The sequence below is a fragment of the Pristiophorus japonicus genome, chromosome 1 (genome assembly GCF_044704955.1).
Source record: "Pristiophorus japonicus isolate sPriJap1 chromosome 1, sPriJap1.hap1, whole genome shotgun sequence".
Taxonomy (NCBI): Eukaryota; Metazoa; Chordata; class Chondrichthyes; family Pristiophoridae; genus Pristiophorus; species Pristiophorus japonicus.
This window is the reverse complement of record NC_091977.1, coordinates 210,794,402-211,082,759: the sequence shown is the minus strand read 5'-3', so window position 1 is coordinate 211,082,759 and position 288,358 is coordinate 210,794,402. Positions and strand designations below refer to the sequence as shown.

Below are 288,358 nucleotides of genomic sequence, written 5' to 3'. Positions count from 1 at the left end.
ACCTGGCCTGCTAGTTCTCAAAAAGGCACATTCATAGTGCTAGGTTGATACTATTCTTAATGTAGACGTAAAACAGAAAATGAAAAATATTTCAAACACCCAATGTCATACAAATCCTCTTTCTGGAAGTCAAAATTAAAATAAATGAGACCTCTACAATTTTTTCTTCCCCTTTATCACAGTAGAGAATGTTTATTGCTTTTCTTCACCTGATTTTTGATATAAAGATATATCACAGACTCTCGTTTGAGTTTGTGCTGACTCCCTCTACTCCTTTAAACTGTCTCATTCCTAGAATTACACCCACTAACACAGTTTTCAGCTACCCTCAGGGACTTGAAGTAACACACTGGACACTCATTTTGGAAAAGGTTTGATATCCTGCATGTAGTTCACTTGCTGTTATTATTAGCTTTAAAACTGTTTTTCCAAATTAAAACACAGCAGTATTATATCAGCATGTTAAACAAATTGGGGGAGAAATTGGGCTCTGTCGAGCCTTTGTTTTTTAGGTGCGACACAGCCTCCTAAAGCGATATGTGCACATTTCCGACGGGAAGTGTGCTGGACATCATCTTGGGAAAGGGGTTTATTCGCGTGCACCTAATGACCGCTGGCAGCATGTAGAGCAGGCAGATCATGACGTCAATCACTGTGCGAAGCTGATTTAATACCAGTGCTGCCATTTTTGAATGCCACAAACCAGCCTACGCTCTGTCTTAACCCTGCACAGCTGAACACTGCGCAGAAGGTTTTTCAGAGCGGTCACATATGCCGTCTTAAACAATATGAAGGTCTCACCATCAGCTCTACTTGAAAGGATCATGAATTACTTATAGGTTCGATGCTGAATTATTTCTTCTGGCTGCTGGTGCAATTCTATCCTTTTTTGGAACTTTCTTATACTTGCCAAAATTTGAATAGTTCATAGGGAATGGTCTGGCTGGTGCTGAAGTACTTTTTCATTCATTTAAAAGTTAAATCTGAAATAAGTTGTTTCCCAATGTGGATGGACTGGTAGGCCTTCCTCTTTGAATTGAGCGTGACTGGGAGAATAAGAGAGGCCACTCAGAACAGGACAAGCTACTAGAAGAGGGAGGAGGAGGAGGGGAAGAAGGGCTCTCAGCAGGAAGTCATATCCACAGAGGATCTTTACGGAGCAATTCTCTTACATTAACTTCAGCGACGACCAATGCTTAAGACTTCTTTGCTTCACTAAAGAGGTTGTGAGTAAAATCTGCCAACTGCTACAGCCACAACTGCAAACTCAAAGTAGCCTGCCCATCAAAGTCCTCATCTGACTCTTCTGTAGCAGAACTGGTGTGCGACTTTGTCCTCTGGTGAGCTGACACCTGCTTAACCTTTCTACTCACCCTGGCTCCTGTGCACTTCTGCCCAGTGTTTCATTATGTGCAGATCCCTTCTATCCTAGCCTCTAAAATACACGCAGTGTCAGCATCTGAGCTGGTAGCTGTGAGTGTAAGATCGAATCTTCACTTTCTTCTTCCTCCTTCTACTGACTGGGCAGGTTCCAGTCTTTGGGTATCTGAAAAAAAGGGACGAGGGTTGGGTTGGGGTGAGGGGAGAGGAGAAAGTATGAAGTGCATGCTTACACCCTCTACATCTCAGTCAGAAGAGATTTTGGGATGAGGGAGCAGTGGGAAGAGAGAAGGGGGATTAGGTGTGAGGATACACTCATCATCGATTGCTTCAGCCCTGCTGGTAGCAAACTGCAATCCCGGTGCCTATTTTCTGGGACGTATCCAATTTAACCCCTGTTGTAGATTTATTTTGTATTATGTTTCACATTACTTTCCGTTTCTAACCAGTCCCAGTATCCAATTCCTGTCCAAGCCCTAAAATTCTAGTCTATTACTTTATATTGTTACCAGTTTCTGAACTGGACTGCTTCTAATAGATCTTTCTAACCTAAAGACTCATTCCACTCACTGAGGTTCCATTAGAGTAAAATGCCAAGTTTGCTTTTATTTATCCAAAATGATCTTATGTCCAGATGTGCATTCATCTCAAGCAAACATTTTGACATTTTGACATAAACTTATTTGAAGAGGACTTAGTCATGCAAGATTTCTGTCACATTAAATGACTGTACGTCAGGCGAATGATCCAGCCAAGGTTTGATAGCCACGGTCAATTCCTTTGAATACAATACAGTGCAAGAAATGAACATTATCCTGTCTTGTTCTGGCCTACGTTTTGTCAAGTGTAAGCAATCTGTGTCTCTCCTCAATTCCTGTCAGAGTTCTGCTTGGGTCCTCAAGTCTTGTTCTTTTACTTGTTTTGTATGTTGGACAATATAAACAACAGACCAGAACGAAGCTGAGACAAAACAAAGTAGCAGTTGTGGTAGCCCACAGCACCAGAAACAGTGTCAAAGTCCCAGGGGGGAGGCTCCTGCCTCCTCTGTGACAATAATCAAGGGACCAAGATCTCCCCACACAATTTCTCACAAGGGATAAGCAATTAAGAAAAACCTGGTCAATTACACTGCCTGTGCTGGCAGTGGGTCAGTGGACTGACCCTACATTGACTGGCGGACTGATCCTAGAGGGCATGTGAACTCAGGAACTCACAGCCAGAACCAATGGGATGAGGACATGCTTTTGGTCTGACATTATAGTCAAAACCAGTTGAGGGACAAGAACCAGATGACAGCCAACCAGTGGGGCTATTGTACATTATGAAAAAGATCAACAACTTTGTATTTACATGGAAACTTTAACATAGAAAAATGTCCCAAGGCACTTCATACGAGCACAATCAGACAAAAACTGAAACCGAACCAAAGAAGGAGATGTTAGGACAGGTGACTAAAAGCTTGGTGAACGAGGTAGGTTTTAAGGAGGGTCTTAAAAGAGAGAGAGAGGTGGAGAGTTTTAGGAAGGGAATTCTAGAGCTTAGGACCTAGATGCCTGAAGGCATCGGGTGAAAGGAGTAGGGGCTGCACAAGAGGCCAGAGTTAGAGAAACATAGAGTTCTCAGAGGGTTGTAGAGTTGGCAGAATAAAGGTAGGCCATGGTTATTCCTTTTCCAAGACATAATGGAGCAAAAGACATAAAGAACAGATTGTTGTAGCACTTTCATTGACCCAGTATCTATTAGAACATGGCTGAATTTTATAGGATGTATGACCAATGTTATCATGTGGGTAAATCAGACAATCACAGCAAAAGGACTTTATAATCCTATCCATTATTTGTTGGCATAAATATCACAGACTCCATGACTGACCAGATTGGGTTATGGAAACAATTAATCCTAATTATGATGGACCATGCATTCAAATAGTCAAACACAGTAGCTCTCACATCAATGGACAATGATGAAAATGAAGCATTTGTTTAAGTTTAGCTCAGTAATGATTGCTTCATTTCAATTGCACCACATCAAGGGGTGGAATTTTGCCTATCTCCCACTGTGCCTTTGGCAGATGATTGGCAGGAACCCTGAAGAAATGGCAAAAGCTGCTGTTAATGTTGTTTCTCCAGCATTTCTGCTGATCCTCTGCTAAATTTACCGTGGGAAAATTAGGAGAATCTCTGCAGAAATCATCGGTGAAGGAGTTTAAAGCCAATTGTATTCAGAATCCCTGTCTCCGCTAACTTCATACAAATGTTTCAAGTATTTTTGTTCAGTTGTCTGCAAGGCTTGAAGGAGGAGCCAAAGCACAATCAAACAAAAATTTACTGTGTAATATGTTCAGTCATGTGTATGACTGACAGTTACTGTTGAATTTATTTGACAGTTATTCAAATCCATCACTCTTTAATCTGTCGGTTTGGAACTTTGGTTAAAAAAAGTAAGTCATGCCTGTTATGTCGCTTGATAAGGATATAAGAAGAAAAGAATGACTGTTGATAAAACATTTTATTATAAATTAATTGTTTCGCAAAGAGATTGCAAACCAATAGTAATTTCCTTCCATTGAATGAAGTATAATCCCTACTATATATATGCATTATGTTTATTTATTTGCTCGTTCATATATTGCTCAATAAATTCATTTGGGAACTCAAGCTCCTAAAGGTACAGGGAAATCTCATGTTGTGATACTGCCACTTTTTGAGGAAGCGCCTGTGGATAGATCCAGTTGTGAATGAAATCTAAAGAAAGGCTTTATATCTGTTATGCTGAACGTAATATTGATATCTCCCCTAAATGAAGAAGCTACCAAGGCTGTAGGGAGTTAAGACTCACATATGAGAGTAATCTGTAATATGGAAACTGAAAATTTAGAGCAAGAAGAGAAGAAAATACCCCAAAACATAATTCTCATGTCTGACATATTGTTAGAAATGTTCATTCATCATGATTCCTGAAAGAGATTTAGTCTGGCCAGAGGACTAGTTTTATGTCTTAGCTATCACTCACTTCTGGTAATAGTACAACTTTCTGAACTCATGGATGAACATCTGAAGGCATGCAAGAATATTTTGTAATATAAATTCCACATAGAGCGAGGTGTTGTGGGAAGGAGGAAGGAAGGAGAACAGTAGGAGTATGTTTGAGTCTGTGTGTGTGTATTGCCACATGCAGCGGAGCCTGGTCTCCAGTTGTCTTGGATCCCCTTGCCACTGCTCCGTCAAGCCAGTGTGGTGGCTGGCATGCAACGGTCATCCCACGTTAAAAGAATTCACGCACTCATCTTCCACCGTTTAAAATGAGTTAATCAGTCAATTGAGTACTCATTTTTAGTGTGGGAGCAAGTCATCCTCGACCCAAGGGACTGTCTATGATTGCAAGAATGGATGGGTTGGGGTCAGGTGCGTAGTTAAATTCGGTAAAAAAAACTAAGCATGACCACAATCTCCAGCACTCCAACTTCGGGTTTCACTGAGGCGTATTTGGGTGTTTGCGAGTAACATGCTTGACAGGGTCGTAGGTGGGTGGGCAATGAGACTCCATTTAAGCTGATAATTGGATGCAAATAAGAGCCTTTTAACATGAATTTAACATTCCTTCGGATTTAATGCTCAGCTGAAGGGAGGTGAAAAGGGCTGGATCCAGCATGTAAGTCCCTTCCCAGCGCTGCTTTTGAGCCAGGAAGAGCAGGAGTGCTCCCCTCGGTCCCTCAATCAGATCTGCTTTCTCCCTATGCTCGGCCTTCCTCCCTGCAATCGGTCTCCCATCTCCACTCGCCACCCCCGCAATCTGATCTTCCCCCCACCTACACGATCTTCCCCTCAACCTTCCAGCCACAATGTCTTCTGACCTTCCACCCACAATTTCGTCCTGACCTTCCACCCATGATCACCCCCACCAGTCCCCTCCACCCAAGATCTCCCACCCCCCATCCATGATCTCGCCCTCTTTGCTCTCTGCATGCTGGCTGTGGCATACCAGCACAGACCTTCACGCCTGACAGCTAGCCAGCCTTTCAATCTGGCTGACTGCTGGACAGGAAACAGAGAACTTTAAAAAAAAAAATGAGATCCTGCCATTAAATTCAGCAGGATCTCAGTGTTACCTGCATTTCCAGGTTTCCTGGCTGTTCCAATGTCCCTGCCTTAGCTCCCTCTCCCTTCCCACCTCCCTCATAAATATTGGGACCCTGGGGTCTGCAGAGAGATTGAAGGAGAACACAGAATACGTGGTAGGTATCATATTATTCAGATATTTATTTCTATGATATGTTGCATCAATGTGGAGAGGATTTAAATACAATGGTATAAAATTGCATGTAATAACTGCAGTGCCCAAATGGATAAGGTATGTGTTGTATATGCAAGCACTCTAGTAATGACTCCATGAGGTAAGGTATTGTACTTGAACTGTTATGACCTTAGTCCATTTATTGTAGCTCCCTGAGTGAGGACACAGTGAGGTGAGCTCCCTTTTATATTTGGTTACCTGCAATGTAGCCCCATGCCGGTGCTGTGGAGGAAATCACAGGGCCCACCAGTGCCGATACAGAGACAATACCTGCAAAGGCTGCAACAGTAAAGGTCATCTCCAGCAAATGTAGAGAAGAAGTTTTACCCACCGAGTCGCTGAAGAGTTGGCCGATCACCCGGACTCCAGCGCTGATGAAGATGAAGACAGAGTCTATGAAGCGGCTCAGTCCCTGGAAGAGGTGTATGGAGTGTATACCTGCTCCACCGAGAGTTCCTCATGGAAAATGGAAGTAGAAATCAACAGTGTTCCAGTCTCGATGAAGGTCGACACAGGGGCGAGCCAATCGCTGATGAATCAGACGGCCTTCAAGAAACTCTGGGATGATCTCGCCGAATGACCTAAAATGCTCCCAATCCAGGTGAAGCTGCTCACTTACACAAAAGACACCATCCCAGTCGTTGGCAGCGTGGATGCCCAGGTGTCCTATGGTGGCACGATGCACAAGCTTCCTTTGTGGATCTTTGCCGGTGATGGTCCAACGCTGCTGGGAAGAAGATGGATGAAACAAATCCAAATCTATTGGAGCTGGGAAAACCTCCAGACCCCGGTGAGCGACGTCCTATGTGGCCCCAAACTTGGATCCATCACAGCACCTGAAAATCCTGCCGTCCAACTCAACTGCGTGGCGATGACACAGATTGCACAACTCAATGGCGAGATTGTTAGTGTTAGTGTTTATCAGAAGAATCACTCAACACTCAGAGTCGGTTCCAACGCCAGTGCGGCCTTTATTTACGCCAGCGGGGAGGAAATCACAGGACTGAGTCCAGGCTTCTCTCCGCTGAACAAAGGGTTACATGGATTTTTATATGTTTTACAACATATGTTTTACAACAGTTTACTACAGTTACAGACTATCCAATCATTGATAGGTAAAGTTAGTTTCTAAACATAAAGTGGCTCATGTGTTGCCAAGAGATGTGTTGCTAAGGGGTGTGCTGCTAGGGATGATTCATGTGTCTTGTAACATGGCCTGAGCCTCTCTTATCTTACTGTCCTTGGATGCTGGCATTTGGTAGCCTCCTTATCTCCATCCTGCTACAGAGCCGTATTGTTTCTAGGACATTTGGTCCTGAGGCCTAGCTGATTAGAGACACCTACAGAGTTTGCTTGCTGGTCCTGTGTGTGGGAAACAACAAGTATCAGTCTCCAGGAATGTGGTCTATTTCAGCTAACATAAATCCCTTGAGGCTTCACTGGTAGCTATTTTATGATACAGGTTACATATTTAATTCTAACCTTATGCGACAGGTGTCGTTGCCCTAGGGTGTAGGGTGTAATACCTACAACAATTCCCCCCTTTCGGTAAGGGGACTAGTCCTAGTCCCCCTTTAACCGACCGCCCTACTTATGTTTGATTTTGTGCACGGCCCGGTACTCCCTGCCTCAAAGTGCTGGCCAGTCACGCGGTTTCAGGAGTCCCAGTTGCTTAGATCAAATTAACTAAGGTCAAATCTTCCTTCTCCTTTATTAGACAGGCTTGTTTAGTGTTTGGGGACCGGTCATGGGTCCCTCTTCATTGTTCATGGTGCCTGCATGCCTGGAAGGCCATTATGCCCCATGTTATTACTAAGATCAATTGTATTCCGACCAGTATGTGTGAAATTATACAAATCCAAGGATGGATGTTCACATTTATACCCCAGACCCAGACCTTTCTCCACCAACTCTGACTTTGTAAGTCTATTTCGATATCTTCTTCCAGTACTTTGATTTTAGTTTGCAGTTGGTGGTAGAGCTTTACGGATTGACCCACCCTGAGCCTCAATTCTCGTAATACTTCCGTTAGATGTGGGATAGGGACCTGATCTGGCTCATCATAATCCTGCAAATGATCATGGAGCTGATCAGTTACCTCAATAACTTCAGGCTTCCGGCGCCTAACGTGGGTGATATGTGCTTGTCCGATCGTGACAGGTCGTAGTGGCGTAAAGCAAAAGTTTGGCTGTGGTATAGGGCACTGCAGGTTATTATACTGGTATGAACGCTCTGTGGTAGAGACGCAGTATCTTCCTTTTCCTCCATAACCTGACCTCGCGAAGTGCCTATGTGCGGGCACTATTTCTAGTACACACACGTCGGTTCGGTTAAACCCGCACTCGTCTAGCTCCCCTCGGCGTACCGGGTGAGGGCATCTCCCCCCTTTGCTTGCAATCTGTTAGGGAAATCCCGGTAAGTATGTTGTTTCGACGAACGGCGGAGGTGGTGGTCAGATAGTAACGCATGGAGACATTTTCCCGTATTACTCCGATATTCTCTAGTTGGTACAGGGGGAACGGCCCTGAGTCCGGCGTGGCTATAGGGATCATCAGGACTATTCCTATCCCAGTATTCCTACCCATCTGCAATCTGGAATTGCTGGGTATATTTGGATCAGTCCCTTCAGAGTACAATTATCCAGTGTCCCCCTCTGGTTAGCCAACTGAGCCAGATGTGAACTGTGTATCCAATTGGGTACTTCCCCACGTTGGATCTGGTCGAGATTGTGGCGGATCTGTCCCACCATCCACAGACCATAAGCGTGACAGAGTTGCCTCTGTCTTTGCTTTCCTGTATCTTCTTTTTCTCTATCAATGAGGTGATTGATGGTTTTGGCGTGAGCTTCCAGGACTGAGATGCCATCCAACTGGATTTCGGCATCCTCCTTTCCTAGGTTGGCTTGGTCTTCCTGGTTTTGCTCCATCCTTTCTAATAATTCCTTCATCACCCCTCTAAGCTGTCCCACCCTCTCATTTAACCCTTGTATGTCTATTGAGTTTACTACGGAGGTCCCTGTATTGAAAACGGTAGCAATATCATTAACTAGTTCCCTCTTTGTCCTGGGGGCTGAACCCTGTCCTCGGAATCTACTGGCACCCATTGCATCGGCAGCCTGTTGCATTACAACTTTACTTAATACATTATACATCTTCCTTGACTGTTTTGTAAAGTATTCCAGCATCTGGATTCCTGAAATATTGATCAGAACAGGCACAATTTCATGTTTAACATTATCATACAATAATTCCCCTTCGTTGTATATTACAATCCCATTTTCTGGTCCCTTAGTAGTCATGGGACAAGGCAGTTCCTCGGGCAATGTAGTGGTTCTTATGGGGCGCAGTGTCGGAGGGGGTGAGAAGCATACATACAATGATATTGCAGCCGCCCCCACTTCCTCGTAGTACCCACACAGCCCCACTCCCTTTTTGCGGATGACTGATTGTTGGGATTGTCCCGGAGGCGCGCAAACTATGCCGAAAGTACATTCATCAGGCCCTTTGACATCCCTCTGTTTAATGCAGCTGCTCCTTTTTCCCGTGGAGCACTGTACACATACTCGGTTCTTATTAGGGTTTACTTGTAACCATGCATTAAAATAAGTCCTGTCCTTGCTCCAATCTTTAGTGGCTGGGACACATACTCCGTCCGTTAAATTGAATAAAACTCCATAGTTCATGTGATTGTTTATTTTCAGCGTGCTCTGCCGTCTGTCGGTGTCGTCCAGGGTAAGTGCCTGTCGCAGGGCTATCCATATTACGAGGAGTGCCGTTCGTATTCCCATTCTGGTAGGTATTAGCTATAATTTTAAACAGACGGCCTGGTCGTCACCAGGGGTTAGGTTTTGCTCTACGAGTATCCCTGTCACCCTGCGAAATCAGAACCACAAGGTTATAATCGAACCATTTCGAGTTGAATCTGTGGGGCGTGCGCCCGCGTCTTTACCCACTTAAATATTACCCAAACTCCTATTATGACCAAGGCCAAAGCTATTCCTCTGAACATCGTTGTCTGCTTTACCGTTAGGTTGGGTTTGTGGACTACACCTACCCACCATGGGGTACATTGGCTCTATTGCCATAGGTGATGGTGCTATGGCTGCGCACTGCATTATCCGTCTAATCCCGTTATCTCTTCCAGCCTGTTTATCTTAGCTTTTAACTCTTCAATTTGTTTTATTGAGTATCTATTTCTTTATTGTATCAGGCAAGTATTATTACATAAGCTAGTTCTGTTTTTATTTCATGTTTCCTCTGTTAGGTGAGTCTTTTTTTCTATTAAGAAATCCAAACTAATAATGTTCAGTATCTTAAACAGCTGTCAATGGAAAGGGTTAACTCCTTTCCAGGTTTGTAAGAAGACCTGATGTCATTACATGACTTCACGTAATCATCTGAAAAAAACGTCTTTGTGCCTTCAAAACTGGCTTAGAAATTAGGAATCCGTTAAACAGCATAAATCATTAGAGTAAACTCCAATGTTTTCTTAACTTCTAATTCCAGTACTTGCCAAAGAAATCTTTTTTTTTAATTTAAAACGAGACCACACATACAATAGCAATTTTGTTCACTGAAATTCAATTTTTTTTTTAATTTCTCTCTTTCTCCTCGTTATCTTCAAAACCCTCCTGCTTGTTTAGACTGTTCGGGACTTTTCTTGATAAACACTGTCCATTTTGGAAATCTCAAAATCCCAATTCAATCTTTGTAATTTCTATCTTTATTTAAAACCTTTTTTTTTGTTAGAAGCTCTTTTTTTTTAAAAGCATTCTTTTTCTCATTCCGAGACTAAATTTATGTCTTTCAACCCAATCAATCATTGCATGTTTTCTTTCGACAAGTAAATTATTTTTTTTTTTAACCACCGGGACCATGTATTTTTTATCTTTTGCTCAACAAACCTATCCTTTGTACATTTCCTAGCTCCATAACTTATCATCCGAATAAATCCACACCTGCGTTTCTAACTTAAAATGTCTTAAAACTTTGCTTTGCTGGTAGTTCCTGAGGATTCCACCCTGCTCTAATAATTTTTTCGATTAGTTTCTTTTGCTTTTCCGCCAGATGGCAGGTAATGGACCCTTCTGATCCCCACTCGAGTTTACTTGCTTTCATGGCCATTCCTGGGTAGGACTAGATCCGTTAGGTATCTACTCTCAGAGGTCTGCTTTCTACCTAGCGTAACTTGTAGTAAACCGTCTCCTAGCTACTGTCAGGTCACAAGTTCTGCTGTTACACAGACTTATACAATCTTAAAACGCGTTTAAGCAATTCCTGCAGTGCTTATGTTAACCTTAACGACTACCTACCACCGCTCTGCCCGTTGGTTCGACCTTGTTCACAGATTTGGATTCCGTTAGCCGCTGTACACCGCTTGGTTCTACCCCGGGGTATATTTCAAATTACACTGCTGGGTCCGGAAGATGCCTTTCTGTATCACGATCCCACAGTCCAAGTGTGTTCCCGGCACCTACTTAATTCCTGGCCGTCACATGGGACTAAAGTCCTCTTAATTCAGGCTCAGGCTGGGTGTTTGAGATATTGGACCGTCTCCTCATGTCGATCAACCAGCATCCACCTTCCGCACCCTTTATACTTAAAAATCATTTTGTATACTCATCCGGGTTTTTCCAAGGGCGCCCAGCGACCCCGAAATCTTGTTCGTGACGCCACTGTTAGTGTTAGTGTTTATCAGAAGAATCACTCAACACTCATAGTCGGTTCCAACGCCAGTGCGGCCTTTATTTATGCCAGAGGGGGAGGAAATCACAGGACTGAGTCCAGGCTTCTCTCCGCTGAGCAAAGGGTTACATGGATTTTTATATGTTTTACAACATATGTTTTACAACAGTTTACTACAGTTACAGATTGTCCAATCATTGATAGGTAAAGTTAGTTTCTAAACACAAAGTGGCTCATGTGTTGCCAAGAGATGTGTTGCTAAGGGGTGTGTTGCTAGGGATGACTCATGTGTCTTGTAACATGGCCTGAGCCTCTCTTATCTTACTGTCCTTGGAAGCTGGCATTTGGTAGCCTCTTTATCTCCATCCTGCTACAGAGCCGTATTGTTTCTAGGAAATTGTTCCTGAGGCCTAGCTGATTAGAGACACCTACAGAGCTTGCTTTCTGGTCCTGTGTGTGGGAAACAACAAGTATCAGTCTCCAGGAATGTGGTCTATTTCAGCTAACATAAATCCCTTGAGGCTTCACTGGTAGCCATTTTATGGTACAGGTTACATATTTAATTCTAACCTTATGCTACAGGTGCCGTTGCCCTAGGGTGTCTAATACCTTCAACAGAGATGATCCAACCCAAATGACCAGACCTAATCTTCTGGGCTCCAGTGACAGGAATCCAAAGGAAGAAGATGGGTGCAGAAGGTAGATTCCCAGCTTCCGTGGCAGAACCTGGGGAGAAAAGGATCAACGCAGCCTACCTCGTGGAGAGAAAGATGATGGCGCCCGCACCACGAGTGAAGCACCTGAAATCAAGATGGCTGCGACCAGACCACGAGGGGCAGTGTTGAGGGAGCAACATGTGATGCCGAGCAGCGAACCGGATTGGGGTAAAGATTGCAAGGCCCTTTTAAAGGAGACAGGCAACCCAGCACAATTAAAGGGATAGTTCCACTCTTTGCACAGCGATGCCAGTGACACTAATGAAAAGGATGTAATTAACAAATGCAAGTATCTAAATATACCATTGAATAGTGATGCTGCTGACACTAATGTAAAAGATGTAATCAACAAATGCAAGTATGTAAATGTACTGTTGGACAGCGATGCTGGTGGTACTAATGAAAAAGATGTAATTAACAAATGCAGGTATATAACTGTAACCTTGCACAGAGATGCTGAGAGTACACAGGAAAGTGATGTAATTGAAAAATGCGAAACTGTAAAGACAACTAACAATGTCAAGTCCGCTGATTGCGGTCGGAGCCAATGTATCATGAATGCTAATGATGAAATGAGATGTGATGCCGGGTTCTACATGCATGCCGACAAAGCCAAGGGCAACCTCCCGTGGGAAGCACCCAGGTCCAGCAGGCTACCCGATCATGTAGCCTGCACCTCCGGGGCCAAGGTGATGCCCCAGGGAGGGTGGCCACATACACAATGGGAGCATACGCACTGCAGGGCCAGCGATCAATGGACGGCACAGGCACCAACACTGGCACCCTGTCCCAGATCAGCCTACACCCCCTGGCCACCAGGGCTAGCACCGGGAGCAAGAGGCCAGCATCCTCCAGCCCTCCCGATGGGACCTGGGATGACCAGACTCCCATCACCGCTGAAGGGCATCAAGGAGTCCCTGCAGCCCTCAAAGGAGGACAGGGAGGCCACACATTCCTGTGGCTCTGCCCACCACTAAGCAACGGCTAAGGCCCTGGGACATTGTCAGGTGAGTACTCTGAGCCCACCCAGCTGGCAGGGGGCACAGTCCGGTTGCTCCCGAACAAGCGTCCTCACCCACCTGCACCCACACCCCAGGAGCAAGACTGTAATACCACGTATGTACCTTACCTGTAATATGTACTTGTTCCACCACTGCTGAACACAAAACAGTGATATAACTAATCCTATCAGTCATTCTCTGTTCATGTATGCCAATGCAGATGTCAAGCCCCACATGATCTATGCATTGGCTGGGGGGGGGGGGCGGGGGAGGAAATCGATGTATGTAGCCATGGACACACATGGATCACACCCAGAACCCACACAACCCTCACTACAACCTCCTACCTTCCACTGCTAACCATTTCCCAATGTCGTGGCAATAAGGACTTGGGGGTCGACAGGGAGAGAGCCATTCCCAAGCACAGACAAAGTGCAAGGGCTTTGGGCAATCAAGTCAAGGGCCAGTGCAAACAGTGCAAAAGCCAGTGGCACAAGACTTAGGGGGGAATGTTGTTGTGTATGTATAATGTATGTACTGTAACATTAGACCACTGAATGGTGCTACCGTTGGAGACCTAAGGTTCACCTGCACACTGCAGGTAACCAAGTATAAAAGGGAGCTCACCTCACTGTGTCCTCACTCAGGGAGCTGCAATAAATGGATTAAGGTCACAACAGTTCAAGTACAATACCTTACCTCTTGAGTCATTACTAGAATGCTTGCATACATAACAGTATGTAACAAAGACAATACAAAAAGAGCTGAATGGTCACCTTCAAGGATTGCAAGGATCGGTGCTTGGGCCTCAGCTATTCACAATATATATCAATGATTTGGATGAGGGGACAAAATGTAATATATCCAAATTTGCTGATGATACGAAGCTAGGTGGGAATGTAAGTTGTGAGGAGAATGCAAAGAAGCTTCAAGGGGATATAGACAGGCTAACTGAGTGGGCAAGAATGAGGCAAATTGATTATAATATGGAGAAATGTGAAATTATCCAATTTGGAAGAAAAAATAGAAAAGCAGAGCATTTTTTAAATGGTGAGAGATTGGGAAATTTTGGTGTTCAGAGGGACCTGGTGTCCTTGTACATGAATCACTGAAGGCTACCGTGCAGGTGCTGCAAGCAATTAAGAAAGCAAATGGTATGTTGGCCATTATTACAAGAGGATTTGAGTATAGGAGTAAAGACATCTTACTGCAATTATATAGATCCCTGGTGAGACCACATCTGAAATATAGTGTACAGTTTGGTCTCCTTACCTAAGGAAGGATATACTTGCCATAGAGCGAGTGCAACAAAGGTTCACCAGACTGATTCCTGGGATGGGGGGATTGTCCTATGAGGAGAGATTGAGTAGACTCGGTCTATATTCTTTAGAGTTTAGAAGAATGAGAGGTGATCTCATTGAAACATACAACATTCTTAGAGGGCTCGACAGGGTAAAAACAGGAAGAATGTTTTCCCTAGCTGGGGAGTCTAGAACCAGGGGGTCACAGTCTCACAATAATGGGTCGACCATTTCTTCACTCAAAGCATTGTGAATCAGTGGGCTGTGGAAGCTCAGTCATTGAGCATATTCAAGATAGAGATCGATAGATGTTTGGATATTAAGGGAATCAAAGGTTATGGGGATAGTGCAGGCAAGTGGATTTGAGGTAGAAGATCAGCCATGATCTAATTGAATGGCAAAGCGGGCTAGAGAGGCCAAATGGCCTACTCTTGTTCCTATTTCTTATGTTGTTATGTATTTATGGGCTCGAGTTTGGGGAAACATAAGTTCTGCCCAAGTACCATCCAAAGGACCGCTAAGATCCTGATGGTACTTTGGGCGGAAGTTTCATGACAAAATGTGGGAAAGCCCACCCAGCGGCAAAAATGGGTCTTACATGCCAATTCTGGGTGGCAGCGGGCAGTAGGTCCCATTCTGGGTGGCAAAGTGCCACCGAGGATAGCGTCGAGCCCAGGGAGGGGGGAACTGATAAAATTAAAAGTTTTCAAAACAGTAAAAAAAACACCAGAAATCCTTCAGGAGACCCCATCCACCTAAATCCCTGCAAAAGAAATAAAGAAAAGAAGTGCACTAACCTTTTATTACAGATCTTCATACTTACCGTTTAGGTAAACGCTGCCTCCATGCAGCAGTCTTTTCTTCTGCTGGAGCGGAGGACTGCACTGATCAAACTGAAAACTCAACGGGTGGTAGGACTCTTGTGGGCATTGCCAGCGGATGTCAGTGGACGGTACCCAGCGGTCTTCTCTACCCGTCGACACGAGGACCTGACAAAACTCGCTCAGAGGGGAGAGCGCTCAAAAAATATTGTGACTCGGCGGCAGCCGATGGTAAGTCGACCAAACTCGAGCCCTATGTTCTTATGTTCTGTGGTTTATTGAATATTATCACGAGGGAAATAATGATGACAAAGTCGTACTGGTGATCATAGATTAAGTGAAACCTTTCAGCGTGGTGGATAGGTTGAGATTCCAGAACTGGTGTTCGAGGCTAACGTAGCAATAAGTTAGATAGGTAAGTGGAATCACCTTTCTTGAGAGTAGGATGACTATGAACATATTTTCAAGGAGAAGAAATGGTGGGCTGCTGAACAGTGAACAAAGAACTGGCATAAGTTTGGGGCAGGCTTCAGGATTGAACGACGTGAGCACTTTTCTGCATGATTTAACAAATACAAATATTTGGATTTATTTTTCTATACTATATAAAATATTATAAAGTATCACAGCTTCAATATATAGCACTACCTTAATTCTGTACTTATCTTAGGTCAATAAAAGGTTTACTTTCTCTGGAAGAAGAAACTAGTGCAAATCTCTCTGCCATTATCGATGGTTAGTTCTCCTTAAATAGGCCATTTCAAAAATGAATTTTTGCAACAGAATTAGCCTGCTGGGACTTTACATCTTTTAAAATATTTTATTTTTCATTGTGCATATGTACCATCTGTGGGTTCTGCAAATGTGTAGGCAATGGAAGTGCAACCAATCTTGTGTTTAATGAAAGCATATGTGCTAACATTTCTTCTGCTCTATTTAGCTAAATCTTTAATTACATGGTTTAGGAAATACAGCAGGTAACATATAGAAACTTGTTCACTTGTTCTTGTTTTGTTAATTGTTCATTGTTAATTGTTAAGATTTTGCGTATTTGAGGGAAGGGTGGGTTTGTGCGGGGGGCAGGGGGTTGGAGGAAAAGTTTATGAAAGTTTTTGTTCATATTTGTTAATAAAAAAAAGTCTTTAATTCAATAAATTGTGTGTGTCTTCTCTCTTAGTTACATTAGTTATCAACTATATAGTTTATAATCCATATTTGTTTATTCTTTTACTATACAAGCACTTTACTTGCACTAAACTTTATAAAATAAGCATACATTCTGATGATAGGCCAGTGCAGGCAAGACAACAAGGAAACCACACGCAATTGAAACTTTTGATTAACCCTAACTGTAAATCAACATCTGAATGTCCACATTTAGCGAGTGGAACCCCTTTCTGTTACGAAAGACCTCCCTGGTCATTGTGAAGCTTATGAAGTCCTTCCATGAGCGTAAAGAGCTGCAGTCACCTGTCAAATACAGCAGTGGGTAGCGTGCTGATGTCTTATTTTAATAATCTCTCAACAATATCTAATCACTGTACTCTGCACTCTCTGTACTGTCTAAGCTGTATACCAGTCAGTTTGATAAGCCCCAACAATATCTGTAAATAACTTCACTATGTAAAAGCTATTTACAAAATAATTTCAATATATAAAACCTATTTACCAAAAAAACTTGATAATACTTCTTTATATTCTGAGTACAATTATCTTTAAATTAACTCTCTAAATAATTCACAACTAATCCTCCACCCTTCTCTAAAGTCAAAATGGCATCCATAGTTCCCATTTTCCTTCTCTTAGGCCCAGAAAAAGCAACTATTTCTCAGCACTCTTTTGGGTCTTGCATCGGCTCAGCGAAGTGCATGCTAGGTGCTAAACTTGGGATGGGCCTTGTGCGGGCTATAATTTCGGCGGTCTTCTCGGCGATCAAGGTGGAAACTTAGCCACCTGTTTCCCGAGCGATATTTTGGGAGTAGTTTCCACTTGTTGCTCAAAATGGGCGATAGAGGTCCGTTTTGGTCCATATATGGGCTATAGATGGGCGACGTGAAGTGGAAAGTCAAGCCCATAGAAACATAGAGAACAGATGTAGGCCATAGGCACTTCGAGTCTGCACCACCATTCAATAAGATCATGGCTGATCATTTTTGCAACTTTAGTACCCCATTCCTGCTTTCTCTCCATACCCCATGATCCCTTTAGCCGTAAAGGCCACATCTAATTCCCTTTTGAATATATCTAACGAATTCCACAGGTTCACAATTCTCTGAGTGAAGAATTTTCTCCTCGGTCCTAAATGGCTTACCCCTTGTCCTTAGACTGTGACCCCTGGTTCTGGACATCCGCAACATCGGGAGCATTCTTCCTGCATCCGACCTGTCCAATCCCGTCAGAATGTTATATGTTTCTATGAGATGTCCTCTCATCTTTCTAAACTCCAGTGAATATAAGCCTAGTCGATCCAGTCTTTCTTCATATGTCAGTCCTGCCATCCCGGGAATCAGTCTGGTGAACCTTCACTGCACTCCCTCAATAGAAAGAACATCCTTAATCAGATTAGGAGACCAAACTGAACACAATATTCCAGGTGAAGCCTCACTAAGGCCCTGTACAACTGCAGTAAGACCTCCCTGCTCCTATACGCAAATGCCCTAGCTATGAAGGCCAACATACCATTTGCCTTCTTCACTGCTGTACCTGCATGCCAACTTTCAATGACAGATGGACCATGACACCCAGGTCTCGTTGCACCTCCCCTTTTCCTAATCTGCTGCCAATCAGAAAATATTTGTCTTCGTGTTTTTGCCACCAATGTAGATAACCTCAAATTTATCCACATTATACTGCATCTGACATGCGTTTGCCCACTCACCTAATCTGTCCAAGTCACCCTGCAGCCTCTTAGCATCCTCCTCACAACTCACACCACCACCCAGCTCAGTGTCACTTGCAAACTTGGAGATATTACACTCAATTCCTTCATCCAAATCGTTAGTGTATATTATCAATAGCTGGGGTCCCAGCACTGAGCCCAGCGGCTCCCCACTAGTCACTGCCTGCCATTCTGAAAATGACCCATTTATCCCGACTCTCTGCTTCCTGTCTGCTAACCAGTTCTCTATCCACGTCAGTACATTACCCCCAATACCATGTGCTTTAATTTTGCACACCAATCTCTTGTGTGGGACCTTGTCAAAAGCCTTTTGAAAGTCCAAATACACCACATCCACTGGTTCTCCCTTATCCACTCTACCAGTTACATCCTCAAAAAATTCTAGACGATTTGTCAAGCAGGATTGTCCTTTCATAAATCCATGCTGACTTGGACCAATCCCGTCACTGCTTTCCAAATGTGCTGCTATTTCATTTTTAATAATTGATTCCAACATTTTCCCTAATGCTGATGTCAGACTAACTGGTCTATAATTACCGGTTTTCTCTCTCCCTCCTTTCTTAAAAAGTGGAGTTACATTAGCTACCTTCAAATCCATAGGAACTGATCCAGAATCGAAAGACTGTTGGAAAATGATCACCAATGCATCCACTATTTCTAGGGCTACTTCCTTAAATACTCTGGGATGTAGACTATCAGGCCCCAGGGATTTATCGGCTTTCAATCTCATCAATTTCCTTAACACAAATTCCCGCCGAATAAGAATTTCCTTCAGCTCCTCCTTCTCACGAGACTCTCGGTCCCTTAGTATTTCCGGAAGGTTATTTGTGCCTTCCTTTGTGAAGACAGAACCAAAGTATTTGTTTAATTTTTCCACCATTTCTTTGTTCTCCATTATAAATTCACCTGAATCTGACTGCAAGGGACCTACGTTTGTCTTCACTAATCTTTTTCTCTTCACATAGCTGTCGAAGCTTTGGCAGGCAGTTTTTATGTTCTCAGCAAGCTTACTCTCATACTCTATTTTCCCCCTCCTAAAATCTTTGTCTTCCTCTGCTGTATTATAAAATTCTCCCAGTCCTCATGTTTGCTGCTTTTTCTGGACAATTTATATGCCTCTTCCTTGGATTTAACACTATCCTTACTTTCCCTTGTTAGCCACGGTTGAGCCACCTTCCCCGTTTTATTTTTACTCCAGACAGAGATGCACAATTATTAAAGTTCATCCATGTGATCTTTAAATGTTTGCCATTGGCTATCCACCATCAACCCTTTAAGTATCACTCGCCAGTCTATTCTAGCCAATTCACGTCTCATACCATCGAAATTACCTTTCCTTAGGTTCAGGACCCTCGTCTCTGAATTAACTGTGTCACTCTCCATCTTAATAAAGATTTCTATCATATTATGGTCACTCTTCCCCAAGGGGCCTCACACAACAAGATTGTAATTAGTCCTTTCTCATTATACATCACCCAGTCTAGGATGGCCAGCACTCTCATTGGTTCCTCGCCATATTGGTCTAGAAAACCATCCCTAATACACTCCAAGAAATCCTCCTCCACCACATTGCTACCAGTTTTGTCAGCCCAATTAATATGTAGATTAAAGTCGCCCATGATAACTGCTGTACCTTTATTGCACGCATCCCTAATTTCTTGTTTGATGCTGTCCCCAACCTCACTACTACCATTTGGTGGTCTGTTCACAACTCCCACTAGCGTTTTCTGCCCTTTGGTATTCTGTAACTCCACCTATAATGATTCCACCTCATCCAAGCTAATGTCCTTCCATACTATTGCGTTAATTATCTCTTTAACCAGCAACGCCACCCCACCTCCTTTTCCTTTCTGTCTATTCTTCCTGAATGTTGAATACTCCTAGATGTTGAGTTCCCAGCCTTGGTCACCCTGGTGCCATGTCTCTGTAATACCAATTACATCATATTCATTAACTGCTATCTGTGCAGTTAATTCGTCCACCTTATTACGAATACTCCTCGCATTGAGGCACAGAGCCCTCAGGCTTGTCTTTTTAACACACTTTGCCCCTTTAGTATTTGGCTGTAATGTGGCCCTTCTTGCTTTTTGCCTTTGGTTTCTCTGCTATCCACTTTTATTTTTCTTCTTTCTATCTTTAGCTTTTTGTCCCATTCTAATTCCCTCTGTCTCCCTGCAAAGGTTCCAATCCCCCTGCCATATTATTTTAACATGTGCTTTAATTTTGCATACTAATCTCTTGTGTAGGACCTTGTCAAAAGCCTTTTTAAAGTCCAAATACACCACATCCCCTGGTTCTCCCTTGTCCACTCTACTAGTTACATCCTCAAAAAATTCTAGAAGAGTTGTCAAGCATGATTTCCCTTTCATAAATCCATGCTGACTTGGACTGATCCTGTCACTGCTGTTACATCTTTAATAATTGATCCCAACATTTTCCCCACTACCGATGTCAGGCTAACCGGTCTATAATTCCCCGTTTTCTCTCTCCCCTCCTTTTTTTTAAAAGTTGGATTCCATTAGCTACCCTCCAGTCCATAGGAACTGATCCAGAGCCTATAAAATGTTGGAAAATGACCACCAATGCATCCATTATTTCCACGGCTACTTCCTTAAGTACTCTGGGATGTAGACTGTCAGGCCCTGGGGATTTATTAGCCTTCAATTCCATTAATTTCCCTAACCCAATTTACTGACAATAAGGATTTCCTTCAGTTCCTCCTTTTCGCTTGACCCTCCATCCCCTAGTATTTCCGGAAGGTTATTTGTCTCTTCCTTTGTGAAGACAGAACCAAAGTATTTGTTCAACTTGTCTGCCATTTCTTTGTTCCCCATTATAAATTCACCTGAATCTGACTGCAAGGGACCTAAATTTGTCTTCACTAATCTTTTTCTTTTCACATATCTATAGTAGCTTTTGCAGTCAGTTTTTATGTTCCCGGCAAGCTTCTTCTCGTACTCTATTTTTCCCCTTCTAATTAAGCCCTTTGTCCTCTTCTGCTGAATCCTAAATTTCTCCCAGTCCTCAGGTTTGCTGCTTTTTCTGACCAATTTATATGCCTCTTCCTTGGATTTGACACTATCCCTAATTTTGCTTGTTAGCCACGGTTGAGTCACCTTCCCCGTTTTATTTTTATGCCAGACAGGGATGTACAATTGTTGAAGTTCATCCATGTGATCTTTAAATGACTGCCATTGCCTATCCACCATCAACCCTTTAAATATTATTCGCCAGTCTATCCTAGCCAATTCACGTCTCATACTATCGAAGTTACCTTTCTTTAAGTTCAGGACTTTAATCTCTGAATTAACTGTGTCACTCTCCATCTTAATGAAGAATTCTACCATATTATGGTCACTCTTCCCCAAGGGGCCTCGCACAACAAGATTGCTAATTAATCCTCTTTCGTTACACAAGACCCAGTCTAGGATGGCCAGCTCTCTAGTTGGTTCCTCTATGTATTGGTCCAGAAAACCATCCCTTATACACTCCAAGAAATCCTCCTCCACCGTATTGCTACCAGTTTGGTTAGCCCAATCTATATATAAAGTCACCCATGATAACTGCTGTACCTTTATTGCACGCATCCCTAATTTACTGTTTGATGCCATCCCCAACCTCACTGCTACTGATTGGTAGTCTGTACACAACTTCCACTAGCGTTTTCTGCTCTTTGGTGTTCCGCAGCTCTACCCATAAAGATTACACATCATCCAAGCTAATGTCCTTTCTTACTATTGCGTTAATCTCCTCTTTAACCAGTATAGTTTTGTAATTTTCTGGTAAATCATTCCAAATGTTATTGTTATCTTGGTGGATATATTACAATTTGCCCTTTTGTAGAAACAGTGCATATTCTCAAGTACCAGGGCAGGCTCAACTATAATTAGAATGAAGGCCCCAGAGTAAAAATGACAGCCTGAGAACATCAGGTAGAGAGGTGAAAAACACCCAAGGTGACATCAGCACAAGGGAAGGAACCGATTGGTGAGTCGCTGTTGATTTTTTTTTTGTCCAGACCAGGGACAATTCTTTATTTATTTATTTATTTATTTATGGGAAGTCGTCTAATAAGTAGAAGCATTCAAGGGCAACTCAAACTCATTGATTGCATATCCTGTATTATTTGGAAAGTCCAGGGATCTTCTCATGTCCTGGACAACCACATGAGCAGGCAGTATCATAGAAACATAGAAACATAGAAACATAGAAAATAGGTGCAGGAGCAGGCCATTCAGCCCTTCTAGCCTGCACCGCCATTCAATGAGTTCATGGCTGAACATGAAACTTCAGCACCCCCTTCCTGCTTTCTCGCCATAACCCTTGATCCCCCGAGTAGTAAGGACTTCATCTAACTCCCTTTTGAATATATTTAGTGAATTGGCCTCAACTACTTTCTGTGGTAGAGAATTCCACAGGTTCACCACTCTCTGGGTGAAGAAGTTTCTCCTCATCTCGGTCCTAAATGGCTTACCCCTTATCCTCAGACTGTGACTCCTGGTTCTGGACTTCTCCAACATTGGGAACATTCTTTCTGCATCTAACCTGTCTAAACCCGTCAGAATTTTAATTGTTTCTATGAGGTCCCCTCTCATTCTTCTGAACTCCAGTGAATACAAGCCCAGTTGATCCAATCTTTCTTGATAGGTCAGTCCCGCCATCCCGGGAATCAGTCTGGTGAACCTTCGCTGCACTCCCTCAATAGCAAGAATGTCCTTCCTCAAGTTAGGAGACCAAAACTGTACACAATACTCCAGGTGTGGCCTCACCAAGGCCCTGTACAACTGTAGCAATACCTCCCTGCCCCTGTACTCAAATCCCCTCGCTATGAAGGCCAACATGCCATTTGCTTTCTTAACCGCCTGCTGTACCTGCATGCTAACCTTCAATGACTGATGTACCATGACACCCAGGTCTCGTTGCACCTTCCCTTTTCCTAATCTGTCACCATTCAGATAATAGTCTGTCTCTCTGTTTTTACCACCAAAGTGGATAACCTCACATTTATCCACATTATACTTCATCTGCCATGCATTTGCCCACTCACCTAACCTATCCAAGTCACTCTGCAGCCTAATAGCATCCTCCTCGCAGCTCACACTGCCACCCAACTTAGTATCATCCGCAAATTTGGAGATACTGCATTTAAGCCCCTCGTCTAAATCATTAATGTACAATGTAAACAGCTGGGGCCCCAGCACAGAACCTTGCGGCACTCCACTAGTCACTGCCTGCCATTCTGAAAAGTACCCGTTTACTCCTACACTTTGCTTCCTGTCTGACAACCAGTTCTCAATCCACGTCAGCACACTACCCCCAATCCCATGTGCTTTAACTTTGCACATTAATCTCTTGTGTGGGACCTTGTCGAAAGCCTTCTGAAAGTCCAAATATACCACATCAACTGGTTCTCCTTTGTCCACTTTACTGGAAACATCCTCAAAAAATTCCAGAAGATTTGTCAAGCATGATTTCCCTTTCACAAATCCATGCTGACTTGGACCTATCATGTCACCATTTTCCAGATGCACTGCTATTACATCCTTAATAATTGATTCCATCATTTTACCCACTACTGAGGTCAGGCTGACCGGTCTATAATTCCCTGTTTTCTCTCTCCCTCCTTTTTTAAAAAGTGGGGTTACATTGGCTACCCTCCACTCCATAGGAACTGATCCAGAGTCAATGGAATGTTGGAAAATGACTGTCAATGCATCCGCTATTTCCAAGGCCACCTCCTTAAGTACTCTAGGATGCAGTCCATCAGGCCCTGGGGATTTATCGGCCTTCAATCCCATCAATTTCCCCAACACAATTTCCCGACTAATAAAGATTTCCCTCAGTTCCCCCTCCTTACTAGACCCTCTGACCCCTTTTATATCCGGAAGGTTGTTTGTATCCTCCTTAGTGAATACCGAACCAAAGTACTTGTTCAATTGGTCTGCCATTTCTTTGTTCCCCGTTATGACTTCCCCTGATTCTGACTGCAGGGTACCTACGTTTGTCTTCACCAACCTTTTTCTCTTTACATACCTATAGAAACTTTTGCAATCCGCCTTAATGTTCCCTGCAAGCTTCTTCTCGTACTCCCTTTTCCCTGCCCTAATCAAACCCTTTGTCCTCCTCTGCTGAGTTCTAAATTTCTCCCAGTCCCCAGGTTCGCTGCTATTTCTGGCCAATTTGTATGCCACTTCCTTGGCTTTAATACTATCCCTGATTTCCCTAGATAGCCACGGTTGAGCCACCTTCCCTTTTTTATTTTTACGCCAGACAGGAATGTCCAATTGTTGTAATTCATCCATGCGGTCTCTAAATGTCTGCCATTGCCCATCCACAGTCAACCCCCTAAGTATCATTCGCCAATCTATCCTAGCCAATTCACGCCTCATACCTTCAAAGTTACCCTTCTTTAAGTTCTGGACCATGGTCTCTGAAATTACTGTTTCATTCTCCATCCTAATGCAGAATTCCACCATATTATGGTCACTCTTCCCCAAGGGGCCTCGCACATCAGCTGGAGGAGTTCCATCTCCGGATTTTGGAGCTGGAGCAGTGGGTGGCATCACTCCAGTACATCCACGAGGCTGAGACCTATGTCGATAACAGGTTTCAGGAGTTACCCTACAGCTTAAGAGTGTGCAGTCAGAGAGGGAATGGGTGACTTCCAGACAGACAAGGAAGACCAGGCAGGTAGTGCAGAAGTTCCATAAGTGCATCTCATTCTCTAGCAAGTATTCAGTTCTGAATACTGATAAGGGCAATGGTTCCTCTGGAGAGTATAACCAGAACCAGAATCAGAATCAGAATCAAGTCCACAACTCCATTGATGGCTCAGCTGTACAGGATTGGGGTAGGGGTGGGGGAGAAGGAAGGTCAGGAAAGCAATAGTGATAGGGGATTCAATAGTTAGGGGAACAGCCAGTTGTTTCTATGGCTGCAGATGTGATTCCAAGATAATATGTTGTCTCCCTGATGCCAGGGTCAAGGATGTCACTGAGCAGCTACAGAACATTCTGAGGATGGTGGGTGAACAGCGAGAGGTCGTGGTCTATATTGGTACCAATAGTATAGGAAGGAAGAGGGATGAGGTCCCTTTTTAGGGAGCTAGGAAAGAGATTAAAAAGCAAGACCTCCAAGTTAGTAATCTCTGGATTACTCCCAGTGCCACATTCTTGTGAGTTCAGAAATAAGAGGATAGAGTAGATAAATGCTTGTCTGGAGAGATGGTGCAGGAGGGTGGGCTTTAGATGTCTGATGCATTGGGATATTTCTGGGGAGGTGGAACCTGTAGACGTCAGATGGGTTGTACCTCAACAGAGCTGGGACCAATACCCTCACAGAGGAGCTGGGGGGTGAGGGAGGGTAGGGTGGGGGGGTGAAGGGGGCGGGTGGAGCAGGTTTGCGAGTGCTGTTGGCAAGGGTTTAAACTAGCTTCGCAGGGGTTGGAGAATCTGAATGTAGATTCAGAAGGGAGAGAAGCAAAGCTTGAAATGGAAAGCAGAAAATTAGTAATTGAGTTTGGAAGGGAGCAAAAGCAAAGGCTAGAAAATAGACAACAAAGGAGATTGGTTGTGCTTAATGGTACACATTTCTTTTATTCATTCCGGGATGTGGGCGTCACTGGCAAGGCCAGCATTTATTGCCCATCCCTAATTGCCCTTGAGAAATTGGAGGTGAGCCGCCTGCAGTCCTTCTGGTGAAGGTACTCACACAGTGCTGTTAGGGAGGGAGTTCCAGAACTGTGACCCAGTGACGATGAAGAAACGGTGATATATTTCCAAGTCAGGATGGTGTGTGACTTAGTGGGGAACTAGCAGGTGATGGTGTCCCCATGCTGTTGGTGAGTTGCTGCAGTGCATCTTGTAGATGGTACACACTACAGCCACGGTGCGCCGGTGGAGGTGGAAGTGAATGTTGAAGGTGGAGAATGCGATGTCAATCAAGCAGACTGCTTTGTCCTGGATGGTGTCAAGCTTCTTGAGTGTTATTGGAACTGCACTTATTCAGGCAAGTATTCCATCACACACCTGACTTGTGTCTTATATATGGTGGAAAGGCTTTGGGGGGTCAGGAGGTGAGACACTCACAGCAAAATACCCAACCTCAGTATTCAATTAACAGTATTTATGCGGCTGATCCACTTAAGTTTCTGGTCAATGGTGATCCCCAGGATGTTGATGGTGGGGGATTCGGCGATAGTAATGCCATTGAATATCCAAGGAGTGGTGATTAGAATCTCTCTTGAGCCGCACGAATGTTACTTGCCATTTATCAGCCCAGCCTGAATGTTGTCCATGTCTTGCTGCATGCAGGCATGGACTGCTTCATTTTCTTAGGAGTTGTGAATAGATCTGAAAACTGTGCAATCATCAGCGGACAGTAGAGGGAAGGACATTGATGAAGCAGCTGAAGATAATTGGGCATAGGACATTGCCTGAGGAACTCCTGCAACGATATCCTGGGGCTGAGATGATTGATCTCCAACAACCACAAGCATCTTCCTTTGTGATAGGTATGACTCCAGCCAATGGAAATTTTCCCCTTGATTCCCATTGACTTCTGTTTTACTAAGGCACCTTGATGCCATCAAATGTTGTCTTGATGTCAAGAGCAGTCACTCTCACCTCAGCCCTGGAATTCTTTTATCCATGTTTGGACCATGACTGTAATGAGGTCTGGAGCTGAGTGATTCTGGCGGAACCCAAACTGAGCATCGATGAGTAGGTTATTGGTGAGTAAATGCCACTTGATAACATTTTCAATGGTACCTTCGATCACTTTGCTGATGATTGAGAGTAGACTGATAGGGTGGTAATTGGCCGGATTGGATTTGTCCTGCTTTTTGTGGATAGGACATACCTGGGCATTTTTCCATATTGTCGGATAAATGCCAGTGTTGTAGCTAGAGGATAACTATGGAAAGAGTAGGGTTTACTAGAGACAAAAATGTAACCTGTGTATGGAGGCGGAATACATGGGTAAGGTTCTTAATGAAAACTTTGGCCTAGAAATTGGAGATTTTAGCGCTCGATTTGGTGAAAACAATGGCGGTGGCCCCATTTTCGTCCACTTCAGCAATGACCTTCCCTATATCATAAGGTCAGAAGTGGGGATGTTTACTGATGGTTGCACAGTGTTCAGCTCCATTCACAGCTCCCCATAATGAAGTAATCCATGCCCTATCACCAAATCCCCCAACATCAACATCCTGGAGATCACCATTGATCTGAAACATAACTGGACCAGCCACATAAATACTGTGGCAACAAGAACAGGTCAGAGGCTGGGTATCCTGCGGTGAGTGTCTCAACTCCTGACTCAGCAATTGCTTTCTACCATTTACAAGGCACAAGTCAGGGGTGTGATAGAATACTCTCCACTTGCCTAGGAGGATGCAGATCCAACAACTCAAGAAGCTCAACATCATCTAGGACAAAGCAGCCCACTTAATCGGCACCTCATCCACCACCTTAAACATTCACTCCCTCCACCACCGGCCCACTGTGGCTACAGTGTGTACCATCTACAAGATGCACTGCAGCAACTCACCAAAGCTTCTTCGACAGAACCTCCCAAACCCATGACCTCTACCACCTAGAAGGACAAGGGCAGCAGGGGCATGGGCACACCATCACCTGTGTTATGTATGTAAGCCTGTAATTACCATGTCTAACCACCAGAGTGCTTATCCCACAATCCCTTGGGAGCACCTGTATATAAGGAGGCCTCACAGGCTGGGGAGGCACTCTGAGATCTGTAATAAAGGACTACAGTCACACTTACTTTGAGCTTGCAGTATCTAGTCTGACTCTTTATCCAAGACATAACAACTGGCGATGAGATACAGATGACGAACCCCAATGCAACAATGCAGAGAACTGTGGGCATCCTGGAGAAATTTTCAGATGGAGATGATTGGGAAACCTTCGTGGAGCGACTTGACCAATACTTCGTGGCAAACGAGCTGGAAGGAGAAGGGAATGCTGTCAAATGAAGGGCGATCCTCCTCACAGTTTGCGGGGCACCAACTTATGGCCTCATGAAAAACATGTTCTCTCCAGCAAAACCCACAGACAAGTCATACGATGAGTTGTGCACACTGGTCCGGGAGCATCTAAACCCGAAGGAAAGCATTCTGATAGTGAGGTATCGGTTCTACATGTACAAGAGGTCCGAAGGCTAGGAAGTGGCGAGCTACGTCGCTACGAGCTAAGGCACTTTGCAGGACATTGCGAATTTGAAGGACACTTGGAGATATGCTCAGGGACTTCTTTGTACTTGGCATTGGCCATGATGTAATACTTCTCAAACTTTGACTGTGGAGACCCCAACCTTGAGTAATGCCATAGCGATAGCCCAGGCGTTTAGCTCCACCAGTGACAATACCAAACAAATCTCCCAGTGCACTAGTGCTGCTGCAAGTATTGTGAACAAAGTAACGTTGGTTTCGAATCGAAATGTACATGGCAGGACTTATATGCCTGTAGCTGCACGTCCGCAGATGACTCAGAGTCCGCCATCAAGGGTGATGAATACAAAGCAATTAACATCTTGTTGGCACTGCGGGGGTGATCATCGATTCTATTTATGCCACTTCAAAGGATACGTTTACAAGGGCTGTGGAACAATTGGACACCTCCAAAGTATGTGCAGGTGAGCTGCAAAACCTGCTAATCCTGCAAACCATCATGTTGCAGATCCACGGTGGATCATAATGAACCAGAGCCTTAGACCAAGGAGGCAGAGATATATGGGGTGCACACAAAGTGTCCCCCGATAATGCTGAAGGTTGAATTAAATGGACTTGCGGTGTCCATGGAGCGGGACATGGACGCAAGCCAATCCAGAATGAGTAAAAAAACTTTCAATAAGTTGTGGTGCAACAAGGCTCCAAGGCCAGTCCTGACTCCCATTCGTACCAAATTTAGAACATACACAAAGGAAATGATTCCTGTAATTGGCAGTGCTACTGTAAAGGTCTCCTACAATGGAGTGGTGCACGATTTATCACTCTGGGTGGTACCGGGTGATGGCCCCATGCTGTTCGGCAGGAGCTGGCTGAGAAAGATATGCTGGAACTGGGATGGCGTCCGAGCGCTTTCATCCGTCAACGACACCTCATGTGCCCAGATCCTAAGCAAGTTGCCCTCGCTGTTTGAACCAGGCATCAGGAAGATCCAAGAAGAAAAAGTGCAAATCCATTTGATTCTGGGGGCGCGAACCATCCATCACAAGGCGAGAGCGGTACCTTACATGATGAGAGAGAGGGCAGAGATTGAGCTGTTCAGGCTGCAATGAGAGGGCATCATTTCGCCGATCGAATTCAATGAGTGGGCCAGTCTGATTGTTCCAGTCCTCAAGGGTGACGGCACCGTCAGAATCTGTGGTGATTACAAAGTAACTATCAATCGTTTCTCACAGCAGGATCAATACCCGCTACCAAAAACAGACGACCTATTTGCGATGCTGGCGGTAGGGAAAATGTTCACGAAGCTGGAATTGACTTCAGCCTACATGATGCAGGAGCTGGAGAAATCTTCGAAAGGCCTCACCTGCATCAACACACTCAAAGGTCTTTTCGTTTATAACAGATACACATTTGGGATTCGATGGGCCGTGGCGATATTCTTGAGGAACATGGAAAGCTTGCTGAAGTCGGTCCCGCGCACTGTGGTCTTCCAGGACGACATCTTTGTTACAGGTTGGGACACCTGGAGGAGGTTCTTAGTCGGCTTAATCGTGCGGGGCTCAGGGTAAAATACTCGAAGTGCGTTTTCCTGGCGCCTGAAGTGAAGTTCCTGGGGAGAAGAATCGTGGCGGACGGCATCAGGTCCATCGATTCAAAGACGGAGGCAATCAAAAACGCACCAAGACCACAGAACATGATGGAGCTGCAGTCATTTCTAGGACTCCTGAACTATTTTGGTAACTTCTTACCAGGTCTTAGCACATTGTTAGAATCCCTGCACTCTTTACTGTGAAAATGAGATGAATGAGTATGGGGTAAAAGCCAAGAAAATGCCTTTGAGAAAGCTAGGAAGCTGTTATGTTCAAACAAATTGCTTGTGTTGTACGATCCATGTAAACGTTTGGTATTAGCATGTAATGCGTCGTCATATGGGGTCGGGTGTGTATTACAAAAAGCAAATGAATTTGGGAAATTGCAACCGGTTGCTTATGCATCTAGAAGTCTGTCTAAGGCTGAGAGGGCCGACACTATGATCGAAAAAGAAGCGTTAGCGTGTGTTTACGGGGTAAAGAAAATGCATCAATATCTGTTCGGGCTCAAATTTGAATTGGAAACCGACCATTAGCCGCTTATATCCCTCTTTTCTGAAAATAAGGGGATAAATACGAAAGCATTGGCCCGCATCTAGAGATGGGCGCTCAAGTTGTCCGCATACAGCTATGCCATCCGCCACAGGCCAGGCACAGGAAACTGTGCCGATGCTCTCAGTAGGCTACCATTGACCACCACCGGGGTGGAGATGGCACAGCCTGCAGATTTAGTTATGGTAATGGAAGCATTCGAGAATGAGCAAGCATGTTACCGCCCGACAGATTAGAACCTGGACGAGCCAGGACCCCTTACTGTCCCTTGTTAAAAAACTCTGTGCTCCACGGGAGTTGGTCTAATGTCCCGTTAGAGATGCAGGAAGAAATAAAGCCGTACCAGCGGCGCAAAGATGAAATGTCTATACAGGCAGACTGCTTCCTATGGGGTAATCGGGTAGTTGTGCCTAAAAAGTGCAGGGACACTTTCATTAGTGATCTCCACAGTACACACCCAGGTATTGTAATGATGCAAGCGATAGCCAGATCCCACATGTGGTGGCCCGGTATCGATGCAGACTTAGAGTCCTGTGTGCACAAATGTAGTACATGTTCCCAGTTAAGCAATGCACCCAGGGAAGCACCACTAAGTTTATGGTCGTGGCCCTCCAAACCGTGGTCTAGGTTTCATGTCGACGATGCAGCCCATTCTTGGGAAAAATGTTTTTAGTGGTTGTAGATGCATACTCCAAGTGGATTGAATGTGTGATAATGTCGGCAAGCATGTCCGCTGCCACCATTGAAAGCCTACGGGCCGTGTTTGCCACGCACGGCCTGCCTGATGTCCTTGTAAGTGATAATGGGCCGTGCTTTAACAGTACCAAATTCAAGGAATTCATGACCCGCAATGGGGTCAAATATGTCACGTCTGCCCCGTTTAAGCCAGCGTCCAACGGTCAGGCAGAACGAGCAGTTCAAACAATCAAGCAGAGCTGAAAAGGGTAACTGAAGGCTCACCGCAGACTCGCTTATCCCGAGTCCTGCTTAGCTATCGCACAAGACCCCATTCGCTCACTGGGGTCCCTCCCACTGAACTGCTCATGAAAAGAGCACTTAAGACAAGGCTCGCGTTAGTCCACCCTGATCTACACGAACAGGTAGAGAGCAGGCTGCTTCAACAGAATACATATCATGATCGCGCAAATGTTTCACGCGAAATTGAAGTAAATGATCCTGTATTTGTATTGAACTATGGACAAAGTCACAAGTGGATTGCTGGAAAAGAGGGGAGTAGGGTGTTTGTGGTCAAACTCGCAAATGGACTCACCTGCAGAAAACACTTGGACCAAACCAAACTCAGATTCACGGACTATCCAGAACAACCCACAATAGACTCTACCTTATTCAACCCTCCAACACACACATAAGTGGCAACCGATCCAGCGGTTGACCACGAAGCAGAACCCATCATCCGCAGCAACCCAGCAAAACTCACCATCCCCAGCAGTCCAGCAAGGCCATCTGTGCAGCAGCCCAGCGAAGGCCCAACAAACGACTCACCAACATCAGCATTTGCACCGAAACGATCAACCAGGGAAAGGAAGGCTCCAGATCGACTCACATTGAAGGCTGCTGCATTTCCATGGGAGAGACTGCAGATGGCCTTGCAGGATGACCTCGAACAGCTGTGGGCCTAGAAGTCCCAGCTGTGGACAGGACCAACTAGCATGGGCGGCAGCAGTCTGGGCGTGCTGGCTGACAGGCAGCAACAGGTGCAATGGCGGAGTGGCAGACATGGGAATAGGAATGCTGTCATCCTAAGAGATGGGTAGTGTAAAAGAACAGAGGGGCCTTCGAGTGCTTGTGCACAGATCCCTGAGGATAGCAGAACAGGTAGATAAGGTGGTTAAGAAGGCATACGGGATACTTTCCTTTATTAGCCAAAGCATAAGAGCAGGGAGGTTATGCTTGAACTGTATGAAACATTAGTTAGGCCACAGCTAGAGTACTGCGTACAGATCTGGTCACCAAATTACAGGAAACATGTGATTGCACTAGAGAGTGTACAGAGGAGATTTATAATGATGTTGCCAGGACTGGAGAATTGTAGCTATGAGGAAAGATTGAATAGGCTGGCTTTGTTCTCTTTGGAACAGAGAAGGCTGAGGAGAGTCTTAATTGAGGCATATAAAATTACGAGGGGCCTAGATAGAGTGGATAGGAAGGACCTATTTCTATTTGTAGAGAGATCAATAACCAATGGGCATAGATTTAAAGTAATTGGTAGAAGGATTAGAGAGGAGTTGAGATGATTTTTTTTCCCAGCGGGAGGTAGGAATTTGGAACTAACTGTCTGAAAGGGTGGTTGAGACAGAAACCCTTATTGCATTTAAAAAGTGCTTGGATATGCACTTGAAATACTGTGACTTGCAAATCTAGGGACCAAGAGCTGGAAAGTAGGATTAGGTTGGATAATTCTTTTTTTCGGCCAGCAGTGATGGTCGATATGTCAGCCTTAATGATCGCTGGAACATCACCCATTTTTTGGATCACGATTTCCCACTTGGCGATAGACCAACAAAGTGAAATGGGTGAAGCGAAAGGTCAGCGATGTTACGTGGGCCCAGCAAACGGCCAGCGATGTGGAAGGCAAAAGCTTCCCTAGCAAAGGCCTTCTGCACCTGCAATTTTTTTTTTGGGTGGACAGCTTTTCCCGCGTTTTGTGAGGTCAGGGGTCATCCACACATGTACAGAAGGTCATTGCTGAGGAGAAGAGAGAAAGAAAGGAGAGGAGGAAAGCAGTTAGAGAGATAAAAGAGAATACAGAGAATATACATTGACAGATTGGATAAAAGCAGTTTAAAAGTAGTTTATATATATAAGGAGAGAATATAATAAAATGTCGTCATTGGAAAATGTGGAGGGGGATCGGAAGAGTGCAAAGCCTTTCTCTGATGAGGCCAATGAGTCCCTCGTCCAGGAGGTGCACTCCAGGAGGGCCGAATTAACCCAAGGTGGCAGTGGGAAACCTCCACCCTGGGCCTACCGGAAAATTTGGGGCCAGATCGCGGACATCGTCTCTTCGGCGTCCCACGAGGCGAAGCGGCCTGACCAGTGCTGCAAACGTTGGAACAGCCTGGTGGCATCAGCAAGCATAGGTATAGGTTGTATATTGTATTGATTAAATTAATTGTTATAAATGTTGTAAATGTTGTAAATTATTTACATACATACATACAAACGTACATACATACATACATACATACATAAATGCTTAAATGCATACATGCATACATACATGCATACACATATATATATATTCCCTGCTGGTGTCTGGACAGGGCTATGAGCCCTGTGCCCTTTTTAAGTCTCTCTGGCTGCTGCAGTATAGAGAGATGTATGTGTCAAGCTGTAGCTCCTAAAAACACTGAGCTTTGTTACAACCGTGCATCAATTGTTGATCCTATTTGCATGTAACGTTTTAAACTGTTGTGTTTCGATGATACTACCCAGTCAATTAGCTTATGCCATGCTCTTTTCTCGTCGGCAGAAGAAGATATCTGACAACCACAGTGAGCAGAGGCGCACCGGAGGGGGCACTGTTCAGCTGCAACCGTTGTCCGACCTCGAGGAGCGGCAGCCGCGTTCGTAGGCCATGAAAGCCATTCGGCGACCACCCGCAGTCTTACAGAACCCTGTTATGCGTTTCGTGAGTAATGTGTCAAACAGTTTTAAAAAGTAATGTAACGTCCTGTAATTATAATGCAATATACGAATTATGTCATGTCATGTCATGCATGCAGCCTTTGTGCATAAGAAGCAATAAGAGCAAGGGATGCAGCTGCTACAGCTTTCTGGGGCAATGAAATCCACATGATGTATTAATATGTAACATCTCTCGATAATCTGTACCCTTATGTTCCAATAAGTTCAATAAGCTCAAGTGTGCTTTGAATGACAACCAGAGGCGCAAGTGGAGGTTGGTCCATTAGAGGACGAGACCAGGCAATTAGTAATAGGGAACATGGAGATGGCAGAAACTCTGAACAAATATTTTGTATCAGTCTTTACGGTAGAGGACACTAACAATATTCCAACAGTGGATAGTCAAGAGACTATAAGGGGGGAGGAATTTAACACAATCACAATCACTAAGGAGGTGCTATTCAGTAAGATAATGGGGCTAAAGGCAGATAAATTCCCTGGACCTGATGGCTTTCATCCTAGGGTCTTAAGAGAAGTAGCGGCAGGGATTATGGATGCATTGGTTGTAATTTACCAAAATTCCCTGGATTCTGGGGCGGTCCCAGCAGTTTGGAAAACTGCAAATGTAATGCCCCTATTTAAAAAAGGAGGCAAACAAAAAGCAGGAAACTATAGACCATTTGGCCTAACATCTGTGATGGAAAAATGTTGGAGTCCAATATTAAAGAAGCAGTAGCAGGACATTTGGAAAAGCAAAATTCGGTCAGGTAGTCAGCATGGATTTATAAAGGGGAAGTCATGTTTGACAAATTTGTTGGAATTCTTTCAGGATGTAATGAACAGGATGGATAAAGGTGAACCAGTGGATGTGGTGTATTTGGACTTCCAGAAAGCATTTGACAAGGTGCCACATAAAAGGTTACTGCACAAGATAAAAGTTTATGGGGTTGGGGGTAATATATTAACATGGATAGAGGATTGGCTAACTATCAAAGAACAGAGAGTTGGGATAAGCTGTTCATTCTCTGGTTGGCAATCAGTAACAAGTGGGGTGCCGCAGGGATCAGTGCTGGGACCCCAACTATTTACAATCTATATTAACGACTTTGAAGAAAGGACTGAGTGTAACGTAGCCAAGTTTGCTGACGATACAAAGGTGGAAGGAAAAGCAATGTGTGAGCAGGACACAAAAAATCTGCAAAAAGACATAGACAGGCTAAGTGAGTGGGCAAAAATTTGGCAGATGGAGTATAATGTTGGAAAATGTGAGGTCATGCACTTTGGCAGAAAAAATCAAAGAGCAAGTTATTATTTAAATGGAGAAAGATTGCAAAGTTCCGCAGTACAGTGGGACCTGGGGGTAATTGTGCATGGAACACAAAAGGATAGTATACAGGTACAGCAAGCGATCAGGAAGGCCATTGGTATCTTGGCCTATATTGCAAAGGGGGTGGAGTATAAAAGCAGGGAAGTCTCGCTACAGGTATATAAGGTATTGGTGAGGCCACACCTGGAATACTGCATGCAATTTTGGTTTCCATATTTACAAAAGGATATACTTGCTTTGGAGGCAGTTCAGAGAAGGTTCATAGAAAATAGAAACATAGAAAAAAGGTGCAGGAGTAGGCCATTCGGCCCTTCGAGCCATTCAATGAGTTCATGGCTGAACATGCAACTTCAGTACCCCATTCTTGCTTTCTCGCCATACCCCTTGATCCCCCTAGTAGTAAGGGCTACATCTGACTCGTTTTTGAATATATTGAGTGAATTGGCCTCAACTACTTTCTGTGGTAGAGAATTCCACAGGTTCACCACTCTCTGGGTGAAGAAGTTTTTCCTCATCTCAGTTCTAAATGGCTTACCCCTTTTCCTTAGACTGTGACCCCTGGTTCTGGACTTCCCCAACATTAGGAACATTCTTCCTGCATCTAACCTGTCTAAACCAGTCAGAATTTTAAACATTTCTATGAGATCCCCTCTCATTCTTCTGAACTTCAGTGAATACAAGCCCAGTTGATCCAGTCTTTCATGCTATATCAGTCCCACCATCCCGGGAATCAGCCTGGTGAACCTTTGCTGCACTCCCTCAATAGCAAGAATGTCCTTCCTCAAGTTAGGAGACCAAAACTGTACACAATACTCCAGCTGTGGCCTCACCAAGGTCCTGTACAACTGTATTAACACCTCCCTGCCCTTGTACACAAATCCCCTCGCTATGAAGGCCAACATGCCATTTGCTTTCTTAACCGCCTGCTGTACTTGCATGCCAACCTTCAATGACTATTGTACCATGACACCCAGGTCTCGTTGCACCTCCCTTTTTCCTAATCTGTCACCATTCAGATAATAGTTTGTCTCTCTGTTTTTACCACCAAAGTGGATAACCTCACATTTATCCACATTATACTTCATATCCATGTCACTCTGCAGCCTCATAGCATCCTCCTCGCAGCTCACACTGCCACCCAACTTAGTGTCATCCGCAAATTTGGAGATACTACATTTAATCCCCTCATCTCAATCATTAATGTACAATGTAAACAGCTGGGGCCCCAGCACAGAACCTTGCGGTACCCCACTAGTCACTGCCTGCCATTCTGAAAAGTACCCATTTAAGAAGCGCTTAGGAGATCCAACAAACCACCAAGCATTTTTTAATATAAGGTTACACTCGAGGGGGGAGATGGGGTCTCACTGCTTACCCCAAGAATCAGACTGGGCACTCTGGATATATAGCGCACCTTTAGCTTTGATGCAAAGCAGAAACCACTTCGGAGCTGTAGTGTTGACAGCGAGGATGAAACAAATTCTACCCCTGTTTCAATCCCATTTGAAAGATATTCTTGTGGGAGTCACTTTATTTACCTGGGTGCATTTCCTTACTGTGCCCAACATGGATTTTAGATTTATAACATAACACACAGTGGCCCTCATAGCCTACTCTAGCTTGAACAAGTTAGCAGGCTGAGCCAACTGCATCGATAGGTATAATCTAATTCATTTTAGAGTTGGTAGTTCAGGGCAGTATGCTCCTTCTAGAATACCCATGATTGTTTTCCAACAAAAACTGATTATGTTTCTCCATATAAAATATATTTCAATATTCCACATTTTCCTTCAGCCAAGAAACTGCTGACCCTCAACAAACTCTTCCATGGCACTGGTCAATTCAGGCATTTGCATAGTACTGTACATTTCTTCTATTTACTGAGTTTGAGAGGTTTCAAGAGGATGTAGCTGCGATTTCAATTGGTTGTATTTCCAGGCTGAATCCCACAATGGTCCACTGCTACAACCAAGATCCACTTGGCAAGATGTTTGCCGATTGTATTCTTCAAATACGATAGCCTACATGAGTAGATTAGGAATTGCGCTCTTAAACAGGTTTGTAAAAATACTAATTACATAATCTACTCTGACTGAAGCCACATCAATTACTAAATATTGTGCTCATCACAGTCCCTTATCCAACCCACACTAAAGTTAACAAGGTCACACAAGTCCTGGAGCAAGCCACAACCAGTAAAACTAACAACTTGCATCTATATTGTGCCTTTAATGTAGTAAAACATCCCAAGACACTTCACAGGAGTGTCATAAGACAAGAATTTGACAACGAACCACACATGAAGAAATTACGGCAGATGACCAAAAGCTTGGTCAAAGAGGTAGGTTTTAAGGAGCGTCTTAAAAAGGAGGAAACAGAGGTCGAGAGACGGATAGAGTTCCAGAGATTCGGGTCTATGCAGCTGAAGGCACGGCCATTGATGGTTGAGCGATTATAATCAGGGATGCTCAAGAGGACAGAATTTGAGGAGCGCAGATATCTGGGGTGGAGGGGGGCGTGAGTTGTGAGGCTGAAGGAGATTAGAGATAGAGAGGGGCACAGCCATGGAGGGCTTTGTAAACAATGATGAGAATTTTGAAATTAAGGTGTTGCTTAACCGGAAGCCAAAGTAGGTCAGCTAGCACAAGGGTGATGGGTGAATGGGACTTGGTGCAAGTTAGGACACGGGCTGCCGAGTTTTGGATCACCTCAAGTTTATGTAAGGTAGACAGTGGCTTTGGTCTTCCCAATATTTAATTGGGAGAACATTTTTGCTCATCTAGTACTGGATGTCAGACAAGCAGTCTGACAATTTAGACCAAGGAGGGGTCAAGAGAAGTGGTGGTGCGGTAAAGCTGGTTGTCATCAACGTACATGTGAAAACTGACGCTGTTTTTTCGGATGATGTCACCACAGAGCTTTTACCCACAGTCAACCTTAATTTTACAGTGCAAATACATGGCTTCTGATGAGATGCTTTTTCAATAACTGTTTATAGTCCCTCTACATCAAGAACGGCATTGAAACAGTACACTGCATTGGATAATTGTATTTCACAAATATGAACAGCAGCCCTTGGGAATACACACCTATGATTTTACTCATCACTGGATGTCTGAATATTGTATTTATTCCTTACATCAACTGGGTCACTAGATATTCTCCCTCAGCTTTTGCATCAAACTATTCATGCAACAAGTTTGTTTTGCATCTTTAATGTAGAAAAAAGTCCCAAGGCACTTCATAGAAGTATAATCTGACACAAATTGATGCCAAGCCAAAGGAAGGGAAATGAGGAGTGATTAAAAGCTTGGGCAAAGGGGTGGGTTATAAGGGAGTCTTAAATGAAGGAGGTGGTGGTGGAGAGGGTTAAAGAACAATGAACAAACTTGTATTTTTGTAGCGCCTTTCACAACCTAATGTGCTTTATAGCCAATGAAGTACTTGAAGTATAGTCACTGTTGTAATATGGGGAAATACGGCAACCAATTTATGCATGGCAAGGTCCCACAAACAGCGATGAGATAAGTGAAAAGATAATCTGTTTTAGTGATGTTGGTTAAGGGACAAATATTAGCCACAACGCCGAGAGAACATCCCTGCTCTTCTGCAAACAGTGCCATGGGATCTTAAATCCATGCGACAGAGTTTAGGGAGGAAAATCAAGAGCAAAGGGGCTAGACAGCTGAAGGCACCATCATAGGCAATTTTAAACATAGAATCATAGAAATTTACAGCACAGAAGGCCATTAAGAGCTATCTAGCCTAATCCCACTTTCCAGCTTTTCGACCATAGCCTTGTAGTGCATATCCAAGTACTTTTGAAATACAATGAGGGTTTCTGCCTCTACCACCCTTTCAGGCAGTGAGATCCAGACCCCCACCATCTCAGCTAAGAAAAGTCCTCAACTCCCATCTAATCCTTCTGTCAATTACTTTAAATCTATCATAGGCAGTCCCTCGGAATTGAGGAAGACTTGGTTGATTCCGGGGATGAGGGGGTTGACTTATGAGGAAAGGTTGAGTAGGTTGGGCCTCTACTCATTGGAATTCAGAAGAAGGAGAGGTGATCTTATCGAAACGTATAAGATTATGAGGGGGCTTGACAAGGTGGATGCAGAGAGGATGTTTCCACTGATGGGGGAAACTACAACTAGAGGGCATGATCTTAGAATAAGGGGCCGCCCATTTAAAACAGAGATGAGGAGAAATTTCTTCTCTCAGAGGGTTGTAAATCTGTGGAATTCGCTGCCTCAGAGAGGGACATTGAATAAATTGAAGACAGAAATAGACAGTTTCTTAAACAATAAGGGAATAAAGAGTTATGGGGAGTGGGCGGGGAAGTGGAGCTGAGTCCATGATCTTATCAGCCATGATCTTATTGAATGGCGGAGCAGGCTCGAGGGGCAGTATGGCCCTCTCCTGTTCCTATTTCTTATGCTCTTATGGAGGTACCACCAGAGGAAGAGGAACAAGAGAAGGAGGAGGAGGAAATCTCCACCACCTCGGAATCAGAAGAGGAGGAGGAACAATTTATGGAACCCACAGAGGGGGATGAACCTGCGGACGCCTCTATTGAGACAGAAGAGACACTGGGACCAAGTGGGGTGCAGCCGGCAATGCCAAGGCACATTATAATGCACACACCGACCCCACGGAGATCAGGTCAGCGAGGCCTGTACTCGCCTCCCACGGACGATCGGTTGGAGGGCTTGATCTCCCTGTGCGATGAGACGATCGCGATAAGTCGCGAGCATCTCCAGGCTTTTCACGAGTTCCTGCGGGGCTTTACACAGATATTTGCTGAGCATACGGAGGTAGCGAGGCAGACACTTGCAGAGTTGTGTGCACTGACCGCGGCCACCAATGCCTTGCGGCATGCGCTGTTGACTGCGCACGGTGCTTCATCCCAAAGTGTCGTACTCGGTCGCAGGAGTACCAGCCCAAGCACTCAAGTGAGTCAGGAGGAAGAACATCCTTCTTACTCGGAAGACGATCCCCCCACTTCGTCTTCCCCTCCAACACCCCCCGAACAGCTAATCGTGCATCATCATCCCCACCACGGCAGGAAGTCTTTCTGTTGCCCGCTGCATGCCAAACGTGTCTCGGTCTCCGGGGACCAAAATGGACGGGTTGGGTTAAGTAATGGGGGGGGGGGGGGGGGCACGGGGGGATATGATCTGGAGGGAAACGTGGCCGCAGGTAGGGATGGGTGGTGTTTTTATTAATATTTTTATTGTTATTACTTTTATAGTTACTGTTGTGTTCTTTTTATCTTGTATTGTTACTGTTGGTTTTTAGTTGGGGGGGTGGGTGAGTGGGTGGGCGGGGGGTGGCGGGGGGGGAGGTTGTTAAAAATTAAAATTCTTGTTGCATTATAACATTTTATTGACTTTAACAATTGTTGTACATTGTCTTATAATAACGTAAGTTAAGTTAAGCTGAACATTAATGCAACTGTTGTACAACAATGGCCAGGCCAGGGCAGAGCAGGCAAGGCTAAAATATAATTCAACGCAAATGCAACTGTTGTCTAACCATAACTGTGACTGTCCCCAATGTAAGTTTATGCAAAGTGTTCATTTATGAGCTGCTGGCGCAACTGCTTTGCAGCTGCATAAATCTCACTGGGTTTCTCCAGTCTTCTTGGAGGCAGGGGGTGGGGGTAGTGGGACCATGGATTCATCACCAGGCTTACTGTCCTCCCCGAGATCCTCACTAGCCTTCTCCTACTCCTCGTCGTCTGCCTCTTCCACCTCCACTCTTTCTGGAGGTGGACCAGCAGCCCCATCTGGCATTTGTTGTCCTCTCCTTATAGCTAGGTTATGCAACATGCAACACACCACAATAAACTCAGTGACCTGGTCAGGGTGGTACTGTAGGCTGCCACCAGAGTGGTCCAGGCATCTGAAGCGCTGCTTGAGCACTCCAATTGTCTTTTCGATGATGTTGCATGTAGCTATGTGGTTTTCGTGGTAATGCTGCTCGGCTTCCATCAGGGGATTACGCAGGGGGGTCATGAGCCAACTGGCAAGGCCATATCCTTTATCCCCCAGCATCCGACTGTGACCTTAGGTCCGATAGGTCAGGGATAGCACTCTCACGCAGGATGTGCGCATCATGGATGCTGCCTGGAAATGTAACATTTACTGCCATGATTATTTGGTTGTGGTCGACAATGAGCTGCACATTCAGGGAGTGGAATTCCTTTCTGTTACAAAACACCTCCGGGTTCTGTAAAGGTGCTCTCAGGGTGATGTGTGTGCAGTCTATTGCTCCCTGCACCTTGGGGAAGTTTGCTGTTCTCGAGAAACCCAAAGTCCCTCCTGGTTTGTGCCTCCCTGGTCATAGGAAAGCTTATAAAGTCCATCTTGTGAGTGTAAAGGTCGAATGTAGCAGTGTGTGGCCTGCTGAGAGATACCACAGATGTCGCCAGCTGAAGCCTGAAAGTATCCAGATGCATAGAAGGATATGCCGCAGTAACCTTTACCTCAACGGGCAGTGCAGTCCTGATGGTGCAGGAAGGCTGCAGATCCCCCTTGATGAGCTGGCATATCTCATTGATGACCTCCTTCTGGAAGCGCAGCGTCCTAAGACACGTGTTTTCAGACAAGTTGAGGTAAGATTTATTTTCCCTGTACCTTCGTTGGTTGCACGTTCGCCTCCTCTGCCTTTGCATTACTCTGCCACCTCTTCGATTGATCCTTTCAGACGCCAGTGTGTGAGCAGTTACAAGTAATGGCAGAGAAGCTGTAAGCCCCATCATTATCACTAATATTATTATCACTTGCTATAAGTGCACTTTTTAGTAAAAAAATGCCTAATCTACGGAAATAAAAGCTAATATTATTATAATTTTTAAATATAAGTATAAATGTGAGTGGATCTATCTACAAAAAAGACCCTTAAATAACTCACAATTTATAAGCTCGCGTTTTTTCGCAGCCTCCTCCCTTCCTCCGACATTCAAAATGATGTCTGTAGTACCCAGTTCTGTGAGGAAGGCCTGGGAAAAGCAACTATTCTGTGGCAATGTTCTCAGTGAGCGATGAGCCCGGCGATGTGTGGGCGATGTGCCGAAAGTTGGGCTGGGTGATGTGCGAGCGACCACCATGGTGACCACCATGGTGATCACCTCGGCGATGTGAGCCGAAAGTTGGGGTAGAATTTTCCAGCGATGTTCCAGCCTAACTTTCCGCTTTTCAGTCAAAATGGGTGATAGCACGCCGTTTTGGGCGATATATGGGCACTGGGCCAGCAATGTGAAGTGGAAAGTCGAGCCCATAGATTCTAATTTAATTCAGTACAGAAAGACTGGCACATAACTACAATTTGGCTTTCTCTAGTAATTAATTTTTTTAGTACCAAGTGGTGGAGCAGAATCATGCCTCCCATCTAAAGAATTGATGTTCATCTCTTAAAACGATGCAAGAGTTGTACAATAGCAAATGATGTTGTATGGGATGCCCTTATCAACAACTTGCACTTGCATTGCGCCTTTAATGTCGCAGGAGTGTTATCAAACAAAATTTGACCTGAAACACAAGAGGAGATAATAGGACAGGTGATCAAAACCTTGGTCAAAAAGGTAGGTTTGAAGCAGCATCTTAAAGAAGGAGATAGAGGTGGAGAGGTTTAGGGAAGGAATTCCAGAGCTTTGGGCCAAGACAGCGCCAATGGTGGAGCGATGAAAATCAGGGGTGCGCAAAAGGCCAGAAGTGGAGGATCGCAGAAATCTCGGTGCGTTGTAGGGCTGGAGGAGGTTACTGAGCGAGGCCATGGAGGGATTTGAAAACAAGGATGAGAATTTTCAAATCGCGGCATTGCCGGACCAGGAGCCATTGTAGGTAAGCAAACACAGGGGTGATGGGTGAATGGGACCTGGTGTGAGTTAGGATATGGGCAGCAGAGTTTTGGATGTGCTCAAGTTTACAGAGGGAGCAAGGGGGGTGAGTGTTCATAGAAACATAGAAACATAGAAAATAGGTGCAGGAGTAGGCCATTTGGCCCTTCGAGCCTGCACCGCCATTCAATAAGATCATGGCTGATCATTTATTCCTTCAGTACCCCTTTCCTGCTTTCTCTCCATACCCCTTGATCCCCTTAACCGTAAGGGCCATATCTAACTCCCTCGTGAATATATCCAATGAACTGGCATCAACAACTCTCTGCGGCCAGGGAATTCCACAGGTCAACAACTCTCTGAGTGAAGAAGTTTCTCCTCATCTCAGTCCTAAATGGCCAACCCCTTATCCTAAGACTATGTCCCCTGGTTCTGGACTTCCCCAACATCGAGAACATTCTTCCCGCATCTAACCTGTCCAGTCCCGTCACAATCTTATATGTTTCTATGAGATCCCTTCTCATCCTTCTAAATGCCAGTGAATAAAGGCCCAGTTGATCCAGTCTCTCCTCATATGACAGCCCAGCCATCCCTGGAATCAGTCTGGTGAACCTTCACTGCACTCCCTCAGACTAGGAGACCAAAACTGAACACAATATTCCAGGTGAGGCCTCACTAAGACCTTGTACAACTGCAGCAAGACCTCCCTGCTCCTATATTCAAATCCCCTAGCTAAGAAGGCCAACAAACCATTTGCCTTCTTTATCACCTGCTGTACCTGCGTGCCCAATTTCAGTGACTGATGAACCATGACACCCAGGTCTCGCCTTTTTCCAGTCTGTCGTCATTCAGAAAATATTCTGCCTTCGTGTTGTTGCCCCCAAAATGGATAACCTCACATTTATCCATATTATACTGCATCTGCCATGTATTTGCCCACTCACCTAATCTGTCCAAGTCGTCCTGCAGCCTCTTAGTGTCCTCCTCACAGCTCACACCGCCACCCGGTTTAGTGTCATCTGAAAACTTGGAGATATTGCACTCTATTCCTTCATCCAAATCGTTAATGTATATTGTAAAGAGCTGGGGTCCCAGCACTGAGCCCTGCGGCACCCCACTAGTAACTGTCTGTCATCCTGAAAAGGACCCGTTTATCCCGACTTTCTGCTTCCTGTCTGCCAACCAGTTCTCTATCCACGTCAATACATTGCCCCCAATACCATGCGCTTTGATTTTATACACCAATCTCTTGTGCGGGACCTTGTCAAAAGCCTTTTGAAAGTCCAAATACACCACATCCATTGGTTCTCCCTTGTCCACTCTATGAGGTACATCCTCAAAAAAATCCAGAAGATTCGTCAAGCATGATTTCCCTTTTGCAAATCCATGCTGACTTGGACCGATCCTGTCACTGCTTTCCAAATGGGCTGCTATTTCATCCTTAATGATTGATTCCAACATTTTCCCCACTACTGATGTCAGGCTAACCGGTCTATAATTACCCGCTTTCTCTGTCCCTCCTTTTTAAAAAGTGGCGTTACATTAGCTACCCTCCAGTCCATAGGAATTGATCCAGAGTCGATAGATGGTTGGAAAATGATCACCAATGCATCCACTATTTCTAGGGCCACTCCCTTAAGTACTCTGGGATGCAGACTATCAGGACCCGGGAATTTATCGGCCCTTAATCCCATCCATTTCCTTAACACAATTTCCCGCCTAATAAGGATATCTTTCAGTTCCTCATTCTCACTGGACCCACTGTCCCCTAGTACATTCGGAAGGTTATTTGTATCTTCCTTTGTGAAGACAGAACCGAAGTATTGGTTCAATTGGTCTGCCATTTCTTTGTTCCCCATTAGAAATTCACCTGAATCCAACTGCAAGGGACCTACATTTGTCTTTACTAATCTTTTTCTCTTAACATATTTATAGAAGCTTTTGCAGTCAGTTTTTATGTTCCGTGCAAGCTTCCTCTCGTGCTCTATTTTCCCCTTCTTAATTAAACCCTTAGTTCTCCTCTGTTGAATTCTAAATTTCTCCCAGTCCTCAGATTTTTTACTTTTTCTAGCCAATTTATAAACCTCTTCCCTGGTTTTAACACTATCCTTAATTTCCCTTGTTAGCCATGGTTGAGCCACCTTTCCAGTTTTAGTTTTACTCCAGACAGGGATGTACAATTGCTGAAGTTCATCCATGTGATCTTTAAATGTTTGCCATTGCTTATCCACCGTCAACCGTTTAAGTATCCTCTGCTAGTCTATTCTAGCCAATTCACACCTCATACCGTCGAAGTTACCTTTCCTTAAATTCAGAACCCTGGTTTCTGAATTGACTTTGTTACTCTCCATCTTAATAAAAATTTCTATCATATTATGGTCACTTTTCCCCAAAGGGCCTCGCACAACAAGATTGCTAATTAATCCCTTCTCATTACACATCACCCAGTCTAGGATGGCCAGCTCCCTGGTTGGTTCCTCAACATATTGGTCTAGAAAACCATCCCTAATACACACCAGGAAATCCTCCTCCACCGCATTGCTACCAGTTAGGTTAGCCCAATCTATATGTCGATTAAAGTTGCCCATGATTACTGCTGTACCTTTATTGCACACATCCCTTATTTCTTGTTTGATGCTGTCCCCAACCTCACTACTACTATTTGGTGGTCTATACACAACTCCCACTAGCATTTTCTGCCCTTTGGAATTCCGCAGTTCCACCCATACCGATTACAGATCATCCCGGCTAATGTCCTTCCTTACAATTGCATTGATTTCATCTTTAACCAGCAACGCCACCCCGCCTCCTTTTCCTTTCTGTCTATCCTTCCTAAATACTGAATACCCTTAGATGTTGAGTTCCCAGCCTTGGTCATCCTGGAGCCATGTCTCAGTGATACCAATCACATCGTATCCGTTAACTGCTATCTGCGCAGTCAATTCATCCACCTTATTCCGAATACTCCTCTCATTGAGGCACAGAGCCTTCAGGCTTGTCTTTTTAACACACTTTGCCCCTTTTGTACCTTGCTGTAATGTGGCCCTTTTTGCTTTTTGCCTTGGGTTTCTCTGCCCTCCACTTTTACGATTCTCCTTTCTATCTTTTGTTTCTGCCCCCCTTCTATTTCCCTCTGTCTCCCTGCATAGGTTCGCATCACCCTGCCATATTAGCTTAACTCCTCCCCAACAGCACTTGCAAACCCCGAAGACATTGGTTCCGATCCTGCCCAGGTGCAGACCGCCCGGTTTCTACTGGTCCCACCTCCCCCAGAACCGGTTCCAATGTCCCAGGAATTTGAATCCCTCCCTTCTGCACCATTTCTCAAGCCACGTATTCATCTGAGCTATCCTGCAATTCCGACTCTGACTGGCACTAGTAGCAATCCTGAGATTACTACTTTTGAGGTCCTACTTTTTAATTTAACTCCTAGCTCCCTAAATTAGTCTCGTAAGACCTCATCCTATTTTTTACCGATATCGTTGGTACCTATATCTATCACGACAACTGGCTGTTCACCCTCCCTTTTCAGAATGTCCTGCACCTGCTCCGAGACATCCTTGGCCCTTGCACCAGGGAAGCAACATACCATCCTGGAGTCTTGGTTGCAGCCGCAGAAACGCCTATCTATTCCCCTTACAATTGAATTCCCTATCACTATCGCTCTCCCACTCTTTTTCCTGCCCTCCTGTGCAGCAGAGCCAGCCATGGTGCCATGAACTTGGCTGCTGTTGCTCTCCCCTGATGAGTCATCCCCCTCAACAGTACCCAAAGCGGTGTATCTGTTTTGCAGGGGGATGACCGCAGGGGACCCCTACTACCTTCCCTGCACTGCTCTTCCTGTTGGTCTTCCACTCCCTATCTGGCTGTGGACCCTTTATCTGTGGTAAGACCAACTCACTAAACGTGCTATTCACGTCATTCTCAGCATCGTTAATGCTCCAGAGTGAATCCACCCTCAGCTCCAGCTCCACAACGCGGACCGTCAGGAGCTGGAGGCGGACACACTTCCCGCACATGTAGTCGTCAGGGACACCGGAAGTGTTCCTGACTTCCCACATAGTACAGGAGGAGTATAACACATGTCCGAGCTATCCTGCCATGAGTTAACCCTTAGATACACTTAAATTGGCAACAACAATGCTAAAAGTTAATTACTGATATATATATAAGGACGGGAGAGTGGAGAGCATCAATTCCAATTGTCGCAGGAGAGAGAGTGGAGAGCACCAGTTCCAACTGTCACAGGACAGAGAGTGGAGAGCACCAGTTCCAATTGTCGCTGGAGAGAGAGTGGAGAGCACCAGTTCCAACTGTCGCAGGAGAGAATGGAGAGCACCAGTTCCAACTGTCGCAGGACAGAGAGTAGAGAGCACCAGTTCCAATTGTCGCAGGAGAGAGAGTGGAGAGCACCAGTTCCAACTGTCACAGGAGAGAGAGTGGAGAGCACCAGTTCCAACTGTCGCAGGAGAAAGTGGAGAGCACCAGTTCCAATTGTCGCAGGACAGAGAGTAGAGAGCACCAGTTCCAACTGTCACAGGAGAGAGAGTGGAGAGCACCAGTTCCAATTGTCGCAGGAGAGAGAGTGGAGAGCACCAGTTCCAACTGTCACAGGACGGGAGAGTGGAGAGCACCAGTTCCAATTGTCGCAGGAGAGAGAATGGAGAGCACCAGTTCCAACTGTCGCAGGAGAGAGAGTGGAGAGCACCAGTTCCAACTGTCACAGGATGGGAGAGTGGAGAGCACCAGTTCCAACTGTCGCAGGAGAGAGAGTGGAGAGCACCAGTTCCAATTGTCGCACGACGCGAGAGTGGAGAGCACCAGTTCCAACTGTCACAGGACGGGAGAGTGGAGAGCACCAGTTCCAACTGTCGCAGGGCGGGAGAGTTCAGGAGTGCATTGGAACAGTCAGGTCTAGTGGTAACAAAGGCATGGATGAGGGTATCGGCTGCAGATGAGCTGCGGCAGGGGAAGCGATGGGCAATGTTATGGAGTTGGAAGTAGGTGGTCTTGGTGATAGACAGGATATGGGGTCAGAAGCTCAGCACCGGGTCAAATAAGACACCAAGGTTGCGAACTGTCTGGTTCAGCCTCAGACAGTGGCCAGGGAAAGAGATAGAATTTGTGGCAGTGACCGAAGACATTGGCTTCCAACTAATTGAAGAATTTCTGCTCATCCAATAACGGATTTCAGACTAGCAAGTGACAAATCAAAGGCAGTGGAATGGTCGAGAGAGGCAGTGGTGAGTTAGAGCTGGCTGTCATCAGCATATATGTGGAACTAGATGTGTTTTCAGATGATGTCTCTCAGGAACAGCATTTAGCTGTAAGTTGATGTTATGCTAACAACTCAAATCACCAGGGATTGGCAGAATTCCACACATGTGGGGGCAAATTTTCATCGGTTCTGTACCTGTGCAGTTTGTGCACTTCTGGTCCAAGGCAGAGGTAAAAGGGCAAATTGTGCATTATGCCAGGTCACTGCTCCCATTGCATCCTGCTGGGATTTCTTGGTGCCTCCTCACTGTATGAAACTGGGCCTGCACCTGTAGTCGCCATAGGTCTAGCATTGATGGTATAATGAGGCAGGAGGGTCTGCTCCTACCTGCCCAACTCATTGTGGTCACACTCACCGGGCAATCCAATTCAAGGGTGCCTCGTGAAATCTAGGACTATGACCTGCTACTGAGAGTTGTTTCCATTTGTAATTTAACAATATTCCCTTCCTGCAAGATTTCAGCCATTCAGGACATCCTCGTTGCTGATCTCCACCAGCAGCCCAGGGGCCTGTAGCTGTGCTTACATTTGTACCTGGTTTTAAGATGCAAGACCCAACCAGGGAGCAGGCCAATGTCTGGACTTTCCCTGAGACATGCAAGTAGGCCAAGGGAGGAAAGGTTTGTGTATCTTCGTCATCACAGGTGCAGTACACCTGAGATGTACTGTGCCTGTTGGACATCTACTGGGCATTCGGAGGGGAAAATCTACCATGTCTACTAAATCTGAGTTCTATTTTCTTGGGCAAATTTTTAGGCAAGCATCTTCAACAGAACTGCACTGGAACTGTCGGCCTAGATTTTGTTATTAAGTCCTCAAGTGGATCTTGAACCCATGACCTTCTACTATTGAGCCAAGCTGATGCTATGAATACAAGTTTGTAGTTCCAACAGTATATAAAATCAAAATGGTATACAGCAGAACTTCCAAAAGTGGAACACCCTGCTTTTTATCAAAGTACCACATTATATTTGAATAAACTCATCATGAATTTGTGATTTTTAACTAAGGTGAACCTTAATAAAGCTGACTTTATTTTTTTTCAATTATTGAGCCTTTTCACCAATGATCTGGTCACAACTGGATTACCAAATTGAATTATCATAGTTAAAATATATAGTTATGGCAGTTAGTTTGACTTTGTCCAATAGTGTAAAATGAGTGCTAGCGAATCAGCAGCCTGTTTTACATCTCCCCCAATTTTTATTTCCATTGATTTGCTATTACCCATTTTACACCATCACACCAAGTCAAAATTACTCTCTAAAAATATTGTTACAAAAATGAGCTCTTCTCTGTATAACATTCTTGAGACTTCCTGTTTGTCATGCCTGTTTCCTGCTGTCATACTTCAGCAACAATTTGATGACTCTAGTAATGGCTAGAGGTAATGTTTAAAGTATAACGATAATGCTTGCTTCTACTTTTAATAGATAACTCTATCGTCTGCTATTCACTCTTCCCATCAGTAATCATGCTGCGGCATGGATCACCCAGGTCCGACTACCACTTTGTCTGGTTACAACAAACATAATTAAAAGCTGTACTATTTCCTGTCACAAACTTCACATGGTAGAATCCTATTCAATTGCAGAGTGTAGGAATGAAGAAAACTTAAATTGTAGTTTGCATTTCCAGACCAGCATGCAGCTTTAACACTTCGACCTTCCTGCATATCTGTGTACTAAATTGACTAGGCATCTTAAGTTGAATGGAGAGATTTTGGTATATCAACTGGTATTGAAACTGTTCTGCTCCAATACAGGAACTGAACTGAGATAGACTGGGATAGATCTTGGGGTAGAAATTCACCCTCGCCAGAAACCTGGCACACCTACTGTTTTCAAAATGTGTTCTTACTACTGCCTCAGACGAGGTGGACTCTTGATCGATTTTTAGCTCTTTGGCAATTTTTTTGGAGCGGTCCATAAGCCGGTCACAATGGGGGAAGAAGTAGGGTGGTAAGTACTGCAGAGGAGCGGTAGTGGAGGCAGGAAGGAATCTCCGCCGCTGTCAGTCAGCAGCGGAGCGGAAATGACATCACGACACATGTGAGTCACCACATTCTCCCCTTCACTTAAAGGAGAGAGCCTTCAGCATTCACAAACTTTGATACGCTGGGCCACCAGGGAAGGTTTCGGCCTGGCCAGTGTTCTGGCACCCAAGAGGGGGTGCCAGGTGGCCTGTTGGCGGCCTTGCCGAACCCGGGGGCATAATTGTCCGGCCAATCGGGAAGTCAGCCGGCAAAAAAAAATAAAAGGCGGCTGTGTCAGTGGGCCCTCGCCTTTAATGGCCATCACACAGAAAACAAGGTGCACTGAGAGAAAAAGCTGTTGGGGGCACCGCACGGTGGATTTATGATTTTTCGACCTAAATTTCGCAGGAGGTGTGATGGAGGTGCGGGAGATCGGCGGTGCGCCATTTGATGATGCATTTAGGATGGTCGGCAGCAGCGGGGCAGAAGTGGGGGGCCGCCAGAAAAATCCTCATGGTGAATTGGGAGGCTGAATTTCAGCCCCCTTGTCTTTGTGCGATAGCATAAAATGGGTGATAGAGTCAGCAGCCTGTGTTATATCTCTGCCCATTGACTTCAATGGAAATAAAAATGGGAAGATATGTAAAACAGGCTGCTAACTTGCTCTCACCCATTTTACACTATTGCACAAAGTCAAGATCTACCTCACTGATTTTTAATACTACATTTTTTCTTGAAGAACAAGCTTGTAAGCATTTAATTTGTGTTGTTAAAAACACTTAACTGTTTTGTGAATTGGCTTTAGCACCATGCAACAGCAATCACTGTGAGGTGTATGTTTTTAGTGGCAGTGACTCGACTTTGAAATCACACAACATATATTTTCAGGCTGGAAAACAGCAAAATCACACTTTGCATTTTATGCTGATGCAAAAAAATCACTTTAAAAAAAGTGTTAAGTTGCTGTCTGCAATCTTCAGATATTTTCCCCTCAACTTTAGCATAGCACAGTAACAGGAGATAGACCATGAACCAGATCCGACTGTGCACGGAGACGACAGTTGGTTTGAACAGATAGATTTTTGGATTAAAACTTTGTGATTTGAATTGTGCTCTGAATGGTCAAGTTGCTACGCAGATGTGCAATGATTTCTTATTTGGCTCCAGTCCCTATTATCAAGCAAAACAATTTTTACCTTTGCAGTCATTAGTTACCACTAAAGAGGCAGTGTAGGGCAGTAGAGGACAGGATTGCAGAATTACTCTACCATTTTCCGCTTCTACCTGGTGGTCAAATTTTTAATTTTCATTACCATTTCCTTGTAAAGCAACAAATCTGAACTGCTAAAAATCAGTGCAGCCACCGAACAATAAATATATAGCACAATTAATATCGCAGTTACGATTAGACAGAATCAAATTTTGAGGATACAAAAAGGAAAATAAAAGCAATGAAAAGAAACACTGAGCAGGTGAACTGGAATTCTTGCCTCACATTTGTGAGCAGTGACTAACGGCCCTCTCAGGCGAGGGTCATTCTATCATCAAACATCTTGGGGTCCAAGAGCTGACAAGCAATTATCCACCAGATATCTGCCAATCCTTCAGTTTTAACAAATTCCAATTTAACTATTTTAAAATGGATAGATATTCAGACAGATAGAATATTGACCTCAACTCCATAACCAGTGACTTTATTAAAAAAGGTCCCATTTCTCTTGATCATGACTGTTGTTCCACTCTTAGAGGCCAGCAATCCAGCCTTGTGTTTAAATGGTGGTCATTGAAGCAAAATGAAAGCAAGAATTAGCATTTTGATAGTGCCTTTCATGACCACAGACACGTTACAGCTAATGAAAGACTTTTAATTGTAGTTACTGTTGTAATGTAGGGAATGTGGCAGCCAATTTGTGCCCAAAGTCCCACAAACAGCAATGTGATAATGGCCAGATAATCTTTTTTGAGTAATGGTGCTCGAGGGATAAATATTGGCCAGGGCACTGCTCTTCTATCAAATAGTGCCATGGGATCTTTGAGATTCATGAGAGGGCAGAAAAGGTCTCACTTTAACATCTCAAGTTGGCAGATGGAGTTCAATGTAGGGAAATGTCAGTTCATCCACATTGGACCCAAGAATGATAAATCAGAGTATTTTCTAAATGGTGAGAAGCTAGGAACTGTGGGATAAGCAGAGAGATTAGGGTTACAAGTACAGAAATCAGTAAAAGCTAGTGGCCAGGTACAAAAAATAATTTATAAGGCTAATGAAATGTTGGCCTTTTTCTCAAGGGGACTGGAATACATAAGAACATAAGTTATAAGAAATAGGAGCAGGATTAAGCCATTTGGCTCCTTGAACCTGCTCCACCATTCAATAAGATCATGGCTGATCTGATCATGGACTCAGCTCCACTTCCCTGCCCACTCCCCATAACCCTATATTCCGTTATCGTTCAAAAATCTGTCTATCTCCGCCATAAATATATTCAATGACCCAGCCTCCACAGCTCTCTGGGGCAAAGAATTCCACAGATTTACAACCCTATGAGAGAAGAAATTTCTCCTCATCTCAGTTTTAAGTGGGTGGCCACTTATTCTGAGACTATGCCACCTAGTTTTAGTTTCTGCTATGAGTGGAAATATCCTCTCTGCATCCACCTTGTCCACAGTGGAGTGGAAGTTATGTTAAAGCTGTACAGATCTCTGGTTAGAAGCATATAGAAATCATAGAATCATAGAAATTTACGTCTCAGAAGGAGGAAATTCGGCCTATCATGTCTGTGCCAGCTGAAAAAGAGCTATCCAGCCTAATTGCACTTTCCAACTCTAAGTCTGTAGCCTTCTAGGTTGCAGCACTTTAAGTGCATATCCAAGTACTTTTTAAATGTGATGAGGGTTTCTGCCTCCTCCAGGCAGTGAGTTTTAGACCCCACCACACTCTGGGTGAAAAACATTCTCCTCAACTCCCCTCTAATCATTAGACCCTATCTGGAGTACTGCATTCAATTTGGGGCTTTGCACCTCAGAAAGGATATATTGGTCTTGGAGGGGTGCAGCGTAGATTCACCAGAATGATACTGGGACTAGGTATTGTGTGGTATTGAATATAGAAGATTAAGGGGTGATCTAATTGATGTGCTTAAGATGATCAAAGGAGTTGATCAGGTAGATAAGGAGAAACTATTTCCTCTGGTGGGGAAGTCCAGAACTGTCATGCATCTCACATTACTGTATATAACTGTATCTTACCATGCTATACATGACTGTAACGAGATATGACCTGTAACAATAAGCATACCTTACCACCAGGGGTGCACTTGCAGGAGACACTCCATACCTGTCCCACTGAGGTATATAAAGGGAGGTCTCAGGCAAGTGCAGCACTGGAGAGCTGGGAATTAAAGGTGCAGGTCCTGAGTAACCTTCACTTCAGCATGTGTCTTGTGTAAGTCAGTACATTAGAGTCAGCACTTAATAGTGGCGATGAGTTATGGGATCACAGAATTCACAGAATGGCTACCAACAGCTCAGATGAGAAATACAATGCTGGAGACAATTGGGATGACTTTATAGAAAGGCTCCAGCAAAGTGTTGTGACCAAAGACCGGCTGGGCGATGATAAGGCAGACAAGAGAAGAGCCCATCTCTTGACCAGCTGTGGCTCGAAAACATACGCTTTAATGAAAGAACTGCTGGCATCCGAGAAACCAGCAAGCAAGTCGTTTGAGGAGTTGAGCACACTGGTGAGAGACCACCTGAAGCCAGCGAGCAGCCTACACATGGCCAGACATAGGTTCTACAACTACAGATGCTGTGTGGGCCAAAGCATACCCGACTTCGTGGCGGAACTTCGGAGGCTGGCTAGTTCATTTGAGTTCCCTGATGAACTAAGGAGAGAAGTACTGAGAGACTTTTTTATTGAAGGAATAGGCCACGCAGGCATATTCCGAAAGCTTATAGAGACTAAGAACTTGACTCTAGAGGCAGCAGCACTGGTCGCACAGACGTTCTTGGCAGGCGAAGAAGAAACGAGGCTGATCTATATTTCGGGTACCACAACCAACGAGGCATCAGAACAAGGGATTCACATTGTGAAACAAACCACTACCCCCACACACAGACAAAGGCAGGAGAGCAGGCCTTCAACAGCAGACAGTGGCGCCAGAAGCCATCAAAATCAAGGGCCACATGAACTGCCGATCACACCTCATCAACCCACAATGCGAGCAATCAACAACAGATTGAGAGAAGCTGAAGGGAGATCAGCCAGACGCAGCTCATCCTTCGGAAACAATGGAAACGGTCTGTGTTGGAGATGTGGGGGGAGGCACTCAACCAGGGTGTGTCGATTTCAGCATGCCGTTTGCAGAAGCTGCAACTACAAAGGGCATCTGGCTCGCATGTGCAGAAAAACAGCAGCTCGGCTGGTATACGAATTGGAAGGGTCGAAAGCAGACCAGAAGACGGTTGGAACAGTGCACAGGACGCCGAGGTACAGCGGGTTAACACGATCAATGTCCACTGTTCTTACACCAAGACGCCTCCAATTATGATGAGGGTTCTACTCAACGGGATACCCGTCAACACGGAACTAGACACGGGGGCCAGTCAATCCCTCATGAGCGTTCAACAATTTGAACAGCTGTGGCCGCACAAAAGCAACAGACCAAAACTCACAAAGATCGACACCAAACTAAGGACCTATACTAAAGAAATCGTACCAGTGCTTGGCAGCGCCATGCTCTCAGTCACACACAAAGGGATGGTGAACCGACCTTCCCTGTGGATTGCCCCCGGGGATCTCCCAGCCCTGTTGGGGAGAAGCTGGCTAGCAGAACTTAATTGGAAATGGGATGATGTTCACGCCATGTCGTCAGAGGAACGGATCTCCTGCTCAATAGTTCTAAGCCGTTTTCAACATCTCTTTAGCCAGGTGTGGGCACCTTCAAAGGGGCTAAAGTTAGAATCTACATCACACAGAATGCCAGACCGGTCCATCACAAGGTTAGAGCTGTGCCTTATGTGATGAGGGAAAAGATTGAAAACGAACTGGACCGGCTTCTGTGGGAAGGCATAATTTCTCCCGTGGAATTCAGTGATTGGGCAAGCCCCATCATCCCCGTCATGAAGCCTGATGGATCCGTGCGAATCTGTGGGGATTACAAGTCTCCTATAAACAAAGTCTTCCTACAGGATCAATACCCGCTGCCCAGAGCGGAGGACCTTTTTGCCACATTGGTTGGAGGAAAACTTTTTTCGAAACTTGACCTCACATCTGCGTATATGACGCAAGAACTGACCGAAGAGTCTAAGCTACTCACCACCATCAACACACATCGAGACCTTTTTGTGTACAATCGAAGCCCATTCGGCAGGTCGGCAGCTGCTATATTCCAGCGCAACATGGAGAGTCTGCTCAAGTCCATCCCGGGGACGGTTGTGTTTCAAGATGACATACTCATCACGGACAGGGACACCGACTCTCATCTCCGCAATCTTGAGGAAGTACTAAGTCGATTGGATCGGGTAGGCCTAAGTGTTAAGAAATCCAAGTATCTGTTTCTCGTGCCTGAGGTTGAATTTTTGGGCAGCAGGATTGCCGCTGATGGAATCCGCCCAACCGAATTCAAAATCGAAGCGATTCGCCTGGCACCCAGGCCCCGGAATGTCTTGGAATTGTGCGCCTTTCTCGGGCTACGTAATTACTTTGGGAACTTTATGCAGAACTTGAGCACACTGCTGGAGCCTCTCCACGTACTACTCAGAAAGGGGTGCGATTGGTTTTTGGGGGACACATAAGAATGCGCCTTCAATAAGGCACGCAACCTTCTATGTTCCAAAAGCGTTTTAGCCCAGGTACAAAGTTAGTCCTTACATGTGATGCGTCAGCGTACAGGGTCGGGTGCGTTTTACAATGATGTGGGTAAATTGCAGCCCGTTGCTTATGCCTCCAGGTCACTTTCACGGGCGGAGCGCAGGTACGGTATGGTTGAGAAGGAGGCGCTCGCATGTGTGTACGGTGTCAAAAAGATGCATCAATACCTTTTCAGGGCCAAGTTTGCATTAGAAACTGACCACAAACCCCTCACGTCCCTACTATCCGAGTGCAAGGCTATCATCGCCAACACCTCGGCGCGCATTCAGCAGTGGGCACTCATGCTGGTGGCTTACGACTACACGATAATGCACAGACCAGGCACAGACAACTGTGCCGACGCGCTTAGCAGGCTACCCCTGGCGACCACAGAAGGGTCAGATGAACAGGACTGTGAGATGGTCATGGCAATCAATGCCTTTGAATCCATAAGTTCGCCCATGACAGCTCGCCAAATCAGAGCCTGGACGACCAGCGACCCCACGTTATCTCGAGTTAAAAGATACGTTTTAACCGGTGACTGGGCAGTGGCTCGCGATGCCTACCCCGAGGAGGTCAAACCCTTCCATAGGCGTATGCATGAACTCTCACTACAGGCAGACTGCCTGATGTGGGGCAGCCGAGTAGTTGTGCCCTAACGACGCAGAGAGGCGTTTTTCCGGGGGCTCCATCGCGAGCACCCGGGGATCGTCCTTATGAAGGCCATAGCCAGATCTCATGTCTGGTGGCCTGGCATTGACGCGGACTTGGAGCTCTGCGTCTGTCGGTGCACTATTTGTGCCCAAATTAGTAATACCCCCAGGGAGGCCCCCCTAAGCCCCTGGCCCTGACCCACCAAACCGTGGTTGCAGGTGCATGTAGACTATGCGGGCCCATTCATGGGCAAAATGTTCCTTGTAGTCGTTGATGCATTTTCAAAATGGATCGAGTGCACCATTTTAAACTTGAGCACCACCTCCACCACTGTGGAGAGCCTTAGAACCATGTTTGCAACGTACGGCATTCCTGACATATTGGTCAGTGATAATGGTCCGTGCTTCACCAACGCAGAATTTCACGATTTTATAGTTGACCACGGTATAAATCATGTTAAGACGGCACCTTTCAAGCCGGCCTCCAATGGCCAGGCGGAGCGAGCAGTGCAGATCATTAAACAAGACATGCTCAGAATCCAAGGTCCTACGCTGCAGAGCCGCCTGTCGCGACTGCTGCTGGCATACAGATCTCATCTGCATTCATTGACTGGGGATCCCCCCGCGGAACTATTGATGAAACGAACCTTAAAGACCAGGCTCTCGTTAATCCTCCCAGACATGCATGAAATTGTTGAGGCTAAGCGTCAAAAGCTAACTGAGTACCACGACTGAAATTCGAGAGTGAGGTGGAATGAGATAGGGGACAAAGTGTTTGTGCTCAACTATGGCCGGGGTCCCAAATGGCTTGCAGTGAGAGTAACAGACAAAGAGGGAAAAAGGCTACTGGTTGTACAAATGGACAATGGCCAAACCTGCCGGAGGCATGTAGACCAAGTAAAAAGTAGATTCACTGATAACACTGAAGAACCAGAGGCAGACTACAATGTGGAACTCACACCACACCTGGTGGACAGACAAGTGAAACAACCTGAGGAAAGGGCAGTCTCAACAGACAGCCCAGGCGAGATACCAGCAATCACACCGAATGAAACAGATAGCCCAGGCGAGATACCAGCAATCACACCGAACGAAAAACAGGCACCAAGGCAAACAACTAAGTTGAACCACAACTAAGAGTGCAGACCACCTGAGAGATTGAATCTATAAAGGCAACAAGACCTTGGGGGAGGGTGATGTCATGTATCTCACATTACTGTATATAACTGTATCTTACCATGCTATACATGACTGTAACTGGATATGACCTGTAACAATAAGCATACCTTACCACCTGGGGTGCACTTGCAGGAGACACTCCATACCTGTCCCACTGAGGTATATAATGGGGGTCTCAGACAAGTGCAGCACTGGAGAGCTGGAATTAAAGGTGCAGGTCCTGAGTGACCTTGACTTCAGCATGTGTCTCATGTAAGTCAGTACATTAGAATCAGGACTTAACAAGAACAAGGGGGTATAGCCTTAAAATTAAAACTAGGCCATTCAGGGGTGATGTCAGGAAGCATTTCTTCATACAAATGGTAGTGGAAATCTGGAACTCTGTCCCTTTAAAAAACTGTTGAGCCGAGTTCAATTAAAGATTTTAAAACTGAGCTTGATAGATTTTGGTTTGGCAAGGCTATTAAGAGTTACGGAACCAAGGCTGATAGATGGAGTTAAGGTAAAAATCAGTCATAATCTAACTGAATGGCAGAATGGCTCAAGGACCTAAAGGGCCTATTACTGGCCCTATGCTCATCCAAAAGATAACACCTCCAAAAGTGTAGCACACGCTTAGTATTGTACTGAAGTGTCAGCCTAGATTATGTGCTCAAATCTGGTTTTTAGTGATGCTGGTTGAGGGATAAATATTGACCAGACCACCTGGGTGAAATCTTCTGCTCTTCTTAGAAATACTTCAATGGGATGTTTTACACCCACAAGAGAAGACAGATGGGGCCTTGGTTTAATGTCTTATCTGAAAGATTGTACCTTCGACACTGTAGTGTTCACTCACTTCTTCACTGAAGTACCAGCCTAGATTATATGCTCATATCTTTGGCGTAGAACTGAAATTCACAACCTCTGAATCAGAGGCGAGAGCCAAGAATGACATGTCGGTGTAAAAGAAAATGTTACTTATTGCAAACGTTCTCAATTCTCTGGGTTCAATTTTCCCGAATACCGTTTTTTGGAGTACTGCAAGAGTTATGCCGGTTTTTTTTGGCCACGACTATGCCAAAAAAAACTAGCAAGTGTCCTTGTTCTATTTTTTGAATTTGGTGCTGTGCAGCCTGTCCTTTAGCTTTGTGGGGTGGAGCCGAATGTCTATGCCAAAAAAATGATGCCATGCCTCCCTTCTGCACATGCGCAGGAAAAAAAGGACGTTTTTGACATGATTGCTATAGGTGCACATGCCCAGTACAGCTCCCGGTCTGCATTCATACATTTTTAAAGAACCAGTTGTGTATGAGAACTTAAATTCTCATTGGAAAAATAGGAACTGCAATACAAGATGCAACGCGGTTCAAGGACCAAGAATTTCTTACAGAATGAAGTGGAGGAAAAAGTTACTGTATTTGAGGCCAGATGGCATATGCTGGACACCAGCAGAGGTCACATAAAAGTTTCACCAAAAGAAATGAAGAAACGCTGGAACCAACTTGTCATGTATTCAACTGTCATTGTAATCCATGTATAAACTGACCTAAGTTGTACACCGTGAGAACACTGACCACTAGGTGGCGAACTTGTGGGAGACACTCCTAACCTGGACTTTCAGGTATAAAAGTGGAAGCTCCATCCACATTCATCACCTCAGTGCTGGCTAATAAAAGGACTGGTCACAGAGTGACCTTCTCTCTAGTATGGACCTCGTGTGCATTTGTACTGTAAAGTAAGGATATATTATTGGCGACGAGAAACTGGGATTTAAACCACGTGAGCATGGCCACTAGCAGCACAGACAAGAGGTACTGTGTTGGTGATGATTGGGACGATTTTATTGAGAGACTACAGCAAAGTTTCGTCACTAAGGAATGGCTGGGACAGGATTCGGTCGACAAACGCAGGGCTCATCTCCTGATTGTTTGTGGATCCAGGACGTACTCCCTGATGAAGGACCTGCTAGCGCCAGAGAAGCCGGCGGACAAGACTTTTGAAGAGCTCAGTAAGTGGATCGGGAACACTTTAAACCAGCGAGCAACATGCACGTGGCGCGACACTGGTTTTGCACGCACCGGCGGCGAGAAGGGCAAAGCGTTCCAGACTTTGTGGCAGACCTCCAGCGAGCCTATGTAAGTTCCCAAATGCATGCAGAGCGGAGATGCTGCAAGACTTTTTTATTGAGGGCATCGGGCACGCTGGGGTTTTCAGGAAACTGATTGAGACCAAAGACTTGACCCTGGAAACGGCGGCTTTGATGGCCCAGACATTCATCTCAGGGGAGGAAGAGACCAGAATGATGTTTGACAAAAATCTTGGTTTAAATGCAGCAAATGGACAGGAAGTCAACATTGTTAATGCGGCACACAGTTCTCCAGGCAGACAGGGGCAATTGGACATGCCCGAGCATGTAGTCGAACCCAAAGGGGGAATTCAACAGCGACAATGGCTAGCTGAACGATGATTCATGCCATCGCAAGGGACAATGCGGCCAGTAATGGGGCCATCAACAGCTGTCAATGGTGTGTTTAAGGACAGTTACAGAGACAGTCAGAGACGATCGACTGGTAATCGACCTTTTGTTTCCAACATCGGCTCATGCTGGAGTTGTGGAGGCAAACACACAGCCAGAGCTTGCAGGTATCAGCAATATACCTGCAGAAACTTCAACGTCAGCAGTCACTTGGCGCATATGTGCAGGAAGCCTGCAGCCAGGTTGATGTATGAGGAGGACGGGCTCGATGTAAGCCCTACGAGGCCAAATGGATATTGGAGGAAATCGCTGGAAGCTGAAGTTCAGCGAGTTTATGTGGAGCACATATACAGTTCATACACCAGGACGCCACCGATAATGATGAAAGTGCTCCTCAATGGCATCCCAGTATCAATGGAGCTCGACACGGAGGCCAGCCAGTCCCGGATAAGTATCAAACAGTTCAACAAGTTGTGGGCGTCCAAGGCCAGGAGGCCAAAATTATTGCCGATTGACGCACAGCTACAGACATATACAAAGGAGATCATTCCGGTGCTAGGCAGTGCCACGGTAGTTGTGACCCACAAAGATTCGGAGAACAGTTTGCCACTCTGGATTGTCCCGGGGGAAGGTCCCGCACAGCTGGGGAGGAGTTGACTTGCTGTCATGAACTGGAAATGGGGCGATGTCAATGCAATTTCTTCTGTGGAGCGAATATCATGCTCACAGGTCCTGGACAAATTTGACTCACTTTTTCAACCCGGCATTAGAACTTTCATGGGGACCAAGGTAGTGATTCACATAAACCTGGAAGCCAGGCAAGTACACCACAAGGCCAGAGCGGTACCGTACGTGATGCAGGAAAAGATAGAAGGCGAATTGAACCGCCTGCTGAAGGAAGGCATCATCTCGCCAGTCGAATTCAGTGACTGGGTGAGCCCGATTGTGCTGGTGCTCAAGGCGGATGGGTCGGTCAGGATATTTGGCGATTACAAAGCCACCATCAATCAGGTGTCACTCCAAGACCAGTACCCGCGACCAAGAGCGGAGGACCTCTTTGCGATGCTATCCGGTGGCAAACTGTTTTCAAAATTGTACCTGACCTCAGCTTACATGACCCAGGAGCTGGTGAGTGAGTCGAAGAAGCTGACCACCATCTCGACACACAAGGGGTTGTTTGAGTACAACAGATGTCTGTTCGGGATTCGCTTGGCATCCGTGATCTTTCAACGAAACATGGAAAGTCTTCTCAAGTCAATTCCAAGGGCGGTGGTTTTTCATGACAACATTCTCATCACGGGTTGCGATACTGAAGAACACCTCCACAACCTGGAGGAGGTGCTACGCAGACTGGATCAGGTAGGTCTGCGACTGAAAAAGGCAAAGTGCGTCTTCCTAGCTCCAGTGTTAGAATTCCCGGGGATGAGGAGAGCAGCAGACGGGATCAGACCTACTGCATCCAAAACGGAAGTGATCCAGAGAGCACCCAGACCTCGTAACATGACGGAGCTGCGTTCGTTCCTGGGACTCCTGAACTATTTTGGTAACTTTCTTCCCAAATTGAGCACACTGTTAGAGCCATTACACGTGCTCCTACGCAAAGGTCACGAATGGGTCTGGGGGGACAGCCAGGAAAGGGCTTTTGATAGAGCATGCAATTTGTTGTGCTACAACAATCTGTTAACACGATATGACCCATGTAAGAAACTTGTTTTAACGTGCGATGTATCATCCTATGGGGTCGCGTGTGTGTTGCAGCATGTTAATGCCAAGGGTCAGTTACAGCCAGTAGCTTATGCCTCCAGAAGTCTGTCCCAGGCAGAAAGGGGCTATGGGATGGTAGAAAAGGAAGCGCTTGCATGTGTATATGCAGTAAAAAAAATGCACCAGCACTTGTTTTGAGCTGGAGACAGATCAAAAACCCCTAATGTCCCTTTTGGCCAATAACAAGGCCATAAATGCAAATGTGGGCACTCACGTTAGCTGCTTATGACTATACAATTCGGCACAGACCGGACACTAAAAACTGCGCTGATGCACTCAGCAGGCTCCCACTAGCCACCACCGAGAGGGCAACTGAGCATGCTGCTGAGATGGTCACGGCTGTTGAAGCTTTCGAAAACGAAGGCTCACCTGTGACAGCCCGTCAGATCAAAGTCTGGAGAAATAGAGACCCGCTACTGTCTTTAGTCAAGAAATGTGTCCTGAATGGGGACTGGGCAGCTACGTACGGGGCATGCCCTGAGGAATTTAAACCATTTCACAGGCACAAGGATGAACTCTCGATTCAGGCCGATTGCATACTATGGGGAAACCGAGTAGTCATGCACCAGATGGGCAGAGAGGCGTTCATCTGAGAACTCCACAATGATCACCTGGGCATTGTCATGATGAAGGCAATTGCCAGGTCACACGTTTGGTGGCCAGGGATAGATGCAGACCTGGAACTTTGTGTTCGCAGGTGCAACACGTGTGCCGAGCTGGGCAATGCGTCCAGGGACTCCCCCTTAGCCCCTGGTCCTAGCCCGCCAAGCCATGGTCACGCATCCATGTGGACTACGCAGGTCCTTTCATGGGAAAAATGCTTTTGGTTGTAGTAGAGGCCTACTCCAAATGGATCGAGTGTGACATTCTCAATTCAAGCACATCGTCTGCCATGGAAGAAAGTCTACGGGCAATGTTCACCACCCATGGTCTACCAGACGTCTTGTTCAACGACAATGGCCCGTGCTTTACAAGCATTGAGTTCCAGGACTTCATGGCAGGAAATGGTATCAACCATTTCGGAACGGCACCGTTCAAGCCGGTCTCAAACAGCCAGGCGGAACGGGCAGTGCAGATAATCAAACAGGGGATGCTCAGAATCCAAGGGGTTTCCCGACAAAGCCGCTTATCACGCCTCCTGCTAGCCAATAGATCCCGACCATATTCGCTCACATGGGTTTCAACCGCAGAGCTGCTAATGAAAAGGATGCTCAAAATGAGGTTATCCCTCATACACCCCACCATGAAAGAAATTGTTGAAAGCAGGCACTGTTCACAATGTGACTACCATGACGGGAATGCGAGGGTGCGATGTATTGATGTCAATGACCCTGTCTTTGTCCTCAACTACGCTGCAGGGCCCAAATGGCTCACAGGCACTGTGATTGACAAAGAGGGGAATAGGATTCTGGTAATTAAACTTACCAATGGACAAATCTGCCGCAAACACGTGGATCGAACAAAAAGGACGTTCGGCAACTCCATAGAAGAAGCAGAGGAAGAACACGATGTTGAATTCACTCCACCGGAACCAAGCGAAGGAGAGCCCAGTCACTGTGGGCAGTCTGGACAGGCCTGAGGCACCGCAAACAGCAGACACTCAGGTCAGCGCCCAACAACCGGAGTCCCAACTCAGGCGCTCTACAAGTGAGCGTAAACCACCGGAGAGACTTAACCTGTGATCCCAATGAGACTTTGGAGGGGAGGTGATGTCATGTATTCAACTGTCATTGGAACCCATGTATAAACTGACCTAAGTTGTACACCATGAGAACACTGATCACTAGGTGGTGAACTTGTGGGAGACACTCCTAACCTGGACTTTCAGGTATAAAAGGGGAAGCTCCACCCACCTTCATCACTTCAATGCTGGCTAATAAAAGGACTGGTCACAGAGTAACCTTCTCTCTAGTAATTGCCTTGTGTGCATTTGTACTGTATAGTAAGGACATATTATAACTTGCACAAGATTACTGTGCAATAGTGACCACCCCGAGGTCTGGAGGCCACTGCAAAAAGAAGTGGCAGGACCTTGGTCAAGTAGTTAGCGTAAGTAATATTTTCATTTATTCAATGGAATTGCAATTGTAAATGTGACCATCTGTATGTCCCATCCAGCAGAAAGACACCCTCTGTAAAAAGTTATATTTTCATCTTTGCAGAGGAAGGTGGCAGGGAAAGAACTCGAACAGGAGGAGACCTGGCAAATCTGCACCCACTGACACACTTGGAAGAGAGGGTCACTGCTTTGATGGGTCCTGCTTAGAGAAAAGCAACCACCACTGCACAAGCTGGGTCCACACTCGAGAGAGAGGTTAAGTCCTTCAAATTACACATTTTGGCTTTGCTAAAAGTTAAGTACTGCGCGAGCTAGCCATGCTTTGGTTCATGGGGATGTCTCCGTCAGTTACGCTTCGGTTGCTGCAATGTGCTATCATTCATCGTGTTCCTTTAAATGAGCCTGCTGCCTGCGCTGTGTGAGCCTACTCATGCCACCCTGCCCCCTCCTCTGCTGCTAACCATTTTTCTGTTCTGTTATATTTTGCAGAACTTGAAGCCAACCCTGACGAGGCTGAAGCCGATGCAGAAGAAGATTCAGATGCGGACGAGCCTGAAGAGGAAAACATCTTCCAATCCCACCTTCCAGACTAAGAGTATGGGGGGGAGGGGGAGGTGATGGATGAAGCCCCCACTGTTGAACTCACTCTGGAGGAGGTGCAGTTGTTACTCATTGAGGTGCCAGACCCTTTCCTGAGTGGTACGAGTGTTGGTGGGATAATCCATGGTTTCTCACAATCTGAGGCTGGGGATTCCAGTGGGGTGCAGTGAGGCACACCCAGGGCCCCACCGTCTGAGGCTGTGGGTCCCAGTGGGATGCAGCGAGCCACACCCAGGGTGATGAGGGAAAGGAGAGCTTGACAACACTCTCCTGAGGTGCAGGATCTAACAGATGTGGTTCAGATGATGGCAATGAGTGTGGAGAGCATTGACCTTATATGATCACTCCTGGACACCATCAGTGGGGTGAGTGATGAGGTATCGGGACTGTCGGGAGCAGTAACAACACTCTTATGAGAAATGGGAACATGAGGGAGGGAATGTTGCAGGCAGTTGACACACTGTTGGTGAACATGAGGGAGGGAATGTCACAGGTAGCTAATACACTGTCGGCGAACATGAGGGAGGGAATGTTGGAGGTAGTTGAGAAAATGTCAGGGCACATGACGGAGGGAATGACGGAGTTAGCTGTTACAATAAGGGAACACAGCCAGACCCCGCTTCCATTGACAGAATCAACTGCCACTCCAACTCAGATCCCCAGATCAGCCTCTGAAAAGGCCCAAGCCGGGCCTTCCACATTACTGCCTGCCACTGCCCCCCGCCCCCCGCCCCCTCCCCCCACAATCAAGAAGTGCGCATTACCCGAGATGATCGAAAAAACAAGCTTGATACCAACCCAAGAAATGCTGCGCCACCGCCTGTGGGCAGGGTGAAGTCAACAAGACTAAGTGCAGCGGGCAGTCTTAGAATAAGGTGGAGGAGAGATGAATGCAGCCTTTCTTTGCTGCTGCTGTTGTTGTTATTATTGTTGTTACTGTTGTAACTGTTCTCAGCTTAAAAGTTTTTTGTAAGTTATGTAAATTTACAAGTTTAAAAGTTTGTAAGTGATCTTAAAGTTTTTATGTGATCTTAAAGTTTTTATGTGATCTTAGAGTTTGTAAGTGATCTTCAAGTTTGTAAGTGATCGTAACTGAAAACTTTAAAGTTTTATATAAGAATATTTTTATTTCAGTTAAGTTAAGTACAAACAAGTGTTTGTTAAACTTTTGAATAAAATATATTTTAAATGATAATTGAATCATTTCCATTATTTGTTCCATTATTAACGCAACTTTTTGAAGTAAAGAAGAAGAATTTCCATTATTTGTTCCATTAAAACAACACAACATTACAGAACAAGTCCAAACAGTAAACATGGTCCATTTGGAATAGTTGCCACTGAGCCTTCAGGCAGTAAAGTGTTCACAGATGAGCTGCTGGTGCAAGGCTCGAACAATCGTTAAAGGGGCACGACGGCCCGCCCTCCTCAGCGATCGTGCTCCAGGTTCAGGTAGATGCATGGTGTCCTCGTCCTCCTCCTCCTCCTCATCCTCCTCATCCTCGTCTTCATCATCTGCATCTTCCTCATCATCATCAGCCACTTTCACCTCAGGTGGGTCTTCTACTGCCAGCTGCTGCTGCCTCATGATGGCTAAGTTATGCAACATGCAGCACACAACAGTGAACTGACCGACAATGTCAAGGGAGTATTGCAAGTAGCGTCCGGAATGGTACAAGATTCGGAAACGCTGTTTCAAGCTTCCAATGGTCCTCTCTATTATGCTGCACGTTGCAATGTGCGACATTTCGTATTCCCGGTCAGCTTCTGTCCGGGTTACGCGTAGGGGCATCATGAGACAGGAGGCTTTGTCTCACAGCAGCCAGCGCTGCCCTTCTGGCTGCTGCTGAAACATGGCAGATATAGCGCTCTCGCATATGATGAACGCACCGTTTGTGCTCCCAGGGTATCTTGCATCAACTGACATGATGCAATGCATGTCATCACACACGAGCTGTACATTAACGGGGTGGACCCCTTTTCTGATCCTGTACATCTCGGAATCCTCCAAAGGTGTTCGCAAGGCGATATGGGTAAAATCAATGCAGCCCTGTACCTTTGGGAAGCCAACAATTCTGGAGAAGCCCACAGCTCTTTCACGCATTGCCTGGGCGGTCATGGGGAACCTCATGTTTTCATTCCTCTGGGCGTATAGTGCAGCAATCACCTGCCGAATGCAGATATGTGTTGCATGTTGAGAAATGGCACACACATCCCCAGTTGTGGCCTGGAACGATCCAGATGCATAGAATGAAAGTGCAGCTGTAATCTTCACTTCAAATGACAAAGCAGTGCTCCTGATGCTTCTAGGTTGCAGGTCTGCTTTTACTAACTCACAGATCTCGGTTACAACTGTGGAAACGCAGCCATCTCACACAGTCTGTATCACTCAGATGCAGGTATAAATGCCTATCTCGATATACCTGACCTGGGTAAGGCCACCTGCCCATCATCCTACGTGCTCTGAGGTTCCTCATGCGATGACGGCGAATCAATGGTCTCCTCCACAGCACCATCATGCAGAAGGCTTGCACGAGGTATGGTATTGTCAGTATTGCTCCCATGATTAAATTGTACCTTTGCAAGAAGCTCAAAAACAGCAGGATAAGCTTCTTTGTTGTCTCTCTCCCCAAGATTGATGCCCTAGTATGGACCACACCCAGGTCTGCGCATGCGCAATAGGCTTACTTAGAATGGGAAGCTAGGCATTCAAATGAGGACATTTGGGGCAATGAAATCTAATGCAATTCTTTAACCTTAGATTTTTTTTTACAGTTCTCCCCACCACCGACAGAACGTCTCCTCACCGGACTCGTGGGTCGGCCAGCATAATTGCTCCTTCGCCAGACACAGGGGCTCGGCAAACAAACCCCCCCCACCCCTCCGAGCTTCATTTGATGCTGCTTTATAGTGTAAGGGTTCTCATCTCTTCAGTTCAGCTTCCACACACACCCACATATCCACACCATCGCCCCCCCGACCCTCAGGTTTCATTTGATGCTGCTGTTGCTGCAGAGTGTAAGATTTCTCATCCCTTCAGTTTGGCTTCCACACACCCCCACCAATCTCCCCCTGCCCCCCCCCCCCCACCCCCCGGGCTTCTTTTGAAGCCAAGCCCCTAGCCCCTGTGTCCAGGCATGTGCCCGATTCTAACGGCCAATGCTCCGACCCTCTAGCCCGGTTGATGTGGTGGCGTGGTACTTTGGAAAAAATCCAAAATTAAAGAATTGCATTAAACTTCCATTTTCTGCATTATAAGTTTGAAAGAATTAAGCTTCAAGATGTATATTTAAAGTGTTCTTCCCGCCAAAACTTTGCCTAAAAATAATGGTGTCTTTCTGCGCCGATTTTTTGTTGTGTGCTGGTTTTTCTTAAGTGCCCAGAAGGTTTTTTGGGAGTGCTCACATATGCCGTACTGGGAGAAATCTAAGTTGGCCAAACTTGCATAAATGTGAAAAACTGGCGCAGACATCAGGTATGATTCCTATGACGCAAAAAAAAACAAACCTAAAAAAATCATAACCAACTGAGTTACACTGGCGCATAATCTTTGGGGAAACTTTAATTTAGTCCAAAAAAAGCAGCGCGCAACAAAAAAACGCGCAGATCACTGGGGATAATTGAGCCCTCTAATCTGTCAGACTTCCCACGCTTGGCTTCCTGATGAAATAATTGTAATCTGTTAGTTAGCAGTGCAAAAGACAAAATGCTTAGCGCTGTTGGTAGCCAGATTTATTGAAGCTAACAATCCACTGATGCATGTATTTGTTTTTTAATAGCACCTTTTTGCCTTTAAAAACATATGACCTGCTGTAAAAATAGTCTTAGCTGTTGTGATGTACAATTTGCTCCAATAAAATCTAACAGAAATTTCGACACCAAGTAATTCAAAAATAGCTTAATTGGAAATAAAATGTAAACTTGATTGGTTCAATTTCTAGGCTAATATCTCGGCTAATAGTGAAATGACATACATATAAAAACAAGCACTGCATTAATTTAATAGTAATTATAATCAACACTGAATTATTTCATGGACTCAGAAACTATTGCTGTGATGATTTGAAGGAATTTACCTGTGAGAGCCAAGTGTCTTATCATCGGCAGTCCCTCGCAATCGAAGAAGTCTTGCTTCCACCACTAAAGTGAGTCCTTTGGTGGCTGAACAGTCCAACACAAGAGCCACAGACTGTCACAGGTGGGACAGACATTCGTCGGGGGAAGGGGGGGTGTGGGACTGATTTGCTGCATGCTCCTTCCGCTGCCTGCGCCTGACCTCTTCACGCTCGCAGCGTTGAGATTCGAAGAGCTCAAATCCATCCCGGATGCACTTTCTCCACCGAGGGCAGTCTTCGGCCAGGTGTCAGTGGTGATGTTGCACTTCACCAGGGAGGTTTTGAGCGTGTCCTTGTAACATATTAACGTTTGAGATGTCGGTTTGGTTTTGGTGTTAGACACAAAAGCCCCGATATTTATGGGAAGGCAGTGAAGGTGTGGGTGAGGCTGAAAACGGCCGGAGAACCTGGTAAAGCTAGAGATGCAGAGGCCCTGCCGATCTTAATGACAAGACCTCATTAATATTTTTAGCTCCGTTTTCTGACCGGCAGCTGGGAAAATGGACAGTCTGACTGGTGGCCAGGAAGGAACACCAGCCACAGAAGGCTATAGCTGGGGACCCTTCTGGATCATCCCCGACAACTGGGAGGTTGGAGAGAGTCGGGTAATTGGAAGGGGAGAGGGCAGGTCAGCAAGTTGCGGGGGTGGGGGTGTGAGGGGTAGAGAGCCAGCGATTGCGAAGGAGGATGGAGATCAACAATTGAGAGGGCAGGGTGGGGGTGGTCTGGCGATCAGGGCTTGGGAGGCCAAAGGCTTCATGGAGGGGATGGAGGGACCACTCCTGGCCCTCAAAGAGAGCTGAAATCCATCCATTACCTGCCTTAGCTGACTGAGCGATCCTGGATATTGTAATGTCCTTACACTCTACTATAAATTCACATGAGGCACATTCTATGGACAAGGTCACTCTGTGACCCGAACCTTTATTCACAGGACCAAGAAGTGATGACCCTGCGTGGGACCTCCCTTTATATACCTGGATGACCAGGTGAGGAGTTTCTCCCACAAGTTCACCCCCTATGGTCAAGGTGTGCATTTCTTAGGTGTATACAGTATGCAGTGTTGTTACATGAAGGTTACAGTTACATGAAGGTTACATACATGACATCACCTCCCCCCTCAACGTCTTATGGGGTCAAAGATTAAGTCTTTCAGGTGGTCGACGCTCTCTTGTGGAGCGCCGCAGTTGGGGCCCTGGTTGTTGAGCCTTGGCATGCGTCTCTGTCACCTGTGGTGATTCTGGCTTGTCCGGGCTGGCCGCAGGGACTGTGCATGCTGCTGAAAGTTCTTGTTGCGCGTTCACTGGTGGTGGTGTGGGCAACATCTCATGATCTTCCTCAGGTTCCTCGGTGTCCATGCTGAATCTTTTTTTTACTTGGTCCAGATGCTTGCGGCATATCTGTCCATTGTTAAGTTGGACCACTATGAGCCTATTCCCCACTTTGCCAATTACAGTACCCTCAAGCCATTTAGGCCCCAAAACGTGATTGAGAACAAATACAGGGTCATCGATTTCTATGCATCTCCCCTTTGAGTTACGGTCATGGCACTCATTTTGGGACTGGCGCTTGCCCTCAACAATGTCTGACAGGACTGGATGAATGAGGGACAGCCGAGTCTTAAGTCTATGTTTCATGAGTAGTTCCACGGGCGGGACTCCCGTGAGCGAATGCGGTCGGGACCTATAGGCCAGCAGGAGGCGCGATAGGCAGCATTGAAGGGAGGGTCCTTGAATCCGGAGCATACCCTGTTTTATGATTTGAATCGCACGTTCCACCTGGCCATTGGAAGCCGGCTTGAACGGTGCTGTCCTGATATATTTGATGTCATTACCCGACATGAACTCCCGGAATTCATAGCTAGTGAAACACGGGTCGTTGTCGCTAATCAGGATGTCCGGCAAGCCGTGGGTCGCAAAGACCACACGCAGACTCTCCACAGTGGTGGATGTCGTGCACAAATTCAATATGATGCACTCGATCCATTTCGAGTACGCATCAACAACAATGAGGAACATTTTTCCCATGAACGGGCCCGTGTAGTCTACGTGAATACGTGACCATGGCCCGGTGGGCCAGGGCCATGGGCTGAGTGAACACAGTGTTCCAGGTCTGATTCAATTCCCGGCCACCATACATGTGACCGGGCAATGGCCTTCATTAGCACAATGCCTGGGTGCTCGCTGTGGAGTTCCCTGATGAATGTTTCCCTTCCTTTCTGGGGCATGACTTACCCGGTGTCCCATAGTAGGCAGTCGGCTTGGATGGAGAGCTCATCCATCCGTCTGTGAAACGGTCTGGCCTCCGCGGGGCATGCTCCGTGTGCGGGCGCCCAATCCCCAGTCAGGACACATTTCTTAAGCAAGGATAGGAGGGGATCTCTGTTGGTCCAGATTTTGATCTGGCGGGCTGTGATGGGGGAGTCTGCGCTGACAAAGACATCAACAGCCATGACCATCTCAGCGCATTGCTCCACTGCCCCCTCAGTGGTGGCCAGTGGAAGCCTGCTGAGCGTGTCAGCACAATTTTCGGTGCCTGGCCAGTGCCGTATGGTGAAGTCATACGCAGCAAGCGTGAGAGCCCATCGCTGTATGCGAGCTGATGCGTTGGCATTGACATCTTTGCTGTCTGACAACAGGGATGTTAATGGCTTGTGGTCCGTTTCTAACTCGAACCTTCTGCCAAAAAGGTACTGGTGCATCTTTTTCACCCCATAGACACATGCGAGTGCTTCCTTTTCAACCATCCCATATCCCCGTTCTGCTTGGCAGAGCGACCTGGAGGCATAAGCCACAGGTTGAAGTTGGCCCATATCATTACTCTGCTGCAACACACACCCAACCTCATAGGATGATGCATCACATGTCAAAACCAATTTCGTCAGGGGTTGTACAGAGTCAACAGCTTATTAGAACAAAGCAGGTTCCGCGCCCGATTGAAAGCCCGTTCCTGACAGTCCCCCCAAAACCAATCGCAACCCTTATGCAAGAGCACGTGTAGCGGTCTCCAGCAATGTGCTTAAGTTCGGCAGAAAGTTCCCGAAATAGTTCAAGAGTCTCAGAAATGAACACAACTCCGATGTGTTGCCGGGCCTGGGTGCACGATGAATCGCCTCCGTTTTGGATTCGGTAGGCCGTATCCCATCTGCGGCAACCCTCCTGCCCAAAAACTCAACCTCTGGGGCCAAAAGCACACACTGGGACTTCTTCAGTCGCAGGCCTACCCGGTCCAGTCGGCGTAGTACCTCCTCCAGGTTGTGGAGGTGTTCCTCGGTGTCTGGACCCGTGATGAGGATGCCGTCCTGAAATATGATCGTTCAAGGGATGGATTTGATCAGGCTTTCCATGTTCCTTTGAAAGATAGCAGCCGCTGATCGAATGCCAAATGGACACCTGTTGTACACAAACAGCCCCTTGTGCATGGTGATGGTGGTCAGTAGCTTATATTCTTCAGCCAGTTCCTGGGTCATGTAGGCTGAAGTGAGGTCCAACTTGGTGAACAGCTTGCTGCCTGCCAGCGTGGCAAAAAGATCCTCCGCTCTCGGAAGCGGGTATTGGTCTTGTAGTGACACTCGGTTTATAGTGGCCTTGTAGTCGCCCACAGATCCTGACCGAGCCATCCGTTTTTAGGACAGGGATGCTGGGGCTTGCCCAGTCGCTGAATTAAACGGGCAAAATTATGCCCTCTCTTAGCAACCTGACCAACTCACTCTCAATTTTCTCCCGCATCACATACGGCACAGCTCTGGCTTTGTGGTGCACTGGTCTGGTGTCCGGGGTGATGTGTATCACTACTTTGGTACCTTTGAAAGTCCAGATACCAGGTTGAAATAGTGACTCAAATTTCTGTAGGACCTGTGAGCATGAACTTCGCTCCACAGATGAAATGGCGTGCACATCCTCCCATTTCCAGTTCATCTCGGCTAGCCAGCTCCTCCCTAAGAGCGCGGGACCATTTCCCGGGACGATCCAGAGTGGCAGCCGGTTCTCTGATTCATTATGTGTGACCACCAACATTGCACTGCCTAGCACTGTGATGATCTCTTTGGTGTACGTCCGTAATTGCGTGTCAATGCATTCTAGTTTGGGTTACTAGCTCCGAGTGGGCATAGTTTCTCGAATTGTTGGACACTTATAAGTGACTGGCTGGCCTCTGTGTCCAGCTCCATGTGTACCGGGATGCCATTTAATAGGACTTTCATCATCATGGGTGGTGTTTTGGTATATGATCTATGGATGTTTGCCACATGAACCCGCTGAACTTCAGCATCCATTGCTTTGTCCCAAGCATCAACCTGCCTTGCAGACCCATCTTCTGGTTCATCTGCCTCATAAATTAGCCTCGCTGTGGGCTTCCTGCACATTCTGGCTAAATGTCCACTGAAATTACAATTTCTACAGATAAATTGTTGAAACCTACAGGTTTTTGCAGCATGTCTACCCCCGCACCTCCAGCATGAGCTGAGAATGTTGTAAACAATAGAGCTGTTACCAGGCATTCTCTCTGATTGTCTCTTTGATTACTCTTGAGTACTCTGTCAGTGGATGTCAATGGCCCCATCCCGGGACACATTGTCCACTGTGATGGCGTAAATGTCCGTTCAACCTGCCATTGTCTCTGTTGAGGACCCACTCTAGAGCCTGTTGCTGCCTGGGTGGTGTCGAATTGCCCTTGCCTGCCTGCAGGGTTCTGAGTCGCGTTTACAATATTAACTCCCTGATCCATCGCCATGTTGGAAGCAGAGTTGCGCGCGTATATTATCTTGGTTTCCTCCTCCCCTGCCATGAAGGTCTGAGCCATCAACACCGCTGCTTCCAAGGTCAAGTCCTTGGTCTCAATTAGCTTTCTGAAAATCCCAGCATGACCAATGCCCTCAATAAAGAAATCCCTTAACATCTCCCCCCTGCAGGCGTCTGTGAACTTACAGCGGCTGGCCAAGCGCCGAAGATCCGCAACGAAGTCCGGTATGCTCTGTCCTTCCCAACATCGGTGTGTATAGAATCGGTGTTGGGCCATGTGTATACCGCTCACTGGTTTGAGATGCTCACCGATCAGTTTGCTTAGCTCGACAAAGGTTTTGTCCGTCGGCTTTTCGGGTGCGAGCAGGTCTTTCATCAGCGTGTACGTCTTAGGTCCACAGCTGGTCAGTAGATGCGCCCTTCACTTGTCGGCCGCTGCATCTCCCAGCCAGTCCTTCATGACAAAACTCTGCTGGAGCCTCTCAACGAAATCATCCCAGTCCTCACCAACACAGTACCGTTCCTCTGTGCTACCGATGGCCATCCTCATGAGTCGTTGATTCCCATTTCTCGTCGCCAAATGTAATGTCCTTACACTCTACTATAATTTCACATGAGGCACATTCTGCAGACAAGGTCACTCTGTGACCCGAACCTTTATTCACAGGACCAAGAAGTGATGACCCCGCGTGGGACCTCCCTTTATATACTTGGATGACCAGGTGAGGAGTTTCTCCCACAAGTTCACCCCCTGTGGTCAAGGTGTGCATTTCTTAGGTGTATACAGTATGCAGTGTTGTTACATGAAGGTTACAGTTACATGAAGGTTACATACATGACAGATATGTCGCTCGTAGTTTCCTGAAAGGAACCAGAGGCAAGAAAATTGAGGCCGGTGTTCATTTCCGTGTGGAGCCGGCAGCTTCTGCTTCCCTTTCACTGCCGGGTTTGTCAACTCCTGGACTGCAACATCAGCCAGAGGAAGCTCCCACCGAAAATAGATGGAAGCTCATCAACATATGCAAATAACACAATAGTACCTTTGTTGTAAGAACAGAAGATGCTGGGAAAAATTCAGCAGGTCAGGCAGCATCAGTGGACAGAGAAACAGAGTTAACGTTTGTGATCAGTGATCCTTCATCAGTACCTTTGTGGTGCCTCCTGGCTCTTTTTTTCAAACTTGCTGCTTTTAAATGATCCCCATAGTCAAGGTTATGAAGTGCTGAGCAGCACAAGAAGGTAGGTTTGAAAGGCCAGAAACGAAACGGCCCTGATATTTCCAGTGAGGCGGAGAGGGTGTGGGTGAGGCCATTGGCATTCCCTCACGCCTGCCGCCCAGACTGTCCGTTTGGCCGGCTGCTGCATGGGAGGTAGTCCTACAAGATGAAAATGTGTCCCTGCCGTTAAGATCAGCCTGACCTCTTGCATCACTGGCCTTGTTGGGTTCTTCGGCCATTTTTAGCTTCACCCGCTCCCTCCCCACACCCCATAAATCTCGGGGCCATTCAGTTTAAGGTTTTGAAGTTGCTGATCCTGATCACAGACTACATTATTGATTGGGTCAGCTTTCGGAGGGTGAGGAGCTCGTGTTAATATTCAGCTACTGTATCATATGTAAAATGTTTGAAATGAAAGCTTTTTCTGTTATAGTACGCTCCAATCGAGTCCCAATGTCTCTTCTCCGTGTAACCCCCCCCCACCCCGCACCCCACACCACACATTTTCTACTTTATAAAGTCATCTCTTTGGGGTTCTTTAAGGTGTCTGATGTAAAAATAGCCACCTGTTTTTCTGTGTTACATTTGCATCAATTGGTAAAACAGTGTCACTCAAACTGCCAGTCCATGTCAGCTTTAGTTCATTGGTGGACAATAGTGCAAATGTCAGGGTTTGTGACAGGAATGCCTTGATTTGCTTCTAACAGCTTGTAAAGTTGCAAAAGCGGTACTGCCGACCAAAATATGAGCCAAAGATAAGGGGAGGAACATTACCAGTGGCTGGGAAAATGACTACCGGCCTCAATTTTCTTGCCTCTGGTTCCTTTCAGGGAACTACTAGCGACATATCCAGGATCTCCCAGTCAGCTAAGGCAGGTAATGGATGGATTGTTTCCCAGAACTAGAAGATATATCAACTTTCCCTGTGATTATAGCAGCCATAATACGCGGCAGGAGGTGCCATTGATTGCACACACATGGCAATCCAAGCACCATCAGATCACCAGAAACATTCATCAACCTCAAGGAATTGCATTCCTTCAATATTCAGCTGGTGTGCAACCACAAGAAAAGGTTTGCACAGGTCTGCACCAGATATCCCGGAAGCTGCCATGATACTTTCATACTGTATGTAAAGAGAAAAAGGTTAGTAAAGACAAACGTAGGTCCCCTGCAGTCAGAATCAGGGGAAGTCATAACGGGGAACAAAGAAATGGCAGACCAATTGAACAAGTACTTTGGTTCAGTATTCACTAAGGAGGGCACAAACAACCTTCCAGATATAAAAGGGGTCAGAGGGTCTAGTAAGGAGGAGGAACTGAGGGAAATCTTTATTATTCGGGAAATTGTGTTGGGGAAATTGATGGGATTGAAGGCCGATAAATCCCCAGGGCCTGATGGACTGCATCCCAGAGTACTTAAGGAGGTGCCCTTGGAAATAGCGGATGCATTGACAGTCATTTTCCAACATTCCATTGACTCTGGATCAGTTCCTATCGAGTGGAGGGTAGCCAATGTAACCCCACTTTTTAAAAAAGGAGGGAAAGAGAAAGCAGGGAATTATAAACCGGTCAGCCTGACCTCAGTAGTGGGTAAAATGATGGAATCAATTATTAAGGATGTCATAGCAGCGCATTCCAGATATAAAAGGGGTCAGAGGGTCTAGTAAGGAGGAGGAACTGAGGGAAATCTTTATTATTCGGGAAATTGTGTTGGGGAAATTGATGGGATTGAAGGCCGATAAATCCCCAGGGCCTGATGGACTGCATCCCAGAGTACTTAAGGAGGTGCCCTTGGAAATAGCGGATGCATTGACAGTCATTTTCCAACATTCCATTGACTCTGGATCAGTTCCTATCGAGTGGAGGGTAGCCAATGTAACCCCACTTTTTAAAAAAGGAGGGAAAGAGAGTGAGAGGGGACCTCATAGAAACGTTTAAAATTCTGACGGGTTTGGACAGGTTGGATGCAGGAAGAATGTTCCCAATGTTGGGGAAGTCCAGAACCAGGGGTCACAGTCTAAGGATAAGGGGTAAGCCATTTAGGACCGAGATGAGGAGAAACTTCTTCACCCAGAGAGTGGTGAACCTGTGGAATTCTCTACCACAGAAAGTAGTTGAGGCCAATTCACTAAATATATTCAAAAGGGAGTTAGATGAAGTCCTTACTACTCGGGGGATCAAGGGGTATGGCGAGAAAGCAGGAAGGGGGTACTGAAGTTTCATGTTCATGTGGTATATTTGGACTTTCAGAAGGCTTTCGACAAGGTCCCACACAGGAGATTAATGTGCAAAGTTAAAGCACATGGGATTGGGGGTAGTGTGCTGACGTGGATTGAGAACTGGTTGTCAGACAGGAAGCAAAGAGTAGGAGTAAATGGGTACTTTTCAGAATGGCAGGCAGTGACTAGTGGGGTACCGCAAGGTTCTGTGCTGGGGCCCCAGCTGTTTACATTGTACATTAATGATTTAGACGAGGGGATTAAATGTAGTATCTCCAAATTTGCGGATGACACTAAGTTGGGTGGCAGTGTGAGCTGCGAGGAGGATGCAGAGTGACTTGGATAGGTTAGGTGAGTGGGCAAATGCGTGGCAGATGAAGTATAATGTGGATAAATGTGAGGTTATCCACTTTGGTGGTAAAAACAGAGAGACAGACTATTATCTGAATGGTGACAGATTAGGAAGGGGGAATGTGCAGCGAGACCTGGGTGTCATGGTACATCAGTCATTGAAGGTTGGCATGCAGGTACAGCAGGCGGTTAAGAAAGCAAATGGCATGTTGGCCTACATAGCGAGGGGATTTGAGTACAGGGGCAGGGAGGTGTTGCTACAGTTGTATAGGGCCTTGGTGAGGCCACACCTGGAGTATTGTGTACAGTTTTGGTCTCCTAACTTGAGGAAGGACGTTCTTGCTATTGAGGGAGTGCAGCGAAGATTCACCAGACTGATTCCCGGGATGGTGGGACTGACCTATCAAGAAAGACTGGATCAACTGGGCTTGTATTCACTGGAGTTCAGAAGAGTGAGAGGGGACCTCATAGAAACGTTTAAAATTCTGACGGGTTTGGACAGGTTGGATGCAGGAAGAATGTTCCCAATGTTGGGGAAGTCCAGAACCAGGGGTCACAGTCTAAGGATAAGGGGTAAGCCATTTAGGACCGAGATGAGGAGAAACTTCTTCACCCAGAGAGTGGTGAACCTGTGGAATTCTCTACCACAGAAAGTAGTTGAGGCCAATTCACTAAATATATTCAAAAGGGAGTTAGATGAAGTCCTTACTACTCGGGGGATCAAGGGGTATGGCGAGAAAGCAGGAAGGGGATACTGAAGTTTCATGTTCAGCCATGAACTCATTGAATGGCGGTGCAGGCTAGAAGGGCTGAATGGCCTGCTCCTGCACCTATTTTCTATGTTTCTATGTTTCTATACTGCGGCAGTCCCTATCCCTGACCTGTTCATATCTGGAACCATCCTTAAAGGGTGGTTGCTGAGCAAAAAAGGATACCCTCTTCAAACCTAGCTGATGCCACCTCTGAGGATCCCCACCAATGAACCCCAAAAGTGTTACACCAGGAGCCATATGACCACAAGATGTGTCATCAAGCAAGCCATCGGCATGATCAAATGCGCTTCCGGTGCCTGGACAGGTTTGGAGGTGCTCTTCAGTAATCGCAATATGTACTTGCAACACCTGCTACAGTGAGGACTAGAGGTGCAGGAGAAATAGCTGCTCAGGACTCTTCATCTGATGAGGATTCTAATGGAGAGGAAGAGGAAAAAGATGAGGAAGAGGAGGAAGAGAAGATGGGGCACCCAACTTCAGACCAGCCATTCACATTGCTGCTCAGAATGCCAGGGATTCTCTAATAGGTCTATGGTTCAGTTAATCATTCAGGCTGGACCAAAGTAACTCTCACATCCCTCACCCCCACCCCACTGAATCAAAGCAGTCCTATATGTCACCATCCACCCGTTGCACATGCACAAATTGGTCTCAGTCAATTCATATCTTCACTTTTGTCATTCATCACCAAACAACTGTAAACACCAGAATGGGGAACATGCGAAAGTAGTTCAAATTTTATGTGAATAAGTAAATAAATGAAAGTTACCAACACAACATTTATATAAACTCATTTTTGCATAACCTTGTTGAACTACAAAGCTTTTCTCATCCTTTCCCCTCCATTTCTATGTGGTGCAACCCCTGTGGCTTCAGCAGAAGTCGAAGCAGGCTGCTCAGATACCTGCTCTGACCATTAAGTTGCTTTTGGCCAATGTCCTCTGGGTTTTGGAGCCTGTGAGGGCTCCACTGTGCAGGAGCAGACTCGATCATCGGGACGCGCGGCAGCATGTTGGGTATTGAGTTGTGGGTTGGGTGGGGCCAACGGATGAGAAATCGAAGCACTGTGAGTGGAATCCCCAGTTCCATGTTCCATTTCGCCATCATCCCTCTCATGGCTGAGCTACACTTCCCTGCGACCACTGTACTGGAGAACACTTTGGTGCAGATCAGTGGGGTGCTGAAAGGCCAAGGCTTGGGTATCATTCATTCTACTTAAAGTGGCACCCAGAGTGTGCAAGCCATTATTGAAGGCCTGCATGAACCTGTTCAATTGCTGTGTTTGATGACCCATGCAGTTGGCCACTCTATTCATCGAAGAAGACATTGTTGCAATCGCCTGTGATAACATGCCACGCATACTTGAGGCAGAATTCTCCAATCTCTCTGCAATTGTGCACAGTGTGATTGGAATGCCTATCACACATTCTTTGCTGCTGTTCAATGAGTACCCTCCTGATCGATGTCCCCCGGACTACAGCATCTGCATCCAGCTGCTCAGAGCTTGGAATGTCCTGCTCCCTCCGACGCAGACTCTCCACTGCTGTCCCTGACTCCACCATTTGCTCTTGCTCACTTGTGAAGTGTGAGTTACCATGTGAAAATTCAACTATCTGCGTTACTGTTCACATCGAAGTGTGAGTATCTGAACTTGTGCATGATCTGCATATATCCCGTGATGCTACACCCTCAGACCAATTGAGCCTCTCTGAGGAGTCATTGATGCCCTCCTACTGGACACGTGACAGCCTTGTAGGAGATAAAAAACATGAATGAGTACTGTCAAGATAAGAATGTTTGAAGTTATCATTATGCACATGATCATATTTCACTCGCTGCTGGCATCAAGTCAACATGAGTGAGTGTTGTATGCCATATGGGTATCTGGTATTTAATTCTGTCACCGGGTAGCTGGGATGCCCCCATCTCCGATGGCCAGGAACACCAAGATTCCACTGATCTCCAGTGCCTACTGCACTGCAGCTGTTAGTTGTGATATCTGTGGAGGGACCTGTTCAGTTCTCTGCCTCTCGCTGGTGTTCTATACTGTCTTACCCTGAAAGGAGAGAAAGAAGAAATCTATAAGTGAGAGTAATGGATGGATGGAGAGCATTTGTTGAGAGTGACTATGAGGCAGCAGGCATGACATTGCATAAGGATGAGGGTGCGGTTGGATAGATGAGGATATGAGGAAGTGCGAAGAGAGAGAAGGATGGGTGCAGCTGCAAGTTACTTGTGAGGAGTTGTAGAGAAGGCAGAGTGAGGAGTTTGGGGTGATACGTACATCAGGATGTAGGTGAATGTGCTATTGCTCTCATTTTTCCTGCCCTGCTTCGGTGATTGAAGCGCTTCCTGCATTGGATCCAGGAGTGTGGCACTGTGCTCCTGCTGCTGATCTCTTGTGCCACCACCAACCATTCCTTCTAGGTGTCCCCAGCAGGTTCCTTCCTTCTATTGCTATGCTATCTCCCTTCGAATCCTCACAGCATCCAGGGAGGCGTCGGTGAAGCAGGGCACAGCCTTTGCTCATCTACCTTCCATTGCAAGACTTGTTTCTCCCTCCTTCCTAACTTCAACTGCTTTAACTTGCAAGTTTGGATTGTCCCTTAAAATACCAGAGTTGAGATGAGATCATGTCATGTGGGTCTCTATCACGCCCGCTGATGCTAACTGAGGGGAAAACCCGGAAACCAGTTGTTAATGAGGTGGCTGCGTTAAAAAGTCACTTACAGACCATCCTGCTCCCAGCTTGTCTGTGCATTAAAATCTAGCCCTCAGCCTCTCCATCTCCAGTCGTCAGGGATGCTGATATGCCACTTATGTCCAAAGCCTCCTGTTCAGCACTTGTGGCTCCACAATCATAGCCATAGCTCCCGATTCCGAGATCAAGGCCCCCCAACTCCTGATTCTTGTCTGTGGCCCCGACTACAAAATCTCTGATCCTCGATTCGCCTTTTGAAGTCCCACTTACAAAGTGCAATGATCTAGCTTGTAGCACCCACCTGCTGCCTGCTTCATCATCTTCGTTATGATGAGTACCAAGGCCCAATAAAGGGGGCTCGCCGGTCCTTAACATTTGCTCACACTCCAGAAAGATAAATGGGATGTTCCAAATTTAACCCCACTAATGTGCTCCTATCTCTGTTATTTTTACAAAGGTGACAATTCTTTTATTGTTTAAATAGTTTAAGTTGTCCATTGGAAAATGAGAGGAGTTTGATATGAATGTTGCATTGATATGAACTTTTGTACAGTCACAATGATTCCTGTGAATGACCGGTATAGATATACCATGGGATTTTTCACTGCTGGCAGTAAGGCGGTGATATTAACCCAACTTGAAACTAGGTATAGAAACAGAGAAACATAGAAAATAGATACAGGAGTAGGCCATTCGGTCCTTTGAGCCTGCACCACCATTCAATAAAATCATGGCTGATCATTCACCTCAGTAACCCTTTCCTGCTTTCTCTCCATACCCCTTGATCCCTTTAGCAGTAAGGGCCATATCTAACTCCCTCTTGAATATATCCAATGAACTGGCATCAACGACTCTCTGCGGTAGGGAATTCCACAGGTTAACAACTCTCTGAGTGAAGAAGTTTCTCCTCATCTCAGTCCTAAATGGCTTACCCCTTATCCTTAGACCGTGTCCCCTGGTTCTAGACTTCCCCAACACCAGGAACATCTTCCTGCATTTAACCTGTCCGGTCCCGTCAGAATTTTATTATGTTCCTATGAGATCCCCTCTCATCCTTCTAAATTCCAGTGAATAAAGGCCCAGTTGATCCAATCTCTCCTCATATGTCAGTCCAGCCACCCTGGGAATCAGTCTGGTGAACCTTCGCTGCACTCCCTCAATAGCAAGAATGTCTTTCCTCAGATTAGGAGACCAAAACTGATCACAATATTCCAGGTGAGGTCTCACCAAGGCCCTGTACAACTGCAGCAAGACCACCTTGTTCCTATACTCAAAACCCCTAGCTATGACGGCCAACATACCATTTGCCTTCTTCACCGCCTGCTGTACCTGCATGCCAACTTTCAATGACTGATGTACCATGACACCCAGGTCTTGTTGACCCTCCCCTTTTCCTAATCTGCCGCCATTCAGATAATATTCTGCCTTTGTGTTTTTGCCCCCAAAGTGGATAACCTCACATTTATACACATTGTACTGCATCTGCCATGCATTTGCTCACTCACCTAACCTGTCCAAGTCACCCTGCAGCCTCTTAGCGTCCTCCTATGTGGATAGTGAAAATTGCCCAGGCTGCCCACTGCCAGAAAACCTCCAGGACCTCACCGCTCCGAATTTTAGCCTGCTCTGCTGAGCTGACACCTAAAACTGGCAGAGTCTTTCGTTACATATGCATATTGGGTCTCAAAACAGTATTAATGGTCCTGATATTAAATGGAGACACGTTGGGAATAGGGTGGGAGGTGGGGCGGAGGGGGTTCTGATATCATGTGGGAAACCCGGAAGTAAGTTCAGCGCGTCTGTGGCTTTTTAATGCAGCTACCATATTATCATTTTATTTCTGGGTCTGGTGTTGATTGTACTGCAGAGGCTACGATGAGGACCCACATGACGCAATCTCAACTCCAGTATTTAAAGGACCAATCCAAAGATGCAATTTACAGGAACTTTGGAGTTGAAAGCAACAGAGCAAGAACTTTCAGTGTCGAATTAAAATGCTCAAACGCTGCACCCTGCTTTAATGAGGTAGATAAGGTGGTTAAGAAGGCATATGGAATACTTGCCTTTATTAGTCGAGGCATTAAATACAAGAGCAAGGACTTTATGCTTGATCTGTATAAAATATTGATCAGGCAGCTGGAGTACTGCGTGCAGTTCTGGTCACCACATTACAGGAAAGATGTGATTGCACTGGAAAGGGTGCAGAGATTTCCAAGAATGTTCCCTGGACTGGAAAATGTTGGCTATGAGGAAAGATTGGAGTTGCTGGGTCTGTCTTCTTTTGAACAGAGGAAGCTGAGGGCAGACCTGATTGAGGTGTATAAAATTATGAGGGGCCTGGATAGAGTAGATAGGAAGGACCTGTTTCCCTTGGCAGAGGGGTCAACAACCAGGGGGCATAGATTTAAAGTAAGTGGGAGGAGGTTTAGAGGAGATATGAGGGGAAATTTCTTCATCCAGTGGGTGGTGGGGTTCTCATTGCCTGAAAGGGTGGTAGAGGCAGAAACCCTCACCACATTTAAAAGATACTTGGATGTGCACTTAAAGTGTCATAAACGACAGGGCTATGGACCAAGAGTTGGAAAGTGGGATGAGGCTGGATAGCTCTTGGTCGGCCGGCACAGACACAATGGGCTGAATTGGCCAACTTCCGTGCTGTAAATTTCTATGATTCTATGAATGATGCATCTCTTGATGTCTTGCTAGAGGCTGTGAGGAGCCAGAAAAAGATACTGTTCCCCGGCAATGAGAGGAAGAAATCTGCTGCTGACACATAAAAGGCGTGGCCTGGAGGTCAGCTGCAGTAGCATTGTGCCACTCTCCTGGATTCAGTGCAGGAAGCTCTTTAATGACCTAACTATGTATGAAAGGTGAGTACAGTTGCATATTCACCTGCATCCTGCCGTACACACCACCCCATCTCCTGACTGTGTTCTCAAGCCTACTCCATTATGTCAATACTCAGACCCATTTAGATTGCACATATACCCAGCTTTTTTCTATGCACTTCCTCACATCCTCATCTATCCATCCACCACTGTCACTCATCCTTATGCAATTTCATGCCTCTCCCTCAAAGTCACCCTCACCAAATGCACTGTATCCATTGGGTGAACTCATGCCATCATTGCATTCACTCATGGGTCTGTTCTTCCTCCGTTACAAGAAAGCAGAGCGCAGAACATGAGGCAGAGAACCGGAGGTGCGCCTCCACAGATCTCTTTGCTCACAACTGCAGATAAGGAGGCACTGTAGATCAGTGGCGTCCCTGGCCATCAGAGATGGGGAGATGAGGAGCTCCCAGCTACCTGGTGACACAACTGAATAACAGAAAACCACATGTCACGACACAATAAGTCATGTTGACTTTATTTCAACAGCAAGTGGAATATTATCATCTTCATGGATGAACTTCAACAATTGTACATCTCTGTATTGAATAAAAATAAAACGGGGAATGTGGCTCAACCATGGCTAACAATAGAAATTAGGGATAGTGTTAAATCCAAGGAAGAGGCATATAAATTGGCCAGAAAAAGCAGCAAACCTGAGGACTGGGAGAAATTTAGAATTCAGCAGAGGCGGACAAAGGGTTTAATTAGGAGGGGGAAAATAGAGTATGAGAGGAAGCTTGCTGGAAACATAAAAACTGACTGCAAAAGCTTCTCTAGATATGTGAAGAGAAAAATATTCGTGAAGACAAACATAGGTCCCTTGCAGTCAGAATCAGGTGAATTTATAATGAGGAACAAAGAAATGGCAGACCAATTGAACAAATACTTTGGTTCTGTCTTCACGAAGAAAGACACAAATAACCTTCCAGAAATACTATGGGACCGAGGGTCTAGCGAGAAGGGGGAATTGAAGGAAATCCTTATTAGGCAGGAAATTGTGTTAGGGAAATTGATGGGATTGAAGGCCGGTAAATCCCTAGGGCCTGATAGTCTGCATCCCAGAGTACTTAAGGAAGTGGCCCTAGAAATAGTGGATGCATTGGTGATCATTTTCCAATAGTCTATCGACCCTGGATCAGTTCCTATGGACTGGAGGGTAGCTAATGTAACACCACTTTTGAAGAAAGGAGGGAGAGAGAAAACGGGGAATTATAGACCGGTTAGCCTGACATCAGTGGTGGGGAAAATGTTGGAATCAATTATTAAAGACGAAATAGCAGCGCATTTGGAAAGCAATGACAGGATCGGTCCAAGTCAGCATGGATTTATGAAAAGGAAATCAAGCTTGATAACTCTTCTAGAATTGTTTGAGGATGTAACTAGTAGAGTGGACAAGGGAGAACCAGTGGATGTGGTGTATTTGGACTTTCAAAACACTTTAGACAAGGACCCACACAAAAGATTGGTGTTCAAAATTAAAGCACATGGTATTGGGGGTAATGTATTGACGTGGATAGAGAACTCATTGGCAGACAGGAAGCAGAGAGTCGGGATAAACAGGTCCTTTTCAAAATGGCAGGCAGTGACTAGTGGAGTGCCGCAGGGTTCAGTGCTGGGACCCCAGCTATTTACAATATACATCAATGATTTAGATGAAGGAATTGAGTGTAATATCTCCAAGTTTGCAGATGACACTAAGATGGGTGGCGGTGTGAGCTGTGAGGAGGATGCTAAGAGGCTGCAGGGTGACTTGGACAGGTTAGCTGAGTGGACAAATGCATGGCGGATACAGTATAATGTGATAAATGTGAGCTTATCCACTTTGGTGGCAAAAACACAAAGGCAGAACATTATCTCAATGGCAGAAGATTAGGAAAAGGGACGGTGCAATGAGACCTGGATGTCATGGCACATCAGTCATTGAAGGTTGGCATGCAGGTGCAACAGGTGGTGAAGAAGGCAAATGGCATGTTGGCCCTCATAGCTAGGGGATTTGAGTATAGGAGCAGGGAGGTCTTGCTGTAGCTGTACAGGGCCTTGTGAGGCCTCACCTGGAATATTGTGTTCAGTTTTGGTCTCCTAATCTGAGGAAGGATGTTCTTGCTATTGAGGGAGTGCAGCAAAGGTTCATCAGACTGGTTCCTGGGATGGCAGGACTGACATATGAGGAGAGATTGGATCGACTGGGCCTGTATTCACTGGAGTTTAGAAGAATGAGAGGGATCTCATAGAAACATATAAAATTCTGACTGGACTGGACAGGTTAGATTCCGGAAGAATGTTCCTGATGTTGGGGGAGTCCAGAACCAGGGATCACATTCTAAGCATAAGGCATAAGCCATTTAGGACCGAGATGAGGAGAAACTTCTTCACTCAGAGAGTTGTTAACCTGTGGAATTCTCTTCCGCAGAGAGTTGTTGATGCCAGTTCGTTCGATATATTGAGGATGGGAGTTGGATATGGCCCTTACGGCTAAAGGGATCAAGGGGTATGGAGAGAAAGCAGGAAAGGGGTACTGAGGTGAATGATCAGCCATGATCTTATTGAATGGTGGTGCAGGCTCGAAGGACTGAATGTCTTGCTCCTGCACCTATTTTCTATGTTTCTATGTTTCATAATAATTTGCAACATTCTTACATTGCCAGTACTAATTCATATACTTTCTCTATGCCAGGGCCTTCATGTGTGTAGCAACAGTCAGTGGAGTTCCCAGACAATGAATCCTCACAGGAGCCGATTCCTTCAGAGGATACACCATCACAGGATTCATGCAGACCATGCATCAGCTCAGTTACTCACACTTTGGTGGGACCAGTTAGACAGATCGCTGATTTATCACCTGGTGACTTGCACTTCACAAGTGAACATGAGCAGATGGTGGTGACGGGGCCAGCAGTGGAGAGTCTGCATCGGAGGCCGCAGTGTTTGGGATGTACTGACAGGCAACGTTCCCTCTCATTTTTTTCACATGCAGTCCCTTTAAATTAGCTGTGTAAAGTATCTCTTCTAGCGGCAACAGCTTGTGAGCGGCTTGTGCAGAACCTCCCGATTGATGTGTGGCCATGTGGCCGCATGCCTGTCCGCCTTACGCAGAACGTTGCTGACAGTCTTTCCAAGCACACTGATCACGCTTGTAGAGAGAATGGAGGTGTTGATGTCACTCAACATTGTGATGATGTCTTGTTGCATGAATAGAGTGGCCAACCAGCAGCCCATGCCCATCTTGACCACAGCCATGCAGACTCTAGATGCCAACATGCCTGCCGCCTTAAATAGAATGACAAATACCCTAGATACCCTAGACTTGGCCCTGCAGTGCAGCACTGATCTGCACCAAAGTGTTCTCCAGCACAGTGGTAGCAATGAAATATGGCTGGGCCATGAGAGAGATGATGGCGAAAGCAGACTTGGAACTGGGAACTCCATACTGAGCGCTTCCACTTCTCACCCATTGCCGCACCCCCCTTCCCTCTCCAGTCAGTACCCGACATGCGACCTTGTATCTATAAAAAAGTATGAAAAATAGACTAGCGAATAATATAAATGGAAATTAAAAGGGTCTTCACAAGCATAAAAAAAGTAAAAGGGGTCAAAATTCAGTACCGCCTTTTTTGCGGCGGTGTCACCTGCAAAGAGAAATTTTTAATACCAGGAATTAAGCACGGACCCCAAATGCGAAATACAGTTTTTCCATCTAAAGAGTGGATAGCAGTGTTAAATCATGGCACAGCACACTTAGCTGGAGGTGCTACGTAGTGCTAAGTGGGCTGTTAAGCACGGGCTCAACATCCGGGAGTTGAGCATTATTTGAACTGCGCCACAGACATAGTGGCGCCACCTGGATTCCATTAAGCTGTTGATTGGGCGTCTCGTTGGTATATTCGCTTCCTACGCACTCAATCAGACTGTGAGGATGACTACCCTGAATGCAGCCGCTCATCAGTGTGCCCATCGGTTCTCGGTCGCCGCCCGGGATGCACTCCTTGATGCCCTGGAGAGGCGGCGGGTACCAACTCACAGAGGCCTATGGAGGGAAATCTCAGAACAAGTTTCTGCGAGTGACATGGTGTGCAGGACAGCATTCAATGCCTACAAAAGTAGAACGAGATGATGTGGCCGGTGAGGGTAACTTTCTTAAATTTGAACCATCAACATGCTAAGCTCTGAGCTCAATGTGCACTCTCTGCTCAATGTCATGTTTTGGCATCCGTGCTCTACGTGGGTGAAGTCAGATGCAAAGTTCCTATTTGAAGCCTCAGCCACTACAAGGGGTCTGAACTCCAGGACCTGACTCCGTTCGAGGAACGCATCTCGGCCCGCATGGGCCTGCATGCGCTGTTAATCTTGCTACTCAGTTCTGCAGACTCACCACTGATTTTGTTAACTCCTCAGTCTTCATATGCATCTCTTGGACGGTAGCCTCCCCTTTACTGTTAGGGCCTTGACCCCTAATTCAAGCATTTCCACAGCAAGTCGACACAGCGAATGGAAGTTACATCGAAATGTGAAGACTCTCATACAGTTACATCCATTAAGTTATGTAAGGCACTTGGACTCACTGATAGAAGGCCTCTAACTCAGATGTTCTCTTGAATCTCACAGTACAAACTCGCCCACAACCAGGGAGCAGATGCGAGCAGCATCAGGGGGCTCTGAACTCCAGGACTTGAATCTGTTCAAGGAACTTGTCTCGGCCCTAATGGGCATTCAAGTTGGTGCCATGGCGGTGGGTGATGCCAAACCCCGGGGACAGTGACGGTATGTTGAGTTCCTTTGCAGCATCCGGCAGGACACTTAGGCCTGACACCACAATCCTTCAGCTTTTTCCATGAGAATGGCATTTTGAAATGCGTTTGCCGCTCCTGGCTCCATCCCCTGCAGGTAATCACACTTCTCTGGCTTTGTGCTTTCAGGTGATGACTCAGATGGCCAGGGTTCTGCACATCAGCCTTCCACTGTGGGTGACGAGGAAGAGGACGAAGAGGCGGAGGACACCTCTCTGAACGTGGCAGAGGATCCAGCACCCTCACAGAGCAGGGCCAGCAGCTTTTTGTTGGAAGTCGTGGTCAGGGTAATGGAGGTGGGGACCCAGTTGCCTGTCGCAACGCCACAGGGGAGGGGAGATCAAAGGGCCAGCTCCCCGGAGGGTGAGTGATGCTCAGCAGCACTCTGATGATGAGGCCAATTTAGATCTCACAAGATAATCATTGCAGATACACGGTGATCTGCTGGGTGTTTTGTCAAGGGTGAGCGAGAGTGTCGATGCGCTTTCTTTGAGTGTGGTGGAGGCCAGCACAACTATTGCATTTGTGTCTCAGTAGCCCATCGAGCCCCTCCTTCGTAGACACCAATGAATATTGGATGCTTCAAGTGACCATGGGGTCCCAGACATGGTGGCATGGGCTATGGCTGATATGGCAGTAGCCATTGAGCACCAGGCCGACGCTATGGTAGGCCTGCAGTCTGTCAGGGTGGTCAGTGCGTGGTGGTATCAATCAGCAGTATGGTGTGCTGCAGTCGCAGTCTGCCCTGATGCAGAGCCAATTACCTTCGGATACGATTGCCTTCGTATCCGTGGCCCCATCAGTTGCACGGGGAACTAACGTTGGCGAAGCATGGCAGCAATCAGTGCTCAGCCAGATAGCTCCAGATGCTGAGTCCCTGCACCAGGGGAGTAGCAACATGTTGGGCCTGTTGGAACGTGACATCCTTTCTCAGGACGACATTATTCTGTCCGTGCACCTGCCATTCACTGCAACCCATCCACTACAGAGTGCTGCCACTCATGCTGATGTAATGCAGCCCGCAGCCGGCCCTTCAAGGGCCCGAGGTGATGCGGAACATCCTGCTAGCCATCGGCTGTGGCAGTGACGCCAACACAGTGACCTCTACCAGCCTTACTGCAGGCATTGAGACCCCACTGAGGAGGAGCAGTAAGCCTGGAAGGGGGGAGCAGGGAAGGGGTGGGAAAGCATTGAGAAAGAGCCGATAAATATGTGTGTGATAGTGACCAGAGATGGTAACCTTGCTCGAATGTGAACTAATGTAAATAGTTGCCATTGGATGAGCCTGATGTGCAGTATGACAAAGACACTCAACACAGGTCTGTTATGGAGAAAATAATTGTTTAATTGCTTGATCAAGGGAGACACGGTTTACACCAGTTCCTATATTGGGTGCCTTCCCAACCATTCTCTTTGAACACTTTAGGAGTTGCTCCTTTATACAGAATTCTTTGCAAAGCCATAATTTACATTATCATTGGTCAGTCTATCTACCGCGTGACAATTTTTTCCTTTGTTACAGCTTGTTAATTTTAACTTTGTTAATTGTTCCAATATCATCCTTCGGTATGAACCGATGCATCCTGCGTCCTGCCTCCTGCCAATAACAGGAACTCACTTCCGAGACATAAGACCTTCGTTCTGAATAACAGGAACTTACACCATTGTTCTGCAGTTGCACCTGATAATTTTGCAACATAAGCAAATTGTGTTTTTTGCCTTCCTAATATAAAATGTGTTTAACTCTTTAATTTCCCCCTTCAAGCCAATAAAGAATTGTGTGATGCTGGCCAGAGATGCTGTACTTGTTCGACGATGAAATAATGTGAACAGTTGCATGTGTATGTAGGTGATAATGTTTCAGAGAACTGGTTTCAATTATTGTTTGCTGTGGATGATGGCATCCTTTAATGCTTCTTTACAGCACACTATAGTGTTTTCTGTGAATAAAAATTTGTTTCATTTGCAAAATCTTGTGTTGCCATTTTATGCATGGTGGCTTGGAGGGTGGGGCGTGATGTCTGCAGCAGATGGTTGGGTGAAGAGGCTGACCAGGTGAGGCGGAGCCCGCAATGCCAGATGAATACAATCATTGGCTCCCTGAACCCTGGGGAAACCCGTCATCCTAACAAAGCCATCCTGCACTCATCCTGGTCTTCCCAGTACTTGATGTAATCAATTCGTTTGATATAGAGAGCGTCGGTTACCTGGTGAGTGCAGCAATGTACTGCAAACTGCGAGATGTTGCATATATCACCTACAGGAGACTAGAAGGAGCTGGTGGCATAGAAGGTCAGTGCTACTGTCACTTTCAGTGCCACTGACAGCAAGGTCCTGGTGCCGATGTCTGCTGCCAAATATGTCTGCAGAAGGTTGCAAAGCTCTGTGATTAACTCCTTGCGGAACGTCAGCATTCTTAAGCACTGCTCCTCGGACATCACAAGATAAGAATAATGTGCATGGTAAACCCTGCGACTGTACGGCCTCCTACTGAGCCGTCTGGGGCCTCTCCTCTGGGGAGGATCCACATTTGCCCTAAACTGAGTCTGCAGCCACGCCTTTCAAGTCATCGCCGCAGGACGACGTGGTGTGCAATCACTGCTCTCATAACTTTGCAGAGGTCACAGCGAAATGCAACTTTTACATTTTTCCGATATGGAACCCAACAATGTGTCCAAGATACTAATGCTCAATCTAACGGTCAACAGCAGTACAACACCAACACTCTACTGTCTGTGTGCGCATTAAATGCAGCACCTCTCAGCCCTGGCTGCAACTTCCTTTAAATAATGCCCCGGATGCGTTTCTCCGCTTTGTGCACTCCAACTTTTTCAGGCACCATTGCCGCCAGCTTTAAGTGAGATGGGAAAAATGAATGTGGCGCGAAGGGCGCCAAGGAAGCGTTGCACAGGTACTGACGTCATGATTGTCATGGCGTTAGCTGGTGGTACATTACGTTTTAATGCCCTTAAAAAATGACCACCCAATTTCCCGGCAGGCGTCAATAGCACCCAGCGCCAGTCCGAACCACCTTACGCCCACTTAACACTTAAGTTATCAGCAGGCATTAGCAATCGGAATTCAACCCCCAAAAGTTCTTAAATAGAGGGCAGGACCAGTCGGTGATAAAGGAGAGAGTCTAATTGTAGAAGATGAAAGTATGACAGATATTAAACAGATATTTTGCATCGTCTTTTGTAAATGGTATTGGAAGTGAGAATATCGGTGTACTACAGAAGAATATAGAATATAACTGAAGGAAAAGAATTGGTTCTGAAAAAAATAGGAGAATTCAAGGTGCATGACTCACTGGGGCCTGATGATACATGTACACTAGTCAGAAAAGGTAGCAGAGGCTATGGCCACAATATTTTAATCCTTCTTAAGTATGCAAATTGTGCTGTGGGATTCAAGAGCTGCCAATGTAACAATTTGGTTCCAGAAGGGGAGAAGGATTAATTGAGTAACTATAGACCAGTTAGTCTAACATCAGTTGTGAGCAACTTCTTAGATTCTATTAGAAATGTGTGGGTTAATCAACAATACCCAGCACTGATTTATTGAAGGCCAGAGGCTTACAAATGTAATAAAGTTTTTTGAAGAGGTGACTGATTCAATGGATAAAAGGAATGCAGTAGATATAGCAGAATGCAATATATGCATTTTTGGAAGACATTTAATAATATGACTCACAAAAGGCTTATTAGCAAAATTCAAGCGTATTGTATAAGGGGAAATGTGGCAGCGTGGATAGAAAGTAGTTTGATGGATGGAAAACAGGAGTTAGGGGTTGTGCAGATTGGAGAAGGGGTGTAACCCCAGGGTCTGTGCTCAGCACATTTTATTCTCAGTAAATACAGATGATTTGCACTGGGGACTAGGGATCACAATCTAAACACTTGCTGATGATACAATAATTACTTGCATTTATATAAATAGCTTTTGCATTTATGTAATATATTTAATGTAGTTAAACATCCAAGGTGCTTCATAGGAGTGTTGTCAGACAAAATTTAATGCCAAGCCACATAAGAAGATATTAGGACAGGTGACCAAAAGCTTGGTCAAAAAGGTAGTTTAATGGGTGTCTTAAAGGAGGAGAGAGAGGTGGAGAGGCGGCTAGGTTTAGGGAGAGAATGCCAGTGCTTGGGGCCTAGACAGCTGAAGACACAGCTGCCAATGCTAGGGCAAAGGAAATTGTGGATGCACAAGAGGCAAGAATTGGAAGAATGCAAAGTTCTGCGAGTGTTGTAGGGCTAGAGTAGGTTATTGAGATGTGCGAGGCCATGGGCGGATTTGAACACAAGGGTGAGAATGTTAAATTTGAGGCTTTTCTGGACCAGGAGCCAATGTAATTCAATGAATGCAGGGGTGATAAGAGAACAGAACTTGGTGCAAATTAGGATATGGACAGCAGACACAAACGTAGAAGGTTTGGCAAACAGTGAGGAGGACTGTAAACTACTTCAGGAAGCTGTAGACAGGTTAGCAGAATGGTAGATAAATGGCAGATGCAATTTCAGGTGGTTAGTTGTGAGGTAATACATTTGCGAGGAAAACAATGCTTCGGAGTATACATTTAATGGAAAGATACTGAAGCATGTGGATGAACAGAATGATCTAGAGGGTACATACAAACAATTCCTTAAAAATGTGAGTAAAGGTAGATAAAACGATGAAAAGACTAATAGAGTTTTAGATTTTATAAAAAAGGGCATAGTGTCAAGAGTCAAGAAGTAATGATGCATTTATATTAAGGCTGGAAATTCATCTGCTTTCCGCCCATTTACCACCGTTTTACCGTTTTGGCAGATAAAATAAGTTACCGCCATTTTTCTGCAGATATAATAATTTAATGCCATTTTACCACTGGCGGAAAATTCGTCAGTGGTTATCCGCCAGCAGTAAAAAATATCGCCGGCCCTTTTTTTCACCATTTTTATGATGTCAATCATTGTGCAATGCCACAAATTTCATTGATACCGACATTTTTCCGCCAGCTAAAAAAAATGCTGGACCCACAACACACCCAGCGGTAACTAGGCCATTTTGAAAAATGGAGCAGAAGTTCAGTGCATAAAAGGATTTTGAGAGAAGGCTGCGTTTTACACAGTGAGCTTTATGTGAGTTCATAGTTCGTTTTCAAGGCTAGTTATGGCTATTTGAGTACATTGGAGGACACTTGAGTACATTTAAAGAATAGAGCCTATAATATCTGTCAATAATGTTGACTACTTTTTATATGCAGAATAGAGCTGGAGGAAAACTTATTCAAGAGCATTAGGAGCGTAATCAAAGAGCTCTCAGACTTATGGGAAGGAGACCTTACCCCCAACGATCTTTCAGGGAACAGCGTTCATATCTGCACCTATCTGAGGCACAGTGCATTAGAAGACTGCGCTTTCGAAAAGAGGTGGTCACAGAGATATGCCAGCTCGTAAAGGCAGACCTACAGCACACCAGCACCAACAGGACTGCCCATCGAGGTGAAGGTGACTGCGGCACTTGCCTTCCATGTCTCCGGCTCCTTTCAGGCATCAGCAGGGGACATATGCTACACATCGCTGCATTCGCCAGGTGACTACTGGACTGTACGCATGCAGGATGGACTTCATAAACTTCCTAAATGACCAGGGAGGTACAGAAAGAAAAGGTTGCGGGTTTTGCATGAATTGCTGGTTTCCGCAAGGCTCAGGGTGCCATTGACAGCACGCATATCGCCCTGTGAGCACCTTTATAGGAGCCAGAGGTTTACCGAAACCAAAAAGGATTCCACTCCCTGAACGTACAGATTGTCTGAGACCATATGCAGCGTATCATGGCAGTCAATGCCCAGTGTCCAGGGATCATCCATGATGCTTTCATCTTGCGTGAGAGCACTTTCGCTGACTGTTTGAGCATCAGCCACAAGGCCAGAGCTGGATGCTGGAGGACAAAGGTTATGGCCTCGCCACCTAGCTCATGACGCCCGTCCGGAACCCTGAGACAGAAGCTGAGCATCGCTACAGTGATAACCATATAGCCACACGCAATATCGTCGAAAAGATAATTGGCATTCTCAAGCAGTGCTTCCGAGGTCTGGACCAGTCTAGAGGCTCCTTGCAAAAGTGTCCTCATCTGGTCTCTGAGCTCATTGTGGTGTGCTGCATGTTGTACTTAGCTATCATGAGGGGACAGGAATTTCCATTGGGGATTGCAGGACCACCTGAGGAGAGAGGGAAGGAGGAGGAGGAGGAGGAGGAAGAGGAGGAGGAGGAGTGCGACCAGGAGCCTGGCGATTAATCCATGCCACAACACCCACCACTACGACAGGGAAGGCCTTGTGGAGCTTTCGCCACTGCAAAGTCTTACGTCAACAGCTCATAATTCAATGGTTTTCTTGAACAGTGAAAGATACGTTTCACCTTTGCCCACCCACTCTATCCCACCATGTTGACTATTACCCTTCTTATTCTGCAAATGAGACACTGCACAAAAATGGTTAAGTTGAAAAAAAGGATTTATAAAACATTATTAATTTTTGAAACATTTGAACATTGTTGAAAACTTTGTAAGCTTTAATTTTGATAGTTAAATAAAAAAATGTCTTCAAATAATTTTTAACACTTTTATCAAATAACATTAACAAACAACAACATAGAAACATAGAAACATAGAAAATAGGTGCAGGAGCAGGCCATTCAGCCCTTCTAGCCTGCACTGCCATTCAATGAGTTCATGGCTGAACATGAAACTTCAGTACCCCCTTCCTGCTTTCTCGCCATAACCCTTGATCCCCCGAGTAGTAAGGACTTCATCTAACTCCCTTTTGAATATATTTAGTGAATTGGCCTCAACTACTTTCTGTGGTAGAGAATTCCACAGGTTCACCACTCTCTGGGTGAAGAAGTTTCTCCTCATCTCGGTCCTAAATGGCTTACCCCTTATCCTCAGACTGTGACCCCTGGTTCTGGACTTCCCCAACATTGGGAACATTCTTTCTGCATCTAACCTGTCTAAACCCGTCAGAATTTTAAACGTTTCTATGAGGTCCCCTCTCATTCTTCTGAACTCCAGTGAATACAAGCCCAGTTGATCCAATCTTTCTTGATAGGTCAGTCCCGCCATCCCGGGAATCAGTCTGGTGAACCTTCGCTGCACTCCCTCAATAGCAAGAATGTCCTTCCTCAAGTTAGGAGACCAAAACTGAACACAATACTCCAGGTGTGGCCTCACCAAGGCCCTGTACAACAAAACAACAGCAACAACAACAACAACAACCCGCCCCGCACCAAACTTCTTTTTAACTGCAGCCAACTTCCTCCCCTTGTCTTAACCCACTCCCCCACTTGCTTCCTCCCACTACTCACGGGAACCTTGTGCAGCAAGGCGTGCAGAGCATTGCTGTTGTTGGAAGAGAGACAATGGAGACAGCATGTGTGGATTGCCTGGAGAAGCACGGAGTATGGAAGGCCCAGCTTCTGAGTCGGAAGGCTCTTATTCTCCCTCACCACTCACAGTTGCTGTCTGTCTGGGTGGTATGACACTGGGCTGCAGTGCCAAAAGTCAAGACCATCAATTGCCACAGGGCATTGACAGCCTCAGCATTCTCCCAGATCGCACTAACCACCCGCGACATGTCCGCAGATTGTCTTGCAGATTGTGCGCTGATGTTCCCGGAAATGCCGTCCAGGGCCTGGAGGAGCTCTTGACCCAGTTCGACCCTCTCCCTTGTCAGTCCCACTGTTGTGTATGCATATAGCCTGTACACTCAATGTACAGTTACATAAGACCATTGAATGTATCTTTACACTGTATACAATATGCCTGTACCACCAGAGTGTGCAACCGGTGGAGACCTAGAGGTCACCTGTATACCGCAGGTAACCAAGTATAAAAGGGAGCTCACCTTACTGTAATCTCATTCAGGAGCTGCAATAAATGGACTAAGGTCACAACAGTTCAAGTGCAATACCTTACCCCGTGGAGTCATTACTAAAGTGCTTACAGACACAACACCCACCATGTCCAGGTTTGCGTTTGCCTGTCTTTCAGCAGACCGGTTTTGCCAACTCAACCTCCATAGAGACGGCGTATGGGGTTCTATCCTGGGGGTGCATTGCTGCACACCACTTGGACCCGCTGCCTCGGAGGCGGCGAAGCCTTGAAAAGTGGCTTCCTCCGAGGAAGTTGTAGCCACAGCTAAAAGATGTGCTGACTCCTCCATCCCTCCACCACCTCCACCACCTTCACCCCCTCCACCCTCTCCACCCTCAACCCCCTCTGCCATCACTCCCTCCACCTCCACTGAAAAGACCCCCCTCCCCCCCGCAACAGCTTGAGCATGTTGTTCCTCTAATAGGTCCTCAGCATGCCCCTCTTCCTCTTCCTCATCCTCTTGGACCCACACACAATGGGCTGAGGTGGAGGCTTGCGTGTGGCGATGAGGCGTATGCGACTCCTCATCTGAAAAATAGAAAACAACAGACGAGTGGTTAGCAGCAAGGGAGGGGGCAGGGTGACATGAGTACGGTCACATAGAATGGGCTTATTTGAAGGACCACCACAACTGCATTAAATGTTGTTGAGCGACAGTACATGACATTACCCAAACCCGAGTCCACAGACACTACATGACCCCTACCCAGCCCGGAGATTTTGCAGGACTTACCCTCAGTTCCAACCATGGGATCAGAACCCGCACGGTTAGTTGATCTTCCATGGGCACCAATCAGGGCTGCCACTCATTTCTCCAGGTCAGTCAGAGGTGACGTGTTGGATGGACTACCATCTGTCCGTCGCTGTTCGCTCCGATTGTGAGCCAGCTATTTCTGTAAAAACGACAATAGCAGTGGTTAACCCAATTCAGCTTTTATGGCACACACAGATAGCCATCAAACCACTTTTACCATATTGTGTGCATTTAATACAGTCCTCTGTTTAATGGCCCTGGAAGCTGCATATGGTTCATGAGGAAGATTCAAAGTGCAGAAATATCTTTTAAGATCTCAGAAAGCCATCTTAATAAAGATCATTCATGGCAAATAAGGTGCAACACTAAATGCCTACTGACAGCAACATGTGTCAGATTTACAATGTAAGTAATCAAGGAGTGCATGAGTAAAAATATTACTTACTCTTGCGACCCTGCAAACGTCATTCCACCTCTTCCTGCATTGCTGGAAGTCCTTGGATATATCATCTGCTGAGGACACCTCCTCAGTAACAGCAGTCCATAACCTCCTTGCAACGGTTGGGGGGGGTGGTGCTTACCTCGACTCCTCGTACTAAACTCCCCCCCATCTACTTTCTATGGCAACTACAAGTGCCTCTTGGGCATCCATACTGAACTTTCTGGCCCACTGCCTGCTGAGATTGTCATGATGCATCTTCTCCTTTCTTTCAAAAATGGATGACTGAGAGCTGGGTGTACTGCGCATGTACAGACGCACCCTGAACCTGATATCTGACCAGAATTGCAGAAAAAAATAAAACGGAAAAAAAAATTGCCCAGAAGGTCCGTTTTATTTTTGGTGCCAAAAAAACCATCATGCAAGGCTGAAAAAACCGCTACCATCACAGCTGGTCACCATTTGACAAAACTAAAGGCCTTCCGTCATAGCGGTATTTCGGCAGTAAAAAAACTCGATCCTCTAAAACCGCCGAAATACCGCCGGAAAAACGGTGATAGTGGTTTTTCATGAATTTCCAGCCCATAGTGTTCAAGAGTTAACAAGTAATGATGCATTTATACCAAACATTGATTTGGCCTCATTGAAGTACTGTGTGTATTTTTGGGGACCCAATTGCAGAAAGGATATTAAAGCTTCAGAGAGTTCACAACAGATATTCACCAGGATGATGCTGGCCTGGAAATTATAGTTATGAGGATGGACTTGAGATAATGGGCCCAAGTTTGCCTCCGTGAGCTGCGCCAACTTTTTAGAAAAAAAAACGCGCCTAAAAGTTACCTTGCTATAATCCCCACAGTTGGAACAATGAAGGCCCTCAGCGTAGCGCAGAAGGGGCAGGGGACGGAGCCAGGTCCCGGCGCTGAAAACAGTGCCGGGATTCTGCACATGCGCGCTAGAGTGTGCGTGCATGTGCAGTAGCTCCTTGCCCCCGAATCTGTGCAGGCTGTGTGGGAGGGGCCCGAAGCCCTGGCTGAATGGGCTCCCCGCCGCAACCTGCGGGAACAGTGCATGCCACGTTTAGCCGGGAGTACTATAAAGAACATAAAGTCTGGAATAAATAAGTTTAGGGTATGTTTTTGGAGAGAAAATGATTGAAGGCTATGGGGAAAAGCTGGGTTTCTGGGGTTGAGATTATTTAAAAAGGGATGGGCTTGTTCCTAAACATGTGTCTGTTCACCCCCACCCCATGGAGTTGTGTGTTTTTGCATTAATTTCTGAAGAAGCAATTACAATGAGCTTTCTCACAGTGGCTCAGCCATTTGGGGGTTTACAATGACAAAGCTAAAAATGTATTGTTGTGCAGACAGCTTCAAATAATTTGATAAACTATACAAAAATCACTTGAGGTGTAAAGATCCTGTGTTCCTGGATGTTTTAAAGTACTTTATTCAGCTTTTATCTCCACCTATCTGTTGTGTGTAGATTTGTGTTCGTTTACCTTGGATTCTGTAAAAGCAATCAATACGGTAAAGGAGGGGCAGTTCTGAAGTACGTCTGATTTAGCAATGCATGAAGCAGAAAGCTTGTAATCCAAGACGTTCGTTCGGAGGAACTGGCTGAGATAGTCAGTTGTGATTAGGCATGTCAACAGTTAATTAGCAAAGTTACTACGTCAAAAAATAGTAACGGTGTGGAATGGTGTAATCATTTTCAAAACACTATTGTGATTGATTTATTGGTTGATTTATTGATTATTGATTTATTTATCATTTATTATTGATGATGGCTCTTTATTTGTAAAAGTGAAGTGTTTAATGCTTGTAAACTTCCCTTCCTCCCCCCATCTCTCGTTCCCTGCACCTAATTTCTCAAGTGTAAGCAAGGTTTTTCTGAGCGTACAAAAATCTACACTTACTCCATTCGAAGTTAGTTTGGAGTAATTTTTCGGCACCTAAACTTGCAAAACAGGAGTAAATGGCTGGACACGCCCCCCTTTTGAAAAAAAAAATCTGTTCCAAACTGAAACTGTTCTAACTGACTAGAACTGGAGCCAACTAAATGCCGAGAATTGCAATTTCTAAGATGCTCCATTGTAAACTAGTTGCTCCAAAAAAATAGGAGCAACTCAGGCCGAAACTTGAGCTCAATAGGACTATTTCCACTGGAGTAGAGAAGGCTAAGATAAGATTTAATAGAGGTTTTTTAAAATAATGAAGAGTTTTGATAGAGTAAATAGGGAAAGACTATTTCATCTGGTTCAGGAATCAGTGGCAAGTGGTCATCAAATTAAAATGATCACTCAGAGAGTGAGATGAGAAAATATTTATGTATGCACATGATTGTTGAGCATGCACTACTTTGCCACAGAGAGTGGTTCAGCCAGAGATCATTTGCATCTCTTAAGGAAAAATAGGCTAAATACTGTAAGCAAAGGCAGAGATAAAGGGCTATGGGGAGAGAGCAGAGCAATTGCGTTACTTTTGGATTGCTCTAGCAATAGCCGGCACAGACACAATAGGCTGAATGCCCACATGAATGGTCAGAAAATGAAGACGTTTGAAAAATGCATTTAACAGGTAATGCCATTGTAAAAAGTTCAGAAAAATATCTTCAATTTTCAAAAAGGAAATTCAACAAAATTCATTTAATTGATTCCCCCGTCACTGATGCGATGATGCTGAAGTGAATTTGTAGCTACTTTCAGACTACGCGTATGCTTTTATATACTCGTGATTTCTTGTATGACTTTCATGTACATTGCTGATCTACTCAAGCTCTAACTTTTTATTGGATTTAATGGTTGTATTATTGCAGGTAACTATAGGCCGGTTAGTTTAACATCTGTAGTGGGGAAAATGCTTGAAGCTATCATTAAGGAAGCCACGTGCTAGTCAGAGTAGGAATCGCAGGATAGCGCAGATGAATACGTGGCTTGAGCAGTGGTGCAGCAGGGAGGGATTCAAATTCCTGGGGCATTGGAACCGGTTCTGGGGGAGGTGGGACCAGTACAAACCAGACGGTCTGCACCTGGGCAGGACCGGAACCAATGTCCCAGGGGGAGTGTTTGCTAGTGATGTTGGGGAGGAGTTAAACTAATATGGCAGGGGGATGGGAACCAATGCAGGGAGACAGAGGGAAACAAAAAGGAGGCAAAAGCAAAAGACAGAAAGGAAATGAAGAAAAGTGGAGGGCAGAGAAACCCAAGGCAAAGAACAAAAAGGGCCACTGTACAGCAAAATTCGAAAAGGACAAAGGGTGTTAAAAAAACAAGCCTGAAGGCTTTGTGTCTTAATGCAAGGAGTATCCGCAATAAGGTGGATGAATTAACTGTGCAAATAGATGTGAACAAATATGATGTGATTGGGATTACGGAGACGTGGCTCCAAGGTGATCAGGGCTGGGAACTCAACATCCAGGAGTATTCAACATTCAGGAAGGATAGAATAAAAGGAAAAGGAGGTGGGGTAGCATGGCTGGTTAAAGAGGAGATTAATGCAATAGTTAGGAAAGACATTAGCTTGGATGATGTGGAATCTATATGGGTAGAGCTGCAGAACACCAAAGGGCAAATAACATTAGTGGGAGTTGTGTACAGACCTCCAAACAGTAGTAGTGATGTTGGGGAGGGCACCAAACAGGAAATTAGAGGTGCATGCAATAAAGGTGCAGCAGTTATAATGGGTGACTTTAATATGCACATAGATTGGGCAAGCCAAACTGGAAGCAATACGGTGGAGGAGGATTTCCTGGAGTGCATAAGGGATGGTTTTCGAGACCAATATGTCGAGGAACCAACTAGGGGGTGGCCATCTTAGACTGGGTGTTGTGTAATGAGAGAGGATTAATTAGCAATCTCATTGTGCGACGCCCCTTGGGGAAGAGTGACCATAATATGGTGGAATTCTGCATTAGGATGGAGAATGAAGCAGTTAATTCAAAGATCATAGTCCAGAACTTAAAGTAGGGTAACTTTGAAGGTATGAGGCGTGAATTGGTTAGGATAGATTGGCGAATGATACTTAAGGGGTTGACTGTGGATGGGCAATGGCAGACATTTAGAGACCGCATGGATGAACTACAACAATTGTACGTTTCTGTCTGGCGTAAAAATAAAAAAGGGAAGGTGGCTCAACCATGGCTATCAAGCGAAATCAGGGATAGTATTAAAGCCAAGGAAGTGGCATACAAATTGGCCGGAAATAGCAGCGAACCCGGGGACTGGGAGAAATTTAGAACTCAGCAGAGGAAGACAAAGGGTTTGATTAGGGCAGGGAAAATGGAGTACGAGAAGAAGCCTGCAGGGAACATTAAGGCGGATTGCAAAAGTTTCTATAGATATATAAAGAGAAAAAGGTTAGTAAAGACAAACGTAGGTCCCCTGCAGTTAGAATCAGGGGAAGTCATAACGGGGAACAAAGAAATGGCAAACCAATTGAACAAGTACTTTGGTTCGGTATTCACTAAGGAGGACACAAACAACCTTCCGGATATAAAAGGGGTCAGAGGGTCTAGTAAGGAGGAGGAACTGAGGGAAATCTTTATTAGTCGAGAAATTGTGTTGGGGAAATTGATGGGATTGAAGGCTGATAAATCCCCAGGGCCTGATGGACTGCATCCCAGAGTATTAAGGAGGTGGCCTTGGAAATAGCGGATGCACTGACAGTCATTTTCCAACATTCCATTGACTCTGAATCAGTTCCTATCGAGTGGAGGGTAGCCAATGTAACCCCACTTTTTAAAAAAGGAGGGAGAGAGAAAACAGGGAATTATAGACCGGTCAGCCTGACCTCAGTAGTGGGTAAAATGATGGAATCAATTATTAAGGATGTCATAGCAGCGCATTTGGAAAAAGGTGACATGATAGGTCCAAGTCAGCATGGATTTGTGAAAGGGAAATCATGCTTGACAAACCTTCTGGAATTTTTTGAGGATGTTTCCAGTAAAGTGGACAAAGGAGAACCAGTTGATATGGTATATTTGGACTTTCAGAAGGCTTTCGCCAAGGTCCCACACAAGAGATTAATGTGCAAAGTTAAAGCACATGGGATTGGGGGTAGTGTGCTGACGTGGATTGAGAACTGGTTGTCAGACAGGAAGCAAAGAGTAGGAGTAAATGGGTACTTTTCAGAATGGCAGGCAATGACTAGTGGGGCACCGCAAGGTTCTGTGCTGGGGCCCCAGCTGTTTACATTGTACATTAATGATTTGGATGAGGGGATTAAATGTAGTATCTCCAAATTTGTGGATGACACTAAGTTGGGTGGCAGTGTGAGCTGCGAGGAGGATGCTATGAGGCTGCAGAGTGACTTGGATAGGTTAGGTGAGTGGGCAAATGCATGGCAGATGAAGTATAATGTGGATAAATGTGTGGTTATCCACTTTGGTGGTAAAAACAGAGAGACAGACTATTATCTGAATGGTGACAGATTAGGAAAAGGGGAGGTGCAACGAGACCTGGGTGTCATGGTACATCAGTCATTGAAGGTTGGCATGCAGGTACAGCAGGCGGTTAAGAAAGCAAATGGCATGTTGGCCTTCATAGCGAGGGGATTTGAGTACAGGGGCAGGGAGGTGTTGCTACAATTGTACAGGGCCTTGGTGAGGCCACACCTGGAGTATTGTGTACAGTTTTGGTCTCCTAACTTGAGGAAGGACATTCTTGCTATTGAGGGAGTGCAGCGAAGGTTCACCAGAATGATTCCCGGGATGGTGGGACTGACCTATGAAGAAAGATTGGATCAACTGGGCTTGTATTCACTGGAGTTCAGAAGAATGAGAGGGGACCTCATAGAAACGTTTAAAATTCTGACGGGTTTAGACAAGTTAGAGCCGGAAGAATGTTCCCAATGTTGGGGAAGTCCAGAACCAGGGGTCACAGTCTAAGGATAAGGGGTAAACCATTTAGGACCGAGATGAGGAGAAACTTCTTCACCCAGAGAGTGGTGAACCTGTGGAATTCTCTACCACAGAAAGTAGTTGAGGCCAATTCACTAAATATATTCAAAAGTGAGTTAGATGAAGTCCTTACTACTAGGGGGATCAAGGGGTATGGCGAGAAAGCAGGAAGGGGGTACTGAAGTTGCATGTTCAGCCATGAACTCATTGAATGGCGGTGCAGGCTAGAAGTGCTGAATGGCCTATTTTCTATGTTTCTATGTTTCTATGTTTCTAAATAGCGGGACATCTAGATAGGAATAGTGCAATCAAGCAGACGAAACATGGATTCATGAAGGGGAAATCATGTGTAACTAATTTACTGGAATTCTTTGAGGATATAACGAGCATGGTGGATAGAGGTGTACCGATGGATGTGGTGTATTTAGATTTCCAAAAGCATTCGATAAGGTGCCACACAAAAGGTTACTGCAGAAGATAAAGGTACGCGGATTCAGAGGAAATGTATTAGCATGGATAGAGAATTGGCTGGCTAACAGAAAGCAGAGAGTCGGGATAAATGGGTCCTTTTCGAGTTGGAAATCGATGGTTAGTGGTGTGCCACAGGGATCGGTGCTGGGACCACAACTGTTTACAATATACATAGATGACCTGGAAGAGGGGACAGAGTGTAGTGTAACAAAATTTGCAGATGACACAAAGATTAGTGGGAAAGCGGGTTGTGTAGAGGACACAGAGAGGCTGCAAAGAGATTTGGATAGGTTAAGCGAATGGGCTAAGGTTTGGCAGATGCAATACAATGTCGGAAAATGTGAGGTCATCCACCTTGGGAAAAAAAACAGTAAAAGGGAATATTATTTGAATGGGGAGAAATTACAACATGCTGCAGTGCAGAGAGACCTGGGGGTCCTTGTGCATGAATCCCAAAAAGTTAGTTTGCAGGTGCAGCAGATAATCAGGAAGGCGAATGGAATGTTGGCCTTCATTGCGAGAGGGATGGAGTACAAAAGCAGGGAGGTCCTTCTGCAACTGTACAGGGTATCGGTGAGGCCGCATCTGGAGTACTGTGTGCAGTTTTGGTCACTTTACTTAAGGAAGGATATACTAGCTTTGGAAGGGGTACAGAGACGATTCACTAGGTTGATTCCGGAGATGAGGGGGTTACCTTATGATGATAGATTGAGTAGACCGGGTCTTTACTCGGTGGAGTTCAGAAGGATGAGGGGTGATCTTACAGAAATATTTAAAATAATGAAGGGGATAGACAGGATAGAGGCAGAGAGGTTGTTTCCACTGGTCGGGGTGACTAGAACTAGGGGGCACAGCCTCAAAATATGGGGGAGCCAATTTAAAACCGAGTTGAGAAGGAATTTCTTCTCCCAGAGGGTTGTGAATCTGTGAAATTCTCTGCCCAAGGAAGCAGTTGAGGGTAGTTCATTGAATGTATTCAAATCACAGATAGATAGATTTTTAACCAATAAGGGAATTAAGGGTTATGTGGAGCGGGTGGGTAAGTGGAGCTGAGTCCACGGCCAGATCAGCCATGATCTTATTGGTTGGTGGAACAGGCTCAAGGGGTTAGATGGCCTACTCCTGTTCCTAATTCTTATGTTCTTATGTTCTTATGTTTTTATTCATGTTGGGGAAGTCCAGAACCAGGGGTCACAGTCTAAGGATAAGGGGTAAGCCATTTAGGACCGAGATGAGGAGGAACTTCTTCACCCAGAGAGTGGTGAACCTGTAGAATTCTCTACCACAGAAAGTTGTTGAGGCCAATTCACTAAATATATTCAAAAAGAAGTTAGATGTAATCCTTCCTACTAGGGGGATCAAGGGGTATGGCAAGAAAGCAGGAATCGGGTACTGAGGTTGCATGTTCAGCCATGAACTCATTGAATGGCGGTGCAGGCTCAAAGTGCCGAATGGCCTACTCCTGCACCTATTTTCTATGTTTCTATGTTTCTATGTTTCTATTTAATGGGCTATGATCGCTATCGCTCAAAAATGGGCGATATTTCCGGCCTTAGTTTTTTTTTATTTTTCAGGATCGCTGGAATATCTCCCATTTTAAAGACCACTAATTTCGGCTTTTTATTTTGGGCGATAACCTTAGTGATGTGAAATGGGCCTTAGCAATGTCTTCAGTCATGTAAGGCTGGCGTCCATAGCAACGGACGTTCTGCGCATGCGCATTTTTTTTTTCGCAAGTCAGTTTTCCCGCGATTCGGCAGTTCAGGGGTCATCAGCACATGCTCAGAAGAGTCAAAGAGAGGGAGAGAGAGAAGGAGAGAGAAACAAGAGCGGGCATCGGAGTTGATAGTTGTAATTTGAATATTGTCAGCTTATTCTTAAATATTGGAGCTGTTTAAATAAAATTATTTCCAGCGATACGTGTCCATGAGGAGGAGCTGTTCGGGAGAAGGAGGGCAAAAGCCTTTTCGGACTAAGCAAATGAGGCCCTCATAAATGAGGTTGAAAGTCGGCGGGGACAATTAACCCGGGGTGGGCGTAGGAAACCTCCTCCCCGCACCTATCAAACAATATGGGGCGATATTGCCGCCATTTTACCTCCAGTGGCCCACAATAGGCGTGAGGCAGACCACTGCCACAAGAGGTGGAAAAGCCTGGTTGCTTCGGCAAGAGTAAGTATTAAATTATTACATTTTAAATTGTAATGATCCACTGAATTAATTAGAATGTAAATCTTCAGGATTGTAATTAAGCTGGGTATTCTTGGGTAGCTTCCCTGCTGAGATTTGGACTGGGTCGGAACCTGCGCCCTAGAAGTCTAATTTTGTTCAGATGCCTTACATTTAATCAACATTATTAATTATTATTATTTAAAGGAATGACTGGGAACAGACAGACACTAACATTCGGCATTTGTACCTCGTTAGTTTAGGAGAACTTTTGTGTGCTGTGAGCAAGTCTTTAACTTGGTCACCGTCTCCTTTTTGGTTACATTGGTGGAAAGGGCATGACTGAGCATTCGGTCAGCTCTGCCCAGACTGTGTGAGTCTCACCGGCTGCTGTCACTCTCACAGTGACACAGCCTGGATTGGGGGAGAGCTGCCCTGGCACACTGTCTGCCCTGGGACACTTTGGGATATTGGGATATTAGCTCCGGCCACACGGAGGTCTCCGAGCACAGTACATGGACACGGTGCCCCCTCCCATTACACTCCTGTCATTGCTGAGCTCACCAGCGGTCCTGATTCCCCCCGATGGGGAACCTCCATCAATTCAAATAAACCGCATACCTCCCTTCAGGCACCGAATGGCATGACCCGTGGATGGGGCCTTTCCTGGAAATTGTACGCGAGATGTTTGGTGTCAAGCATTAATTCCGAAATATGATCTTATAAAATATTTTCTCTGAATGTAGATGTTATAACCATGCATCCATTGTGGTTACAAACCATATTAGCATATAACATTAAAGTTATGGATGAATAGAATGTGAGGCGACTAATTGTGGAATACAATATCTATTGTGTTTCCGTAATAGTACCTAGTCAATTAGCTTACGCCATGCTCTTGTCACGTTTGCAGAGGAAGATAGCTAAGAATCGGGCAGAGCAGAGATGCACCGGAGGAGGCCCTGCTGAGCTCTACCTGCTCACCGATTTGGAGGAAAGTGCCACACAACCGTTCTGCCACCCGTGGTGGTGCAGATCCCGTTGTTATGCCACATGAGTAATGTGTAAAGCAGTGCTAAACCAGTGGTAATTTTAAGTCATTTAATGACATTTCATTATAATATATGAATGATGTAATGTTATGCATGCAGTTTCTGTACTCACATGTTAATCATATGTAACGTCTCTCGTTCACATTTAGTGCAGTAGCGTTCCTCCTTGTTCATATGCCAGCGCAGCGCAAGCATTCTAATGTCTAAGCTTCTCTTACAGCTATCCAGACTCCCAAGGTGCCAAGGGAAGCCCCTGCCGCTACAGGTGGTCATCACCACGGGTGCGGAAGAAGAAACCTAGGAGGAGGAAGATGACCAGCTTTCATCTATGGTACCTGCGGCCACATATTCAGCGACAAATGAAGTAGAGGGGCCAAGCTGCTTGCAGCAGGTCACTCCAAGACATCTGGTGCCCACGCCGACCCCATGGAGTTTGAGTCACCGAGTTAGGCACGCGCTGCGACAGGCAGATCCTAACGAGGACATGGTCTCACTATCAAGGGCGAGCGTCGACATAGATCGAGAGCCCCTCCAGGCGCTTGATGGATTGACCAGTAATATTGTCACACAGTCCGCACGAAGAACGGAGGGCATGGAGCGGATAGTTGTGACAAACGACCAACTCTGTCACTGCCTTTTGTCTTGCAATAGTTTCGGGAGATGGCACTACACCCCAAAGTGCCATCGCACCAAGCACCTTCTGATTCGGAAGAAGTTTCTTCTCCTCCAGCCACTGCTGACATCACCACCCCTGCTCCCCCCCACCACACAGCAGCAGGCCTTGAGGTGCCCTGCTGCAAGACATCTTGGTCCCATTACTCGGGGAGTTACTGGGAAACGAGGGGTTAATACAAGGGGTGGTCAAGGTGAAGGAGGGAAGCATGGCTACAGGCTGTATTTTGTTGTTGTTGTTGTTAAAAATTCATTTTTGTTGAATGTTCACTGTTTGGGATGGTGGGAGGGCGTTGTTATAAAGTTCTGTTACAAATGTTGTTGACTGTTGGGGATTGGGAGGGGGGGAGATGTTTTATATGTTTGTTCAAAAAAATTTCACATTCTTCTTCAATTATTAAACATTTTTATTTAACTTTACAATTGTCCTGAAGTGCCTTCTAATAATGTATGGTAAAACATCAATGCAATGGTTGGAGACAATGGCCATGGCCAGGCCAGGCCAAGCAAGGATGAAACATAACGCAACTGTAACTGTCACCAATGTAACTTCACGCAAAGACTTCATTTATGAGCTGCTGACACAAGAGTTTTGCAGCTGCGTAACTACCATGGGGCTTTTCCAGTGTTGCGTGGGGGCATGGGGGCATGGGTTCATCACCAGGTTGATTGTCTTCCCCGAGGTCCTTGTCAACCTCCCCCTCGTCCGCCTCTTCTGCCTCCCCTCTCTCCTGTGGTGGACTGGCGGTCCCATCTAGCAAATGTTGTCCTCTCCTGATAGTTAGGTTATGCAACATGCAGCACACCACAATGAACTCAATGACCTGCTCAGGGTGGTATTATAGGTTGCCTCCTGAGTGGTCCAGGCATCTGAAGCGGGGCTTAAGCACTCCAATTGTATTTTCGATGATATTGCATGTAGCGATATGGCTTTCGTTGTAGCGCTTCTTGGCTTCCATCTGGGGCTTACATAAGATCATAAGAACATAAGAAATAGGAACAGGAGTAGGCCATATGGCCCCTCGAGCCTGCTCCGCCATTCAATAAGATCATGGCTGATCTGATCATAGATTCAGTTCCACTTCCCTGCACGCTCCCCATAATCCCTTATCCCCTTATCGTTTAAGAAACTGTCTATTTCTGTCTTAAATTTATTCAATGTCCCAGCTTCCACAGCTCTCTGAGGCAGTGAATTCCACAGATTCACAACCCTCTGAGAGAAGAAATTTCTCCTCATCTCAGTTTTAAATGGGCGGTCCCTTATTCTAAGATCATGCCCTCTAGTTCTCGTCTCCCCCATCAGTGGAAACATCCTCTCTGCATCCACCTAGTCAAGCCTCCTCATAATCTTATACGTTTCGATAAGATCACCTCTCATTTTTCTGAATTCCAATGAGTAGAGGCCCAACCTACTCAACCTTTCCTCATAATTCAAACCCCTCATCTCCGGAATCAACCTAGTGAACCTTCTCTGAACTGCCTCCAAAGCAAGTATATCCTTTTGTAAATATGGAAACCAAAACTGCACGCAGGGGGTCATGAGCCAGCTGGCAAGGCCATATCCTTTATCTCCCAGCATCCAACCGTGACCTTGTGGCTCGCTCTTAAACAGGTCAGACAAGTCCAGGTATGATTGCTTATCCCTGTAAATGCGTTGGGGTGATGTCTCCTCCGCAGCAGCAGTCTGCCATTTCTTTGTTTGGGCATATAATGCTCTTCAATATACTTTCTTCCATCTCTACTCTGCAGCATTTGATTAGTGATTAATATTGATTGAGAAAATACAGGCCCCATCACTATAAATCAATATAAATGCCCTTAATTTGTCCTCAGCAAATACAAACGCAATTAGATGATGGGCAAGTGTCAAAAAGGCCCTTAAAATCATTCACAAATTGATTCTCCTCACAAGCACTTGAAGTAGTGTAGATCCTCCAAGTTAGAAAATGGCGTCTGTAGTGCCGAATAGTGCCGAGTTAAGGTCAGGTGATTGCAGTTTTTCTTCTGTGTCTTTTTTGGCCAGTGATAATTTGGGCAAATTGTGGACAAAATACCGAAAGTAGCAGTCGGCCATAATCTGGGCTATAATCGGGCACAAGTTTCCATTATAAGCACGATTCTCGGCCTTGCATGAGGATGATGTCATATTTTATTTTTTAAAATAGGCCGGGCGACACAGCTCATTCATGTGTGCCAAAATTTGGGCTGGCGATAAATGGGCTATAATCGGGCGCTAGTTTCCACTATTCATCAAATATGGGCGATAGCCTGCATCTCAGCTCTTATATGGGTGCTAAATGGACGATATATGGGCGATGATGTGCCAAAAGTCTAACCCAATGTGATTACATAGTTGACATTTGATCAACTACTGGATCTTTTTTCTACCAAACTTTATTTGACAAAATTCCCCCATAATGTAATCTCATTTGATATTTTTAACCCTAATATACAATACTTCTCAATTTCCAAATTGATCTGGCCAATCATTGAATGTCTGTGGATATTTTTTCATGTCATCTGGAGACTTGGATACTCTATTTATAATTTACTTTACAAGTCTTGGGTGTAATTTCCCCAATCAACCGAATAATCAAGTTTGTAACTGGATAACTGAGAGAGAAACTGCATGTGACCTTTGGGCGCCGTTGTTTTTTTTTAAACTCTGTGTTGTCCTTTTCTTTAGAAGGATGCCACTGGTGCTATAAGGATGACAGTGATGATCATGATAGATGCCGAGAAAAGTAGAAAAGACTGTTACTCTGGTTATTTCCCTCATAACGTTGTGCAGTTATCACCCAGAGCCTTATCAATGTCATGTTTAGATTCATCATTACTTTTACAACCCATCACATTATCATCACCACTCTTGTGCAATACAGCAGGATAAGAAGGCTTTATGTGCCTTACTAATGTGTTTATTTCCCAATTTGCCTCAGTGGATAGTAATGACTACCCTGAATATGCGAAGAAGTTTCCAAGCCATCAAGAAAACATAAAGCGAGCCAATTCCAGTTGACAACAGAATATGCATTGTTTGAAAATTCCCAAGAGGCTGGAAGTGCAATGTCTGGTAGCATTTCTGTGATTTGAGGACACTTGCAAATTAGGGATACATGCAGTGATAGTGATGGCAGGGTGATCTGTCGGACTGAAGGAGAGTGAAAGTGGGGCTAACATAGGAACGCCTAGAATTTGCATTCAAATTTTACTTGTAAATGTGATTCGGGCTGAAATTAGTATTCATTCATATATAGATGTAAAGCTTCCAATATAAATGCTAATTATTTTCAAATATCTTAATCTTGGTATTAACTCTCACTCCACAACAGAGGTACAGCATGCTATGATGGCGTGATTTATGTTGCTGCAGCACTCTGCGATAAAAATATGGCAGTGTGCATTCTTAAGTCCTTTAAACATGCAGTGATTAATATTCAATAGATCTAAAGATAAATTCAGCACTCCTAATTCACCTTGCTTCAAGGGAGCATGGTCTACAACATGCTACCAATAAATCTCCAACCCCAGCTCCCTCTGAGCGTGGCTCCTCCCTGGGAATTCAGGGTTAACCGATTTATACAATGTATTTAATAATAATAACTTCATGGTGGGGCGGGCAATAATCAAGGGAATAATGGAGGCGTGTGAAAAAGGAACGGCAGTAGTTATGGGGGATTTTAACCTACATATCGATTGGTCAAATCAAATCGCAGGGGGTAGCCTGGAGGAGGAATTCATAGAATGCATACGGGATTGTTTCTTAGAACAGTATGTAACAGAGCCTACAAGGGAGCAAGCCATTTTGGATCTGGTCCTGTGTAATGAGAGAGGAAAAATAAACGATCTCCTCGTAAAAGATCCTCTCGGAATGAGTGATCACAATATGGTTGAATTTGTAATACAGATTGAGGATGAGGAAGTTGTGTCAGAAACGAGTGTACTAAGCTTAAACAAAGGGGACTACAGTGGGATGAGGGCAGAGTTGGCTAAAGTAGACTGGAAACAAGGACTAAACGGTGGCACAATTGAGTCCAGAGAGGCAGCGGCCTATAAAAGGCTCAGCAGTCCGGGGAGTCGAGAGACGCGGGAGTCGAGAGAGGCAGCGGCCTATAAAAGGCTCAGCAGTCCGGGGAGCGTCGAGAGAGGCGGGAGTCCAGAGAGGCAGCGGCCTATAAAAGGCTCAGCAGTCCGGGGAGTCGAGAGAGGCAGCGGCCTATAAAAGGCTCAGCAGTCCGGGGAGCGTCGAGAGAGGCGGGAGTCGAGAGAGGCAGCGGCCTATAAAAGGCTCAGCAGTCTGGGGAGTGTCGAGAGAGGCGGGAGTCCAGAGAGGCAGCGGCCTATAAAAGGCTCAGCGATCCGGGGAGTCGAGAGAGGCGGGAGTCGAGAGAGGCAGCGGCCTATAAAAGGCTCAGCAGTCCGGGGAGCGTCGAGAGAGGCGGGAGTCCAGAGAGGCAGCGGCCTATAAAAGGCTCAGCAGTCCGGGGAGTCGAGAGACGCAGGAGTTGAGCGAGGCAGCGGCCTATAAAAGGCTCAGCAGTCCGGGGAGTCAAGAGAGGCGGGAGTCGAGAGAGGCAGCGGCCTATAAAAGGCTCAGCAGTCCGGGGAGCGTCGAGAGAGGCGGGAGTCCAGAGAGGCAGCGGCCTATAAAAGGCTCAGCAGTCCGGGGAGTCGAGAGAGGCGGGAGTCGAGAGAGGCAGCGGCCTATAAAAGGCTCAGCAGTCCGGGGAGCGTCGAGAGAGGCGGGAGTCGAGAGAGGCAGCGGCCTATAAAAGGCTCAGCAGTCCGGGGAGCGTCGAGAGAGGCGGGAGTCGAGAGAGGCAGCGGCCTATAAAAGGCTCAGCAGTCCGGGGAGCGTCGAGAGAGGCGTACCTGTGCAGCTCCAGCTGGGAGAGAAGGCAAAAAAGAAGTAGAAAGAAATCAAAAGGTGACGTCACAGCCAACGTGGTAAGTGATTGGCTGCTGATTGGTGAGTAGTTTTTCTTTTTCTTTATTAGTCAGTAACTTTTAACATTGTTGTCGGCAATTTAAGTGTATCTAAGGGTTAAGTCATGGCAGGACAGCTCGGTCACGTGATATGCTCCTCCTGTACCATGTGGGAACACGGGGACAACACCAGTGTCCCTGACGACTACATGTGCGGGAAGTGTGTCCACCTCCGGCTACTGACGGTCCGCGTTGCGGAGTTGGAGCTGAAGGTGGATTCACTCTGGTGCATCCACGATGCTGAGAATGACGTGAGTATCACGTGTAGCGAGTTGGTCTTACCGCAGGAGAAGGGTCCACAGCCAGATAGGGAATGGAAGACCAGCAGGAAGAGCAGTGCAAGGAAGGTAGTGCAGGGGTCCCCTGTGGTCATCCCACTGCAAAACAGATACACTGCTTTGAGTGCTGTTGAGGGGGATGACTCATCAGGAGTGGGCAGCAGCAGCCAAGTTCATGGCACCGTGGCTGGCTCTGTTGCACAGGAGGGCAGGAAAAAGAGTGGGCGAGCGATAGTGATAGGGGATTCAATTGTAAGGGGAATAGATAGGCGTTTCTGCGGCCGCAACCGAGACTCCAGGATGGTATGTTGCCTCCCTGGTGCAAGGGTCAAGGATGTCTCGGAGCGGGTGGAGGACATTCTAAAAAGGGAGGGAGAACAGCCAGTTGTCGTGGTGCACGTTGGTACCAATGACATAGGTAAAAAAAGGGATGAGTTCCTACGAAATGAATTTAAGGAGCTAGGAGCTAAATTAAAAAGTAGGACCTCAAAAGTAGTAATCTCGGGATTGCTACCAGTGCCACGTGCTAGTCAGAGTAGGAATCGCAGGATAGCTCAGATGAATACGTGGCTTGAGCAATGGTGCAGCAGGGAGGGATTCAAATTCCTGGGGCATTGGAACCGGTTCTGGGGGAGGTGGGACCAGTACAATCCGGACGGTCTGCACCTGGGCAGAATCGGAACCAATGTCCTCGGGGGAGTGTTTGCTAGTGCTGTTGGGGAGGAGTTAAACTAATATGGCAGGGGGATGGGAACCAATGCAGGGAGATAGAGGGAAACAAAAAGGAGGCAAAAACAAAAGACAGAAAGGAGATGAGGAAAAGTGGAGGGCAGAGAAACCCAAGGCAAAGAACAAAAAGGGCCATTGTACAGCAAAATTCTAAAAGGACAGAGGGTGTTAAAAAAACAAGCCTAAAGGCTTTGTGTCTTAATGCAAGGAGTATCCGCAATAAGGTGGATGAATTAACTGTGCAAATAGATGTTAACAAATATGATGTGATTGGGATTACGGAGACGTGGCTCCAGGATGAGCAGGGCTGGGAACTCAACATCCAGGGGTATTCAACATTCAGGAAGGATAGAATAAAAGGAAAAGGAGCTGGGGTAGCATTGCTGGTTAAGGAGGAGATTAAGGCAATAGTTAGGAAGGACATTAGCTTGGATGATGTGGAATCTATATGGGTAGAGCTGCAGAACACCAAAGGGCAAAAAACGTTAGTGGGAGTTGTGTATAGACCTCCAAACAGTAGTAGTGATGTTGGGGAGGGCATCAAACAGGAAATTAGGGGTGCGTGCAATAAAGGTGCAGCAGTTATAATGGGTGACTTTAATATGCACATAGATTGGGCTAACCAAACTGGAAGCAATACGGTGGAGGAGGATTTTCTGGAGTGCATAAGGGATGGTTTTTTAGACCAATATGTCGAGGAACCAACTAGGGGGGAGGCCATCTTAGACTGGGTGTTATGTAATGAGAAAGGATTAATTAGCAATCTCGTTGTGCGAGGCCCCTTGGGGAAGAGTGACCATAATATGGTGGAATTCTGCATTAGGATGGAGAATGAAACAGTTAATTCAGAGACCATGGTCCAGAACTTAAAGAAGGCTAACTTTGAAGGTATGAGGCGTGAATTGGCTGAGATGGATTGGCGAATGATACTTAAGGGGTTGACTGTGGATGGGCAATGGCAGACATTTAGAGACCGCATGGATGAACTACAACAATTGTACATTCCTGTCTGGCATAGAAATAAAAAAGGGAAGGTGGCTCAACCGTGGCTATCAAGGGAAATCAGGGATAGTATTAAAGCCAAGGAAGTGGCATACAAATTGGCCAGAAATAGCAGCGAACCTGGGGACTGGGAGAAATTTAGAACTCAGCAGAGAAGGACAAAGGGTTTGATTAGGGCAGGGAAAATGGAGTATGAGAAGAAGCTTGCAGGGAACATTAAGACGGATTGCAAAAGTTTCTATAGATATGTAAAGAGAAAAAGGTTAGTAAAGACAAATGTAGGTCCCCTGCAGTCAGAATCAGGGGAAGTCATAACGGGGAACAAAGAAATGGCGGACCAATTGAACAAGTACTTTGGTTCGGTATTCACGAAGGAGGACACGAACAACCTTCCGGTTATAAAAGGGGTCGGGGGGTCTAGTAAGGAGGAGGAACTGAGGGAAATCCTTATTAGCCGGGAAATTGTGTTGGGGAAATTGATGGGATTGAAGGCCGATAAATCCCCAGGGCCTGATGGACTGCATCCCAGAGTACTTAAGGAGGTGGCCTTGGAAATAGTGGATGCGTTGACAGTCATTTTCCAACATTCCATTGACTCTGGATCAGTTCCTATGGAGTGGAGGGTAGCCAATGTAACCCCACTTTTTAAAAAAGGAGGGAGAGAGAAAACAGGGAATTATAGACCGGTCAGCCTGACATCGGTAGTGGGTAAAATGATGGAATCAATTATTAAGGATGTCATAGCAGTGCATTTGGAAAGAGGTGACATGATAGGTCCAAATCAGCATGGATTTGTGAAAGGGAAATCATGCTTGACAAATCTTCTGGAATTTTTTGAGGATGTTTCCAGTAGAGTGGATAAGGGAGAACCAGTTGATGTGGTATATTTGGACTTTCAGAAGGCGTTCGACAAGGTCCCACACAAGAGATTGATGTGCAAAGTTAGAGCACATGGGATTGGGGGTAGTGTACTGACATGGATTGAGAACTGGTTGTCAGACAGGAAGCAAAGAGTAGGAGTAAATGGGTACTTTTCAGAATGGCAGGCAGAGACTAGTGGGGTACCGCAAGGTTCTGTGCTGGGGCCCCAGCTGTTTACACTGTACATTAATGATTTAGATGAGGGGATTAAATGTAGTATCTCCAAATTTGCGGATGACACTAAGTTGGGTGGCAGTATGAGCTGCGAGGAGGATGCTGTGAGGCTGCAGAGCGACTTGGATAGGTTAGGTGAGTGGGCAAATGCATGGCAGATGAAGTATAATGTGGATAAATGTGAGGTTATCCACTTTGGTGGTAAAAACAGAGAGACAGACTATTATCTGAATGGTGACAGATTAGGAAAAGGGGAGGTGCAAAGAGACCTGGGTGTCATGGTACATCAGTCATTGAAGGTTGGCATGCAGGTGCAGCAGGCGGTTAAGAAAGCAAATGGCATGTTGGCCTTCATAGCAAGGGGATTTGAGTACAGGGGCAGGGAGGTGTTGCTACAGTTGTACAGGGCATTGGTGAGGCCACACCTGGAGTATTGTGTACAGTTTTGGTCTCCTAACCTGAGGAAGGACATTCTTGCTATTGAGGGAGTGCAGCAAAGGTTCACCAGACTGATTCCCGGGATGGCGGGACTGACCTATCAAGAAAGACTGGATCAACTGGGCTTGTATTCACTGGAGTTCAGAAGAATGAGAGGGGACCTCATAGAAACATATAAAATTCTGACGGGGTTAGACAGGTTAGATGCAGGAAGAATGTTCCCAATGTTGGGGAAGTCCAGAACCAGGGGTCACAGTCTAAGGATAAGGGGTAAGCCATTTAGGACCGAGATGCGGAGGAACTTCTTCACCCAGAGAGTGGTGAACCTGTGGAATTCTCTACCACAGTAAGTTGTTGAGGCCAATTCACTAAATATATTCAAAAAGGAGTTAGATGAGGTCCTTACTGCTAGGGGGATCAAGGGGTATGGCGAGAAAGCAGGAATGGGGTACTGAAGTTGAATGTTCAGCCATGAACTCATTGAATGGCGGTGCAGGCTAGAAGGGCCGAATGGCCTACTCCTGCCCCTATTTTCTATGTTTCTATGTTTCTATGTTTCTATGAACAGTGGAGGACTTTTAAGGAGCTCTTTCATAATGCGCAACAAAAATATATTCCAGAGAAAAAGAAGGGCGGCAAGCGAAGAGATAACCAGCCGTGGATAACCAAGGAAATAAAGGAAAGTATCAAATCAAAGACCAATGCGTATAAGGTGGCCAAGGTTAGTGGGAAACTAGAGGATTGGGAAGATTTTAAGCAACAGCAAAGAATGACTAAAAAAGCAATAAAGAAAGGGAAGATAGATTAGGAAGGTAAACTTGCGGAAAACATAAAAACAGATAGTAAAAGCTTTTACAGATATATAAAATGGAAAAGAGTGACTAAAGTAAATGTTGGTCCCTTAGAAGATGAAAAGGGGGATTTAATAATGGGAAATGTGGAACTGGCTGAGACCTTAAACAATTATTTTGCTTCCGTCTTCACAGTGGAAGACACATAAACCATGCCAAAAATTGCTGGTCATAGGAATGTGGGAAGGGAGGACCTTGAGACAATCACTATCACTAGGGAGGTAGTGCTGGACAGGCTAATGGGACTCAAGTTAGACAAGTCCCCTGGTCCTGATGAAATGCATCCCAGGGTATTAAAAGAGATGGCGGAAGTTATAGCAGATGCATTTGTTATAATCTACCAAAATTCTCTGGACTCTGGGGAGGTACCAGCGGATTGGAGAGCAGCTAATGTAACGCCTCTGTTTAAAAAAGGGGGCAGGCAAAAGGCAGGTAACTATAGGCCGGTTAGTTTAACATCTGTAGTGGGGAAAATGGTTGAAGCTATCATTAAGGAAGAAATAGCGGGACATCTAGATAGGAATAGTGCAATCAAGCAGACGCAGCATGGATTCATGAAATGGAAATCATGTTTAACTAACTTACTGGAATTCTTTGAGGATGTAACAAGCATGGTGGATAGAGGTGTACCGATGGATGTGGTGTATTTAGATTTCCAAAAGGCATTCGATAAGGTGCCACACAAAAGGTTACTGCAGAAGATAAAGGTACGCGGAGTCAGAGGAAATGTATTAGCATGGATCGAGAATTGGCTGGCGAACAGAAAGCAGAGAGTCGGGATAAATGGGTCCTTTTCCGGTTGGAAATCAGTGGTTAGTGATGCGTCACAGGGATCAGTGCTGGGACCACAACTGTTTACAATATACATAGATGACCTAGAGGAGGGGACAGAGTGTAGTGCAACAAAATTTGCAGATGACACTAAGATTAGTGGGAAAGCGGGTTGTGTAGAGGATTCAGAGAGGTTGCAAGGAGATTTGGATAGGTTAAGCGAATGGGCTAAGGTTTGGCAGATGGAATACAATGTCGGAAAGTGTGAGGTCATCCACCTTGGAAAAAAAAACAGTAAAAGGGAATATTATTTGAATGGGGAGAAATTACAACATGCTGTGGTGCAGAGGGACCTGGGGATCCTTGTGCATGAATCCCAAAAGGTTAGTTTGCAGGTGCAGCAGGTAATCAGGAAGGCAAATAGAATGTTGGCCTTCATTGCGAAAGCGATGGAGTACAAAAGCAGGGAGGTGTTGCTGCAACTGTATAAGGTATTGGTAAGGCCGCACCTGGAGTACTGCGTGCAGTTTTGGTCACCTTACTTAAGGAAGGATATACTAGCTTTGGAAGGGGTACAGAGACGATTCACGAGACTGATTCGAGAAATGAGGGGGTTACCTTATGATGATAGATTGAGTAGACTGGGTCTTTACTCCTTGGAGTTCAGAAGGATGAGGGGTGATCTTATAGAAACATTTAAAATCATGAAAGGGATAGACAAGATAGAGGCAGAGAGGTTGTTTCCGTTGGTGGGGTAGACTAGAACTAGGGGGCACAGCCTCAAAATACGGAGGAGCCAATTTAAAACCGAGTTGAGAAAGAATTTCTTCTCCCAGAGGGTTGTGAATCTGTGGAATTCTCTGCCCAAGGAAGCAGTTGAGGCTGGCTCATTGAATGTTTTCAAGTCAAAGATAGATAGATTTTTAAACAATAAGGGAATTAAGGGTTACGGGGAGAGGGCGGGTAAGTGGAGCTGAGTCCACGACCAGATCAGCCATGATCTTATTGAATGGCGGAGCAGGCTCGAGGGGCTAGATGGCCTACTCCTGTTCCTAATTCTTATGTTCTTATATTCTTATTTAAGTAACGTTATTGCATGGAAATACTATTCCGTAGTCCCCTCTGTGGAAATGCTTCATATTCACACCAATATTAGTTCAGGGACCACATATCACAAAAATCAATGTTACCATCTTCAAGAAGTGAGAATTTTGCAGAAATTTTCATTAGAAAATAGGCACAAATCTTGTCAACACCCAGAGTGATGATGTAATTGCGAGTTACTTAAATGACCAATAATAACTGCTGTATTTGTCAGTACCGCAAAATCAGCCAATCACTATCTCCGTATAGATCGATTCGAGTCAGCTAGGGAATGGAAGACCAGCAGGAAGAGCAGTGCAAGGAAGGTAGTGCAGGGGTCCCCTGCGGTCATCCCCCTGCAAAACAGATACACCGTTTTGAGTACTGTTGAGGGGGATGACTCATCAGGAGAGGGCAGCAGCATCCAAATTCATGGCACCGTGGCTGGCTCTGCTGCACAGGAGGGCAGGAAAAAGAGTGGGAGAGCGATAGTGATAGGGGATTCGATTGTAAGGGGAATAGATAGGCGTTTCTGCTGCCGCATCCGAGACTCCAGGATGGTATGTTGCCTCCCTGGTGCAAGGGTCAAGGATGTCTCGGAGCGGGTGCAGGACATTCTGAAAAGGGAGGGTGAACAGCCAGGTGTCGTGGTGCACATTGGTATCAACGATATAGGTGAAAAAAGGGATGAGGTCCTACAAGATGAATTTAAGGAGCTAGGAGCTAAATTAAAACGTAGGACCTCAAAAGAGGTAATCTCAGGATTGCTACCAGTGCCACATGCTAGTCAGAGTAGGAATCGCAGGATAGCTCAGATGAATACGTGGCTTGAGCAGTGGTGCAGCAGGAAGGGATTCAAATTCCTGGGGCATTGGAACCGGTTCTGGGGGAGGTGGGACCAGTACATACTGGATGGTCTGCACCTGGGCAGGACCAGAACCAATGTCCGAGGGGGAATGTTTGCGAGTGCTATTGGGGAGGAGTTAAACTAATATGGCAGGGAACCAATGCAGGGAGACAGAGGGAAACAAAAAGGAGACAAAAGCAAAAGACAGAAAGGAGATGAGTAAAAGTGGAGGTCAGAGAAACCCAAGGCAAAAAACAAAAAGGGCCACTGAATATAAAAGGGCTGCAGGAGGGGTCAAAACTAAAAATCATGGTTTAAAAACGAGTATTAAAACACTCTACCTAAACGCACGCAGCATTCGAAATAAAGTAAATGAGTTGACAGCACAAATCATTACAAATGGGTATGATTTGGTGGCCATTACAGAAACATGGGTGCAGGGTGGCCAAGACTGGGAATTAAACATACAGGGGTATCTGATGATTCGGAAAGATAGACAAGAAGGGAAAGGAGGTGGGGTAGCTCTGTTAATATAGGATGATATCAGATAAATCCAAGATCGACAGAGCCAAAAAGAGCAAGAAAGGGAAAATCAGAACTATGAACGTGAGTACACGTGATTTTACAGTATGTCCATTGAAACTGTGACAACCAACAAATTTTTATATCGAACTTTCATTCCTTAGTTCAATGGTTAAACTGTTTGACATGTTCCATTTTGTGGGCCTGCTTTGGCCACATGTACTTATTTCTGTGTAGACTAAACTTCTCACTCTGATCATAACAGTGCTGGGACCCAAGCTATTTACAACATACATTAATGATTTAGATGAAGGAATTGAATGTAATATCTCCAAGTTTGTAGATGACACTAAGCTGGATGGCAGTGTGAGCTGTGAGGAAGATGCCAAGAGGTTGCAAGGTGACTTGGACAGGTTCGGTGAGTGGGCAAATGCATGGCAGATGCAGTAAATGTAGATAAATGTGAGGTTATTCACTTTGGTTGGAAAAACAGGAAGGCAGAATATTATCTGAATGGTGACAGATTAGGAAAAGGGGAGGTGCAACGAGACCTGGGTGTCATGGTACATCAGTCATTGAAAGTTGGCATGCAGGTACAGCAGGCGGTGAAGAAGGCAAATGGCATGTTGGCCTTCATAGTGAGAGGAGTTGAATATAGGAGCAGGAAGGTCTTACTGCAGTTGTACAGGGCCTTGGTGAGGCCACACCTTGAATATTGTGTTCAGTTTTTGTCTCCTAATCTGAGGAAGGACATTCTTGCTATTGTGGAAGTGCAGCGAAGATTCACCAGACTGACTCCCGGGATGGCAGGACTGACATATGAAGAAAGACTGGATTGACTAGGCTTATATTCACTGGAATTTAGAAGAATGAGAGGGAATCTCATAGAAACATATAAAATTCTGACGGGGTTGGACAAGTTCGATGCAGAAAGAATGTTCCCGATGTTGGGGAAGTCCAGAACCAGGGATCACAGTCTAAGGATAAGAGGTAAGCCATTTAGGACTGAGATGAGGAGAAACTTCTTCACTCAGAGAATTGTGAACCTGTGGAATTCTCTACCAGAGAAAGTTGTTGAGGCCAGTTCGTTAGATATATTCAAAAGGAAGTTAGATGTGGCCCTTATGGCTAAAGGGATCAAGGGGTAGGGAGAGAAAGCAGGAATGAGGTACTGAAGTTGCATGATCAGCCATTATCATTTTGAATGGTGGTGCAGGCTCGAAGGGCCGAATGGCCTAATCCTGCACCTATTTTCTATGTTTCTATGGACAAACACAGCAAGAAACAGACTTTTTGACCAAGGGTCATTATCAGTGGGGCTGATTAGAATAACCATTTTATCAATCCTTCACAATCATTGCAGAACCAGCACAGAAAGAAGAGGAGAGGTGTGAAGCCGCCTGCAAGGTGCGACTGCTTCGCTCAAAGACGACAGGCTTCCAACCAGGAAGAAGCCGACACACAACTACTGCTTCACAGCGCATTTGCTGCCAGTTCCAGTGAGCATGTCATCATAAACAGCCCTGACACTGATTTCTTTGTGCTTGTTGTTCTGCAAGGACATTGATGCCAAGCTCGACTTTCGCACAGGAGGAGGAAACAACACGCATACAATAAATGCTCATCGCATCCTTGATCACTTTGGGAAAGATGTATGTGCTCTCATAGGGTTTCACTGTTTTTCAGGATGTGAGTCAGAGAGTGAACTGTATAGAATGGGGAAGGTGAAATCAGCAAAAGTCCTGATCGTCAGCAAAGAGCACTGTTCAGCATTTGAGAAGTTAGGGACCTCATTTACTGTTTCACAATGCCTTTGTGAAGAACTAGAGGCATACACTTGTGAACTCTCAGGGCAGAGTGGATGCAAAGATGTGAACCAGGCCAGATGTCAAGATTGGAAGTTATGCAGAGAAGCGCTTACCACCAAATAGCGATTCAGTGTACAAACATATACAGCGTGCCAATTACCAGTTTACAATTCATGACAACAACAATAACAATTTTTATTTTTATAGCGCCTTTAACGTAGCAATATGTCCCAAGGTGCATCAAAGTAGTGATATAACACAGAAGAAGAAATTACAGCAGATGAACAAAAGCGAGTTTAAAGGGATAGGTTTCAAGGAGAGTCTTAAAGGAGGAAAGAGAGGTCGAGAGGCAGAAAGGTTTAGGGAGCAAGTTCCAGAGCTTAGGGCCCAAGCTAAAGGCATGGCCACCGATGGTTGAGCAGTTATAATCAGGGATACTCAAGAGGGCAGAATTTGAGGAGTGCAGACATCTTGTGGTGTTGTGAGGCTGAAAGAGATTACATAGACAGGGAGGGGCGTGGCCATAGAGCGATTTGTAAACAAGGATGATAATTTTGAAATCGAGGCATTGCTTATCCGGGAGCCAATGTAGGTCAGCGAGCACAGGGGTGATGGGTGATTGGGACTTGGTGTGAGTTAGGAATTGGGCTGTCGAGTTTTGGATGACCTCAAGTTTACGTAGTGTTGAACGTGGGAGCCCAGCCAGGAGTACATTGGAGTAGTCAAGTCTAGAGGTAACAAAGGCATGGATGAGGGTTTCAGTAGCAGGAGAGGTGAAGCAGGCTAGAGGCGGGCAATGCTACGGAGGTGGAAATAGGCGGTTTTAGTTATGCTACGGATATAGAAACATAGAAACATAGAAATTTACAATGCAGAAGGAGGCCATTTCGGCCCATCATGTCCATGCCGGCCGACAAAGAGCCACATGGCCCTCGGTCAGCAGCCCTGAAGGTTACATATAAACCTATGAACAATGAACAAAGGCGGAAAGGTAAAGAGCACCCAACCCAACCAGTCCACCCGACACAACTGCGACAGCCCTTACACTGAAACATTTTACACTCTACCCCAACCGGAGCCATGTGATCTCCTGGGAGAGGCAAAAACAGATAAACACCCAGGCCAATTTGGGGAAAAAACTCTGGGAAAATTCCTCTCCGACCCATCCAGGCGATCGAAACTAATCCAGGAGATCACTCTGGCCGTATTCGATTCCCTGCAGTACTCACCATTATATCTGCTCCGTCCAACAAGAGGTTAACCAGTCTAATCCCAATTACCAGCTCTAGGTCCTTAACCCTGCAGGTTACGGCACTTTAAGTGCCCATCCAACTATCTCTTAAATGTGGTGAGGGTTTCTGCATCCACCACTCTTCTAGGCAGCGAGTTCCAGATCCCCACAACCCTTTGCATAAAGAAGCCCCCCCCTCAAATCCCCTCTAATCCTTCCACCAACCACCTTAAAACTATGCCCCCTCATAATAGACTCTTCCACCAATGGAAATAGGTCCTTGCTATCCACCATCTTCAGGCTCCTTAATATTTTGTACATCTCAATTAGGTCTCCTCTCAACCTCCTCTGTTCCAATGAGAACAAATCCAACCTATCCAATCTGTCCTCATAACTAAGATTCCAGGCAGCATCCTAGTAAATCTCCTCTGCACCCTCTCTAATGCAATCATGTCCTTCCAATAATACAGCCACCAGAACTGCACACAGTACTCCAGCTGTGGCCTAACCAGAGTATTATACAATTTAAACATAACCTCCCTGCTCTTATATTCTATGTCTCGGCCAATAAAGGCAAGCATTCTGTATGCCTTCTTAACCACCTTATCCACCTGACCTGCTACTTTCAGGGATCTGTGGACAAGCACTCCAAGGTCCCTTTGTTCATCTACACTATTAAGTGGCCTACCGCTTAATGTGTATACCCTTTCCTTATTAGCCCTCCCAAAGTGCATCACCTCACATTTCTCTGAATTAAATTCCATTTACCACTGCTGTACCCACCTGACCAGTAGATTGATATCCTCCTGCAGCCCATGACTTTCCTCTTCATTATCAACCACACAGCCAATTTTAGTGTCATCTGCAAACTTCTTAATCATACTTCCTATATTCAAATCTAAATCGTTGATATATACCACAAAAAGCAAGAGACCTAGTACTGAGCTCTGAGGAGCCCCACTGGAAACATCTTTCTAGTCACAAAAACATCCATCAATCATTACCCTTTGCTTCCTACCTCCAAGTCAATTTTGGATCCAACTTGCCACTTTGCCCTGGATTCCATGGGCTTTAACCTTCGTGACCAGTCTACCATGTGGGACCGTATCAAAAGCTTTGCTAAAGTCCATATACACTATATTGTACGCACTATCCTCATCGACTCTCCAGGTTACCTGCTAAAAAAATGCAATCAGTTTAATCAGTTCTTCCCTTAATAAATCCATGCTGACTCTCCCTAATTAATCCTTGCCTTTCCAAATGTAGATTTATCCTGTCTTTCAGGATTTTTTTCAATAATTTTCCCATCACTGAGGTTAGGCTTACAGGCCTGTAATTACTCGACCTATCCCTTTCTCCCTTCTTAAACAAGGGTACTACATTAGCAGTCCTCCAATACTTCGGCACCATGCCCAGATCCAAAGAGGACTGGAAAATGATGGTCAAGGCCTTTGCTATTTCCTCTTTTACTTCGCTCAACAGCCTGGGATGCATTTCATTCGGGCCTGGGGACTTATCTACTTTCAAAGCTGCTAAACCCCTTCATACTTTCTCTCTCACTATGTTTCTTTCACCCAGAATATCACACTCCTCCTCGATAGCAGTATCTGTAATGCCCCTTTCCTTTGTGAAAACAGATGCAAAGTATTCATTAAGAACTTTACCAACATCTTCCGCCTCCACACAAAGATTACCCTCATGGTCTCTAATATGCCTTACCCTATCTTTAGTTACCCTCTTACTCTTAATATATTTATAGAACATCTTTGGGTTTTCCTTAATTTTACGAGCCAAGAATTTGTCATGCTCTCTCTTAGCATTCCTAATATCCTTTTTAATTTTGCCTCTTAACTTTCTATATTTCTCCAAAGATTCTATAGTATTTAGCCGTTGGTTTGTGACATAAGCTTTCCTTTTTTTCTTTATCTTCCTCTGTAAGTCCCTAGACATCCAGCGGGCTCTAGAATTATTATTCCCTCCCTTTTTCTTTAAGGGCACATGTTTGGCCTTAGCCTTCCGGATCTCTGCCTTGAATGCCTCCCACTGTTCTGATACTGATTTATCCACAATTGGCTGTTTCCAGTCCACTGTGGTCAAATCACTCCTTAACTTAGCAAAATTAGCTTTTCCCCAATTTGGGACTTTTATTCCAGGCCTATCCTTGTCCTTATCCATAACTAACTTGAATCTGACTGAATTATGGTTACTGGTACCTAAGTGCTCTCCCACTAATACCCCTTCAACCTGCCCAGCTTCATTCCCCAAAACTAAATCCAAAACCGCCCTCTCTCATGTTGGGCTTGTTACAGACTGACTAAAAAAGTTTGCTTGAATGCATTTTAAGAATTCCGCACCGTCTATACCCTTAACACTATATTTGTCCCAATCAATATTAGGATAGTTAAAATCCCCGACTATTACTATCCCCTATGCTTTTTGGATTTCAAGGCAATTTGCCTACATATTTGCTCCTCTCCCTCCCTCCCACTGTTTAGGGGTATATAATACACTCGCAGCAGTGTGATCGCCCATTTTTTTTCAATTCTACCCAAATGGCTTCATTTGATGATCCCTCTAACATACTAACCCTCCTCACTGCTGTAAAAGTTTCTTTACTCAATACCGCGACCTCCCCCGACCTTTTTACCCCCCTCTCTGTCTTGTCTAAAATCCTGTAACCAGGAATATTGATCTGCCAAACCTGCCCCTCTTTCAGCCATATTTCTGAAATGGCTATAATGCCATATTCCCAAGTATCTACCTGTGCTATTAGTTCATCCGCCTTATTCGCTATACTCCTTGCATTAAAGTATATACCATTTAGCACAGGAAGATCTCCTTGACTACTACTTACTAATGCTTGTTTCTTCTGTCTTACAGATTCACTTTCTAAATTCTTGCTATCCAATTTCTGCTTTACTTCCTTCCCTATTGAATTTGTCCTCAGGTTCCCATCCCCCTGCCAAGCTAGTTTAAACTCTCCCCAACAGCACTAGCAAAACTCCCCCGTGAGGATATTGGTCCCGGCGCTGTTGAGGTGCAACCCGTCCAGTTTGTACAGGTCCCATCTCCCCCAGAAGCAGTCCCAATGCCTCAAGAATTTAAAGCCCTCCCTCCTACACCAACTCTCCAGCCACATGTTCATCTTCTCTATCCTTCTATTCATGTACTCATTAGCACGTGGCACCGGTAGAAACCCAGAGATTACTACCTTTGAGGTCCACCCTATAATTTTCTTTGTAGCTCCCTGAATTCTGCCTGTAGGACCTCATCCCTCTTTTTACCTATGTTGTTGGTCCCGATATGGACCACAACCTCAAGCTGTTTATCCTCTACCCCCAGAATGCCCTGCGTCCGCCCTGTGACATCCTTGACCCCGGCACCAGGAAGGCACCATACCATTCTGGAGTCACGTCTATGGCCACAGAAATGCCTGTCTGTTCCCCTACCTATAGCAGGGTGGAGAGGTGTAATGGACCAGCGGATAGATGGGGAGGCTTTATACACAAATGATGCCTGCCGCAAGCCCGCAATAACCTGAATATCAGTGACTGCAGCTTCGAGGCTTTCACCCGGTATAAGGCCCAGGGTAACGGCAGCCATTTTTGTACAGGAAGGTCCTACTGGATGAGAAAGGCCAAAGGGAACTGGGGTGAGAGGCTTGGTCAGATCGGCTGGCTGAAGAGACCCAGAGTGCGTCGTTGGGCCGGGCCGGCTGGCTGAAGGGACCTGGAATGCGAGGCTGGGTCAGACTGGCTGGCTGAAGGGACCCAGAGTGCGTCGTTGGGCCGGGCCGGCCGACCGAAGGGACCAGGAGTGCATCATTGGGTCAGTCCCTCTGGCCAAAGGGACTGGGCCTCTACTTCTCTGCGGTGCTCCAGGTGTGGTCTGGCCAGGGCTGGCGGCATCCATGGAGCAGTGCCAGGGGACTAACCTACTAGTGACTTACATTTTAAAGTTTAATAAACTTTTAATCAACTTTTAATCTACTTTTAAACTTTTAATCAACTTGAGAAACATTTTAAACAATTTGGGAAAATTTTGAAACTTTTAAACAACTTGGAGAATTTTTCTTTTGAAACCTCTGGAGAAACTTTTAAATAATTTTGGAAAACTTTGGAAGAAACTTGTAAAACATCCCTCGGAACTCCAGTAGACAACTGACCTTCCTAATGCTTGCCCCCAACCAAGCCTCGGGCCACTTACCATCAGGGGTGCTACTAGGCGCCGAGCTTGCGGACAATATCTCGCCAAAGGCAATTAGGCTCATACAGCAGTGCCTGATCTCCAGTCGGCTTGGACTCCCTTACCACTGGACCAAGACCTTGCACAGCTAAGCCCGTGTGGTTGCCGGTATCCAGCGGCCACCTCACGTTACAAGAACTCACACACAGGCATCTTCCACTTCGTTAACATGAAGTTCAGGACCTGGAACATCAGGACCCTCATGGACAACTCCAACAGCGACAGGCCGGAACGCCGCACTGCCATAGTTGCCCGGGAACTTAGACGCTTTGACATCGACATCGCCACCCTAAGCGAGGCCCGGCGGGCAGGGGAAGGCCAGCTCAAGGAACAAGGTGGAGGTTACACCTTTTTCTGAAAAGGAAAACCAAAGGAAGAATGCCACCTTCGTGGAGTCAGCTTCGCCGTCAAAAATGAGCTGGTCGACCACTTCAAAGACTCCTCTTGCAGGTTAACGAACGCCTCATGACTCTCCAACTCACCCTATCCCGGAACCAATGCGCCACAGTCATCAGTGCATACGCCCCAACACTCGATGCAATGGATGAGACCAAGGAGGGTTTTTATTCCAACCTCGAAACATCTCTGTCCCACGTCCCCGCGAGCGACAAATTGATCCTCCTAAGTGACATCAACGCCAAGGTCGGCAAAGACACAGCCCTCTGGGGAGATGTGATTGGCAGAGAGGGGGTAGTGAAAGCCAACTCCACTGGTACCCTACTCTTAGCAAGATGTCTAGAACATTAACTTGTCATTACCAACACCTTTTTTCCGCCAGAGGGACAAATACAAGGCACCTGCTTGACTATGTCATCGTCCGAGCCAGGGATCGCAAGGATGTGTGCATCACCCGCGCCATGACAGAAGCTGACGACTGCTAGATGGACCTTCACCTAATCCGATCCATCATCGACATTAACATAGCCCCAAAGCAGAGGGGACAGCAGAAGCAGTGCCGCAAAAATGTCAATGCCGGGGCACTTAAAGACCCAGCTAAGAGAACCCTATACAGCCAGCGCCTCATAGCTAACCTGGCTTTCCTTGATGACCCTGAGATGCTAAATGCCCACAGCGCTTGGTCTGCCCTCCAGGCCTCCAGAACCAGTGCCTGTGAAGACACACGGTCACTCAAACAAAAAACACCAGGACTGGTTTGATGAGAATGATCAGGAGATCCAAGAACTAATAGATCGCAAGCGCAGTGCATTTCTGAACCTCAAGAAACAACCCAACTAGGGAGCAGCAAAGCAATATTACAGGTGGCTCAAGGCTGAGGTCCAACAAAAAATCCAGGACCTAAAGAACAGGTGGTGGATGGAGAAAGTGTTATATATATGTATACTTCTATTTACTCTGTATAGCCACCAGAGTGCTCATTCTCTGGAGTTCCAAGGGATCCCATAATCCCTTGTGAGCACAGCAATTTAAGGAGGCTTCACAGGTTGGAGAGGTACTCTGGAGACCTGCAATAAAAGAATAAGGCCACACTTTACTTTGAGCTCACAGTGTTCAGTCTGCCTCTTTCTCCATACATAACAACTGGCGATGAGATACAGATAGTGAACCCAAAGATGCAGAGAACAGTGGGCATCCTGGATAAATTCTCAGAGGGAGATAATTGGGAAACTTTTGTGGAGTGACTCAACCAATATATTGTAGCCATTAGCGAGATGGGGAAGAGAACGCTGCCAAACGAAGGGTGATCCTCCATACCGTCTGTGGGGCACTACGGACGATTTGTGCACACTGGTCCGAGAGCATTTGAACCCGAAGGAAAGTGTTCTGATGGCGAGCTACTGGTTCTACACCTACAAAAGGTCTGAAGACCAGGAAGTGGCGAGTTATGGCGCCGAGTTAAGACGCCTTGCAGGACATTATGAATTTGAAGGAAATTTGGAGCACATGCTCAGAGACTTTTTCATACGTGGCTTTGGCCACGAAACCATACTTTTCAAACTTTTGACTGTAGAGACCCCAACTTTGAGTAAGGCCATAGCGATAGCCCAGGCGTTCATTGCCACCAGTGACAATACGAAGCAAATCTCTCAGCACACAAATGCTGCTACAAATACTGTGAACAAAGTGATGTCGTTTTCGAATCATAATGTACAAGGCAGGTCACACAGAACTGCAGCTACACGTCTGCAGATGTTTCAGAGTCCACCATCAAGAGTGATGAATACAAGGCCATTTACACCTTGATGGCGCTGTGGGATGATCATCGTTTCCATTCATGTCGATTCAAAGGGTATGTTTGCAAGGGCTGTGGAAAAATGGGACACCTCCAACGAGTGTGCAAGTGAGTTGCAAATCCTGTTAAACCTGCAAACCACCATGTTGCAGAGGAGGACAGATCCACAGAGTATCACGACGAACCAGAGCCTCAAATCGAGGAGGCAGATGTACATGGGATGCATACATTCACCATGAATTGTCCCCCGATAATGCTGAATATTGAACGAAATGGACTCCCGGTGTCAATGGAGCTGGTCACGGGCGTGAGCCAGTCCATCATGGGCAAAAAGACTTTCGAAAGATTGTGGTGCAACAATGCCTCAAGGCCAGTCTTAACTCCAGTTTGCACGAAACTAAGAACTTACACAAAAGAATTGATTCCTGTAATCGGCAGTGCTGGAGTAAAGGTCTCCTACGATGGAGCGGTGCACAAGCTACCACTCTAGGTAGTACCTGGTGATGGTCCCACGCTGCTCAGCAGGATCTGGCTGGGAAAGATATGCTGGAACTGGGACAATGCCCGAGCCCTATCGCCCACTGACGACACTTCGTGTGCCCAGGTCTTAAACAAATTTCCTTCGCTGTTCGAACCAGGTATCGGGAAATTCCAAGGAGCAAAAGTGCAGATCCACCTAATTCCGGAGGCGTGACCTATCCATCACAAGGCGAGAGCAGTACCGTACATGATGAGAGATAGGGTAGAGATTGAGCTAGACCGGCTGTAAAGAGAGGGCATCATTTCACTGATCGAGTTCAATGAGTGAGCCATGCCAATCGTTCCTGTCCTCAAGGGAGATGGCACCGTCAGAATCTGTGGCAATTATAAAGTAACTGTCGATCGTTCTCCCTGCAGGACCAATACCCACTACCAAAGGCCGACAACCTCTTTGCAACGCTGGCGGGAGGAAAGACGTTGTGAAACTGGATCTGACTCCAGCCTACATGACGCAGGTACTGGAGGAATCATCGAAGACCCTCAACTGCATCAACACGCACAAAGGTCTTTTTGTTTATAACAGATGACAGTTTGGAATCCGATCAGCAGCGGCGATATTCCAGAGAAACATGGGAAGCTTACTGAAGTCGGTCCCACACACCGTGGCCTTCCAGGATGACATCTTGGTCACAGGTCGGAACACAGTCGAGCATCTGCAGCACCTGGAGGAGGTTGTTAGTCGACTCAACCGCGTGGGGCTCAGGTTAAAATGCTCAAAGTGCAGTTTCCTGGCGCCTGAAGTGGAGTTCTTGGGAAGGAGGATTGCGGCGAAGACATCAGACCCACCAACGCGAAGACAGAGGCAATCAAGAACGCACCGAGGCCACAGAACGTGATGGAGCTGCAGTCGTTTCTGGGACTCCTGAACTACTTTGGTAACTTTTTACTCGGTCTCAGCACACTGTTAGAACCACTGCATGTTTTACTACGAAAAGGGAATGAATGGGTTTGGGGCAAAAGCCAAGAAAATGGCTTTGTAAAAGCAAGAAAATTGTTATACTCAAACAAATTGCTTGTGTTGTATGATCCATATAAGCATTTGGTACTAGCATGTGATGTATCGTGATATGGCGTTGGGTGTGTATTGCAACAAGCTAATTATTCTGGGAAGCTGCAACCGGTTGCTTATGCATCCAGGAGTCTCTCTAAGGCTGAGAGAGCCTACAGCATGATTGAGAAAGAAGCGTTAGCGTGTGTTTATGGGGTAAAGAAAATGCATCAATTCCTGTTTGGGCTAAAATTCGAATTCGAAACTGACCATAAGCCACTTATATCCCTGTTTTCTGAGAGTAAAGGGATAAGTACCAACGCATTGGCCCGCATCCAGAGATGGGCCCTCATGTTGTCCGCATACAACTGCACCATCCGCCACAGGCCAGGCACAGAAAACTGCGCCGATGCTCTCAGTAGGCTGACATTGCCCACCATGGGGGTGGAAATTGCACAGCCCGCAGATCTAGCCATGCTTATGGAAGCATTTGAGAGTGAGCAATCACCCGTCACTGCCCGTCAGATCAAAACCTGGACAAGCCAGGACCCCCTTATTATCTCTAGTCAAAAGCTGTGTGCTTCACGAGAGCTGGTCCAGTGTCCCAGTGGAAATGCAGGATGAGATTAAGCTGTTCCAGCAAAGTTGAAATGTCTATACAAGCAGACGGCCTTCTGTGGGGCAATCGAGTAGTGTCCCCAAGAAGGGCAGAGACACCTTCATCAATGACCTCCACAGTACCCACCCAGGCATCGTAATGATGAAAGCGATAGCCAGATCCCACATGTGCTGGCCCGGTATCGATGTGGACTAAAAGTCCTGCATTCACAGATGTAATACATGCTTGCAGTTAAGCAATGTACCCAGGGAGACGCCACTAAGTTTATGGTCTTGGCCCTCCAAACCGTGGTCGAGGATACACGTCGACTATGCAGGCCCGTTCTTGGGTAAAATGTTCCTTGTGGTTGTAGGCACGTATTCCAAGTGGATTGAATGTGAGATAATGTCGACTGGCACGTCTGCTGCCACTACTGAAAGCCTGCGGGCCATGTTTGCCACTCACGGCTTACCCGATGTCCTGGTGAGCGACAACGGGCCATGTTTTACCAGTGTTGAGTTCAAAGAATTCATGACCCGTAACGGGATCAAACATGTCACATCTGCCCCGTTTAAACCAGCGTCCAATGGTCAGGCAGAGAGAGCAGTGCAAACCATCAAGCAAGGCTTGAAGAGGGTAACTGAAGGCTCACTGCAGACTCGCCTATCACGAGTCCTGCTTAGCTACCGCACGAGACCCCACTCACTCACTGGGATCCCACCTGCTGAACTGCTCATGAAAAGAGCACTTAAGACAAGGCTCTCTTTAGTTTACCCTGATCTACATGAACAGGTAGAGAGCAGGCAGCTTCAACAAAGTGCACGTCATGATAGTGCATATGTGTAATGCGAGATTGAAATCAATGATCCTGTATTTGTTTTGAATTATGGACAAGGTCCCAAGTGGCTTCCCGGCACTGTCGTGGCCAAAGAGGGGAGCAAGTGTTTCGGGTCAAACTTTCAAATGGACTCATTCACCGGAAACACTTGGACCAAATCAAACTCAGATTCACGGACTATCCTGAGCAACCCACCTTGGACCCTACCTTTTTTGATTCCCCCAACATACACACCAGTGGCAACCGACACCATGGTTGACCACGAAGCAGAACCCATCATCCACAGCAGCCCAGCAGGACCCAACACACCAGGCAGCCCAGCAAGGCCAGCTGCACAGCAGCCCAACGAGGGCCCAACAAATGATTCAACAAAACCAGCTTTCACACCGAGATGATCAACCAGGGCAAGAAGGGCCCCAGATCGACTCACATTGTAAATAGTTACACTATTGACTTTGGGGGGGAGTGTTGTTACATATGTGAACTTGTATTTACTCTGTACAGTCACCAGAGGGCTCATTCCCTGGAATCTCAAGGAATCCCATAATCCCTTGGGAGCACAGGTATTTAAGGAGGCCTCACATGTTGGAGAGGCACTCTTGAGACCTGCAATAAAAGACTAAGGTCACACTTTACTTTGAACTCAGTGTTCAGTCTGACTCTTTCTTCATACATAATAGAAAGCACAGGAGATACAACAACTGGCCAACAGCTATGATATGCGAGGATTCTTCATCGCAGTCAAGACCACCAATGGTCCAAACTCTCAAGGCCCCACCCCACTGCTAACCAAGAATGGGGAAACACTCATCAAGGATACCAAGGCAGTCAGGGCCCGCTGGACGGAGCACATCGAAGATCTCCTCAATCGAGACTCTGCCTTTGACTCGAGTGTTCTTGACTCCATCCCGCAGAATGAGACCACTCACCACCTCAGTGAAACTCCAACATTGCATTATGTAGGAAAAGTCATACAACAACTCAAGAACAACAAGGCTATGGGGTGAATGGAATCCCTGCTGAGGCTCTAAAGTATGGCGGGGAGGCGCAGTTGTCGTGGATAAATGATCTCATCTCTCTCATTTGGAGGGAGGAGAGCTTGCCGGGAGATCTCAGAGATGCAGTGATCACGATCATCTTTAAAAAAGGGGACAAGTCCGACTGCGGCAACGACAGGTGAATCTCCCTGTTATCAGCCACTGGGAAAGTTGTCACTTGAGTTTTCCTAAACCGTCTTCTCCCTGTGGCCGAGGAGCTCCTCCTGGAGTCACAGTGTGGATTTCATCCCCTATGGGGCACAACGGACATGATCTTTGCAGCGCAAAGGCTGCAGGAAAAATGCAGGGAACAGCGCCAACCCTTATATGGCCTTCTTCGACCTTACATAGGCCTTTGACGCTGTCAACCATGAGGGTCTATGGAGCATCCTCCTCCATTTCAGATGCCCCCAAAAGTTTGTCAACATCCTTCGCCTGCTCCACGATGACATGCAGGCCGTGATCCTTACTAACGGATCCATTACAGACCCAATCCATGTCTGGACCAGGGTCAAATAGGGCTGCGTCATCGCTCCAACCGTTTCTCAATCTTCCTCGCTGCCATGCTCCACCTCACAATCACAAGCTTCCCGCTGGAGTGGAACTAAATTACAGAACCAGCGGGAATCTGTTTAACCTGCGTCATCTCCAGGCCACGTCCAAGATCACCCCAACCTCTGTCGTTGAGCTACAGTACACGGATGACGCCTGCGTCTACGCACATTCTGAGGCTGAACTCCAGGATATAGTCGATGTATTTACTGAGGCATATGAAAGCATGGTCCTTACACTAAACATCCGGAAATCAAAGGTCCTTCACCAGCCTGTCCTCGCCGCACAGCACTGCCCCCCAGTCATTAAGATCCATGGCGTAGCCCTCGACACCATGGACCATTTCCCATACCTCGGGAGCCTCTTGTCAACAAAAGCAGACATTGATACAGAGATTCAACATTACCTCCAGTGCACCAGTGCAGCCTTTGGCCACCTGAGGAAAAGAATATACGAAGACCAGACCCTCAAATCTACCACCAAGCTCATGGTCTACAGGGCTGTTATAATACCCGCCCTCCTGTATGGATCAGAGACATGGACAATGTACAGAAGACACCGCAAGTCACTGGAGAAATATCACCAGCGATGTCTCCGGAAGATCCTACAAATCCCCTGAGAGGACAGGCGCACCAACATCAGTGTCCTGGTCCAGGCTGGCATCCCCCGCATTGAAGCTCGCTGCGCAGGTCACATAGTTCGCATGCCATACACGAGACTCCCAAAGCAAGTGCTCTATGCGGAGCTCCTTCACGGCAAATGAGCTAAAGGTGGGCAGAGGAAAAGTTAAAAGGACACCCTCAAAGCATCCCTGATAAAGTACGACATCCCCACTGACACCTGGGTGTCCCTAGCCAAAGATCACCCAAAGTGTAGAAAGTGCATCCGGGTGGGCATTGAGCACTTCAAGTCCCAACACCGAGAGCTTGCAGGGGTCAAGTACAGGCAGTGGAAGGAGCATGCGACAAACCAGTCCTACCCACCCCTTCCCTCAACGACTGTCTGTCCCACCTGTGACAGAGTCTGTGGCTCTCGTATTGGACTGTTCAGCCACCAAAGAACTCACTTCAGGAGCGGAAGCAAGTCTTCCTCGATTCCGAGGGACTGCCTATGATGATGATGACTATAGAATCCCCTATCACTATAACGCTTTTATTCTTCATCACCCCCCCCTATGCAGCTGAGCCACTCGTGGTGCCTTGGAATTGGCTCTGGCTGCATTCCCCAGAGGCACCATTGTCCTTACCGATACTCAGAAGTGAATATCAGTTTGAAAGCGAGATGGACTCACGGGGGTTTCCTGCACTACCTGTCTAGCATTCTTACTTCGTCTGATGGTCACCCACGTCCCTTCTGCCTGCATGCTTTTAAGCTGCGGGGTGACCACCTCCTGAAACGTGCTATCCACATAGCTCTCAGCCTCGCAGATGCACCGTAATGACCTCAGCCGCTGCTCAAACTCCAAAACGTGGAGCTCGAGTAGTTGAAGCTGGAGACTCTGGATCAGTTCCTATGGAGTGGAGGGTAGCCAATGTAACCCCACTTTTTAAAAAAGGAGGGAGAGAGAAAACAGGGAATTATAGTCCGGTCAGCCTGACATCGGCAGTGGGTAAAATGATGGAATCAATTATTAAGGATGTCATAGCAGCGCATTTGGAAAGAGGTGACATGATAGGTCCAAGTCAGCATGGTTTTGTGAAAGGGAAATCATGCTTGACAAATCTTCTGAAATTTTTTGAGGATGTTTCCAGTAAAGTGGACAAGGGAGAACCAGTTGATGTGGTGTATTTGGACTTTCAGAAGGCTTTCGACAAGGTCCCACACAAGAGATTAATGTGCAAAGTTAAAGCACATGGGATTGTGCGTAGTGTGCTGACGTGAATTGAGAACTGGTTGGCAGACAGGAAGCAAAGAGTAGGAGTAAATGGGTACTTTTCAGAATGGCAGGCAGTGACTAGTGGGGTACCGCAAGGTTCTGTGCTGGGGCCCCAGCTGTTTACATTGTACATTAATGATTTAGACGAGGGGATTAAATGTAGTATCTCCAAATTTGCGGATGACACTAAGTTGGGTGGCAGTGTGAGCTGCAAGGGGGATGCTATGAGGCTGCAGAGTGACTTGGATAGGTTAGGTGAGTGGGCAAATGCATGGCAGATGAAGTATAATGTGGATAAATGTGAGGTTATCCACTTTGGTGGTAAAAACAGAGAGACAGACTATTATCTGAATGGTGACAGATTAGGGAAAGGGGAGGTGCAACGAGACCTGGGTGTCATGGTACATCAGTCATTGAAGGTTGGCATGCAGGTACAGCAGGCGGTTAAGAAAACAAATGGCCTGTTGGCCTTCATAGCGAGGGGATTTGAGTACAAGGGCAGGGAGGTGTTACTACAGTTGTACAGGGCCTTGGTGAGGCCACACCTGGATTATTGTGTACAGTTGTGGTCTCCTAACTTGAGGAAGGACATTCTTGCTATTGAGGGAGTGCAGCGAAGGTTCACCAGACTGATTCCCAGGATGGCGGGACTGACATATCAAGAAAGACTGGATCAACTGGGCTTGTATTCACTGGAGTTCAGAAGAATGAGAGGGGATCTCATAGAAACGTTTAAAATTCTGATGGGTTTAGACAGGTTAGATGCAGGAAGAATGTTCCCAATGTTGGGGAAGTCCAGAACCAGGGTTCAGAGTCTAAGGATAAGGGGTAAGCCATTTTGGACCGAGATGAGGAGAAACTTCTTCACCCAGAGAGTGGTGAACCTGTGGAATTCTCTACCACAGAAAGTTGTTGAGGCCAATTCACTAAATATATTCAAAAAGGAGCGAGGGGCTAGATGACCTACTCCTGTTCCTAATTCTTATGTTCTTATGTTATCTTCTTATGTAAGGCACCAGCATTTACTTTAGTCACTCTTTTCCATTTTATATATCTGTAAAAGCTTTTACTATCCGTTTTTATGTTTTGCATAAGTTTACCTTCGTAATCTATCTTTCCTTTCTTTATTGCTTTCTTAGTCATTCTTTACTGTCGTTTAAAATTTTCCCAATCTTCTATTTTCCCACTAACCTTTGCCACCTTATACGCATTGGTTTTTAATTTGATACTCTCCTTTATTTCCTTGATTATCCTCGGCTGATTATCCCTTCTCTTACTGCCCTTCTTTTTCACTGGAATATATTTTTGTTGAGCACTATGAAAAAGCTCCTTAAAAGTCCTCCACTGTTCCTCAATTGTGCCACCGTTTAGTCTGTGTTTCCAGTCTACTTTAGCCAACTCTGCCCTCATCCCACTGTAGTCCCCTTTGTTTAAGCATAGTACGCTCGTTTGAGACACTACTTCCTCATCCTCAATCTGTATTACAAATTCAACCATACGGTGATCACTCATTCCGAGAGGATCTTTTACGAGGAGATCATTTATTATTCCTGTCTCATTACACAGGACCAGATCTAAGATAGCTTGCTCCCTTGTAGGTTCTGTAACATACTGTTCTAAGAAACAATCCCGTATGCATTCTATGAATTCCTCCTCCAGGCTACCCCGTGCGATTTGATTTGATCAATCGATATGTAGGTTAAAATCCCCCATGATTACTGCCATTTCTTTTTCACATGCCTCCAATATTCCCTTGATTATTGCCCGCCCCACCGTGAAGTTATTATTTGGGGGCCTATGTACTACACCCAGTAGTAACTTTTCCCCCTTACTATCTCTAATCTCCACCCACAATGATTCAACATTTTGTTCATTAGAGCCAATATCGTCTCTCACAACTGCCCTGATATCATCCTATATTAACAGAGCTACCCCACCTCCTTTCCCTTCTTGTCTATCTTTCCGAATCATCAGATACCCCTCTATGTTTAATTCCCAGTCTTGGCCACCCTGCAACCACGTTTCTGTAATGGCCACCAAATCATACCCATTTGTAATGATTTGTGCCGTCAACTCATTTACTTTATTTCGAATGCTGCGTGCGTTTAGGTAGAGTGTTTTAATACTAGTTTTTAAACCATGATTTTTAGTTTTGACCCCTCCTGCAGCCCCTTTATATTCAGTGGCCCTTTTTGTTTTTTGCCTTGGGTTTCTCTGCCCTCCACTTTTACTCATCTCCTTTCTGTCTTTTGCTTTTGACTCCTTTTTGTTTCCCTCTGTCTCCTTGCATTGGTTCCCATCCCCCTGCCATATTAGTTTAACTCCTCCCCAACAGCACTAGCAAACACTCCCCTTAGGACATTGGTTCCGGTCCTGCCCAGGTGCAGACCGGAACCAAACATGGAATTCTGGAAATATGATCATGGATTTGGGAGGCGACAACACATTCAAGGATTTTGGAGAGGAAAGGGAGGTTGGAGATGGGACAGTGGCTTGCAAGCACAGTTGGGTCAATGGTGGATTTTTTGAGGGGATGGGTGAGACCGCAGATTTGAAGGAGAGGGGACAGTACCTGAGGAGAGAGAACTGTTAACAATGTCGAATAACATGGGAGGTAAAAAAGGAATTTGGATGGTCAGCAGTTTAGGTGGAATAGGGTCAAGGGAGCAGGAAGTGGGTCTCATGGACAAGATGAAATTGAAGAGGTCAAGAGGGGAGATGAAAGAGAAATTAGAGGAAGATGTAAGTTTAGGCCTCGGGCAGGGGGAGCCTCAGAGGAAGTTTGGCCCGGTGGGCTAGGTGAAGGAACAGAACTCGCAGAGGCAGCTGATCAAAAGGTCTCAATCTTTGAAATAAAGAAGTCCATGAATTCTTCGCACTTGTTGTTGGAGATGAGTGTGGTGGAAACATGGGAGAGGGGTTTAAGAATTCGATTAGCAGTAGAAAATTGTAGCCAGGTTTTATCTTTGCATTCCAGAATTATCCTGGAATAGTGAGCAGTTCTTGCAGACAAGAGTAGGAGCCTGTAATGTTATATGTGTTCGAGCCAGTTGTCGGCCACATCCGTTCAAGTCTGCATCCCTTGGACTTTAGGGAATGAAGATGAGGACTGTACCAGGGGCAACGGCCAGGGTGAGAGAAAGTAATGATTTCTATAGGGACTAGGGCGTCTAAGGTGGTGGCGAGGGTGTGGTTGAGCAGATCGGTGGCTGCAGAAATGTAATGGTGAATGGAGGGACAAATGTTGGACAGTTTGGAGTTGATAAGTGCAGTTGTAAGAGAGTTTGGAGAGAATTTTTTCCAGTGGCAGATGCAAGAGGAAGTAGGTCTGTATTGGGGAAGTGGGATGTTGGTGGAGAGCAATATAAAGAAATGGTCAAACATGGCCTTATCTGTATTATCTATTCACAAGCGATGTCTTGAGAAAATACCAGAAATCCCATCTCCAAAATACCATGGGAGGAAACTTGAAGATGATGTACTTGTCACAGACTGGATGACACTTCCTCCAGCACCAGCAAGTGTAATGGAGCTTGCACGTTGTTCATGCAAAGAGACCAGTGTGCACAAGGAAGGTGCTCTTGTCTTTTCAACAAGCTACCTTGCAGCGACATCTGCTCGTGTGTAGGTTGTGAGAATGTTGCATCTTTGCCCGAGACTTCTAGGGCTGAGGAAACAGATATCCTTGATTCTGCTGATGATTCATAGATATGCATTCCTTTGCAGCCTCTCAGTTTTTTTTCAGATCTATTTTGTTTTTTCAGTACTTTTATCTTTTAAAAAAAAATCAATACTTTTATTTTTATTATTGTAATTATTATAATTATTATTATAATTATATGGTTGACAAATGAGTGAGGGTGTCCGTCTGAAATGTCAATAAGTGTGTATGAAATAAATGGTTGCTATGGTAGATTTCTTTCTTAGCAATGGATATAAAAATAAAACTTAGATTTAGCTATAACGGCACCACATGATGCGTCCAGACCTCAGGGGGCGGGAATTGTCTCTCCTGATAAGGCCTTTGGCTGCCGGAAAGCGGCGGGATGGCGTGGATTGGCCGCCGAAACTCCATGGAGAGATTGCCATTTTAGAAATTGCCCTACCTCAGGAGTGGAGCGATGTCCAAGACCATGCCACCCATTCTCCCACTGCGGCATACACGCGTCGACCCCTTACCATCTGGCGGGGACACCCTCGCGAAATTGTCCTCGGAAAATTGCCCCTTACCCAAAATTGCTCCACGGGAGATGTCCCGCCCCTGTCCGTGCACTCTGTATGAAATGGCGGCATGACCGCCCTTAAAGGCGGCACAGCCCCTTCTGGGTGCCAGGCCGCTGGCCTGGCCTAAACCTTCCCTAGTAGCCCATTGGACCAAACTAAAATATCTGAGGAGTTCGCAGCGGCTCTCCCCTTTAATTGAAGGGGAGAGACGTCATGACGCGCCAGCGCAGTGATGTCAGCAGCTGATGACTGACACTCCATCCCGCCCCAACTACTACCACCCCAATAGTGATGGCCACTGCGCTCCACTCCCACTTCCGCCTCCTTGATGATCCACTTCCCTCCACTTCTGAAAAAAAAACCCCAAGGAGTCAAATTTCCCCGGATAAGCCGACCCGTCCGTTGCGGCGGCCAGAAAACTTCAAAAAAAGGGCAATTTCTACCCCCAGATGTCTTCAATGATGCTTCTTTTTACCAATTATTACACTATCCATGCTTAAAATTTAGCAGAAGCACTGATATGTCATTGATGGGATTGAAGGTCGATAAATCCCTAGGGCATGATAGTTTGCATCCCAGAGTACTTAAGGAAATCACCCTAGAAATAGTGGATACATTGGTGATCATTTTCCAACAGTCTATCAACTCTGGATCAGTTCCTATGGACTGGAGAGTAGCTAATGTAACCTCACTTTTTAAAAAAGGAGGGAGAGAGAAAACAGGGACTTATAGACCGGTTAGACTGACATGGGTAGTGGGGAAAATACTGGAATCAATTATTAAAGATGTAATAGCAGCGCATTTCGAAAGCAGTGACAGGATTGGTCCAATTCCGCATGGATTTATGAAAGGGAAATCATGCTTGACAAATCTTCTAGAATTTTTTGGGGATGTAACTAGTAGAGTGGACAAGGGCGAACCGGTGGATGTGGTGTATTTGGACTTTCAAAAGGCTTTTGACAAGATCCCACACAAGAGATTAGCATGAAAAATTAAGGCACATGTTATTGGGGGTAATGTATTGACGTGGATAGAGAACTGGTTGGCAGACAGGAAGCATCGAATGAGAATGAACGGGTAATTTTCAGAATGGCAGGCAGTGACTAATGAGGTACCGCAAGGTTCAATGCTGGGACCCCAGCTATTTACAATATACATCAATGATTTAGACAAAGGAATTGAATGTAATATCTCCAAGTTTGCAAATGACACTAAACTGGGTGGCAGTGTGAGCTGTAAGGAGGATGCTAAGCGGCTGCAGGGTGACTTGGACAGGTTGGTGAGTGAGCAAATGCATGGCAGATGCAGTATAATGTGGATAAATGTGAGGTTATCCACTTTGGTGGCAAAAACAGGAAGACAGATTATCATCTGAATGGTGACAGATTACTAAAAGGGGAGGTGCAACGAGATCTGGGTGTCATGGTACATCAGTCATTGAAAGTAGGCATGCAGGTACAGCAGGCAGTAAAGAAAGCAAATGGCACGTTGGCCTTCATAACGAGAGGATTTGAGTATTGGAGCAGAGAGGTCTTACTGCAGTTGTACAGGGCCTTGGTGAGACCACACCTGGAGTATTGTGTTCAGTTTTGGTCTCCTAATCTGAGGAAGGATATTCTTGCTATTGAGGGAGTGCAGCGAAGGTTCAGCAGACTGATTCTTGAGATGGCAGGACTGGCACATGAAGAAAGACTGGATCGACTAGGCTTATATTCACTGGAATTTAGAGGGGATCTCATAGAAACATCTAAAATTCTGATGGGATTGGACAGGTTAGATGCAGGAAGACTGTTCCTGATGTTGGGGAAGTCCCGAACCAGGGATCACAGTCTAAGAATAAGGGGTAAGTCATCTAGGACCGAGATGAGGAGAAACTTTTTCACCCAGAGAATTGTAAACCTATGGAATTCTCCACCACAGAAAGTTGTTAAGTCCAGTTCGTTGAATATATTCAAAAGGGTGTTAGATGTGGCCCTTACGGCTAAAGGGATCAGGGGATATGGAGAGAAGGCAGGAGTGGGGTACTTAAGTTGCATGATCAGCCATGATCATATTGAATGGTGGTGCAGGCTCGACGGGCCAAATGGCATGCTCCTGCACCTATTTTCTATGTTTCTATGTCACTGTTGCTCGGAAAAGTAAGCCACAGCAACCATTTTTATGTTTTTGTTTGTTTTTGGTCATTTCTCAGTAACACTCAATTTTCAGACTTGGAAACATTTGGTTTTTGCTTCAAGTACATATATTTAACATGGTTCTAGGTACTTCCCACAAGGAGACTACTGAACTAAAAATATAGGCAAGAAAACAGGCTTCGGCCCACGGTCTAAAACTATTTTCCTGGTTGTGTAATATTTCAGTATAAACAACAGCTGGTAAAGGAAAACATGCTGAATATGAGTGTGCTGAAACCAATAGGCCAGTTTACATCGATGCAATGGCGTCACTGGCAGCTGTGTGATACTCATGGCATTAATGGTGCTCTTAATATAAAAGACTCAACATCTGGAGAACCATTAGCATTGCAGACCCAGATTTCTGTTTGGTCTGCACTTAAAATTTGACACACAGGGCTGGAATTCTACTCAGAGTTAGGGAAGGAGTAGAGGGTGGGGTGGAGAGGGTGGGGGAGGGGGGTGGGTGGTGGGGAGGGGTGGGTGCAGGGTGGGGGGGGGGTTATTTAGGTCGGGAAACCCGGAAGAATGGGTTTCCCTCATGCCTTGCCAAATTTAACGTTTTCCCTGTTTCCTGGCCACAGCCAGCCAGATGGAGAGGCTGGCTGGCTGTGGGGTGGGTAGGCCTTTGGCCACTGGGGAGTGCAGAGGAGAGAGGGATCGGAGGCCACGGGGGAGGTGGTGGGGGTTGGAGATCGGAGGGGATTGGAGGCCGAGCGGTGGGCCATGGGGGGGCAGTGATGAAGATCGGCGACCTTGGGTGGGGGGAGCGAGGTTGGATGCCTTGTGGGGGAGGACGGGGAGGTGTGGTGGGATCGGAAGGGTCAAGGGGGCTGTCTGATCATGAGGGTGGGGACGGGGAGGGTTAACAAGGCAGGTACGCTGAATCCAGGAGGTAAGTGGAAAGTCACTTACCTACTAGATCCAGCAGTCCTAGCCTCCCTTGTGGGTTTACCGAGGCTCAGCAGGCTAGAGTTAAATTTGAAATTATGGATCAATATGAGGTACGTAGATTCATTATAATATTTAAATTGCCAACCCGCCTCCTGGTAGTGGATTGATCGCCCACTCCGAACATCCCCCCATCCCCACTTCCCGTTTCCGTTAAAACCAGGAGTTGGTGGGTTGGGGTCGGGATTTAGATTTTTAACATTTTAACCTCCCACCCGACACGAACCCACTCGTTTTTTGGGGTTAAAGTTCTTCCCACAGCCCCAAAAGCATGTCCTTTTAGCTGTAAGAGGCATGTGTTTCAGCCCTCTCGTAGCTATGATTGAAACAATGGCAGAGAATAAAGTAAATGGGGAGAGAGGGACATCGAGGACATTCCTCATTGCATCCCTTATGGTGATGTAAAAGTGCTCAATGAAGACATTGTTACTGTGACAATGTAATGGCAATGTTTCAAGTATGCCCAAGGTTGCTGAATATCAGCACTCCCAATAACTCCTACAGACATCATGAAACTTATACTTAAGTTTTGCCGTTGCTTGTTAGAAATCCCTACAACAGCTTTTCCTAACCTGGGCCTCTCCGCTTTCAACACTCTTGACTTTGAATCGGGCTCCAATCTGGGTGCTTGGCTTGTCCATCAGGGCATTTGCTGTCTCTTCCATCCTATATATCTATTTTACCTTTTTGGCTCATTTTATTCCTTTTTTTTGTGGTTTGTTCCTTTTTCTGCATTGTATTATAAATTTCCCAGAAAAGCTGAGACTCCGAAGGATTAGGTTGGAGGAATAAAAACACAATTGATTTGAAAGGGTTTTGAGGAGCTTTTTGAAAGCAGGGCATGAAATAGAAAGAAAATGTAAACTCGGCAAGGAGCTCCAGAGGACAGAAGCATAAAGACTGAATGAACAGAAGTTGTAAGGGACAAAGGAGAAGACCAGAGTTAGACTGCCACTAAATCATTAGTGCATTGGCACTGTCAGGATAAGCAAAAGTTTGACTGTGCTTTTGCACCACCTCTTAATCTGTGATTAATCCAGAGACTTGTTAGAATGTGGATCTCTTTATCACAAGGAGTAGTTGAGGTGAATAGCATAGATGCATTTAAGGGGAAGCTCGATAAACACTTGAGGGAGAAATAAATAGAAGGTTATGCTGACATTTTCTTTGGATATTCTCTCAGGATTTCATCTAAAAAGAGTGACTGCTGTGCTACTCTACCTCATTGGATGCCGTATAGGAGTAACCAGTGGAAAGGGAGTGCTTGTTCATCAGCATTTTGCTAGGGATCCCCATTGGTCTGCAAGAGGAATGGGAGGAGCAGATGAGGCCAGGCAGATCAGCACCCGCTGCTGTAGGAGAGAGGGCCAGGAGGGACAGGAGGGTGAGGTGGGCTCTCAGCAGGAGGCTCTATCCACCTCGGGTCTTCTGAGAACACTACTCCAACATTCACATGACCCAATACCAGTGCATGAGGAGGCTGCACTTTATCAAGGAGGTCCTCTCAGAGATCTGTAGCCTCGCAGAATGAAGACTCAGATGTTGCAGCACAGCCCGAACTGCATTGCCTGTGGCAGTCAAGGTCACAGTAGCATTTAACTTTTATGCTACTGGAACCTTCCAGGTTGTCACAGGTGATATAAGTCACATCTCACAATCCTCTGTGCACTTCTACAAAATACCAACTGTTACCACCAGCAATTGTGCAAGAGGATAAAGCTCAGAAGCCACAAGAGGAGGAGGAAGAGGGACAGGAGGAAGAGGAAGAGGAGGAGGGGGGTGGATCTAAGGGGAGCACCAGAGGCTTCCAGGTAGACGGGAGGGATGCTCACAGCCATATAAATGAAGTGCGCTTTGGAGAGACGTACTCCACCATTAGACTCCAGAGCACAGTTACCACATGATGCATCTTCCACGATTTTGGATCCATCAGGCAGTCCATCATCTGCACTCAATCCTTCCAACTCCTTCTCCATGAAGTTCTCTATAAAAAAGACCACCAATTTCACCACTACCCAATTACTATCATCACTCTTTATATACATTTAAAAAAAGCAATGTGAACATGACACAACCAACAGCACTCACACATATTAAACTATTCACACTGGTTGTTACTCTTAGTGGCTAACTATAAGTGTTCTTGTGTAATCTAGACCCTCTACGAAGAGAACCACCAGTGGCAGCAGCAGGTGAGGTGGATGACTGCTGAGAATCCGATGAGGGCAGTTCAGATGTCCTCCTGGGACAAACTTGAGAGGATATGGGCCATGATGGCCCAGCCTCAGACTGCACCATCTCATGGACTTCAGCAGTCTGGGTCACCTGGTTGACAGGTAACTGCAAGGGCAATGCTGGAGAGCTGGTTGAGGGAGCAACAATCCTGGCATCCGGAGAGAGGCCAGTAGGTTCCTGCTCCATGATTCCCACGCCACTACCTCGGGGCTTCTGTTCAGCCTGTCCAGTGACTTGCTGGATGACAGATCTGTAGGCATCGGAAACACTCTGCAACCAAGCTGCCCAGAGCCACCTTGGCAGCTGCCTGAGCCATGGAAGATGCAACTAGTGCAATGGAAGCTGCTTGGGCTTCCATTGCAGTACTTTATCATCCCTTCTTTATCATTGCAGACTCCCAGGAAGAAGGTCCTGGAGCAAGTGCAAAATGAGTAAAGCCATGTTGTCCCCAGAAAGAAGAGGAGGAGGAGGAGGAGAGTAAGAAAAAATGCACTGTTTTCATGGCTACCACTGTCGCAGGCACCAGCTCAGAGAACCACAAGTAACTTGGAAGCTACGTTAGAAGAGGGATCATCACAGTGGTCGCTGGCTGGAAATGAGCAGCCTCTCCACGCTGGAGAGGTTGAATTCTGGGTCCAGGCTCTGTGTCAAGTGATGGACCGAAGTGGAGGCGGACTTCTCCATCTCCCTAGCCACGACCTGTAAGCTTTTAGGCAGGCTCTCCATTGCACCTAGCATTTGGTTTGTCGCACCCATCAGCCTTCTTCTGAGGCGTGGCCCTGCGAGGTCCTCATCTGACTGTTCTATAGCAGAACTAATATACCCCCAACCCCCCAGAAATATGGCACCCTGCGTGGCTGCAGCCTACTAGTGCTCATTGTGTCCCATAGTAGTAGCCATTGACGCAGTGCATTCTTCCTCGCTCTACTCCTTCTCCTCTTCCTTCAAGGGGTGACATGGCTTTACTCTTGCTCCAGAGAGTGAGGTCAACCTTACTCCTAGGAGCCCATAAGGATAAAGTTGGAAGAGTTAGGGTGTAGCGCATGCGGCCACTATAGGAGGCTGTGTGTGATGAGATCATCAGAAGCTTGGGGGTGAGGATAGCTTTGGCAGATTAGGGATCAGGATAGTGCATCTGGAACGAAGTTGGAATGGCCAAGTACATCTCGGCGATATGTCCCCTGCTCTGCCTCTGGCCACGGCATCTCCGACTCCTCTCCAGATCATGCCTTCTCAAGAGGAGTGATGTCATGCCGACATGGACGTCATTCCCCAGTCCGGTCCTGCTGCCACTTGTTATGGGCTATGTTTTCCTGGAAGAGAAAGAGTGGTGATTGTTAATGTGTGTATTGATAGGTATGTTTGTGTACATACGTTGCCTCATGTGGCTGAAGAGCAGTGAGATGTGTCTGATGTTTGTGTAGTGCCTGTGAAGGATGCAATAGTGTGGTATGTGTGAATGTCAGTACATAGTTAAATGATGGATGAAATGTGATGAGATGGTGATGGTGTTAGTGGTGGTGCAGTTATTGAGAAGTGTGTTCGTGAGATGGGATCTTATCTTGACCATTCATGTTAAGTCATTAATTTTCTTGGGGCACTGGAGCCATGCTCTGGGGGCAGGGTTCTTGGCTGTCACTTCCCAGGCGATCACCTCCCACATGCACGGAATTAGCTGTCTCTGTGGCCTCCTTCGCCCCGCGAGTAGAGGACATCCCTTCTCCTCTATACCTCTTCCAGCAGGCCCTCCAGTGCCTCATTGGAGAACCTGGACGCCCCCTCTCTAGGTTCTTGAGACATCCTTCCATGTTGGTTTCTCTCCCAGCCAGCACACTCCACATCTTCAGTGGAAGTGGATGAGTGCAGGCTACATATACAGCTCCAGGAAAATTCGATCTAATCAATGCTGGACCTGCAGTTGTCAGTTTCAACGCCTGCAGGCACATTTAAATCATGATAATCATCAATTTGCCCAAAAATTGTGTGCTCAATCCAAACTTTCAAACAGGCATTTCTTATTAGCACAGCACCCATTAGTCACTGTTTTCACCCTTTGACCAAGATAAACCCCAGCAAATCTAATATTATATTAAGACCTGATCAGAATAGATTGTCCTGTTTCTCACATCCACTGATGTTCCTTGCATTGTGCCACCCAAATTTTTCTCCTCCAATCCCACTCTACCAATGACATCCCAGAACCTCCCAGCCTCCATATCCCCTCCGATTCCAGTTGTTCCGATGTGCTCTCAGCTCCTCGTAGCTCAATGTACCCAACAACCCACCAGTAATTCCAGAGGCTTTTTATCCCAGTGACAACATACTTTAGCTACTCCCAGTTCTCCTACATCCCAGCTCCCTAGCATTCTCAGTCCATGTGCTCACAGATCCTAGTCACCCCCTGCCTCCCATATCCCCTCAGCCCCAATGCTCCCAACTCACAGAGTCCCAAACCCATCTAGATTTCAATGTGTGCCCTTCATTCCAAAACTCACTCAAATGCTCCCAGATCCTATTGTTCACCGGTTTTCCCAGGCTCTCAACTTCCTAAATGCTCGCAATTTTCAACTGCACCCAATCTTCAATTGTACCCCTCCACCTCACACTTTCATGCTCTTTATCAACAGCACCAGTTTCCACTTACTCCAACCCTGTGATTACTTCAACATTCCAGATCTTTTCACACAAGTGATAAGGATATAAGAAATAAGAGCTGGTGAAGGTCATTTGGCCCCTCGAGCCTGCTCCGCCATTCAATAAGAATAAGGTGGAGATAGACAGATTTTTGAGCGATAAGAGAATAAAGGGTTATGGGGAGCGGGCAGGGGAGTGGAGCTGAGTCCATGATCAGATCAGCCATGATCTTATTAAATGGTGGAGCAGGCTCAAGTGGCTAACTGGCATACTCCTGCTCCTATTTCTTATCTTCTTATTACAACCAATGCATCCACTATCTCTGCAGTCACTTCTTATAAGGCCCTAGGATGCAGGTCATCAGGTCCAGGCGACTTGTCTACCTTTAGTCCCATTAGTTTGCCTAGTACTTTATCTCTAGTGATAGTGATTGTTTTAAGTTCGCCCCCCAATAGCTCCTTGATCATTAATTATTGGGATGTTTTTAGTGTTCTCTACCATGAAGACCAATACAAAATATTTGTTCAAAGTCTCTGCCATTTTCCGTGTTTCCCATTATTCATTCTCCAATCTCATCTTCTAAGGGACCAATGTTTACTTTAGCTACTCACTTCCTTTTTATATACCTGTAGAAGCTCTTATTGTCTGTTTTTATATTTCTTGCTAGTTTATTCTCATATGCTATCTTCTCTGTCTTCATCATTTTTTAGTCGTCCTTTGCTGATTTCTAAAAATGTTCCAATTCTCTAGGTTACCACTGTTCTTTGCAACATTGTACGTCTTTGTTTTCAATTTGATACCAGTTTGAAGACTCCAATCCCATCTGAGTGCAACAAAATTCCACTTCTTTCGAGACACTAATTCTCCTCCTCCACTGACTTGCAGGCCCAATACTTCCCCACTCCCTTGTGGATCACTCCATCCGCTCACTCCCACATGCCAGTTTTAACTTGTTGCTTCCTACTAGCCATAGTTTCTGCTACTCTCTCCCAGCCTGCCCCTCCCCTTTCTCCATTTAGTCTGTCACCCACTTATTTTATAACACCTCTCAGGTAACTTACACTCACTACATCCCAATAACCACCTCCATTACATGTCACCACCCATCTTGCTGCATATCCAGAACTCTTTGCTAAAAGGGTTACGAGGTAAAAAAATGTATTATGTTATTGAAGAAACATGTGTAACGAGCCACCTGAGTCACTGGCACACTTATAGAAGAGTAAGTAGACAGATGACACAAGAAAATTTGAGAAAGATTGAAAGAGAAACCATGAGAAAAGGTGTCAAGAACAAGCAAGAGATAGACACCACAATGAGTAAAATGTGTGAGAGGTGCACCAGCCAGAAAGAGTGGAACACAAACAGAAAAACAGAGGAAAACACAAAAAATTACAGAGTAAGAAAGAAGCAGACAGCACCAGGAAGAAATGTATGTTTTTTTTCTCATCAGCAAGCAATGTCACAGGAGATAGAGTAGAATTGTACGTATTCCATAAATCTATATTGTAATCTATTCAGAGCAGAGAGCAGTCAGTGGAACACAGGACCTCCTGCCTGTGCACCTTTTGGTTTCCAGCTCTGAGGATCTGATGGATGGAACAAATGGAATTTTTAATATAGATATTTTAATACATTTAACAGCAAGAGCTCTGTCATTTAAACCTTCAAAGTGCATTTACATTTATATTCAGGGCTTCAATATTAAATGAAGCCAGCTACGTTCAAGAAAACCAGGTCTACATATATTCAAAAGGGAGTTAGATATGGCCCTTACGGTCAAAGGGATCAAGGGGTATGGAGAGAAAGCAGGAAAGTGGTACTGAGGTTGAATGATCAGCCATGATCTTATTGAATGGCGGTGCAGGCTCGAAGGGCCCGATGGCCTGCTCCTGCACCTAATTTCTATGTTTCTATGTTTCTATGCGGCCTGACAAGTGGTCTTTATAGGGACCTCCACAGGTGGCAACAAAAGGGTAAGTTTAAAAAAATACTTACCTGAATGTGGAGCCGGCAGTAGCAAGAGTGATCCCGAGGGCGAGTGCCGGTGGCCTGAAATTGACATTTTCTTTGCCAGAGAGCAAGTGTCTGCAGCTCGCTGGCTTCATGCAAATGAGGCCTGAAGCCCAATATTGGGTGTGATTCAGACCTTCCCGTTCCACTGCAGTAATTGTTCCCTGCATCCAATTCACACCAACAGGCCGTCACAAACCAATTTTTAGACCGAATATCTGATTCACTTTTTTAAAAATCAGGTCAACATCATTAACATTTTTGTGAAAAGGTAGAAGTCCTTAGCAACCAATTAAAATTAAGTCAGGAATAAAAGCGTATGTTTGTTTTGTGTCTCATACACTATGCTTACAATTTGCAGCTGTATAAAGTAGGTCAGGTGAAATAACTTTTTGACTAAAATCTATTAAATGTGATACTGGGATGAATTTAGATGGGCTTTATTTGTGAACTGCCTAAATGAATAACTTGAAAAATAAACTAGGTCACATTTAAAAGCAATTGTAAGAATTAATGGCTGAAATGTTATACAGCTTCTAAAACTATTACCGGAGTAGTGTTCAGACAACATAATGGGAGAAATTATTATAATATTTCACTGAAACACTGCTAAAGCTGAGCAAAAAGAGATCTATGTTTATAACATGTCTTTTAATTTATTATTTAGTTAATGTGTCATGCATAGTCATAAGCTTGAGTTTATGAGCAATGTTACAGGATTTGTATCTTCTCCTGAAATAGATAAATTAGGAGTAAAACCCACATTACAGAATGATCATATTTACACAAATCTACCAGAGTCACTTCATCTGTTACACAAAGATTATGAATCCTTTCATCATATTATCACACTCAAAACCCATTTTATATATATTGCATTACATATTGGATTGTTCTGTCTGGATTGTTTCGAGTTGACTTAAACTGACATCTCAGATAATCCTGAAAACATTTATACTTTGTATCTGTACTTGGCCCTGGAACGTGGTTATGTTATTTGAGGTTACGAAATTCGCTAGGAAGCTGCATACGTAATTCTAGCAGATCCCTGGTGGCATTGTTCACAGTGAGTTAGCGTGATGCTTGCTTATCCCAGTCTCATCTTCATGTTATAACCACATAATATTTAATGTACCATTTAAAAAAATGAATTTTGTTCTTAGGATCTGGCAAAGACACATTCCTAATTGTCACGAGAAGGTGCTGGTGGGCCTTCTCCTTCAACCACTGCAGTCCTTGTGGTTACAGTACTGCCACAATGGTGTTAGATTGGGAATTCCAGGATATTGACCCAGCGTTGATGAGGGAAGTGTTGGAAGAGAGCTGGGTGCAGAGGAGGGGAATGTACCACTACCCAGATTGGACGATACTCTGATTGCTGTTCTGTTAGATGCTGAGCCATAATTATGACTAGTACAAGGACAATTAGGAGCTGCTGCAAGATGTTAACATTGGGACTGAGAAGCCTTCGTGAGGAGCCTAGTGTTCAGGTGGAGCAATGGATTGGGATATGGGTTACGTAGGAGCAATGGGCGAGGAGAGAGCATTTGGGCTAGGAGAGAGGGTGAGCTGAGACTGGTGGCCTGGGAGTGAGGATAATACATAGAAGTTATAACACGGAAACAGGCCATTTGTCCCAATAAGTCCATATTAGCATTTACTCTCTTTTGGTGAGGCAGGGAGGAGCAGCAGTGCTCCTACAGCTTCCACAAACCCAGCCTGAACCAATGTCATTCCAGCTCCATCACTATCTCTGTATCCCTCCGACATCGGGGGCGCCCCAAGTGGCCCTACTTTCTTCGGCCGGAAGCTGCCCGATATTACAGTACTCTGTGTTATATGTGAATAAGGAGTCTGACTGGATACTGTGAGCTCAAAGTAAAGTGTGACCTTAGTCTTTTATTGCAGGTCTCCAGAGTGACTCTCCAGCCTGTGAGGCCTCCTTAAGTACCTGTGCTCCCAAGGGATTGTGGGATCCCTTGGGACTCCAGGGGATGAGCCCTCTGGTGACTGTACAATATATATATAAGTTTACATATGTAACACTCCCCCCCAAAGTCAACAGTGTAACTATTTACAAGGTGAGTTGATCTGGGGCCTTTCTTTCCCTGGTTGATCGTCTCGATGCAAATGCAGGTTTTGGTGAATCGTTTGTTGGGCCCTCGCTGGGCTGCTGTGCAGCTGGCCATGCTGGGCTGCATGGTGTGGTGAGTCCTGCTAGGCTGCTGCGGGTGATGGGTTCTGCTTCGTGGCCAACTGCGGTGTCGGTTGACACTGGTGTGTATGTTGCGGGGGTCAAAGAAGGTAGGGTCCAAAATTAGTTGCTCTGGATAGTCCGTGAGTCTGAGTTTGATTTGGTCCAACTGTTATCGGTAAATGAGTCCATTTGAAAGTTTGAGCCGAAACATCCTGCTCCCATCTTTGGTCACAATGGTGCCGGGAAGCCACTTGGGAGCTTGTCCATAATTCAGTACAAATACAGGATCATTGATATCAATTTCGTGTGACACATTAGCGCGATCATGATATGTACTTTGTTGAAGCCGCCTGCTCTCTACCTGTTAATGTCTATCAGGGTGAACTAAAGAGAGCCTTGCCTTAAGTGCCTTTTTCATGATCAGTTCAGCAGGTGGAATCCCAGTGAGCGAGTGGGGTCTCGTGCGGTAGCTAAGCAGAACTCGGGATAGGCGAGTCTGCAGTAAGTCTTCAGTTAGCCTCTTCAAGCCCTGCTTGATAGTTTGCACTGCTCTCTGCCTGACCATTGGATGCTGGTTTGAACGGGGCAGATGTAACATGTTTGATCCTGTTACGGATCATGAACTCTTTGAACTCGTCAGTGGTAAAACATGGCATGTTGTCGCTCACAAGGACATCAGGTAGTCCGTGCGCGGCAAACATGGCCCGCAGGTTTTCAGTAGTGGCAGCGGACATGCTTGCCGACATTATCTCACATTCAATCTATTTGGAGTACGCATCTACAACCACAAGGAACATTTTACCCAAGAACGGGCCTGCAAAATCGACATGGACACTTGTCCACGATTTGGAAGGCCAGGACCATAAACTTAGTGGCGCCTCCCTGGGTGCATTGCTTAACTGCGAGCATATGTTACATCTGTGCATGCAGGACTCTAAGTCCGCATCGATACCGGGCCACCACACATGAGATCTGGCTATCGCTTTCATCATTACGATGCCTGGGTGGATACTGTGGAGGTCACTTCCTGCATTTCTACTGGGACCCTGGACCGGCTCCCGTGAAGCACACAGTTTTTGACAGGGACAGTAAGGGGTCCTGGCTCATCCTTGTTCTAATCTGTCGGCTGTGACGGGTGATTGCTCACTCTCAAATGCTTCCGTAATCATGACTAAATCTGCGGGCTGCGCCATTTCCACCCCCGTGGTGGGCAATAGCAGCCTACTGAGAGCATCGGCACAGTTTTCTCTGCCTGACCTGTGGCGGATGGCATAGTTGTCTGCGGACAACGTGAGCACCCATCTCTGGATGCGAGCTGTTGCATTAGTATTTATCCCCTTGCTCTCGGAAAACAGGGATATAAGCGGCTTACGGTCGGTATCCAATTCAAATTTTAGCCCAAACACAAATTGATGCATTTTCTTTACCCCATAGACAGACGCTAACGCTTCTTTTTCAATCATGCTGTCGGCTCTCTCAGCCTTAGACAGACTTCTGGATGCATAAGCAACCGGTCGCAATTTCCCAGATTCATTAGCATGTTGCAATACACACCCGACACCGCATGACAACATGCTAGTACCAAACGCTTACATGAATCATACAACACAAGCAATTTGTTTGAGCACAACAATTTTCTAGCTTTTCAAAGGCATTTTCTTGGCTTTTGCTCCATACATTCGTCTCCTTTACGTTGTAAGGCGTGTAGTGGTTCTAACAGTATGCTGAGACCCGATAAGAAGTTACCAAGGTAGTTCAGGAGTCCTAGAAACGACCGCAGCTCCATCACATTCTGTGGCCTCGGTGTGTTCTCGATTGCCTCCATCTTCGAATCGGTGGGCCTGATGCCGTCTGCCGCAATTCTGCTCTCCAGGAACTCCACTTCAGGCGCCAGGAAAACGCACTTCCAGCGTTTCAACCTGAGCCCCATGTGGTTGAATCGACTAAGAACCTCCTCCAGGTTATACAGATGCTCGACTGTGTCCTGCCCTGTAACCAAGATGTCATCCTGGAAGACCACCGTGTGTGGCACCGACTTCAGTAAGCTTTCCATGTTTCTCTGGAATATCGCCGCGGCTGGTCGAATCCCAAATGAGCATTTGTTATAAATGAAGAGACCTTTGTGCGTGTTGATGCAGGTGAGGCCCTTCGATGATTCCTCCAACTCCTGGGTCATGTAGGCCGAGGTCAAGTCCAGCTTTGTGAATGTCTTTCCTCCCGCCAGTGTAGCGAAAAGGTCGTCAGCCTTTGGTAGTGGGTATTGATCCTGCAGGGAGAAACGATTAATAGCTACTTTGTAATCGCCACAGATTCTGACGGTGCTGTCTCCTTTGAGCACTGGAACAATCAGACTGGCCCACTCATTGAATTCGTTCAGTGAAATGATGCCCTCTCATTGCAGCTGATCCAGCTCGATCGCTACCCTTTCTCTCATCATGTATGGTACAGGTCTCACCTTGTGATGGATGGGTTGCGCCCCCGTAATTAGGTGGATCTGCATTTTTGCTCCTTGGAACTTCCCGATGCCTGGTTCGAACAGCGAAGGGAACTTGTTTAAGACTTGGGCACACGAAATGTCGTCAGCAGACGAGAGCACTCGGACGTCGTCCCAGTTCCAGCGTATCTTTCCCAGCCAGCTCCTGCAAGCAGCGTGGGACCATCGCCCGGTACCACCCAGAGTGGTAGCTTGTGCACCGCTCCATCATAGGAGACCTTTACAGTAGCACTGCCGATTACGGGAATCAGTTCCTTTGTGTAAGTTCTCAGTTTTGTGCGAATATAAGTCAAGACTGGCCTTGAGGCCTTGCTGCAGCACAATTTTTTGAAAGTCTTTTTGATCATAATGGATTGGCTTATGCCCGTGTCCTGCTCTATTGACACCGGGAGTCCATTTAATTCAACCTTCAGCATTAGCGGAGGATACTTTGTGGTGCACCCCATATACCTCTGTCTCCTCGGTCTGAGGCTCTGGTGCGTCGTGATCCGCTGTGGATCTGTCCTCCTCTGCAACATGGTGGTTTGCAGGATTAACAGGGTTTTCAGCTCGCCTGCACATACGTTGGAGGTGTCCCATTGTTCCACAGCCCTTGCAAATGTACCCTTTGAAGTGGCATGAATGGAAATGATGATCAACCCCGCAGCGCCAACAAGGTGTTAATGGCTTCGCATTCATCACCCTTGATGGTGGACTCAGACATCTGCGGACGTGCAGCTGCAGGCATGTGGGGCTTGCCCGTACATTGCAATTTGAAAACAACATCACTTTGTTCATAGTACTTGTAATAGCACTCGTGTGCTCAGAGATTTGCTTAGTATTGTCACTAATGAATGCCTGGGCTATCGCTATGGCCTTGTTCAAGGTTGGGGTCTCTACAGTCAAAGGTTTGCGAAGTATCCCTTCATGGCCAATGCCAAGTATGAAAAAGTCTCTGAGCATGTGCTCCAAATATCCTTCAAATTCGCAATGTCCTGCAAGGCATCTTAGCTCGGCAACATAACTCGCCACTTCCTGGCCTTCAGACCTTTTGTAGGTGTAGAACTGGTACCTCATTATCAGAACGCTTACCTTCGGGTTCAGATGCTCCCAGATCAGTGTGCATAAATCATCGTATGATTTCTCTGTGAATTTCGCTGGAGTAAGCAGATTTTTCATGAGGCCATACGTCGGTGCCCTGCAGACGGTGAGGAGAATCGCCCTTCATTTGGCAGTGTTCGCTTCTCCTTCCAGCTCGTTGGCCACGAAATATTGGTTGAGTTGCTCCACGAAGGTTTGCCAATCATCTCCCTCCGAGAATTTCTCCAGGATGCTGACTGTTCTCTGCATTGTTGGGTATGTCATCTTTATCTCGTCGCCAGTTGTTATATGTGAATAAGGAGTCTGACTGGATACTGTGAGCTCAAAGTAAACTGTGACCTTAGTCTTTTATTGCAGGTTTCCAGAATGCCTCTCCAGCCTGTGACACCTCCTTAAGTACCTGTGCTCCCAAGGGATTGTGGGATCCCTTGGGTTTCCAGTGGATGAGCCCTCTGATGGCTGTACAAGGTATATACAAGCTTACATACGTAACAGCCTGGAGTTACCGGTGTGCCTCATACAAATGAGGCCCAGCCCTCAAAATGGAGCGGGCCTCCTGTTGGGGCCACCTGCTGGCCGACTGAAATCTGCTCGGGGTGGGGAAATATCTATTGCCATAACACCTAATACTATATTAGCTTTTTCTTAACAGCCTCATCCTACTTGAATGCTGAAGATGTTTGGCAGGACAATAAATGCATGGGTGCTCGGGGATCATTATATGAAGCAGATCTTGCCCAGCGATTGGCCTTACATTTCAGTGTAGACTTATGCTGCCTAATATCTACTTATACAATAACTTAACATGAGGAATAGTACAATATGCCCCCTCTTGAATGAACTGATAGCGTCTTTTGCATGGAACCTAACATGCGTTTCTCCAATTTTTCAGTTTGCAGACTATTTGCACTTTAATGAATCAAAGACAGACCTGAACATTAAGATGTTTTATTTCTATGATAGCCAATGAACATACAATGCAAGAGCTATGATCTGACTCAGTTACTTCAATCAATACAAATTGTCTCAATGTAATAATACAAAATAATGATCATGTTAGGATAGAAATTAGTCTGGGCCGGTTTTCACCTTAACCAAAAGACCCGAGAAGTGCCAGGAATTGATTTTCGGAACTCATTCACACACTCGAGGTGACCTTCTGGCAGCGATCGTCCCTCCACAGGCATCTCACCCCACGAGAAAAGTAATTTTCAGTCCGTTTGCCTCTCCGCCAGCAACCCTCAGGTGAATTTCAGGAGGTGGCGTTGGAGCAGGCACTGGAAGGAGGTGTGGAGTGGTAGAGTGGAGCCAATTGCTAGCACTGTGGAGTAGGGGGGGAGCACACCTTCATTATCCTGACATCTGAATCTAGATAAAAACCTGCCATAGCAGCTTTCTATTTAAAAACCTGACTGTCACTGCATCACTGTCCTCAATTTATCTATCTGTGTTCACAATCACAGGCAGGGCCTCTGCCAGGCAACCTCGACCGAATGCTTAGGAACAGGGACTTCCCAACTTAGTGGGGTTTATTGCTTACTGAGATGGAATAATTGCTTATAGTTTTGGGGTTTTGGAGAAATAACTTCAGTGCCTAGCCCATTAATATTTCAACTTTCACCTAATTGCTTTTTAAAAAAATTAAATTTAAATGCCCTATATTTAAATGTAACTATTTTCCTTCTGTGGAAAAAAAATAGCCGAAAGCAATTCCTATAACATGACTCTTATTTGATGCATGATGCCACCTTCATTGTTGTCATATTTCTATGTGCTCACCTGTATTTGGGCTGGCACATCTGGCATCCAGCCATCAAAGTGGGTGAGATCCAATGGAAAGGGAACCTACTTGTAGTGTATGTAGGCACCTTTAGTAATGACTCCACAAGGCAGGGTATGGTGCTTAAACTCTGCAGAATTGCAGTCCTTTATTAGCAACTCCTGAGTGCCAACAACAAGCTGTGTGTTCCTTTTTATACTGGGTTACCTGCCGTGTGCAGGCAACCCCTGGGTCTCCAGCAACAGCACCCTCTAGTGTACCGGTAAGGTGTGTACAGTACAAGGGTACATTCAATGTTGCATACAGTGTTACAGACATCACACAGTAAACAGACATGCATACACAACAATACTCCCCCCTGAGCATTTTTCATATCCTAGTTACCATGACCAGGGGAGGTGATCAGTGGTGGGCTATGGGAGGTTTTGGTGAGGGTTGTGTGGTTGCCAGGTGTGACCCCTGTGCTTGAGTCTGACCTCGTTCGTTTCCCTCCCTCACACACACACCAAGTGGGTGTCACTGTTGTGGGATCCCTCGGGGAGGTAGCCACAGCAGCAGTGGGTGGTGTGTATCCACTGTGATATGGGTAGTTGTGGGGTGGTGGACAGAGCCACAAGACTGGGTGGGCTCCTTGTCCACCAATGGGGATGAGGGTCAGGTCATCCCAGGGTTTGCCAGGGAAGCTGGAGGGTATTGACCTCATGCTTCTGGTGTTGGCCCTGATGGCCAGGGATTGTAGGGTTGGTCTGGTGCCGGTTGCCATTGGTGGTGGCTGGGCTGCCCATTGACCACTGTCCCTGTAGTGGGTTTGCTCCCACTACCTGTGTGAGTATCACATTTGTTCCAAAGGTCCAGGCTACATGGTCAAGTAGCCTACTGGACCTGGGGGTCTCCCACAGGGGGATTCCATTGGCATTAGCATGGTCCCTGTAGGACCCAATGTCCTTTGGCAGTGTCCTACCGGGAGACATGGCACCTTTGCTCTGATCATATATAGTCGAGCTTGCATTATTGAAATTCAGTAGCGCTCTGGTGTTAACGACCCTGCAGCACACCACTGAGGTCATTAACGCTTGATTTACTATCCCTTTCCTTCCTAGTGCGTGAAACCCCAATTTAGAAGAAGTTAAGATTCATTTGACCCCGATGCTAAATTTTCAAAATTGAAAAATTAACGTCCCAAACGGGACACGACCAAATTTCTCCCCCAGAATATCTGGACCAACATCCAATTGAAGAATGGTGACTTCCAGGTCTATGTGTGAATATTCCCTCTTTCTACTGATAATAATGCCATTGCAATTATGCTTAGCTATATTGTGGTACAAATGCTTAATGCATTCATATCAGATTTCTCTATCAGCTTTCTAACAGAAGCATGGACTTGTCTATTTTAAGGGTTAACGTCTCACTTAAAACAGTGGACAAAGGAAGTTAACACACATGTTATAAGAAACCATGCATAATACAGTATTGCTTCTAGAGTGGTATCTCCATAACTAACTTACTGCATGCCCTCACATTATAATTGCAGAATAAAAGTTTGGATCATCGGGAAAGTAATTGGAGAGATTCAGAAAAGAAGTGTAGCTATAGCTTTTACTCATTGGTGAAAGGATGTGTTGCTATGTTGTACAGCAGAAAGTAATTTATCTCTTTTCACCTCCTCATATTTTCTTCAATAATGGAAGGATTTTATTATTAAAAGTATAATCTAGAATGTGTATGTAAAAGGCTCTTGTGTAATGGTCTTTGAGCAATATTGTACCTAGGTGTTGGGTAATTCATCATCCCTGTGAAGTTCGAAAGTCCTGAAATGTCAAGTAAATTTATAGCCTCTATTTCTAATGAACAGGCCTCTACCTGTGAGATCTTTTATGGAAGTAGTCATTGTGATTGCATTGTATGTTAAATTTTTGCCATGAGTTATAGCTGCTCATCTGCTTTGTATTGTTTTTTTGGATTGTGCCAAAACCTGGCTTAAGATATACATCATTGAGCTTCAGGTAGTTTGGAAAATACATTCTGGCTTTTGAAACTGTCCCTTTTTGCACCAGTCATTAGCACCTCTGGGAGCGCTAAGGGAGAGCAAAAGACTTTTCATCTGGTGGTATGTTACTGACTCCCGGAAAATTGCCCGGGAGCTAGCTGAGGCAGTTAGCTTCCTGGGCTGCCGCACAACAGGCAATGATGTAATCGCCGTGTGTAACAACCTATTAGCGCCGTGTGCTGACCCTGGGTGCATATTGTTCTCGCGAGTCGCTAATAGGGCCGACATCCTCTTGCAGGGCGGAAGTTAAAGGGGAGGTCACCAGCTCCCCACATCACCATTTTGTCGATTTTGGCAACTCTCTGGTTGGCTGCCATCATGCAACCTGGCACTCCGTTTTGGGTGCCAAGCTGCAGCCCCTCTTCCATGCTGTCATGGTGGTCCAGTGGAGGTCATCAGTGGCCTTGCAGAGTGCGCGGTGGCCCTCCCCTTTAAGCGCTGCCGATCGTGCCCTGTTAGTGCGGCAGAGAGGCTGTAAGGTCATTTCAATGGCCGGGGCGGGATTTCCGTGGCTAGTTCATGAAGTAGCACCCTGAGCAGGTTACTACCCCCAATCAGGGGGCAGGGTATTTTCACCCACTCTGGATGCATCAGCAACAGTGTATCAAGCAAATCTAGATAAGGATGATTTTAACCATCATACCACGTCCTTACATGCTACAGATTGTGACATAGAATGAGGCTCTAATGTTGCAATAGAAATGGGGCTAGAACTTCCGTAGCACCCTGATTGGGGCCTTAACTTTTGAAAAGCAAAAAAAGTAACGCCAGGCACTAATGTTTCTCTTCTGTCAGGAAATTCAGCTTTAGCACTCCAAGAGGGAAGTGGAGTGCTAATTCAAGCGCTAACCATTTCTCTTAGGGCATTAAAGTCCAAGAGCGGGGAAGTAGCGGCAGAGCGCTGAACAATTTTCAGCACATTACTGATGGCATCAAAGGCTGCTTCCCTCCCTTAAAGGGAAGGGCTAATGATGATGCACAACTTACGTGTCGGCAGTGCTGCATTGCAAGGTGACCTGCACGATTGTCAAACACTCTCACAAAATGGAGGGCTTCGACATCTTGCAGCAATAAAACACTGAAAATTTTGAGCAGGCACCAGACTGGTGCAAATAATAAAGGTTGGCTTACCTGAAAACTATTCTCTTTAATTAGGGCACCCCAAGCGGCCAGCCACATTGAAAATGCCTCTTCTTCCTGCTGTTGTTCATGCCCGGCGATGCAGCAGTGGGCAGGAGGCATTTCACATCTGGGTTGGTAACGGGGCGCGGCGCACTTTATGACGTCATGATCTGCGAGGCGCTAGAGACCGAGGCGATAAGTGTTAGCCCCAGTGTCATACCGCACTGAAGTTCACGGGCAGCGCTGCATTCGGTGCACCTGGTCGCGAAACCCTTAATGTCCCGTTACTACCACCCCCACCCCCCAAGGCGCTAATGGGAGGCTCGAAGCAGCTGAATTTCTCCCCCATGGTGTATAATAGCATTATGGTTATGTTACTGTACTAGTAATCCAGAGACTAATGAGGCTAATGATTTGAAATTCAAATCCCACCGTGGCAGATAGGGAATTTAAATTCAGTTAATTAATTGAATTTGGAATTTTAAAAACAAGTCAGTCATGGTGATCATTAAACTACTGGATTGTCCCCATTCAGGTTCACTAATATCCTTTAGGAAAGGTAACCTGCCATCCTTATCTCGTCTGGCCTATATGTGACTCCAGACCCACAGCAATATGGTTGACTCTTAACTGCCCTCTGAAATGGTGGCTCACCATCACTTTCTCAAGAGCAATTAGGGATGGGCGATAAATGCTGGCCTTGTGGATGAATAAAAAAAATTGTTCACTGGGCTCTGGAGTAAAGGAATTAAAAGTGAGAGGTGCACAACAATTTTAATAGTTTCCTTATATTAAACAACATTTTTCAGTGAGGCTAACACAGTAAAAATGGATTACCTAAATGATGGGCACGCTGTCAAGAGTTAAGGGGTCGAAATTCAGTCCTGATGATTTTGAGGCGATGTCACCAGCTGAGAGGATTTTTTACCGTCAGTCGTCATGCGCGGCCCTGAAACGCGAAATTTAGTTTTACCGCCTGAAAAGTGGATTGCAGTGTTAAATCATGGCGTTGTACACTTATCTTGAGGCGATAAGCAGCGTTGAATGGGCCGTTAAGCACGGGCTCAACATCCGGGCATTGGGCAGCATTTGGAGCTGCGCCACAGACATAGAGACGCCACTTGGATTCCATTGAGGCGTTGATTGGCCTCGTGGATATATTAACTTCCTATGCACTCACTCAGAATGTGAGGATGACTACCCTGACAGCAGCCGCTCATCAGCGTGCCCATTGGTTCTCGGACGCTGCCCGGGATGCAGTCCTTGATGCTATGGAGAGCGTGTACCAACTCACAGAGGCCGATGGAGGGAAATCTCAGAACAAGTTTCTGCGAGTGACATGGTGCCCAGGACAGCCAGTCAATACTTACAAAAGTGGAAGGAAATGATGCTACCGGTGAGGGTAAGTATCTTAAATTTGAACCGTCAACATACTAAGCTCTGAGCTCAATGTAGTGTTTTGGTGTCCATGCTCTACGTGGGTGAAGCCAGATGCAAGGTTCCCATTTGAAGCAAGGTAGCCTCCTCATTACTGTTAAGTCCTAGCCCACTAATTCAAGCATTTCCACAGCAAGTCCAAGCAGGGAATGGTAGTTACATCAAACTGTGAAGACTCTCATACAGTTACATCTACTAAACTATGTAAGGCACTTTGGACACACTGACAGAAGGCCTCGAACTCAGATGTTCTCTTATATCTCACAGGACAAGTTCACCCACAACCCCAGGGAGCAGATGCGGGCTGCATGAGGGGGCTCTGAACTCCAGGACTTGACGCTATTCGAGGAACGTGTCTCAGCCCTGATGGGCGTACATGTTGCTGCCGTGGCGGTGGGTGAGGCCAACCCCCTGGGGACAGTGACAGTATGTTGAGTTCTTTGCCACGTCCGGCAGGCCACTTAGGCTTGACACCACAATCCTTCAGCTTTTTCCATGTGAGTGGCATTCTCAAATGTGTTTTTTGCTCCTGGCTCCATCCCCTGCAGGTAACCACTCTTCTCTGGCTTTGTGCTTTCAGATGATGACTCTGACGGCCAGGGCTCAGCACGCCAGCCTTCCACTGCGGGTGACGATGGAGAGGATGAGGAGGTGGAGGGCACTTCTCTGGACTTGAGCAAGAATCCGGTGTCCTCACAGAGTGGGGCCAGCAGATTTTTGACGGAAGGCGTGGTTGGGGAGATGGAGGTGGGGACCCAGTGGCCTGCCGCAATGCCACGGGGAGATGAGATCAAGGGGGCAGCTCCCTGGAGGGTGACTGCACACCTGAGTGATGCTCAGCAGCACTCTGATGATGAGACTGACTTAAAGGGTCTCACAAGACAGTCATTGCAGTTGTCAGCTAGCAGGCATGTCTGCAGGAAGTGGCACAGCTCCGTTATCAGCTCTTTGCGGAACCTCAGTCTTCTTCGGCACTGGTCCTTAGACATCTGAATGTAATAATAATGCGACTGTATAGCCTTCTGCCCCTTTGTCTGGGGTCTCTCTTCTGGCGAGCATTCACATTTGCCATAAGCCGTCTCCACAGCCGGCACCTTTGAAGTCATCGTCACAGTACGACGTGGTGTCCGATCGTTGCCCCCATAACTTTGCAGAGGTAAAAGCGATATGCTAGTTCCAAATATATCCAATAGTGAAGGCAGCAATGTCTCTGAGATGCTAGTATGGAAGCCTAGGAGTCAGTACCCGCAGGACGCCAGTGCCTTCGAGCTGTGCGAGCAGCCAAAGCAGTACTGACCGTGAACTCTGTGGGCCGTCTGCAATTCCCTGTAAATAATGCCCTGGATTCGTTTCCCTGCCTTTTGCACACCAACTTTTTCAGACGTTATCGCCACCAGCCGGTAAGTGAGGCGGCCAAGGAGACGTTGCACGCGTACTGACGTCATGATTTCCATGGCGGTAGTCAGCGGCCTGGCAGATCTTTACGCCCTTGAAAAGGACAACCGAATTTCCCATCAGGCGGCATCCATGCCTAACGCCGCCGGTCAGCTGTTCACGCCCTGTTACCGCTTCACTCAGGCGGTATCAACTGGCGGTGGCAACCCTTGTGGGGAGTCTACGATCGCAGGGGATGGGTATGGTCCTGTCCCTGGATCCAGGAGGTAGGTATAAACCTCCTGGATGCAGCAGTTCCCGCCATGGTTTAACTGCTGGGTTTCATGAATTGTGTGAAACCTGTCCACAGGCTGTTAAATTCAAAATGGAGGGGAACATAGAGGTTTCCAGCCTCATAATATTTAAATTGACGTACTACCCCCTTTGAGCAGGTTGGCTGCCCACCTCCTTATCCTGCTCCCAGGAAAACTGGAAATGTGCAGGTTGGAGGAGGGATCGGGTCGGGAATCCCACTTTTAACAATTTAACTGACCCCATGCTTCAAACCCACCCGTTTTGTTAGGGTGAATTTCCGGCCCTGATCTCTGAGCGGGAGGTATAACTTGGTTTGAGGAACTGCAGAAAAAGGGAATTGCTGACCTTTGAGCAAGCAGGTGGAAGTCAAGTCAACCCAGCACACATTTATTTTTTGTTTTGTTTTGCGGTAGTGTTATAGGTTGCAGTGAAAAAGGACAGTTCAAATTGACCTTTCCCTGCTGTTCTACAAGATTGTATCTTGTTAAGTGCCTGTACTCACTGATTCCAACTGGAGCTCTCACTCTGTTAGAGTAGGAACCCCTCCATTTGTTGTGGAACAATTTAGAGGAAAAGTGAAGAAAGTAAACCTGCAGTATTTAACCCATGCAGCAATATGTTGCCCTTTACATCCTGGCAGTGGTCTGGTAAGGGACTGTCAGAGTGGGTCAATTCCACTTATTGTCAGACACATAGACAGTTCTTGGATAGAAGCAGATTTTCTGTTATCATCACTCTGGCTCCCCATCATGGGATCATCCTACTCAAAATATATTTGGAATGTAATTTTTTTCCTCACAAGTAGGTTGAATGGTTAACGCTTTCTTGCAATTCCATAGCTTTGTAATTGTTCTTCAGTATAGGCATGTTATCCGTTTATATTTAACATGAATATGGATTTAACAAGAACTTGCGTGGCGAACCTCTCAGACATTTTGGAGGAACTGACAACCCAAGTGGACTGTGGGAAACCTATGATGTGGTGTACCTAGGCTTTCAAAAAATATTTAACAAAACCCCACATGGGAGGCCACCAGTTCAACTCAAAGCTATTAGGATTCTGGATAAATCTTGGGAACGGACAAGAAACTGTCCGAAGGGTACCAAACAAAGGGTACAGGAGTTAGGTTAGGGTGAGTGGGAGAAGATCTGAGCGGAGTACACCAAAGCTCAGTGTTGGGCCCACTAATCTTTCTAGTTTACATCATAGACTTGGGTCTAGATTTTGTCTATCAGGTCGGGAGTGAGGCAGGTGACGTCGAGGGCAGTTTCCAACCCTGCTGCTGTCTCCATTTCGGCTTCCCTCACAACTTTCCACTGATAAGGCTTGTTAAGTCCGCCCTTCGAGGTTCCCGGACAATTAAAAGGAAGCAGGTCTGATGAGGTCAGTTGGTGATGTGTCATCAGCCGGTTTCCTTAAAGGGACCATGTCCACATTGATTTTGACAGTTGTGCTGTCAATGTTCTGCAGCATTGAGGTGCTGCAAACACTGACAAGCACTGCACAAAGTTGCACAGCTGCACCCAGTCTCTCCCATGACTCCCTCCATTATGGAGGGAATCACAGAACGCAGGGAGGTCCTTTTCACCTCCAATGGGTGGAAGAGACCTCCCCAGGAAATTAACACAGCCTGGTTGCACATTGCAGAGGAGGGCACAAGCAGGATGTTGTCAGGAGGATCAGGCTGCTGTGGTGAAAACCTCTCAATGATCTCAGTGGATCATAAAATGTTACTGCAAAACCACACTCAACCTCATCCTGCTGTGCTACTCATCACATCCCCACCACTCTGCCTTCCCTACTCTACCCCTGCACATCTTTACACACACCAACTTACCTTGCACCTCCACCCATCCTTCTCCCTCTATCTACATTATCACTTCCCCATCTCACTAGCTACCCCTCACACTCACCATCATCCTTGCCCAATCATACCAACTAATAACACATAAGGGTAGGCACTTGGGTCTTTTAACCAATGTTCATGCAAAGTTTCTGTTAATGAATTGCCAAACATTTAAATCTTTATTTTCAACACTCTGCCTTCTTGGACAGATTTGTGTGCAGCTTTGGAAGTTGCTTTGTGGGTTGTAGTGAATAGTGAGACACAATTGTAACCCCTGCAATGGTGATGAGTGTGAAAGAAATTGCTTGGGAATTGCAGGGATGCTTTATGGTGCTGGTGTGGGGTGGTGCAAACCTGGTGCATCAAGTGGCAGCCAGGATGTACAGCACCAAGTGAAATAAATCTGGCCATGGTGAGGTCATTCTTGGCCTCCCGGGCAGCAATGTGGTCATGTGCTGATGCCTTGTGTCCTGTGCAGCATCAGGTGGTTGCGGAGCAGGTTGGTGTTGTTATTCGTGATGTTGGTGCTGGGGCAAATCGTGGAGGGTTTCTGAGGACCAAGGTGAGATTTATTCAAGGGCACTGATGCTGCTGAAATAGATGGAAGCTGAGTTAAGGTGACAGAAGCAACCTGTCAATAGTGAGAGGGGTTGCTCCAAGGAGGTGACACTGGATAGAGAGTTACTCCAAACACTTGCAACCTTCCTAAAGCTGAAAAGTGTATTCCAAATCCTGAAATCTCCAGCTTCTAACATTGGAACGTGAACAGCTGTGAAATAGTAGCTTTTATATCACTTCTGCAGCTTTCACCTTTCACCAGGAACAATGGCATAGTGGTAACATCACTGGACTAGTAATCCAGAGGCCTGGACTAATGATTCAAAGACATGAGTTCAAATCTCCACCACAGCAGCTGGGGAATATAAATTCAGTTAATTAAATAAATCTGGATCATGAAACTATCAGACTGTCAGAAAACCCATCTTGTTCACTAATGTTCTTTGGAGCAGGAAATCTGCCACCCTTACCTGGTCTGGTGGCCTATATGTAACTCCAGAGCTACAGTAATGTGGTTTACTCTTAATTGCCCTCTGAAATGGTCTAGCAAGTCACTCAGTTGTACATAATCGCTATGAAAGACAATAATAATAATAAAACTGGACGGATCATCCGACATTGACCTTGGCACTGACTATGGACACAACAAATGCACACCCAGCCCAGTCGACCCTGCAAAGTCTTTCCCACCAACATCGAGGGACTTGTGCCAAAATTGGGAGAGCTGTCCCCCAGACCTAGTCAAGCAACAATCTGACATATTCATACTCACAGAATCATACCTTTCAGCCAATGATTCAGACTCCTCCATGGGGACAGTGGCGGCACTGTGGTATACAATCATGAGGGAGTGGCCGTGGGAGTCCTCAACATTGATTCTCATCACCATGAAATCTCAGGGTTTCAGGTCAAGCATGGGCAAGGAAACCTTCTGCTGATTATCACCTACCATCCTCCCTCAGCTGACGAATCAGCACTCCTCCATGTTGAACACCACTTCGAAGAAACACAGAGTAGCAAGTGCACAGAATGTACTCTGGGTAGGGGACTTCAATGTCCATCATCAAGAGTGGCTCGGTAGTATGAACTGACTGAGCTGGCCAAGTCCTGATGGACACAACTGCCAGCCAGACTGGGCCTGCAGGTGGAGAGAGAACCAACATGAAGGAAAAACCTACTTGACATCGTCCTCACCAATCTACCTGATGCAGATGCACCTGTCCATGACAGCATTGGTAGAAGTGACCACCACACAGTCATTGTGGAGACAAAGTTTTCACACTGAGGACACCATCCATCGTGTTGTGTAGCATTACCACCGTGCTAAATGGGAGATTCAGAGCAGCTCAAAACTGGGCCTCCATGAGGCACTGTTGGCCATCAACTGCAGCAGAATTTTATTCCACCACAATCTGTAACCTCATGGCCCGCATAACACGCACTCTACTATTACCATCAAGTCAGGGGACCAACTCTGGTTCGATGAAGAGTGTAGAAGAGCATGCCAGGAGTAGCACCCGGCGTACCTAAAAATGAGGTGCCAACCTGGGGAAGCTGCAACACAGGACTACATGCATGTTAAAAAGCAGAAGCAGCATGCTATAGACAAGGTTCAGTGATCCCACAACCAATGGATTCGATTAAAACTCTGAAATCCTGCCACATCCAGTCATGAATGGTAGTGGACCATTAAACAATTAATGGGAGGAGGAGGCTCCAGGAATATCCCCATCCTCAATAATGGCGGAGCCCAGTAGGCGAGTGCAAAAGTCAAGGCTGAAGCATTTACAACCATCTTCAGCCAGAAGTGCCGAGTGGATGATTCTTATCGACCTCCTCCTGAGGTACCCAACATCACAGAAGCCACTCTTCAGCCAATTCGATTCACTCCATGTGATATCAAGAAATGGCTGAGCACACTGGATACAGCAAAGACTATGGGGCCCGACAACATCCCGGCTGTTGTGCTGAAGATATGTGTTCCAGAACTAACCGCACCTCTAGTCAAGCTGTTCCAGTACAGCTACAACATTGGCATCTATCCAACAATGTGGAAAACTGCCCAGGTATGACCTGTCCACAAAAAGCAGGACAAATCCAATCTGGCCAATTACTGCCCCATCAGTCTTCTCTCAATCATCAGCAAAGTGATGGAAGGTGTCATCAACAGTGCTATCAAACAGCACTTACACACCAATAACCTGCTCACCAATGTCCAGTTTGGGTTCAGCCAGGACCACTCGGCTCCAGACCTCATTACAGCCTTGGTCCAAACATGGACAAACAAGCTGAATTCCAGAGGTGACTGCCCTTGACATCAAGGCAACATTTAACCAAGTGTAGTATCAAGGAGCCCGAGTAAAACTGAAGTCAAGGGAATCAGGGGCAAAGCTTTCCACTGGCTGGAGTCATATGTAAAACAAAGGAAGATGGTTGTGGTGATTGGAGATCAATCATCAAAGCCCCAGGAACATCGCTGCAGGAGTTCCTCAGGGCAGTGTCCTACGCCCAACTATCTTCAGCTGGTTCATCAATGACCTTCCCTCTATCATAAGATCAGAAGTGGGGATGTTCGCTGATAATTGGACGGTGTTCAGTTCCACTTGCAACTCCTCAGATAATGGAGCAGTCCATGTCTGCATGCAGCACGACCTGGACGACATTCAGACTTGGGCTGATAAGTAGCAAGTTACTTTCCCACCTCACAAGTGCCAGGGAATGACTATCTCCAACAAGCAAGAGTCTAACCACCGCCCCTTGATATTCAACGGTATTACCATTGCAGAATCTCCCACCATCAACATCCTGGGCTTCACTATTGACCAGAAACGTAACTGGACCAGCCACATAAATACTGTGGCAACAAGAGCAGGTCAGAGGCTGGGTATTCTGCAGCAAGTGTCTCACCTCCTAACACCCCAAAGCCTTTCTACCATCTACAAGGCACAAATCAGGAGTGTGATGGAATACTCTCCATGTGCCTGGATGAGTGCAGCTCCAGAAACACTTGAGAAGCTCGACGCCATCCAGGACAAAGCAACCTGCTTGATTGGCACCCCATCCACCACTTAAACATTCACTCCCTCCATCACCGCGTACTGTAGCTGTAGTGTGTACCATCCACAAGATGCACTGAAGCAACTCACTACTATCTACAGGATACACAGTAGCAATTCACCAAGGCTTCTTCGGCAGCACCTCCCAAACCTGCGACCTCTACCACCTAAAATGACAAGGGCAGCAGGCACATGGGAACACCACCACCTCCACGTTCCCCTCCAAGTCACTCACCATATTGACTTCGAAGTATATTGCCATTCCTTCATCGTCATTGGATCAAAATCTTGGATCTCCTTCCCTAACAGCACTGTGGGAGTACTTTCACATCACAGACTGTAGAGGTTCAAGAAGGTAGCTCACCACCATCTTCTCAAGGGATATTAGGGATAAAGAACATAAGAACATAAGAAATAGGATCAGGAGTAGGCCATATGGCCCCTCGAGCCTGCTCCGCCATTCAATAATATCATGGCTGATCTGATCATGGACTCAGCTCCACTTCCCTGCCCGCTCCCCATAACCCCTTATTCTCTTATCGATTAAGAAAGTGTCTATCTCTGTCTTAAATTTATTCAATGTCCCAGCTTCCACAGCTCTCTGAGGCAGCGAATTCCAAAGATTTACAACCCTCTGAGAGAAAAAATTCTTCCTCATCTCCGTTTGAAATGGGCGGCCCCTTATTCTAAGATTATGCCCCTTAATTCTAGGCTCCCCTATCAGTGGAAACAAATTCTCCGCATCCACCCCATCAAGCCCCCTCATAATATTATATGTTTCGATAAGATCACCTCTCATTCTTCTGAATTCCAAGGAGTAGAGGCCCAACCTACTCAACCTTTCCTCATAAGTCAACCCCCTCATCTCCAGAATCAACCTAGTGAACCTTCTCTGAACTGTCTCCAAAGCAAGTATATCCTTTCCTAAATATGGAAACCAAAACTGTACACAGTATTCCAGGTGTTTAGGCATGGGAAATAAATGCTGGCCTTGTCAGCGATGCCCACATTCCATGAACAAATGTAAAAAATAAATGTTGCCTGTTTTACACCGAGTAAATTCTTGCAATGTCCTTGAAACTTTACAAAAGTTTGGGGAAGGCAAGCTATTTGATTGATTTACATAAATCTGTCTAAAAATTAAATCTTTTGACTTCAAGAACTCTACAGAAAATTGTATCTGTGAAAGCATGCAACCCAAATTATGGTTAATTTATACAGAACATCCAAAAGATGCACAATGAGTCATTGGTTTTCCATAATTTCTAAAGGGACAAATACATGTGCTGTTAACAAAATAGTCCAGCCAACAAATATCAAACAAAACAGATTAGGTCCCAGTTCAATACACTGTTAGGCCAGTAAATAAAAGTAAAAATTTACATTTATATACCCCCTTTCATCTCAGGATGTCCCAAAGCATTTTACAGCCAATGAAGTACTTTTGAATTTTGGAAGTTTAGTCACTGTTGTAATGTAAAAAATGCAGCACCCAATTTGTACACACCAAGCTCCCACAAACAACAAGATGATAATGACTAAAAAATAAATTATCTGGTGATGCTGGTTGAGGAATAAATATTGGCCAGGACACCGGGGAGAACTCCCATGCTCTTCTTCGAAATAGTGTCATGGGATCTTTTACGTCCACCTGAGCGGGCAGATGGAATCTTGATGGAACATCTCATTTGAAAGATAGCTCCTCTGGCAGTGCAGTACTCCCTCAGTACTGGATTGTACTGCCAACCTAGATTACATGCTCAAGTGTCTGGCGTGGGACCTGAACCCACAACCTTCTGACTCAGAGGCAGAATGTTACCACTTGTACACAATAGTAGATTGATGATCAGTCTCATTCTCAAGTATGAAATGGGGGTTTCTTAAAAAATTGTCAAGAAGTTTATTGATGAAGTACAATATAATCAAAGATAGAAAAATCAACGGTGGAAAGACATTTCAGTTTTGTTTATTCGACAGGCTTAACTCATCATCATCATAGGCAGTCCCTCGAAACAAGGATGACATGCTTCCTGTTATATATGTAAACTTAAATATACTCTGTACAGCCACCAGAGGGCTCATAAACTGGAGTCCCAAGGGATCCCATAATCCCTTGGGAGCACAGGTATTTAAGGAGGCCTCACAGGTTGGAGAGGCACGTTGGAGGCCTGCAAATAAAGACTAAGGTCACACTTTACTTTGAGCTCACAGTATTCAGTCTGACTCTTTCTTCATACATAACAACTGGCGATGAGATACAGATAGCGAACACAAAAATGCAGCGAACAGCGGGCATCCTGGAGAAATTTTTGGAGGGAGATGATTGGGAAACTTGTGTGAAGCGACTCAACCAGTACTTCATAGCCAACAAGCTGGATGGAGAAGAGAATGCTGCCAAACGAAGGGCGATTCTCCTCATCGTCTGCGGGGCACCAAAGTACGGGCTCATGAAAAATCTACTTACTCCAGCGAAATCCACGATGATTTGTGCACTGGTCCGGGACTTGTGAACCTGAAGGAAAGCATTCTGATAGTGAGGTGCCGGTTCTACACCAACAAAAGGTCAGGAAGTGGCGAGTTATGTCGCCGAGCTAAGATGCCTTGTGAATTTGAAGGATGTTTGGAGCACGTGCTCAGAGACTTTATCATACTTGGCATTGGCTGCGAAACCATACTTCGCAAATTTTTGACTGTAGAGACCCCAACCTTGAGTAAGGCCATAGTGCTAGCGCAAACGTTCATTGCCACCAAAGACAATACGAATCAAATCTCTCAGCACACAAGTGCTGTTACAAGTACTGTGAACAAAGTGATGTTTTCAAATCGCAATGTACAGGGCAGGTCGCACATGCCTGCAGCTGCACGTCCACAGATGTCTCAGAGTCTACCATCAAGGGTGATGAATGCAAGGCAATTAACACCTTGTTGGCGCTGCGGGGGTGATCATCGTTTCCATTCATGCCACTTCAAAGGGTACGTTTGCAAGGGCTGTGGAACAATGGTACACCTCCAACGTATGTGCACGCGAGCTACAAATCCTTTTAATCCGGCAAATCACCATGTTGCAGAGGAGGACAGATCCACGGAGGATCACGACAAACCAGAGCCTCAGACCGAGGAGGCAGAGGTACATGGGGTGCACACATTCACCACAAAGTGTCGGCCAATAATGCTGAATGTGGAACTAAATGGACTCCCGGTGTTAATAGAGCTGGACACGGACGCGAGCCAGTCTATCATGAGCAAAAAGACTTTCGAAAAATGTGGTGTAGCAAGGCATCAAGGCCAGTCATAACTCCAATTCGCATGAAACTAAGAACTTACACAAAGGAATTGATTCCCGTAATCGGCAGTGCTACAGTAAAGGTCTCCTACGATGGTGCGGTGCACAAACTACCAATCTTTGTGGTACCGGACAATGGTCCCACGCTGCTCGCAGGAGCTGGCTGGGAAAGATACGCTGGAACTGGGACAATGTCCGAGTGTTATCGCCCACTGACGACACTTCGTGTGCCCAGGTCTTAAACAAGTATCCTTCGCTGTTCGAACCAGGCATCGGGAAATTCCAAGGAGCAAAAGTGCAGACCTGATACCGGGGGCGCAATACCGTACATGATGAGAGAAAGGGTAGAGATCGAGCTAGACTGGCTGCAAAGAGAGGGCATCATTTCACCGATCGAATTCAATGAGTGGGCCAGTCCGATTGTCCCAGGCCTCAAGAGACACGGCACCGTCAGAATCTGTGGCGATTACAAAGTAACTATCAATCGTTTCTCCCTGCAGGTCTAATATCCACAACCAAAGGCTGACGACCTCTTTGCAACGCTGGCGGGAGGAAAGACGTTCACAAAGCTGTATTTGACTTCAGCCGACATGGCACAGGAGCTGGAGGAATCATTGAAGGGCCTCATCTGCATCAACACGCGCAAAGGTCTGTTCATTTATAACAGATGCCCATTTTGAATTCGATCAGCGGTGGCAATATTCCAGAGAAACATGGAAAGCTTACTGAAATCGGTCCCACGCACCGTGGTCTTCCAGGACGACATCTTGGTTACAGGTTGGGACACAGTCGAGCATCTGCAGAACCTGGAGGAGGTTCTTAGTCGACTCAACCGCATGGGGCTCAGGTTAAAACATTCGAAGTGCATTTTCCTGGTGCCTGAAGTGGAGTTCCTGGGGAGGAGGATCGTGGCGGACAGCATCAGGCCCAACGATTCAAGACTGAGGCAATCGAGAACGCACCAGAGGCCACAGAACGTGACGGAGCTATGGTCGTTTCTAGGACTCCTGAACTACTTTGGTAACTTCTTACTTTGTCTCAGCACACTGTTAGAACTATTGCACGCCTTACTACATAAAGGGGACAAATGGGTATGGGGCAAAAGCCAAGAAAATGCCTTTGTAAAGCTAGAAAATTATTATGCTCAAACAAATTGCTTGTGTTGTATGATCCATGTATGCGTTTGGTACTAGCATGTGATGTGCCGTCATATGGCGTCAGGTCTGTATTGCAACAAGCTAATGATTTCGGGAAACTGCAACCGGTTGCATATGCATCGAGGAGTCTGTCTAAGGCTGAAAGAGCCTACAGCATGATTGAAAAAGAAGCGTTAGCGTGTGTCTATGGGGTAAAGAAAATGCATCAATACCTGTTCGGGCTAAAAATTGAATTGGAAACTAAACATAAGCCACTTATATCCCTGTTTTCCGAGAGTAAGGGAATAAATACCAACGCATCGACCCGCATCCAGAGATGGGCGCTCAGGTTGTCCGCATAAAACTACGCCATCCGACACAGGCCAGGCACAGAAAACTGCGTTGATGCTCTCAGTAGGCTGCCATTGCCCACCATGGGGGTGGAAATGGCACAGCCCGCAGATTTAGTCATGGTTATGGAAGCATTTGAGAGTGAGCAATAACAGTTTGACAGATTAGAACCTGGATGAGCCAGGACCCCTTACTGTCCCTCGTCAAAAACTGTTTGCTTCACGGGAGCAGATCCAGTGTCCCAGTGGAAATGCAGGAAGAGATAAAGCCATTCCAGCGGCGCAAAGATGAAATGTCTATACAGGCAGACTGCCTTCTGTGGGGATACCAGGTAGTGGTTGCCAAGAAGGGCAGAAACACCTTCATCAGTGACCTCCACAGCGCTCACCCAGGCATCGTAATGTCGAAAGTGATAGCCAGATCCCACGTATGGTGGCCCGGTATCAATGCAGACTTAGAGTCCTGCATGCACAGATGTAACACATGCTCACAGCTAAGTAATGCATTCAGAGAGGCATCACTAAGTTTATGGTCTTGGCCCTCCAAACCGTGGTCTAGGGTCCATGTCGACTATGCAAGCCCGTTCTTGGGTAAAATGTTCCTTGTGATTGTAGATGCGTATTCAAAATGGATTGAATGTGAGATAATGTCTGCAAGCACGTCCGCTGCCAACACTGAAAGTCTGCGGGCCATGTTGCCACGCACGGGCTACCCGATGCCCTGATGAGCGACAATGGGCCATGTTTTACCAGTACCGAGTTCAAAGAATTCATGACTCGCAACGGGATCAAACATGTCACATCTGCCCCGTTTAAATCAGCATTCAATGGTCAGGCAGAGAGAGCAGTGCAAAAAATCAAGCAGGGCTTGAAGAGGGTAATGGAAGGCTCACTGCAGACTCGCCTATCCCGAGTCCTGCTTAGCTACCGCACGAGACCTCACTCGCTCAATGGGATCCCAACTGCTGAATTGTTCATGAAAAGGGCACTTAAGACAAAGCTCTCGTTAGTTCACCCTGATCTGCATGAACAGGTAGAGAGCAGGCAGCTTCAACAAAGTATATACCATGATAGCGCAAATGTATCAAGCGAAGTTGAAGTCAATGATCCTGTATTTGTATATGAATTATGGACAAGGTCCCAAGTGAGTTCCCGGCACTGTTGTGGCCAAAGAGGGGAGCAGGGTTTTTCGGGTCAAACTTTTTCAAACGGACTCATTCACCGGAAACACTTGGACCAAATTAAACTCAGATTCACCGACTATCCAGAGGAACCCATTTTGGACCCTACCTTCTTTGATCCCCCTCAACACACGCACCAGTGGCAACCGGCACAACGGATGACCACGAAGCAGAACCCATCATCCACAGCGGCCCAGCAGGACTCATCACACCAGGAAGCCTAGCAAGGCCAGTTGCACAGCAGCCCAGCAAGGGTCCAACAGACGAATCACCAATACCAGCATTTGTCCCGAGACGATCAACCAGGGCAAGAAGTTACACTGTTGACATTGGGGCGGAGTGTTTTTATATACGTAAACTTGTATATACTCTGTACAGCCACCAGAGGGCTCATCCACTGGAGTCCCAAGGGATCCAATAATCCTTTGGGAGCACAGGTATTTAAGGAGGCCTCACAGGTTGGAGAGGCACTCTGGAGACCGGCAATAAATGACTAAGGTCACACTTTACTTTGAGCTCACAGTATTCAGTCTGACTCTTTCTTCATACATAACACTTCCACGCCAAAAGGGGATGACTTCACAGGTGATTCAATGAAGGACCTGATATTCCAGGTCCCGAACTACATCTTGAAGGGTGGAAGATACCTGTGTGTGAACTTTTTTAATGTGTGGTGGCCGTTGCACACCAGCCATCATACAGGCTTGACAGAGCTAGGTCTTGGACTAGTGGCAAGGATTAACCAAGACGACTGGGGACCAGCTCTGCTGCATGGACCTAGCGTGCACACATATTGCACTGTGGGCTTCCCGTACTGCCACTGGGCTCTCGCCTCTTCTGGGCCCCGATCACGTCCCTCTACGAACTCTCGCCCCGACATCGTCGCTCCTGCTGTACCTGCCCGCACTGCAATCAGCGACCTGGATTTGGGCGACGTCAAATCCAGTCACTCTCTTCTCAGCTGTCGCCCTCCTGCAACAGCAAGCGCTACTCCTTGCAGTGGCATGCCGCTGCACATTGTTCTCTCTAATGGCCCCGGCCTGCCAATGGTCTTGCAGGCCGGGACCGCGCCGATTTCCGATTAATTTTTTTTGTACTGAGCAGCCCACAAACACCTTTGAGTATGATCTTTTTGAGTATGACCTTTATGCACAGGCTTAACTAACGAGTAAATGAGACACTAGGCTTAACGTTTGTGTAAATACTGCAAATATCAACAAGGAACCAATTACCTGGAGAATTCAAACATACTGAAATGAATAAAAATGGAAATATCTTGAAAATGCACAAGTGGTAGGATAAAAATCTTAAAAAAAGGAGCAGTAAACCCATGTTCTCATTGGTGGGTAGCTGTCATCAGACGTGCACAGGTTATAAATTTGTGGAGTATTAGTTTTCACAAAGACCTCCTTCATCAGGGTGACAGGGATTTCTTAAAGCTTATGCTGAAATTAACATTCACATCAAATACAAATTGAAATCAATGTTTGTGAGAGATGTTTGCCTAGAATTTGGTTTGCAGCGGTGGCGTGAACTCGCATAGGGATCGAACCCTGTGCTGGAATGGAAAGACCTGATGCACACTCAATATAGGGCTTTGGGCCTCATTTACATCAGGTCGGTGATCTGCAGATGCCTATTGGGCATCTTTGAGGAGGTAAACACATTAGCGACAGCAAGTTATATATAATGGATGCGTCTATTTGTACTGCCAAAATGACCACCTTGTCTCTGATTGGTCCCCTTTGGAGGATAAGCAACACCCTGAATTATCTGTGCGTGTAATTGGAACCGCCCAGCCTGAAGTTCTGACTGACTTCGCAAATTGTAACTCGATCCATTTTGACTTCAGAAGCCACAGAGGATAGATCTCCCCAAAAGCCACCAAGTGCCAGCCGAAGTCTCTTACCCCAGTGTAAGTGCTGCCTCCTCCAGACAAAATCCCTTACTCAAGCATACCTTACCCCACCCCACCGCACCCCTAAGGCTCTCTCTTTGACCCGCCCCCCCCCCCCACCACTAAAGCTCTCTCTCCCTCCACCACCCCAGGCTCTCTCTCTTCTCCCCCCCGCCAAGGCTTTCTCTCTCTATCCCTCCCCCCCCCAAGGCTCTCTGTCTCTATCCCCCCTCCCCTACCCCCGCCAAAGCTCTCTCTCTCTCTCTCTCTCTCTTCCCCCCCCCAGCCACCCGCTGCCGTCGCCCTCTCCCCGCTGCTCAGTAGGAGGTTCGGGGCCCGATCAGAGGCTCGGGGCCTGGTTGGAGGCTCGGGACTCAGCCGAAGGCTCGGTCGGTGGTCGGTCGGTTGGGCGAGCAGCAGGCCCGGTCGAACAATCCGTGGAGCAACAGCGTGGTCGGACTGATTGCAGGCTCCCCACTTCCGGATCCGGTTTCGAGCGGGGCGGGCGGCGGAGTCTCGAGAGGACGCAGGTGCATAAGGACAGAAAAAATGCAGTACAAATAGTCCCATATATAATATACTTGGAGAGCATTTGAAGAAGTTTAATGAACCACTTTTAAGAAGGCTCAGGCGCATGGGATTAGCATTCAAATGAGCTATAACTGGCTTCACAGTTGGTAACAAAAGATGAAGGTTAAAGAAAAATGGGCTGAAATTGCCCCCCTCATAAATGCCCATTAATGCCTCCGGGAGGCGTTAATGTGGCGCTAAAGGGTTTTCGCCCGGGGGCAGGCAGCGGACGCGACCCACCCATAATTGCCCCCGGGATGATGGCGGCGAAAACGGGTTTGTGCCGCGCCCTGTAATTTTAGCGCTGGTGCACACGGCAATGATGTCATCGCCGTGTGTGCCGACCCCTTTGCGCTCCGCGTGGGAAATTGCCATGTGGGAGTGAGGTTGACACGGGGCAATGCCACCGACAGCTTTGCAGATCACAAAGCTGTGGTGGCTGGGCGCCCCGTCCGCCCTGAAAGGGGAGGGCTTTGTGCCGCGGCCGTCTTTTTTTTTTCCGTCAGCTGACTTTGCAGTTCAACAGGCAGCCCAGCACCCCCTGTTGGGTGCCGGCCGCTAGCCCGGCCAAAGCACTCCCTGGTGACCCAGTGGATGCCACTAAAGTGGCTGCAGAGCTCGCAAAGGCCCTCCCCTTTAAAAGAAGGGGAGGGACATTGTGACGCTGATGTGCTGAGCATCACGCCCAGTTACCGCCCCCAATAATTTTTTTCCGGGCACTACATTTACGGATAATCCGATCTGCGCGCCCTAATACCGGGCCCAGGGCAATTTCAGCCACAAAGCCACTCTTCAGAGCTTCAACAGTGGAGTTCTGCAGGGAGCTATTTAGACCCACTGCTCTTCATACATCATCTCATCAGTGAAATGGAGGAGAGGACGTCCACCATTGGTATAAAATTGGATGCTGACACCTTCCCATTAGTACACGCTCGGTCCCTGCAGCAGAGCTGGTCTCCAGTTCGTCTTGGGTAATCCTTGCCACTGGACCAAGACCTAGCTCTGTCAAGCCCATGTGGTGGAGGTGTGCAATGGCCACCACACGTTAAAAACATCCAAGCACAGGCATCTTCCACCCTCCAAGATGCAGTTCGGGATCTGGAATATTAGGTCCTTCATTGAAACACCTGTGAACTCATCCCTTTTTGGCGTGGAAACAAGTCATCCTCGATATGAGGGACCGCCTATGATGATGATTGGGCATCCCCAGGCATTTTCCGGCAAAGCAGATTACAACTGTGGTTCGCTGTGTTGTTGGCAGCTAGGTCCAGGGAGAGGGGGAGAACCTATCAGGAGGGAGGAGGGCAATCAACAAGGAGGGAAGGGGCTGACAATAGTAGTCAGTGCTGTAGTGGAATTGGGAGAAGAACCTTTATTCCTCTAGCTCCATGTTCAGGTTGTGATATACTCTTTACGACATCACATAAAAGATGGCTCCAATACATCATGTGACTTTTATTGTACTTACAGCAGCAGTTGCATTACCAGAGTAGTCCACTAGGTGGAGTAGTACTCCACTAGATGGAGCTATATTACACTGCTCCCTCCTTAATGAAGAAGTAATAACAAAATTATTATACATAACTTGAATGGTTAAACACAACAAAAGATATGGACATATTTTATACATTTTTACAAATCAAACTTAACCACTGGTTTTCTGTTTTGAAGAGGGTACCTTCGCTCTTGAAGAGAACTTTCCAAACTTGGTGTCAAACTTAGACTCATTCTAGGCTGAGCCTGAGGAGAGCTTTTTCTGATCTACATTTTGACTCTTTACAACTTCAGACTGTTTGTCTGCCTGACTTGGACTCAGACTTAAATGCTAACTTTCTCTTGTACTTGTTTCTAGTACATCTGATGTAGGTTTTGCTACTGGTACTCTAATTGAAACAAGACTATCTGATTCATCAGAAATAATCGAATCATTCCAACATTCAACTCCTTCCACATCTGTAGGTAAAATATGACCAGTGAACAAAACTAACCTTTCCATGATCAAACATCTTGACCAAATATGTGCAAGGGCCACATACCATCACTACACTTCCTGGAAACAACGTTAACCATTTATGGTGATGTTTCTTCACTCCAACCTTCTGATTCAATTTCACAATTCTCTCTCTTACTCTACCTCTATTGTGATTCTCTTTCTGTCTTAATTGTTTCTCTTCTACTAACTGTGCCAAGTTTGGCTTTAAAAACATGAACAGGGTTTATGGCTGTCATTTGAGAAACAATTCTGCTGGAAGTCTACCAGTAGTTGCATGGAAAGTATTACGATAAGTAATTCGAAAATTTGCCTATTTGTGGTACAATGACAACTGCCGTTTCTTTAGATTTAGAGCCAACATTTGTTTGATGAGGGCACGTTTTACAATGTGTACTGTGCGCTCTGCTGCATCATTTGAAGCAGGGTGGTATGGTGGAACTTTGGTATGTTTCACACCATTTCTGCTCATGAACTGTGCAAATGCGCAGCTCTCCACCGTCTGGAGTGGCGGCTGTCCTGCAGGAGCCGCTGCTCAGGAATCCGTATCTCCATGACCGAGGTTTTAGGTGGCTGGCGAGGTGACCAGAGTCAGGGACCTGCTCGATGGCAGAGGAGCGGGCTGGATGGTGCCAGATGTGCTGGCACAGTGCTTAAATTGGGCCGACGGCCGCCGTGCGGCCGATACCATCGAGTCGCCAAAAGCAGCACTGGCCCTGACTCCATTAGGTGTGCCGAGGAGGCTCAAGCACGTGGGGAGATCCCATCCGAACTGACCCCCATCCGGACGGAATTCCTTATCGGCGCCAAACCCCAAAAGCTCCCTCGGGAGCCAGTGCCTCACAACTTGAGCCGCCTCGGGGAAATCCCCTCCGTGCCTTTCAGTTCTGCGCGGAGGGGTTTCCTGTACGGGCTGCTCCTGCACACTCTCAACCTTGCCATCCTCGTCTGCTGTCCGGACACACCATGGCGTACCATCTTGCCGTCCGGAGGAGGCGGGGGTCCCCGATGGAGTGCACTCTATGCGGGAGTCCTCCCACTATTTATTGGGGACTTGGCCTGAAGGGTGGTGCACGGAGCAGTCCCGTGCAACAAATTTTTAAGCCGGTTCATGGGCTCCCAGGCCGCCTGCAATTTCTGCGGTCTGGAGGAGTCCGTGTTCCATGTTTTTATTGAATGCACGAGGTTGCAGCCGCTGTTCAACTCTTTAAAGGGGCTGCTCCTGAAATTCTGGCTGTACTTCAGTCCCACACTCCTGATCTTTGGGCACCCTGTGCGGAGGGGAGTGGATAGGTCCGAAGGCCTCCTCGTAGGACTATTCCTGGGCACGGCCAAGGGTGCCATCAGCCGGTCCAGGCAGTGGGCCGTCAAGGGGGTCATTCAGCCGGACTGCCTGCCTCTCTTCCGCGCGTACATCCAAGCCAGGGTATCCTTGGAGATGGAGCACGCGGTGTCCACCGGTAGGCTCACGGCCTTCCGCGAGAGGTGGGCGCCGGAGGGACTGGAGTGCATCATCACCCCCGGCAATCAAATTTTAATTCGATTTTATATGTTTTAAAGTTTAATTTATTTTAATTGCCGGTTTTAGTGTCCCCCTCCCCTTTTATAGGGGGCACTTGTAAAATATATGATTTTAAAGCCCCAAAAAACCCACAAAACCCCCCCCAAAAAAAAAGCAAAAAAAAATGGGCAGTTGAAAAGTGTCTGTAGTGTCCCCCAGATCAGGGGGCACTTGAGTTAATTGTTTAGTTTGCAACCAACCAACAGAGTTGTATGCAAAAACAGAACACTTCTTCCTTATTGGGTGTAACTTGTGATGAGGATGGCAACTTGGACACAGCATCAGCATTACTATTTGACTTAGGTACAACAACAATGGGTGCAGCCCAATTACTTAGATCTACCTTAGAGGCAATGGGCTCGAAATTCACTACCAATGGAAAGCTAGTGATCTCCCCACCTTTTGGGGATCATTAGCCCCAAAGTTTTTTTTGGCTGGGCCACCCCATATTCAGCTCCAAAAATGAACAAATGGGTTCCAGCACTAATGAACCCTTTCAAAGTGGCTTTTTCAGCAGTGTGACTGTCTTAATTTGAGCATTATCACCACTGAGAAATTCAGCATGCAGGTAAGGTTTTCTAATGAGCCAGCTGCTCCATGGCCTTTTTAAAGGCCAGGGTTTGCAGCAAGGCCTTGAGTGGGGAAAGGAGTTTGAAAGGCATCTGGAAGGATGGCTGGTGTAAGAGGTGCAAGGAGAACCAACAGGTTCACTGATATGGAGCTGGAGACACTGATGGACGGTATGGAGGACAGAAGAATACGGTTTCCTGATGTGGGGAGACCTGGCAGACAGGCAGTACATAATGCATGGAGGGAGATTGCAGGGGAGGTATCAGGCACCTCTATATATGTGAGGATGCACCCTCCTGGTCAGTCTTCACCCAGCCCATCCAGGGTGGCAATGGGCCGACGTCTCCTAGCACTGGGGCGACGGGGATCCTCCTCATCTTCCTGGACCTTCTCCTCCTCCTGCACCACCTCCTCCTCCTCCTGCACCTCCTCCTCCTCCTCCTTAGGTGGTACTGCTGGCTTGACCTGCAGTGGCTGTCAACTCATGACGACCAGGTTGTGCAGCATGCAGCAAACCACGACGATGATGGAGAACCATTGAGGAGAGTACTGCAAGGTGCCAGCAGAGCAGTCCAGGCACCGGAACCTCTGCTTAAGGATGCCTATGCACTGCTCGATGATGCACCTGGTGGCAAAATGAGCGCCATTGTATGCATGCTCTGGCGCTATCCTGGGGTTCCACAGTGGAGTGAGCAGCAAAGTATACAGGGGATATCCCTTGTCCCCAAGCAGCCAACCGCAATCCTGATTCGGGCCGGTGAAGACGGCGGGCACACTAGTCTGTTGCAGAATGAATGAATCATGGCTGCTGCCTCCCTTGCCTGCTGCATGTCTGCACGGTGCTGACAGCCACACCTTCTCCAGTGGCCACCCTGCTTCTGAGCAGGTGTCACCCTCCCAACACTCCTCCCATCCTCAGGGTGAACCCTGCCAAGCAGGTCTCTGCAGCCCACAGGCCTCCACTAAAGAGTCAGACCTGAAAGTTATGCAAAAGTATGTGCAAATCTCTGAGTAGCACTCAGCAGTTTGAATGGAACAAAAACAATTAATAAAACTATTAAAAGATGAATAAAGTGGATACTATAATCTTAAATAAAAACAATAATTAATAAAACTATTAAAAGATAAATACAACGGATAGTGTAATCTTAAATCAAAACACTAATAATTAATAAAACTATTAAAAGATAAATAAAGTGGATGCTGTAATCTTAAACAAAGATCCTAAAATTAATATAACTATTCCCCTACCAAAGGGCCCTGATCGTGGCAACACTCCAGCGGTGTTCCATTCGAGCACTGACTCGAATACCTCGTGGGGGGAACTGCTGGGGAAAACCTTACGTTTTTGCAACTGAAAATCCCAGTCCTGGTGGCTTTTCAGCGGCTCACACGCTGCAGAGTTCTTTGCTGGAATATCTCCTTTACAGCGGCTTCACCGCGCCGTTTCTGGCGGAAGTGCACACCACTCAAATCCCCCCCCCCCCCGAGCTGAATATGGCTCGGGGAGGGAAAATCATCCGACCACGGCGGCCGATCGATTTTTTTTTCGGCCGCCCACCCAAACTCCACGGTAGCCGTCCCTTCGGGGAAGATGAATTTCAGCCCCCAGCGATTTGCAGCAAGGCCCTGAGATGGGAAGGACTTTGGAAGGTGTTTGGAAGGAGGTTGGAATTAGTTGGGAGGAGTATGGAAGGATGGCTGTTGTAAGAGGTGCAAGGACAGCCAACAGGTTCACGGATATGGAGCTGGAGACACTGATGGACGGTGTGGAGGACAGAAGAAGAATACTGTTTCCTGACGTGGGCAGACCCGGCAGACGACCAGCACATAATGCATGGAGGGAGATTGCAGGGGAGTTGTCAGGCTCCTCCATATATGTGAGGATGCACCCTCCCAGGAGGGTGCTGGCCAATCTACACCCGGTCCTTCCAGGGTGGCGATGGAGCGACGCCTCTTAGCTCTGGGGTGAGGGGGATCTTTCTCCTTGTCCTCCTGCGCCTCCTCTTCCTCCTCCTCCAGCTGCGCCTCCAGTCCTCCTCATCAGGTGGTACTGCTGGCTCGACTACCAGCAGCTGTCCCCTCATGGCCAGGTTGTGTAGCATGCAGCAGACCATGACAGTTATGGAGACCCTTTGAGGAGAGTACTGCAAGGTGCCACCAGAGTGGTCCAGGCACCGGAACCTCTGCTTAATGGTGCCTATGCACTGCTCGATGATGCGACTGGTGGCACAATGAGCATCACTGTATGCATGCTCTGGCGCTGTCACAAGAACAGAAGAAAAAGGAGCAGAAGTAGGCCATTTGACCGCTTGAGCCTGCTCCGCCATTTAATAAGATCATGGCTAATCTGATCATGGACTCAGTTCCACTTCCCTGTCGCTTCCCATAACCCTTTATTCCCATATCGTTCAAAAATCTGTATCTCCGCCTTAAATATATTGAATGACGCAGCTTCCACAGCTCTTTGGGGCAGTGAATCCCACAGATTTTCAATCCTCTGAGAGAAGACATTCCTCCTCATCTTAGTTTTAAATGGGTGGCCCCTTATTCTGAGACTATGCACCCTAGTTTTAGTTTCCCCCATGAGTGGAAAAATACTCTCTGCATCCATCTTGTCCAGCCCTCTCATTAGGCCCAAGTTTCGGCCTCAGTTGCTCCTGATTTTTTGGAGGAACTGGTGTAGAACGGAGTATCTTAGAAATTCAAATTCTCGGCATTTAGTTTGCTCCAGTTCTAGTCAGTTAGAACAGTTTCACTTTGGAACAGAATTTTTTTTTCAAAAGGGGGCATGCCCGGCCACTTACGCCTGTTTTCAAAGTTTCGGCAGTGAAAACTTACTCCACACTAACTTAGAATGGAGTAAGTGAAGATTTTTGTATGCTCGAAAAAACCTTGTCTACACTTTAGAAAATCAGGTGTAGGTTACAAATTAGGCGTAGGGAACGAGGTGGGGGGGGAGGCGGGGGGGGAAGGGAAGACATTAAATTCTACAATCAATCCTTAGTTATACTTATACAAATATTATACAAATAAATCCAACCTGAATAAAAATTTATAAGCAAAGAAAAGATTAAATAAACCATGTTCCTACCTGTGTGAAACAGCAGCAGCCTTCGAGCTGCTGTGCTCCAGGCAGGCCTTTCATGTTGGAGACAGGCGGGGTGTGGCATCAGTGTCTCGACGGCAGCCCCAACAGTGGCAGCAAGCAGCCTTCGAGCTGAGCTGCTGTGCTGCAGGCAGGCCTTCATTCTGTTAGTGGCTGGCCGGCAGCTGAAGGATCAACACCGGAGGCACGCAGCTTTTCAAGGGGGTTGAGGCCATTCGGCCATGGGATAGGAGCGGCGTCAGTGGCTGGCCGGCAGCCAAAGGATCAACACTAGATGCACGCAGTTTTTCAAGGGGGTTGAGGCCATTCGGCCACGCTTAAGGGGCAGCGTCAGTGATTCGACGGCAGCCGAGTCCTTTTAAAAATGGCCGAGTGTCAATGTTTGTTTGACACTGCGCGTGCGCGCACGCTCCAACACGCACACGCGGGTTGCCGGCACCACGTTGGCTCATTTACATTGGACCCGCCCTCCCACGACTTACAGAATCGGCGCGAGTGTTTGGCTCCGCTCCCTGCTGTGAAGAGCGCGCCGCGCCAAGCTGAGATCGAGCTCCGAGGAGCCAGAGAATATCGAAGTTTTTTTCTAGCGCACTTTTAGGCGCGAAGTACAGGCGTCCAGTTCGGAGGTGCGCCGTTTTCGGCGTGGGCCGAAACTTGGGGCCAAAATCTTATATGTTTTGATAAGATCGCCTCTCATTCTTCTGAACTCCAATGAGTATAGATCCAACCTACTCAACCTATCTTCATAAGTCAACACCCTCATCTCCGGAATCAACCTAGTGAATCTTCTGTGAACAGCCTCCAATGCAAGTATATCCTTTCTTAAATACGGAAACCAAAATAGCACGCTGTACTCCAGGTGTGGCCTCACCAATACCCAATACAGTTGTAGCAAGATTTCTCTGCATTTATAATCTATCCCCCTTGCAATAAAGGCCAACATTCCATTTGCCTTCCTGATTACTTGCTGTACCTACATACTAACTTTTTGTGTTTCATGCACAAGGACCCCCAGGTCTCTCTATACTGAAGCACTTTGCAATTTTTCTCCATTTGAAAATTAATCTGCTTTTCTATTTTTTTCTGCCAAAGTGGATAGCCTCATATTTTCCTACATTATATTCCATCTGCCAAATTTTTGCTCACTCATTTGCCAGTCTATATCCCAATGCAGATTTTTTGTGTCCTCCTCACAACTTGCTTTCCCACCCATCTTTTTATCAGCAAACTGGGCTACAGTACACTCGGTCCATTTATCCAAGTCATTAATATAGAGTATAACTAGTTGAGGCCCCAGCACCAATCCCTGCGGCACCCCACTAGTTACTGTTTGCCAACCAGAAAATGACCTGTTTATTCCGACTCTCTGTTTTCTGATAGTTAGTTAATCCTCAATCCATGCTTATATATTACCCCCAACCCTGTGAACTTTTATCTTGTGCAGTATCCTTTTATGTGGCATCTTAGTGAATGCCTTCTGGAAATCCAAATACCCCACATCCACTGGTTCCCCCTCATCCACCCTGCTCGTTACATCCTCAAAGTACTCCAGCAAATTTGTCAAACACGATTTCCCTTTCATAAAACCATGCTGATTCTGCATGATTGCATAATGCTTTTACAAATGCCCTGCTACTGCTTCCTTACTAATAGACTCCAGCATTTTCCCACCGACAGACGTTAGGCGAACAGGTGTATAGTTTCCTTCTTTCTGTCTGCCTCCTTTATTAAACAGTTTGCGGTTTTCCAGACCTTCCCAGAATTGAGGGAATTTTGGTAGATTACAAACAAAGCCAAACAACTATATCTGCAGCCACTTCTTTAAGGACGCTAGGATGCAAACCATCAGATCCAGGGGACTTGTCTTCTTTTAATCCCATTATTTTACCGAGTACTACTTCATTAGTGATAGTGATTGTATTAAATTCCTCCCTCCCTATGGCCCCTTGATTATCCACTTTGGGATGTTTTGCAGTATTTTGCTTTGAAAAAGTTTTATTAATTGTTTGACTCCATTAAACCTGCTGAGTGCTGCTTTTGTCTCCTGTCCTGGGGTTCTGCAGTGGAGTGAGCAGCCAAGTAGACAGGGGATATTCCTTGTCCCCCAAGCAGCCAACTACAATCCTGATTCGGCCCAGTGAAGACAGCGGGCACACTGGTCTGGCACAGCATGAACGACTCATGCCCGCTGCCTCTCTGCACGGTGCTGATGGCAACGCCTTCTCCTGCATGCCGCCCTGCTTCTGACCAGATGTACCAGGTGTTGCCCTCCCAACACTCCTCCCATCCTCAGGATGAACCCTACTGTTATGTCTTTAAATATCTTTAGATGCTCTGGTAATGACTCCACGAGGCAAAGTATTTCACTTGAACTGTAGTGACCTTAGTCCATTTAATATAACTCCAGAGTGAGGATACCACATGGTGGACTCCCTTTTATACCTGGGTAACTGTGGTGTACAGGTGACTTCTGGGCCTCAACCAGTTGCACCTTCTGGTGGTGCCAGCATAGTGTATACAGTGTGAACCTTGTTCATGGTACCTCCGGTAAACAAGTCTCCATCTTATGCAACTATACAGTGACTACACAGAGAGTATATCTATAGTCTGCATATATAACATCACATTCCCCCAAGTCTTCTGTGCCAATACCTTTGCACTATGTGCTCTGGCTTGGCTCTCCCCAGACTTAAGTGCCAATAGCCTTTGCACCTTGGCTGTGCTTTGACTTGGCTCTCTCTCTGTTAACCCCCTAGTCCTTATTGCCATAATGTTGGGTAGTAGTTACCAGTTTGGATGGTTCAATGATGCAGTGGGACTTCAGTGGGTTCTGGGTATGATCCATGTGTGTATCCATGGCTACATACAGTCATTTCCCACCCCAATGTAGATCATGCCGATGGCTCATCACATTCATATACATTCAGGAAATTTGCTTTTACATCATTGCATTTGTGGTACTGTTGTGAGGCAAGTACATTTGATTGGTGGGATCAGTGCTGAGGTCAGCACCGATGCTGACCCCAAGCTAGTTCCAGAACTGCTGGATGGTGTCCAGGTAGCCTGGTGGTGGCGCGTTGCCTGGTGCTGGCAGTGGGAACCCAGTTGGCTCGAGTTGCCCGCTCTCAGGGCCTTTGCCGTTGCTCCTAGCATTGGGCAGGTTCACAGATGCCTGTGACCTCCCTGTCCTCTCCTGGCACCACGGGTCGCTGCTGCTCCCAGAGGAGCAGTCGTCTAGCAGTGCACAGGGAACTGCTAACTCGCTTGCCTGGGCGTTATTTGGTTTGGGATCCTGGCTGGTTCCAGTCCCAATTGGGAGAACCGTTGTGGGTGACCCCTCACTCCTGGGCGTAGCCTTGGCAGCAATGGGGTCTGGGGGCTGTGCTTTAGCACAGTTTGCTCTTTCAGGCTCGTGGCGGTTGGTGCCATCGGGTGCCTGAAAGGTGGAGCCGATCAGGGGCAGGGTATCGATACCGGTGCCGTTGCCCTCCTGAGATCGTTTGCTCTGTAGCTTGTCTATTTTAATTGCTTGTGGCCACACTCCGTGATGCATCACACTGGTCCCAAGGGTGCAGGCTACAGCATCGGGTAGCCCGCTGGACCTGTGTGCTTCCGATAGGTGTTTGCCCGCGACATAATCAGAATACAGTTGAAATCCTCGCACAACATTTCATTGCTTATTGTAGATAAACTGTAGCTTCGATTGCAATCGCCCAACTTTTCTTTGCTTATTACATGTAGAAAGCTCTGATCATCAATTGCAAGCTTTACATTTAGCTCATTGTTATTACATTGAGTGAGAATGTAGGACTGTCCCTTTAAGTGTGGTGGGTTGCTGGCCTCCTTTAAGAGAGCTTTGCTATCTTTATTTCAATCCTCTTCTTCGCTTGGTACCACGTGTTGCTCCATCAGCGCTTCACCTCATGGTCTGGTCGCCGCCATCTTTTTCTTCAGTGCTTCATCTCGTGGTTTGGGCATCATCTTTCTTCCATCCACGATGTCGGCTGCTGTGATCCTCTTCTCCTGGGCTTCTGCCACCGATGCTGGGAAGTCGCCTTTGGATCCAATTTTCTTACTCCGGAGTCCTGCCACTGGAGCCTGGAAGCTGCGTTCGGGTCGTCTCAGCTGGATCATCTCCACGCAGTTGTGCTGAGCGGCCTGTGCCTCGGGTGCTATGCTGGTCTGCTCGCTGGTGTCGGGTCTACCCTCAGGTGGGGGCTTGCTTTGCCTCTGAGCATGGGGGACACCGATTACTGGAGGGATGACATCTTCCCAGCTCCAATGGATCTTCTCCATCCACCTTCTTCCGAGTAGCATTGGTCCATCACCTGCAACAATCCAGTGGTAACCTGTGCACCGCACCATCATGGAGTACCTTAACATCCACACGACCAGCGACTGGGATAAGTTAATTGGTGTAGGTGAGCAGCTTGGCTTGAACTGGGACAAACTTGGGTCATTCAGTTTGATTGTCCCATAGCCCCTCAAAGGCTTCTTGATTCATTACTGACTGGCTCGCCCCGTGTTCACCTCTATGAAGACTGGAACGCCATTTATCTTGACTTCCATTCTCAACAGGGAACATTCTGTGGTGCAGGTAAACATTCCATACACCTCATCGTGGGGCTGAGCTGCCTCTCTGGCTGCCTCTTCATAATCCACGCTGGATTCATGGCCCTCTGCAGACTCTTCATTAACATGGTGAGTCCTATTTCTTTTACACATTTGCTGGTGGTGGCCCTTTGTGCTGCACCCTTTGCACACATAGTCCTTAAAACAGGACTGGTGAGCCCAGTAATTTCCTCCGCAATGCCAGCATGGTGCTAACCGATTAGCTCCCCTCGGCGGACTCTGAGTTAAGGGACTTGGGGGCCTGTTCTCTCTCTCCTGAGGAGATTCACGTTCTACAGTCCAGCCTCTAAAAGGTGCCACTCTGTGCACAGTACTTGCCGGGTTTGAGTCCTGAGGATGAGTCATCTGCCTAGAGCCGCAGGCCGAGGTCATGAATGCCTGGCTCCAGGTGATGGCCTTCTGCAGTGTGACTGTGGTATCTGCAGATAGTAGCATGTGAAGAAGGCCCTCGTGGCTGATTCCGATGACAAAGATATATCGCAGCGCTTCGGTGAGGTGTTCGCCAAAATCACATGGTGACGCCAGCCTCCTGTGGTCTGCAGCATATTTCGCGATTTCCTGGCCTTCGGGCTGTCGGTGGGTAAAACCGGTTTGTGGCTGTGAGGATGCTCTCATTGGGCTTAAGTTGTCCTTGGATCAGCATTACAAGCTCCTCGTACATTTTGGTCATTGTCTTCGCTGGTGCCAGCAAATCCCTGGCAAGGCCATAGACGGTGGGCCCACAATTGTTGAGCAGGATAGCACAGCATGGCGGGATCACCACCTGCCAGGTCGTTTGCTGTGAAGAAATGATCAAGCCTCTCCACAAAGGCATCCCAATCATCCCCATCAGCGAACTGCTGCAACATATCAAAGTTAGCCATTTTCACGTGAAAGTCCATAATCTCGTCGGCAATTGTTATGTCTTTAGATGCTCTGACAATGACTCCACGAGGCAAGATATTTCACTTGAACTGTAGTGACTTTAGTCCATTTAATATAACTCCAGAGTGAGGATACCACATGGTGGTCTCCCTTTTATAACTGGGTACCTGTGGTGTACAGGTGACCCCTGGGCCTCAACCAGTTGCACCCTCTGGTGGTGCCAGCATAGTGTATACAGTGTGAACCTTGTTGATGGTATCTCCGGTAAACAAGTCTCCATTTTATGCAACTATACAGTGACTACACAGAGAGTATATCTATAGTCTGCATATATAACACCTACCAAGCAGGTCTCTGCAGCTCACAGGTCTCCACTAAAGAGTCAGACTTGAAAGTTGTACAAACGTATGTCAAAATCTGTGAGCTGCTCCCAGCAGGTTTAATGGAGCCAAAACAATTAATAAAACTTTTTCAAAAGCAAAATACTGCGAATGCTGGAATCTGAAATAAAAGCACTAATATATAATAGAAGTTTTTCCCTACCAAACAGATCCAATCGCGGCAAAACACCAGTGGTGTCGCGTTCATGCACCGACTGGAAAACCTCGCGGGAACACTGCCTGAAGAAGTTCTCAGTTTTTGCTGCTGAATTTCGTGGGCTTGGCCATTTTCCAGTGGTCCACCCGCTAAAGACCTCACCGTGCCCCTAACTCCTTTAGCGCGGCTTCACCCCACCGATTCTGGCAGAAGTCCGCGTCCCTCAAACCCGCCCCCCCCCGCCGAGCTGATTATGGCTCGGGGAGGGAAAAACATTCGACCGCAGTGGCCTATCGATTTTACCCCATGGTAGCCGTCCCTTTGGGGATGGTGAATTTCGGCCCCAAGTTTTCAGTCTCTCGTCTTTGAATTTTTGCTGAACTTTTTCCTTAGATGTGTATGGTACAGGACATGGATTGCAGTAATCTAATCTAGTGTTCTTCTGTACCCTGATGCTCACCTTGGAACATTGGATCGGTCTGCCTGCTTTGCGGAACATCTTTAGATACTGTTCGATGCAAATCTCATTTCAACACGAAAAATCTCATTTCAATCCAACTCCAACCAATTTCTACCTATTAAGGCAGGCTTGTCTCCTGCCATTACTAAGAGGCAAGCTCTGAAACAGAACCTTGTATTTCACCAGTACGGTGATATGTCTTACAAAAGAAATGTTCTCCCCTGAGTAACCTTGCAGCTCTATCTTCATTTGCTCCAACGGAAAACCACTCAACTTGTCGAGATATTGCGATTCCGGTACTATAAGAACATAAGAAATAGGAACAGGAATAGGCCATACGGCCCCTCTAGCCTGATCCGCCATTCAATAAGATCATGGCTGATCTGATCATGGACTCCGCTCCACTTCCCCGCCCGCTCCCCATAACCCCTTATCCCCTTATCATTTAAGAAACTGTCTATTTCTGTCTTAAATTTATTCAATGTCCCAGCTTCCACAGCTCTCTGAGGCAGCAAATTCTACAGATTCACAACCCTCTGAGAGAAGAAATTTCTCCTCATCTCAGTTTGAAATCGGCGGTCCCTATTCTAAGATCATGCTCTCTAGTTCTCGTCTCCCCCATCAGTGGAAACATCCGCTCTGCATCCACCTTGTCAAGCCTCCTCATAATCTTATACGTTTCGATAAGATCACCTTTCATTCTTCTGAATTCCAATGAGTAGAAGCCCAACCTAGTCAACCTTTACTCATAAGTCAACCCCCTCATCCCCGTAATCAACCTAGTGAATCTTCTCTGAAGTGCCTCCAAAGCAAGAATGTTCTTTCGTAAATATGGAAACCAAAACTGCACGCAGTATTCCAGGTGTGGCCTCACCAATACCTTGTATAGCTGTTGCAAGACTTCTCTGCTTGTATACTCCATCGCCTTTGCAATAGAGGTGAAGATTCCATTGGCCTTCCTGATCACTTGCTGTACTATCCTTTTGTGTTTCATGCACAAGTACCCCCAGGTCCCGCTGTACTGCAGCACTTTGCAATCTTTCTCCATTGAAATAATAACTTGCTCTTTGATTTTTTTCTGCCAAAGTGCATGACCTCACAATTTCCAACATTATATTCCATCTGCCAAATGTTTGCCCACTCACTTAGCCTGTCTATGTCCATTTGCAGATTTGTGTGTCCTCCTCACACATTGCTTTTCCTCCCATCTTTGTATCGTCAGCAAACTTGGCTATGTTACACTCAGTCCCTTCTTCCAAGTTGTTAATATAGATTGTAAATAGTTGGGGTCCCAGCACTGATCCCTGCGGCACCCCACTAGTTACTGGTTGCCAACAAGAGAATGAACTATTTATCCCGACTCCCTGTTTTCTGTTAGTTAGCCAATGCTCTATTGATGCTAATATATAATCCCCAACCCTGTGAACTTTTATCTTGTGCAGTAACCTTTTATGTGGCACCTTGTCAAATGGCTTCTGGAAATCCAAATACACCACATTCACTGGTTCCCCTTTATCCACCCTGTTCATTACTTCCTCAAAGAATTCCAGCAAATTTGTCAAACATGACTTCCCCTTCATAGAAATATAGAAACATAGAAAATAGGTGCAGGAGTAGGCCATTCGGCCCTTTGAGCCTGCACCACCATTCAATAAGGTCATGGTTGATCATTCACCTCAGTACCCCTTTCCTGCTTTCTCTCCATACCCCTTGATCCCTTTAGCCGTAAGGGCCATATCCAACTCCCTCTTGAATATATCTAACGAACTGGCCTCAACAACTTTGTGGAAGAGAATTCCACAGGTTAACAACTCTGAGTGAAGAAGTTTCTCCTCATCTCAGTTCTAAATAGCTTATCCCTTATTCTTAGACTGTAACCCCTGGTTTTGGACTTTCCCATTATTGGGAACATTCTTCCTGCATCTAAACTGTCCATTCTCATCAGAATTTTATATGTTTCTATGAGATCCCCTCTCATTCTTCTAAACTCCAGGGAATTCAGGCCCAATCGATCCAGTCTCTACTCATATGCCAGTCCTGTCATCCCGGGAATCAATCTGGTGAACCTTTGCTGCACTCCCTCAATAGCAAGAATGTCCTTCCTCAGATTAGGAGACCAAAACTGAACACAATATTCCAGGTGAGGCCTCACTAAGGCCCTGTACAACTGCAGTAAGATCTTCCTGCTCGTATACACAAATCCTCTAGTTATGAAGGCCAACATGCCATTTGCCTTCTTCACCGCCTGCTGTACCTGCATGCCAACTTTCAATGACTGATGTACCATGACACCCAGGTCTTGTTGCACCTCCCCTTTTCCTAATCTGTCACCATTCAGATAATATTCTGCCTTCTTGGTTTTGCCACCAAAGTGGATAACCTCACATTTATCCACATTATATTGCATCTGCCATGCATTTGCCCACTCATCTAACCTGTCCAAGTCACCATGCAGCCTCTTCGCAGCCTCCTCACAGCTCACACCACCACCCAGCTTAGTGTCATCTGCAAACTTGGAGATATTACACTCAATTCCTTCATTTAATCATTGATGTATATTGCAAATAGCTGGGGTCCCAGCACTGAACCCTGCTGCACTCCACTAGTCACTGCCTACCATTCTGAAAAGGACCCGTTTATCCTGACTCTCTGCTTCCTGTCTGTCAATGAGTTCTCTATCCACGTCAATACATTACCCTCAATACCATGTGTTTTAATTTTGAACACCAATCTTTTGTGTGGGTCCTTGTCTAAAGCCTTTAAGTCCAAATACACCACATCCACTGGTTCTCCCTTGTCCACTCTACTAGTTACATCCTCAAACAATTCTAGAAGAGTTATCAAGCTTGATTTCCCTTTCATAAATCCATGCTGACTTGGACCGATCCTGTCACTGCTTTCCAAATGTGCTGCTATTTCATCTTTAATAATTGATTCCAACATTTTCCCCACTACTGGCTAACCAGTCGATAATTTCCCATTTTCTCTCCCTCCTTTTTTAAAAAGTGGTGTTACATTAGCTACCCTCCAATCCATATGAACTGATCCAGAATCGATAGACTGTTGGAAAATGATCACCAATGCAGCCACTATTTCTAGGGCCACTTCCTTAAGTACTCTGGGATGCAGACTATCAGGCCGCAGGGATTTATTGGCATTCAATCCCATTAATTTCCCTAACACAATTTCCTGACTAATAAGGATTTCCTTCAGTTCCTCCTTCTCGCTAGACCCTCGGTCCCCTAGTATTTCCGGAAGGTTATTTGTCTCTTCCTTCGTGAAGACAGAACCAAAGTATTTGTTCAATTGGTCTGCCATTTCTTTGTTCCCCATTATAAATTCACCTGATTCTGACTGCAAGGGACCTATGTTTGTCTTCACTAATCTTTTTCTATTCACATATCTATAGAAGCTTTTGCAGTCAGTTTTTATGCTGACTAAATTCTGCTTTTCCAAATGTCCTGCTACTGATTCTTTAATAATCGACTCCAATATTTTCCCAACCACAGATGTAAGGCTAAATGGTCTATAGTTTCCTCACGGATGCTCATGGATGCACCAGTGTCGATTTCCATGGGTATCCTAGTTCCTACAACGTCTACTTGGATGATGATACTTCGCGAGTCGCTATTAAATACCTCGTGCTCCTGATGATGTGTATCTCCAGATCTTCCTCATCCTGTTGCTTCTCTTCAATACTATATAATCTCTGGTGATTTCTACTTATAGCATTGAACATCAGTTTACTCTTCAGTCGGCAGGTCTTCGCAAGATGCCCAGTTTTTTTCCCAGAAGAAACACTCTGCCTTCACATATGCACAACTTTGAGCAATATGTTGTCTGAGGCACCAATAGCATGACTTCAATGTACTTTTACCTTGGCCAGTTGCTGAGGCCTTGGGGCACAGCTGCATTTTAGTTCTAACCTGTAGGCAATTCACTTCGGTTGTCTGATGACTGGAAATGGTGCAAAATTCTTGGGAGTATTGGGATGTCAACAACTTCTGATTGCTTAATTTTTCATCCTACAAACAAAGCAGTCACGCAATGTTCAGTCCTGAAAATTTCCAAAATTACTGTGAATTGGTAACTTTTTTAAAGCTACAATGTACTCACTAATACCCTCGTCAATTGATTGATCTTGTATGCCAAAACGATAACTTTCAGCAATTTCCAGGGGTTCAGGATTGTAGTGCTGAATCTCCACCAGTGATGTGTCCTTTGTCTTGAGGGGAACAAGCAAATTTTTCAGGGTTTCATTCATCTCGCGTCAGGAAAAGAGCCCATTTTCTTTTTAAAACCACGCGGTTAAGGTTTTCATCATTGGGGACTTCGACGATACTATTTGCGGTGAAAAACATTTCTAGCCGCTCCACATATTCTCTAAAAGTCTCTCGGTCATGATGGAACTCACCCAAACACCCTATTGTTCGCATAGGCATGGCCATCTGGACTCTGACATCTCAGCCAAGCATGCTGGTAATTTACCTTGGATCTTTAGCTGTTCTGCAAAACAAAGAACCTCTCAAAGTCCCTGTCAGTTGGCTGGATCATTCACCAACAAAAATTACAACTAGGGAATCCAAAAATGCCAGCCTCGTTCGCCAAATATGATATATTTCTTACGACATCACAAACACACACATACAAGATGGCTCCTATACATCATATGTCTTTTATTGTATTTACATCAGTAGTTGCATTATCACAGTAGTCCACTAGGTGGAGCTATATTACACAGGTAAGTATTTTTTAAACGCTTATCTCTTTGGTGGTGGACTGCAATGTTGCATAGGTGTCAAACATACATCAGGTCCCCTATTTGCATATGCAAAGAGTCTAATGTCTGTTTCAGGTATGGGCACTGTCCTCCCTTTTACTGCCTTTATCAATATGGCCAGCGGTACATTTCTGGAACAAAATGAGTGCAAACAGTCTGCCTGAAGTTCGGTTGCTACTGCAAGTTGATTCTGCTTGGGAGAGGCAGCAGCAGGGCGTAAACGGCTGGGCGCCGACCTTAGGTGGTCGAACTACCTGATGGGAAATTCAGTTCTGCTTTTTAAAGGGCGCAAAGATTTGCTGCTTCACCGACTATTGCCATGGAAATCCTGACGTCAGCATGCGTACAACGCCTCCTTGGCATTTTTCATAACAAATTCACTTTTGCCGCCTCAGTTACTGTCTGGTGGGGAACACGCCACAAAAAGTTGCCATTCACAAGTCGAGGTAAAGATTCTGGAGCGGTATTTAAGGGAGTTGCAGCTGGGCCACAGAGGTCACGGTTAGTGTTGTGTTCTCTCCTTGCTGAGGGTGTTGGCGTGCTGCATCTACTCAACTTCACAACTAGCATTTCGCAAATATTGGTGGGTTTCAGGTCGGATCCATTGCCGATTAATATATTGTGGCTACCTTCTGCAACTTAGTGAGGGCAGTGATGGCACACCACATCGTCCTGCAGCGAAGACTTCAAATGTGCCGGCTACAGAAACGGCTTCAGGTCAATGTGGGTCAACGCCAGAAGAGAAGCCCCAGACGTCGTGGTAGGAGGCTGTACAGATTACTGTGTGCATTACTCATACCTTGATATGTCCAAGGAGCAGTGCATAAGGCGGCTGCGGTTCCGCAAGGAGGTGTCACCGAGCTCTGCCACCTCCAGCAGACATACGTCGAAGCTGACATCAGCACCAGGACCTCGCTGTCAGTGCCAGTGAAAGTGACAGTTGCCCTCAAATTCTATGCTACCGACTCAATCCAGTCTCCTGTCTGCGATATATGCAACATCTCGCAGTTTGCAGTACATTGTTGCAATCACCAGGTGACCGTGCTCTCTGCAGCCGACGAATGAACTACATAAAGTTCAGCATGTCCAGGGAGAGCCAGGATAAGTGCTCCCGTGGCTTCACCAGCATAGCCTGGAGCCAAAAGGGGGCTAGTAATAAAGGAATCTAAGGAAAGGATATATTTTGGGGTGCGACAGCGACTACGGTAGTCCTAAACCTAACGGATATCACCCTTCCTAGCTTCTGTGGGAATGAAACTATAAGTCTATACCAGAACCTAACAACGAATCCTCGAAGGCCTGGAATCCACTACCGAGGTTTAATGTCAGAAAGGGAACAGAACAAGGTCGAATGAAAAGGGGAATACTGGAAACAGTAGGCACGGGTTATGCGGCGGGGGTTGCGACAGTGAATTCTATAGACCTGTATGCAATAGACGACCAGGTTAACACCTTAACACAAATCTTAAGGGGGTTATTAGGGAGGGAAATAGATAGCCAAGCCCTACAAGCGCAGTTGGAAGGGGAACTGTTACAAGTGGCCCACACATTACAGGAACATGCCAAGGCCATAAATTTGATCCACGCAATGGGGAACGACCTAAGTAAACGATTACAAGCGGAGATAGTTTGCTCCGGGTATGGGGCCTGGTTACTGAGTGAGGTACAACATAACCTGGAGCAACTCCAGAATGGGTGCATACCAGATTGGATCCCGAACGACATATTTAATAATTGGACTCTCAACAAAAACATGAACAACATGTGCAAGGTATGGAAAAATAGTCACGCATGTGTGCCAAAATTTAGATGTATTACTGGACATGTGAATACCACAGTATGATGTAACAAAGGGAGACCCCTTATACCAAACCGACAATATTGGTGAAATAAGAAACCGAACGCGGTTACGTTACCATCAACCCTCCAGACAGGTGATTATAATTAACAATAGTACCAAAGGCATTGACATAACCAACCGTTATAAAAATAACCAAGGTACGCTAAGAATGACGGATGATGATTGCGGATTCCACTAAACAAACGGATGCATGCTGAGTATCACTACTCTCAAATGCAATTCCGAAACAATCACTGCTCCACAAGGGAATGGAGATTGGTGCGTGAGCACAGGATCAGCCAACCTGATGATTAAGACCAGGGAAGGAGTCACCCCCTGTGTCATCACCAACCCTAACTTCTGTTTCAGGCCCATGGGAAAAATAGACATAAATGGATACCACATGCATCCCGAGACAACCGAAATTATCCACGGAACGGTCACGGATACCCTCCGAGAAGGGCACAAGGAGGCAGTATGGGAACCGCAAGGAAAACAGATACCCGAATTAAGTGAGGAACAATTACAATTGGTGCAAGGAATCCAAAACCAAAGACGACAGTATATCCGGCTGATGGAAGAAATAGACAACTTACAAAGAGACACTCATGCAACGCTGGCCGACCAGCCTTGGTACTTGAAACTGTGGAACATTGGACGTAATATTCAGATCCACCCATGGATAAGGATTATATCACATGTACTTGTAGTAATACAGGGCCTTGTCCTGATGGTACTGGTAGGGTTAACCTGTGCACGAATTAAACAGGCCAAATGACACATTAGGGCACACACTATGATTTATTCAATAAGGGACAAAAATTTAAACAGTCCTGCAGGAAGAACTTACCTTATATAGCCCTGCGGGAGCAGTCACAGGAGGTACTGAAGTTTGGGAGATGGCCACCCAGGCGAACAGACATATCTGGAACTTGCCCACAGGGAAGTAGTTTCCGGAGAATATGGCCTACTTGACTTATAGCCAAGGGCCAAATGGGGGAATTGTAAGAGAAAATTGGCATTAGGGGTATAAGCAAAATAAGGCTTCATCGGCTCAGCAAAAGGGGCAGAAGGTCTGTAGCTGACCTCACATATTCCAGTACCAAGGACCCAGAGGCCTCTGATTCAACATTGATGTACTAGGACACTAGATAACATTAAGGTTCCTCCAGTCCGACAAGATAAGACACCATGGAAGACTCTAAACAGATACTGATAAGACTCTGTGAAAAGACTCCAAACAGACTTTTAGGTGCCATGTACAATCAGCAAATTCTAACCCAATGAGGTCATCCCAGTTAAGGTCTAAGGTTGCCTTGAGATCCTGGTCTGTCAATCCAAAATATTACTGATAAGGTAACCCAATTACAGATTGAGGGATGTCGTACTGGGGAGCGAAGGGATCTATGAAATGTATAAATAATGTACGATTTTGTTATTCGGGGAGCATCTCTACTCACAGGTGGCTGTGATGAGAAGTGTTCCCGGACGTCTGTAATTAAAGATCGTTATACCTTACCATCCGTCCACTATTTTCGAGGGCTGCTACGCGGGTTGGGACGAGCATTGACCCTTTATATCAGAGGGCCTGCTCGTGGGAAGAGAAGCCTTCCCATTTTTCCCCTTCAATGGAAACAAGAACTCTTAATTCATTCTCACCCACCCACGTACAACTATTTACATGAGTTCATATTCGAGCAAGGTCACCATCTCTGGCCAGTACCTCACACATGTTTACTGGGTCTTTCTGAGTGCTTTCCCATCCCTTCCCTTCTCCCCCCTCCCACGCCTACTGCTCCTCCTCAATGGGCCCTGGAAGGCCCTGCTGCGGACTGCATCACCTCAGCATGGGTGGCAGCACTCTGTGGTGGATGGGTTGCAGAGAGTGGCAGGGCCAAGGGAGGAATGCTGTCATCCTGAGAGAGCACATCACGTTCCAACAAGCCCGACACACTGCTACTCCCCTGGGGCAGAGCCTTAGCATCTGGAGCAAACTGGGTGAGCACAAATTGCTGCCGTGCTTCGGCAATGTTAGGTCCCGGTTGTACTGATGGGGCCCCAGACATGATGATAGCGGTCAGTGCCTGCATCACATCAAGTTGGCACAGATTGCAGCACACTACAGAGCTGATTGATGCCACCACACACTGACAACATGGCAGTAAGCAGGCCTACTATCGCATCGGCCTGGTGCTCAATGGCTACTGCCACGTCAGCTATAGCCCATGCCACCATGTCTGGAATCCCATGGTCAATTGTCGCATCCAACATCTGTTGGTATCTACAAAGGAAGGGCGCCACAGGCTGCTGAGGGCCATGTGCAATAGTTGAGACGGACTCCTACATCCTCATTGCTAGTGCATTAATACTCTCAGGCACCCTTACCAATGCACCCAGCAGATTGCTGTGCATCCCCAATGACTGTCTTGCGACATCCCCTAATTTGGGCTCATCATTAGAGTGCCGCTGAGCATCACTCAGGCATGCACTCACCCTCCGGGGAGCTGACCCCCTGGTTTCCCCTCCCCTGTGGCGTTGCTGCAGGCCACTGGGTCCTGGAGCATCACCCACCTCCATCTCCCCCACCACGTCTTCCAGCAAAAAGCTGTTGGCCTTGCTCTGTGAGGCCACTGTATTCTCTGTCACATCCAGAGAGGTGTCCTCCACCTCCTCCTCTTCTCCACCGTCACCCAGAGTGGAAGGCTGAGGTGCAGGCTCCTGGCCGTCTGAGTCATCAGCTGAAAGCACAAAGCCAGATTGGGCCAAGACTGGGAAAGACGTAGAGCAGGGGCTCAGACACATTCACATTGAGGAGAGACTACAAATTAAGCTCAGAGCACAGCATGGTCAGTTTAATGTTAAAGATACTCACCGCCCGAGTCATGTCGTTCCACTTCTTGCGACATTGGGTGGCTGTCCTGGGCACCGTGTCACTCGCTGTCACTCTTTCAGTGACTTCTCGCCAGAGCTGACGAAATGTCTGGGGCTGTGGCCTCCTTCCAGCCTCCGTCCTCAGTAATTCTCGGCAGCTATCCAGAGCATCAAGCAATGCATCGACTGCGGCATCCGAGAAGCGGGGAGAAGCTGCTGCTGCTGCATCTGCCATCCTCACCCTGTGAGTGAGTGCGGAGGAAGGGAATATGCGCACGAGGCGGTGCCGCGCCAAACCACTGCCTCAATTGAATCCAGGTGGCGGCAGTATGTCTGTGGCACAGTTACAAATGATGATTGCCGCCTGGATATTGCCGCCTCAGTTACCGCCTCCAGAGTAGCGTGCAACGTCTGATTTAATGCTGCAATCCCCCCTTCAGGCAGTGAAATGAAATTTTGCGGTTGGTGACTGCAACTACGGGCTGTAAAATCTCCATTCAGATGGTGACACCGCCTCAAAAACAGCGGGACCAAATTTCAAACCCTGTATACTTAGCTGCCCATTTTGTAACTGAGAAAAGGGCGTGGTGTCATCGATTGTCTAGACCATTAGATGGCTGCAAAGGTGATGGTCGAAAGCAGCAAGATTAACAAAGGAAATTGGGGCCACTTGGTAAGAGCATTTAATGACTTCTCAAATCCACAGTGAACAAGGTTGGAAAACATATGATGTGTCTAAACCACACGGAGGACATTAAGTTCTGGAGGCTTCCATCATATTGGAGGAGTGGAGGATTGAAAGCTCTGTGGCATCTTCGCTCATTTGGTGCGACTGTGATCTTTAAGTCAGAAGGTTTTGGGTCCAAGCCCCACTTCAGGAATTGAGCAATGAATGTAGGCTGAAACTTCAGTTCAGTACTGAGGCTGTGCTGCACTCTCAGATACGCAATTCTTCAGATTTAATGTCAAACTGAGACTTTAGGTTCGCATTAAAGATAAGTTTGCAGGTGTACTGACCAACATTCTTCCCTCAAGCAAAACTACTGGAAATATGTTAATTGAACTATAATACTTTGTGTGAAATCTTGCAGAGAGCAAAATGGCTGCCCTGTTCACCCATATAACAACAATGATTGCATATGTAAGATGCTTTAGGATGTTTCTGAGAGACCTGATAAGGAGTTATATCAAGTTCTCTCTTCACAATGAATTTGTGTAGGTGGAAGTACATTCAGCCCGAAAGTCCATAGGGGTAGGTGCAGCCCAAAGTAGGTGTTGAGAGATTCCCACCTGTGGCCTCCACCACTGACTCTGCTGAAGTTTGAGATTGGGGGAGAGGTCAGGAAGAGCAGGCATTTGGCAGGTTGGGATGGGGACATAAATCTGCAGCACCAAAGTGGCTGGATCTGCTTGCCAAAACTTTTTAGATCTGAGGCTGCCAGATCCTCCGAGAAAGCATCCTGCCCCCAGAGGTCCCCTGTGTCATGGATTCACTTTAGAAACAACAAAATAAAGGTTGTGGGTTCAAGTCCCACTCCAGAGACTTAAGCATAAAAATCTAGGCTGACACTTCTGTGCAGTACTGAGGGAGTGCTGAGGGAGTAGTGAGGGAATGCTGCACTGCCAGAGGTGGTATCTTTCAGTTGAGATGTTAAACTGCTCTCTCAGGTGAACGCAAAAGATCCCATGACACTATTTCGGAGAAGATCAGGGGAGTTATCCCCGGTGTCCTAGCCAATATTTATCCCTCAATCAACATCATCAAAAAAAAAGATTATCAGGACATTATTATATTGCTGTTTGTGGGAGCTTGCTGTACGCAAATTGGCTGCCATGTTGCCTACATTACAACAGTGACTGCACTTCAAAAGGTATTTCATTGGCTGTAAAGTGGTTGTGAAAAACGTTATAGAAATGCAAGTCTTTCTTTAAAAACTTGTGCCTTCGATTCTCAGGGGTCCAGATCCCAATCCTGGCATGAACCTGCATTTCTATCAGTTGCTGGCAACACCAGGTGCACATGTGCCAACACTACTCCAGCTCCCAACTGGATTGGGGCGTGGGAACTCTTGACTCTGGGAGTTCCCACTCCTGGCTTCACCCCAAGACGGCTTTCCTGGAAACTTGAATGTAAGGCCATGACGTGGTGTATCAGATTCCTAGCTGAGTTTGTAGACTCCACTCAAACCGATCAAAGGACTTCACTGGAATGGCTGTGGATTTTCAGCTCCTTGTTTTTTTGCAAACACTACGGTGATTCTACATGATATAAACACATTTGACAGTTATTTTGTTACGCTGGCAAGCAGGTCACAGATCAGGTCACATTGAGCTTCTTTTATGAATAAAAAGAGACAAATCTGAAAGGTCTAAAAGGTGAAACGACCATCCCTTGCTTCTTGAGACTTAACACAAAAATAGATCAAGCTGCAGGAGACAGGAATGACAGCAAGATTATTTTAAAATGTTTAGCTGACTTGACCTCTGTAGAACAGTTAATCATACTCACAATGACAATAATTGCAGCAGAAAGCCTGATGATAAGTTTCAGTAAATTATGCTGAGCTTGAGCAGAAGAATCTCAGGAATGTATGGACAAACTCAGAAAAATGATCGCTTTCCACAAGTTTGGCTTCCAAAAGGCCAAATGATGAAATTGAAGAGTATATTCAGGAGAGTGAATGACTTGTTTCCTCACAGTGCTTAAAATCCCAATGTAAATTGTCAGCAGAGTCAGAGTTGCGATTAGAAACCTAAATAAAGGGTGATTGGAGCTAAAAGCACAAGTCTGGGCCTTCCTGATGGCCTAAATGTTGTTGAGAAGTGTGGTGTGCTATTGAGCCATACAGGGAGTGGACATTTTTGGTCTGAGTTGAGTTAGGTGATGTCAAGTTGGCCTTTAAATGACTCAGATAGCATAGGAACTGTAGAGTTTTGGATGAACTGGAATTTACAAAGGCTGGAGGATGAAAGGCCGATAAGGAGAGCATTGGAATGATTGAGTCTGATTGAGTGCCGAAAACATGAACATAGATGAGCTGAGGGAGGGTTGGGAGGTGGTCAATGTTACAGAGGTAGAATTAGGTGATCTTTGCGATAGAGAGGTTATTGGATAGGAAATTCAGATCAGGATTGAATAGGACGCTGAGGTTATGAATAGACTGATTCAGCCTGAGACAGCCTGAGATGGGGTGGTGGAGGGAATCAGTGACAGGAAAGTGTAAGTTTTTGGCGGGGCCGAAGGTAATGACTTTGGTTTTTTCAGTGTTTCGTTTCAGAAATTTAAAGCACTTCCAAGATCAGATGTCAGACAAGGATGTAATATAGGAAACATGAGTAGACGATTTCTGCACAGCAAGGTCCCACAAACAGCAATGTGATCATGGCCAGAAAGTGTTTAGGTGATGTTGATTGAGGGAAAATTTTGGCCAGGACACAAGGGAGAACTCCCCTGCTCTTCTTCAAATAATGCCATGGGATTATTTGGGCTGGAAATTCTCTGGGAACAGGGTCGGTAAAGGGTTGGTAGTCGCGATTGCCAGCATTCGCACCGCTCGGCAAATTCACTGTGCCGGTACCGGCGGCACAGAGGAGTACCACCCGGGAGCGTTGCGTCGGTGTACAATGCCCCCAGTATCAACCCGATTTCAAAATTTGTTTTGTGCTGAACCCGTAGCACCCTGTAGTGACACTGCCAGAGAAAGCTGGTGTGCAGAGCTGTCCCGGCAATGGTGAGGGAAGGAATGACTGCACTGTGATTTAAGTTTATTTTGGGTAAGTAATATGCAGGGAATGTTTTTTGTGTTTTTGTTCCGATTTTGTTTTGCAGGGAGGCCCCTCTTACGACTCCGGCTCTTTTGCAACATATATTCAGTTGCTTACCCAGCCTAAGAGAAGTGTGGAACGCCTCCCTTTGCGCTCCACTCCACTGTCAGGATGTAGCCAACACAAGCCATTTCCCGGTGCTAAATTTATCCACTGCCCAACATTACCGGCTCAAAAACCCATCAACCTTATTTCCAGCCCATAATGTGCACCACAGTACTGCACTGGAGTATCAGCCTAGAATTTGTGCTCAGTTTTCTGGAGTGGAACTTGAATCTACAACCTAGCACTGAGCCATGGCTCAATAAACAATTGGTTGCCCTTCTTCCAGGTATCAGTCATTCCTCCACCACTGGGGCACAAGTAATCTGCATCCCAGAGTACTTAAGGAGGTGGCCTTGGAAATAGCGGATGCATTGACAGTCATTTTCCAACACTCCATTGACTCTGGATCAGTTCCTATCGAGTGGAGGGTAGCCAATGTAACCCCACTTTTTAAAAAAGGAGGGAGAGAGAAAACAGGGAATTATAGACCGATCAGCCTGACCTCAGTAGTGGGTAAAATGATGGAATCAATTATTAAGGATGTCATAGCAGCACATTTGGAAAATGGTGACATGATAGGTCCAAGTCAGCATGGATTTGTGAAAGGGAAATCATGCTTGACAAATCTTCTGGAATTTTTTGAGGATGTTTCCAGTAAAGTGGACAAAGGAGAACCAGTTGATGTGGTATATTTCGACTTTCAGAAGGCTTTCGACAAGGTCCCACACAATAGATTAATGTGCAAAGTTAAAGCACATGGGATTGGGAGTAGTGTGCTGACATGGATTGAGAACTGGTTGTCAGACAGGAAGCAAAGAGTAGGAGTAAATGGGTACTTTTCAGAATGGCAGGCAGTGACTAGTGGGGTACCGCAAGGTTCTGTGCTGGGGCCCCAGCTGTTTACATTGTACATTAATAATTTAGACGAGGGGATTAAATGTAGTATCTCCAAATTTGCGGATGACACTAAGTTGGGTGGCAGTGTGAGCTGCGAGGAGGATGCTATGAGGCTGCAGAGTGACTTGGATAGGTTAGGTGAGTGGGCAAATGAATGGCAGATGAAGTATAATGTGGATAAATGTGAGGTTATCCACTTTGGTGGTAAAAACAGAAAGACAGACTATTATCTGAATGGTGACAGATTAGGAAAAGGGAAGGTGCAACGAGACCTGGATGTCATGGTACATCAGTCATTGAAGGTTGGCATGCAGGTACAGCAGGCGGTTAAGAAAGCAAATGGCATGTTGGCCTTCATAGCGAGGGGATTTGAGTACAGGGGCAGGGAGGTGTTGCTACAGTTGTACAGGGCCTTGGTGAGGCCACACCTGGAGTATCGTGTACAGTTTTGGTCTCCTAACATGAGGAAGGACATTCTTGCTATTGAGGGAGTGCAGCGAAGATTCACCAGACTGATTCCCAGGATGGTGGGACTGACCTATCAAGAAAGACTGGATCAACTGGGCTTGTATTCACTGGAGTTCAGAAGAATGAGAGGGGACCTCATTGAAACATTTAAAATTCTGACGGGTTTAGACAGGTTAGATGCAGGAAGAATGTTCCCAATGTTGGGGAAGTCCAGAACCAGGGGTCACAGTCTAAGGATAAGGGGTAAGTCATTTAGGACCGAGATGAGGAGAAACTTCTTCACCCAGAGAGTGGTGAACCTGTGGAATTCTCTACCACAGAAAGTAGTTGAGGCCAATTCACTAAATATATTCAAAAGGGAGTTAGATGAAGTCCTTACTACTCGGGGGATCAAGGGGTATGGCGAGAAAGCAGGAAGGGGGTACTGAAGTTTCATGTTCAGCCATGAACTCATTGAATGGTGGTGCAGGCTAGAAGGGCTGAATGGCCCGCTCCTGCACCTATTTTCTATGTTTTCTATGTTTTCTATTCACACTAAGCTGTTGGAAATTGGATGCCTCTGTGACAAACTGAAAATTGTCTTGCTTGCAATTGTAACTATTTTGAATATCCCACCCTTTCATGGGGACATAGGGGTGGTGGTACTCCCGATCTTCTGTTGTAACTTGAACAGGAGATTGGCAGAACCCCCAAGGAAACAGTGCAAACAGCTGGAAGAACCCGCACAAAATCTCAGAGCCTATAGCGGGAATTTTATCCCTGTCCCGCAGAGGATTTCACTTGGCTGTTGCCATCGGCCACCTGACTCACACAGGAGCCTTGATAATGTATGCTGATGAGGGACCTATGTCATAGATAAGATCCCGATGACTTTTTAAGAGCATACTGATTGACCCCCACCACGGAAAGAGTTGAGGTTGTAAAAGTTACATTTTAAACTTATCTTAGTGGGGCTACACAGAACAGTAATGCTCTTGTGGTATGAAAAAGGAATTCTGGGCCTCTGCAGCTCCAGGCTCAATGAGAATCCCACCCCACTCCCCGCAAGCTGCTTGAGTACCGGCAGGTGACCTGGAATTGGCATAATGAGGCAGCTGGCCAGCGTGATGTGAAATGAGGCCCGGCCATTAACATGGAGGTTCCCTGGTGGGTGGCTTGCACATCCTGCCGGCTTCCTGCTGGGTGTTAAAATGCCTCCTTATATCTTTTTATGTGGAGGTAGGTCAATTTAAAGTAGCATTTGTTTACTGTAGTTTCAAATCATATAATCATAGAAATGCCCTGCACAGAAAGAGACCACTTTGGCCCATCATTTCTGTGCCAGCCGAAAAAGAGCTATCCAGCCTAATCCCACTTTCAAGCTCTTGGTCCATAGCCTTGTTGTTAATGACATTTCAAGTGCACATCCAAGTACCTTTTAAATGCAGTGAGGGTTTCTGCCTCTACCACTAGAAGTAATTGGTTTGTGGGTCAAATAGGGGTGAATACACAAACAATCACAAATTGAATTGAAACCTTGTCGAAATTGCTTACACCTGAGAAAGTTCCCTTTGTCTCTGGTTCATCACTGCAGGATGTATAAGTGTCAGGACTAATAGGCATTCTATGAGGCTTCAATTATCATGCAAGGCTTTTTCATCGAGCACTCTAGCAAAAAATTACTGAAGAGAACAACTTGGAACATTTCTTGTGGTGGGAATGCACCTCTGAAAGTTAAGTATTGTTATGATAATTTTATCTGTTGATTAAACTTGCTTCTGTGTATGTTTTATTCTTGTAATAAACAATTAGTAGTTTTAGACTGAGCTACATGGTCTGCCAACATGCCGTTTTTCTGCCTATTAAAGAGGTGAGGAGGGCCCAGTGGGAAGCCATTGTTTCCAGTAGATACTTTGGGGAATATGAGGCTAGATGGTTTTCACTGCAGCAACTATCTCATATTCATCATCCATAAGGTCAAGTGTCGGTTGATAGGAGGTTTACGCTTGCCTATGGAAGCTGCTATTGTGGTGAGTACATATATTGGAAGAATATCTCAAATCGCAACAGTCTCCTTGCAAAATCAATCATGGTTAGATTATCCTGTGAGATGAGCAGGAATCAGATATCCACTGCACTTTATCACCAGATACTTTATATTATTAACTTTGAGTTGAAAATGTGTTCTATCGCTCATTACTGTTAGATTACAGTGCAGTGCATTGCAGTGCAGTGCATTACTGTATTTTAGGATTTTAGGATTCTAAATGGACTAGACAATGACAAGTTATTTCACCTTGACCTGAACAGTAAAACCAAGGGATAAGGCCTGCGCTTGAAAGATGATAAATTCTAAACTAATTTACGGAACCAATGACTCCAATATTTAGGAGGAGGCAGGGAGGGTGCAGAGGAGGGCGAAAATGGCCGGGGAACACATTGAGGCTGGAGACATGGAGGTCCTGCTGCATTTAATGACAGGACCACATTATAATTTCCTTTTCTGTTTCCCACATGACAGTTGGCTAAATTGACAAGTTGGCCAGCCGCTGGGCATGAAAACCAGCGATACGAGGCTGCACATGGGAACTGTTGGGAATAGTCCCCGGCAATCAAGAGGGGAGAAGGCCGGAGATCAGGGCTTGCTGGGGGGAAGAGTGTCGAAATCGGGAGGGGTTAAGGCCAGAGATTGGGACTTGGAGAGAGCTTGGGGATGGTCTTCGGGCATGACATGAGGGAGGCGGCGATTGGCAGAGGGGAGGCGCAAGACTTCCTTGAGGAGATGGGGGGAGCACTCCAGGTCCTCCTGGCCCACAAGGATTGCTGCAAAAAGATACTTGGGGCTAGAAATTTGGTGCATTTGTGTCTTCCGTTAGCTTGAGTGCCGAGTTGATTGCTGGACCCTCGCTCCTTGGTGGTCCAGGTAGTTCCCTTTTTCTTCTGCAGATTCAGCAGCGTGTGCAACGGCCACCACCATTAAAAAAAATCCCCGCACAGGCATCTTCCACCCTTCAAGATGCAGTTCGGGATCTGGAATATAGTTCGGGATCTGGAACATTGAAACACCTGTGAACTCATCCCTTTTTGGCGTGGAAGCAAGTCATCCTCGCTTCGAGGGACCGCCTATGAATGATGGCCCACTGCACAGTGTTGCCGAGGCGTTCGCTCCGTTAGTGCCCCAGGAAGGAAGGGGACGGCAACCCAAATTATTTGAGAAGAGCAAGACTTCAGCACCTGGTGCTACATTTCGCACCTCTGAACTGTTACCGCCCCCAAACGGGCCGATAATGAATTTCACCCCCTTATCTTCTTGACCGACAGCTCCCCTCTTTCACTGATGGATTTCTCGCATCCTGTGAAACCTGCGCAGCAACTGTTAAATTTAAATCATTGCACTTTGGGTGCCTGACTTAGATATGTTAATGAAGTTTCAAAATTCCATAACCAATTATATATCAAATAATTATTGTGTGTCGAGTATGCAAGACCCACTAAATGCTGGCACTATTACTGCACATTTAAACACTTTCAAGAGTAACCATTGGGGATAGATTAGTATTACAGAGTCGGGCTCAAATTTCCTATGGCTTACCGCCCGGTTTCTAGGCGGCATTGGTCATTGTGGGCGATAATCAGGTGAGCGAGAAATTCCTTACCTGAGTTACACAGGCAGTTTTAAGGTACCACTGGGGAGCAGATCGTTGGCGTGCACCGTCCGGAGATCGCCCTGGCACAATATTTGGCTGAGCAGTGACCCGTAGGTGAGTATAAAAAAAAACGCCCACGGGGATCAGTGGAGCTGGGTGGTAGGTAGTACCTCTGCAAGAAAAAGGTTAGTGTTTTTTTTTTTACTAATTCTTTTAAAAATCTATTGTGGTGATTTAGTTTAAAAGTGTCTTGGGAATGTTTTTTTGATTTTTTTTTAGGTGATGTTTTAAAAAAAATTATTTTTATTGTTTTTCTGCTGTTCAGCCTCGGGGTAAATTTTATGGATTTTTTAATTTATCGCCCATTTTGTTTAGGAACCACCCAATGGATGCTAAATTGCACTTTTTCGCCCAGAATGGGGGTGCAACGCCCATGTTTTTCGCTCGGCGGATTTTAAAATTTTTTGGGGGGAAGTTTTCGCCGGAGATAATATTCCCAATCTTAGCAGTCTTTTAGGCGGCAATCGGGCACTAGCGGGCTGATAGGAAATTCTAGCCCAGAGTAAGCAGATGCATTCATTTCATGAACTATTAATACATCAACCAACATCAGGTGGCAGGTAATATTTTTGTAGCAAGTACTGACTGTTCCGTACATGGCTTACAGGTTCGCTTCTTTCTTCCCCTTTCCCCTTTACATGACCTTCGGCCTCCTGCTGAGCTTAGCGCAGGAAAGAGTACGTTACACCTCAAAATCAACACAGCGCTGATGTTAATGAGCAGGCAGCACCAAAATACCGGTACTGCCTGCGCTCTCTCAGTCGGCGGCTGTTATCCTTGGTCGCCGCTGTACCAGCAGGCTTCTAGAGTTCTCAAATTTCTAGGCCATGGTTCCCAAAGCTCTCCACTGCAGAGAATTTCCCCATAGCAATTCTGGGTCTGTTATAGACCAATCGATAAAGATTGATTGGTATGATTGGTCAACAACTCCAGTATTGTGCGACTATTAGGGTGTTAAAAGGCAAAGATGGACCTTGTTCTATTTTTGTCGAGCAATTTCTATGTTCTAAATATTGCACTATCCACTACATTTTCAAATAACAAAGTGCCCATACTTTAAGACAAAATAAAATCCATTCTCCAACACCTTGATTCCTATCATTTTAAGTCTATTTTCAATTACTGTGCAAACAAGGTACTGCACTTTGAGGGGTCAAACTCCAGCAATTACAATAATGAAAACGATGCAAAGTATCCAGTCTATTGAAGTAACAAGGTTGCCTTACTATGTGAACAAAATATTGAACTCAAATTTTATTTAAGAATACCTGTCCCTATTTTTTAGTTTTCTTGTTAATAATTAATAAGCCAATCCTAACAGATCATGTTCAATAACAACTAATTGGTCCTCACAGGAATACCTTATTAACCTAGCAAGCAAGCTGTACTGACAAATCACATCATGGGAAAATATTTCTACAAACAATAAGAAAAGCAGGTTTAAATTGACCTTTTAAAGAAGGAGTCTTGCCATCAGAAAGCCTTTCAAAATTATAATTAAAATTAACCTTTTATTCCATTTAGGTTTTCGATAATTTTATTTCACCTATGAATACTGATGATATTAGGCACATTGGCTTAGAAGGGTTCCTGAGCCTGACAATGAAAGAGACTGAATTAACTTAGACAGCTCATGCTTACTCATCTCTGAATTTATGACTGTAACTTCAAATAGCAATTGACATCCCTAATTTCATTCCTGCAAGCCATAATCCCAATCATGTCAACAGTGTTTGTTATTTAAATAAAAGATACCAATGGAACAAAAAAGAAAAAGATCACATTCATTACATTTTATTGTGACTGATTTAAAACGATGTTCGAATGCACTTCCGGCTGTGATGTTGAGGTACACAAACTAGGAAACTCCGAGCTTTGATCCTTGCTCTGTGTGTGTTGGCTGAGTTCATACTCATTAGAGTATGCCAGGGGCCTAAAGCTTGTTTAAGGCGGCACCAGGATTACCTGAATATTGGCTGACCCAATATAGTGCTGGATGTATTTAAGGCGCCCTTGGAGACTTAGCCCCCAAAATTGGACCTTTTTGCCCTCATTTTGCACTCGAAAAATGGATGAAACTAGGTCCAGTTTGGCCACCCATTTGCTTAATGAGGCTGTTTAGGTAGCTTAAACTAATGTTGTCTTCTAAATAAATGGTAAAAAAAAATCTGCTACAGAAAACTGAATACGACAATTGAGTGTGTCCAAAGTTGAAACAATGCTCTGCAGGTTCAGTGCAAGGATTTAAAATTCAGAATTCTGTGATTCAAGTCATGTCAATATTGATCTGCTTAACTGAAGTCGATGAGGTAAGTTATTGGCTGTGTGGTTCTGAGGGCTCTATTTGCCATTATGCTCACTGTAGCATATTCAAATTAGTTTTGTCAGGAAATTTGGGGGGGAAATTTTAACCTAAAAAGAATGGGTGGGTTGTGGATGTGTGGGTTGTTAAAATGTTCAAAATCTGAATCCCGAATCTCAACCCACCCACTTAAGATTTTAACAGAGGTAGGATAGGAGGACAGGCAGCCAATCTGCTGCCTGGAGGCAGGCCATCTGTTCAAATATTATAGTGAGGCTGGAAGCCTCTGCTTTCACCTTCATTTTGTCTTTAACTTTAGCTGGTCGGGTTTTGCAGGTCACATAGAACCCACCAGCTAATGCAAGATGAGGACTGCTCCACCTTTCTGATCTGTACCTCAATTCTATTTGCCTTTGCTCCATATCCCTTGACATCCTGAGCTAACAAATATCTAGCGATTTCTGTCTTCAAAGCTCCAATTGTTCCAATATTCACAGCCTTTTGGGACAGAACAATCCAGATTTCTATTAGCCATTGTGTGAAAAAGTGCTTCCTGATTTCCCTCTTAAATAGCCTAGTTCTAATTTTAAGATTATAGTCCCTTGTTCTTGATTCCCCCACCAGAAGAAATAGTTTTTTTTGGGCTCAATTTTCTCCAGTATTTGCGTCATATTTTTTGGAGCAGGCTGCTTTTTCTGGCCTAACTTAAAAATCCCCAGTTTCCCCAATCAATTTGCACCAGAGTAACTCAGTTAGTTACGAATTTTTTAAGTCATTTTTTTCAGCCAAAGGGGGCGTAACCAGCCACCTACGCCACTCCTGGCCATTTAAGGAAGTTGGCCAGCTGAGAGTTACTCCAGTTCTGTTTAGGCCAGCTTATGTGGCCTGTCCTGAAAAACTTTCCCTAGAGTTAAGGAAAGCTGCGCAGCAGATGCTCAGACACAGTGAAAGAATTGAAAAACACATAGCAGCAACTTACCTCCAACCCCACCCGAAGGCTATCCAGTCCCATTCTCAGTCCCCGGTTCACACACACCGTCCAGTCCAATTCTTGGTAGAGAGAGGGAGAGACCCAAACTGGCGACCGAGAAGACCAGACAACCTTTGGGCAGGGCTGGAGGTAAGTTGGTGCTTTGTGTTTTTCAATTCTTTTAATGTGTTGGGAGGTATGCATCACTTTGCAGCCTCAGCTCACATTGTGTCCCTGGTTACCAAGGCAGCCAGATCTTTTTGCCGCAGATCAAGGCTCCACTCCCAAAACTAAAGATCGGGTTAGGCCACGTCAAAATGAAGAGATCCAATGGGAAAACTTACAAAACTTTTATTTTGCGTATTGGGCCGCAAAAAATCGGGTGTAACTGTTCAAGTACGCCAAAAAAATGCCTTGGGGAAAATTGAGCCCTTTATATCGACCCTATCAAATCCTTTTAACATTTTAAACACCTCAATCTGATCACCACTTAATCGTCTATACTCAAGCAAATATAAGCCAAGATTATACAACCTGGCCTCATAATCTAACCTTCTAAATCCCGACTTCATTCTTATAGTTTTTTTAATACTTGTTTAGCTGTAAAATTATCACTTTACTACCATGATCCATAAATGTTGCACCCAATACTAATCAGGGTTTCTCCAGTATTTTGTTTTCTGATTTTGTAAAGACGTCATGAGGCCTGACACACAAACACCTTTCCTAGACTTAACTCCAGCTCTCTCCTCACTTGTACATTCCTTATACATTACACAACCACAAGCACCAGATCACACCATGAATTTATACTAAAAATGCCATGATATATTTTCCTCTGCTCACTATCAGTGACAAAATAAAAGCGCAATTGCCATGGCTACAGTAACATAGTGGTATTGTTACTGGGCTAGTAATCCAGAGGCCTGATCCAATAATTTGCGGACATGAGTTCACATCCCACCATAGCAGTTGGGGAATTTAAATTCAGTTAATTAAATTTAAAAAAAATAGATAGCTGATATCATGAAACTACTGGATTGTCATAAAACCCCATCTGGGGTTTTAAAACAGGCTTTCCTTGCTTTATACTCACATAGTTTTTCCAATAACATCAGCCAATGGCAGTAACTGGAACCAGTCATTCTTTTTCTGGAATAAACACTGCAATGAGTTTCAGGAAATATTTAACAGACATTTCTGTGGCATTGTAGCTGTGCAGAATAATTATGTATGTCACACAGATTGGGGATTAATTTGACTGTGCGATGGAGTAAAATGGGTGGTAGCGAATCGGCAGCCCATTTTACATCTCTCTTGATTTTTATTTTCATCTACCTCAATGAAAATAAAAATTTGGAGTGATGTAAAGGGGGCTGTGTACTCCGATATCATCCATTTTACATGACTGCACAAAGTCAAGATCTATTCCATTGTCATAAATATTTCCTCTTAACCTAGGTAAACCTCATCCAAAAATAATGGTATAAATTCAGTGCCACTTTGCACCTGTAGTGTAGATCCACAGATGGGGCAGAACAAAAAAGCCTGCTTCTCTGATCTTACTGAATTTACGTAGCATTGAATAACTGAAATTAGCTTAAAACAGTTGCAATAGAGCCAAGATAGTTCTAGATGGTTTGTAAGCCAATTGGTAAGAATTGCCAGATTTAGAATCCATGTTATTCTAAGACTTTTCTTAGTGAGTAAATGCAATATTCAAGTTCCTTCTTTGTCAGCCATGGCACAGTGGTAGCAATGTCTCCATTGAGTCAGAAGGGAATTGGTTTAAGTCTCATTCCAAGGACTTAAGCACAAAATCTAGGCTGACACTCCGATGCAGTACTGATGGAATGTCTTGCGGAGGAGACGTTAATCTGAGGTCTCGTCTGGGCTCTCAAATGGACATACAAGAGCTCATTGCTCTTCCTTGAAATAGTGCCAAGGAGCTCTTCCTGGTATTCTGGCCTATATTTATCATTCAATCAACACCTAAAGAAACACAGATCATCTGGTCATTATCACATTGCTGTTTGAGGGCGCTTGCAGTGTGTAAATTGACTGCTGTGTTTCCTACAGTACAATGGTGACCGCACTTCAAAAGTACTTTATTGGCTGTAAAGCACTTTGGGATATCCTGAGATTGTGATAGTTGCAGTATAAATGCAGAAACTGACAGTTTTTACTGCCCTTTTTGGGTCCTTCTGCGCCTGATCCCCTCAAGACTCCGCCCCCAATGTTTCCCGCACAAAACTGGAACCGGAAGTGGGGCCCTGCAATGGATAGACTACGCGGGCAGTGGGAGAGAAGTGGTGGGCGGTGGGAGAGAAACGGCGAACGGTGGGAGAGAAACGGCGGGCAGCCGAGAGGTGTGTCGGGGAGGGAGGCGGGGGGAGAGAGAGAGAGAGCCTGGTGGGGAGGGAGAGAGAGCCTGGGTGGTGGTGGGGGGGAGAGAGAGAGCGCCTGGGGGGGGGGAGGGGGTGGAGCGAGAGAGCCTGGGATGGGGGGGGATAGAGAGAGAGAGCCCGGGGAGGGAGAGGGAGAGAGAGCCTGGGGGGGAAACAAATGACAGAGAGAGCCTTGGGGATGGGGAGGAAGAGAGAGGGAGCTTTGAGGGGGGGTGAGAGAGAGTCCTGAGGAGAGGGAGGGAGAGAAGGAGAAAGAGCCTTGGGGGGGGTGGGGGGTGGGGTGGGCGCAGTGAGAGAGAGATCCTGTGGGGGGGGGAAAGAGACGGGAGGGGGGAAATAGACGAGGTGGGGAGAGAGAGAAAGATGCGGGTGGGGGGATTGGAGGGAAGAGAGAACATTCAGGGATCACGTTCTTCCAACCCCCTACAAGGGACATCATTGGAGTGGATGAAATCCAGAAATCACAACACTGTCACTATTCACTTGATACCCAATAAACCTGTGAACAATCCTTGACCCACATAATTCCCCACCTATGATGGGGGGGAATATGCACTTACGCTGGGGTAAGGGACATCGGCTGGGGGAGGCAGCACTTGCGCTTTGATAATGGACTCTGGCTGAGGGAGACAGCACTTGCTCTGGGATAATCGACTTCGGCTGGAACTTGGTGGCTTTTGGGGAGATCTATCCTCTGTGGCTTCTGAATTCAAAATGAATCGAATTACAATTTGCGAAGTCAGTCAGAATTTGGGCCAGGCGGTTCCAGTTACACATTCCAGAGAAACTTCAGGGTGTGGCTTATCCTCCAAGGGGACCAATCAGAGACAAGGGAAGCCATTTTGGCAGTATAAATATGCGCATCCATAAATGCAAGCCTTTCTTTTGTCAATCTTTTCCCTACATGTTGATTGAGTCTCATTGTTCCACAGCTTCTCCACTCACTGATCATGCCATCCCTTTACAATTTGCTGACAGTCTGTAAAGAAAGCAAACAAAGTGCAGGAGCTGTAGCAAAAGGATTTATAATCATTTTAGAGATTGTCAGACAAGGAGAAAAAAATATTGATTGTACATTTTCCAATTTATAATTTTGTTCTGTAAAAATGATTTTTAGTTTGGAAAGATTGCCTCATAGGAATGGTTACTTTCTTCCAGGCCACTCGGTGTAACATTTTAATTGGAGAATGTAAAATAAATGTTTCTCCTCCTGTCTGATGATCCCTGAAATGATTGTGCACCCCGTTACAGCAACTCCAACACTGTGTAAGATTGCACAAAGATTGCCAGGATGTTGCAGAGAGTATTATCAGTGAGCTGCTGAGTAACAGGAATCAGTAATCCTATGGGAAAGCATTTCCAAAAACAAATTACTTCAGTGATTTAAAATCATTTATGTTCTGTCACACTCAGAAAAGTATTCTTATTACATGGAGGCTAAATTAACAATCCAATTGTGGCTCGAGTCACGGGACAACAAAAACAATCAAGCTGCTGCATCCGATACATTGGAGCAGCAACTTTGGTTCATGAACAATTTGAGGCACTGGGGCAACTCTCTCTTTTGAAACTGATAACTCATGTAAATGGAATGCAGAGCCAATTAATCTCTGCATCTCCTAAACTGCATATCGTAAATCTACCGAGATGCTGTCAAATAATCTCATTACCAATGACTTCAAGCCCAATGAATCTAAACTTGTGCTGACATTCCATTCAAATGCTAGTCTACATAGCAGAGAAAGATAGAAACCCCAACCAAATGCAAGGTTTGTTTGAGAGGATTTAAATTGGCATGATGGGCCGGATGGTGTCCGATCCAAAGAAAACATAATGGGAGGAATTTTATCCCGCTCCGATTGGGTGGGAGAGAGGTGGGGGTGAGGGGTACATCAGGATAAAATATCAGGAATATAAAACCAGATCCCAACCCACTGGTTTGGTTACAGCCGAGTAAACCGATGTTGAGAGGCAGGTCCTTCATTTTCATATGTTAATGAGAGTACTTCCCTCATATTTTGACTGGAATTTGAATATAACACTGCCAGCACAGGTTTCCTGGGTCTTGGGAAACTTGGCAATAAAATGGAGGTGAGATTGAGATGCACTTCTTAGGTCTGGTTAAAGGTCAGATGTCTCGAGATGAATAAAATCCCATTGCTCACAGTTATTTTCTCAGGAAAAGATTAGCTGAGAGTTCTTCTGGTAACAGGCATAATGGTAAAGTTTAGAAGTGTTTGCACACAAACATCAGGATTAGTGGCACATAGCTGCTTTAGATTGGACTTCGGATGAGTAATGCAATCAGCAGCAACAGCTGCAATGGTGTGCTGTGGAAAAAGCTACAAGTACAACAGAGAGATGAGGCAACAGAGGGCTGGCCCACAAAGAGGGGAGTAACAGAGAAAGGGAGCAATAGAGAGCGAGCAGCAACAGAGGGGTGACCATCAGGGTGAGGAGCAACAGAGGGCTGGCCCACAGAGAGGAGACCAACAGAGAAGTGGAGCAACAGAGAGAGGAGCAATAGAGGGGTGACCCACAGGGAGAAGACCAACAGAGGGCTGGCCCACAGAGAGGAGACCAACAGAGAAGTGGAGCAACAGAGAGAGGAGCAATAGAGGGGTGACCCACAGGGAGAAGGCCAACAGAGGGCTGGCCCACAGAGAGGGGATCAACAGAGAAGTGGAGCAACAGAGAGGTGACCAACAGAGTGGGCAGCAACAGAGAGGAGAAACAGAGAGGTGTCCAACAGAGATAAGAGCAACAGAGATACTCAAGGTGCGCTTCAGGTGCCTAGTTAAGTCTGGAGGCGCCCTTCAGTACTTGCCAAAAAGATCGTGGTGTTCTGCGTCCTGCACAGCGTTGCGTAGCAGTAAGAATTAGAGTTGGAGGATGAGGAAGGCGCTCATCACTCATCACCTGATGATGATTCCAATGAAAAAGAAGAGGAGGAAGGCAAGGAGAAAGATGAAGATTGGGTCTCCAATGCTAGACCAATCTGCTCAGGATACCAGGGATTCCCTAATAGCTCAAACGTTTAGTTAGTCACTCATATTGGACCAAAGTAACTCTCACATTCCCCGGCCCCTCCCCACCCCCATCTTCACTGGCGCAATGCAGTCCTGTAGGCAACCATCCAACAATTGCACATGTATCAATCGTTCCTAGTCAATTCATGTCTTCACATTCATCACCAAGTAATTGAAAAGGCGGGTTCCCACTTGGCATGCATGAATGGGCAACACAGGGATATGGTATCTGTCATCCAATATAAGGTGGCAGACATGGCTTGTATAGTCTCATTTGAGGATCGTGCTTAAAGTTTCACTCTCTCCATGGCAAATATCCTCACAATGGCCTGCGACATCAATCCATTAATGATAGAGATCGACTCTTCCATCCTCTCTGCTATTGGGGACAGTGTGTAAGACAGGAATGCCAGTACCTTGCAGATTTGCTGCTGTCCCTCAGTGATTATTCTTTTCATCTATGGCCCCCGAGGTTCAGCATCAGTTTCCAACTGAGCAGAGCATGGAGAGGATGGTGCCCCCACCCCACCCAACACAGACTCACAATAGTTATCCCTGCTACCTGTGACTGCTCTTGCTCACTTGTGAATTGCAAATCACCAGGTGAAAACCCAACTAGCTGTCCAACTGGCCCCACCGAAGTGCAAGTATTTGCATTGGTGCATGGCTGTAGGTCCTGTGACGGCGCACCCTCAGAAGGAATGAGTTCCTCTGAGGAATCGTCCTCAGGAAAGTCGGGAGACTGCTGTGACTGCTGCACTGTGCGTGAAGGCCAGGAAGGGAGAAGAAAGGGATATGAATTAGTACTGACACTGTTACCACTCCGCATAATGAGGCTGGGCATATTTCACTCATTGTCAACATAGCTAGGTCTTGTATGAGATGCGTGCCAGATATATTTTTAATTCTGTCATCTGTGAATTGCCAGTCTCCCCATCTCTGATGGTTAGGGACGCAGAGATGCCACTGATCTCCATTACCATCTCCTCTGCATCTGTAAGCTGCGCAATCTGTGGAGGCCGGTGTCCAGTCCTCTCCCACTCCCTTGTGTTTTGTGCTCTTTTCATCACGTTGCATAAGGATTGGGCTGAGTGGCAATGGTGGATGGATAAATGGAGAAGTGAGGAAGTGCATTAAAAGTGAATGATGGGGGTTCTTGAAACTTGTGGGTATGAGGAGTGATGTGATGGAGTATGCTTGACAAGACAGAGTGAGGGAGTTGTGCAAAACAGGATGTAGGTGAATCAGCAACTATACTCACATTTCCTCATCTGGCTAAGTCATTAAAACACTTCCTGCACTGAATCCAGGAATGGGACACAGTGTTTCTGCTGCTCACCTCCTCAGCACCTTCAACCTCTTGGTGACAGCAGCAGATTTCTTCCTTCCATTGCTGCACATGATTATCTCTCTCCTACTCCTCACTGCACCCAACAGTACATAAAGTGCATGAATGCAAGGCGCTGCCCTTTAGATATTGTTTCCGCCAAATAGCTATGACCCCAGGAAAAAAAGCTGGTGTCTTATATAAAAAAGGCAAGTGCAGTTGTTATTTTTTAAATTTTATCGATCGCTCCAGTCAGTCAGTCGTGGCGGACTGATTCAATTGCCAGGTGTGCAGGGGAGTGTACCTCTAATCCTTGCCACTGTCAAGATTTACAGCTATATTTTTTCACTGTATATGTACAGAATGTGTCTTGAGTTGCCTGAAGCTCTAACCCTGTTCTTTTCAAATGTTTCTGTGTGGCAAATCTCATGCAAATATTGCCCCCATACAAATACAGGAATGCTCTGCGGACCCTCATAAAATATTGACGCACACCCAGAATGCCTTGCCCTAACTTCGAAAAGACGGTTTTGGCTAACCAAAGCAAAACAATATTGCAAGTGCAGAAAACGTGTTTTATTTGTATACAGCAAGTGCTAACTAGTCAACAGATACAGAAACCTGACGACATTGGAGATCACATGGGATCTCCTAGCAGACCCCATGGCTCTAGAGATCCCAGTTTCAAAGCCTATGCTCCGGACTGACCTGTGCACTGACCTGTGGAACAAATGTGCCTGTGCCCATGTCACTCACATCCCAAGAACTATAGGACATATAGAACTTCATTTGTGATGCTGATTTTTTAGATTCCACATAAAAAACTGAACCTTTAGAATCTGTTTTCATTTATCCATTTTTTTAGAGCTGTTTTCCCCTCTATTTTATTTCCCAATAGCACATACAATCTTCTTCCTTTATTCTCTCCCTTGAGGAAGAATTGTGTCTTTACTTACCACCGCCCCAGGTGGTCAGCAGAGATTGGAATAAACTTGTGGTAATTCATGGATGCCAATCCATGTCCTGTAACACGATGGGCATTATGTGAAGAAGGAAACTGTTTGCACCGCTAGGTATTCCTCTCATCACATTCAGTGCTTTCATGTTCCTTTTGACTTGTTCTTTTAAAGTTTGTGAAAGTCTGTGCTTTAAAATTTGATAAATAAGATCAAACTTAAGTATTTCTTCGCTCTCATCTTTATAGAAGGAAGCGTGGATTTCTTTTTACATCTATTGTATAAAATACGGCATTCACTGTGCTGGCTCTGCCAATCCATATGTTGCCTCCAGGTCAGGCACAGTAGATTAATAAGAGACCTATCCTTATGGCCGATGCTGCCTTGGAAATAAGGTCCATTCACAGGTGAAATTGTACAGTTGTATTAGTCCAGCTCACCCTGTTGCATATCCTTGATACAACAGCAGGCATGCTCCTCATGTAAGTGAAAAGTTGACTCTATTTGATGTTTGTGTTTGTGCCTAGAAATTCGGTTTGTTTTTGATGCAAATTTGTAAGGATTTGTTGTAAATTTATGTTCACTTTCTGAACCCTTGTCTGCTGCCTTGGTTTAAAATTGATTTTTCAGTACATTCAATCATAAAGGGCTAAGGATATATAAATGCATAATGGCCCTGAAATCTTGCTCCTCTGCTTCCCGTGGGCGCTCGACAGAAAATGGTTAAAAAGATGCGCAACTACCTTTTCCTGCTGTGCCCACCAGCGATCCTGGTCCTGAGAACTCCTCTCCCTGCGCATCGGAGCACGTGCATGTCTGGACGGACGTATGCTGGAGCTGGAATCACATGGCACTGGTCAGCCAATCCAGGTACAGTGTTTTCTATTCATAATAATGGGAACTCCATAAATAGGAGTTCTCATAATTATGATTGAGAAACACTCCCCCCAAATCCTAAACACCAATAAAAAAATAGAAAAAACTATCTCACATATTTAACATTAATTTAAATTAAAGTTAAGAAATGTCTTAGAAAATAAAAATATTTTTCCAATTTTTAAAAATGTTTTAAAATTATGGTTTAAAATAAACTTACCTTAGTGGGCATGGTTTATAAAATTAACATTTAAATTTTTTTTATTTGTACATGTTTTTGTATGTTTTAAAACCCTTATGGCTAAATTTTACACTTTTGTGCAGATCGCCCAAAAATGTGCATTATTTCCGGCGTGGGTGGTAAAAATATGTTTTCAGATCGCTGGCTTGTCGCCGATTTTCAAAGCCCCCTAGTCTCCATTTTAAAAGTTGGCCGTTACCACGAGCGATCTAAAATCGGTGTAAGCGTTAAATCTCTCTGACTTCTGCCGTAAAGTTTCAACGTCCTTAGCAATGGCATGGCAACGTTCGTTTCCCGCGATTCAGGAGGTCAGGGGTCATCATTACATGCGCAGAAGAGGAGACAGAGCGAGACGGAGCAGAGAGGGACTGAAAGCGTGTGTGGGTGTGGTGTGTGCTTGTTTGGCTGGTGAAGGAGATTCACCAGCAGCAAAAAGCCTACCAAGACCATAGTTGGCACCAACTTTTTGTCCAACAAATAATACATAACATGGAAGGGATGGAGGAGGCCCTGGAGCTGTTAGCCAGGAACACTGGTGGCACAGGGCTCCCAGTGGTCCCAGAGCGCGGCACTGCACCCCAAGGTGCTGCACCCCCATTGCCAATATCACATGAGAACCAGGAGCAACATCTTGCTCCGAGCTCGGAGCACGTTCCTACCTCGGGACCGTCCTCTCCCGTAACCGTCCAAGCAGCGGTTCTGCCTTCATCTCCCCCCAATGAAGCATCGCCTGAGGAGCTCCTCGGCCAGGCGGCTTGGAGTCAGGAGGAGATGGGGAAGGGTTAGAGGTGGGGAGGAGAAGCGGGGTGGGGGGAAAGAAAGTGATGTGCATGGCTGCAGGTTTTTGTCTTTAGGTTACTGCTGCTATTTTGGTGGGAGGGTCGGGGCAAGGCGTGAGGGGGCGACCTTGTTGGTTTGCATGGTTCTGTTTTGCTGGAACTGGGGACCATTGTAATGATGTAAATGTGATAAAGTTACATCAGGAGCGGGGGTCGGTTGGGGTGTTTTTTACAGATATGCTTATGATTTCAGACAAATAGTCAGCTTAAATGTTTTTTATTTAACATAACCTTATTGCGCATTGGCTCAGATAGCTGCACCGTTACACACTGTGATTCCTTAACATGAAAGGGTAGAATTACACTTAACTTGAATCAACTTAAACTTTAACTGTCACCAAGGTGATGCCTATCATTGATGTATGACCTGCACACCCAGCAGTATGTAAGCTTTGTAAATATCACCAACGTTCTTTCAAGCAAAGCGCTCATTTATGAGCTCCTGACGTAAGAGTCTTGCAGCTATGAAGCTACCACGGGCTCTTTCCTGCAGTCTACAGGGGGGCGGGGCATAGTTCAGCGTCAGAGTCCACCTCCTCGTCCTCCTCTTCCTCTCTCTCCTGAGGTGGACTGTCAGACCCTTCTGACAATTCTTGTCCCCTCCTGATAGCCAAGTTGTGCAGCATGCAGCACATCACCACGAATTGAGCTACCTACTCAGGGTGGTATTGGAGCTCGCCTCCTGAGTGGTCCAGCCATCTAAAGTACTGCTTAAACACTCCAATGGTTTTCTCCACGATATTGCGAGTGGCCCTGTGGCGCTCATTGTATCGCTTCTCGACTTCGGTGTGGGTGTCACCCAGTGGGGTCATCAGCCAGGTGGTGAGGCCATATCCTTTGTCACCAAGCATCCAGCATTGACCTTGTGGCTGATTGGTAAACAAGTCAGATACAGTGCTCTCACGCAGGATGTGAGCATCATGATTGCTGCCTGGAAATTTAGCACTTACTTCCACAATAATTTGCTGCTGGTCGACAACGAGTCGCACATTTAGGGAGTGAAATCCCTTGCGGTTCCTGAAAACCTCTGCATCCTGAAAAGGTGCCTGCATCGCGATGTGCGTACAGTCTATTGCTCCCTGCACCTTGAGAAAGTTAGCAATTCGGTAGAATCCTAAAGTCCTCTCAGTCTGAGCCTCCCTGTTCATAGGGAAGCTGATAAAGTCCATCCTACGTGCGTACAAGGCTTCAGTGACCTGTCTGATGCAGCAATGTGTGGCATGCTGAGATGTACCGCAAATCTCGCCAACTGAGGCCTGAAAGGAACGCGATGCGTAGAAAGACAGTGCCGCGGTGACCTTGACCTCGATGGATAGTGCAGTCCTGATGGTGCTGGCAGGCTGCAGATCTCCTCTGATGAGCTGCCATAGCTCACTGATAACCTCTTTGTGGAAGCGCAGTCTCCTAAGGCAGCTAGTGTCACACAAGTTGATGTAAGACCGCTTCTCCCTGTACTTGAGGGGGGGTGTAATGTCTGGTCCTCCTCAGCAGTCTGTCACATCTTACATTGGGCACATGATGCTGTCGAGTGTACCTTCGTCCATCTCGAGTCTGCAGCATGTGAGTGGTCATCAAGAGAGGTTGAGAAAGGATAGGCCCCATTCCAGTAGCTATCTGTTTTCCACCGATTGTTCACAAAGAATGAATGTCCCCACTAAGACACCTAGTAAATTCCAGTCGTCCACAGTATGAAAAGATGTTTGTTTAGATGCTCACATCACCGGCAAACACCGCCAGAGTACATCCGAACTCCTCTGAGGTTGAAGCAGAGCAGCCTTTTAAATGATGCGACCTGCGATTTAGAACATGGCATCCATAACGCTGTGAGTAGTTCCGGTTAGTCAAACTTTTTCATAGCGTTTTTTTTCAGCGAGCGAAATTGTGGGCAAGATGTGTGCGAGGTGCCGAAAGTAAGGATGGGCGATATACTGGGCGTTAATTTCGGCAAATGTGATCTTTATGACAAAAAACAGTGGTCGGTCGGTATTATTAAATCTCGCCATTAATTATGTGCCGAAAGTATCGCTGGACGATATTATAGGTGTTGATTTTGCCCATTCTGAAGATTCCCCCCAAAAATAGCTGTATTATTTTTTCTCGGCGTTACGTACATGGCGAAAGTAACGCTCAGCGATAAGTGTCTGAGAAATGGGCATCAGTTTCCATTTTGTGGCTAAATGGGCGCTATCTGGGCTTTACACCTCATTCCAACGTTAAAATGGACGTTAATTGGGCATTATGCATGCAAAATTAATGGAAAATCTAGCCTTACACTGGTAAAAGAGGCTATGCGCCTACTTTTACCAGGCGCAAGAGTTTTCAGGATATTCGCTGGGCAAGAGATGGGCAAGTACCGCGATCTTGCCCATGTGAATGTCCTGGGTATGGGGATACAAAGGATCTATCAAGCAAGAGCTTGACAGATCGGAAAAGCCGGTTTTCGGCACATGCGCATCGTGCAGCAAAAACCGGCTTTAGCGATGCCTTCCTGGGTTCATACACACTCTGTAAGGTCCGGGGAGGCCGAGATCTCTGCCCCATGATTATGTGTTAATTCTGGCCAGTGAAGCAGAAACACACAGAAACATTTGCTGCAATTTTTGCTCTCTCTCTTGAATCATGCTGCGGCTTCTACCATTCCTTCATTGAGAGATTGTGAACACTTCACCTTGTAATATAACCGATGGTAGGATAGAAGTTTATGCTATATTAGAAGATGACTGCTTAACACATTCATATGATATTCCTCTGTCTGCTCTCTTCACCCTTTTAAAACAATTCTGCTTTCACCATTGCCTCAGCAGTAGAGTAAGGATGCCAACAGATCCATGGCATTGAACAAATTTATTGTACTTTTATTCCAGTTTGTAAAAGAGGGCACAATAATCCAAGTCCAGCCAAAGTGCAACGTTGCTTCACTTGTTAGGCGGCAGTGGGGGGCTATACTTAGGTGTTATTTCAAGCACATCTCGTTATGGTGAGTGTTTGCTGCTACTGTTTGAACAGTAGGAAGAAATACTGCACTGAAGAATACAGCTAGGTCTAATGCAGCACTACTAAATTATTGCTGAAACAGATAAAAGCTACAGGAAGGTAACCACATAACTGGGCTCTGGGTAGAACTTTTCAGTCTGTATGGCTATTCAGATGCCAGATTTGTTTGGTTTCATTTCTTAGTAAATGTGTGGTTGAAATTAGGAACCAGGGACTTCAGTTGTGTGGAAAGACAAGATAAGCTGGGACTGTATTGCTTATATCAGGGAAGGTTAAGGGAAGTTTTAACAGAGGTGCGCAAAATAATGAGAGATTTGATGGAGTAAATAATGGGACATTTTTTCCACTGGTGGTTGGATCGGTAACCAGAGGACAATGATTTAATATAATTGGAAAAAGAACCAGAGGGGAGAGATGAGGAGAATTTTTTTTTACCCAGCGAGTTGTTGTGAGCTTGCATGCACTGCCTGAAAGAGCAGTTGAAGCAGATTCAATAGTAACCTTGGAAAGGATATTGGATAAATCCTTGAAAAGGAAAACAAATGCAATGTTATTGAAAGAGCAGGGGAGTGGGACTAATTGGATAACTCTACTAAAAAGCTGGTACAGATATGATGTATTGAATGGACTCCTTCTGTGCTGGAGCACTCTATGATTCTATGAAAAATGAGGCAAATGTCTAACAGCAAGGCTTCTATTTGCTTTGATTTAAATCCTGCACCTTCAAAATCGTACTTGCTACTCTCAACTGGTGTGGGAGAAGGGGATCTAAAATGAACTCCTGGATTATGGATTGGCCAGTGTTCGTACTTCTTATCAAAAGCCAGAAAGCTCTGTTGCAGGTGCATGCATGTTGCTGTTGGATGAGGACAGCATTGAGCTTGGCTGCGATACCAGTGCAGTTGAATTGGCTGCTGACATTTACGCTCACACACGAATTATAATTTGAGTGAGGTACTGACCTCTGCAAGCCTAACCCCTGTGGAAACAGTACTCAGTAAAAATTAATGGCTTACGAAGGAAAGGGTATGACAATTTTTCGATTAATCTAGTGAGTAAAAAACAAACTCCCTGAAATAGCTAAGCTCCACAGCAGTGTGAGATCAAAGTGAATAATTTAACAGGTTTTACACATTCTCACATTTGTTTTAGATCGCTCATAATTCTAGCTTTATTTTGCTGCTAAATTCAGAGTAATTTAACCAAATTCACCAGGCAGGAAACCCATGGGATCGGGTGGAACGCGACTTCAATGGAGAGTAAAATCAGGTGGGTTGTAAAACTAGTGTTACACCATATCACATCAGTTTCCCAATGGGTGGATTATGTTAAAATTGCCCCCCTTTTTATGTCTACGAGAAGGTGTAATAGTTAACAGATTTACAAAACCAACTATGTTGTGTGGACTGGGTGATTTAGTAAGTTAGCACATCTTTCACCTCTCAGACTTAGCTTTAAATCCAGTCCCGATTAATGGGATGACATTTTCCTTTCCCTGCCAGTGTGACATCCCTGTATGAAATGCATTTTGACAGGCTTAACCCAGTTACTGGTGGGCGTAAGAACAACCTCATTAAGAGAGACCATAAAGATGCCTGGCGTGGGGAGTGGAAATATCACACTGGCGCAATGGAGGCTACGCTACTTAATTTGGGGTCAAGGCAGAGCAAAGGGAAGTTTCCTTTTTAGCTGCCCCAGGTTGTACCTGACCTGGTAGTGCTTGATGTTGACAGTGATATTTCTTACACCCTCACCTTAAAAAAGGCCGTACTGGTTGCCAAGGAACTGTTGTAAGACCAAAGAAAGTGGTATGGTTTCAGTTGCCTTTCAAATGCTTAACTGCTCTGCAGCCAGGCAGCTGATCGGGTATCTGGAAGATCATTGACAGCAAAGGAAAATAAAATAAAATTTTCAATCAAATGTGAACAAAACAAAATCGTACACCCATAATCAAATGGCAACCACGAGCTGGAAGATATATGTTTATCTAGCGATTAGGACAACATGGTCTGCTTTAGCATTTAGTGTTGCCCTGAGCTAAAGCAATGTCTAAAACTCACAGTAAATGTGCACCTTCTCATTCGATATTGCTAAGTATAGGGCTGTAATCCTGATCAAGCTAAGAACGCAGCTGCATTTTGCTGGAATGCCCCACAGGCTTGAGATGTCATTAATATATATTATACATATCCGAAGAGTATTGTGTGTTGGCCCAAGGGAAATGGCGGGAAGGGTTTGTAAATTTAAAAGGAAGAAAGAAAGATACAGCTGCTGGAAACACATCAGTATGCTTTGAATGGAGATGAACATAAGAAATAGGAACAGGAGTAGGCCATTTGGCCTCTCAAGCCTGCTCCGCCATTCAATAAGATCATGGCTGATCTGATCCTGGCCTCAACTCCACTTCCCTGCCCGTCCCCCATAACCCTTGACTCCCTTGTTGTTAAAAAATCTGTCTATCTCCACCTTAAATATATTCAATTATCCAGCCTCCAAAGCTCTCTGGGGAGAGAATTCCAAAGATTCACGACCCTCTGAGAGAAGAAATTACTTCTCATCTCTGTTTTAAATGGGCGACCCTTTATTCTGAAACTATGCCCCCTCATTCTAGATTTCCCCACGAGGGGAAACATCCTCTCTGCATCTACCCTGGCAAGCCCTTCATTTCAATAAGATCACATCTCATTCTTCTAAACTCCAATGAGTATAGGCCCAATCTGCTCAAATTTCATTCATAAGACAACCCCTTCATCCCAGGAATGAACTTAGTGAACCTTGTGTGAAGACCATTTCCATTTGTGCCATTGCTCAACCCATGAATACAGATATCTCCAAGCTATTCACTGTTCCTCAAACCACTGCGCATTTCAGATTTCCAATCAGAATCATTTTCAATGAATTGGACAGCATAATCTGTTATTTGTGTTCAATTTGTTTTTTTTTAATGTTAATGACGTTAGTGCTATGGAATAGAACGCTTTCTACTTTGGGCACCAGACCTCAACACCAAGCATTGTCGGGAGCGTATGAGCATGGTAAGATGCAAAATAAAACTCCTTCTATTATGTCCTAACAATATGCTTCAGCCAGAACCCCAGCAAAGCACTCCCCACTGAGAAACTTTTCCATTGTCCATACCTGTCAAACTATGTTCTCTCTGACTACTTTCGGCAAATTAGCACTAGACCGACATCGTCACTGAGCTGTCACGAGGAACTGGATCGAAACACCACAAACTCATATTATGTAGGACAATTGCAGGCAGCAGAGAGAAGAAACCTTCGTCAGAATAGTATTTGAACACAGGGCCCAGGGAAGAGAGGGGACAGTTTTTAAACAGGTAAGCTTTATGTTGAAATTGTCACTGCAATTTAATACAAAATTCACACAAAGATGTATGAGACATTCTGCCATAATGTTTGTGCCTTTATGTTATTTTTAGATTTTGTAGTATATTTTGGGCATCGTCCTTTAGGAAGGATGTCAATGCTTTGGAGATGGTACAGAGGAGATTTAGCAAACTGATACCAGGGATGAAGAACTTCAGTAATGAGGAGAGACGAGAGGAAATGGGATTTTTCTCTTTAGAGAAGGTTAAATAGAGATTTAATTGAATAATTCAGAATTATGAGGGGCTTTGATAACTAAGGTAAACTGTTATAACTGACAGGAGGGTCGATAACCAGACGGCATAGAATTAAGATAATTGTCAAAAGAACCTGGAGGGAGATGAAGAGACATTTCTATACACAGCGCGTTGTTATGATCTGGAATGCAGTCTGAAAGGCTGGTGGAAGCGAATTCAACATTCAAACGGGAATTGGACATATATTTGAATAGGAAAATAATTGCAGGGCTATGGGGAAAGAGCAGAGGAGTGGGACTAATTGAATAGTTCTTTCAAAGAGCTGGCACAGGCACGATGGGCCAAATGGCCTCCTTCTGTGTTGTATGAATCTATGATTCTATATTTCTTTTCTGGTCATGAGCGTGAATTCTGCATGGAAAAATATTAAAATGATGAATAATAGATTTCTCGGCATCTGGTCTTTACTTATATATAGAAAAAGATTCCATCTAATAGGAATAATGTTTTGCAAAACCAATTTCTTGTGTTGATTAATTCTTTCTATAAAAAAAAACTGGAGAAATAATTGATTAGGGACAGAAGTGAATGTTCCAAAGGTGGCAATTGAAGGAGATGATAAAAAATTATGGTGATAATGGACTCCGTGCTACCTAAACCATGGAAATATCATTCTACATAAAGTAACTGGCTATGATTAATAATAGATTGCAATGCTCAGATATGCTGGAGTTTTGCGTGATTGCATTCAGATGTAGAGAGCAACTTTGTAGAGCCTCCTCCTTTTAGAAGATTAAATTAATTTGGTATTTTGTGCATGATAGGACAGTCTCTGGTCGAATCGTGTTTTCATTGTGTTCTGATTTCGTGTATTGTATCTTTTTGCCTTCCAGTCTACCCTTATTGCCATTTCATTTACTTCACTGTTGTTACTCTTGGGTGTTATCACTTTGTCCTCTCATTGCCTTCCCCACCCCCAACCAGTGGATGACCTGCCATCATGGAATTCTGTTCTAAAATATCTGCAGATATGCTGTCAGAAAATCCTTGAAGTCAGATTATCAACAAATCCTTTAAAGTACATAATGTGTGTTTGATTGGCTCCACTACAGATACTTAAACATTTAAATATTCTGTTATTTGAAATAATTTTAGTTGTGGAAGATGCTTAAAATCCAGAAAAATTTTGCCGAGAATCCCGAGAATGAATAAAAAGAACTCTAGTCCATTTACTTTTATAAATATATTTTTAGAATAAGATCATGGAATTTATTATTACTTTGCTTATTTACTCAATATTAGTTTTTTACATGTTATAACTCTGCTCTCTAATCCATAGGGTGAATGGGCATGGTTTAAGATATCTGGAAGAGAGCTTTGCCCACATGGCTCTAAAACGGAAAGTGGAACCAACTGCAAGCTGCACCATCTTCAGGACAAGGCTGGTCACTGAATGCAAAGGGATATTTTCTTTGGGCTGGCATTTTCAGGAATACTGGAATCGTTGTCAGATGCTGTTTACAGCAGATATTTTATAGACTTTATAACATCAAACGGTTTGTATGCCATAAGATCTCTAGACCTCAGTGCCACATCATAGATGTTGCAAATACCTATAGCAAGCTTTGTAAAATCACTCTGAATTGGTCCTCTAATTGTTTTTTAGAAAGTGTTCAAACTTCACACAGAAGAAACTGAAACAAAGGCTGAGATGTTTCGGGCACTCAGCGGTCGGGTTCGATGGCGTATCGGGTGGGAAAACGTTTTTTTCTGTCAGCAGGTCAAGACCCCACTGTCAACCCACCGCCACGTGCATTTCCCAGATGCTGGGTCTGCCAGGGCTGAACTGATGCAACATGCAGTGGCAGGGAGGCAATTTAGGTCATTATGACCTTGTTAAAAGCCTATTAAAAACAATTTTGAACTGAATTTACTATTTTACCAGATTGTGCACAGGATCCACACTGTTTGGGGATCATGTCAAGTAAGGATGTTGGGAGTTGTGTGACGATGAATTAATTTCTTTACTTGACAGCTGCAATTGTGCTATAAAAGCTCCAATCTCAGAGCTGTTCACTTTCCAGGATCAAAAGTTGTTGCTTATTGCATTTGGAAGGTGCATTGAGCTGTATGCAGTTTGCAAGTGTTTGGAGCAAACTCGCTAACCAGTGTAACCTTATTGGAACAACCTCTCTCACCATTGACAGATCGCTTCTGTTGTCTCAAGTTCACCTGCCATCTATTACATCAGCACCGGTGCCCTTGAAACGATCTCACCTTGGTCCTTAGAATCCCACCACGATCAGCCCCAACACCAGCAGCACCAGGCACACTAGCACCACCAACAGCAATATGAACCTTCTCCATAATTAACAGATGATGCATAGGACAGAAGGCATCAACACCCGAGCACATTGCTGCTCGGGAGGCAGGGATGGCCTCACTATGGCCAGATTTACTTCACCTGAGGCTGTACACCCTGGATGCCACATGATGCGTCAGGTTGGCACTACACCACACCAACACCATAAAGCATCCCTACAATGCCCAAGCCATTTATTTCACATTCATTACCATTGCAGGAGGTACCATTCACTGCAACTCACTAAGCCACTTCCAAAGTTACACAAATCTGTCCAAGAACATGAAATGTTGAAAATAAAGATTTCAGTGTTTGACAGCTCATTAACAGAAATTTGATATGAACATTAGCTAAACAACCTAAGTGCCTATCCTTGTGTGTTGTAAGTTGGCATGATTACACTAGGATGAGGGTGAGTGTGAGGGGTGACTAGTGAGATGGGGAAGTTATATTGTAGATGGAGAGGGATGGGTGGAGGTGCAAGGTAAGTTGGTGTGAGTAAGGATGTGAAGGAGTAGGGTAGGGATGGCAGAGTGATGGGGATGTGATGAGTGGCACAGCAGGATAAGGTTGAATGTGGTTTTGCAGTAATGTTTCGTGATCCACTGAGATCATTGAAAGGTTTGCGCCACTGCAGCCTGGTTCTGCTGATCAGACCCTGCTGTGTCCTGTTATGCAAAGTGTAACCAGGCTACATTGGTGTCCTGGGGAGGTCTCTTCCACCCATTGGATGGGAAGAGAAGTTCCCTGCATGCTGTGACTCCCTCTATAAGCATATGGAGGGAGTCAATGGGAGAGCTATGCACCTTTATGCAATGCTTGTCAGTGTTTGAAAACACAGTGTCAGTTTCCATATGTACGCTGATGACACTCAGCTCTACCTCACTACTACTCCTCTCAACCCCTCCTCAGTCTCTAAATTGTCAGACTGCTTGTCCGACATACAGTTCTGGATGATCAGAAACTTTCTTCAACTGATATTGGGAAGACTGAAGCCATTGTTTTCAGTCCCCGCCACAAACTCCATTCCCTAGCTATTAACTCTATCCCTCTCCCCAACTTCTGCCTGAGGCTGAACCAGACTGTTCACAACCTTGGTGTCATATTTGACCCTGAAATGAGCTTTTGACCACATATCCGCAGCATAACTAAGACCGCCTATTTCCACCTCCGTAACATCGCCTGTCTCCGCCGTTGCTTCAGATCATCTGCTGCTGAAACTTTCATCCATGCTTTTGTTACCTCAAGACTTGACTATTCCAATGCACCCCTGGCAGACCTCCCCCATTCTACCCTACTTAAACTTGAGGTGATCCGAAACACAGCTGCCTGTGTCCTAACTCGCTCCAAGTCCCGGTCACCCATTACCCCGGTGCTCGCTGACCTAGATTGGCTCCTGGTTGAGCAACGCCTCGATTTCAAATTTCTCATCCTTGTTTTCAAATCCCTCCATGGACTCGGCCCTCCCTATCCCTGTAATCTCCTCCAGCCCCCCAACCCCCCGAGATGTCTGCTCTCTAATTCACAAGCATCCATGATTATAAATGTTCAACCATTGGTGGCCTTGCCTTCTGTTGCCTAGGCCCTAAGCTCTAGAATTCCCTGCCTAAACATTTCCGCTTCTCTACTTCTCTTTCCTCCTTCAAGACGCTCCTTAAAACCTATCTCTTTAACCAAGCTTTTGGTCACCTGCCCTAATTTCTCCTTATGTGGTTCGGTGTCAAATTTTTGATCTCATAATACTCCTTGGGCACCTTGGGTCATTTCACTACGTTAAAGGTAGCTGTTGTTGTTGTTGTTTGCAGCACCTCAATGCTGAAGAACACTGACAGCACTACTGTCAAACTAAATTTGCGCAAGGTCCCTTTAAGGAATCCGGCTGATGATACATCATCAAATTACTTCATCAGACGCGCTTCCTTCAAGTGACCAGGAAACACACTTGGCAGGCTTAACAAGCCCAATCAGCGTAAAATCATTTCACAGAGCGGGCTGGAGCCAGCAGCGAGATCGTGACCCGCCACTGACCCCGGCCACACCGGACCCGCCAAGGTAGGGGAAATTGCAGCCAAAATATAAAAAGAACATATGTATACCATACATAGAATATGATATTGCTTTACATATTTCAGTTCAGGGTGACCTACACATTCAATCATGAGTTTGTCATTGGTGAGTTATGAGATCCTCTGCAGTAATGAAACATAAAGCAGTGTTACACAGCAACCCCCATTACATGTCCTGTATTAATGTGAAGCTGAAGGAAAGAAATGTACTGTCACTGACTGACTAGGCATCTGCTACTATAGATCAATAATGTCCTGACAGCACAATTTACTTTTGAATCCTTAATGATACTACGTAAGTTTTTTTTTGGTAGAACAAACCTTGAAACTGTTGAGCGAGACGATTTGGAATACAGCAATCCACAGGAGCTGAGGTGGGTCATCACTTTCCAGTAAAAGTGAAATGTGTCTTAGCCTTTTGGGCTGTAGTTTATTTCGTAGCGATTCATTACGTAGTAATAGATGAGCATGTGTGCGGTCCCAGAAAATGAACAATCGACAGAACTATTTGGATCCTGGAGTTGAATAGTTTTCTTCGTCTGACCAGCTAATCCTCACTTCTCAGCTGTAGTACATGCACAATTGCATTATTGGTTCTCAATCCCCTGGTGGTTCGAAGGTTGAGGGATGACCTAATTGAATTTTTAAATGATGATTGGTTTGATAGAGTAGATACAGAGGGGTAGAAAATGGTAGATGTTGCAACTGTTTCTCAGGCTTAAAACAGATGCAAAACATACCAATTTAGCAGTGGGACAGCCTGCGTCCAATCTATACAGGCATTGGTCCCACCACTAAATTTGTGGGACCCTTTTTTGGCATCTTAGGCAGATGCCTAAAACGTAAATTAGGTGCTTAACACCTGTTGAAGAACCCCATCCAGAAATTAGTCGGCGATGAGCGGTGAGGCCTCGGGCCTGCCCACTCAAGAATCTTCAGTGGGTTCAGCAGCCATCACTATTTCCTCTGGTGAGGGAATCCTGCACAGGAGACACAGTCCTAAAATTAGAGCCATGCCATTTAAAGAGTTAAATCAGGAAGCACTTTTTCACAAAGGGTTGTGAAAATCTGGAACTCTCTCCTCTGAATGGCTAATGATGCTGGGTCAATTAAAATTTTCAAGGTTAAAATTGCCAATTTTTTGTTAGGTAAGGGTATCAAGGGATATGGATCAAAGGCCGGTAAATAGAGTTGAAGTACATATTAGCCATGATCTAATTGGATGGCATAATCGGCTCGAGGGGCTGAATGGCCTACTCCTGTTCCTATATTGCTCTGTAATCTATCCTTCAAAATGCAGAAGAAAATCCCTTATAATTAAGTAACCGGGCATGTTTTTGTTTCAGACTGCAGCAATTTCCTCTCAGGCTGGGAACAGAACATTATAGCCTTTCGCCACAGCATCCTTAATCATGCTAAAGTAACCTCAGTTGAGTGTAAAGGTATAGACAAAAGCCAATTCAAAATCAGGAGATTGACCACATTTCAAATATTACTTCAGGGAAAGAATAACGTATTTAAAGAATGTGAATAGAAAGGTGCAAGATTAACCTGTATCGCCCATAGGAACCAAGATGGCAATCAATTAGATGTAAAGTAGTTGGAAATATTTATTGCTCATGTAGCTGTAATTCTTATCGAAATCTCCCATGCTCCCATGCCAATAAATTCAGAAAATAATCAACACAATGATTAATTGTTTTTACTTCACATTTTTTAAACAATTAAGCTCCTCATTAGTTATGTCACAGATGAATTACCTCTCCTTGTGAAACCCTATTCCCAATGTGACAATCAGTGGATATCTGTAGTTGCAGAAGTTAGTGAAAATGGTTGGAGAAAATGTTTCTGTTTCCTGAATAATTTAACATTATGGGCTAGATTTTCTATAAGTTTTGCATCACTACTGACCACTTAACATCCATTTTAATGCTGAGATGAGGTATAACTCCCAGATATCGCCCATTTAGCAAAAAAATGGTAACTTACACCCATTTATCGCTCACTTATCACCCAGCGTTACTTTCAGCATATAGTTAACGCCAAGAATGAATAATACCACCCCCCCCCATTTTTTTTTCCGTAAACGTCAGAAAAATGGTAACTAACGGCCATAATATCGGCAAACATTACTTTCGGCATCTCGCACACATATCGCCAAAAATACCGCTCGCCGAAACAAACACTGAAAAAAAGTTGCCCTCAACTGCCCTTAACCCAGCAGTATGGGCGCCATTTTGTAACTCGGAGAACTTTTCATATAAAAGGCTGTTTCTACTTCTGGGGAGTGTCGATGTAATCTGGAGTTACTTTAAGATGATTTGAAAATCTGAACAAACATCTTATCATACTGTGGACGAATTTAATTTATTTTAGGTGTTTTAGTAGGTAAATTTATTGTTTATGAACAATAGGTATAATACTGATAGTTATTGTAATGGGGCCTGTAATTTCTCAGCCTGTCTTGATGACTATGCACATGCTGCAGACTAGAGATGGCAGAAGGTATATTGAAGAGCATTATGTGCCCAATCAAAGAGGTGGTGCACTGAGGAGGACAAGAACTTACACCTGACGCACTTACAGGGAGAAGCGGTCTTACTTGAACTTGTCCGATAATATGTGCCTTAGGAGATTGCGCTTCCAGGAAAAAGTCATCAGTGAGATATGCCAGCTCATTAGGGGAGATCTGCAGCCTGCCAGCACCATCAGGACTGTACTGTCCGTTGAGGTCAACGTAACTGCGGCATTTTTCTTCTATGCATCGGGTTCTTTTCAGGCCTCAGCTGGTGAGATTTGCACTATATCTCAGCATGCCACACATTGCTGCATTTGACAGGTGACTGAAGCCCTTTATGCACACAGGATGAACTTTATCAGTTTCCCTATGACCAGGGAGGCTCAGACTGAGAGGGCTCTAGGATTCTCCAGGATAGTAAACTTTCCCAAGATGCAGGGAGCAATAGACTGTATGCACATTGCCATGTGGGCACCTTTTCAGGATGCAGAGGTTTTTCGGAACCAAAGAGGATTCTACTCCCTGAATTTGTAACTCATTGTCGACCACAAGGAAATTATAATGGCAGTAAATGCCAAATTTCCCGGCAGCATCTATGATGCTCACATCCTGCGTAAGAGCGCTGTATCTGACATGTTTACCAGTCACCACAAGGCCAATGCTGGATGCTTGGTGACAAACGATATGGCTTCACCACCTGGCTGATGACCCCACCTGTGTAACACCCAGACAGAAACCGAGAAGCGATACAACGGAAGCCACATAGCCACAGGCAATATCGTCGAAAAGACAACTGGAGTGCTTTAGCAGTGCTTTAGATGCCTGGACCACTCAGGAGGCGAGTTACAATGTCACCCTGAGCAGGTAGCTCAATTTATGGTCGTGTGCTTCATATCTTCGCTATCAGGAGGGGACAAGAATTACCAGAAGGGACTGTCGGTCCACCTCAGAAGAGAAAGGAAGAGGATGACGAAGAGGTGGACAATCAGGCTGATGATGAAACCATGCTCTTGGCCCCCGGTAGACCACAGGAAAGGGCCCTTGGTGGCTATATAGCTGCAAGACTCTTAAGTCAGCAGCTCATAAATGAGCGCTTTACTTGAAATAACTTTGCTGGTATTTACAAAACTGCAAGACTGCTGTGTCTGCAGATCATACATGAATGGTGTGCATTACCTTGGTGCAAGTTAAAGTTAAAGTTGATTCAAGTTACGTTGAATTATCCCCTTTTATGTTAAGGAATCACCAGTGTTTAACATTACAGTTAGCTGAGAAAATGCGCAACAATGTTATGTTAAAAAAAAATAAACATTTGTATAAATTCATAATTATAACTCTAAAAAACACCCCACCCCACTCCCATTCCACCCCCACCCCACAACAAATTTATAACATTTATAACATTTATTACATTTTTAACATTTCCAATAACACTAATAACACAAATAACACACATGCAAATACAACAAGTTACCCCTCTCGCCCCAAACCTCCCAACATTTATTAACTAGGAACAAAAGCAAGAACAATACTGTCACAACTTCAACTCCTGTGGCCATGCACCTCATTTTCCTTTCCCCCCCCCCCGCCGCATCTTCTCCCCACCTCTACCCCTTCTCCTTCCCCTCCCGACTCCAAGCCTACTTGCCACCGTGCTCCTCAGGCGCTGCTTCTTTGGGGGGATGACAGCAGATCCGCTAGTTGGCCGGATGCCGGAGAGGACGTTCCCGAGGAGGAAACGTCCTCTGAGCCAGAAGCAAGAGCTTCCTCCTGGCTCTCATGTGTTGTTGGCAATGGGGGTGCGGCACCTTGGGGTTCAGTGCCACATTCCGGGAACACTGGTAACCCTCTGGCACCAGTATTCCTGGCTATCACCTCTAGGGCCACCGCCATTCGTGGCATGTACTCGGTCATGTTTGCGGATATTGTGGCCAGCTGTTGGGATGTGCCCCCCATTGTCCGGAGGATCTGCTGACCTATGGCAACATTCCTCCTGGACAAATGTACCATGTCCCTGCTGAGATCTGCCGATCGTGGAGCAATCCTGTTGCATCGAACCAACCTCCGCGTGATCGGTGCCGGCATGGAGACACTTGGGGTGCCCTGCGGCAAAGTGCTTGGGTCTGCTACCTCCACGGTGGAGGAGGACATGGCCACAGAAGCACTAAATGCAATCGGTGTGCTTGATATGGAGCTTGTTGCTGTGGGCTCCTCTAACTCCTCATTGTCGTCAGTGGAGAGGCCAACCTGCAGCTCAACAGGTGATATTCGGGACTCCTCACCACCAGACTGACGATCCACCACAGACACTGCTGCAGGATCATCACCTTGCCTCGGTACTGTTTCCAGTGACTGCACTCTTGGCTGAGCTACAAAACATAAATGAGGTAATTAGAGGAGAAGGGGGTGCTAGGGTGACAGGGTGATTCAAGCGCTACAAACAGCATATGCACGAGAACAGCACTACCGCTATCAAAATAATCACAGACATCACATTTAATGAACATAACCAAATTCTGCATTACAATGATTTTCATGAGCCCATCATTAATTACATAACACTTTCATCAATCATCTATCATATATTGTATGGATATGAGTGGGTGTGGCATCTATTGACTTTACATCATGCAATAGTGTATACTTTACTCACATGGCATAACATCAGGTTCTGCTGCTGCACACATGGCCGACCTGGTATGGATCCCCATTAATGCCAGCGCCCGCTCATCAAGGTCGGTCAGCTCGCACATGACTGGTGGGCCGCACCAGTGCGCCGCTGCTTGACCCTATTCTTCGAAAGCTTCTTCTGCAAAAGGTAACAACAGCACGACATGGCATCAGATCATTGCATAAGATCATTGCTTGGTACTGTCACAGATACTGATACAACACATAACCGACACATGTTATAATAATTATTATTATCATTATTAAACTAAACACGTAACCGTAAATGTAGGATTTGAGTAAAACATTACCGATCTAACTGCAATACATCAGATCTGAATTTACTCATTACACTTACAATTCCAATTATATAAATATGTAAGTAAATGTAATACTTATTCTGCTGAAGCCGACAAGGTCATTCCAGTGCTTGCGACACTGGTTGCCCTTATGCACGTGCGTCACCGACGAGACCACCTCAGTGATTTCGGTCCAAATCTTCTGATAAATCTTTGGGGTGGGCTTCCCGTGCCCACCCCGGGTCAATTGACTCCAATATGACTTCACCTCCTGCAGGAGGGCAGCATTTGCCTCGTCCGAGAATCTCCTCGCTGTTTTTCGCTCTCCCATCTCCAATTCCTCTCCAACCTCACTGCCCTCACCAGCCTCCTCCCCCTCCAAATTGTGCTCTCTCGCCTCCTCTATGCCGTCCATGTTATTTTTTTTTGTGACAGATAGTTCCGTCTCACAAAACTAAATAGTGCTATTTTTTATGAGTACTCCTCATAAAAATCGTTCCAAGCTCCCACAACATCCAAACAAACCACAAACACCTATACAACAAATCCACACATGCTTTCTCTTCCTCTCTGCTCTCTCTCTCTCTCCTCTTCTGCGCATGTATTGATGAACCCTGACCTCCTAAAAGGCGGGAAAAGACCATTGCGATGGCATTGCTATGGACGCCGATATTTTACGACAGAAGAAAAGAAAAATACCGCTAACGCCCATTTCACATCGCACCCGCTAACGCCCATTTTATAAAGTGGAAACTAGGGGGTTTGAAAATGGGCGATGATCCGGCGATCTCAAAACCCATAATAAACGCCAACGCTGGAAATAACGCCCATTTTTGGGCGAACTGCACAATAATGGAAAGTCCAGCCCAATGAAAATACAGATTTCACCACAAACTAGAGTGTCCCATTCTTTTGGTAATCTGAATTATCAAAGTTAAGGTTATTTATAAGAGGTCCAATGAACTGTACAGTGAAGGACATGATTTGTGTACTGAGATTCTCCACACAGGGAACTCCTAGCAGTTAACACAAGAACTACATTGGCAGAGGCTTGGGAGCAGGCTGTGCATGAATCTTCTCAGCTGGAGAATGATGTAGTGAGACATTAAACAGGGAGATAAAGAAACCAATTTTGCTAATGTACACAATAAAGGCAGTATTACCTTTTGTATTAATTCTCAGGATGTGGGCGTCACTAGCAAGGCTGGCATTTATTGTCCATCACTCATTGCCCTGGGGAAGGCTGTGGTGGGCCTTCTTGAACCACTGTAGTCTGTGTGGCGAAGGTGCTCCCAACACAGCTATTCACTGGGGAGTTCCAAGATTTTGACCTAGCGACAGTTAAATCTAATGAGATTTAATTAATACTGTACCAGTTTAAAAAAAATGACTGCAAAAACATACTGTTGGTTGTTGCTTTTGGCTCTGTTTATCCTGGTGAGCAATCGACAAAATCTATCCATACTAAAATGTGTTTTGTCACATACATCAGCAATAATATTGTTTAGAATGTGTATTTTGTGCGGCCTACTTTTTTTTCTCATCTGAATTTGCACATGGAAAAAAGTCATGAGGATTAATTCTGTAATCTCACGCTCCCAGTAGGGACCAGCTTGCAGAAGGGAATGAATCTTGTGGGTCAAGAATTTTTTGAGATAGGTTTCCTCTGAGGATTGCTCACTCTAGGAGCACAGGATCGTGAATCATCCTTATTGAGTTGGGCATCGATAATTTTACTGGGAATGCTTCGAATAATATTGCCCTACTCATGCAATTTGTGGATATTTGATTGCAGTGGTCATGTTACTGGACTAGCAATCCAGAGGCTGGGATTTATAATCCAGGAAACATGCAGTAGAAATTGCCCCCTGCCCAAAATGGGGCGCACGCACCCCGTTTGAATGGTTTTTACCGCAACTGTGGTTCAGGTCGCCTCTTGAGCGACATTCGCTTATTTGTATTTTTTTATTTGGATCCGGGAGTCGCTCTTAATGGGGGCAGTAACAACACTTGAGGAGCGGATACGTGGCCGTGGCAACACCTGAGGGGCAGAACTTGGGGGCAGTGCAGATTGACCATTGTGATGATGTCATCACAGTGCCACGTCACTGCAGCTCTCCCCTTCACTTTCACTTAAAAGGGAGAGCCTTCGCGATTTTAAAACTTCGGGCCAATGGGCCACTAGACAGGGTTTCCGCCGGGCCAGTGGCCTGGCATCCAAGACAAAAAAAAAAACATGGTGGCAGTGCATCCTCCCATTTAAGGGAAGCCGCACTTTAATTGCAGAAGGCCACAGCATCACTGGACCACCGGGAAAATTCAGGTTTTGGCACCGCTGGGCGGGCCAAAGATTTTCAGTGAGGAATGTTGCTGTCGGGGGTGGTGGGGCGTGGGGGGCAGGGGTGGGTAGATCGGTGGTGCACATGGTGATGATACGCTTACCATGGATTGGCAGCAGCAGAGCAGTAGGGGGGGATCAGGGCACCACCAGGATAACGCGGGAGGGCAATTAGGCTATCAGCAGCTATTCCACGAAAAGTCAGCGGGCACTCCACTCTGCAGCATGGCCGCCGATTTGCAGTGGTAACAGGCCTTAAGGAGAGCGGCAATTTCGGCCCTCATGAGTTCAAATGCCACCATGGCAGTTTGAGAATTTGAATTATGTTAAAAAAAAACAAGAAATAAAGAACTGGTGTCACTTAAAGTGATCATGAAGCTGCTGAAACCACAAGTGTGATTGACTCTGAGTTGCTCTCTGAACTGGCCTAGCAAGCCATTCAGTTGTATCAAAAAAGGCCCACCTTCTCAAGGCAACTTGGGCAATAAATTCTGGCCTTTCCAGCAATGCCCACATTCTGAGAATTCTTTGTTTTAAATCCCTTTCAAGGTGACATTTATAACACCTGTTTCAATCATGACCTCTTAGATATGCACTAAACATGTAAAAAGGAACGACAAGAACAACATGGCAGAGTTTTATTCCTTTGATATAATGCAAAGGCAGAACAAAGAAAATAAATCAGAGGAGGCATTCGTCTTTGTGGATAGTTATCCCTAATCACTTGTTATTAGCCTAAAAGCAAGAAGCATCTCCTGAGATTTTTTTCTCAAAGTAAACAGTTCTGAACCTCTCTCCGGAGTTGAGCATTGATTAAGAATCAGATTTGCCGGTCGTTCCAATCTGCTCTTGGATACTTATACTTCCTGGACCGTTTTGGTTCCAAGTGATATTATAGGCTTCAATCAGCCCACTCTAAATAATTGTATAAGAAAGATAACAGTTTCTTTTCTTAAAATAATAGACTGCTACATCTGTTTTCCTGAGGCAAGGAAATAAGAACAAAATACTCAGTTGGATTTTAATGGCATGGTTACTTAAAGGCAACAAGCACAGCATCTTCATCCCACTTTCTTATGTTCTATTCAATACTTGCTCACTCTGCCCCAGTTGTTAATTCACAATCACCTTCTAACAGATGACAGTTGGTTGCTAGATGCAAGTTAGATCAGATTGTATCAATGGCAGACTGTTCTTACCTGCCCTAGCCTACTGAGCCATATCTCTGAGCGGGGGAACACCTATGTTGGAAGATCAGAGGAAAACTGTCTTCAGAAACTTCACTTCTTTAGGGAGGCAGCGACATGAGTTCAGAAGTTGAGGTGTTCGCTGATGACTGTACAATGTTCAGTGCCATTTGCAACTCGTCAGATAATGGAGCAATCCATGCCCGCATGCAGCAAGACCTGGACATTATTCAGGCTTGGGCTGATAAGTGGCAAGTAACATTCGTGCCACACAAGTGCCAGGCAATGACTATCTCCAACAAACGAGAGTCTAACCAGCGCCCCTTGACATTCAACGGCATTACCATCACCGAATCCCCCATCATCAACATTCTGGGGGTCACCATTGACCAGAAACTGAACTGGACCAACCACATAAATACTGTGGCAACAAGAGCAGGTCAGAGGCTAGGTATTCTGTGGTGAGTGTCTCACCTCCTGACTCCCAAAGCCTTTCCACCATCTACAAGGCACAAGTCAGGAGTGTGATGAAATATTCCCCACTTGCCTGGATGAGTGCAGCTCCAACAACACTCAAGAAGCTCAACATCATCCAGGACAAAGCAGCCAAGCAACACACCATCCTGACTTGGAAGTATATCGCCGTTACTTCATCGTTGCTGGGTCAAAATCCTGGAACTCCCTCCCTAACAGCACTGTGGCTGTACCTTCACCACACGGACTAAAACGGTTCAAGATGGCGACTCACCATCTCCTTCTCAAGGGCAATTAGGGATGGCCAATAACTGCTGGCCTTGCCAGTGATGCCCATATCCCATGAACGAATTTTTAAAAAGTTGTATTCTGGAACCTGAACTCCAGCCAACCTCCATGACAGGGTTGGTACTGCCAGTTGCTATCAATGTTACCTGAAGTTTTATGCCTCAAGCTTACTTCAAACTGCCACAAAGGTCATCAGCAGCATAAGTCCATCTGCAGTTCAGAGATATATAAAGGGAGGAATAGATCAGACAGCAAGTATAGATTATAGGAGATCAAGCTTACCTTCTTCAGTCCTTCCTTGTGATATCATTGAGCAAACCATAAAGAGCAGTTGAGCACAGATACTCTGATGTTTCTGCAGCCATTAAGGTCAATATCAAACATGCCATAAGCATCTTGAAGCTTCAAATGCATGGACAGGTTGTGGGTGTCTGATCAACCCTGGCAGAGTCTCCAGAAGCATCATTGTTTATTCCATGGTCCACAGCTTTACCAACAAAAGAAGCCATAAGCATGGTACAGTTGAAAGAAGTGGACATTAACAGACAAAAGCCAAATAAAATGAAGGCAAGAGCCCAGAAAAAATTCTGATGAACCAACTTTGCAGGCAGAAAGAGTCATACAGCATGCGCTCATTGACAAGCCATTCACCCAGGTGTTCATTCACCAAATGTATCAATATGTGTAGAATGCAGTGGCCAACATTTGCCTCAACACTAAGTGAATGACTAATCATTCCTTTCCTTTCATTTTCTATGATCATATTTTAGACCATCCCCAGAACCTTTCTTGACGCAGCTGAAATGAAGTGAGACCAAATTTTATATCCAAGAAGTGGTTTGAGAATGTGGCTAGTGTTTATTGCCCTGGTGCATATAGTGGTAATATTAAGTGTTTTATGTGTTTCACTCTTTGCCTAGTACTTCTTCTAGATGCTCTACCAACAGCAGGAGTCAGTGAGGTGCATAACTACTAGGTATCAGCCGCACAACGTCCCAGATTGTCTGTGCTCCACTAATTCTGCCCTCCTGAGCATCCCTGACTATAATCGCTCAACCATTTCTGGCTGTACCTTCTGTTGCCTAGGCCCCAGACTCTGGAACTCCCTGCTTAAAACTCTCTGCCTCTCTACCACTCTTTTCTCCTTCAAGACGCTCCTTAAAACATACCTCTTTGACCAAGCTTTTGGTCACCTGCGCTAATTTCTACTTATGCAGCCTGGTGTCAAATTTTTATCGCATAATACTCCTGTGAAGTGCCTAGGGACGTTTCACTACATTAAAGGCACTATATAAATACAAGATGTTGTTGTTGTAAATCTTGGGATTAACCTTCTGCTATGTCACAAAATGGCCTTGCTAGTGCTGCCACCACATCTGCTTCTACAGTGCCTTCCTAGGTTTGTGTGCTTTCTGCCACATGTATAGTCATTTGAGCAAGATGCTTGAAGGGGCTAGCTGAAGCTTAGTGAGAGAGATTCATTTGTGACTTCTCCAGCCATATATTTGCTGCCTCAGTTTTCATGCTGATCTGTAGGAGAACGGACCTCTGGGCAGCTATGAGACCAGTGAGATGCTGCATAATAATTCTCTCCATCGGATCCCCCAATTAGATGAAGATGGACAACACTGGAGATTGGAATCCAACTTTACACCAGCAGTCTGAGCATTCATGAGAGGTACTGCTGCTTGGTTATGGACTTTGCCATTGAAAGCTCAATCGGATCTATCTCTCATGTACATTTGCGCAGCTGCTATAGAGGCTTTGGGCTCTAATCTACAACAAGCCGCCATGTCTGGCTTCAATGTATTGGGGGATCTTACTGAAAGAGCTATTACACAGGGTTTCACTGCCTTCATAATTGCCCAGATGTTTAAAATGGTGCAATACACTACTATGATCTTGGAGATCTTGGCAATGTATATTGAGAAACACTTTGGATCTGTCCACACATTTATACTTTTGTTTCAAATGCTGATGGTATGTTCCACAATAATCCTTGCATCTGCATGTGCCTCATTACATCACCATTCACCATTCATGGATATCTCAACTGGGTTTTGAAGTGTGTATCCTTGGTCGCCTAGGAACCATCCATTGTGTTTTCCTGTTTCAACTAATGCTGGCACGTTGAATTGTATTAATGAAGGCATCTGTTTGCATAATTTGATGCACCTGGTCATGGACCAACTGCATGTTAATAGAATAGGAACAAAAAAAGGGCAGTTGAAAAATGTTTGGAGTGTCCCCCAGATTGGGGGGCATTTGACTTTTGTTAATAGAATAGGACGCCTTTCTGTTCATGAAGGCAGTGGAGTTAGAGTAAGTTGCAGATGCCTACATATAATGCCCTGTCCTGTCTCACATTGGTGGTGCCTTTCTATCTGTCACCCAGTGCACTGCTGATTCACTGTTTTGGCATATAACGCTGAGATAGCTAGAAATGATCCATTGGAATAAAAGTCAAAAGCCACCAGCAGAGCTGTCCCGCTTGTCAATTGAAAGTTAGTCTGGAGTAGGCACATAACTCTAGTACTGCTTCCTCAGTTAAGAAAATAAGAACATAAGAAATAGCAGGAGTTGGCCACCTGGTAAAATATTAGCATGGATAGTGGATTGGCTAACTAACAGAAAACAGAGATCAATGGGTCATTTTCCAGTTGGCAAATGGTAACTAGTGGGGTGCCGAAGGGATCGGTGCTGGGGCCTCAACTATTTACAATCTATATTAATGACTTGGATGAAGGGACCGAGTGTAAGGTAGCCAAGACTGCTGATGATACAAAGATGGGTGAGAAAGTAAGTTGTGAGAAGGAAACCAAAAATCTGCAAAGTGATCTAGACAGGCTAAGTGAATGGGCAAACATTTGGCAGATGATGTATAATGTGGGAAAGTGTGATGTTATCAACTTTGTCAGGAAAAATAAAAATGGAGAGAAATTACAAAATGCTGTAGTACAGAGGGACCTAGGGGTCCTTGTGCATGAAACACATAAAGTTAGCATGAAGGTGCAGCAAGTAATCAGGAACGCAAATGGCATGTTGGCCTTTATTGCAAAGGGGGTGGACTATTAAAGCAGGGAAGTCCTGCTACAACTGTATTGGTGAGGCCACTCCTAGAGTATTGTGTACAGTTTTGGTCACCTTTTTTAAGGAGGGATGAAGTTGCATTGGATGCAGTTCAGAGAAGGTTCACTAGATTGATTCCTGAGATGAAGGGGTTGACTTATGAAGAAAGGTTGAGCAGGTTGGGCCTACACTCATTAGAGTTTAGAAAATTGAAGGTGACCTTATTGAAACATATACGATACTGAGGGGGCTCGACAATGTCATATATCCTACATGGTTACTGCTAGTACTACTACAAGGTGTGCCACCAGAGGGCACTGCAGTGGGAGACTTGCAGGTTACCTGTACAGGTGTGCCTGGCCTAGTATAAAAGGCAGGCCACCATGTGTGATCCTCAATCTGGAGTTATCAATAAAGGACTAAGGTCACTACAGTTCAAGTACAACACATTGCCTCGTGGAGTCATTATCAGAGCAGCTAAAGACATAACAATTGGCGATGGGATTACGGACTTTCACACGAAAATGGCTACCCTTGGTATGTTGCAGCAGTTCGCCGATGGTGATGATTGGGACGCCTTTGTGGAGAGGCTTGACCATTACTTCACAGCAAACGACGTGGCAGGCGACAATCCGGCCACACTGGCTGATAAGCGCAGACGATCCTGCTAACTAGTTGTGGGCCCACTGTCGATGGCCTCGACTGGGACTTTCTGGCTCCAGCGAAGGCAATGACCCAGACGTACGAGGAGCTTGTAACGCTGATCCAAGAGCAACTCAAGCCCAAAGAGAGCATCCTCACAGCCAGACATCGGTTCTACACACACCGATGGCCCGAAGGCCATGAAATCGCAAAATATGCTGCAGACCTCAGGAGGCTGGCGGCACCATGTAATTTCGGCAACCACCTCACCGAAGCGCTGCGGGACATCGTTGTCATTGGAATCAGCCATGAGGGCCTTCTTCATAAGCTACTGTCTGTGGATACCACAGTCACACTGTAGAAGGTCATCTGCATGAGCCAGGCATTCATGACCTCGACCTGCGGCTCTAGGCAGGTAACTCATCCTCAGGACTCAAACCCGGCAAGTACTGTGCACAGAGTGGTGCCTTTTAGAGGCTGGACTATAGAACGTGAATCTTCTCAGGGGAGAGAGAACAGGCCCCCGAGTCCCTTAACTCAGAGTTCACCGAGGGGGACTAATCGAGTAGCTCTATGCTGGCATTGCGGAGGAAATCACAGGGCTCACCAGTGCCGCTTTAAAGACTATGTGTGTAAAGGCTGCAGCACAAAGGGCCACCTCCAGTGAATGTGTAAAAGAAGTATGATTCACTGTGTTGATGAAGAGTCTGCAGATGGCCATGAATTCAGCGTGGATTATGAAACAATAGGCAGAGAGGCAGCTCAGCCCCACGATGAGGTATATAGCATGTTTACCTGCACCACTGAGTGTTCCCCGTTGAGGATAGAAGTTGAGAAAAATGACGTTCCAGTCTTCATGGAAGTGGACACGGGGGCGAGCTAGTCAGTAATAAATCAAGAAGCCTTTGAGAGGTTATGAGACAATCAGGCTGAACGACCCAAGTTGGTCCCGGTTCAGGCAAAGCTGTGCACCTACACCGATGAAATTATCCCAGTGGTTGGTAGTGCGAATGTTAAGGTACTCCATGATGGTGTGGTCCACAAGTTACCTCTGTGGATTTTTGCAGGTGATGGACCAACGCTACTCGGAAAAAGGTGGATGAAGAAGATCCATTGGAGTTGGGAAGATTTCATCCCTCCAGCGATTGACGTCCTCCGTGCTCAGAGGCAAAGCAAGCCCTCAACTGAGGGTGGATCCGACACCAGAGAGCAGACCAGCACAGCACTCGAGACACAGACCATTCAGCACGACTGCGTGGAGATGATCCAGCTGAGACGACCCGAACGCACCTTCCAGGCTCCAGTGGCAGGACTCCGGAGGAAGAAAATTGGATCCAAAGGTGACTTCCCAGCTTCGGTGGCAGAACCCGGGGAGAAGAGGATCACAGCAGTCGACATCGTGGATGGAGGAAAGATGGCGCCCAAACCATGAGGTAAGGCGCTGAAGAAAAAGATGGCGGCGGCCAGACCATGAGGTGCAGCACTGATGGAGCAACACGTGGCACCAAACGGAAATGAGGATTGGGGTAAAGATGGCAAGGCTCTCTTAAAGGAGGCCTGCAACCCACCACACTTAAAGGGACAGTTCCACATTTTCAATCAATCTAAGAGCAACTGGGAGTTAGATGTAAAATGTGCAATTGATGATCAGAATTGTGTATATGCAATATGCAAAGAAAAGTCTCAATGTTATAGCAAATGTGAATTAGATGTAAGATGTGTAATTGATGATCAGAGTTGTGTACATGCAATAAGCAAAGAAAAGGCACGCGATCGCGATCAGAGCTGCAGGTTATTTACAATGAGTAATGAAACCTTATGCGATGTAGGATTTCAACTGCATACAGTCAATGCAGCGGGCAGACACCCATCGCGAGCACATAGGTCCAGCGAGCTACCCAATGTAGTAGCCTGCGTCCCTGGGACCAGAGTTATGCACCATGGAGTGTGGTCACAAGCAGCCAATACATACAAGCTGCAGAGCAAGCGATCTCAGGAGCGCAACGGCACCGGTATCGATACCCTGCCCCTGATCAGCTCCAACTCTCAGGCACCCGATGGCACCAATCGCCACGAGCCTGAAAGAACAAACTGTGTCAAGACGCAGCTCCCATGTAGGATACATGATATCACTTTCTCCCAAGCCTTTAGTGCAAATTGCCTCTGCATTGACGTGCTCAGGGCTTAGCTCTATCTGGTTGAACATTGGCGGGTCGTTTCTATCTTGGGTGAGTGGTTGGTATTTAGTTGGCAGTAGAGTTCTGGTGGATTTCTGTTTGTGTGTCCATGACCACTCCATTCTCTATTACCCGCCGCCCCCCCTCCCCCCCGCCCCCAGATATAAGGCTTGGGAGAGAGTGATGTCATGTATCCTATTGCCACCAAGGCCATACCCGGGAACGAAGGGTCACCCATAATGGTACTCCCAAATGGGACCGGGTCCAGACAGAATCCCAAACCAGACAACGCCCAGGCAAGCAAGTCAGCAGTTCCCTGTGCACTGCTAGACGACAGCTCCTCAGGGAGCAGCAGTGACCCAGGGTGCAAGGAAAGGACAGGGAGGTCACAGGCATCTGTGAACCTGCCCGACGCTGGGAGCAACGGCTAAAGCCCCGAGAGCAGGCACTTGAGCCAACCGGGGTCCCACTGCCAGCACTGGGCACTGCGCCATCACCAGACTACCTGGACACCATCCAGCAGTTCTGGAACTAGCTTGTCCTTACGCACCTGTGCTGACACCCTTACCGATTCTCAGTACGTATCAAGAATGTATCTCACCAGTCGAATGTACTTGTCTCACAACTGAACCACAAATTAAATGATGTTAATGCATTTTTTTTTTCTGGACTTGAATGTATAGGAATGTAATGAGCCTCGAGCATAATCCATATCTGGGACGGGGGGGAGGGTGAGGGAGTAGAGAATGGAGTGGTCATGGATACACGAAAAAGAAATCACCAGCACTCTACTGCCAACTAAACACCAACCACTCACCCAAGATAGAAACGACCCGCCAATGTTCAACCAGATAGAGCTAAGCCCAGAGCACAGTCAATGCAGAGGCAATTTGCACTAAAGGCTTGGGAGGGAGTGATGTCATGTATCCTACATGGTTACTGCTTGCACTATTACAAGGTGTGCCACCAGAGTGGGAGACTTGTAGGTTACCTGTACAGGTGTGCCTGGCCTAGTATAAAATGCAGGCCACCATGTGTGATCCTCACTCTGGAGTTATCAATAAAGGACTAAAGTCACTACAGTTCAAGTGCAACACATTGCCTCGTGGAGTCACTATCAGAGCATCTAAAGACATAACAGACAAGGTAGATGCAGAAAGGATGTGTCCTGTCATGGGAGAATCTAGAACTAGGGGGCATAGTTGCAGAATAAGGGTTCGCCCGTTTAGAACTGAGATGAGGAAGAATTTCTTCTCTCAAGGGTCATAAATCTGTGGAATTCTCTGCCCCAGACAGCTGTGGAGGCTGGGTCATTGAATAAATTTAAGGTGGCGATAGACAGATTTTTGAACAATAACGGAGTGAAGGGTTATGGGGAGCAGGCAGGGAAGTGGAGCTGAGCCCAGGATCAGATCAGCCATGATCTTATTAAATGGCAGACCAGGCTCGAGGGGCCAAATGGCCTACTCCTGCTCCTATTTCTTATGTTCTTATGTTTCTACTCTGACACTAATCCACCAAGGTATACAAATGTTTCTATTTGTTCAATTGCATCCTCTCCTACTGTAATTTGTAAATCTTGCTGATGCTCCCAAATGACATTACAACAACTTGTATGACCTTTGTGTTCTTTGTGTTAATCTGTAATCCACATTTTCTCTGTTTGCTAGTCTCTGTTTTAGATTTTGCTGCAAGATTGATGTCATCAGCAAATCTGTGGTTGTTTAAAATATTGCCACATAATGAGACTCTTCTGGTATCAACTTTTAATGCAAGACTCATTACTGCTTTTAGTACTGGATTTAATAAATCAGGCGACAGTGTGCATCCTTGTCTCACCCCAACTGTTGATCTAAACCATTCTATCAGTTTCCTATCAATTCTAGTGCTCAGAGACTTGTTATAGATTTTGTTAAATCAATCTTACTAGTTTCTCAGGAATACCAGATAAAAGATAAAAGGATCTGTTCCCTCAATGTACAAAGATATGAAAGTTTCTTTGCTTCTTTCCAAAAGACTAAATAAACTGGAGATTAAATTCTCAGAGCTTTTATTGCAGGCAACTGATGGATTTGTATAACTATAATATATATTTTAACCATCGACAAACAACCCACGACAACAGCTGTTGCACATCGCTCATGCGGTCGCTCCCATGATAACAGTTCTTACTATTCACATGCTAGTCCTCACATGATAATGGCTGCTACTTTTTATGTGCGGCCTCTAAACAGGTGTGGAATTCATAACAGACAAGCATAATTCTATTATATTTATACAAAATCATCACTTGCCTGAAATAAAAGCTCTGAGAATGTAATCTCCAGTTTCTTTCAAAGGGGAAGAAATTAACTATCGTTTGGTTCGCTAAATTTTAATAGTTTGAAAAGATTTCACCAGGTGCTAATGATTTCAAACTTTTAAAACATTTGCCATTTGCGCTCCAAGAAGGAACTGGAGCAGTAAATCAAATGCTCCACTTGTGTTTTGTTGCACAATCGGCAGCAGGTGGGGCGGCGAGTTCAGCAGCACAGCACACTGGACCGTGCAGCACTGCTACATTAAAAGGCTCTCTTAGAGGGGATGGCCATTGCTGCAGGCTCTGCAAAATAAAAACAACTTACCTGGACCACAACGGCAGCCGCGATACTGCACGATCAGCCCGGCACTCAAGCAGAGTACCAAGCTGATCGATCGCAGCAAAAAAAGCTGGAAGAAAAAGGTACGTTTTTCTTTTACTTACCTCACCCCGAAGTGACTGGCCGCCTCATACACGCTTCCTACAGCTGTCGGTGTTTTCGCCCAGCGCTGCTGCAGGGGGCGGAAGGCAATTTCGGGTCCGGGCCGCTACCAGGGTGATGCGCACAGTGATGACGTCACAATCTCTGGGTGAAGGAGATAGCGCCACCGCAAAACTCCTGCCGAATATGGTGGGGGTCAATGTCATCGCCGCACCCGGTCGCAAAGCCATTTGCGACCATTAACGGAAGTGATAAAGGCACCCAATTTCGCCCCCTTAGGAAAGAAGCAAAGACACTTTCAGATCTCTAAAGGATGAGGAAACAGGCCCTTCTATCTTTCATCTCCCGTTGATGCAGGAAACCTGCAAACTACACATATTCAGAATATACAGATGCGATTGAAAGCTCTTTCACTACTGCTCTGAGTTAAACTTGTTTAGTTGAAGCCCAGACTTTTGAGGGAGGCGGAGTCTTTGAGGTAAATAATTTAATGCAAATATTAAAAGAAGTAAAATATAATTTAGTAATTAATATATAGTTATTTCTTTGATTATTCATCATTTTGCCTAGAAATTACAGTGCATTAAAGAGTAATTAATTGTTTGGGACATACTGAGGCTATGACAATATTATATAAATGCAATTCCTCCTTCCTTCCTTCCTTCTGTTAACTTTATTGCTCAAACCTAAAATTGTGATCTCATGTTCTAATGCTCTACTGCTTATCGAAGATAGCAGAGAAGCACAGGATAATTCTAATTGCTAAAATAATTAGTGGAAAGTTGTTATGATCATTATTGACATATTACTTAGATATCAAAGCTATTAAAGATACTCTCAAACACATAGGGAACTGAGATTAATCTGCGAGGATGATTTAAGATCGGGGAGGCACAAATTCTAGAAAGAAGGCTGGAAAAGACTCAGTGTAACAGTTTAAAGTGTGATATCCTGTAGGATGCCACTTTTGAGGTCTGGTGCCTCAGAGGCCACACTGTCTGGTGCAACACCATTGAAAACTGATACAATTTACACTCTCTAGATGTAGGATTTTGAAATGGATAGATGAGGACATGAGATGCTACAGGAATGAGATGTAACCTGTAATAACTGAAAGAAGGCCAAATGTTTCCTGATGAAAGTTGTAATATTTCCTTTTCTTATGTTATTCGTGTATAACATAGAATCATTGGTATCAAATCTTTTTAACAAAAAAAATGCAGATGATGGCATAGAAATTTGATGATGCTGCGCCTGTCTCTCAGGCGCAAAATAGGCGCCTAAGCATTCAATTTGGCAGACGGGGTTCAGACTGCTCCCTCGGCGTCCAGGACACACGCTGATTCAGATATTTATAAAAGGATCCTAAGCTTGTTGTAGAATCCTTTTGTGACGTTAGGCTGCACCAGCAACATGTGGCGCTGACTAGTATGTAGGGGCTTTCAGCAGCGCTATTTAATGGGCTCATGCACTACACACTGCAATATATTGTTGGTTCACATATTGGGTGTTGATTCTTTGTGGACTTTCAAGAGAGAGCTTGACCAGTTCTTGACCTTGGCAAAGATGCCATCATATAGAGGGTGTGTCATAGAAACGTAGAAACATAGAAAATAGGAGTAGTAGTAGCCCCTTCGGTCCTTCGAGCCTGCACCGCCATTCAATATGATCATGGCTGATCCTCTATCCCAACACCATATTCCCGCTTTTTCCTCCTACCCCTTGATGCCTTTTGTGTCTAGAAATCTACCTATCTCCATCTTAAATATATTCAGTGACTTGGCCTCCACAGCCTTCTGTGGTAGAGAATTCCACAGGTTCACCACCCACTGAGTGAAGAAATTTCTCCTCATCTCAGTCCTAAAATTCCTACCCCATATCCTGAGACTGTGACCCCTTGTTCTAGACTTCTCAGCCAGGGGAAACATCCTCCCTGCATCCAGTCTGTCCAACCCAGTCAGAATTTTATATGTTTCAATGAGATACCCTCTCATTCTTCTAAACTCTAGTGAACACAAGCCGAGTTGACCCAATCTCTCCTCATACAACAGTCCTGCCATCCCAGGAATCAGTCTGGTGAACCTTTGCTACACTCCCTCTATGGCAAGTATATCCTTTCTTAGGTAAGGAGACCAAAACTGCACACAATACTCCAGGTGTGGTCTCACCAAGGCCCTGTATAACTGTAGTAAGACATCCTTGCTCCTGTACTCAAATCCTCTTGCAATGAAGGCCAACATACCATTTGCCTTCCTAACTGCTTGCTGCACCTGCATGTTTGTTTTCAATGACTGGTGTACAAAGACACCCAGGTCCCTTTGTACATCAACACTTCCCAAGCCATCACCATTTAAATAATACTTTGTCTTTATGTTTTTACGACCAAAGTGGATAACTTCACATTTATCCATGTTATACTGCATCTGCCATGTGTTTGCCCACTCACTCAACCTATCTAAATCATCTTGCAGCATCTTTGCATCCTCCTCACAACTCACAATCCCACCGAGTTTTGCGTCATCAGCAAACTTGGAAATATTACATTTTGTTCCTTCATCCAAAACATTTATATATATTGTGATTAGCTGGGACCCAAGCACTAATCCCTGTGGTACCCCACTAGTCACTGCCCGCCACCCCGAAAAAGACCTGTTTATTCCGACTCTCTGTTTTCTGTCAGTTAACCAATTTTTAATCCATTCCAGTACATTACCCCCAATCCTATGTGCTTTAATTTTGCACACTAACATCTTATGTGGGACTTTATCAAAATGAAAATCCAAATACACTACATCCATTGGTTCTCGCTTATCTATTCTATCAGTTGCATCCTCAAAAAACTCCAGTAGGTTTGTCAAACATGATTTTCTTTTCATAAATCCATGTTGACTTTGTCTAATCCCGTTGATATTATCTAAGTGTCCTGTTATCACATCCTATATAATAGACTCTAGCATTTTCCCTACTACTGATGTTAGGCTAACCGGTCTGTAGTTCCCCTTTTTCTCTCTCCTTCCTTTTTTAAATCATGGGGTTATATTTGCCACCTTCCAAACTGCAGGAACTGTTCCATAATCTATAGAATTTTGGAAGATGACAAACAATGCATCCACTATTTCCATAGTTATCTCTTTTAGTACTCTGGAATGCAGATTATCAAGCCCTGGGGATTTATTGGCCTTCAGTCCCATTCGTTTCTCCAGCACTATTTTCTTACTAATAAGCATTTCGTAATTTCTCTTGCTCACTAGACCCTTGGTTCCCTAGCATTTCTGGGACATTATTTGTGTCCTCTTCCGTGAAGACAAAACCAAAGTATTTATTTAATTGTTCTGCCATTTCCTTGTTCCCCATTATAAATTCTCCCGTTTTGGACTGTGAAGGACCTACATTTGTCCTCACTAATCTTTTTCTATTTACATACTTATTGAAACTTTTGCAGTCGGTTTTTATGTTCCTTGCAAGTTTACTCTCATACTCTATTTTTCCTCTCTTAATCAATCTCTTGGTCCTTTTTGCTGAATTCTAAACTGCTCCCAATCCTCAGGCTTGCTACTTTTTCTAGCAACTTTGTATGATTCCTCTTTGGATCTAATACTATTCTTAATTTCTTTTGTTAGCCATGGTTGGGCCACTTTTCTTTTTGTATTTTTGCACCAGAAAGGAATGTATAACTGTTGCAATTCATGCATTCATTCCTTAAATGTTGGCCATTGCCTATCCACTGTCATGCCTTTTAATGAATCTTCCCAATCTATCATAGCCAATTCATTCCTCATACCATCGTAGTTTCCTATGTTTAGATTTAGGACCCTAGTTTCGGAGTGGAAAATTTCACTTTCCATCTTAATAAAGAATTCAATCATGTTATGGTCACTCTTCCCTAAAGGACCCCGTACAATGAGACTGTTAATTAACCCCTTCTCATTGCACAATACCCAATGTAGGATAGCCTGTTCCTAGGCTCCTCAACATATTGGTCTAAAAAAACCATCTCGTACACACTCCAGGAATTCATCTTCCACAGTATTATTAATAATTTGATGTGGCCAGTCTATATGTAGATTAAAGTCACCTACGATTACCGTAATACCCTTGTTGCATGCTTCTCTAATTTCATCTTTGATGCCATCCCCTACATTACTACTACTGTTTGGATGTCTATAGACAACTCACACCAATGTTTTCTGCCACTTGATGCTCCTTAGCTCCACCCAGACTGATTCTACATCTTGATTTTCTGAGCCAATATCCTTTCACACTATTGCTCTGATTTCATCCTTTACTAACAACGCCACACCACTCCCTTTCCTTTTCCAGTTCCCAACCCTGGTCACCCTGCAACCATGTCTCCGTCATTGCAATTATATCGTAGCCATATTCCATTCTCCCAGTTTATCCATCTCTGTTGCGTCTGTTCCACGCAACTATGTCCGATATGTCTTCCTTTTCCTCAACCTACTCTCATCCCTTCTCTCCCTCCCAGAACCATGATAAAGTTCCTCTTGTCCTCACCTCCCACCCCATCAGCATTCACATTCAACGGATCACCACCAAAACACATCTTGCCCCCCGCCCCCCCATCCCTTTCAGCATTCCAAAGGGACCGTTCCCTCCGCGATGCGGTGGTCCACTCTTCATTTATCTCCTCCCCTTCCCATGGCACCTTCCCGTGCAAGCTCAGGAGATGCAACACCTGCCCTTTTATCGCCTCCCTTCCCACCATCCATGACCCTAAAGACTACTTCCAGGTGAAATAGCGGTTTACTTGTACTTCTTTCAATTTTGTGTACTGTATCCGCTGCTTATGATGCAGTCTCCACTACATTTGGGGGACTAAACAAAGATTGGGTGATAGCTTTGTGGAACACCTCCATTCAGTCCGCATGCTTAACCCTGAGCTTCCGGTCACTTGTTTCTTTAATTCTCCGCACCACCCACTCTGACCTCTCTCTCCTTGGCCTCCTACACAGTCCTAAGGAAGCTCAACAGAAGCTCAAGAAACAGCACCTCATCTTTCAATTAGGCACTTTATGGCCTTCTGGACTCAACATTGAATTCAGGGATTTCAGATTATAACCACCACTCCCATTTTTCGGACAGCACTTGTTTGGTAATGATTCTGCTATTGCCATTTACACCTCCTCTAGACCTATCTTTTGTTTCTTTACTTTCCCCATTACCCTCCCCTTTTCCCTTGCACCATAATCTCTTTTGTTATTTCATCTTTCCTGCCTTCCACACTGGACGATGCATTGCCCCTGAACTGAAAGGTACACACAGGGCTTAGCTTTTAATGTGAAGGGAGATCAAAGAGATGAGTGGCTGGTGAAAACAGCTGCTGCGTGTCATGCAGAGGATGAGAAAGAAATAAGAAAGGAAAACGAGGATAAGGTGTGAAGAAATGCTACATAATGTCTCGTCCAGCATTGTCACAGATCTTCCCTTTTGTTCTTACCTCCCCTCCCCCTTTCCCTGCCTCTGTACTTGCTTAGAACTTCTTAGTTCTCTAACCTTTTCCAGTTCGGGTCATCGATCTTAAACGGTAATTTGTTTCTCTCTGCACAGATGCTGCCTGACTTGTTGAGTATTTCCAGTGTTTTCTGTTTCGATTATAAATTAAATGGTACAATTTTAAAAGGGATACAGAATAGAGAGAACTGGGGATGTTTGCACATAACTCTTTGAATATGGCAGGACCAGTTAAGAAGGCTGTTTAAAAGGCACACGGGATCCTTGGCTACATAAATGGAGGCATGGGGGCAAAATTCCGCCGCTGTGCACCTCCTGTTAGCACCTCCGTGGGCTGCGTGTTTTCGTCTGGGAGTGAACTACCGGCTCTCGCACAATTGCATGGGAGTTAGCGAAGGCCGAAACCGGCAGGGCTGCGCCCCCGCTGGTTGCACCCCGGGCCGCTGTACCTCTGGCGATGATGTCATCGGCGTGTGCGGCGACCCCTTTTTGCCCCGTGGTGGCCTGTTTTGGCCCCATAGCAGAAATTGGGCAGTGTCCCGTGAGGATGCTACGGGCGATGTCAGTGTCAGCCTCGCAGGTCGCGAACCGGGCTGCACTCCGCTCGGGGGGTGAAATTTAAAAGGGAGGTGCATGCTGCCATTTTGCACTGCCTTCCGACTTACCGGTCTGGCCTCGGAATACATTTTCATAGGGTCCATGCCACGATTGTGCAGTCCGGCACTTCGTTTTGGTGCGGGGCTGCAGCCACGGCACCATGCATCCCTGGTGGCCTAGTGGAGGCCCATCAAAATCCCTGCAGAGCTCGCATCCTCACTCCCCTTTAACAGAAAGGGTGGGCCCTTGGAACACGTCAGCACTATGCGGAGAGGCCGGATAGTGCTCCAACGTTCGCCCGGGTAGCACCCCTGAGCCCAACCTGAGAGGAAGTGGAGTGCCTGACATTGTGCTCCACTTCCTGTCAGGGGTGGTAAGTCCAAATTCGCTTGCAGGGCAGGACCTCTGCACCGGGCACAGAATGTCCAATCTCGCAAATGTTACCGCATCCAAATGGAGTGATGTGCAATTTTGGCCCCTTAAGAGAACAAAAGCAGGGAATTGATGCTAAACATTTATATAAAACTGGTTCGGCCTAGCTGCTTTATTATGGCAGTTCTGGGAACCACACTTTAGGAAGGATGTCTAAGTCTTAGACAGAGTGCAGGGGTGATTTATTAGGATGCTACCAGGGAGGAAAGACTACAGTTATGTGGAGAGACTGGAGAAACTGGAGGGGGGGTGGGGGGGCCAGGGGTGAGAAATTGCCTAAATCAGTCACTACCACTTCACTTGGAGCGCTAAAGTCGGCAAGATTAGCGATGCAGCGCTGCCCAATGTCGAGGTCAGTGCTGCTGGGAACGGCCATTGCTGCAAGCTCTGCATGGTCCCTCACTGCCGATGGCATCCTCGATCCATGATGATCAGCAATCTAGAAGGGCTGATCAATCGCGGCCAAAGAAAATGCTGAAAAATTGATGTAAAGGATTGAGAAACCTTCATCACCTTTAAATAACACTCCCCAAGCAGCCTGCCTCTAATAACGCCTCCTGCAGCTGTCTGTGTTGTCGCTCAGTGTTGCTGCAGGAAGCTGAACCGAATTTCAGGTCTGGTATGTTACCGGGGTGATACGCAACACGATGACGTCACGATCTCCGAGCGCAAGAGATCATGGCACTAGGGGTTACCGCCACCAGAAACCACGACGGGAATTTCACAGGCGTGGATACTCTCGCTGCACCCCATCGCAAAGCCAGTAGCGCCCCGTTACCATCCGCTGGAAGAGCTCATGGGAGGCACAAGGGAGGCGAATTTCAAGCCCTGTCTTTGTTCTCCTCAGAGCAGAGATGGTTAAGAGGAGATCTGATAGTGGTGTTCAAAATCATGAAGGGTTTTGATAGAGTAGCTAAGGAGGAACCGTTTCCAGTGGTAGAATACTCGGTACCAGAGGACACAGATTTATATTGGCAAAAATAACGAGTAGCGAGTTGTTGTAATCTGGAATGCGCTGCCTGAAAAAGTGGTGGAAGCAGATTCAACAGGAACTTTCAAAAGGAAATTAGATAAATAATTGAAGGGGAAAGATTTCCATGGCCATGAAGAAAGAGCAGTGTAGCCCTGAAAAGAAAGGTAGGGACAGAGGTTAGCTTTTAATGTGAACGGTGATCAAAGAGATGTAAACAGCTGCTGCATGTCATGCATAGGATGAGAAAGAAGTAAGAAAGGAAAAAGAGGATATGGTGTGAAGAAACTTTACCCAATGTCACGTCCAGCATTGTCAGTCACTATGGCCATGATTCTGCGCCTATCTGCGATGGCCATCACATTTTCCTCTTGAGGGAAAAGCAAATAAAGGCGGATTTGGCCTCCTCTAATGGCAGTCTCTTGTCTCAAATTATGGCCACTCCTCTCCTGCAAGGAAGAGATCATCAATAACTTCCTTGTGACGTGTTTAGAGAATGTCACTGTCTTAGTAGAATAGCTTGTCTTCAGTATGTCAGAGGTGAGGTGTGTGGAAGTGAGAGTTGGAGTAGTGTGAGAGTGCACAGTGCAGATTGTGTGAGTAGGAAAAGAAAGAGGTGACGTGAGCTGTGGTCACTGATTGTAGGAGAGTGATGTGATGCAGGAGAGAGGAGTATTGTGAGTCGTGTGACTGCAGGAATGTGGAGAGAGTAGTTGAGGTGAGATTTATACCTTGAGCATTCTGGTGGGGTCTTTAAACTTCTTCCGGAATTGCAACCATGTCTGTGGAGCTCAGCCACCTCTTCCCATTGGTGGTGCAGTTATTGCCCGGACGGCTTTCTGCTCCTGAGATTAAGTGGTTCTCCCTCTTGCTGTCCACATACTAAGGTGGCATCACAGAATGTGTGTGCCCTGTCAGTTCTTCTTCCAGCCATTTCTTTCTTCAGAAGTCTTCATTCCTGGATGCAGCCAAAGTGTACCTCCCCTTTAAGAGGTGCTGGCTACTTTTAAGTGACATCAGTCAAGCTTTATATCCGACCCCCCTAAACAGGTGTGCAGCCAATGAATAATGCTGGGAGCATGCCTGCCGCATTATAATGAGGTCCTAGCACCAATTTAACGTGCTGGCTGGGATCAGGCAAAAAGTGACATAAATCGCGAACCTCGCCCCCTTGCGCGACAATTTTTAGGTGCGATCGAATTTCTAGGCTGTTATTTGAGTCCCTTTTAAATATGTGTGTCAAGTGGCTGTTTTGGAAAATAAAACATTGCTTAATAAAATTATTTTTGTATCAGGCATTGCATAATTGTGAATGACTAATAGTAAATTAATAATTGTGCAGAAAAGTGTCAGTGGGAGGTGTTTAACGCCACTTCCAATTTGACTTAAATAGCACATCTTCAAGGGCAGACAAAGGGAGTAGAATGTACAAGTCTAGTTGATTAAAAAGAGATTCACCCCCTAGTGATTGTTTTAATTGGTGCTTTAGTCAATTAATACTGCTCTATTAAAACTGTATATATTATGGGAATTATATGGAAAACCAGTAGTAATCATATGTGTCAGTTTCCTGCCAGAAGTTTGATCATAATAAATATACAGTAACTTTATCCCACAAAGGAAGATCAAGGCATATGTATTTTCGTTAAATGAGATCGCCATTTTTTCAAACCTAATATGTATTCTAATATGCATCAAATCCATGCATTCAGAAATAAACCAAAATTGGCTCAATTTGGCTCTCACTAATTCTAGCTTTAGTCAGTTCCTAGGTATCTTCCATGGTGTTGATGTTAAGGGGAAAGATAACAAGAACATTTTTTGGGGGTATTTCTATATTGAGTGTAACATCAAACTTTGAGAGCAATTTTTGGTTTGAACCAATTTTCATCCTACATAGCAACCAGTAAAGAAGTGTTTTGCTTTACTGACTTTTTTTTGTACAGATATATATAAATCAATATTAAAAATAGCTAAATATTAAATCCTTATTGTCAAATTAATAGAATGTGAATTGAAATCTGAAGGGATTCCAATATAACACTGCTGTATCCATAAATAAGGAATTCAATTCAGAGAATTGAAGGAGGCCATTCAAACCATTATGCCTGTGTTGGCTCTTTGAAAGAGCTATCCAATTCGTGCATTCCCTGGGCATTCCCAATTTTTTTCATTTCAATTATATACTTAATTCCCTTTTGAAAGTTACTATTTAATCTGCTTCCACCACCCTTTCAAGCAGTACATTCCAGATCAAAACAACTCGCTGTGTAAAAAAAGCTCATCACCCCTCTGGTTTTTTTTGCCAATTATCTTAAACCTGTGTCCTTTGGTTGGTGACCCACCCACCAGTAGAAACATTTCTAGCTATCTACTCTGTTAAAATCATTCATAATTTTGATGACCTCTATTAAATCTCCGCTTAACCATCTCTGCCCCAAGGAGAACAATCCCAGCTTTTCTGCAAAGGTTCTGTTGATGGTGTCTCTGGGGTTTCCGTAGATCATCCGCTGAAATTACGGCAGAAGATCGGGAGAAACTCCGCCGAAAATTACACCCCATAATGTTACAGCGCAGAAATTGCTCATCATGTCTGCTGGTATTTTCTCTCCCAGAGCCACCTAGTCTGTTCCCACTCTCCCTTATCATTAAGAAACTGTCCAGTTCTCTTTTAAAAGGATTTAGGGATGCTTCACCAGTGGTTTCTAGAAGAGAATTCCCCATTCTAGCCACCTTCTATGTAAAGTCTTTTTTTTCTAACCGCCCTTTAGTTCTTTCTGAATTGGGCCTCACTCAGTAATCTAATTTAAAGGCGTGGTTAATGTGAGAAATATGAATCTAACATTAGTGCAGCATGATTGGTCATCTTAGCTTGGAGACAATGTGCATTGGGACTTTATCTATCTGATCTAGTGCTGCTTGCTCCTGATACCTTTGTAAAACAAAATCTCCCAGTATTGACATGACTCACAATCAGCACAAAAGGGAATAACAAAATATTAACAAAGTACAGTTAAAAAGGAGAGTGGTGGTTGTGACACTGTATATTGAAAATTTTCTGCCACATTTTGTGTCTTCTACAATTTATTCCAATCATATGTATTGTCCGACCTTGATATTTTTGGGCAAGTTACAGATTGGGACTTATCTTCAGAGAGCCTTTCAAATGCAAGTCTGAATGTTGAGGTTGCGTAGGCAAATGGAAAGACAGCTTTTGCCACAGAATTGAATGTAGATTTGAGGGACTCAAATCCACAGGTTGCAATCTCAATGTAACCTCTGGAATCACACTCACCAGTGTCCACCAGTGCTGATCCCGCTGAAATTTGTGGGATCAATGAGAAGGCACCTCATAACCACGAACCGCTTTGGGCATTTCTCTGGTGCCTGCCAACCCATGGCAATGGCAAACTCTGGTGCCCAACCATTCTTAGTGGGGGTAGCTAAGGCCCCTCCTCCTCTCACTGACCCATTGGCCCTGTTAGCGGATTTCTTAGTGGTTACCATCGCAATAAGGGTTGTTAGTCCAACGATAATAACTCCGCTTATGATTCACGTACGAGATGGTTTTATAATAACAAGGTATATTATATTGACTAATAACAGTATTAGATCTTATATAACAATTCTACAGTGTTATAAGGGTAAAATTGCGGTCGGAGGCATCCAGCTGATGAATGCCTCTGACCGAAATTGTTTTTACGAAAATATGTGGTGGTCCCGGAGGAACGTAGGATTGCGGTCGGAGGCCATATCTTCCAGGTATTTCCATAAACACAACACAAAGAATAAAAAAAGCATCCCACATATTTAAAATGAATTGAAATTGAATGTAACTAAATATTTTTAAAAAAATATATTTTTTGAATTTGTTTTTAATGTGTTTTAATAGAGTAAAAATAAATTTACCTTAATGGAGCAGGGTATTCAATATAAAAATTAGTGATTAAATTAACTTTTTCTCTGTTTTAAAAATTTACGCTGGTAAAAGTAGGCTACATGCCTGCTTTTATCAGGCGTAAGAGTTTGAAGGACATGCGCTGGGCAAGAGTTAGGTAAATAGCATACGATAAATTTTGACAGATTGTAAAAGCCAGTTCTCGGTATATGTGCATTGCATGTTGAGAACCGGCAGTTGCGAGGCCTCTTCGGGTGCGTGCGCACATCGTAAGTGTCCAGATAGGTCTGAATTTCGGCCCATCAAATCACAAGATGACATGAAAATAATGCAACTTGGTTTTCCAGACCCAAAGCGCCTCCCATCTAGGCTGTCTGTGTAGCTGTGGACTTCTGTCTGCCCATGCGATGTTTATCTGAATAATCGAAGAAATATGACCCATTGTTATACTATGGGGTTACAATGAGCTATTTCTGCCCAAAACAGAAAACAGATCCGACATTTTTTTAAGTGTTTACCCAAGTTATAATCTATTCAGCCATTGCCTCTGTGCTATAAGCTTTGTTCATAGTACAGTGAGTCTTCTCTTCTTCTCTTCTTAGGCAGTCCCTCGGAGTTGAGGATGACTTGCTTCCACACTAATATGAGTTCTCAGGTGACTGAATAGTCCAATGCGGGACCTACAATCTTTGTCACAGGTGGGGCATACAGAGGTTGGAGGGACAGGGTGTGTGGGGTGCTTGGGTTCTCATACGCTCCTTCCGCTGTTTGCGTTTGGCTTCCGTGTGTGCCTGGCGAAGAGACTGTAGGTGTTCGGCGCCTTCCCGGATGCTTCTCCTCCATTTTGAGCAGTCTTGGGTCAGGGAATCCCAGGTGTCGGTAGGGATGTTGCACTTTTTCAGGGAGGCTTTGAGGGTGTCTTTGAAGTGTTTCCTCTGCCCACCTGGGGCTCGCGTGCCATGTCGGAGCTCTGAGCAGAGCGCTTGTTTTAGGAGTCTCGTATCGGGCATGCGAACGATGTGGCCCATCCATTGGAGCTGATCGAGCGTGGTCAATGCTTCAATACTGGGGATGTTTGCTTGAGCGAGAACACTGACATTGGTGCACCTATCCTGCCAAGCCATTTGCAGGATCTTGTGGAGGCAGCATTGTTGATACTTCTCCAGTGCTTTGAGGTGCCTGCTGTACATAGTCTATGTCTCTGAAGCATAGAGGAGGATGGGTATCACTACTGCTCTGTCAACCATGAGCTTGGTGCCGGATTTGAGATCCTGGTCTTCAAACACCTTCTTCCTCAGGCGATCGAAGGCCGCACTGGCACACTGAAGGTGGTGTTGGACTTCGTCATCGACGTCTGTCCTTGTTGACAGTAGGCTCCTGAAGTATGGAAAATGTTCTACGTTGTCCAAGGCCTGGTCATGGATCTTAATAATCGGGAGGCAGTACTGTGTGGTGGGGGCAGGTGGGTAGAGAACTTTTGCCTTACAAATGTCTACAAATATTCTCGTAAGCTTCGGTGAAGGTGTTGACGATGGTTTGTAGTTCGAGCTCCGAGTGTGCACAAACACAAGCATCATCTGCTTACTGTAATTCAATGACAGAGGATGGGATGACCTTGGATCTGGACTGGAGGCAATGGAGGTTGAACTGTTTTCTGTTTGTTCTATAGATTAGCTCCATTCCAGTGACGAGCTTTTTGAGGGTGAGATGGAGCATTGCAGCAAGGAAGATCGAGAAGAGCTTTGCTGCGATGACGCAGCTTTGCTTGACCCCGGTCTGCACATGTATTGGGTCTGTGGTGGATTCGTTGATCAGGATTACGTCTTGCATGTCATCATGAAGCAAGCGGAGAATCGTGATGAACTTTTGAGATTAACCGAATTTGAGGAGGGCACTCCATAATCCCTCCCGGTTGACAGTGTCGAAGACCTTTGTGAGGTCTAAGAAGGCCATGTAGAGAGGCTGGTGATGCTCCCTGCATTTTTCTTGAATTTGACACATAGTGAAGATCATGTCCATTGTGCCCCTTCGTGGGCGGAATCCACATTGCGAATCTGGAAGGAGCTGTTCAGCCACTGGGAGAAGGCGATTGAGGAGGATTCTTGCAATGACTTTCCTTGTGGTAGACAGCAGGGAAGCTCCTCTGTAATTACCGCAATCAGACTTGTCACCTTTCTTGAAGATGGTCACAATTACAGTGTCTTTGAGATCCCCTGGCATGCTCTCCTCCTTCCAAATAAGAGAAATGGATTCACACCAATAGTGCTTCCCCGTCATGCTTTAGTGCTTCGGCGGTGATTCCATTTGCTCCTGAGACCTTGCTGTTCTTCAGTTGTTGGATGGCCTTTTCAACCTCTTGCCGGGCTGGGGTTGTGCTGAGGTGGTGGCGGGTAGCATGCTGCGGGATGTCATAAGTGCATAGCTTATCTCTTACTGTGGTATGTGCTGTCTTGAAATTTCTCTTTCTCCCATATTGCTATGATAATACAAACCTAAGCGAAACGATGCTGGAAGAATTTGACGAACTAATTCATCTCAGCCCTTTGAACAAGGTGGGCCGACCAGTTAGAAAATGTCAAGAACGATTCCCATGAGTAGGCCTCACGTCGCCCATTGGCTGGTATGCCTCACCTCACAGTGCACTTGTCTCCACTGAAATGCTGGGTCCCAGTACAGCTGAAGGAACGGGAAGTCCCCACACCTGGCCCCATCTCTATGCCGTTCAAAAGACTAAAACAATACAATTACAGGTGCAGCGTCCAAATCCGGTGTTCCGGAATCTGGAATGTTCTGGAATCCGGACTCGGGACGATCCGTGGCAGGGTCATCCAGAATCCGCAAAATGTTCCGGAATCCGGATACCCTGCCAAACTGTTACTGCCGCCAGCCTGGCCCAGTGAAAAGTCAAAAAATAAAATCCAGCTACTGTACAATGACAAAAATTGCAAGAATAAAAACACCAATCCTACCTGTTCCAGGCCAGGTCTTCATAGTCACCGCACTGCTGCTCCTGGGTCCACACCAACTCTGCACAGCACACACGTCCTTTCGGCCAGAACCAACCAAGCTCCCGCGCGCAAGTTCCCGGCCAGAATCAAACTCTGCACAGCACACAAGTTGCTTCGGCCAGAAGCAAACTCTGTACAGCACACAAGTCCCTTCGGCCAGAACCAACCAAGCTCCCGCGCGCAAGTCCTCAGCCAGAATCAAACTCTGCACAACACACTGCAGCTCCCCAAAGCAGCAACTGTGCAATCGCATCGCCATGCCCCATGACTCCAAGCGGAGCTGACCCAACCTCATCCGAGCTGACCCGACCTCACCCGACCATATTGCGATTTTAAGTTTGCACATCTCTACCTATAATAATAAATACTACCTGCACCTGTACTGTACATGCACTTTTAAATTCAGCATTTAAAAAAAATTAATGCCATTATACATTACAGGGCTACCCCAGCTGACCCACCTTCACCCCATGCTGAGACTCCACCTGACCCACCTGCATCCTATGATCAGAGCCCCCCCTGCATCCCCACCCCTCCCCTCTGACTCCATCACTGTGGTGTTTTCCCAATTTAAAGATCTGCACAGGTAAAAATTGTGAATTTGTGTGGTGTTATTGCAAACATGTCAAAAAGCCAACAGATACCCAATGGGTTCAGATCAAGAAAAGAGGAAGTACAGTTCACTTTCAATTGCCGAGAAAGTGGAGTTACTCCAGAGATTAGATAGAGGTGCTTCAGTGAGAAGATTGAGTGAGGAGTATAGTGTTGGACTCTCCACCATCTATGATATCAGAAAACAGGAAGAACAGCTCATGAAGTTTTATGCGAAAAGTGATGTTTATAAGGAATTGAGTTCGAGAAAAAGTATGCTTAAGCCGAAATGTGATGATGTGGATCGAGCAGTGATGGAATGGTGGCGACAGAGGAGAAGTGAAAAGATTCCTTTGTCTGGCCCAATGGTGGTGCAACAAGCTAAAATATTCCATGCACAACTCAGGATTGAAATTCCATGCGAGTATTCCTCTGGTTGCCTAACCAAATTTTAAAGGCTTCATGGCATCAAGCAACTGAAAGTATGTGGTGAGAAAGCCTCAGTAAATCATGAGGCAGCTGAAAATTATACTGATGAGTTCATCAAACTAATTGCTGATGAAAACCTTTCACCTGAGCAAATGTACAATGCTGACGAGACAGCACTGTTTTGGCGCTATGCACTGTAAAAGACATTAGCAGCAGCAGAAGAAACACAGCCAGCAGGTGTAAAAGATGCCAAGGATAGGTTGACTGCTTGCAGCTGCAAATGCGGCTGGGACACATAAGTGTAAGCTTATGGTCATTGGGAGAAGCCAGCATCCAAGATGTTTCAAGGGTTTGAGAGTATTGCCAGTGCATTATTATGCCAATAAGAAAGCATGGGTAACCAAGGTAAACTTTCTGAACTGGTTAGAGAAGAGTTTTAACCTTCAGGCGCGTGCTCATTGCATGGAAGCTGCCCTTGAGGAAAACTGCAAAATACACTTGCTGTTAGACAATTGCTCAGCACATCCCGATGCTGAGCTTTTGGTAATGGATAATGTCCATGGAATCTACTTGCCTCCAAATGTTACATCACTGATACAGCCACTGGACCAAGGAATTTTGAGATCGATGAAGTGTCTCTACAAAAACGAGTTTATGAGGTGTTTACTTAATGCTGTGAACGCAGGCATGGGAATGAAAGCATTCTCAAAAGCTTTCTCTATCAAGGACACCATATGGGCAGCTGCGGATGCATGGAACTTGGTAACTGCAAACACCTTGATCATTGCTTGGCATTACATCTGACCATCCACTATGTTTGCTGACGACGATGCTGATGATGCTCCTCAGGACTTTCAAGGCTTTCGTGTGTCCAGGGAGAAAGCAATGATTGCTCAATTTTTAGATTATGCAAGAGGACTGACTTGCGAAGCTGCACAGGAATTGAATGAGGACGATGTAGAAGTCATGGACATAGACAACGATGCTCCTATTGTGCATGCAGTGACAGATGAAGAAATCATGCAGAGGGTTTTGCATCCAGAAGCAGTGAGGATGATGATGACGCCTGTGATCGTCGAAAAAGTGCTGATTGACAAAGCAATCAATCTTTGTTAAGAATTAATTCACGCCTTAGAGCACGAAGCTTCATAAGTGAAAAATAAACACTGCAGGTCTACAGAATTTGGGAAAGATTAATGAAAGAAAAGCCCAAATTATTTAAACAAACAACAATATTAAATATCTTTCAAAAGATGTCAGATCAGAAGGCCCAAGACCTACAACATGCAACTACATTAGTAATTTCCACATTTGATAATGCTATTGCTGGCCCATCATCAGCCCCAGACATCATAGCTGAGCCTTCTACCTCAAGCACAACATCCAGCCAATTGTAACTGTACCTGTTTATTTTTACTCTTTTTAACAAATAAAAGCCTTCATTTACTTTTTTACATTTTATAACTTAACTGTTTAACAAATAGAAACCTTTATTATATTTCTTGCTTTGAGTATTGCACATTCCTTTTCAAATGTGAAGATGGTAGCAAAAGATACAGGCCGGGAAGCTCACATTAAGTACAGTTACAGAGTACAGGCGCACTGCATTGTAAAAACAAGAGAGGGAGGCTTACCATGCGTTGCGAAAAGTGAGGACTACAAGGCCTGCGAAGAGAAGAACTACAAGATGACGTCCAAAAACCGGAAATAGCGCAACCTGGGCCTAGGCATTTCCGGACTCGGGATTTCCGCATTTCTGCCGTTCCGAACACCAGAAATACCTGAACCTGAGCTCGGGCGTTTCCAGACTTCGGACATCAGAAACACATTCCGAAGTTCGAAAAAACACAAAAACCAGCATGCCCTCGGTCCCGAGGTTGCCGGATTCAGGAGGTTGTATCTTTACCGATTGCAGTATCCGACCAATACTGAGGGTCGGGACTTCTGTCCATCCATGTGATGCCGCTGCTAACTTCACGTTTCTTGGAATGGACCTCATTAGTTATGTGGGGAGGGATGGCAGCAGTAAAACTGCTGCTGATTGGCTGTTTGTTGCTGAGTGGGGGGCAGGGGGAGGGGGCGGTGGGGAAATGTAGTGGTGCTACATCGTTTCAAACCCAGCAGCTGATTAAAGTGGCACATGTTAAATATTTACGGCAGAATAATATAGCGTTAGAAATTAATTGTACAGTACAGTTCATTGTTTTCTTTTATAATTACAATGTTCAATGTTGCTTGAAGACTGCTATAGTTAATATAAAGTGAGCTAACCCTGATGTGTAATTCTCTACATCGGTCAGCCATCAATAGATACAATTTAGTCTATCCAGCATCAAAGATAACAATCCATTCAAAATGAACAAAAATAATTGATTAGGATACAAGGGAGGATTCTCTGATTGTATTTCATACTCACTTTAATAAATGACCTCCAGCAGCTAAAAAATAACCTGGCAAAGGCTGCAGTCACCATTCCTCTGTATTGAGGTAATATTTTCTAGGAAATATAGCTAAATCTTGACTAAACTATTTAAAAGTATGCTAATATTTAGAAGTTTGTTCATATTTTTAATCTGGTATATACATTGGTCAATTTCACAGTATACAGTATGTATATGTGAGGGTCGGGACTCACCATGTGCTAACATAGAATTATATAGAATTTTACAGCACAGAAACAAACCATGAGCCCGACGGGTCTATGCTGGTGCTTATGGTCCACACGAGCCTCTTCCCACCTTACTTACTTAAGCTCACCCTACCAGCGTATCCTTCTATTCCTGTCTCCTTCATGTACTTAGCTTTCCCTTAAATACATCTATGCTGTTCACGTGAACGACTCCATATTCCACATTCTCACCACCCTCTGAGTAAAGAAGTATAAATTCAAGTTCATTCTCCTTTTATCTTTTAGATTTGAAACTCAAGTCGGGCTATATTTCTCTGCACTATTCAATGATGAGGCCTGAATGGACAGGGTGAGGAGCTGCCCTATTCCTATTGGGAAACCCTTTTCCCCAGTTCAGTAAATTGACTTTCCCACTACTCACATAAACCACCATAAGTCTTCAGAGATGGTCTGGAGTAAGAACCAATGAAGGATCGCTGTGAAGGCAAAGTCTCTACAAGCTTCGCTCAGGAAGTGAAAAATGGTCTTTTCCATGTGGTATCCGCTTTCGGGATACCACTGTGCAGCTCATGCCACTAGTTAAATAATTACAGTGATCACAGAGGATGGGTCAGAGTGGATATTGGGAAAAATGACTTTGGAAAGTTAGCCAATCCAACCCGCCCCTTAAATACGGTGGGTTGCGTTCTGGGTGGGTGGGATTGCAGCCTGATGGGTTTCGAGAGGGAGAATCTTGCTGCCACTTTTTTCATCGGTATTCCAGCGCGAATCCATACAGCCCTTTTTACTGGCTTTAGCACCACAATACCATCCAAAAACAGGACAATAAAGAGATAGAAAATCCAGCTGCTTATTTTACCAACATTTTTTTAAGTTTATTAAAAATCCAATCAAATATCCTTCGCCTCCATCCTGAAAAAACAGACAGATTTTGTTTCCTCGGCAACAGTATTTTATTGTCCAGATTGCAAGTTGTCTACACTACCTGAAGCTAAACCTGACTTTAGATGACCAAGCTGTGCAGAATCAATTGGACACTGATATTGATAGATTATTTCAAAGGGCAGTACGTCCATAGTTGTTTCTGAAAAATAATAAAGAAAAGGCAATGTAATGTTTTATTGTCTGAGAAAACAGAAAACTGCCAAATTCGACAATTAACTGGTTAAAAATCGATACATGATAGAAAATAATGGATTCAATATCCAGTTTCTTCAATAAGCAAGGCAAGCCTTATGTAAGGAGTGTTTGGCCACAGTTATTTGAAGTGAAAAAGAATAGGGAAAATATAACTCAAAGAAATTAGAAAATACAGAAGCATGGTTGTATGTGAAAATCAGGGAATTAATCTACTGAAATAGTAATAACAAACAAAAATAAGGGCAAGAGCAAATACATTTTTATTTTTTAAGGAAGAGATGGCCACTCTTTTTTCAAGTTATTTTCCATGGCATCTCAAAACTACACATCATCCTGAAATGATGTTGAGGGATGTTGTGTACACATAAATAACTGACAAACTGAGCCAGGAGAAATGTAACTTAACTTAACTGTGCTTTGAAATAACCCAAACGGAGTCCCAAACCGGCATGAACCAGTATGAGTACAGCAATGGTGATTAGCTCCTGCAGGGTCCTAATGCCCGTTCAGTGAACTGTAACAAATAAATAGAGTATGAACACAACATATTTCCCCCCTTTTTAAAACCACAGTCTTTGTACAGAAAAAGTCGAGTTCTGATACACTGAGACCGGCATGGAGCTTGCTGTGTTTGCTCTAGGTTTTGGTTGGGAAACAGGACGGTGCCTCTGTTCCATCCTGCTGGTCTCTTCGCACTAGGTTTGGCTGGGGATTTGAGAATGTCCAGTAGCCAGCGAAGATTCCACCCAATCATGAGCTCAGCGGGTGTCTTCCCCATTAGCGAGTGCTTTGTCGAACAGTATGTACGGAGAATGGTTTGAAACGATTCGTCGAATGTTTGGCCTGCTGCGAGGTTGGCTTCCAAACCCTCTTTGATGACCAGGTTAAATCGCTCAATACCTCCGTTGATTTGAGGATTGTACCGAGCAGTAAGGCGATGCTCGATAGCATGATGAGTGAAGGAATCCGTGAACTGGTCGGACACAAACTGTGGTCCATTGTCAGTGATTATGACCTCTGGGAGGCCCCACTTCATGAACATGCACTGCAGAATAGTGCTGATCGTTGATGAGGTCACTGAACTTATAGCGATTTCTGGCCATTTGGAATGCAGGTCATGTACTACAACAAGGAAATGCTGGTGTTGTGGAGCTGCTTCAATTGAACCGAAGATATCCAACTGAAATTGTTACCATGGTGTCTGTGGGCATGGAAAGGGCTTCATTGGCACTGGTCGGATGTTTGTGGCCTTTTCGTTCAGACTGCATGCTTCGCAGTGTGAGACAAACTATTCAATGTGAGTGTCAATCCCAGGCCACCATACTGAATCACGACATCTCTGCTTCATGCGGACAATGCCCGGGTGATCATCGTGTACCAATGAGAGAACGCGCTGTTGAAGCCACTTTGGAATTACTGCTCTATCACCATGAGCTAGGCAGCCATTGTTCCAAATGGGAAATTCATCGCAAGGTCTGTGGAATGTTTTCAGGTCTTCTGCAATTTGCTTAGGCGACTCAGTTGAGGAAGTGGCACACATGCTGGAGCATGGCATCACTCTGTGATACAGTTTTGTATTCGTCGCAGGAGACAAGGTTTCTGATGGACTGAGTGATGATCGACGTGATATATGTGTTGTCATCTGTGAACAATTCAGCACCAGAGTCAAAACAGGTGTCAAGCGGCTGAGCATCGCATACATGATTGCGACTGCCAGCGATGTACTGTACATCAAAGTTGTACTGATGAAGGCGATGTGACTATCGGCTGATTCGTAGCGGTCTGTGCCCAGATCCAGTTGTAGCCAGTAGCGTAGTTAGCGCTTGGTGATCAGTACGGAGGGTAAATTTCCTGCTATAGAGGTAGATACGCCAGTGTTCACATGCGTAGATGCAAGCAAGTGCTTCGTGTTCCCCTGTAGAGTATTTACGTTCTGCAGACAAGAGCATGCAAGAGGCGAAGGTTACTGGGTGTTCCAGGCTGTCAATTCTTTGTGAGAGCACAGCACCCATGGCGGTGCCTGATGCATCCGAGTTGTTCCATGGGTATTCAACATTCAGGAAGGATAGAATAAAAGGAAAAGGAGGTGGGGTAGCATTGCTGGTTAAAGAGGAGATTGATGCAATAGTTAGGAAAGACATTAGCTTGGATGATGTGGAATCTATATGGGTAGAGCTGCAGAACACCAAAGGGCAAAAAATGTTAGTGGGAGTTGTGTACAGACCTCCAAACAGTAGTAGTGATGTTGGGGAGGGCATCAAACAGGAAATTAGGGGTGCATGCAATAAAGGTGCAGCAGTTATCATGGGTGACTTTAATATGCATATAGATTGGGCTAATCAAACTGGAAGTAATACGGTGGAGGACGATTTCCTGGAGTGCATAAGGGATGGTTTCTCGACCAATATGTAGAGGAACCAACTATGGGGGAGGCCATCTTAGACTGGGTGTTGTGTAATGAGAGAGGATTAATTAGCAATCTCGTTGTGCGAGGCCCCATGGGGAAGAGTGACCATAATATGGTGGAATTCTACATTAGGATGGAGAATGAAACAGTTAATTCAGAGACCATGGTCCAGAACTTAAAGAAGGGTAACTTTGAAGGTATGAGGCGTGAATTGGCTAGGATAGATTGGCGAATGATACTTAAGGGGTTGACTGTGGATGGGCAATGGCAGACATTTAGAGACCGCATGGATGAACTACAACAATTGTACATCCCTGTCTGGCGTAAAAATAAAAAAGGGAAGGTGGCTCAACCGTGGCTATCAAGGGAAATCAGGGATAGTATTAAAGCCAAGGAAGTCGCATACAAATTGGCCAGAAATAGCAGTGAACCTGGGGACTGGGAGACAATTAGAACTCAGCAGAGGAGAACAAAGGGTTTGATTAGGGCAGGGAAAATAGAGTACGAGAGGAAACTTGCAGGGAATATTAAGACGGACTGCAAAAGTTTCTATAGATATGTAAAGAGAAAAAGGTTAGTAAAGACAAATGTAGGTCCTCTGCAGTCAGAATCAGAGGAAGTCATAACGGGGAACAAAGAAATGGCAGACCAATTGAACAAGTACTTTGGTTCGGTATTCACTAAGGAGGACACAAATAACCTTCCGGATATAAAAGGGGTCAGAGGGTCTAGTAAGTAGGAGGAACTGAGGGAAATCCTTTTTAGTCAGGAAATTGTGTTAGGGAAATTGATGGGATTGAAGGCCGATAAATCCCCAGGGCCTGATGGACTGCATTCCAGAGTACTTAAGGAGGTGGCCTTTGAAATAGCGGATGCATTGACAGTCATTTTCCAACATTTGGATCAGTTCCTATCGAGTGGAGGGTAGCCAATGTAACCTCACTTTTTAAAAAAGGAGGGAGAGAGAAAACAGGGAATTATAGACCGGTCAGCCTGACTTCGGTAGTGGGTAAAATGATGGAATCAATTATTAAGGATGTCACAGCAGCGCATTTGGAAAGACGTGACAAGCTAGGTCCAAGTCAGCATGGATTTGTGAAAGGGAAATCATGCTTGACAAATCTTCTCGAATTTTTTGAGGATGTTTCCTGTAGAGTGGACAAGGGAGAACCAGTTGATGTGGTGTATTTGGACTTTCAGAAGGCTTTCGACAAGGTCCCATACAAGAGATTAATGTGCAAAGTTAAAGCACATGGGATTGGGGGTAGTGTGCTGACGTGGATTGAGAACTGTTTGGCAGACAGGAAGCAAAGAGTAGGAGTAAATGGGTACTTTTCAGAATGGCAGGCAGTGACTAGTGGGGTACCGCAAGGTTCTGTGCTGGGGCCCCAGCTGTTTACATTGTACATTAATGATTTAGACGAGGGGATTAAATGTAGTCTCTCCAAATTTGCGGATGACACTAAGTTGGGTGGCAGTGTGAGCTGCGAGGAGGATGCTATGAGGCTGCAGAGTGACTTGGATAGGTTAGGTGAGTGGGCAAATGCATGGCAGATGAAGTATAATGTGGATAAATGTGAGGTTATCCACTTTGGTGGTAAAAACAGAGAAACAGATTATTATCTGAATGGTGACAGATTAGGAAAAGGGGAGGTGCAACGAAACCTGGGTGTCATGGTACATCAGTCATTGAAGGTTGGCATGCAGGTACAGCAGGTGGTTAAGAAAGCAAATGGCATGATGGCCTTCATAGCGAGGGGATTTGAGTACAGGGGTAGGGAGGTGTTACTACAATTGTACAGGGCCTTGGTGAGGCCACACCTGGAGTATTGTGTACAGTTTTGGTCTCCTAACTTGAGGAAGGACATTCTTGCTATTGAGGGAGTGCAGCGAAGGTTCACCAGACTGATTCCCGGGATAGCGGGACTGACATATCAAGAACGACTGGATCAACTGGGCTTGTATTCACTGGTGTTCAGAAGAATGAGAGGGGATCTCATAGAAATGTTTAAAATTCTGACGCGTTTAGACAGGTTAGATGCAGGAAGAATGTTCCCAATGTTGGGGAAGTCCAGAACCAAGGGTCACAGTCTACGGATAAGGGTTAAGCCACTTAGGACCGAGATGAGGAGAAACTTCTTCACCCAGAGAGTGGTGAACCTGTGGAATTCTCTACCACAGAAAGTTGTTGAGGCCAATTCAGTAAATATATTCAAAAAGGAGTTAGATGTAGTCCTTACTACTGGGGGGATCAAGGGGTATGGCGAGAAAGCAGGAATGGGGTACTGAAGTTGTATGTTCAGCCATGAACTCATTGAATGGCGGTGCAGGCTTGAAGGGTCGAATGGCCTACTCCTGCACCTATTTTCTATGTTTCTATGTTTCTATATTCAGCCGCCGAATCCATAGAGAGTGCGGCCCTGCCATTTCAGAGCGTACATCACATCCATGACAGTGCATCTGTGGTGACGTACATAGTGGCATTCGAATCAAAGTGCGCGAGGATTGGGGGGGATGTGATTTTCTCCTTAAGCATGTTGAATGCCTGAGCCTGGGAATCTGTCCATTCCCAAGGGACATCCTTGCACAGCATCTTGCAAAGTGGTTCGGCAATGTGTGCCTCATGCGGGATGAACTTCAGATAGAAGTTGCAAGTGCCGAGGAATGATGAAAGTTCTTTGACGTTGGTAGCTTCATTTATTTGCTGGATCACGTCAATGCTGTCAAACATCAGCTTGATACCTTGTGCTGTGACTCTGTAGCCCAGAAAGTTTATTTCTCCAGCAGCGAATGTAGACTTATCGGCATTAAATGTAATGTTGTATAGCAAGTCTAGCCAAAACTGCGTAAAGTCGCTGGTCATTTTCTTCCATTGTCCATCCAATGGACGACGTTATTGTCAAGCTGATTGAGGGCTCCCTCTCTGCTGCTAGCATAGTAGTGACAATCTTCTGAAATGCACTTAGTGCAGAAGATAGTCCGTAGGACATGCGTCAATACTGATACAGAACATTATGCGTTGTGAACGCCGCAAGCGGTTTGCTGTTCTCTGCTATGGATATTTGCAGGTAACTGCGGCGCATGTCGAGTTTCATAAAAACTATTGAGCTGCAGAATTCTGAAGACAGTTCTTCGATGGTAGGAAGAGGGTACTTGTCCGGGATGATGGCCTTGATGACCTCTTTCAGGTCACTGCATAGGCAGATCTCCCCATTTTATCGCCAAGCAATAACTAAGTTTGAGATCCAGGGTGAGGAGTTGATGCTCTCAATGATTCCCTGAGCTTCAAGTCGCATTAAATCTATGGATGCTTGGTTGCGAACCGTGAATGGGGGACAGTGAAGTCGCTGCGTAACCGGTTTGATGGAAAGGTCAACGCGGGGACGATGGCAGAATTTTGTTATCATTCCAAACCCTGTGAAAATTGAGGGATACTGCTTGTCAAAATCCACCGTGTACATAGATGTGCCAGTTGGGTCGTTAACTTTGAACCCAAGCTTGTCTAAAAGGTTAACACCCATGAGGCTTCGTCCCTTCACGACATAAAAAGAAAAGTTCTCCAATATTATGTCCTTGTGGTTTATCGGGACAGATATTACCCCAAGTACCACAATTTTGGAGTTGGATTATGCATGTAGAGTGGAAGTAGCGGGCTGCAGTTGTCGGTGCGTGAAGTGGATTTCGAACACAACCTCGCTCAATATGGAGACTTTGGCTCCAGTGTCAATGAGGAGGCAGATGGGTGTGCATCAAAGTCCTTGAATTTGCCCGAACCGATGTGCGAAATGTCACTAATGGTGTAAACCATACTAAGGTTATCACTATCGAGGTTATTCATGTTATATATGTAAACTTGTATTTACTCTGTACAGCCACCAAAGAGCTCATCCCCCAGAGTCCCAAGGGATCCCATAATCCTTTGGGAGCACAGATATTTAAGGAGGCTTCACAGGTTGGAGAGGCAATCTAGAGACCTGCAATAAAAGACTAAGGTCACACTTTAATTTGAGCTCACAGTGTTCAGTCTGACTCTTACTCCATACACAACAACTGGCGACAAGATATAGATAGCGAACCCAAAGATGCAGAGAACAGTGGGCATCCTGGAGAAATTCTCGGAGGGTGATGATTGGGAAACTTTTGTGGAGCAACTCGACCAATACTTCGTGGCCAATGAGCTAGATGGGAAGAGAGCGCTGCCAAATGAAGGGCGATCCTCCTCACCGTCTGTGGGGCACCAACGTATGGCCTCATGAAGAATCTGCTCACTCTCGCGAAACCCACGGAGAAATCATACGACGATTTGTGCACACTGGTCCGAGAGCATTTGAAGCTGAAGGAAAGCGTGCTGATGACGAGGTACCGTATCTACATCTACAAAATGTCTGAAGGCCAGGAAGTGACGAGTTATGTCACCAAGCTAAGATGCCTTGCAGGACATTGCGAATTTGAAGGACAGTTGGAGCACATGCTCAGAGACTTTTTTGTACTTGGCATTGGCCATGAAACGATACTTCGCAAACTTTTGACTGTAGAGACCCCAACCTTGAGTAAGGCCATAGCGATAGCCCAGGCGTTCATTGCCACCAGTGACAAGATGAAGCAAATCTCTCAGCACACAAGTGCTGCTACAAGTACTGTGAACAAAGTGATGTTGTTTTCAAATCGTAACGTACAGGGCAGGTCACACATACCTGCAGCTACACATCCGTTGATGTCTCAGAGTTCACCATCAAGGGTGATGAATGCAAGGCCATTAATATCTTGTTGGCGCTGTGGGGGTGATCATTGTTTCCATTCATGCTGATTCAAAGAGTACGTTTGCAAGGGCTGTGGAACAATGGGACACCTCCAACGATTGTGCAGGCGAGTTGCAAAGCCTGTTAGACCTGCAAACCTCCATGCTGCAGAGGAGGACAGATCCACGGAGGATCACGACGAACCAGAGCCTCAGATCGAGGAGGCAGAGGCACATGGGGTGCACACATTCACCACGAATTGTCCCCCGATAATGCTGACTGTTGAACTAAATGGACTCCCGGTGTCAATGGAGCTAGACACGGGCGAGCCAGTCCATCATGGGCAAAAAGACCTTTCGAAAGGTTGTGTTGCAACAAGACCTCAAGGCCAGTCTTAACACCAGGTCGCACAAAACTAAGAACTTACACGAAAGAACTGATTTCTGTTATCAACAGTGCTACCATAAAGGTCTCCTTCGATGGAGCGGTGCACAAGCTACCACTCTAGGTGTTACCGGGCGATGGTCCCACGTTGCTCGCAGGAGCTGGCTGGGAAAGATACGCTGGAACTGGGATGATGTCCGAGCGCTGTCACCCGCTGATGACACTTTGTGTGTCCAGGTCTTAAACAAATTTCCTTCGATGTTTGAACCAGGCATCGGGAAATTCCAAGTAGCAAAAATGCAGATCCACCTAATTCCGGGGGTTCGACCCATCGAGCAGCGATCGACTAGACCGGCTGCAAAGAAAGGGCATCATTTCCCCGCTCGAGTTCAATGAGTGGGCCAGTCCTAGCATCTCAGTCCTCAAGGGAGATGGCACCATCAGAATCTGTGGTGATTACAAAGTAACTATCAATCGTTTCTCACTGCAGCACCAATACCCACTACCAAAGTCCGACGACCTCTTTGCAACGCTGGCGGGAGGAAAGATGTCCACGAAGCTGGGTCTGACTTCAGCCTACATGACGCAGGAAATGGAGGAATCATCGAAGGCCCTCACCTGCATCAACTTGCACAAAGGTCTTTTTGTTTATAACAGATGCCCATTTGGATTCCGATCAGCGGCGATATTCCAGAGAAATATGGAAAGCTTACTGAAGTCGGTCCCGCACACTGTGGTCTTTCAGGATGACATCTTGGTCGCAGGTTGGAACACAGTCGAGCATCTGCAAAATCTGGAGGAGGTTCTTAGTCAACTCAACCGTGTGGGGCTCAGGTTAAAACGCTTGAAGTACATTTTTCTGGCGCCTGAAGTGGAGTTCCTGGGAAGGAAGATTGCAGCGGATGACATCAGGCCCACCAACGCGAAGGCAGAAGCAATCGAGAACGCACCGAGGTCACAGAATGTGATGGAGCTGCAGTCGTTTCTGGGACTCTTGAACTACTTTGGTAACTTCTTACCGAGTCTCAGCATGCTCGTAGAACCACGGCATGTCTTACTATGAAAAGGGGATGAATGCGTTTGGGGCAAAATCCAAGAAAATGCCTTCATAAAGGCGAGAAAATTGTTATGCTCAAACAAATTGCTCGTGTTGTATGATCCATGTAAACGTTTGGTACTAGCATATAATGCATCGTCATATGGCGTCGGGTGTGTATTGCAACAAGCTAATGATTTCGCGAAACTGCAACCGGTTGCTTATGTATCCAGGAGACTGTCTCAGGCTGACAGAGCCTATAGCATGATTGAGAAAGACGTGTTAGCGTGTGTCTATGGGGTAAAGAAAATGCATCATTACCTGTTTGGCCTAAATTCGAATTGAAAACTGACCATAAGCCACATATCTCTGTTCTCCGAGAGTAAAGACATAAATACCAACGCATCGGCCCGCATCCAGAGATGTCCGCATACAACTACGCCATCCGCCATAGGCCAGGCACAGAAAACTGCGCTGATGCTCTCAGTCAGCTGCCTTTGTGCACCAATGGGGTGGAAATGGCGCAGCCCGCAGATCTAGCCATGGTTATGGAAGCATTTGAGGATAAGCAATCGCCCGTCACTGCCCGGCAGATCAAAACCTGGACAAGCCAGGAACCCTTAATATCTCTAGTCAAAAGCTGTGTGCTTCCGGGAGCTGGTCCAGTGTCCCAGTGGAAATGCAGGATGAGATAAAGCCACTCCAGTGGCACAAAGATGAAATGTCTATACAGGCAGACTGCCTTCTGTGGGGCAATCGAGTAGTGGTCCCCAAGAAGGGCAGAGACACCTTCTTCAATGACCACCACGGTACCCACCCAGACATCGTAATGATGAAAGCGATAGCCAGATCCCACATGTGGTGGCCCGGTATCGATGCGGACTTAGAGTCCTGCGTTCACAGATGTAATACATGCTCACAGTTAAGCAATGTACCAAGGGAGGTGCCGCTAAGTTTATGGTTTTGGCCCTCCAAACCGTGGTCTAGTTTTCACGTCGACTATGCAAGCCCGTTCTTGGGTAACATGTTCCTTGTGGTCGTAGACGCGTACTCCAAGTGGATTGAATGTGAGATAATGTCGGCTAGCATGTCCGCTGCTACTACTGAAAGGCTGCGGGCAATGTTTGCCATACACGGCCTACCTGATGTCTTGGTGAGCGACAACGGGCCATGTTTTACCTGTGCTGAGTTCAAAGAATTCATGACCCGTAACGGAATCAAACATGTCACATCTGCCCCATTTAAACCAGTGTCCAACGGTCAGGCAGAGAGAGCAGTGCAAACCATCAAGCAAGGCGTGAAGAGGGTAACTGAAGGCTCACTGCAAACTCGCCTATTACGAGTCCTGCCTAGCTACCGCACGAGACCCCACTTACTCACTGGGATCCCACCGGCTGAACTGCTCATGAAAAGAGCACTTAAGACAAGGCTCTCGTTAGTTCATCCTGATCTACTTGAACAGGTAGAGAGCAGGCGGCTTCAACAAAGTGCATACCATGATAGCGCAAATGTGTGACCCGAGATTGAAATCAATGATCTTGTATTTGTATTCAATTATGGACAAGGTCTCAAGTGGCTTCCCGGCACTGTCATGGCCAAAGAGGGGAGCAGGGTGTTTCGAGTCAAACTTTCAAATGGACTCATTCACCGGAAACATTTGGACCAAATCAAACTCAGATTCACGGACTATCCTGAGCAACCCACCTTGGACCCTACCTTTTTTGATCCCCCAACATACACACCAGTGGCAACCGGCACCACAGTTGACCACGAAGCAGAACCCATCATCCACAGCAGACCAGCAGGGCCCAACACACCAGGCAGCCCAGCAAGGCCAGCTGCACAGCAGCCCAGCGAGGGCCCAATAAATGATTCAACAACACCAGCTTTCACACCGAGACGATCAACCAGGGCAAGAAGGGCCCCAGAGCGACTCACATTGTAAATAGTTACACTATTGACTTTGGGGGGAGTGTTGTTATATTTGTAAACTTGTATTCACTCTGTACAGCCACCAGCGGGCTCAACCCCTGGAGTCGCAAGGGATCCCATAATCCTTTGGGTGCACAGGTATTTAAGGAGGCTTCACATGTTGGAGAGGCACTCTGGAGACCTGCAACAAAATACTAAGGTTACACTTTACTTTGAGCTCACAGTGTTCAGTCTGACTCTTTCTCCATACACAACAATTCACATGTCGAATATGCTGCGATGAGTGACAGACACTAGTAAAATGGTTCATTTTACCACATGCAGAGCATTTCTTCCCACATGCAGGGTAGTTAGGACCCTTTGCTGAGTGTGATTTGTCCCCACAGTTAAAGCAGTGGAAATCAGGCCCGCGATCCATAGTGGGTGGCTTATTACTAGCCCTGGGTCTCTGCTGAGATTTCCGCTTTAGACAAACGCCTTGCACATGGGCTGTAATTGCAGTCTGCTGCACAGCGGGAGCAGGGGATCTGATTGCTTTTGAATCGGAAAGCACTGATTCGATTTGGATGACCAAATTAGTTGCTTTGTCCAATAACAAGTCGTCATCTTTCATTAGCAAATGTTTCCGAATGTGGCCGCTTGTTGTTTTCTCAATAATTTGATCCCTGATCATTTCATCTGTGAGTGCTCCAAAGTTACACGTAGCGGCCAGCTCAGTTAATGAAATGATATACTGTTTGATTGGTTCACCATTCCCTTGCCTCCTTTTAGGAAATTGTGATCTCTCCATCACGATACTTTTCTGTGGCCCAAAATAATAATCTAGGGCGCTTACCGTTTTTTCGTCGGACTCCGTTTTTTCGATTTGGCCAAAGATGTGTTGACCTTCGGTACCAAGACAGTGGATAAGTATTGCACAGCGGCAAGCTGGTGTTATGTTGTCGCCGTCGATCCCACTCGCCGTGATGTATGTAGAAAAAACTTTTTATCCATCTCGGCCACTGAATTGGAGGGTCCACAGATGTGGAGAGGAAAGGTGGGGGGGTTGGGGGGGTGGTGGATAGGTGGGTTAATTTGAATCATCTTCATTGCCAAATGTTCTTGTGTACGCATAAATAACTGACAAACTCAGCCAAGAGAAATGTAACTTAACTTAACTGTGCTTTTATATAATCAAAATGGAGTCCCAAACCGGCATGAACCAGCATGAGTACAGCAACTGTGAATAGCTTCCGCAAGGTCCTAATGCCTGTCCTATGATATTACAAATCAACACAACAAAGGATGGCTGTCCTTTGATTTTTTTCCTCTTTCTTCATGTGGAATCAACCAGTTTCTGCTTGGCACTTCCCTGCAGTGATGTGGCCAAGAACAGCAACTGAGCATGTCCAGGTTCACTGCGCGTATTCCCACTCTACTTTACTGCATCCTGAAAATGCACTCGCTAGAAAAATATTTTGAAAGATGAGTCAAGATTTTTTTTAATTGGTGAAGACTAGGAAAAATAAAGGTGGGGGAAAAAAAGCAACAAGAAAATATTTGAAAAGGAGAAGAATGATAAAGTTCAAGAATGTAAAGGGAAATATGTGACTTCTAATTGAACGAATAAGAATTAAAAAATGGGATCTAAAGCAAAACCAATCAGGTCAAGTAATCACAATCAACATTTTGTCAGCTCCTGTCACCATTCCCTCTGTCCAACATTGTTAATGGCTACTGTTATATATGCAGACTATAGATATACTCTCTGTGTAGTCATTGTATAGTTGCATAAGTTGGAGACTTGTTACCTGATGTACTATCAATAAGCTTTACACTGTGTATATACTATGCTGGCACCGCTAGATAGTGCAATTAGTGGAGACCGGGGTTTCCTGCCCCTGTGGCAGAGGCTGTCAACCAGAGGGCACTGTGGTGGGAGACCTGAGGGTCACTTGCATAGGTGTGCAGGGCCCAGTATAAAAGGCTGCCCACCATGCTTGTGCCTCACTCTGGAGTTACGAATAAAGGACCAAGGTCACTACAGTCTGAGTACAACACATTGCCTCGTGGAGTCATTCATAAGTGCATTACAGACATAAACAGCTACAGTGCTCAAGTGGTGATTTACTGATTCCTAAATTTCATCTAACTGTCCACGATATTAAATGTTTCCATACTTATGCCTTAGTGGCACCACAGTAATCGCAGAGGAGTACTGAAAATATATAGTTGTTTGAAGACATTTATAAGTGCAATACAGACATAACAACTGGTGACGAGAATATGGACTTTCACGCGATTATGGCTACCTTTAGCACATTAAAGACTTCGCAGAGGATGATGATTGGGATGCCTTCATGGAAAAGCTCGACCAATATTTCGTGGAAAACGACCTGGCAGGGGAGATAGACACATTGGCGTAGAAGTGCAAGGCTATAGATGGGAGTTAGATGAAGTCCTTACTACTCGGGGGATCAAGGGTATGGCGAGAAAGCAGGAAGGGGGTACTGAAGTTGCATGTTCAGCTATGAACTCATTGAATGGCGGTGCAGGCTAGAAGGGCCGAATGGCCTACTCCTGCACCTATTTTTTTTTCTATATTGCTTACCAGCTGTGGGCAGGAGGTCAACTGCCTCATCAGGGACTTACTGGCACTCACGAAGGACAAGGATAAGACATACGATAAGCTAACTGAACTAATTTGCGACCAACTAAAACCAAAAGATAGCATCCTCACGGCCAGGCACAGATTCTACACGCACCGCAGACCTGAGAGCCAGGAGATTGCAAAATATGCTGCCGACCTCAGGAGACTTGCAGCACCATGTGATTTTGGCATGCATCTCAACGAAGCATTGTGAGACATCTTCGTTATAGGAATTGGCCACAAGGGCCTCCTTCACAAGCTATTATCTGCCGACACCACAGTCAACCTGCAGAAGGCCATCAGCATCAGTCAGGCGTTCATGACCTCGACCTGCAGCACCAAGCAAATTATTCATCCTGTGGACTCAAACCCAGCAAGTACTGTACACAGAATGGTGCCTTTCACAGGCAAGACTGTAGAGCGTGGCTCTGCCCAGGGCAGAGAGCACAGACCTCAGGTTTCCAGAACTCAGAGTCCGCCGAGGGGTGTTGATTGAGTAGCACCATGCTGGCGTTGCGGAGGAAACGATAGGGCTCATCAGTGTCGGTTTGCTCTGTACGTATGCAAAGCCTGTAACATGAGAGGCCACCTTCAGTGTATGTGTAAAAGAAATATGACTTACCGTCCAGCAGAGGAGTCGTAGATGACTTTGAATCCGGCGGGGAGTATGATGATTTGGCCAGAGAGGCAGCTCAGCCCCAAGAAGAAGTGTATGGAGTGTACACCTGCACCACCGATTGTCCTCCAGTGAAGATGGGAGTCGAGATAAACGGCATTCCAGTCTTCATGGAAGTGGACACGGGAGCGAGCCAGTCAGTGATGAGCCAGGATGCCTTTGAGAGGCTATAGAATGAAAAGTGACCCGAGCTGGTTCCGGTACAGGAAAAGTTGTGCACCTTCACCAAGGAGCTGATCCCAGTCCTTGGTAGTGCGGATGTAAGTGTAATCCATAATGGCGTGGTGCACAAGTTACCTCTGTGGATTGTTGCAGGTGATGGTCCCATGCTACTTAGAAGAAGGTGGTAGGGGAAGATCCAGTGGAAATGGGAAGACCTCTTCACTCCAGCAATTGATGTCCCCCTCAGAGGCAGAGGAAAACATCACCTTCGCTTGGGCCAGGTACCAGAGAACAGAACTTGAGGCACAGACCGTCCATCATGACTGCGTGGCAATGATCCAATTGGAACGAATTAAAAGTACCTTCCCGGCTCCAGTGGCAGGACGACTGGGGAGGAAGACTGAATTCACAGGCACTTTTCCAGCTTTTGTGGCAGAATCGCTGGAGAGAAGGATCAAGGCAGTCGACCTCGAGGACAGAGGCAAGATGGCATCCCTGCTGCAGCGAGGTGCAGCGTGGCTGAAAAAAAAGATGGCCATGGCCATATCACGAGGTGCAATGCTGAGGGACCAACACGTGGTGTCTAACAAAGGATTTGATTGGGGTAAAGCCAGCAGGGTTCTCTTAAAGGAGACCTGCAAACAACTGAACTTAAAGAGACATTGTATGCACGGCAATCAATGTAACGAACCGATTAAGATTGTGAACAAAAAGTTGTTGCGAGATGTCGGTACTATTCCTAATGTAAAGAACAAAATGTTGTTGCGAGATGTCGGGAATAGACTGTCCCCAAAAGTAGCAAGCGAGCGAATTCTGGAGGGTAAAGGTGCTGATCCTGATGCCTTGCCGCAGGTGTCCCCACAGTCATAGGCCAATGACCTCAGGAGGGTGAAGGCACTGATGCTGATACCCTGCCCCAGGTCTATCCCACGCTGCAGGCACCCGATGGAACTATTCACCACAGACCTGGAAACGAAAATGGCGCCAATACGCGCAGTTGGCCGCTGTTGCCCACCACCCGGGTGGAGACGGCGCAGCCCCCAGACCCAGTCGCTACCTCGGCCACGTCTGGAAGTGAAAGGTCAGAACCAACGCATTCCCGAAATGGAACCTGGAACAGCCAGGTTCGCAACACTGTTAGAGAGCAGGCAGAAGATTCTGCAGCCCTCAAAGGAGGACAGGGAGGCCACACACATCTGTGGCTCTGTCCATCACTAGGCAACGGCAAAGGCCCTGCGTCCTGGCTAGGTGAGCGAACCAAGCCCACCCCACTAGCAGGGGGCACAGCGCTGCTATCAGACGACTAGGACCCCGTCCAGTTGCTCTGGAACCTGCGTCCTCGCATACCTCAGTACTGCTACCTCAGTACTTACCATGACTGAACCGTGAATGCAGTCTACCCAATCCTGGCGCACGACTGCAAAACGTAACGAATGTAAGTCACTGAAACAAGTTGTCACGATACAAACTGTAACTTCCTTTCTTTGTACTTGCATTGTGTCTGATCCTGTATGTTAATGTAACGGGCCTGCTGCACGATCTTGTTGTGGCGGGGGGGACGGGAAATGGATGTATGTAGCCATGGACACACACATGGATCACACCCAGAACCCACTGGAACCTCCACTGCATCATCGAACCATCCAAACTGGTAACCACGATCCAACGTTGTGGCAAAAGGATTTGGGGGTTAACAGGGAGAGAGCCAAGCTAAAGCATAGCAAAGGTGCAAGGGCTATTAACGCTTCAGTCTGGGGAGAGCTAAGCCAGATCACATAGTGCAAAGGTAATCGGCACAAAGGGGGAGAATGATGTTATATATGCAGACTATAGATATACTCTCTGTGTAGTCACTGTATAGTTGCATAAGATGGCGACTTGTTACCTGATGTACTCTCAATAAGGTTTACACTGTGTTTATACTATGCTGGCACCACTAGAGAGTGAAACTGGTGGAGACCGGGGTTTCCTGCCCCTGTGGCAGAGGCTGTCCACCAGAGGGCACTGCGGTGGGAGACCTGAGGGTCATCTGCATAGGTGT

General features: G+C 45.7%; 1 long non-coding RNA gene across 1 annotated transcript; it reads right to left on the bottom strand.

Annotated features, from left to right (window-relative positions):
- Positions 1 to 6,620: 6,620 nt before the first annotated feature.
- LOC139268342 (uncharacterized) lies at positions 6,621 to 11,475 on the bottom strand. The gene is made up of 2 exons (XR_011594015.1): positions 10,985 to 11,475; positions 6,621 to 9,545 (listed from the first exon to the last, which is right to left on the bottom strand). It is a non-coding gene; the product is annotated as an uncharacterized lncRNA (long non-coding RNA).
- Positions 11,476 to 288,358: the final 276,883 nt, after the last annotated feature.